This window comes from Phocoena sinus, chromosome 14 (genome assembly GCF_008692025.1).
Source record: "Phocoena sinus isolate mPhoSin1 chromosome 14, mPhoSin1.pri, whole genome shotgun sequence".
NCBI classification, from domain to species: Eukaryota; Metazoa; Chordata; class Mammalia; order Artiodactyla; family Phocoenidae; genus Phocoena; species Phocoena sinus.
In genome coordinates, this window is record NC_045776.1 from 71,987,344 (window position 1) to 72,271,665 (window position 284,322).

General features: G+C 47.2%; 6 protein-coding genes across 29 annotated transcripts; 3 read left to right on the plus strand and 3 right to left on the minus strand.

Moving 5' to 3' along the window:
• Nucleotides 1–2,242: 2,242 nt before the first annotated feature.
• On the minus strand, nucleotides 2,243–26,187 carry FOXN4 (forkhead box N4). The gene is made up of 10 exons (XM_032603213.1): nucleotides 26,176–26,187; nucleotides 25,246–25,334; nucleotides 11,363–11,508; nucleotides 8,287–8,411; nucleotides 8,080–8,193; nucleotides 7,645–7,772; nucleotides 6,917–7,013; nucleotides 5,811–6,018; nucleotides 3,568–3,960; nucleotides 2,243–2,502 (listed from the first exon to the last, which is right to left on the minus strand). The coding sequence occupies exons 2-10, from the start codon at nucleotides 25,329–25,331 to the stop codon at nucleotides 2,243–2,245; spliced, it is 1,557 nt and encodes a 518-aa protein (XP_032459104.1). The 5' UTR covers nucleotides 25,332–25,334; nucleotides 26,176–26,187.
• Nucleotides 26,188–34,196: 8,009 nt separating this feature from the next.
• MYO1H (myosin IH) lies at nucleotides 34,197–139,468 on the plus strand. Of its 5 annotated transcripts, XM_032654159.1 has the most exons (32): nucleotides 66,774–66,824; nucleotides 96,139–96,300; nucleotides 98,811–98,926; nucleotides 100,136–100,334; nucleotides 101,268–101,348; nucleotides 103,685–103,864; nucleotides 106,731–106,829; nucleotides 107,976–108,089; nucleotides 108,412–108,483; nucleotides 109,142–109,261; nucleotides 110,334–110,401; nucleotides 110,737–110,842; nucleotides 111,136–111,216; nucleotides 113,181–113,272; nucleotides 114,998–115,092; nucleotides 117,910–117,956; nucleotides 121,358–121,438; nucleotides 122,586–122,691; nucleotides 123,418–123,535; nucleotides 127,286–127,399; nucleotides 129,911–129,987; nucleotides 131,373–131,441; nucleotides 132,854–132,938; nucleotides 133,618–133,777; nucleotides 134,407–134,490; nucleotides 135,272–135,365; nucleotides 135,568–135,623; nucleotides 136,474–136,609; nucleotides 136,978–137,048; nucleotides 137,185–137,282; nucleotides 137,900–137,999; nucleotides 139,041–139,468. In XM_032654159.1, exons 1-32 carry the CDS (start codon nucleotides 66,813–66,815, stop codon nucleotides 139,062–139,064), a joined length of 3,117 nt encoding a protein of 1,038 aa, XP_032510050.1. In that variant the 5' UTR covers nucleotides 66,774–66,812; the 3' UTR covers nucleotides 139,065–139,468. The 5 variants fall into 5 exon arrangements, with proteins under 5 accessions (XP_032510051.1, XP_032510050.1, XP_032510054.1 ...); XM_032654160.1 differs by lacking the exon at nucleotides 66,774–66,824 and adding an exon at nucleotides 34,197–34,258 and having other exon boundaries at nucleotides 137,900–139,468; XM_032654163.1 differs by having other exon boundaries at nucleotides 137,474–139,468.
• KCTD10 (potassium channel tetramerization domain containing 10) lies at nucleotides 137,871–173,744 on the minus strand. Of its 13 annotated transcripts, XR_004353124.1 has the most exons (11): nucleotides 173,659–173,719; nucleotides 166,210–166,423; nucleotides 157,679–157,848; nucleotides 154,982–155,068; nucleotides 154,599–154,651; nucleotides 153,113–153,308; nucleotides 143,006–143,084; nucleotides 142,194–142,567; nucleotides 141,245–141,398; nucleotides 138,815–139,753; nucleotides 137,876–138,189 (listed from the first exon to the last, which is right to left on the minus strand). XR_004353124.1 is itself a non-coding variant. In XM_032654171.1 (8 exons), exons 1-8 carry the CDS (start codon nucleotides 173,659–173,661, stop codon nucleotides 142,554–142,556), a joined length of 816 nt encoding a protein of 271 aa, XP_032510062.1. In that variant the 5' UTR covers nucleotides 173,662–173,744; the 3' UTR covers nucleotides 140,758–142,553. The 13 variants fall into 13 exon arrangements, 8 of the variants coding, with proteins under 8 accessions (XP_032510057.1, XP_032510062.1, XP_032510059.1 ...); XR_004353122.1 differs by having other exon boundaries at nucleotides 137,871–138,189; nucleotides 139,032–139,753; nucleotides 141,245–142,567; nucleotides 143,006–143,182; nucleotides 173,659–173,744; XR_004353123.1 differs by having other exon boundaries at nucleotides 137,875–138,189; nucleotides 141,245–142,567; nucleotides 143,006–143,182; nucleotides 173,659–173,728.
• A 286-nt stretch (nucleotides 173,745–174,030) lies between these two features.
• Nucleotides 174,031–231,430, plus strand: UBE3B (ubiquitin protein ligase E3B). Of its 3 annotated transcripts, none has more exons than XM_032602396.1 (28): nucleotides 174,031–174,192; nucleotides 177,965–178,071; nucleotides 179,448–179,629; nucleotides 179,787–179,907; nucleotides 181,226–181,285; nucleotides 181,939–182,043; nucleotides 183,505–183,601; nucleotides 184,846–184,931; nucleotides 185,815–185,897; nucleotides 189,034–189,139; nucleotides 189,437–189,557; nucleotides 190,557–190,734; nucleotides 191,166–191,329; nucleotides 192,470–192,637; nucleotides 206,767–206,938; nucleotides 208,514–208,632; nucleotides 209,267–209,381; nucleotides 210,153–210,252; nucleotides 214,656–214,775; nucleotides 218,958–219,134; nucleotides 219,260–219,370; nucleotides 221,269–221,406; nucleotides 221,764–221,829; nucleotides 223,675–223,733; nucleotides 226,085–226,267; nucleotides 226,744–226,855; nucleotides 228,272–228,364; nucleotides 229,249–231,430. In XM_032602396.1, the coding sequence occupies exons 3-28, from the start codon at nucleotides 179,469–179,471 to the stop codon at nucleotides 229,438–229,440; spliced, it is 3,207 nt and encodes a 1,068-aa protein (XP_032458287.1). In that variant the 5' UTR covers nucleotides 174,031–174,192; nucleotides 177,965–178,071; nucleotides 179,448–179,468; the 3' UTR covers nucleotides 229,441–231,430. The 3 variants fall into 3 exon arrangements, with proteins under 3 accessions (XP_032458287.1, XP_032458288.1, XP_032458289.1); XM_032602397.1 differs by having other exon boundaries at nucleotides 174,031–174,188; XM_032602398.1 differs by having other exon boundaries at nucleotides 174,034–174,177.
• Nucleotides 231,431–241,003: 9,573 nt separating this feature from the next.
• Nucleotides 241,004–255,337, minus strand: MMAB (metabolism of cobalamin associated B). Of its 3 annotated transcripts, none has more exons than XM_032603481.1 (9): nucleotides 255,193–255,337; nucleotides 253,787–253,848; nucleotides 252,281–252,374; nucleotides 249,559–249,616; nucleotides 247,461–247,533; nucleotides 247,112–247,209; nucleotides 246,712–246,776; nucleotides 244,881–244,940; nucleotides 241,004–243,454 (listed from the first exon to the last, which is right to left on the minus strand). In XM_032603481.1, exons 1-9 carry the CDS (start codon nucleotides 255,306–255,308, stop codon nucleotides 243,355–243,357), a joined length of 726 nt encoding a protein of 241 aa, XP_032459372.1. In that variant the 5' UTR covers nucleotides 255,309–255,337; the 3' UTR covers nucleotides 241,004–243,354. The 3 variants fall into 3 exon arrangements, with proteins under 3 accessions (XP_032459372.1, XP_032459373.1, XP_032459371.1); XM_032603482.1 differs by having other exon boundaries at nucleotides 241,005–243,428; nucleotides 255,193–255,322; XM_032603480.1 differs by lacking the exons at nucleotides 241,004–243,454; nucleotides 244,881–244,940 and having other exon boundaries at nucleotides 245,780–247,209; nucleotides 255,193–255,329.
• Nucleotides 255,338–255,567: 230 nt separating this feature from the next.
• On the plus strand, nucleotides 255,568–276,028 carry MVK (mevalonate kinase). Of its 4 annotated transcripts, XM_032603278.1 has the most exons (11): nucleotides 255,568–255,679; nucleotides 256,599–256,690; nucleotides 257,571–257,718; nucleotides 260,380–260,524; nucleotides 262,336–262,491; nucleotides 265,616–265,719; nucleotides 266,311–266,356; nucleotides 270,288–270,378; nucleotides 270,754–270,870; nucleotides 274,062–274,215; nucleotides 275,247–276,028. In XM_032603278.1, exons 2-11 carry the CDS (start codon nucleotides 256,613–256,615, stop codon nucleotides 275,396–275,398), a joined length of 1,191 nt encoding a protein of 396 aa, XP_032459169.1. In that variant the 5' UTR covers nucleotides 255,568–255,679; nucleotides 256,599–256,612; the 3' UTR covers nucleotides 275,399–276,028. The 4 variants fall into 4 exon arrangements, with proteins under 4 accessions (XP_032459169.1, XP_032459170.1, XP_032459172.1 ...); XM_032603279.1 differs by having other exon boundaries at nucleotides 255,625–256,690; XM_032603281.1 differs by lacking the exon at nucleotides 256,599–256,690 and having other exon boundaries at nucleotides 255,655–255,679.
• Nucleotides 276,029–284,322: the final 8,294 nt, after the last annotated feature.

Here is a 284,322-nt window from a genome sequence, read left to right on the forward strand (position 1 = left end):
CTTGGGTGGCAAGTCACCTCCATTAGTCCTCTGAGCCTCAGTTTCTCCGTCTGCAAAATGGGTGTAATAACTAGTAAGACACGCCTCTTAGGTTGTAGCGAGGATGGAACGAGCTAATTTACAGCAGTGACTGGCGCAGGGCCTGGTGCTGAAAAGGGTGCCCCCTCCTCCCACCTTGCTGCCTTCTCTGACCCCAGGCGGGCATCAAGAGCCAGCTCCGGGCAGTGCTGCTGAGCTCGGACTCTGGACCTGGCACACACGGACTCAGTCCTGCCTCTTCACTGGACCCCAGGTCCTACCCAGCCTCTCTGAGCCTCGCCTTCTGAAGAGTAAACGGGGTTCACAGCACTGCCTGAGCGAATGCCCACCCAGAGCCTGGCACCATGGGATGGTGACCGACGGCCAGGCTAATTTTACCGATAACGACAAAGTCCTCCCAGTGTCTGGCACAGTGGGAACCTGGCATCGGAAGACCTGGGCTCAGTGTTCCCTCTCTGGGCCTCGGTCTTCCCATCTGTAAGGGGGGTGTCTCCGCTGTGAGGGGCGAGGGGCGCTGTTGTCCTTTACCCCTCCCTCCCCCTCAACCCCACCCACCCACCCACCCACCCAAGCCACAGAGCTGCGTTCAGCCTTTATTGATAGAAGACGGTTCTCCACCACAATGGTACACAGTCCTGGCATCACCCGAACACGCGTCTTCCTTAGTGACTCAGACATCTTATCGGCGGGGGGCAGGTCACGTCACACAAAGCAGCTGAGCAGTGCCAGTCAGATGGGCAGCACTGAGCTGTGTGTAACGATGGTGATGCTTGGTGGAAAGTTCCAGGATTAGGAAGAAGTTAGAGATGGTCCTTTGAGACAGGCCTGAACACCAAGGCTCCCAGGTGGCTGTGGATGAATCAGAAAATTCTGGCTCTAGGGTTCAGGAACTCCCAGATGTAGGAACCCAACATCCAGTTGGTCAGGACAGTGGTATAAGCTGCTGCTGCAGGCCGATCCCTGGTTACCTCCTCTGGTCCCAGCCCACTCACCTGGGTCCCCTCTAACCCGACTGTCTGCAGAACCTGCCACTTGGAAAGTCAGTAACTGGCAACAAGTGGGGGGGGGGGGGGAAGAAACATAAAAAAGGTCACGGGGCAGTGAGACAGGCCAAAAAGTGCCCATAAATACTCTGCATTGTGGCTTCGACAGCCCCACTCGCTACGTGGGTCAAGTTTTACCTGGTTCACAGTTTACTTTCCTTCCATCAGGGGTGTCTTCAATTCCAGTACAGAAAGCCCCCTGCCATTCCTCCCATTCCCATCCTGACTTGAAGCCCCCAGCGCTCAAAACTAGGGTGTCTCTCTTTTTAGGTACACGTGGCAAGAGATTCGAATCATGACTGAACGGTTAGAAAAATATCTGGTCTCTAATTTTAAAAAATAGGATGTTTCACAGTATCAAAAGTGCTTGCTTGTTCTAAAAAGCAGCCCAAGACTGCAAAGAGCTTAAGAGCCAGTTGGAGACGTGGTGCGCGGGTAATTTAGGAGTTAGGATCGCTGGGCTGCAGGGAGGGACCATAGAGTCTTGTGCCAGGGGCCACGGGCTGAGTTTGAAGAAGTGGCCTGGACGTGCTCCAATAAATATAAATAAATGTTCGCAGGGTCACAGTGCCCGGCATGGCCCAGGGATTCGCTCTGTGAAACCCTAACGGACTAAGGGAGAAGAGGGCCCGGAGGCCAGCGGGGCAGGTGCCTGGTTCAGAGTTCAAGTTGCTCCAGTCCAAGGGAAGTTGTACGGTCTGCCAGCCCCGCTCCCAGCCTCAGGGCCTGTCCGCCGGAGGCTAAGGCAGGTGTTTCATCCTAGGAGAATAATAAATTAAAGGCCTTCCCCCTGGGGTGTTTGCATGGCACACCAATGCGTCCCAAAGCGGGCTGCAGGATGTTTGGGAGCCAGACTGGGGAAGCAGTCTAGAGAGACCTTGTTCTCAGCTCAGCTAGGCCTCGCATCTCAAGCCTCGGAGAAGCATCAAGAGTGGGGGAGGCGGGGATGCTTGTCCGCTCTCCTCTGTCCTCCTGACTTGGGGAGGCCCCAGAAACTTCCCGTGGAGGTCAGGGAGGAGAGCAGCTACTGCCCTGTCGGCCAGCAGCCCCAGCGACCGTTCAGAGGCCTGTGGGAGGGTGAGGGGCCTTTCTTGCAGGAACACCCGGCTCGGTGAGCATCCTTCCTGGGCCCAAGTTCTGGGGCAGGCGAGGTCGTGGGCTCAAAGCAGGGCTATAGGCTTGTTCCCCGGGGCTCCCAGGTACTGAGAGGAGGAGGTGACGGCTGGCGTGGCCGCACTGTCCGGGGTCGAGTAGGTGCTGTAGAGACCGGTCACCTGCAGGTCTGGGAAGGACTGGTCACTGCCGCCGGAGACGGGGGTCAGGCCCGAGGCCCCCAGCTCACAGCCCAGTGGGGAGTCTCCGAAGGCGCCCAGTGTGTCCAGGCTGAAGCCCTCGTCCTTGATCTCCTCCCAGAGGTTCCCTTTCAAAGACAAGAGCATTCATGTCAAACGGACCCGAGTTTGAAGGCCGTCTTAGGGCTGAGGCAGAGACCACGTGTGGTGTTTAGTTTAAAGGCACGCGTCGCAGGACAGCATGAAGGAGCCAGCGTTCCCGGCCCTTCCCTCTCCACTGGGCGTCCTTGGGAACGTCACTACCATCTCAGAGCCTTGGACTCCTCGGGAGGGAATGAGATGATCAGAGAACCCACCGCCTAGGATTGAGAGGCTGGAACTAGGCGATGAGTGGGAAACGCTCGGCCCTCGTTAAGTGGTACCATCGTGATCAAAGCCAGGGGACAAAACCATGATTTTCCCAGCACGTTTTAACTGCATGATAACCCAGGTGGAGAAGCAGGGCAGTTCAAACATACCCATTTCACAGCTATAACTGACTAACTTGCTAACTAACTAACCTGATACCTTGTCCAGTTCCCTCACTAGACACGCAACTCCTTGAGGGCAGAGGATTTCTCGGCCGTTGGCTGGCACACAGTAGGCGCACCGGTGTTAGCGAATGGATGACTTATGAGCCTTCACTGAAGCCTGAACTCCCCTTGCTCATTCATTCATTCGTTCCCCCTGTATTGAGGATGACCATGTGGGTCAGAGTGTGACCTGGCACGAGGTTGGTACATGCAGGTTGAAGCAGTTACCGGTTGAAAGTTTGGGGTCAGAGAGGCCCAGGTTGAAATCCCAGCTCTGCCACTTACTAGCTGGGCGACCTCGGGCCAGTGACTTCACTTCTCTTGGCCTCAGTTTCCTCATCGGCAGGATGGGAATATGAAATGGCAGTGGCCTCCCAGGACTGTTGCTGGATGATGCCTCTGAAGTGCTTGGCACAAGGCCTGGTATACCGCAAGTGCTGACTAAATGCTTGCTGTAATTTGCTAGGATTAGGTGGTTGGGAAGTGTTTTCTGAAGGGACGCGCTGTGGGGTAAATGCAGACCGCCCTCCTTTCCCTTGCCCTCCCTGACCTTTCGGGCTGCCCCTCCCCCAGCCTGCCCCTCCCCCCTCTGTTCCCCTCCCCCGCTTCCTCCAGCCTCACCCTGCAGAGCGAAGTCCATGATGCTGGGGTCCAGGGCGTCCACCTCGGTGTTCATGTCGGTGCTGATGTTGATGAAGTCCACAGGTGCCCTTCCCATGGTGGGCTGGGGGAGGGGGCTGGGGCTCAGGTCCGGCAGGGCATGCAGGGGTGGGGTCTGGGCCGGGGCAGGAGAGTCTGGGGTGAGATGTGCCTGGGGCTGGACCTGGTGGTGCAGGGGAACCGACTGCAGGGACAGGGTCATCAGTGGCTGGGGTGGGAGCTGGGAGACGGCCAGGCAGCTGTGGGCCATGGCCACCGTGGTGGCATGGGTCAGCACGGGGGCCTCAGGCTCCCCTGGCTTGTCAGGGCGTCGGCAGCTTTCTGGCCTGTCCGAGATCAGCTTGTCCAGCTCCTCTGCAGGCAAGTGGGAGAGGTCACTCATCAGAAGCCACCCTACAGTTTCTGGGCCCCAGCCCAGGCCTGGATTCAAATCCCAGTGATTTTAGCAAGCCTCCTGGACTCTCTAGGCCTCAGCCTCTTCATCTATGAGATGGCAGCACACACGGTGCACAGGGTTGTGAAAGTGGAATGAAATCACAGATTACATAGGGACTCCGAGAAGTGAGAGGAGTCTCAGATAACATGGGCTCCTCCCACGGGGACAATCTCGTAACTCTAGGACTTCACTTAAACCTCATCACAGCCCTACGAGAGGGAGGTGAGGCAGAGATTACAAATCCCACGAGATTGGGACAAAATTTATTAACATACAAGGGGTCCTAGCCACTCCCTGCTGCTAAAGAGACATGAAGCGTTGCTGTGGATTGAAACTTGGATCCTCCTTAATGCTCTTGGATAGAACAAGACGCAAATTACTCTTGAATTATTTTTGGTTGTTGGCTTGTATCTCGTTGACTACAACACAGGGTCCCAGGATCTATTTGGGTTGCACCCATTTTAGAAACGAGGACACTTGGAATTTAGAAGGTGAAGTGGCCTGCCCTAGCTGTCACCCCAAATATGTGTCAGGATGGGCCCTGGATCTCGAACCAGACCCCGGAGCTCTCAGCTGAGGGCCTACTGGATCCTGCTATGGCCTTTCTCCCCATCTTACTGAATTGTTCATCTCTGAGCTAGACTCCCATCCCCCTTGATACTCAAACCTCAAACACGATGACATTCACAGGGCCAGGCCAAATATTCCTAAGGCTGGGTGGCATTAGCCTCCCATGTCACTCTTTCCATTCATATGTCACTTGTATGTCCCCAGCTTCCATCTCTTAAGTAAAAAAAAAAAAAAGCGGGTACAATATTTTTTTTTCTAATCTAAAAGTAATTCACGAACAGGGTAGAAGGTTTGGAAAATAGAGAAATGTGAAGAATATAAAAATTATCAGTGGTCTCTCCATTCACGGTAAAGATTTTGGTATATTTCTTCCAGTCCGTGTGTGCGTGTGTATACATGTATGTCTGTAGATATATACATGTGTGTGTGTATGTATATATACGTACACACACACACACAAATGGGTGTGGATACACATTTTAGAATGTGACCATGCTGTGTATATTGTTTCATAACCTGCCTCTTTTCACTTATTGTATTGGGAGCATTTCTTTATATTCCCAAAATATTTTTATCTCTAATACTTGCACGGTATAACATTACATCTATTTAAATAATCCCCTATTGCAGGATGTCTAGATTGCTTTCAATTTTTTACTATCAGAAATCACTTCATGATGGATAACTTTGTTCGTAAACCTTTTGATCAAATCTTTGATGAGTAGAATAAGTGGACCAAATTGGAGGACCAAGTTTGCAAGCTTTCGCTACATTACTTGGCCCCGGAAAAGTTTCACAGCTTACGTTCCCAGCAACTGTACATGATGTTGCTGATTTCTCCACATCCTAGCCCACACTGGGTGTTATTGTTTTGTTACTTTGGGAGTCTGTACTGATGTGGTAAGAAAGGTAAGGAAGCCGTGCTTTCCCATGGGTGTTTCGTTCGACATGTCTGTGGGAGAAACTGGGGCTGTTAGCGAGATTCTACAGCTTTTCACGTTTCTGACCAGACCCTTCAATGGACCAGCCACCACGTAGGGATGGAGAGGAGACGTGTATTCAGGGGAGGGGAGGGGGGACGGTCACCAGGCGCCCATGTCCCCGGCATGGTGACTGGGCTCATTGTGGGATGGGCAGGATGCCGGGTGGGGATGTGTGTGTGTGGGTGTGTGTCTGAGGTGGGGCACCCGGGCCTCACCGGGGTTGGCCATGCTCCGGTGGATGGCGGCCAGGTCCTTCCTCTTCCACTTGTGCATCTCCTCCTCCATCTTGTCGATGCGGGCCAGGTTCAAGGCCCACAGGCAGCCCTTCCGCGAGGAGCCACTCATCTTATTCTCCACCTTCTCAAAGCACTTGTTCAGGGACAGGTTGTGTCGCACTGAGTTCTTCCAGCCGTCGGGAGCCGTCTGTGGGGAGAAGTGGGCCCGTGGGAGACCCCTGCAGGGACGCCCCTCTGAACCCTCTCTCTCCTCGGGGATCTCAGACTCAGGGCTGGAGGGGCAGGGGGACGATGTCAGTATCCAATGCTCAACCTCGAGTCAGGAAGACGAGAGAGCAGGGGGGCAAAGTGGCAAACGGGAGGGTCCATGCCCTGATTGTACATGGGTCAGCTGCACTTTAGCTCTGGGCAGTGGTTAAGACATGAGGACAAGGCCCAGGGCTGCCAGATCTCCCGCTCTTTCTCTCCCACTCAGGAAGCAAGCAAGATGATGCTAATATGTGGATAACTGGTCGAGTGCATTAAATGCTGATCATTTTTATAAATGCTCATACTTTATTGTTAGGTAACCAGATATTGCAATGCACCTCATACCCTATTCATTTTATTCTCTGTCTCTCTCTTACTAATGGTCAACCAGGTGTCAGGAGCTGCCAGTGCCTTTACATGCAGATCCTTACTAACCTTGCCAGCTGGGTATCATTCTCCCCATCTTACAGAGGGGGAAACTGAGGCATGGAGGGTGAAACTGAGGCTCAGAGAGGCAAAGGTTCTCACCAAGTCTGTGTTTAGCATCATTATGTTTTACTGAATCTGCGCTGAATAACTAGGTTGGCCCTCTACCCTTTGCCCCTTGGGATACCTGGTGAACTCCTCTTCATCCGTCAGAGCCCAGCTCAAATGCCCCCTTCTCTTTCTGGATTTCTTGGCCCATGTCTGTGTGAGTGCACATTGCAGGTGTCTATGGACATAACTAGGGGACTAAAAGGGTGGTCCCGTTTGGCCTGGGGCCAATCCTGGGTTCTGGCAGTGCCAGGGAGAGGCCAGAGCTACTCCAACATCCCTACCCTGGCTGGGCCCCTCACCTTGAAGTAGGGGAAGTGCTCCTTCATGAAGCTGTAGATCTCGCTCACAGGCAGGCTACCTGTCTTGCTGTTCTTCAGGGCCATGGCGATCAGACAGCTGGAGGCAAAATGTGGGGCAGGCCAGGCATGAAGTCATCTCAGGCTGACAGCCTAAGCCTCCTCTGCCAGGAAGCTGGCCCTGCTTAATCCTACTGGTACCAGCCCCTACACATAGTGTTAGCTCTTGATACCTTTTCCTGGCCCTGTGTCTTTCCCACCCGCTGACCTTGACCCTGAGCTCAGCCATTGGTACCGATTTGAGAAACCTTGTCTTTTCTTCCTCCTTTCTATCCATTTCCCATAACTAATGGGCCTTTAGACTTTCACTAGGCTGCTTACCCCCCTCCCCAAAATCTTGTGAGGTATGTAATACTATTATTTGATGACTTTTTACATCAGAGGGAACTGAAGCTCAGAGAGGCCAAGCCACTTCCCCAAGACCACATAGCTTGTGAGTGACAGAGTGGAGTGCTGGGCTCTGTGTCTGGGGTGGGTTCTCAACCCTGGGGGTTGACTGACCACATGACGGTCCTTCCTACGAACGGGTCCCACCTGGGGGTTCCCCACTCCCCGAAACCTCCCCCTTGGAAGCCTGGGCCACCACACCCAGCTGTCTGAGGTGCCCTCAAGGCAGCCCTCACCCCTCTCCTCCCTGAGGTCCCCACAGTCCCAGCCCCCCTGGACCTCACCTGTATGAATAGATGGGCTTGGGGTAGTGTTTGGGGTGCAGTTCCTGAGATGAATGCACAGCCATGCGGGGCTGGGGGTAGGGAGGCCGTGCCCCAAACGGGGAACCATACAGGCCCACAGGAGCGCACTTCCCACGGGTGGGGACGGGGAAGAGTGGCAGAGAAAGAGACGGTGAGAGAGAGCATCAGTCACTCACGATGACCCCGCCCCACCCCATCTCAGAGAGCCAGATGCAGGGTTTACAACCCCAGCAGACCATCTTGTCTCCGCCCACCGCAGGGTTTTCAGGGGAGCCGAATGAACAACCCCATGATATGGTGAAGCATGTTATTCTCATGTTCCAGGTAGGTAAACTGAGGCTCAGAACAGTCCCTCGCCAGTCCAAGTGAGGAGTGTCTGCCTCTGAGTCCAGGGCCCCTCCAAGCCCCCGGTACCTGCTGGATGCCCCGGGGTAGCGGGAACTGTGGTTGGGAGGTGGGAGAGTACAGCTGTGGCGGGTCCTGCAGGCTGGATGCGGCCTGGCCCCCCACAGGGAACTGGTTCATTTGCTGGGGCCGGGAGAGAAGGAGACAGAGGGTCAAGGAGGACTCCAGCCCTGTCGGACACACCCCTCCCTCCCTGACCCCTGTGGTGGCACTTACACTGGCTCCATGGTTGGTCAGGTGACCCAGACACAGCATGCCTTGGGGGGCCATGCCAGCTGGGCCATGGAGCAGGGCACCTGGGACTGCTCCCACGTGCAGGTCAGCTGCCCTGGCCAAGGCACCTGGATAAAGGAAGCACAGAGATGCCCAGGCTGGGGGAATGGTGGCTGCGGGCAGGGACAGCCCAGTCCCTGGGCACCTCCAGAGAATGGAGCCATCCCCCACCCTTGGGGCCCGGCGTATAGTAGGTACTTGACAAATTACTTCTCTGGGTATGGGGGTGGAGAGTGTGTTCCTACCAGCTGCGGGCCCCTATCTGCTCTTCTGCCAAGCATTAGCTCAGGGATAGTAGATGTACCCCCTTCTCCTGTGCTGGGCCTGTGACAGACATTGCATCTATCACAGATTCTCACTGCACCGGCCTGACTTTAGGTAGCCACCCCCAATCCAGCAAAGCTGATGTACAAGGTGATCCTGCCTTGGGGCCTTCAGCTCTCCTCAGTTCTGGCTGCCACCCGGGCTCATCTTTTGTGCTTTGGTCTGTCTGCCTTGTCCTTCTGTCTGACCAGATCCTTAGCTCCCTGAGAGCCAGGACCTCATTTTATGTGACTCAGTGCTCCAAACACCTGGCATAGTGACAGGCACGCAGGAGGTGTGCAGTGATGGAAGGGGCTTTCTTATTTCACAGTTTACATCTACGGAACATCTACTGTGTGCAAGGTACTTTCTGCATTGAATCCTCACAACACCCTATGAGGGCAGTTTTATTATCTTTTCATTGCAGATGAGGAAGGAGGTTCAGAGGGGAAGGCACCCACCCAAGGTCACACAGCTGTCCCTTGGGGTTCTAGATCAGGGATTGACAAACTATTGGCCACTAGGCCAAATTGGCCCACAGCATCTTTTTTTAAATTAATTTACTTATTTCTGGCTGTGTTGGGTCTTCGTTGCTGTGCATGGGCTTTCTCTAGCTGTGGCGAGCGGGGACTACTCTTCGTTGTGGTGCACGGGCTTCTCATTGTGGTGGCTTCTCTTGTTGCGGAGCATGGGCTCTAGGCACACGGACTTCAGTAGTTGTGGCACGCAGGCTCAGTAGTTGTGGCTCATGGGCTCTAGAGCACAGGCTCAGTAGTTGTGGCGCACGGGCTTAGTTGCTCCGCGGCATGTGGGATCTTCCTGGACCAGGGCTCAAACCAGTGTCCCTTGCATTGGCAGGTGGCTTCTTAACCACTGCGCCACCAGGGAAGCCCCACAGCATGTTTTTTTATATAAAGTTTTATTGGCACACTACACCCACTCACTTACATATTGTGTATGGCTGGTTTTGCACATCAGTGACAAAGTTGGGAAGTTTCAACAGAGACCATCTGGGTTACAGGGTCTAAAATATTTACTGGCCCTTTATAGAAAGTTTGCTGACCCCTGCTACTTGGCCAAGAACAATTTGTCCAATGAAAGACATACTCCTGGGGACTTCCCTGGCAGTCCAGTGGTTAGGACTGTGCCTCCACTGCAGGGGGAGTGGGTTCGATCCCTGGTCAGGGAACTAAGATTCCCACATGCCACACGCAGCACAGAGGAAGGAAGGAAAGGAAGAAAGAAAGAAAGACTGACTCCTAGGCATTAATTTTTCAACTATGGGTACTTTTAATGTACTGTGGTGATATTTTTTTTCTGGCTGAAAATTACCACGACATATTTATTTTTAAATACCAAAAGCCTCTCTCTGGTCCATTTTTTGAGTTTCTTTTGATCACTGACAGGCATTCAATTCAGATGTAACAACTTGGTCTGCTGGAGAGAAAATTACACTTATCTAAAAATCTGACTCCATTAATTTTAGCAGAGAAATACAGAAGTCTGTGAGAATAATATATTCCTGCTTGTAGCATCTGTGTTTTATTTTAAGACTATAGCTTTATAAAATATAGGAACTTGAGAACCACTCGTAAGAGGACAGAAGCAAACCCAGTGTTTGTCCCCGTCTAGGGGAAGGAAGGCTGCCTAGTGCATGCACTGCAGTGATTGTTTTTGTTGACTGTTTTTCTTTGACACTTTCTGTGTCTCTAAACATTTAATCCACTTGCTTTGACTGCAACTAGCTGCCATTTACTGAGCACCTACTGTGTGCCAGGTCCTGAGCTCAGCACTTTCTTGGAAGAAGTCGAGGTACTTAAAAAAAAAATTTTTTTTTATAACCATTTTTTAAAAATTGCAGCGTAGGGACTTCCCTGGTGGCACAGTGGATAAGACTCTGCGCTCCCAATGCGGGGGGCCCATGTTCGATCCCTGGTCAGGGAACTAGATCCCACATGCATGCCGCAACTAAGAGCTCACGGGCCACAACTAAGGAGCCCGCCTGCCACCACGAAGACCCGGTGCAACCAAAAAAAAAAATGCAGCCTAGTTAATTTACAACGTTGTGTTACTTTCAGGTGTACAGCAAAGCGATTCATATATATATATGTCCTTTTTCATATTCTTTTCCCTTATAGGTTGTACAAAATATTCAGTATAGCTCCCTGTGCTATACAGTAGGTCCTTGTTGTTTATTTTATATATAATCAATGATAGTGTGTATATGTTAATCCCAAACTCCTAATTTATCTCTCCTCCCCCTCTCAAAGTACTACTTTACTTTTTAGAGGTAAATGAAATAAACTTTTGTAAAGCGTCAGACAGCAAATACTTTAGGTTTTGCCAGCCATGTGACCTGTCTTCTTTGTTTTTTAATAACCCTTGAAAAATGTAAAAGCATTCTTAACACAAAGGCCACAGGCCACAGGCTGCATTTGGTTCCGGAGACCGTCGTTTGCTGACTGCTCGAGGTGTTCAAGATGTACAGGGGTAAGGGAAGGTCTGTCTTTATTTGTTGCTGAAAACTTAGCTCACACAGCGATGAGCCTATGAACAAACCACATCCCCCCGGGGAGGGTAGAGTTAGTCCCATTTTACAGAGGAAGAAACAGAGGCCCAGAGAGAGAGAGGGTGACCTGGCCACGGCCACACAGTGGTGGATGGCAGTGCTGGGCATCGCCCCTCCCCTGCCACCCCACCCCGCCCCCGCGCCTACCTGGGTGCGCGTGTGGCGCACTGGGGCCACCCAGGTCCACACGGCCACTCGTCACCTGCTGCAGCCTCGGCACGTCCACGGCCGTGAGCCACGACAGTGATTGCAGGTCCCCGGGAAGGTCATCGTCGCTGGTGGCGGCCAGGAGCCTGCGGGGAGGGGCAGGAGCTCGGGCAGGGGCGGGGAGCTCAGGCCAGCTCTTGGGGGGCTCGCCTACCTCTGGAATCACCCCCTTTAGCCTCTCACCTCCCCCAAGCCACCCTAATCCTCCAATCTGCCCACTCCCAGAGATCCCCCTTTGGCAGCCAGATCGCACACCCTCAAATCTTCCCTTCCTTTATTCACTTAACACGTCTTACTCAGTCTCTACCCCCAAGTAATAAGCACTGATGTCTGTTGAGCACTTACTATGTGCCAGGTACTGAATCACGTCCTTCACAGGTATTAACCCACGGAACACCCGAGCCACCTGATGAGGCAGGTGCTATAATTATTCTCATTTCACAGATGGGGAAACTGAGGCTCAGGGCACTGAGTCACTTGCCCAAGGCCACACGGAACAGGAAGGGGTGGGGCTGGGAGCCCAGCGTGAACTCTTCACCGTGACCCCAGGCAGCCCCTGGAGGTTCTAGTGAGGACCCACGCCCACCAACCCTCAACTGATTCACAAGCAAAAGCATAGCTTTCTATGGAAAGAAAAAGTCTGCCCATCGAGGGCAGCAGGCAGGTACCCCAATTTGGGGTAACCATGGCTCCCCGGTGCCCTTGAAGTCATGCTCGCCCCACAGATCCAGGGCCCTGGGCCTCTCGGCAGCATCCTGCCCGTGTTATAATGTGACTGCAAACCGGCCAGGAGCCCACGCCACACCCAGCACACCCGCGGCCCCGCAGGCCAGGCGCCTTCTGGTCTGTTGCCCAGAGGCCCATCGTCCAAATTCTAAACTCCAGGTTTCAAAACTAGGTGTCCTGGGGCCTCAGAGAGAGAGAGAGAGAGGGATGCAGCCTGTGGTTTTCTCATGCACGTGACCGTGGACCCAGCTGGGGCATCAGCCTCCACCCCCTCCTGCCATCTGCGTGGCTGCCTCAAGCCTGTGTTCTCTCTCCTTCCCTCACTCTGTCTCTCTTCCCCCCTCCTTCCCATCTCTCCTGCTCTCTCTTTCCTTGTGTTTTAGGGCCACAATTAGCGTTGCCATGGCACCCGCTGCTCGGTTGTAGCCGGGCCTGGGCCCTCAGCCCACCAAGCTGGCATCAGGTGACCACCCGGCTGCCCCGGTGATTGGCTGCCTCGTAGGAAAACAGGGCCTGGAAACGATTTGAAAACTCGGCTGGTCCGTGTCCGTAGCAGCAGTTGGCCCGGCTGCTGTCCCCTGGCGGCCCATTGTGTGACAAACGACTGTTGCCCCCATGGCACGTGGCTCCCATTGTACTGGGGTCTCCCTGCAATTGTTTTTACAGCCCCCCCAGCTGCCGCCCATTTGACCCACTCATAACTCATCTGGACAAGTGACAGCCACAGGCCAGGCCTGGGCGATGCCATCTGTCCCGTCAGGCCCGTGGAGACCATGGGGTGAGGCTGAGGGGCAGGGCTTGACGTGCCGCCCGCTGTCGCTGTCGGGGGAGCCTGGCCAGCCCCCACCCAGGCTCCTCCTCACCCCACGGCCAGCCGACCTCCCAGCATCTGGTGGTACGAGCTCCACTCCCGCTCAGTAACCTGCTGTGGCTCCCCAGTGCCCTTGCTGCCCTACCTGACGCTGGGGCCTCAGGGAGGAATGGAAATGAGGCCCTGGTGGCAGGTTTCTCAAGAGGGGGGCCCATCAGAGCCCCCTGAATGGTGGGGGACTTGTAAACACACCAGGTTCCTGGGCATCGCCACGGAGCAGAATCTCTGGCGGCAGGGCGAATCTGTTAGATTATGTGTTGGTTAAGAGCTTGGACTCTAGGCTCTAATCCTGAACTTCACTTACCTGTGTGCCCTTGGGCCACTGACTTAACCTCTCTGAGCCTCAGTTTTTGTTTTTTTAAATAATGTATATTTATTACTACAAAAGTAATATGCCACAATAACTAATGATTGTGAAAGCTGTGAACTACACAAAAACAATTATTAAGAATTTATAAATAACTATAAGTTTAATGCACAAGGAAATAGGTGGACTATTAATACAAAGACAGAGACAGTGTTAATTGGGTAACCTTAGAAAGACCTTATATCCTTTTTTTCTTTTCTCTCATATCACTTTTTTTTTTCACACACACACACTGTATTTTATTTTTACAAGAGATAAACTGACACCAAGCATTGTAAATGGATGACCACAGAGCCTCACTTTTTGATCTGTAAAGTGGGGCTAAAATAATAGTTCCCATCACATAGGGTATGCTGAGGATTAAACATATAGTTGCATGAAAAGACTTGGAACCATGTCTGACTTTGCTGTCATTAATATCAATATTAATGTTAATGATAATATTAGCCAAGTCCTCAGGGGACTGGAAATACATCAAAGCTTTGGACTCTGGGGTCACACAGACCTGACCCTGCTGCTGTTACCACTAGTGGCTTCCACTTACTGAGCACTTCTTGTATGCCAGATGCTGGGCTGCATGGTGTGCCCATTTTACAGATGGAGAAACTGAGGTCCCGAGCTCACAAATGCTCTGAGCTTATTTCCCCCAGAGTGAGAATCACATAATGTAACTGCTTAGCACACAGCTGCACGTGTGGTAGGGGCTGAGTTAATGGTGCTCTTCTGATCGTTCTTTTCTTTTTTTCCTGCTGTTTGTAAGCCCTGTTGGGCCTCCCCTTCCCTCATAGCAGCAGCCCCAGCACCCCATGGCCCCACCCCCATGCTAGGAAAGCCCTTTTGGCTCTTCCTCCCCCACCCAAACTGTGCCTATCCCTGGAGGCTCCCTCCAAACTGTCTTCTGGCCTCTTAATGCCAGTCTCCTCAGACATCACCTGACCCCACCCCTCATTTTACCCATGGGGAAACTGAGGCCGAGAGAAAGGAGGCAGTTTGCTTCCAATGTCATACTCCAGGAAATGACCAGGGCAGGGGCTCCTGGCTCCCCATGTGGCCTTTCCTAGCCCAGGAGTACCTTCTCCTCCAGGAAGTCTTTGCCACCCAGACCCCAAGCTCAGGGACCCCCTCTGCATCCTGACTGCTCCCTGGGCCAGTGAGTCCTGCCTTGCCATCCCTCTGCCCACATCCTGCCCCTTGGCTCGCTGAGAGCTGGCCCTGAGCCCCCCCATCACCCTGTAGCCCAGGACATAGTGGCACTACTTAAATGCCTGCTTGGCCAGTTGAAACAGGCTGACCCCAGACCACCAACCCAGAGAACTGCTTGACAGTGACTGTCACATCCAAACTGTCACATTAGTACCTCTGCCCCCTTGAGTCCTTGAGACAGCCTCAGGACAGGGATAGGGAACAGACAGCCCCACTTTACAGATGGGGAAACTGAGGCCAGACTGGTGAAAGCAAAATTGTGACCAGGACTCGAATTCGGGTCTATCTGCTGACATCTTGGGCTGTACCTGCAGCACCACAGGCAGAGAACCTGATATCCTCTCAGGCAGATACCCCACCCTGAGTCCTGGGCTCTCAGCTGGGGCTGTGTGAATGACCATCACCCAGGGGCTGGTTCAAATGCAGAGTCCAAGGGCCATCCCAGACCCTGGAATCCCACCCTGGGGCTGTGGGGCCTGGGAAGCTGTGTTTTAGTGCCTCCCTAAGCTCTGGGGGGAGGACAGCCCTGAGGGGCTGTGGCAGGGGCTTCGGCACAGCTCAGGCTCTGGTTGGATGGATCTGGGTTCAAGTCCTTATGACCCCCCCACCCCAGTCTGTGAGACCTCAAACAAGTTATTTCTGGCCCCTGAGCCTCCATTTTCTCATCTGGAAAATGGGAGAGGAACAGACCACATCTCCCTGGGTTGTTGCAGGGATCAGATGAGCCAGTGTGTGTTCAACTTTTGGCACAGGCCTGGCCCCCGTTCTCCCTGCTTGGGGGTTTGCTGCTCATTCTGGGGGTGGGCAGCCAGGTCCTGTTCCCCTGCTGCCTCAGGCATCCCAGGGTGGTCTGGTCCCCCCTTCAGTTCAGGCCAGAATGCCTGCTTCCATGTGTGTGGCACATGGCCCAGCTGGCCCTGCTGGTCTCCTGAGATGGCTGTGGATGCCCCGGAGCTCTGTGATGGAGTCTGCGGGCCCCGAAGCCTGGCTTATGTCCTGCTGCCCCCTAGGCTCACCTGGCATCCAACCTCTTCACTGTGTGTCACAGGAACCAGGAGGTGATGCTCTAGGGCCTAAATGGGAGTGTCCCATACCCACTGCCGGGCCCGGGGCCTTGACCATCTCTGTCTCCTCTCCCACCCTCCTCTGCCCTTGCAAAGAGGCACAAAGCCCCCTCTCCACGGTGGCATGTAAAGGTCCCCCAAACCTCTCCCTTACCAATGCCTAGAATCCCCTCATTCAAGGTGTCCCCATGTGCCCCATTCCTGCGCTCTCCTAGCACTTCATTTTAAGTGGCATAAACCACGGGATCCTTGGCAGTTGTGACAAGAGAAAGACTTCTTGGTTCAGGAGCCACCATGGCTTCTGAGCCATAGCCCTTGGAAAGGCACTCAATCCCTAGCCTCAGTTTTCCCACCTATAAAATGGGCACAAATGATAATACGAGCTGTAATATCTTATACCCTGCCTGGGACTGGCTTGCTGGTGTGGAGGCCAAGTGGCTTGTGAACCATCCTGTCATCTGCGAGGGTTTGGGATTATTCCCTGGAGTGTGTGTGTGTGTGTGTGTGAGAGAGAGAGAGACAGAGAGAGACAGAGACAGAGACAGAGACACCCTGTGTCAGTCTCCTGAGTGGGTTTCTCATCTGCTGGACAATGATGGGATATTTGCAATGCAAAGGAAGAGGCAAACCTAGCCCCATCACCCTGGGATCTCCCAAGACCTGTCCTACTCACTCTCTGCATCTCTGGGTGAGGAGGAGAGCCAGCCCCAGGTCACCATGTCGCTGATGCCTCCCCACCCAGGGTCACCTCCAGAGGAAGCTACAAGGAGAACAAAACTATGAAACTTCAGAGACACAGCTCCTTCCATCTGCTCCCTCCGCTCTCCCCACCGCGCCCCTGCTCCTATCTCACCCCTGTCCCTCTGTTCTGACTCTCTCCCACTCTTTCCTTGCTGGTATCTCTGTGTTTGTCTCTGTGTATGTCTCTCTGTCTCTCTGTCATTGTGTCAGTGGTGCCCTGTGATGAAGTCCTGGCCCCTCTTGTCCTGCCTGGTGACATCAGACCTGCTTCCAAACCTTCCTGAGCCTTGGTTTCCTCCTCTGCAGAGTGGGGTAACAATGACAGAGGCAAAGCACTCACAAGAGGCTCTTAGTAAATGTCCATCCTCTCCTCCTGTTCCATCTCCCTCTGATGCGGCATCCAGGGTCCCCAGATCTCTTGCAGACCCGTCTCCGTCCCACACACTCATTCACCCATCATTCCTGTGTGCCCAGTGTCGGCACTATTTTAAGACACTGAGCCAGGCTTTCAGGGGATGAAAGCAGTTAACCCATGCTCCCGCGCCCAGGTAATTCCCACACGCCCAGTGCTGGGGAGCCATGGCCCCTGCCACACCCTTCTGTCAGCTCAGGTGACCCCATGCTCTGACACGGGTATAGTGTGTGACGGGCCCTGGGCCCCAGGGTACCAAATGTTCCCACTTCCTCCAGCACCCTCCATTGTGCCTGCGTATCTTCTTCTTCTTTCACAAAGGATGCCTTCCCTTCTCCTTCTCTGGACCTGTCATCATCCCCTCACTTGAGCCCCCATTTCTCTGAGCTCCAGGGAGCCCCTTAGTGGGCCACAAGCCTCCACCTTCTGAACCTGGCTGATGTCCCCAGGGAAGACAGGGGCTGCACTCCCAGATCTTGGGGGGCCCCAGGTCTGGCAAAGAGGAGGCCGGGACAGGGGCCAAGTTCGCTGCTGGGTGCTGATGCTAAAGCAGGACCCTTGTACCCTGGCAGGAGCCATACACCCAGAGCCCATCACAGGGCCGGGCATACAGTGGGTGCTTAATAATTACTCAAAGATTGGACATGTGAGCAAACAGATCCAGCTGTCTAGATGTCCCACCCCCACTGCCCCCAGGGCCCAGGCAGGGGTGAAAGACTCAGTGTAATTTTATTTAATTTTATAGTTAAATAAAATTGAATCTTATTACAGCCTGTGGACACAGGTTGGGGTGAGTGAGCCCCTGGGGTGCACCTTGTCCCTAATGGAAGTGACTGATCTCACGTCATCCTCACGAGAGCCTGATCAGGGAGGTATGTTACCATTACTACCTTCCCATTTGCCAGGTAGGGACCCTGAGGCCCAGGAGAAACAGGCCTGTCTAGGGTCCCCCAGCCAGAGCCTGGGTTGATTACAGCCCCACCGTCCTCTCTCCCTGCCCTACAAGGAACAGTTGAAGAAATGTGCTCTGTGAGTTCTAGAAAATCCAGGCACTGCGCTGCCTCACAGGGAGCCACAGGTGGTTATTTAAATTTAAACTCACTAAAATTAAATAAAATGATAGATGCAGTGTCTTCGTCACGCCAGTCACATTTTGAGTGCTTGGTGCCCATACGTGGCCAATGGCTTCCATAGTGGACTGTGCAAATGTGGAACATTCCCATCATCGCCAGGCATCCTACTAGGCGGCAGCCTTCTGGAACATTCTTCACTCTTGATGGAACAATGTGTGGTGTTTCTACCTTGCCTTAAGACAACTGGACATTTGATTTGGATTTGGACACTTAAGGAGCTGATTTCCTGGAAGTTTGAGTTTTATTAGATGTGGGCGTAAAAGGGTCCTCCACCCCACCCACCCACCAGTGAGGAAGTTATGGGGAAGGGCTCTGTAAAAACTGGAGCTGCATATAAGGCAGCTTATGAAGTAGTGAGCTCTCCATCCTGGGAGCATGCAAGTAGGAGCCAAGGGATGGCCTGTCAGGCCCCTGTTGGATGAAAGATGAGCCTTAAGCAACCTCCAAGGTTCCTTTTGATACAAAGACCCTGTAACTCAGGGGAGCAGTCTGCAGCTAAATCCCTGGTTGCATTTCCAAAGTTCTAACATCTTGGGCAGCCCCCTTCCCTCTCCAGGCCTCAGTTTCCCCATCTATAAAGCATTACTGGCAGAGTAGAAGTTCCCTCAGGGTCCCACTGGTCCTAGGGCTCTAGGAAGGCAGAGTAGCACCCCAAGGTTAGGAGCGGGTGTGAACCCCAAGACAGGTGGGCCCAGGCCTGACCTCTTCCTGGCTGTATGACCATCACCTGCCCTGGGCCTCAGTTTCCCTGCATATAAAATGGGAATAATAATAATAATAGCACCTACCCTAAGGGGGCTGTTGAGAACACATTAAGAGTTCATTTAAGCATCATATCAGATGAAGCATCTGATTTCAGTTTAACCTGAAAAAGCAGGTTAAACTATTACCTCAAGGGTTCCAAAGGGGACCCCTGGCCATGCAACCTTCTCAAACCAAGTGGAGGATTTGTCACCAGCAGGGTATCCTCATTAGTGAATAGAAAGCTTTGGGGGCAAAAAGAAAAGAAAAAGACCTAGGTAGCACTCCAGAGTCCCCTTCTGAATAAAAGGGTTCACTCGCAGCTCCCCGCCCATACAGGAGGCACTTCAAAGCTCGGCCACATCCATCTTCTCCTTATTAAAACACACACACACACACACACACACACACACACACACACACACCCTAGAGGGCATCATCATCCCCTTTCACAGATAGGAAAGGTGAGGCCAGCAGCCTCTTGGCAGTGGCCCCAGGTACTGGCCTCAGCACCTCCATCCTGACCCGCCCCAGGCCTCAGTTTCCCCATCTGGAACACAAGGGGGTTGAACTCCTTCCATCTCCATGGGGCGGCCACTGGGACACACCACCTGCAGGGCCACGTGGGGTGGAAGACTGTAGAGGTGGGCAGCCCACCTCTGCCGGGAAGTGAGATGCTGAAGGGTACAGTCCCATTCTGAGGGGGTTGCAGCATGGAGTGTCTGCGAGGTGGCAGACCCTGGTTAGGAGCCAGGTGGTACCCCGGGAAAATCGACATCAGAGTAATAACCCCTTCTTGGAAGTGCAATAATGGGGCTGCCATTTCTCAAGTGCTTCCTCCATGCTTATCACTTTACCTGTGTTTCCTGTAATGAGTTTTGCTCTAAAGGTTCTGGGCTTATCAGAAGGCCCAGGCCTGCCCTCCGTAATGCTACATTCTGAGCCCATCTCAGCTAGAAAGCCTGGGCCCTGGCTCCCGTGTTTCTCTTTTTGCAGCATTTCAGTGTAGTTGGTTAGGAGTGTAGGCTCTTGGGTCCACCAGGCCTGGCTTTGAATCCCACTCAGTCACTTAGTAGTTGTGAGATTTGTCTGCAGTCATCTGCTTCTCTGAGCCTCAGTTTGCTCACCTGTAAAATGGGAGTGCTAACGCCTGTACACATCTCATTGGTGGCTGTAAGGACTGACTGAGATAGTTCAGGTAGGGCGCCCAGCCCATCAATGTGTATTGCGTGCTAGTGGTTCAGATTAGTGTCAACATCCTCCGAAGAGTATGGATTCAGCGTAAAGTGGGCTCCATGGGGAGGTCAACGTGCAGAGTACCCGACACTCAGGAAGCACCAGCTTCATTCCACAAATTTTTCCTGAACTCCTACCTGCCAGGCCCTGTCAGACAGACAAAGTTCCCTCTCTCCAAGGAGAGAACTTTCTAATTGACCTAGGGATTCAAAGAAGGGGGAGTCTGCCCCATGGCATGCCCACCTTCCTGCCAGCCCTCTTAGGTCTGCATCTCCCTCGTCTCCTGACGGCCTGTGGGATGGCTATTTGTCATGCCCATTTCATAGATGGGATGGCTGAGGCCCAGAGAGAGGAAGGGATACCCCTCAGCCACACAGCATGTCAGCAAAGGAGCTGGGATTTAAACCACCCACCCTGGAGCCTCTTCACTCGATGTTCTGCCAGTATGGCTGAAACAAATCAAGACGTAAGCAGGAAGGGCAAACCATTATCACGTTATTTTTAGAAGGATCAGGCTGCAAGGTGCCTCCACGGTGACGGGGCCACTGGTCAGGGGACTCTGTGGTAGCCTTGGGCAAAGTGAGATACAACTGGAGTCCATGGCTGCCATTCTGCACTGGCCAGGGGACCAAGCTGATAACATTAATTAACAATATCCTTAACTAATCAGCCGTGTTAGCTAATCCCATGGAGGGATGGAAGATGAGCCAGGAGAGTAGGGCACTGGATGGGGTGAGCCCAGGGGGGCCTGGATTCCAGTCCTGGCTCCACTCCTAATGGGGGTCCTTGTGCAAGTCACTCAATGCCTTCGAACCTCAGTTTTCTCAGGTGTAGAACAGAGGTGATAAAAGGGCCTGGCCTGCTTCCTGGTTCAGGGTAGGTAAATCACTGCAGGACGTGGTACAGTATGTGGCTCGAGTGCTAGGCAAGTGTTTGTGGAATGGATGGATTTCATACCCAGAATTCAAAGCAACCTTTCAAAAGGGACATTAGAACTAGAACTTGTCACTGTCCTTAAAATCCACTGGGGTAGTAAGAGTCGAGCTCCTTGCCATGATCTGGTCCTTGGCCATTTCCTTCCTTCTCCCCTTTCCTCTAGCAAACCTGTCCATCTTTCAGTTCCCCAAACATTCTATGTTCTCTTTGCACAATGCTGTTCCCTCTGTCCGGAATGCTGTTCCATGCACTCATTCACAGCTGGCTCTTTCTCATGTTTCTGGCCATAGCCTAAAATTTCCCTCCTCTGAGAGGTCCTCCCTGGTCACCCCCACCCCTGGTGGTCTTTCCTGTGTTGTGTCTGCAGAACATTTAGCATTTTGCCATGAGGTATATTCATTTATACATGTTTCTAGTCTTTCCACTCTAGGAGGGCAAGGATGGAGAGGCTCTCTATTTTGTTCAGCACCCACCAAAGGGCCAGGCACCCTGTGGGCATTTATTCCATACGTGCTGGAGTAGGAAAGGGAAGAGGGATCCCCCTGCAGTCCAGCCCAGTTCAGCTCCAACACATCTTGTGTTCCCCAATCTCTATCCATTGCCTGCCCAGCTTAGACACCACCTCCCCCAGGAAGCCCTCCCAGACCAGTCCAACATCTCCCAGTGTTTCCATCCACGGGAATGACTAGTGCCATTAGTATCTACCCATGGCATAGATTCCTGAGATCACTCATTAATTTTAACTCTCTTGTCTACTCCTGCCTTCTCAGGGCAGAGCCCACATTTAACCCTTTATTTCCTATCTTGGGAATTCTCAGAGTTGAGACAGCAATTGTGCAGTGGAAGGAACACCTGTTTGGGGTTCGAGTCCTATCTCAACCCCTTTGTAGCTGTGTGACCTTGGGCAAGTCACTTCACATCTCTGTGCCTCAGTTTTCCCATCTGTAAAATGGAATAAGAATTCCCACCACAAAGGGAAATTGTGAGGATAAGATCAGATAACCTGTAAGAAAGGGCACCAGGCAGGTACTCAAACCACATTTCTTTCTTTTTTCCTCTGACCTTTCATGGCTACTAGGAGGGGTTTGCCAAGAAAATATTGTCTCTGCGGGAGTGGGGTGTCAGATCAGCATCCCTGCGGTACAGAGAGGCACGTCCGCTATGATTATAACCAGGAGGTTTTACCTGCCTTCTGGAGATATGGTTAGTAAGAAATTGTTACATCGTTAGCAACTGTTCTTGTTTACAATCCAACCTTTACACAAAAGGGAGTAAACATTTCATGGAGCTGTTTATTTAGCGAACATATCATTTGTAATATCTTTCCTAACCGTTTACAGGAAAAAGAAAATCTAATGCCATTTTAGCAAGCTTAGAAATTCCCAACTGGGCCAAGAGTGAGCGTAATGTGACATGATTTGATTAGGAATTTGGAAAAGAGACTCTTTCATTTTTAGAACTTGGCTCAGGACTTGGTGTGCGTGGGCATGCTGTGTGCATGTTCCTAGGGGTGGAAACACAAGACCCCAAAGGAGGACTGCACCCCACGAAGGCTACCTCTCTTTCCTTGTCCGAGGGTGGGCTAAGGAGCTATTCTGGCCACCCCGAACACCCTGAAGGGTGCAGGGTTGTAAAGATGCTCAGATGGTCACTGCTCCTGCCATATGGAGCCCCTCACCCAAGGAGATTACAACCTATGGGTGGAGCCACTCTGGAATGGGGGTAAACCATCCCCCACACTCAATGCAGTAGGAGGCTTAAGAGGAAAGGCAGGTGGTGTCCGCCTGCCCTGGTCCACAGGACAGGACTTTGTCATCACTTGAGAGTGAAACTTCCCTGAGTTTCCGTGGATGTGCTATTTCTCATGTGTTATTTATCCATCCATCTCTCCATCTGATGCATATTTATAAAGTATCTACTGTGTGCCTGGCACTGTGGTTCACTGATGAGAAAACCACTGTCCAGAGAGGGAAAGAGTTTTGCCCAAAGTCACCTTCTTTTTTAGAGGAGGGACGGAGGGTTTGGGGAATAAACACCCAGCACAAGGCTCTGTAATGATAACCACTGAGCCGCACGGCCCTGGGAGAAGCTGAAGTTCCAAGGAGCTAGCAGCCTGCCTCCTTTTGCAGCTCTGGGCCTCAGTTTTCCAATCTGTAAAAGGAGGTTGTTAGATCTGACCTCTAAAATAAGGAGTTAGCACACAGTAAGTGCTTAATAACTCTCATTATTTCCTAGTGCTCTTAAGAGTGGATTCCCTCCTAGTTTTGAGCCAAGGGGAAAGCAGCTAACCCACGTTGAGCACGAGCTGTTGTTATAGCCATTGCTCAGGAGATCCACAGCCCCAGGCAGCCGGGATGCTGCTGCCCATTTGCTGTCTAGGCCGGGCCACTGACTCTCCACAGCTCCCTGGGGACAGGGCAGCTGCCTCCAGCTGCTACGCCCCCCACCCTCCCTGCACACAGCCATTGAGACTTAACGGCCAAACTCAGCCCCTGGGGATGGAGGGGCAGGCAGCTGCATGGAGGGCTGCAAGGGGGCTGGAACCAGGCTGCACTAGCAGCCTGAGTGGTCCTCAGAGTCATTCTCTGGAGATGTGGGAGGGGGAATGAGAAGCCCATAAACTTCTCCTGGGCTATTATTCAGGGAGAAAAATGGGAGTGGTTGGAAGGGGTGGGGGAGCCTCTGTATAATCATAAAATCTCCCCTCCATGAGAAAGCACTCTACCCCAGGCCTGGCTGAACACCATTTCTAGATGGAAGCACAGGATCCTCCCAGTGACCCACAAATTGGGCTCTTTCATTGTTCCATTTCCCAGATGAAGAAACTGAGGCACAGAGAGGGGCAGTGACTTGTCCAGGGTCACACAGCTGTGAGGTGGTGGAGAAACTTGCTCTGTTCCAACCCCATGCGCTCTTCACCAGTGGGGCATGGGGGTGGTGGTCATGGTACCCTCTGGGTGGGACAGCCTAGGGTTCGAGTTCCCACTGTCCCCATAACTACCTGCATCATCTTGTTAGGTCACTTAATCTGGCTGAGCCTTGGTTTCCTCATCTGCCAAATGGGCACAAGAGTGCTACCCTCATAGGGTGGTTGTGGCACAGGGCAGACAGGTACTAAAGGGTTAAGAAACCACCAGCTATTATTATTGTTGTTGTTGTTATTTTGTTATTCTGCCTTCTGTTTATGCTGTTTAACATAAGAAAACAGCCCTGAATCCATGTGGAAAGGAACAGCTGGACCCCCAGGATTTTTCCAAGATCATATAGTTGGCAAGTGATAGAGTTAAAATTGTTATTTAATCTTTCTAACAAGTCTATGCAGTGGGTACTATTTCTGTCCCCATTTCATGGATGAGGAAACTGAGTCTCAGAGGTCCACACAACCAGAGAAGCTGGGATTCTAACCGACTCCAGAGCCAAGCTCCTAACCCTTAGGCTGTCCCCAGCCCACTTGCCATAATTTAAACCCTTTCAGTGCAGAAAAGAAGCCCATAGGTCTTTGGTTGTGCGACCTTGGGACAACCATTTCACTTTTCTGAGCCTCAGTTTCCTCACCTGTACAACGGGGGCTCATCTGAGCAGCCTCCCAAGCTGGGCATACAGTAGGTGCCCACACACTGCTGTGTGCCTGGCCCACATCTGGGGTCCCAGCCCCGCCCACAGCAGTCTCTCAGCAAATATTTGTTTGAATGTGTGGCCTCATTCGGGCCTCAGAAGGCAGCCTTCAGGCTCACAGCCCTCGAGAAGCAGCCGCCTGCTAATTGGGGGCTTCGGTCTTCGCCAAAGGCACCGCTGGTGAGTTGCAATGGCTCCGGGAGGTCAGACAGCCGCTGGGGAAACAGGGCTGAGCTGACGTGACAGCCTGCTCTTCCCAGGCCAGCCCCTGTCCTGTCCCCACTCCACAATCTGGGCTGTGCCCCCTCTACCCATGGACACGGTACTTGCCTTGTGGGTGGGGCACTGGGAACCAGGGCAGCCCTTCAGTGGCTCAAGGGAGAGAGGCTGGGATACTTCCTTTTTCTCCTCCTCCCTCCCTTTGCTGGTGACCTTGGACAAGCCCTTTCTCCTTTCTTGGGGGGCATTTCCTGGAGCCCTGTTAAGACCACTGGAGGAGAAGCAATAACTGCTATTGTCCTCTTAACATCTACCCAGTTGCCCAGCCTCTCACCCAGGAGGGGACAAAAAACTGCAGGCTTTCAGTGGTCCCATTGCCCCACGCCACAAGTCACACACCCTGAGAGACCACCTTCGAAACCAAAATCTTCTAGCTCTCCTGCAAAATCACAGAATTTAATGTAACCATAGTTCTTGGTCAATTTCAGAAACCATAACCAGCACATAAACACTTTAAACAATTCAAAAAGATATCATTTGTTATTGTTGAAGCCCTCACCTGTATTCCTGTGGAGAGGGGTGGTGATTTTGCCCTGAGTTTCGAATAATTCCTGACATCATGGATGAGATGTCACTTTCTATCATCTCCTTGGGGAAAAGACAAGCAGAAAACAAAGCTCCCATCAGCAACGATGTGGACAGGGCAGAAAACTCAGTTTTCCCACAATTCAGAAGGATGGAGCTCAAACAACTAATAGAACACTTTAAAAAAAAATTGTAACGCAATTGTACTCCAATAAAGATAAATGAAAAAAAAGTACTAGAGGATTCCTGGGTGTCACAGGTCACTTTCCCGGGGCAATTCTACAGGGTTTTAGAAGCAAATGAAGAGAATAGAATGAAATTCCAGGTTCTTTCAAATTAATGGGGGAAGGGCAGAGGAAGGCTCTAGAATCCAAATGTCAAGTCTTGGATAATGTAGACTTGCGAAATAGGAATCAGAAAAACCTGATTCCCTTCCAAGCCTAGTATTTTCAACCACGGCTCGGCTTGACCACTTTGGAAAAAATAAACAAAAAAGGACAGTTTGATGTGTCATGTATGTTTCTCTGGGGGAGCCAAATTCCCACTTGCAAAGGGAATAATCTCCGCAGGGCTCCCGCCCTGGAAATGCCTTCAAAAATGCCACATGCCCTTGCTGGAAACCCAATACAACTCCCCACTCCACCTCCTCAGCCCCCGCTGCACACAAACTTAACCTTTAAAAGAAATCTTCCCTAAGTTTCTCAAACTCTGAGGCTGAAACGAACACAGAAACCCACTAGACTCTCAGATCCGCCCCCAAAGTCATCAAGGACCCCTGGAAAGGAGAAAAGGGGGGCAAAGAGAGGCAGACCCCCGCTGCCCCTGCCCCGGGTCTCCCCCCAGGAAACGCAATGCAGGGCACTGCCCGGGAGGAGGGAGCAAAGCCAACCCTGCAAGGCGGTACCTGGAGCCGATCCTCGCTGGGCCGCCGCCGCAGGCGCTCCTGGGGCGGGATGGGGTTTCTGAGGGGGACTCCCTCGCGCTCGCCCCTCGCGTTCTGCAATTTGGCCGCCGTCGCAGCTCGAACCGTTTTTAAATTTCCCTCTCTGGAGCTGTCCAGCTCAGAGCATGCGCAGTAGCTGTGCGGGGGGCTTTTCCCCAAGGGTCAGTTACAGGGCAGGGTCAAGGGGATTGCAACGGGCGTTTCCCAGCAGCAGCGAGCCTTGCACGCCCCGTGGCTCCGGGTGGGGTATGGTGCAGGGGTAGGGACACCCCTCTTCAAACTTTGCCAGCAGTGGCCCCAGCTGCACGCCTGCGAGCATGCGTTGAGGAGCAGTGGGAGGGTGATTTAGGCCAAAAGAATTAAGTTGCAAAAGGATGCTGGGTGCATTAAAATTTGCAATCCGTCACTGCCCAGGGGAACAGGACGTGGGTGGTGTGGAGATCTGTTGCAGCCCTCTCTCTTCCCCAAAGGGGGGACGGGCCAGGAGGCCGAGTCGGGGCACCAGGTAGACGCGGGTTCGGGCCACCTGTCTCTTTAAGAAAGTTGCGCCCGCGCGCATAGGCGCGGCGCGTGGCCGGAGGGAGCCCTCGGAGCCAGGAGCGCTCGCGCCGGGTGCCTCCACCTGCTGGGACCAATGGGGGTTGGGAGTGGGGAGTGGGCCGGGCGCGGGGCGTTTCGGGTCTGCGCGCCGCGCCCCCCTGTCCCGCGTGGAGAGTGAGTCGGCCCGGAGCGAGCGCGGCTGGGCCAGCGGCTGTGGTAGAGGCTGCGATGCTCGGGGTCCCGCGCGGCCAGCGGAGCGCAGCCGAGCCGTTGGGAGCCGCGGCCCGCCGGTGCGCCCGCGCTCCCGCCTTCCCCGCCGCCCGGCCCGCGCCGCCGGCTGCCCCGCCCCGCGCCCGCCGCGGGAAAGGTGGCGCGGACCGCGGGCGGCGGCGGGGTCGAGCGCGGACAAAGGTCTCCCCAGACGCCTTAGAAGTGGGGCTTGAGTTAGTTTGATCCCCCGAGAAAGCATGCATTTTCGACTCCCTCCCTCTTGAGCCTCTATTGGAATAGTTTGAAATAACAACAGCAATAATAGTCACAGTCATCCTTTATTTACTTATTTCTGCCGCCTCGTTTATCTTTCACACCATCCCCTTAGGGGAGAGGATGGTCCCCTTTTGGCACAGAGGGAAACTGAAGCCCTGGGCGGTAAAGAGTGGACAAGGGCGCACGAGCAGAGTGGGGATTCGAACTAGGCCACGGCGACTCCACAGCCTCTGACCCTGCGTGTAGATATTCGACTCAAATCTGTGCCTCTGGCCGAGTCAGGCCGGGCATCCAGTGCTTCTTGGGTTTCTCCAGGCTGTCCTCACGTTGTTTATTTATCCCGTAGCGGGCAAGGGGAACCGCGTCTCCGCCCCTGTGGTTGGGAAGCCTTTCCGACCTACTGTGTACTTTCAAGAAGGAGCCGGGACTGCCTAGGCTGAGTGTACAGTACCTGGATTTCATTTTTCACTCAGGTGGGCTGTGACCTTGGCGTTGCTCCATGTCCCGAATGGTTTTCTTGTAGCACCTGGGCGCCCTTGCTCCTTTCTTCTCTGCCAGAAGTAAATAGATCAGCTTGCAGTCTCTAGCGGGGAAAATGTAATTTACAGATGTTAGTTAAGGTCATGGTCATGAAACGTCTCAGTCTTCATCTCTCTGCGACCTGCATATATTGAAAATGTGTATTTTGACCGGTTCTAGTTTACACTGTAGTAATGTAGTTTACTACGTCACTAATGTAGCAGTGTGGTTTACATTGCTTTGAATGTCCCCGAATGACCTCCAATTAATTCAGAGGTTAAGTTGTAAGCACTCAAAGCATTTGGGTTTATTTCTGTTAATCCTTAATGGAGTTGTCAGTAAATAGTGTGGGAGGGGTGGGGGGTTGACGTGACAACCTCCTTTTGAAGTAACAGTCCTTTTCATCCAGGTATAATTTTATATCTTTAGAGTGGTTTGGAAAGAAAGTCTCCCTTCTGAAGCCTGGTGGAGTCAGTAAAGCTTTTAAAATAAAAGGCAGACAATCTGAGTTCTGTAGACTCATGCACTATGGAGAAAAAAGAGCAAAGACCTTTCACTAAAATAAAACATTTTTTAAAAATAGAGGTTCAGTTTGTCCTGGGCAGTCCTCAAAACCCCCTTTTTTTCCTTAGGAACTTGGCCTCTCTGCAGGGATTTTTGGTCAGCAACTGTATCATTTCCCTAGAGAGTTGAGCTTTTGAGTTCTTTGCTTCAGGGTTGGTTGGTGACAATATTGCCACTCAAACGCCTACTGTTAGAGTTATTCAGAAAACCCAGGTAACTTAGCAGAAATCCTTCTTTTGTTAGGTTAATGTATTTTCCCTTTTATAAATGTATGGTATTTCTCAAGCCTGCTGAATTATAAGAGTCACCTGGGGTGAAATTAGAACCATAAAAGGGAAGAGCTGGGGAATTCTTGTTTTGTAACAAGTCTCCGGCAATTCTCTGATTGAATAAATATGGGCACCTGTACCAGGTGATCTTACTGAATTACATAAAGATGGCCAATACTACCCTTTTTTCTTTTTTAAATGAAAGAATGTGAAATTCACCTGTTTCCATGGCTATATAGCACCTTATCATTTGCTTCTGGCTACGGAGAGCCTCAGATCGATTCTGATTTTGCAAATGGATCTGCTTCCCTGCTAGCAAGATTTCCGAAAGCCTCAACAGTTCCTCAGTCCTCTGGTTATAAAGGAAATGCAGAAAGGAGCAAAAACAATAGGTATATGGCTTTTCTGCTTGCTCTCTGGTTTGATGTAGCAGAGAATGTTCCAACTTGGGCTGGTATTTCTGAAGTTTTGGGAGTTAAGCAGTAGATTATTTGCCTGGTCTGTTCAGAGCTAGGGTGCCCAAGGCTATGTAAGAAATGTTTGTTTGGGATGTTGATGAGCTTAAAACCAACACAGTCAAAACTGGGAAGACCAGTTCATAGGCAGTGTGTAGGAACTGTGCTGCTATTGAAGGATTAAAAACTACTCACCCACTTAGCAAGTTTAAAGCAGGCTTTGTTTGACCAGAAAGCAGCTTGATATTATTACAGGCTATGACTCTTTCTTCTTTTTCCTAAGTTCTTGACTTTTGCTTTGCTTGTTCTAATTTTCCGGTAGTGAGGGGGCAAAGGGCGCATGGTCTGGAATATATGATTTGTAGCAATAAGTAATCACTTCTCTTTCTCCCACCCTGATCCACTGGCTGGTGTAGTGAACCACAGGGCATATCTTTGAAGCAGAAATGTCAAGGTGCTTTTTCACGAATGATTATACTAGAACAACCCGTCTAGGCCACAGCACCCTGGACTGTGTCTGGCACGCAGGAGACTTACAGGCTTAAAAAAAAATTTTTTTTTCTTGCTTTGTCAATTGCAAAATCTAGTCAGGTGGCATTTTCTCATAAGAAAGTTCTCAACAGAAAGCTTACCCAGTATTCACTCCCCAAGGTTGATGCTGCCTCTAAAAGTAACTTCTGATTCTGATTTCCTAAGATGTCGGTTCCACGGCGCTGTGAAGCCCCTGTTTGATGTCTAAACACAGCTTCTGCAGATGGGAGGACAGAATGGGTTTTTTCTGTGGGAGATCATGAAAGTACACTGGCCGTTGATCTCTTTTGCTCTTGTTAGCATGACTGATATGTGTATTATGGTTCTTTGGGAGTGCGCCTGTAGAGGCTAATGCCACTTATAATTGTTAGCATACGTCTTATTTAATAAAAGGATGCTAAACCCTTGGAGGTTTCCAGGAAGGGAGTACTCTAAGGTTTTTCTATCTTGATGGTACCCTATTGCTTCCGCTAGTTCAATCACTACCCTGTCCTACTCTTCAGAAAGGTGGTTGGTAGCTAATAAATTCAGCCTTTTATTGAGTGGGACCCTTGAATGTGCTCCAAGCAGGTTGTTGGAGCTTTCTCCTCCCCTTTATAATAATTTAGTTGTTGTTTTGGCAACGTCTAGGCATTCCTTTTATTAATTTTTTTTCTTTTGAGAATTTGAGTGTTGAAAGAATAAAACCCAGAGGCTTTTTTTGTCTGCGACTTCCCCAAAGCCAAATTGAGATCACTGGGTTGTAGGTTCCAGGGCTTATTTTAACCCGGATAAGGAAAAACTTGCTAACACTAAAAGCAGTCCCAGGCTGGCCTGTCTCCTCTGATGGTAGAAAGTGCCCTTGACCCAGCTGCTGATGCAAAGGTTAAGAAGAGGTGAAGGGGGATTCACAAACCAGAGACAAGTCGGATTAGAGCTCTGAGGCTCACCCAGTGCCGAAGCTCCATGGAGTTCTACACCTCATCCTAGAATGTCAGTGCCAAGTCCATGTACACAAGTAGCAATTTTTCTGTTGAACATGGACAAGCGAGTTTCTGTTGTTTTAACAAATTTAATTACAGCGAATCTTGATAATTCAGAGTAAAAAAATAAAATGCTTTGAAAAAAAAAAACTTAAAATCCGGTATCAATTTCAATGAATGTATCTTGGCAGTGACTACATTGAAACTATTGGCCTGTTGTCTTTCTATTTGGCTTCAGTTTAAAAACACAAAGGCTAAAAAACATAAACAAAAAAACCCCCAAAGACTTTAGAGACTAAAACAGGCTCCTAGAATAAAAATATTTTAAAAAGCTGGGCGATCTCGGCTGGTATGGCTATCTACATTGTTATAATGCTCCTTGATGTAATGCTCATTTATCCGGCCCTGAAAAACTATGAGATACTTCTTGAATAAAAAAAGACATATCTAATTGTTTGGCATAATCTTGACCTGAAGCATATTTTATTTTTGGAAAGTAAATAATCACAGACATCTTAACATAGCAATTCCATATGAATTAGAATATTTAGAATCACCCATTCCCTGCAGACTCTAAATGTGATGACAGCACCCTAGGAGGGGGACTTTGTAATGGCTCGGCTGTGAGGCCAATCAGGGTTCAAGTCTCAGTGCTGCCCCTCCCTTCTGAGTAGTTTTGGGGTGAGTTATTCCCTTAATTTTGTTTCCCCGTTTTGAAAAAACAACACCCATCTGTCAGGGCTGTGTGAGGCTTGGAAATAGCACCTGATGTATAGGAGATGCTCAACCAATGACGGGCTGTGTTTCCAGGTGAGTTTGTATTCCTAAAGGTTCTTAATTGTTCTGTAGCTAGATTCTGCTGGAGCAAATAAGGAATCAACTGAGTCACTCTGGGAAGCTCTCTCAACCTTTCAAATCAATAGTCTGGATTTACTACAGTTCTCTCGTGATCTGAAAGGTTGGACAGCCTTTTTCTGGCATCCAGGGAGACATTAGATTAGGCTCCCTCAAGATAATGCTGTTTTAGGTACGAAAAAAATATCCAAGATCGTTATCTCCTGCCCCAATCCGTACTTTTACCCAATCTAAGCCCTTTCTTTCATTTATCCACCAGGAATTCCCATTCAGCAATCACCATGTGGGGAAGGCTCTTGCCTCTGAATTCTATAATTGATTTAATCTGGCCACTTTGCATACTTTGTCATGTGTGTATATGTATATTCTCACTGTATATTGCTGTAGCCTCTAGATCTATATTATGGGTGCAATAAATATACCATTCCACATCTAATCAGAGTCTACATTATTAGAACTGTGACGATCGCTATTCTATATTCTGTTTTCTTTGTATGTCTTTTTCTATTGGTTTCTAGCGGGCATCCTTAATCAGGGGTCTTCAGGCCACACGCAGCCACAGACAGGCTTTGTTTGGGTCATGGGCTTTCTTTTTAAAAACCTGAATTAGAAGCCAGCATTTTAAAATCCTTCAAGCTGTGATTTCCAGCTTTTCTTGAAAAATCTGAAAAGTTGGCCGTGCTAGGCCCACAATCCCAGGAGGGAGCCCTCAGCTTGGATGGCTCAGACTGAATGCCGCTGCCGACCCCCCCACCCCCGTTAGAGGGAGGGTCACGGGCTTTCCAGTTTGCCACAGGCTCCACTACTCCTTATCGCCCAACCCCAAGGCCAGGGTATTTGCCATTGGTCTCTGACCATGTTTTTCTTGGATCTTTGTTTTTTTATAATAATGAAGACAAGAGTAAAATGGTTTTTGTGCCCGTGATGCTGTCAGAACCTCAGAAAGATGGTCAGTAGCTAATAAAAAAAAATAAGGTATCCTTTCTGGAAAACTTATTCTGCATGATGATGTGCTAAGTGCTTTGTACATCTTTCGTGGTCCTTACAGTGGTGTGTGTGTGGGGGGGGTACAGTTGCACCCATATGAGACAGGAGGAAATAACTCTGATTTGACTCACTTTAGCTATTCTACCTGACCGTGTCAGGGGTTGGGGGAGAAGTGGTAACGGGACCCCACCCTCCTACACTTCTGCACTGAGTGGTTTCTAATGGGCAGGCCCTTTTAGGCATCTTTTTGAATGATGCATGGCTTGGGACAAGGCACATCCCACTGAGAGGGATGTAGCTACATCCCAGGGAATTGCTGGTCACCACACAGGTCCCATAGGTGTCATACATTTAGTTTATGGGGTAGATTATAATAAAAATGAAGTTGAGCGAACTTTGTAACTGTTGAAATGGTTCCAACATCTCAACCATCTGATCCATAAAAGGGAAAATTTGAACCCACCCTAAAAAGTTCAGGAAAATAAAATTGCTGTATGTGTTTCAATCTAGTGGGAAGGCTTTATTCTTAGTAAAGTATGCAAAACTGTCTCAGTGTTTGGTATCCTGGCTGTGGTTAGACTTTATTCCAAATAATATGCTATTTTGGACAATATATTTTGAATTTCGTAGCGTTAAAACTTTTGATTGGAGTAACACCTTTCGTGTAACAAACCAAGACGTGAAAAAGAATATTCTCTGCACACTTCAAGCCAGCTCTTTTTAATATCACAGACTGATTTTGGAGGCTCCTCATTTGTCTACAAAAAGCTTTTAACAGTTCTTTGCTCAATAGAGAATCCAAACTTGGATTTTTTTTACTGTAAGTTTCTTTTTTCTGCAAACACCAGACAACCCTGAGTGGTTTTTAAAGACTGCTCAGAGAATTCTCTTACTTTTATCACTACTGCACGTTAAGATCCTGTTCACCAGGAATAAAAAAGCAGTGTGTTCCCTTACTTAAAACCCCTTCCCAAGGTTCTGGGCTGGGTTGTTTTGTTTTTTTTTTCATACCTCTATTTGTGTCTAAAGAGATGTGAATGCAAAACAGTAGCACACAAACTTTTTGCTTTTTATTGCAAGGTAACAATCCTGGCTGTTTGTTTTAGAAATGGTAATGTTGTATCATTGTAACAAATTACACTTAAAAATCATTTAGTGTGAAATTTCAGATTAATCCCATAGGGACAGGATATTAACAATCACCCAGCCCTTTGGAACCTACAGATGGTGAATCTGGGATTTACAATAGGAACAATCGCTGATTACATGCATGGGTGTAACGGACAAAAAGACCTCCACAACTTCAGCCTGGAGAAATGCGGTGGAGGTCCTAGTGCCTGACTTGTTTGAGACGCTCAGTCCCTAAGGATGACCGCGTTTCATCACCTAGCCTGTGCCATATTCTGCAGTGCCTTCTGTGTGTTCTGAAACCTACCAAGTGTCTATGCAGAAGCATCCTCTCAGTGTGCTTAGCTTTAACTCTTGTAAATTCCACGAGAATTCCTGTAAAGAGCAACTTCATAGTGGGACGTGCAGTGGGAATTTGCAGATGTGCCCAGCCCAGAGAGCTGGTTATCAAAACCAATACCTGCTATTCACTAGTTGCGGGGAAGAAAGTCACCCTGTGCTGCATGGAGTGGGGGCTAGGGAGGGTTCTCTGCTTCAGAAATTAATCTGCACCAGAAATGAAAAGGACTCCTAAAGATTGATACAATGCCCCTGATTTTGAAACTGTCAGCCCGCAGAGCCACAGACTGAAAACCCCTTGACATACTTAATGTTGAGAGTGAAAACGGCACCCTCGTACACACAGTCTTGAATCCAGACCACGTTACAGTAAGTGAGCAGCCAGTGTGTTCTTGGGACTCTGAACTAGGTAAGTAAGCCTGTTTTCTTTTTAAACTATTTGTACTCTTAAAATAACTGTTCATAACATTTTAAAATCAGAGCGTAGTCATTTCAGTGGTAATTAAGATTCATAGGCAATGTCTATATACAACCACATAAGTTCTCCCTCCAAATCTCTGGTTTGATTTCAGATGTAAAGGTGAGAAATAACTTTCCAATCAGGAGAATAAGTTGTCTCAGAAGAAAACCCAAAAGCCTGAATGCCTAAAAGAGTTTAAGGCAATTCTCTTGGCTGTTTACGATTTGTTTCTGAAAAACAAAGCAAAACCTTATATCCAAATGAACTGTTTATCCTAAGTATTGTTTCCAAACACCGTTTTGTTACAGAGCTCAAAACAAAAGTACGAGTGAACACTGTGTATGTCGGACTCCAGGAACTGTCTTGCTTTTAGGCATGTGCACCCCACACGGGTTTTATTGCTTTTCCTGAACCCAGGGATTTGTGACAGAGGTGGGCCAGCTGAGTGATAATGACCATGTCCTCTATTGGACCAATTAATTACCCTCCCAGAAGGGTTTGGCAGCCCCATCTTGAGGGGACGCTTGTAAGCTTCTCAGGATTATTCTAGAGCCAGCTTGGCAACTGGCTCTTAGCTCAGCTCTGTTTCTCAGGCGCTGGGGTGGATAGGACCTTGTTCAGAATGATCAATGTGGCCTTTATTGTCATAAATATCAATGATATCAGTAACATTGAGGCTAAGACTCATTCCTTGGAAAAAGCCTATCGGGTTTGAAACATGTTAAAGTATCAAGTGCAAGATACATAGTTGTTGATATACTGTTTAGAAAAGCGAGGGACGGCCAAAACAAACAAAAAAATTGGAGTATAACCTAAAGTGTAAAATAAATATCCATGAGCATGTACCGACATGAATGATTGAAAAAAAATCGATAAGTGGGGGAGAAACGAGAAATATTCTTAACGGAAGATCCCAAATAATGTATTTACATACTCTCTCCTCCAGGAGGCGGATATTAATTCTCTCCCCTTTCCTCCCCCTTCCCCACTGGGCTGGTCTTAACGACCTCCGAATAACAGTGTATAGAGAGGGAAAAATAGTAACGTTACAGGGGAGCAGCCTGGCCCATACAACCTTAACCAAGTGATAAAAGTTAATATCAGTGATGTCATGTGGATCCCATGAGTCCCTGAGGGGATGGGATAGGATGCGACGAGATGCACTTCACCTCTGTGGTCTTCTTTCTAAATCTCTAACTTTTGCTCTACTGATAACAGATAAACCCAAATGGAGGCACATTCTACAAAATACCTGACCCGTGCCCTTTAAAACTCTCATGGTCATGAAAAACAAAGAACAAGAAACTGTCCCAGCCCAGAAGGGACCGGGTAGGGGTGACGACTAAAGGCAGTGTGGTGTCCTGGGTTGGATCCTGGAGGAAGAAGAGGGCATTAGTGGAAAAAAACTGGTAAAATCTGAATTAAGTCTGGAGTGCAGTTAATAGAAATGTCCCACCTTTGGTTTCTTAGTTGTGACAACGTACCATGGTGATATGAAATAGTAATGGAGGAAACTAAGTGAGGAGCAGATGAGAGCTCTCTGTATAATCTTTGCAACTTTTCTGTAAGTTTAAAATCATTCCCAGTTTCTTTTAAATCAAGTAAATGACACATCCATGTTCACGGCGTTATGGAAAAGAGTCAAGAGGTGGAAGCAACCCACGTGTCCACCAGTGGGTGAATGGATAAACAGAACTTAATAGTATTCAGCCTTAAAAAGGAAGGAAATTCTGACGCATGCTACAACATGGATGAACCTTGAAGACATTATACTAAGTGAAATAAACCATCACAAAAAGACAAACAGTGCATCTTTCCACTTATATGAGGGGCCTAGAAACAGTCAAATTCACAGAGACAGAAAGTAGAATGGTAGTTGCCATTTTGTGTGTTTTACCCCACAAATTTTATGTGTTTTACCATAATTTAATACATTTTTTGAAAAATCAAGAAAATGAATATAACGGTTGTACAAATTATGAAAAGCTTTGCTTACCATAAGCAAGGCTAGAGAAGGATTCTCAGCCTTGGTGTTAACATTTGGGCTTGTTGATTCTCTGTTTGGGGGTGTGGAGCTGTCCTGGGATTTGAAGGATGTTTAGCAGCAACCCTGGTATCTACCCACTGGATGCCAGTGACACCCCACCCCCCACGATGAAACCAAAAATATCTCCAATGATAAATGACTCCTGGGTTTCAGGGGCAAAGTTGCCCCTGGCTGAGAACCATTGGACTATAGTAAGACTGGGGAGGAAAGGAACAGATTGAAAAAAACAAAACCTTCACTGTCTCATATAGTAGTCAATAGCCACATGGGGCTATTTAAAATGAATTAAAATGTAAATTTGTTGCTTGTTCGTTAGCCACATCTCAAGGGCTGGATGGCTACCATATTGGGCAGTGCAGACCCAGATCATCACCATCGTTATAGGAAGTTCTACTGACGGCACTGTTCTAGATGTTGAGTTTATTGGTTTTCATCTGTTTGGTGTGTGTAACTTTTAAGTCCTTTACAGGCTCTCCACGCGTACGATATTGATGGTGAACGATAGAGCAGACTCACCCTTAGCCACGCTGATAACTGTTAACTAAGCTGCCCCTCTTTACCTGCTCAGAACTGTCCCAGTCAGGAGAAAACTAAGGGGGACAGAAAGCAAAATAACTTGAACTGAGCTTACCCACCTGTCAATGATCATAGGACACGGCATGGTCTAAGAGCTCCTCATTGCCTCTCTTAAGTTAGGACAGAGACCCCCCATCAGCTGAAAACAATCCTTGTTAGCAGTCCCTCCCAATTCTGGCCGTCTTGGTCTCTTTCCCACCCAGCTGGGTCTAAGGAGCAGACAAGCAGATGGAAGCCAAGGTCTGTTGGTCCCAAGGGCAGAGGGTAGAAGGAATGTGCGTGTAGTTGGATGTTGTTGATTACATCCCGTAAGCACATAGAAGGCACTCCTGGATTATCTACTGTATGTCTACTCTCCTCTCTTAGACAAATAAATACTAGCTGTTACTATTCAAACACACCTTTAGGTCTCAGAATTGGGAAATGCAGGCTTCCTCCTTCTTTTTTCCAAGACCTTCAGACAGGGTCTTCTGGTGAAAGGATAGCTCCCTAGGATCTGACACTTGGCAAGATCCTCGGTACAAGAGCGGTCCAGTTAGTTGCCTGTTTTTCTTTCCAAATAATCTGCCTTCCGGTTGTCCAGGGTGGTGTGAAGCCATTCTTTTATGCTCTTATCTCATTCCTTGTTGGTGTTTTAAAATTCACTTGTTAAATCACCAATACCTTGTTTATCCACCTGATTTCCTCTGGTCTGGAAAATAACAAGAAAGAATTGGGCTTCTTGTGGGAGAGGGGCCTGGAAAGGTGTAGGATGGGGTAAGGTGTCTGTAGAACACTACACCAGTAAAATACACTTAACAACACTGTGTTACACAGTTAAAAATTTAAGAGGGTAAAACTCATGTTAAATGTTCTTACCTCAATCAATCAATAAACACATGTTATATGCCACTAAAAAGAATGAGATGTATCCAAAACTTTTTTTAGCTTTTTTGAGGTATAATTGACAATTGTAAGATTTAAAGGGTACAAATGTGATGATTTGATAAACATAGATGTTGTGAAAGGATTCACCCCCATCAAGGTAATTAACAAATCACCTCACATACTTACCTTTTTTGTATGTGAAAACATTTAAGATCTGCTTTCAGCAAATTTTAATTATATAAGACAGTGTTATCAACTATAGTCACCATGTTTTTCATTAGATCTTCAGACTGTTCATTTTGTAGCTGAAAATGTGCACCCTTTCCCAACCTCGCCCTATTAACCCCAGTCCCCAACCCCTGGCAACCACTTTTCGCTCTGTTTCTTTGGGTTTGTCTTTTTCTTTTTTTTCTTTTTTTTTTTTAAGATTTCACATGTAAGTGATACTATGTAGTATTTGTTTTTCTCTGTCTGGCATACTTCACTTCACATAACGTCCTCTAGCTTTATCCATGATGTCGAAAATGGCAGGATTTCCTTCTGAGGCTGAATAATACTCCATTGTGTATATATACCATGCTGAGTTTATCCATTCATCTGTCAACAGACATTTGGGTGGTTTCCATACCTTGGCTATTGGGAATAATGCTTCAGTAAACAAGGGGATGCAGATATCTCAACAAGAGAGTGATTTCGTTTCCTTCAGATATAGAACCAGAAGTGGGATTGCTGGGTCATACAGTTCTATTTTTAATTTCTTGAGGAATCTCCATACTGTTTTCCCTAGTGGCTGTATCAGTGTATTTACATTCCCACAAACAGTGCACAAGGGTTCCCTTTTCCACACATTCTTGCTAACATTTGTTATCTTTTGTCTTTTTGATGAGAGCTATTCTAATAAGTGTGAGATGATACCTCATCATGGTTTTGATTTGCATTTCCCTGATGATTAATGATGTTGAGCATCTTTTCATGTACCTGTTGGCCATCTGTATGTCTTCCTTGGAAAAATGTCTATTCAGGTCTTTTGCCCACTTTTTAATTGGGGTTTTTGTTTTTTGCTATGAGTTGTATGAGTTCCTTGTATATTTTGGATATTGAACCCTTATCAGATAGGAGGTTTGCAAATATTTTCTCCCATTCTGTAAGTTGCCTTTTCATTTTCTTGCTAGGTTTCTTTGCTGTGCAGAAGCTTTTTAGTTTGTTTTACTCCCACTTATTTATTTTTGCTTTTGCTGCTCGGCTTTTGGTATCAAATCTAAAACATCATTGCCAAGGCCAGTGTCAAGGAGTTTATCCCCTATGTTTTCTTTGAGGAGTTTTACAGTTTTAGGTCTTATGTTTAAGTTAATCCATACTGAGTTGATTTATTTTTCTTTTGTATGGTGTAAGATAGGAGTCTAGTTTCATTCTTTTGCACATGGCTGTCCAGTTTTCCCAACACCATTTATTGACGAGATTGTCATTTCCCCACTGTATATTCCTGGTGCCTTTGTTATAAATTAATTGACCATATATGTATGGGTTTATTTGTGGGCTCTCTATTTGTTCCATTGATCTATGTGTCTGTTTTAATGCCGATACCACACGTTTTGACCACTATGACTTTGTAATATAGTTTGAAATCAGGAAGCATGATGCCTCCAGCTTTGCTTGTCTTTCTCAATATTATTTTGGCTATGAGGGTCTTTTGTGGTTCTGTACAAATTTCAGGATTTTTTTTCCTATCTCTGTTAAAAAAAAAAAAAAACACTGGAATTTTGATAGGAGTTTTGCATTGCATCTGTAGTTTGCTTTGAGTAGTACAGACATTTTAACAATATTAATTCTTCTAATCCATGAACATGAAATATCTTTCCATTTATTTGTGTGTGTAATTTATTTCAATGTGTTGTAGTTTTCATTGTACAGATCTTTCACCTACTTGGTTACATTTATTCCTAAGCATTTTATTATTTTTGATGCTATTGTAAATGGGATCATTTCCCTAATTTCTCTATCTGATAGTTCATTGTTGCAAAACACCTTAATGGAGCATAGTTTTAAAACTTTGAAAGATCCAGAAACAAGATGAGAATAAATGGAGAGAGAGACAATTTTTCATGCATGAGATAATTTATTTATGGTGGTAAAATAAATAAAATTTACCATCTTTCCTTTTTTTTTTTTTTTTTTTTTTTTTTGGCGGTACGTGGGCCTCTCCCATTGCGGAGCACAGGCTCTGGACGCGCTAGCTCAGCGGCCATGGCTCACGGGCCCAGCCGCTCTGCGGCATGTGGGATCTTCCCGGACTGGGGCACGAACCCGTGTCCCCTGCATCGGCAGGCGGACTCTCAACCACTGCGCCACCAGGGAAGCCCAAAATTTACCATCTTAACCATTTTTAAGTGTACAGTTCTGTAGCATTAAGTACATTCACATTGTTGTATAACTATCACCACCATTCATCTCCAGAATTCTTTTCGTCTTCCCCAACTGAAACTCTGTACCCATCAGACACTAACTGTCTCCAGTGTCTGGCCACAAGCATTCTTCTCTCTCTCTATGAATCTGACTCTACTCTGTGCCTCATTTGTGCTTTTGTATCTAGCTTATTTCACTTAGTGTAATGTCTTTCAGTTTTAGCCATGTTGCAGCATGTGTCAGCATTTTCTTCCTTGTTAAGGCTGAGTAATCATCTTCTGTGTGTGTGTGTGTAGACACACCACATTTTTGTTTATCCATTCATTCATCAATAAACATTTAGATAGCTTCCACCTTTTGTCTGTTTTGAAAAATGCTGCTAGGATCATGGGTGTGCAAATATCTGATTGAGTCCTTGCTTTGAATTCTTTGGGATATATACCCAGAATTGGAACTGCTGGATTCCAATTCTGTATGGAATTCTATTTTTGTATGATAATTCTGGATTCCAATTCTGTATGGAATTCTAATTTTGTATGATAATTCTATTTTTAATATTTTGTGGAACTTCCATACTGTTTGCCATAGCAGTTGTACCATTTTACAGTCCTACCAGTAGTGCACAAGGGTTCCAGTTTCTCCACATCTTCACCAACACTTGTTATTTTGTGTATTTTTTTAAAAAATTAAAAATTATAACCATCCTAATGGGTGTGAAGGGATATCTCATTGTATTTTGATTTGCATTTCCCTAATGATTTGGAGGTGATAACTTAGCATTGTAAATATGTCAGTTCTCCTTAATTAAACTAAATTTTAATTAAACTAAATTTTAAATAAACTAAACTAATTAAATTAAATTTTGAGAAAATTCCAATCAATTATTAATCCACACTCTTAAGGCATAATGAAAGCACACATGAACAGTGAAGAAGAATAGAGACCCAGAAATGCACTCATGCATGTGAGAAAAGTTTCTCTGACTGGCTCATAAAGGTGAAACTGACTAGCTAATAAACATTTGTGGTTAATCATTCTCTCTAACTTCACAAATAATCAGTAATACAAAGTAAACTGCAATGGAATACCACTTTATACCCACGAGACTGGCAAAGATTGTAAAGCCTGAAAGTGCCAAGGAAAGGCTCTGATACAGAGAACCAGGAGCCGTAATGCACTATTGAAGGAAGGACAAACTGACTTCTACGATCATTCTAGAAAAGGGTTTTGCAGAATGCAATGAAATTATGTTCTTATGTGCCTTATGACCCAGTAGTCTCGCTCCTGGGCATACACTCCTGAGAGGACTTGAGTGTATGTTCAAAAGAGAACACATCTGAGATGTTCATCACGCTGGTTTTTGAGGGAGTGGTGAGCTGGAAATGACCTAAGTATCTATCATTAGGGAAATGGATGGGTTGAACAAGGCAGATCTATACCTGGAATACTGTACAGCAATGAAAAGCAGAGAACCGGATGTGTTTTTAAAATGTTTCGTGATGTGTTGAAAGACCTATACATATATTGGATCTTCCTTCTTTAAAAGATTTCTTGAAAGCCTCTCCCAGGCACTCCCACTTGTAGCTCTTTGGCTAAATATGGGCCGTGTTGCCTCCCCTAGCTGCAAGGGAGCCTGGAAAACCCAGCATTTTACATTTCCATCCTGTCAGATAGGAGGCAAGGGAGGAAGGAGCTCTGATTGGTCTTTGGTGCACAGTCTGCCATGCATTCTGAAATACTCAAACAGAATCCTGAGTATTTTATTTTAACCGGCGGATCTTATCAAAAGGCAGATTCTGATTCAGTAAGTCTGGGATGGGGCCCGAGATGGTACAGTTCTAAGCCCTCCCAATGGTGCTGAGGCTGCTAGTTCCTGGACCTTATGTAACAAGGTTCTAGAAGGTCTTCTGCTTTTGAGAGTTCCACAGGCCTGGGTGTCATCAAGGTGTCAACAGGGGATGGAAAGAAATGGCTAGTCTTGGGATTTGGTCCATGGATGTCAGTCAAGAGAGTATATGCCTCATTGTTTTGGTTACTACTGGGGAATAAAAAACCACCCCAAATTTTGTGGCATAAACAACCATGCTTTTATTCTCACTAATCCTGTGGGTGATGAATTCCAGTAGGGAACAGCGGGATGGGCTTGTCTTTGCTCCGTGATATCCGGGTCCTCATCTGGGAAGACTGGAAGGCTGGGATGGGAGTGATTTGATAGCTGGGCTCAAGCTATCTGAAAGCTTGTTCACTCTCGCATCTGGCACCTGGCTGGGGAGACTGGAGGATGAGAGCTGCCAACCTGACGGGCTGCAGGTGGCCTCTCCACATAGCTGGGCTTCCACACAACGTGGCAGCCTCAGGGCAGCCGGGCTGCTCTGATGACGGTTGTGTCTTTGGAGCCGCACAGTGTCCTTTCTGCCACATTCTGTTGGTTACAAGTGAGTCACAAGCCCACCTAGACTCAAGGGAGGAATTAAACTCTAGCTTTTGATGGAGGAATGGAAAGATCTAGAAGAGCAGGTGGAATGGGAGATACTTTTGTGACCATCTTTGGAAAAATCCCATCTGCCAAACTTATTTTTAAAACTTATTTTTCCTCTTTATGATTAAGATATTTTGCAAAACACAACACCTTTTTGATATGTCTCTTATATAGGTGTTAACATTGTTATTTTGTTAGAGTTTAAAATCTTGCTCAGGGAACCAGGGGTGAAGACGATGGATTCACACTGAATCTTTCCAAATGCACCATCCTGAGAGTGGCTTAGTTCTCTCTTCTTTAAGGCTTACACAAGACCTTTGCATCCTTGATGACTATTTTTCATTACAGGGTAAACCCTCTGTCTAGAAAACATTTCTGTGCTGAGGTCCTGTCAGCTTGCAGCAACCTTTGCCAGAAGAGGGTAATCAGATACCTTGGGCACAACCTGCTTGCCTGTCTGTACCTGTGCAGGTGATCTCTTTCACCTGGTGAGTGGTCCCATTATTGTCCCGGTTGCCCAGGGCCCCAGCCATTTGTATGTTTCTGCATTACTTCCTGCTGTATCCCTGTCCCCCTACTTCAATCCCATCACACCATCTTGGTCTCTCTTGTCCCAGTCCCAGACTAATAAGTGTAGTTGACAGAAATGGTAATTTCATTTGTTAGTTGTGATGAACGTGCCAGGTTATATAAGATGTTAACATTAAGGGAGACTAGGCGAAGGTTATATAAGAACTCCCTGTACTGTCTCTGCAACTTTTACTACAAGTCTACAATTATTCCAAATAAGAAGGGCAAATGTGTGTGCACATATACACGCATGCATAAACATACACACATACGTGAAGTCAGCCACACTTCCGTTCCAGTATTTTTTTAAACAATCATTTAAAGGTTACGGTCATTATTTTAAAGTTTTTAATATCAATAGTCACCCTGTTTGGCTAACAATGTAGATCTGAATGTGGTGGGGTGTAAGTGGCCGATGAATGAACGATTTGTGGTGTTATTCCTACTTCCTTATTTAATAACTGGATTCGTAAGGGCTTCTTAAGCCTGAGTGACCCATGTTTTGTTGCCAGGCCTATCCCAATGACCCCGACCAAGACCCCTGTCCCAATTCGTCTATCAGAGAAAAATGAATCTATTTCAGGAACTATCACTCCTTATTATCTCTAATTGGGTCTGGCGGCTGGAGACAAGCCTCATTATTTTTAATTGGGGCCCATCGTTCTAGAACAAAACGCCACCCAGTTGCATGCAGATCATGCCTGGATATTTGCTTGCAAGTTCAAAGTGAAATTGCATCGTGGGATTTCCAGGAAATCACACTATTTTTATCCCTTTGTTTCACCTGGCTTTATAGTTGTAGTCTTGGGTTGGTAAACCAAAAATAATCATTGCATTGGGACTGTCTCTGTTTACGTCAGAGGGTTGGTTTTTTGTTTTGTTGTTGTTTTTGAATGTGGGTAGCAGTAGAAGTTTTTCTTTCAAAATTAATGAATATTATAATACTGGACATAATTTGACAGACTGCTCACTTAAGTATCATTTAAATGCAGCTTTTGGGCATGGCATTATGCCATGGATAAATTTTCCTGGTTGCAAGGGACTCTTTTTTGTTAATTATTCTAATTTACTCTAAAATAATCCTTCACGTATCTTACACTTTAGTGTTTCTTCATTGTTATCCTGTTACTAAACCGTCCGTCAGCGTCTGAAGTAGGAAATCCATTTTAGAAAGTTTGCAGGAGTATGTCTCCTGTTGATTTTCAGAGCTTTCGGTTGTCCCACCTTTCATATTTTAACAATCCAAGATGGCAAATAATTCCTTCTTGAGCTCAACTGACTTCAGAAGGCCTTTTGAGGAATGGTTTCCACAGGAGGTAGAAGTTCTGAGATCCAGCCTGGGTCATCTCTCTTGAGAGAGCTCATGCCCACACAGGGTGGGGGTCTCTGAAGTCCCCAGATGCCTGGCCAAACATTCAGACACAATGTCTGGGCCCTCTTCAGAGCCAAGAGCTTCTTGGGAAGAAGGGAGACCACCCTGGAAGGAAAATTGTTAGGAGCAGCTTTTATGTGCTTTGCCTCCTCAGGAGAACTTTTTAGACCTTTCAGAAAAGAGAAAAGGGTCGGGACAGGTCTTCCATGTGATGGGAAATGATGGATATGGCAGGGGTCAATTCCTCCAGTCCCCCCGCAATGATTTGTCCCTCCCGCTCTCAGTTGTAGAGTGTAACTCCTTTTTCAAAGCTGAAGATTTGTTGCTTTTTTTAATAGTGTAGTTCTGTAGCAGACACACAACCTAACCTGATAAGGATTTTCTGCCACCCTCTCGTGTTTGAGATTCCTTCTGAAATCTCTTTTTGTCTCCAGTAGACACGTCAGAATTGGCGCTGTGTCTTTTGATGGCAGATTCACCATATAAAGTAGAGGGATTTGTCACAGATCTTTCTGTTTTTGTTCCGTGGACACTCAATGAATATTTACTGATAAAGAAGAAAATGAAGAAACAGCAGATTGGCAGTCAATAACTTCTACAGGCATAGGCACTGTTTCCACCCAATGCACGTAGAACACGTTTATGGCTCCGAAAATTAGCACCACGTGCCTCTTGACTGGGGAAATTTGCCCCCTTGCAGAAAGGAAAAAATATAACCCTGTGGTCTCTAATTTATGGGAAAACACTTGCTCAAATTGTGATAAAACTGTTCATTGAGAACATTGTCTAGACCTTACATCTGCTGATTTCGCTCCCAACACCTCTCAATTCACTTTTTAGAAGATTGGGTGTGAGGTGTTTGACCATATCTCTCCCTGAGAAGGGGACCCGTTCACCATTTCCCCAAAAAGCTTGGTGGGAAGGATGCCAGGCTCGCCGCCCCCATGTGAGAGCCCCAGGGTCTAATTCCCTGACAAGGCTCACTCCCCAGGCTAGTGTGTGTTTTACATCTTTTCAACTTCATTTTCATAGCACATTTGAAAGCTCAGTTACAATAATCGCGTGGCTCTTAAAAGATCATTTCAAGCTATTACTAACCCAAGTTGCTATGACATTTTGGTTTTATCACACTTCATAAAGCAAACATTTTGAAGGTACAATAGAGAAAATGTGGAATATAGAAGAACCATGTACTATAGCTGACTTTCTGGCTTTGTGACTCTGGGTAAGTTATTTATCTCCTCTGTGCCTCGTTTCCTAACTTGAGAACAGGAACAATAACAGGATCTATCTTGTAGGTTATTGTAGGGAGTAAATGATTAAAAATGTATAAAACACTTAGAACAATACTGGCCACAGAATAAGTACTGTGTTAGGATTTGCTACTATTACCACAGAGCTGCAAGATTTTCATGGACCTTAGTCCGTTTTAAGCCAGCTCCCAAGTTTAGGTGGTACCTAAATGCCTTAGCTACTCTACATTTATCCTGCCGTCTCTAATGACCCACTTGCCCATTTGCTTATCCATCACCTTCTCCTTATTTATTCATTTCCTAGTTTTCTCTCCCTCTCTGTAGGCAGCAGTCTCCTCTGATGTTCTTTCTCTTATAACTTTTGCCTATTCAGTCTAGTCACTGCCGACTTATCCTTTTTCTCGAGATGAACTGAGACAGCAACCAGAAGCACACAGATATACATGACTGTGGCTGACATGAGTCGCAATCCTACTGTGTGTGAAGGCCACCCTCATACCAACCCTGGGAAGTAGATATCACTATCTACATTTTCACAGATGAGAAAATAAGGATCAGGAAAATTAAGCAATTAGGAAAGCTAAGATTAGATCTGCTGAAAATGCCGGCTGAAGCTACTACATTTTTTACCGCCTAAAGCTGCCTCCTACTTTTTAGCAGGATGTTTTCTTGGCCATGTATCTAGAAGCCTCTGTTTCATTTTATGGACATTTCCCCCCTCTTCTTATATTTAGCATTCTTATGCTGTGGTTAATTTTTCTTCCCTGTTTGTTGTTGTTTTTAATAACATCTTTATTATCATTTGAAAACCATAAAATTTACCTGTTTAAACCATACGGTTCAGTGAGTTTTAGTATATTCACAAAGTTGTGCAATCATCACCACGATTCCAGAACATTTTTGTCACCTCACAAAGAAACTCCATACCCATAAGCAGTTGCTACTCTTTTCCTTCTCCCCTTAGTCCCTAGCAAACACGAATCTACTTTCTGTCTATGGATTTGCCTACTCTGGACGATTCATATAAATAGAATCATACAATATATGGCCTTTTGTGTCTGACGTATTTCATTTAGCAATGTGTCAAAAATGTATCCATCTTACAGTATGTATCAGAACTTCATTCTTTTTAATTTTTTTGGCCATGCAGCACGGATTGTGGAATCTTAGTTCCTGGACCAGGGATTGAAAAGTGCCAAGGCAGTGAAAAGTGCTAAGTCGTAGAGTCCTAACCACTGGACTTCCAGGGAACTCCCTCATTCTTCTTTAAAGCTGAATAATATGACATTGTATGGATATACCACATTTGTCTATTCATTTATCAGTCAATGGACATTTTGTTATTTTTTTTCATGCTATATAACTTAGTCCACAATTTCTTTTGAAGAAAGAAGAAATGGTCTTTTTGAGGTTGACTGGATTAGGAGACTTTGTGGCAAATGAAATTATTTCTTACAGAATTATGTATACATTTCATCCCCTTTTCAACAGTATTGTACAGAATTGCTCTTTTCATAGTGTAAAGGGAATCAAAGAGAAATAAACCTAACAGATACATAATCTCACCAGTATTCTGCAATATTTTTTTCTGTTCATGTCTGATTTATTTTTTTTTTTAATCAATGAACTTTGAATCTCAGAAGGTCTGGAACTAGGATGAGGCAAGGGTGTAAAATTTAAACGGTTGCCAAAAAAACTCAATAGTCAAGATAAACAATGTTTTTAAAAAATCAATTAATGTAAAAAAATCCATGGTGAGTAAAATATCAAAAATGTAAATAAAGACAGGATCAGTATCTCTGACATACCATATTTCTCACACAGTATGACTAGGTTATTTTTGGTAATATCCTACTTCCAGATATTAATCATACCTTAGATTTAGAGAATTTTGAGTCTATAAAGCGTTATCTTGAGACTACTTCTGTGCCTGGTTCCGCACTGGTTACTGTGAAGGGCAGGATGCAAGCAAGAACATTTGATAAGAAGTAAGTTTCAGATATAATTTTGCATGTTGGGATTGGGTGGGAAGGAGGAGGAGCTTTTTGGGTTTTTTGTTTTGTTTTGCCAACAAAGAAAAGTACAAAGAAAGTTAAATAGTTAAAATAATTTGGATGTGATGTTGTGATTTATAAGAAATATATATTTGATCTTTGTCCACAGTTGCTGGCTCACAGCTCCCCAAACCCTTGGAACTTTCTAAGTGTTACAAGTGATAAAAAGCATCTTTTGTTATATTAATGACGTGGCTTTTGGGATGCACCAGAGGATGGGGGCTGGTTGCCGGGAGACCAGGGCTCACCTCCCACCCCAAAACCTCTTCCCTCTCTGGGGAGGGAAGAGGGGCTAGAAGTTGAATCAGTCTCCAATGGCCAATGATTTAATCAATTGTTGACTTGGGGAAAAAAGGCACAACGGAAAAGCTGTGGGTTGAGTTTATTCAGTATCCTACTGAGGACTATAGCCTGGGAGAGAGCCTCTCAGCTCTGAGGAACTGTTACCCCAAAGAGGTAAGCGGGGAGGACAGTATATGTGTGATTTTGGTGAAAGGTACTGAAACCAAGCCCACATCTCAGTAGAAGTTTTCTGCTGGTCACAAGGAATTGATACCTTGGTTAATGGCTTTAGTGCTTTTCTAAGTAGGAAGATATAAGAATCCAGGATCATAAAATTTTCTCCTGAAAATATCTAACTATCTGAAGGTCTATTTTGCCAGTTTTCCCAGTGCGCAGAGTGCCTCATTCCTGATCTCTGCCCTGAATTCCTTTCAGGGTATGTTGAAGGCCATTGACTGCAGGGGCTCATGACTTAATTCTTGTAGAACTGGGAGGCGAGCAACCTTCCTTAGCTGGCACAACCATGCCAGTGTAATGAAGCCTCCATAGAAACCCCAAAAGGACAGGAGTCAGAGATCTTCCAGGTTGGTGAGCACGTGGAGATTCTGGGACAGTGGTGAGCATAGGACATGGGAATTCCATGCCCCTTCCCACATACCTTGCCCCGTGCATCACTTCCGTCTGGCTGTCCCTGAGTTACATTCTTTTATAATAAACGAGTGATCTAGTAAGTAATAGGTTTCTCAGAGTTCTGTGAGCCACTCTAGCAAGTTAACTGAACCTCAGGAGGGGGTTATGGGAACCTCTCGTTTATAGCCAGTTGGCCAGAAGTGCAGGTAACAACCTGGACTTGGGGTTGGCATCACAAGTGGGGTGGGGGTGGGGGGGATGAACCCTTAACCTGTGGAATTTGGGTATAGTGTCAGCATCAACGAATTGTAGGACACACAGGGGGTGTCCTGAGAATTGCTTGTCATACAATATGTGTGGGGAACCTCACCCCCCAAAATTGGAATTCAGTAACCAGAACACTAAAAGGGTCTTGAGGAATTTCTTTAGGAATATGACCAATATAATCAGCTTTGTAATTATCAGAAACATACTGAAACCGGGACTTCCCTGGTGGTCCAGTTGTTAAGACTCCAAGCTTGCACTGCAGGGGGCATGAGTTCACTCCCTGGTCGGGAAGATCCCACATGCTGCCTGTGAGCCGTGCAGCCAAAAAAAAAAAAAAAATATTGAAAGCAAACCTGGAGTCAAAAGGAAGATTGGTTTTATATATTTTTTCCTAATGTTTAAGTTTACATACAAGAATGAGAATAGTGCCAAGAAGACCCATACACCCTTTACCCAGATTCCCCTATTGTGAGCAGTTTATCCCATTTGCTTTATCATTCATGCTCCCTTTGCCCTGAAATCATCTTCTTTCTGGCATCTTTTCTCCTCCAGTGCAGGATTTCATCAAGGGTCAGGTTTTGTGTTTAGTTGTCACAACTCTTTAACCTGGAACTTTTTCACAGCCTTCGCTGGTCTTTTTTGTGTTGTTGTTTGTTTGTTTATACTGCAGGTTCTTAATAGTCATCAATCTTATATACATCAGTGTATACATGTCAATCCCAATCGCCCAATTCAGCACACCACCATCCCCACCCCACCACGGTTTTCCCCCCTTGGTGTCCATACATTTGTTCTCTACATCTGTGTCTCAACTTCTGCCCTGCAAACCGGGTAATCTGTACCATTTTTCTAGGTTTCACATACATGCATTAATATACGATATTTGTTTTTCTCTTTCTGACTTACTTCACTCTGTACGATAGTCTCTAGATCCATCCATGTCTCAACAAATGACGCAGTTTCGCTCTTTTTCATGGCTGAGTAATATTCCATTGTACACATGTACCACAACTTCTTTATCCGTTCGTCTGTCGATGAGCATTTAGGTTGTTTCCATGACCTGGCTATTGTAAATAGTGCTGCAGTGAACATTGGGGTGCATGTGTCTTTTTGAATTATGGTTTTCTCTGGGTATATGCCCAGTAGTGGGATTGCTGGATCATATGGTAATTCTATTTGTAGTTTTTTAAGGAACCTCCATACTGTTCTCCATAGTGGCTGTATCAATTTACATTCCCACCAACAGTGCAAGAGGGTTCCCTGTTCTCCACCTCTCCAGCATTTGTAGTTTGTAGATTTTCTGATGAAGCCCATTCTAACTAGTGTGAAGAGATACTTCATTGTAGTTTTGATTTGCATTTCTCTAATAATTCGTGATGTTGAGCAGCTTTTCATGTGCCTCTTGGCCATCTGTATGTCCTCTTTGGAGAAATGTCTATTTAGGTCTTCTGCCCATTTTTGGATTGGGTTGTTTGTTTTTTTAATATTGAGCTGCATAAGTTGTTTATATATTTTGGAGATTAATCCTTTGTCCGTTGATTCGTTTGCAAATATTTTCTCCCATTCTGAGGGTTATCTTTTCGTCTTGTTTATGGTTTCCTTTGCTGTGCAAAAACTTTGAAGTTTCATTAGGTCCCATTTGTTTATTTTTGTTTTTATTTCCATTACTCTAGGAGGTGGATCAAAAAAGATCTTGCTATGATTTATGTCAAAGAGAGTTCTTCCTATGATTTCCTCTAAGAGTTTTATAGTGTCCGGTCTTACATTCAGGTTTCTAATCCATTTTGAGTTTATTTTTGTGTATGGTGTTAGGGAGTGTTCTAATTTCATTCTTTTCCATGTAGCTGTCCAGTTTTCCCGGCACCACTTATTGAAGAGACTGTCTTTTCTCCATTGTATATCGTTGCTTCCTTTGTCATAGATTAGTTGACCATAGGTGCGTGGGTTTATCTGTGGGCTTTCTATCTTGTTCCATTGATCTATGTTTCTGTTTTTGTTCCAGTACCATGTTGTCTTGATTACTGTAGCTTTGTAGTATAGTCTGAGGTCAGGGAGTCTGATTCCTCCAACTCCATTTTTTTCCCTCAAGACTGCTTTGGCTATTCGGGGTCTTTTGTGTCTCAATACAGATTTTAAGATGATTTGTTCTAGTTCCGTAAAAAATGCCATTGGTAATTTGATAGGGATTATGTTGAATCTGTAGATTGCTTTGGGTAGTATAGTCATTTTTACAATATTGATTCTTCCAATCCAAGAACATGGTATGTCTCTCCATCTGTTGGTATCATCTTTAATTTCTTTCATCAGTGTCTTATAGTTTTCTGCATACAAGTCTTTTGTCTCCCTAGGTAGGTTTATTCCTAGGTATTTTATTATTTTTGTTGCAGTGGTAAATGGGAGTGTTTCCTTAATTTCTCTTTCAGATTTTTCATCATTAGTGTGTAGGAATGCAAGAGGTTTCTGTGCAATAATTTTGTATCCCACAACTTTATCAAATTCATTGATTAGCTCTAGTAGTTGTCTGGTGGCATTTTTAGGATTCTCTATGTATAGTATCATGTCATCTGCAAACAGTGAGAGTTTTACTTCTTTCCAATTTGTATTCCTTTTGTTTCTTTTTCTTCTCTGATTGCCGTGGCTAGGACTTCCAAAACTATGTTGAATAATAGCGGTGAGAGTGGACATCCTTGTCTTGTTCCTGATCTTAGAGGAAATGCTTTCAGTTTTTCACCATTGAGAATGATGTTTGCTGTGGGTTTTTCGTATATGGCCTTTATTATGTTGAGGTTCCCTCTATGCCCACTTTCTGGAGAGTTTTTATCATAAATGGGTGTTGAATTTTGTCAAAAGCTTTTTCTGCATCTATTGAGATGGTCATATGGTTTTTCTTCTTCAATTTGTTAATATGGTGTATCACATTGATTGATTTGCGTATATTGAAGAATCCTTGCATCCCTGGGATAAATCCCACTTGATCGTGGTTTAGGATCCTTTTAATGTGCTGTTGGATTCTGTTTGCTAGTATTTTGTTGAGGATTTTTGCATCTATATTCATCAGTGATATTGGTCTGTAATTTTCTTTTTTTGTAGTATCTTTGTCTGGTTTTGGTAGCAGGGTAATGGTGGCCTCATAGAATGAGTTTGGGAGTGTTCCTTCCTCTGCAATTTTTTGGAAGAGTTTGAGAAGGATGGGTGTTAGCTCTTCTCTAAATGTTTGATAGAATTCACCTGTGAAGCCATCTGGTCCTGGACTTTTGTTTGTTGGAAGATTTTTGATCACAGTTTCAATTTCATTCCTTGTGATTGGCCTGTTCATATTTGCTGTTTCTTCCTGGTTCAGTCTTGGAAGGTTATACCTTTCTAAAGATTTGTCCATTTCTTCCAGGTTGTCCATTTTATTGGCACAGAGTTGCTTGTAGTAGTCTCTTAGGATGTTTTATATTTCTGCGGTGTCTGTTGTAACTTCTCCTTTTTCATTTCTAATTTTATTGATTTGAGTCCTCTCCCTCTTTTTCTTGATGAGTCTGGCTAATGGTTTCTCAATTTTGTTTATCTTCTCAAAGAACCAGGTTTTAGTTTTATTGATCTTTGCTATTGTTTTCTTTGTTTCTATTTCATTTATTTCTGCTCTGATCTTTATGATTTCTTTCCTTCTGCCAACTTTGGGTTTTGTTTGTTCTTCTTTCTCTAGTTCCTTTAGGTGTAAGGTTAGATTGTTTCCTTGAGATTTTTCTTGTTTCTTGAGGTAGGCTTGTACAGCTCTAAACTTCCCTCTTAGAACTGCTTTTGCTGCATCCCATAGGTTTTGGATCGTTGTGTTTTCAGTGTCATTTGTCTCTAGGTATTTTTTGATTTCCTCTTTGATTTCTTCAGTGATCTCTTGGTTATTTAGTAACGTATTGTTTAGCCTCCATGTGTTTGTGTTTTTTACATTTTTTCCCCTGTAATGCATTTCTAATCTCACAGTGTTGTGGTCAGAAAAGATGCTTGATATGATTTCAATTTTCTTAAATTTACTGAGGCTTGATTTGTGACTCAAGATGTGATCTATCCTAGAGAATGTTCTGTGTGCCCTTGAGAAGAAAGTGTAATCTGCTGTTTTTGGATGGAATGTCCTATAAATATCAATTAAATCTGTCTGGTCTGTTGTGTCATTTAAAGCTTGTGTTTCCTTATTAATTTTCTGTCTGGATGATCTGTCCATTGGTGTAAGTGAGGTGTTAAAGTCCCCCACTATTATTGTGTTACTATTTCCTCTTTTACAGCTGTTAGCAGTTGCCTTATGTATTGAGGTGCTGCTATGTTGGGTGCATATATATTTATAATTGTTATATCTTCTTGGATTGATCTCTTGATCATTATGTAGTGTCCTTCCTTGTCTCTTGTAACATTGTTTATTTTAAAGTCTATTTTATCTGATACGAGTATTGCTACTCCAGCTTTCTTTTGATTTGCATGGAATATCTTTTTCCATCCCCTTACTTTCAGTCTTTATGTGTCCCTAGGTCTGAAGTGGGTCTCTTGTAGACAGCATATATATGGGTCTTGTTTTTGTATCCATTCAGCAAGCCTGTGTCTTTTGGTTGGAGCATTTAATCCATTCACTTTTAAGGTAATTATCAATATGTATGTTCCTATGACCATTTTCTTAATTGTTTTGGGTTTGTTTTTGTAGATCCTTTTCTTCTCTTGTGTTTCCCACTTAGAGAAGTTCCTTTAGCATTTGTTGTAGAGCTGGTTTGCTGGTGCTGAATTCTCTTAGCTTTTGCTTTTCTGTAAAGCTTTTGATTTCTCCATCGAATCTGAGTGAGATCCTTGCCAGGTAGAGTAATCTTGGTTGTAGGTTCTTCCCTTTCATCACTTTAAGTATATCATGCCACTCCCTTCTGGCTTGTAGAGTTTCTGCTGAGAAATCAGCTGTTAACCTTATGGGAGTTTCCTTGTCTCTTATTTGTTGTTTTTCCCTTGGTGCTTTCAATAATTTTTCTTTGTCTTTGATTTTTGCCAATTTGCTTACTATTTGTCTCAGCGTGTTTCTCCTTGGATTTGTCCTGTGTGGGACTCGCTGCGCTTCCTGGACTTGGGTGGCTGTTTCCTTTCCCATGTTAGGGAAGTTTTTGACTATATTCTCTTCAAATATTTTCTCTGGTCCTTTCTCTCTTCTCCTTCTGGGACCCCTATAATGTGAATGTTGTTGCGTTTAATGTTGTCCCAGAGGTCTCTTAGGCTGTCTTCATTTCTTTTCATTCTTTTTGCTTTATTCTGTTACGCAGCAGTGAATTCTACCATTCTGTCTTCCAGGTCACTTATCCATTCTTCTGCCTCAGTTATTCTGCTATTGATTCTTTCTAGTGTATTTTTCATTTCCATTATTGTATTGTTCGTCTCTGTTTGTTTGCTCTTTAATTCTTCTAGGTCTTTGTTAAACATTTCTTGCATCTTCTTTTTAATTAATTAATTAATTTATTTATTTATTTTTGGCTGTGTAGGGTCTTTGTTTCTGTGCGAGGGCTTTCCCTAGTTGTGGCAAGCGGGGGCCACTCTTCATCACGGTGCGTGGGCCTCTCACTGTTGCGGCCTCTCTTGTTGCAGAGCACAGGCTCCAGACGCGCAGGCTCAGTAGTTGTGGCTGACAGGCCCAGTTGCTCCGCATCATGTGGGATCTTCCCAGACCAGGGCTCGAACCCATATCCCCTGCATCGGCAGGCGGACTCTCAACCACTGCGCCACCAGGGAAGCCCTCTTGCATCTTCTTGATCTTTGCCTGCATTCTTTGTCCGAGGTCCTGGATCACGTTCACTATCATTATTCTGAATTCTTTTTCTGGAAGGTTGCTTATCTCCACTTCATCTAGTTGTTTTTCTGGGGTTTTATCTTGTTCCTTCATCTGGTACGTAGCCCTCTGCCTTTTCATCTTGTCTATCTTTCTGTGAATGTGGTTTTTGTTCCGCAGGCTGCAGGATTGTATTCTTCTTGCTTCTGCTGTCTGCCCTCTGGTGGATGAGGCTATCTAAGAGGCTTGATGGGAGAGGCTGGTGGTGGGTAGAGCTGACTGTTGCTCTGGTGGGCAGAGCTCAGTAAAACTTTAACCCACTTGACTGTTGATGTGTGGGGCTGTGTTCCCTCCCTGTTGGTTATTTGGCCTGAGGCAACCCAACACTGGAGCCTACCTGGGCTGTTTGCTGGGGCTAACGACAGCTCTGGGAGTGCTCACGCCAAGGAGTACTTCCCAGAACTTTTGCTGCCAGTGTCCTTGTCCCCATGGTGAGCCACAGCCACCTCTGTCCCGCCTCTGCAGGAGACCCTCCAACACTAGCAAGTAGGTCTGATTTAGTCTCCTATGGGGTCAGTGCTCCTTCCCCTGGGTCCCACTGCTCACACTACTTTGTATGTGCCCTCCAAGAGTGGAGTCTCTGTTTCCTGCAGTCCTGTTGAAGTCCTGCAGTCAAATCCCGCTAGCCTTCAAAGTCTGATTCTCTAGGAATTCCTCCTCCTGTTGCCGGACCCCCAGGTTGGGAAGCCTGATTTGGGGCTCAGAGCCTTCACTCCAGTGGGTGGACTTCTGTGATATAAGTGTTCTCCAGTCTGTGAGTCACCCCCCCAGCAGTTATGGGATTTGAATTTATCGTGATTGCGCCCCTCCTACCGTCTCATTGTGGCTTCTCCTTTGTCTTTGGATGTGGGGTATCTTTTTTGGTGAGTTCCAGTGTCTTCCTGTCGATGATTGTCCAGCAGCTAGTTGTGATTCTGGTGTTCTCACAAGAGGGAGTGAGAGCACGTCCTTCTACTCCGCCATCTTGGTTCCTCTCCCTGGTCTTTATAACATTAACATTTGGGAAAAATACAGTCCCTCTCACCCCGTTTGCTTAATGGAACTTGTTCATCTTGTGTTTGTCCGATGTTTCCTGGCAATTCGATTCCAGTTATGCATTCTTGTCCACAATACTGCAGAGGTGATGTTGCTTCCTTCTCAAGGAATCAGATCTGGAGTCTCACCATGTCCGTTTGCCCCTTGTTGGTGATGCTGACTTTCGCCACCCGGTGGAGGTGTTGGTCTGATTTCTCCACTGTAGAGTTACTCTTTTCCTCCTTTCTGTTAATGTGCAGTCTGCTGGAAGATATTCTGTACCTTATCAAAATGTCCCCCTGGGTTCAGTATCCATTCAGGATTCTAGCCTGATTCAGTGTTTACTAAGATGGTTGTAAAATGCTGGTTTAAACTCTTAAATGTAGCCCAAAGGCAACAGAATAGAAAAGAAAAAAATATGAGAGGTTTTTGTTCTGATTGTACCAGAACCTGATAAATGAGAACTGGGTACATTTCCCCAGCATCTGGCACAGTGGTTAAGAATATTGGCTTGCGTGTCTACCTGATATCACTAGTTACTAGCTGTGTGATCTTGACCTTGGGCAAGTTACTTGGTTTCTCAAATCTATATCTTGCTCCTCTGCAAAATGAGGTTATTCGTATTTGACTCAGAAGATTTTTTTTAAACATCTTTATTGGAGTACAATTGCTTTACAATGGTGTGTTAGTTTCTGCTTTATATCAAAGTGAATCAGCTATACATATACATATATCCCCATATTTCCGCCTTCTTGCATCTCCCTCCCACCCTCCCTATCCCACCCCTCTAGGAGGTCACAAAGCACAGAGCTGATCTCCCTGTGCTATGCGGCTGCTTCCCACTAGCTATCTATTTTATATTTGGTAGTGCCTATATGTCCATGCCACTCTCTCACTTTGACTCAGAAGATTCTTATAAGGCGTGATGGTTAATTTTATGTGTCAACTTGACAGGGCTAAGGGATGCCCAGGTAGCTGGTAAATGTCATTTCTGGGTATGTCTGTAAGGATGTTTCCAGAAGAGATTAGTATTTGAATTGGTAGACTGAGTAAAGATCACCCTCATTAATGTGGGTGGGCGTCATTCAGTCGTTTGAGGATCTGAATAGAATAAAAAGGTGGAGGATGGGGATACATGTATACATATAGCTGATTCACTTTGTTATACAGCAGAACCTAACACACCATTGTAAAGCCATTTTAGTCCAAAAAAGATGTTAAAAAAGAAAAAGCAAAGGTGGAGGAAGGGTGAGTTTGAATTTTTGTTGTAGAAGCCACAGGGTCTCTGGTCTTTTGTTATGACAGCCCAGGCTAAGATAATTACTGAGTTTTTTGACACCCTCTTAAATTTTGCACCCGTGAGACACTTACCTCACCTCAGTCCTGGCCCTGCTGTGCACTGTGAGCATCCTGAGGGCACATCTCATCTGTCTTGTTCACTGCTGAATTCTTAGTATGTGGTACCCAGTAGGCCCTCCACAAATATTTGTTGAGGGGTGCATGAATGATTGCATTTGGGCATCGCACCTGGGCTCTCTGGCCTTGCTGACCTCATGGTGATTATTTACACCATTCCCACAAGAAAGGACGTGCAGCCCCTGCCTTGCCCTGGAGTAGGATTCCTTGTCAGGCATCAGCCTCTTGTTAGTTGCAGTCCCATCCAATTCGCATACCACACAACTCAGCACTTTATTTTTTTATTTTATTTTTTTTTTTAACTCAGCACTTTAAATCGCACAATTCAACGGTTTTTTAAAATATATTCAGAATTACACAACCATATACATTCAGAGTCATACAGCCACGTACATACACATAGAACTATTATAGCTCTACAGTGTTTTACTATCTCAGCAGGACAAACACCCCTAAATTGCAATCCTTTTTCTTAGCTTTTATCTGTTTATTCTTTTTCAAAACACTGACAATATTTTGTCAGTTTTCAAATACGGATTCATCTGTAGATTGGAATTGCATTCAATCTACATAAATATTAATGGAGGGTAACTGACATCTTTAAGTGTTGTCTTTGTAGCAGGAATGTTCAAGCCATCTTTATCTCTTAGTAAACTTAAAACTTTTTCTTTAGGAGCCTCCTGTACATGTCTTTTTAATGTTAGTGCTAGAGATCTTATGCCCCTGTAGATGAGCTTTTCTTCCCAATGTATTTTCTGTTAGAAAATCAATAGGCAGGGAATTCCCTGGCCGGTTCAGTGGTTGGGACTCTGTGCTTTCACTGCTGAGGGCGCAGGTCCTATCCCTGGTCGAGGAACTAAGATCCCACAAGCCATGTGGCACGGCCAAAAGAAAGAAAGAAAAGAAAATCAATAAGCACGTGTTGTGTCTTGTATTTATCCTGTATTCAGCCACTTTACCGAGTGCCCTTTATAACTCTAGGGGTTTTTACATTATTTCTCTTAAGTTTTCTAGGTATGTCATCATTTCATCTGCATTCCTCTTAATTTTTGAAATCTCTACATGAAACAGCACTCTAGTTAATGTTTCCCTGACTCCTTTTATGCAAATCCATTTGGTTCTTCCTTGATGCTGTCTGTTAGGTCTCTTCTACTTCTCTTTTTCCTTCCTAAGCCCCAAAGGACCCTCATCCAGTGACCTAGACCGTTCCCAGTCTAGCCCATTCCTTTCCCCTCACTTCCCAATCCATCTTGCCAGCTTCCCTCCCTCCCAGCTCCTCTTACTACATCCTTCAGAACTACATCTGTATTCATTAAGACTGTCAGTTTCAAGGGGCAAAAATCCAGCCCAGACTGGGTTGAGTATTGGATCACACTTCTGAAAAATTTGACCGGATTCAAGGGTTTTATGCTGATATCAAGACTTGCTCTCCAGCTCTATTTTCTTCCAAGATGAGTTAATCCTCAGACAGATTTTCTCCTTGAGATCACTTCTAAGTACTACAGGCTAACATCCTACAGTTTATCAATGTCAGTGGAATAAGAGGGCTTTTCTCTCCCAAGAATTCTTTTAAATTCCAGAACAAACTGTTGTCAGACTGGCTTGGGTAAAACATACAGCATCTGTGCTAATAATAACCCGCTCCCTTTTCTTAGAGTTCCTGCCATGGTACTTATGTTTATAGGAGGCTTTCAAAATCTTGTATATTTTTCTGTAAAAGAGTGGTTTGTTCATATATAAAATTTTAGGGGGGAAGAAGTGCTTCCCATTAATAAGTTAACATTTCCACCTGGAGCCATTGCTGTCCCTTTAAAGACTAGAGGCCATAAAGCGGCAAAGGCCTTGATGAGCAAAATCCCAACCTAGAAACCATTAAGGAAATGACTTCCGATCGAATTTAACTCTATGCAAATTGAAAACAAAGTTTTAAAACTCCCAAAAAATGTGAAAAGGCAAGAAAGAAACTGAGATAATTATTTGCAACATGCGACAAAGGGCCAATTTCCTTAAGTTATAAAGAGCTCTTACAAATCAGTGACATAAAGATCCACGGTCCAGAAAAGGGGAGGGAGGAGAAAGACAAGGACTAAGGATGAAGAAATTCAAGTGGCTTTTAAGAATAAGGAAAAAAAAGTCTCAGCCTTCTTTACAACTAAAAGAAAGTTGGAGCAATCAAGACTTTTGATAATACGCAGTGGTAGCTGGCAGGCCATATTGTGATGGAACTAATAAGCATCTCTGGGCCCTGCTGGGCATGTAAATTTGCGCATCTTTGATGGAGGACAGCGTGGCAATGTTGAGCGAATTATAAAATGCACGTAAACCTTGACTTAGCCATTCCACTTAGGAATTTAGTACCCCACAGTTCTTCCTATATGTGTGCCTCAAAGTCAAGTGTACGGCATTATTTACAGTAGCAAAAAACTTGAAACAACCTAAACGCTAATCTCTGGGGTCTGGTTCAGTATTTTATGGTGAATTCACATGACGGGAACCTACACGGCCATGAAAAAGACCATTAGCCAATACAGTTGTGTACCTGGAGCGTCTGCCACCTGCCGAGGTCATTTTGAACACCTCTCTCTTCTGTACAATAAAACTATTTTCAGTAAGAATCATGAAATTAGACAACGATAGTCAGAAAAAATGTGGAGAGAGTGAAATTTGTCTTATTTCACTTTTTATTGGTTTGGCCAAAAAGTTCGTTCGGTTTTAAGTACAAGTAAGAGACGTTTTTCGTTCTCACCAAGAATTGTATGGAACAACATATTCACTAAACGAATGAACTTTTTGGCCAACCCAATATATGTAAAATCATGCCAGTAAAAAAAAAAACTTCAAAATTAAAATATTTCAGTACAAAATAGGAAAAGAAGTAACGGATCAGTACTTTTTAATTACATTAACGTGTTTTGTGACAAAAGGGGAAAAAAGTTACGCCTACATATTTTCTGTCACAGTGAGGAACAGTAACATTACATTTTGAGTTTTTAAGCCTTCTGCAAATTTTGCCAACGTCTTCATGGCTACCGATCTTTTTTGCATATGCATGTTAAATAGATGTGAAGAAACAGGCCATGCAAACAGTTAGAAAAAGTCTTAAACATAAGGATAAACTTGGTAGATACTCATAAAAATTCGTTTTCACAGTACATTCCAGAAAAATGCAATATCGTCCATGTCTATTTCTTCAGCTCAATTCTTGCAACTTTCCAATGTCTCCAGAGATGAAAGTTTCCAGCACAACAATTTTATTAGAGAATTCACTGTATTCAGTGAAAATTTCTGAAGTTTTTCTTCTGCAAAAATCAGTGAAAACGGCTGAATGACAGCAACTGTGGAAATAAATGAAGACCAACCGAATGAGAACAAACAAAGGCTGTTTATTCAGAGCTTGGGACGACAAGGGAGTCAGCCACCATCATTTGTGTTTGGGCAGGGAATCAAAGGCCGGGAGAGGAGTGAGAAAGCCTGCATAGTGGGGAAAAAGGGAAGGCATCAGGGATGCCTCAGCTGGATGTTGTTGGCACAGGGAACTGGACGTGGGCTAACTAGAAGCAGGGCATCGTCTGTGATTATCTAAGGGTACATATTTGGCTTTCACTAATTGGTCCTAAGTTGGAAGTGGGGACAAAAGCTAGGGAAGCTGGTGGTTTTTCATCAAGTCCTGGCCATTTTGAGCCAACAGTTACAGAGTTATTGTTTGACTTTCCTGGATTATTACTGGAGATGGGTGGCAGGTTGGCTTCCTGGGCTGTGTGTTATAGGTACGGTGTTGGTTTCCTGAGCAGGTCGCTACAGGTTATGGGTCAGAGTTCTGATTTTATACGTGGTCTGGCCGTTGTCCATTTATATATTCTGTCTCTTGTGTACACTGATGTTATTTCATTCTTTGCTTTAGAACAAGCTTCCAATCATGGGTGGAAATAAAATGTCAGAAATGTAATTTAAGTGCCTTGATTAATTTTTTTTTTCCAGTAAAGCCATTCTCTTTTGTCTTTTCTCCTGTCACTCTTGTTTGAAATTTGTCTGATGTTTTCTCATGATTATTTCAGGGTTATGGGTTATTGGGAAGAAAACCACAGAGGTTAGAGTATCATTTTCATCACATCACATTGAGGGTATGTCCTATAAACATAATTTATGACTGGGACTTCCCTGGTGGTCTAGTGGTTAAGAATCCACCTTCCAATGCAGGGGATGCAGGTTCGATACCTGGTCAGGGAACTAAGATCACACACGCAGTGGGGCAAGTAAGCCCACACACCGCAACTACTGAGCCAGCACACCACAACTAGAGAGAAACCCACATGCCGCAACAAAGAGCCCGTGCACCGCAGAGTGCCACAACTAAGACCCAACGCAGCCCAAAATAGAAGAAATATTAAAAAATAAACCGAAAAAAACCCATAATTTATGACTGTTGATGTTGACCTTGACTTGACCTCTTTTTAAATTAAAAAAATATATATTATGACACCAAAAGAACTGTTACACCTGATGAGTTCAGCAAGTTTTCAAGATACAAGATCAATATACAAAAAAATCCGTTGTATTTCTGTATATTAGCAATGAAGAATCCAAAAATGAAACCAAGAAAATAATTCCATTTACAAAAAGTATCAAAAAGAATAAAATAATTAGGAATTTTGTTAAATTAAATAGTAATTATTATTAAATAATAATTATTAAAGAATTAGGAATTTTGTTAAATTTAACAAAAGAAGTGTAAGACTTGTACACTGAAAACTATAAAATACCATTGAAAGAAACTGAAGAAGACCCAAATAAGTGGAAAGACATGTTCATGGAAAGAACGATTTAATATTGTTAAGATGGCAATACCCCTAAACTGATCTACAGATTCAATGCAATCCCTATCAAAATCCCACCTGGCTTTTTGCAGAAATTGACAGGCTGATCCTAACTCAGAATAGCCAAAATAATCTTGAAAAAGAAGAATGAAGTTGTATTACTTAAATTTCCCGATTTCAAAACTTTTACTACAAAACAACTGTAATTAAGACGGTGTAGGGACTTCCCTGCTGGCGCAGTGGTTAAGATCCGCCTGTCAGTGCAGGGGACACGGGTTCAAGCCCTGGTCCAGGAAGATCCCACTGCCTCAAAGTAACTAAGGCTGTGTGCCACAACTACTGAGCCTGTGCTGTGGAGCCCGTGAGCCACAACTATTGAAGCCTGCGCGCCTAGAGCCCGTGCTCCACAAGAGAAGCCACCACAATGAGAAGCCACCACAACACAACAAAGAGTAGCCCCCGCTTGCCACAACTAGAGAAAGCCAGCGCTCAGCAACGAAGACCCAACACAGCCAATAAATAAATAAATATTAAAAAACAAACAAAAAGACTGTGTAGAACTGGTATAAGGATAGACGTGTAGATTAGATGAATAGAATTGAAAGTCCAGAAATAAACCCATACATTTATGCTCAACTGATTTTCTACAAGGTTGCCAAGACAATTCAATGGGGGAAAGAAGAACTTTTCAACAAATGGTGCTGGGACAACTGGATATCACATGCAAAATAATGAAGTTAGACCCTCATATTGTATTTAAAAATTAACTCAAAATAGGCCAACTATAAAATTCTTAGAAGAAACATAGGTGTAAATCTTTGTGACCTTGGGTTAGGCACTGGTTTCTTAGATAGGGCACCTAACAAACAGATGAATTTGGCTTCACTGAAATGAAAAACTTCTGTGCTTCAAAGGACACTATCAAGAAAATAAGACAGGGACTTCCCTGGTGGTCCAGTGGCTAAGACTCTGCACTCCCAGTGCAGGGGGCCCAGGTTCGATCCCTGGTCAGGGAACTAGAGCCCGTGCACTGCAACTGAAGATCCTGCATGCCACAACTGAAGATCTTGCATTCTGCAACGAATATCCTGCATGCTGCAATTAAGACTCAGCACAGCCAAATAAATATTAAAAATAAAATGAGAAGACAACCTACAGAAAAGGAAGAAAATATTTGCAAATTATTTATCTATTAAGAGTCTAGTATCCAGAATATGCAAAGAGTTTTTACAACACAACAATAAAAGGATGGATAGTCCAATTTAAAAATGAGCAAAGGATTTGAATAGACATTTCTCCACACAACATATACAAATGGCCAAAAAACACATGAAAAGATGCTCAACGTCATTAGGCATTAGGGAAATGCAAGCCCAAACCACTGTGGGATACTGCTTCACACACACTAGAATGGCTATAATCAAAAAGAACAATAACAAGTGTTGGCCAGGGTACGGAGAAACTGGAAGTCTCGTACATTTCTGATGGGAATATAAAATGGTGCAGACACTTTGGAAGATTTGGCAGTTCCTCAAAAAGTTAAACATAGAGTTACACATAACTTACCAGCAATTCCACTCCTAAATATATGCCCAGGAGAAATGAAAACATATGTACACAAAAACTTTTACATGAATGTTCATAAAGCCATTGTTCACAATAGCCAGAAAGTGGAAACAACCCAAATGTCCATCACTAGTGACTTAAGATTTTTTTAAAATTTATTTTATTTTATTTATTTTTGACAGTGTTGGGCCTTCGTTGCTGCGCGAGGGCTTTCTCTAGTTGTGGCGAGCAGGGGCTACTCTTCGTTGCGGTGTGCGGGCTTCTCATTGCGGTGTCTTCTCTTGTTGCAGAGCGTGGGCTCGAGGCAAGCAGGCTCAGTAGTTGTGGCGTGCGGGCTCTAGAGCGCAGGCTCAGTAGTTGTCGTGCACGGGCTTAGTTGCTCCACGGCCTGTGGGATCTTCCTGGGCCAGGGTTACGAACCCGTGTTCCCTGTATTGGCGGGCGGATTCTTAACCACTGCACCACCCGGGAAGCCGCGAGTTAAGATTTTAAGCATGATCTAGTGATAGCCTGCTGGGCACTGAAATGCCAAGAACTCCAAGCTGAAACATTGAGTAAAAATATCAAATTGCAAAACTTTGTATACCATATGATACACTCGCATAAATGTGCACATGTGATCATACCCCTACACACAAATCAACACTGTACTTGTTATGGGTACATGTACAGGCACGTACATGCATAGAAAAAAGTCTGGAAGGAAACACAGCAAGAAAATAATGGTGGATCCCTGTGGGGAGGGGCCTGCAGAGGAGGTGGGCTTAAAGATGCCAATCTTAGCTATAATATTAGTACTAGCACTTAATGATGCCACTGGTGCCAGGCACCTTTCCAAGTGCTTTAGAGGTATTACAATCCTCGTAACAGCCTGGGGAGGTGGTACCATAATCCTCCCAAGTTGTTTTTTTTTTTTGCGGTATGCGGGCCTCTCACTGTTGTGGCCTCTCCCGTTGTGGAGCACAGGCTCCGGACGCGCAGGCTCAGCGGCCATGGATCACGGGCCCAGCCACTCAGTGGCATGTGGGATCTTCCCGGACCGGGGCACGAACCCGTGTCCCCTGCATCGGCAGGCGGACTCTCAGCCACTGCACCACCAGGGAAGCCCTCTCCCAAGTTTTATACAGCAGGAAACTGAGGCCCAAGAGGGGAGCCACTTGCCCATAGTCCTTCTACATCCTATAGGGATCATGGGGGGGGGGTAACAACCCAGATACCTGCTCCACAGAAGTCTTTTCAATGGAATACAACTTGACAAACATAAAATTAGTTCCAGGACTTCCCTGGTGGCTCAGTGGTTAAGAATCCTCCTGCCCATGTAGGAGACATGGATTCAAGCCCTGGTCTGGGAATATCCCACATGCCGCGGAGCAACTAAGCCCGTGCGCCACAACTACTGAAGTCTGCGCGCCTAGAGCCCATGCTTCACAACAAGAGAAGCCACTGCAATGAGAAGCCCGCGCACCGCAAGGAAGAGTAGCCCCTGCTCGCTGCAACTAGAGAAAGCCCATGCGCAACGAAGACCCAACGCAGCCAAAAATAAAAATAAATAAAGTTATTAAAAAAGAAATTAGTTCCAAGCCTGGAAGGGACCAGCTCTGAGTTTCATAACAAAGCCACCTGCAGTTCCACTGCCTCCAAAAACCCGAACGTTGTAATTCTTTTTAATTTCACAAAATTTTCTTTTTAAAAAAATTTTATTGAAGCATAGTTTATTTATAATGTATTAATTTCTGCTGTACAGCAAAGTGATTCATTTATACACCTATATATCCTTTTTCATATTCTTTTCCATGGTGGTTTATCACAGGATGTTGAATCTAGTGCCCTGTGCTGTACAGGAGGTCCTTGTTGTTTCTCCATCCCTATATGTAATAGTTCTGCATCTGCTAACCCCACCCTCCCAATCCTTCCCTCCCCCACACACCCTCCCCCTTGGCAAACACCAGTCTGTCCTCTCTGTCTCTGAGTCTGTTTCTGTTTTATAGATATCAGAACACTGTAATTTTTTTTTTTTTTTTTGCGGTACACGGGCCTCTCACTGTTGTGGCCTCTCCTGCTGCGGAGCACAGGCTCCGGATGCACAGGCTCAGCGGCCATGGATCACGGGCCCACCCTCTCCGCGGCATGTGGGATCTCCCCGGACCGGGGCACGAACCCGTGTGCCCTGCATCGGCAGGCGGACTCTCAAACACTGCGCCACCAGGGAAGCCCTGAACATTGTAATTTTTAAATGAGGCACACATGCATGATATTTGCTTCTGAAAATGAATAAAATGAAAATAAGAGAAATCTCTGGGGAGAGCCAGAGTCTCCATATTCTGGATCTTTTTTTTTTTTTTTTTTTTTTTTTTTTGTTGTTGTTTTTTTTTGGGTTTTTTTTTTTTTTTTGCGGTACGCGGGCCTCTCACTGCCATGGCCTCTCCCGTTGCGGAGCACAGGCTCCGGACGCGCAGGCTCAGCGGCCATGGCTCACAGGCCCAGTTGCTCCGCATGTGGGATCCTCCCGGACCGAGGCACGAACCCGTGTCCCCTGCATCGGCAGGCGGACTCCCAACCACCGCGCCACCAGGGAAGCCCCATATTCTGGATCTTGAAGTTGCCCTGTCAACTTGCTTCCTTGAAGTCGGAGGATGTAAAGTTTTCCAAACAGAATCAAGAGAGGATTCCAAGAGGATTTCTGCTAAGCTGGATCTAGGCTGGGAGGTCGGGCTAATTTTTACTTTTTCAGCATAGCTCACTGAAGGACCTCATGGCGACCTGTCAGGAACGTAAGTGACTAATCAAAGATCAGCAGTAGCTGTAACATAACCTCGAGGGAGGTCCAGTTTCCAGTTCTTATCACTCTCCAGCAGCCCCGTGTGCACACAGCGGGGTGGCCATAGGACACAGTCACTGCCTCCCGTGATAAATTATGAATGCTGCTCCGCCCAGCAAGGTAGAGTCACCTCATACTTTGCTACTGAGCGCCGGGCGTCGCGGGAGCATAAGCCAGTGGGAAGCAAGCTTTGAGTGGCTTAAGCGGAATCATTGCTAACAACCCAGTCTCTTCTGTGCAGGATGGCATCCAAGGTAATGGGACTCAAAGGTGGCCTCGCTGTGACGTTCTCTCTTCTACCTGGAGCCACCTAGACACAGTAATACCTGGGCTTCCATTAGGCATGGGGAGAGAACAGGACTCATGGATAAGATTCTGAAATTGGTGAAAATTTTATTTAAGGCAGTCTTTGGAAGTGCCTCCCTTTTGTTGGTTGGAGGAGGTGGGATCACTGAGAACTGAAATGTGGTGTGTTACAGATTCATTTCAAATTGGTCTAGAGCAGAGCCTTCAATCAAACATTCTGTGGTGATGGAAGTGGTCTGTTTTCTTGATGGCCCCTGTAGTAGCCCCGGGCCATGTGTGACCTTTGAGTGCTTGTGACGTGGCTGCTGTGACTGGAGAACTAAATTAAAAATTTTCTTTATTCTAATAGCCACACGTGGCAGTGGCTACTGTGTTGAGCAGCCCAGCTAGAACCTTAAATAATAGATGGTGACCTAATAGTGAAGAAAATCGTAGGTAATTTTTGCCCTTAGATGTGAGACTACCTGTAAATTTTCTTTTTTATCCCAGATATGTTGTGTTTATTCTTAGACGTGGTGACTCCAAATTATCCCAGGTAAAAATGACCTTGAAAGGCGAAAACAGATATTTTCATTAGCCTGTAGACAATGAGAAAATTCTCCTGAGGTGACGGAAGATAGAATTTGAGTGTCAGACCTATTGCCTTTTTCCAGGAGTTAATTAAAAGGCATAAGATCTGGAAGGACAGTTTTTTCTGGTTCCCCCCCTTTTTTGGGGCATAACCGTCTCATACATTATCTATTCAGAAAAAATTGTTGAAGGATTATTTCTCCTTCTCTAGACAGTCAAAAAGGTTACAGAAGCATTTATATATATAGTTAGAATAATTTAGTAGCTGGCCACAGAACCCTCCTGCACAATGAAGAAACTCTAGATACAGCTTGTCATCGAGCCGTGCAGTCAATGATTCATTTCTATATAGCACCTAATACTGTCTCCTTGGCAACCGGTAACTCCAAAAGGCACTGTCCTTGACCGAAAATGTATTTGAATGCCCAGAGGTCCTGGTTTTACTCGCCATTCCTGCATTATATCTTTTTTTTTTTTGTCTGCGTTGGGTCTTCTTTGCTGCGCGCAGGCTTTCTCTACTTGTGGCGAGCGGGGGCTACTCTTCGTTGTGGTGCACGGGCTTCTCATTGCGGTGGTCTGTTGTGGAGCACGGGCTCTAGGCGCATGGGCTTCGGTAGTTGTGGCTCGCAGGCTCAGTAGTTGTGGCGCAGGGGCTTAGTTGCTCCACGGCATGTGGGATCTTCCCAGACCAGGGCTCGAACCCGTGTCCCCTGCATTGGCAGGTGGATTCTTAACCACTGAGCCAGCAGGGAAGCCCCCTGCATCATATCTTAAAATAGGAACTCTGGAAGCCTGATTCACTGGGAGAAATAATTTGGTTGATTGGTGGAGAAGAGTATTCACTGTCGATGGGGTCTTCAGAGGAAATGGCACAGGTAGACCTGTCCTCAAGCAAGGTCATGTGTGGTATTTTCTATTGTCATGGCCATATGAAATTCATGCAGATGTATCTATGTGTAGTTATACTTTTTTTTTTTTTTTTTTTTTTTTTTTTTGTGGTACACGGGCCTCTCACTGCTGCGGCCTCTCCCATTGCGGAGCACAGGCTCCAGATGCGCAGGCTCAGCGGCCATGGCTCACGGGCCTAGCGGCACGTGGGATCTTCCCGGACCGGGGCACGAACCTGTGTCCCCTGCATCGGCAGGCGGGCTCTCAACCACTGTGCCACCAGGGAAGCCCTATACTTTTTTTTTAAATGAAGGAACTTATCCTTTCTTAATTGGTGAATTAATTCCCAGACTCACTTGGTAAACCATTATTGGAATGGAATACTACTCCATAATAAAAAAGAACAAACTATTGATCCATCCAAGTTGTTGGGTGGATCTCAAAGTCATTACGCTGAGTGAAAAAACATGTCAAAGGTTTGTATACTGTACGTCTTCATGTAATTTTTGAAATGATATTGATTATAGAGATGGAAAACAGATTCCTGGTTGCCTGGAGTTAGAGAGAGGATGGTTGGTATGACTGTACAGGGTAACATATCTTTAGGGATAATGGAGCAATTCTGTATCTTGATTGTCACGGTGGTTACATGAATCCTTACATGTGATGAAATTACATAGAAGCACACACACACACACACACACACACACACACACACGAGTACATGTAAAAACTAGTGAAATCCGAATAAAACCTGAAAATTGTCCCAATGTCAATTTCCTAGTAGTAAAGTTATATTACCTTTGGGGGACTTGGGTAAAGGTTACATGGGATATCTCTGTATTATTTTTGCAACTTCTTATGGGTCTATAATTATTTCACAATAAAAAGTTGAAACTTATTTGGAAATATTAGAAATGAAGCCATTTAGAAATGACCTCAGAGGGAGCTGGGTTTGATGAGAGAAGCAAAATGAAGAACTTAAAGCCACATGAATAATGATGCTGATAACTTAGTACTTCGTTCCTGCCACTTGATTGGGCATCATCCATATTTGGGTGTTTCCATATGCTCCTCACTTTATGCAAATCATGTGGTCAGTTGCCTCTTTCCTTCAAGTTAACTGGATTTTAGGGACTTGATCAGAAATCAGAAAACTCTCCTATCAGGTAATAAGGAAGAGACTCATGGTTTACATACATGTTTAATATCTATAGAGGATGGCTTTCATCATGTTTCAAATAAGTACTTTGCTATGGTTCAAATATATTTTGTGACTTTATATATTTTGTACCTTTATGACACATCAAAGAGTCAAAATGCAGGCTTCCCTGGTGGTGCAGTGGTTGGGAGTCCGCCTGTCGATGCAGGGGACGCAGGTTCGTGTCCCGGTCCGGGAGGATCCCACATGCCGCGGAGTGGCTGGGCCCGTGAGCCATGGCCGCTGAGCCTGCGCGTCCGGAGCCTGTGCTCACAACGGGAGAGGCCACAGCAGTGAGAGGCCCGCGTACCGCAAAACAAAACAAAACAAAACAAAAAAAAGAGTCAAAATGCAATCAGCAATTTTTAAACTTTTTATTTTTAAAATATAGACTCATAAAAAGTTTCAGAAATTGTACAGAGAAGATCCCATGTACCCTTAACCCAGTGTGCCTCTATGGCTACCTCTTACAGAGGTATAGTCAATATTTAAACCAGGACAGATGACATTGGTACGAAGTGCATGTGTAGTTCCATGCCATTTTTTATCACATCTGTAGATCCATGGAACAATCACCACAATGTATTTATTTTTATGCTGGTGTCTTAAGTGCTAATTAATTAAGCTCATTAAGCCTCTAAGAAACTTTTTCTCCTGTTCTGTTAAGAGGTAGTTTCACTAGAATGTAGGTGAAGTGGTGTCCAAGTAATATGATGGGTTCAGAGAATAATTGGGCTGGATGAGTTGCATCTTGGGTTTCATTTCCAATAACGTCATTTTGAATTTTGCCACTAATTTTGGTATGGCTTATTTTTATAGCAAAGCTGCATCTAAACCAGGCTGCATGTTTTTGTTATTACTACTATGAAAACTCTTATGAACGCTTTCCTCCAGTCCACTTCCACTATCTTACCTTATTTTTTGACTAACAAAATAAATATTTTATACTAAAATCTTGAAGAAAAGCAAAATCACACCAAATTTTACAGCAGGAACTTATGACACTTTTAAGTAACTTTGTAGTTAACCACTTTTTACTAGAATCAGAGAAAAGCCATTTAAAAGGTTAGTCATTGAGTCCAGGGTTGTTGTCTTGTTCACTGTTCCTATAATCGTATTTTATTTCTAAAGAGATTATAAATTCCCTATAAGGACCAGGTACCTACCACAATGCCTTGCACACAGTAGATGCTCAGAAAATATTTGCTGACTGGTTGATCAGGTGCTGTGTTCATTTGAAAAGTGAGAAGAAAGCCCCCATAATTATGATGATTTGCAGGCCTCTCACTGTTCTGGCCTCTCCCGTTGCGGGGCACAGGCTCCGGACGCGCAGGCTCAGCGGCCATGGCTCACGGGCCCAGCCGCCCCGCGGCATGTGGGATCTTCGCGGACCGGGGCTCGAACCCGCGTTCCCTGCATCGGCAGGCGGACGCTCAACCACTGCGCCACCAGGGAAGCCACAATTATGATGATTTTGATTGTGCTCATTGTCGTGGTCCGAACGCGGGTTGGAAAAGAATTTCCAGACACAAGGCAGAATGTAAAGACGATAGAATTTATTAGAGGGAAGGGTCACTGCCAGAACAGTGGGCCGACTTCCTAGTAGTCTGGGAGGGTTGAGCCCGAACATGTGCTATTGATCAGCTTTTATAGCCAGAAAACAAGGAATGGTCCGAGGTGAAAATTTCATTTACTGATTGGTCAAGGCACATATACCTTCCTTCTATAGGGTGGAAGTGGGACAGGGCATATGCCTTTCCTTATTTGGGACAGGTCCCATTGCCCAGGTGGGCGTTGGCGAGGTGGGCTCAGGAATTTCTTAACCATTGGTAGGGAGGGCGATTAACAGTCCAGTAGGGGGTGTGTCGCTGAAACTTTTTCAGGCAGGGTCGTCCTTTGTCCTTGAAGCACCATTGTCCTTGGGGCACCACATCATGTCCCTGTTTAATTGGATCACTCAAATTTCCAATGTGATCGTTGGCTTCTTAAGTGGACAGTACAGATTCTAGCGTCAACATTTCCAGTAGTAGTTTTAGCAGGCTTTGTAAAAGTTTCTCTGCTTGAATCTAACGTAAATGATTCCATGGTAGTCAGAGAAGCTGGTTCCAATTATGCTTTCTTACCCCCATCACTTTCATTTAAAGGAAATGAAACTATTTTCTCTCCCCTTTGATTTTCTAGATGTTCAGGATTCTGTCAGATGAGCTTTACTCTTTCTTTGCTTCAGAATTTGTTTTACTAGTGGAACAAGAGGATGCCCTCAGTATGGTTCAGAAGACGAAGGGTTTTTCCCTCTTTTCAAGGCTAGATCCTTTGTTGTCACAGAAGCCTGGCTCTGCTCATGGTTCCACTTTTAATGGAGTCTTTAAAAGATGACATGTAATGATGAAAGTAATTCTAGTTCTTAATACTTTAATATCAGGGGTACTTGGCCATAAGACTTAAACAATACCATTGTGGCCCAGAGAACTTACTGGGAAATTAACTGTTGCCTGAATTTTGATTTCTAACCTTGTAATTCTGCAGGTTTCAATTCCAGATGATCTTATACCATGTGATATTTTATAGTGTCCTTCTTAATTTGTGAGAATCATGTTATTTTAGAAAAATGACATAAAATCACATATAAAACAGTATCCCAGTATTTTTACACACACACATGCACATGGGTGGGAAAGACTAAAAGGAATATTCCAAAAGGAAAACAGTGGTAATTACTTTTTTTTTTTTAATTAATATATTTATTTTTGGCTGTGTTGGGTCTTCGTTTCTGTGCGAGGGCTTTCTCCAGTTGTGGCAAGCGGGGGCCACTCTTCATCACGGTGCACGGGCCTCTCACTATTGCGGCCTCTCTTGTTGGGGAGCGGGGAGCACAGGCTCCAGACACGTAGGCTCAGTAGTTGTGGCTCACGGGCCTAAGTTGCTCTGCAGCATGTGGGATCTTCCCAGACCAGGGCTCGAACCTGTGTCCCCTGCATTGGCAGACAGATTCCCAGCCACTGCGCCACCAGGGAAGACCCAATGGTAATTTGTGAGTGGTGGGATTATGGATACTTTTTATTCTCCTCATCACATTTTCCCAAAATGTCTAAAATGAACGTGTAATTCTTTTATAATCAGACAGGAAAAGAAAAGATAGCATTTTAAAAGAGCTATATTTATGGGGGAGCTTTTAATAGTTGCCTATTTAATAAGTATACTTTTCATCCTCATCTCCCTACTTTATCTCATCAGAAACCATTCAGTGTTTTTCGTTTTTGTTTTTTTTCTTTTGGCTGAGCCACGTGGCTTGTGGCATCTTAGTTCTCAGATCAGGGATTGAACCGGGACCCTGCAGTGAAAGCGCAGAGTCCTAACCACTGGACCAGGGAAGTCCCAGAAACCACTCAGTGTTAATAGCAAAATCCAGAAAAGTCCATTTTAAAAAGTGGTACATGTCGATCTTTATTTGTTGCATGTTTGTCCCCAAGGGATACGTGTGTGGTCTCCCTCTCTCCCCCTCCCCTTCAGTGAGCCCTTTTCTCAACACTAATTCTTTCTCCATTTTCTCATTCATTCTGCCTCAGGGGAATTACAGTTTCCTTTTACTTTCAATCTTCCTTAACTTTAAAAATTTCCCTAGATCACTGGGTCTTAACATGGGTTTTATTCAAACAGTAAGGTGGTACCAATCACAGAGGGCTGTTGTTAAAATGCAGATTCTAACCCACTAGTTCCGGGGCAGAGCCTGAGACTCTGTAATTCTAACAAGCACCCAGGTGATGCTGATACCTTGCACCACAGTTTGAGGAGCAGCGTTATAATTATGGTCCTGGGCTACCCTCATTGGAATGGGCTGGGGTACCCGTTAAACACGCAGATTCCTGGGCCCACCCTCTGCCCTGTCCCAGGCTTCACCCGGAGATTCTCCTGCGTGTTGAAGTTTGAGAACCACTTCCTTAGGTTTAAGTGATTGCTAACTGTGCGGGACGCCACAGCCATTTTTCCCTGAGTGTTAGGAAAGCACTCCTTTGGGGATGGGGAATAGTTTAAAAAGCTGTGTTGAAAGTTGTCTATTCTGTGATGTCTATTAATTTCCTCCTTGTCCCACAGGGATGTGGACTGGGGTGGGGGGTTCCCTGGGAAAATTCCAGGCCACACATTAGCATTTGTTGTTCCAGATAGGTTTTAGTATAATCCATGGCCAATGTCCAGTTTCTGTTGAGGGTTTGCAAGGCTCCCAGACCACGAACCATCTTTCTTTCCAGTGAAGGATAGCTGAGGATACCACGAAGATTCTCCTTCAGGCAAGAAAACGCTTCTTTTTTTTTTTTTTTTTTTTTTTTTTTTTTTTTTTAAACATCTTTATTGGGGTATAATTGCTTTACAATGGTGTGTTAGTTTCTGATTCACAACAAAGTGAATCAGCTATACATATACATATGTTCCCATATGTCTTCCCTCTTGCGTCTCCCTCCCTCCCACTCTCCCCTTCCCACCCTTCCAGGCTGTCACAAAGCACCGAGCTAATATCCCTGTGCCTTGCGGCTGCTTCCCCCCAGCTATCTACCTTACTACGTTTGTTAGTGTGTATATGTCCATGACTCTCTCTCGCCCTGTCAAAACTCACCCTTCCCCCTCCCCATATCCTTAAGTCCGTTCTCCAGTAGGTCTGCGTCTTTATTCCTATCTTACCCCTAGGTTCTTCATGACATTTTTTTCCCTTAAATTCCATATATATGTGTTAGCATACGGTATTTGTCTTTTTCTTTCTGACTTACTTCACTCTGTATGACAGATTCTAGGTCTATCCATCTCATTACAAATAGCTCAATTTCATTTCTTTTTAAGGCTGAGTAATATTCCATTGTGTATATGTGCCACATCTTCTTTATCCATTCATCCGATGATGGGCGCTTAGGTTGTTTCCATGTCCTGGCTATTGTAAATAGAGCTGCAATGAACATTTTGGTACATGACTCTCTTTGAATTTTGGGAAAACGCTTCTTTTATAAATTCATCTATAAACTCAAAGAAATGGTACTTTAAGAACTTCCATGGACTTGAGCAAAGGCTAAAAGTAATTAGGATAGATATCCTCCATTCAAAACTACTAGGTTGTACCACCATATTCATTGCAGCCTCATTTATAATAGCTAAGACATGGAAGCAACCTAAGTATCCATCGATAGATGAGTGGATAAAGAAAATGTTGTGTAAATATACAATGGACTATTAGCCATAAAAAAGGAAGGAAATCTTGCCACTTGTGACAACATGGATGGAACTTGAGGGCCTTATGCTAAGTGAAATAAGTCAGAAAGAGAAAGACAAATACTGTATGGTATTACTTATATGTTGAATCTTTTTTTTTATTAAACTATTGTTGATTTACAATATTGTGTTACTTTCAGGTGTACAGCAAAGTGATTCAGTTATATATATATATATAATTACATATTATATTCTTTTTCAGATTCTTTTCCATTATAGGTTATTACAAAATATTGAAATATAGTTCGCTATGCTATAGAGTAAATCCTTATTGTTTATCTATTTTACATATAGTGGTCTATACCTGTTAATCCCATGCTCCTAATTTATCCCTCCCCTCCCCCTTCCATGTTGAATCTCAAAAACAAAATAAAACAAAAACCCGAGCTGATAGATACAGAGAACAGATTGGTGGTTGCCAGAGTTGGGGGTTGGGCAAAATGGATGAAGGTGGTCAAAAGATAACAAACTTCCAGTTATAAATAAGTCATGGGGCTGTAACGTACAGTATGGTCACTACAGTTAATAATATTGTAGCTATATTTGAAAGTTGCTAAAAGAGATCTTGAAAGTCTCATCAAAGGAAACAAATTGTGTAACTATGTAAGCTAATGGCTGTTAACTAGACTTCCTGGTGATCCTTTCCTAATGTATACAAAAATCAAATCATGTTGTACACCTGAAACTAATATAATGTTATATGTCAGTTACACCTCAACTTTAAAAAAAGAATGTGTATGGAGGAAAAAAATGCTGTAAACATCCAAAGAGCTTTTTGCTAATATTTACGGATCTAGTTTATTTACTTATTGTTGGGAAGTAGTGAGAGAAGTCTAGCCCTTGCTTTTGATATTGTTTAGTCCTTTATGCTGAAACGTATGTGCAGTTAATGGCCATTTCTTTCTCCACCTGCAACTCCCATGGGGCAATTAAGACTCCATGAACTGTTCTAATTCTTACTAGGAGACCATCTAATCCCTAAAGTAATTTAGAAGCATTATTCTGTTTACTGATATTCATAATTATATGCTTTCAGTAGTGATTAAGAGGCCGCAGTTGGATCATCAAAAGCTGACCATTTTCTTGTCGTTACATGAAAAGATAGTCCCTCGTTTCAGCCGTTGAGCCATCGGTGTTGAGCAAATTGGAGACGTAAAAACTTGCAATATTATAATGCTCTTATCACTCAAGTATGAGCCTTGTCATTTCCACAGCTGTGACCCTGTCAATCAAAATACCAGGCCATGCTTGCTTTCTGGAGGTCTGTTTGGTTTAAATTTTAGCTGCCACTGAGTACTATCATTCAGACTTGGGGACAGTGCCTTCAGAAGGGTTTTCTTGAGAGCTAGAAGTGTTGTCTGTTTAGGGAGCAAACACCAAGTCCTACTCGAGAAACTGCTACGTGCTGTTTGCACAGTTAATTTTTGGTTTGTGTTTGGTGAGCAAAGAAGCAGCTGTGGGTCTGGAAAAGTAACATCTCACCTCGAGTTCTCAACGACCTTATTTTTCAACGTCTAACAATGCTAACTAAAAATCTTAACTAAGAAGAATCCTAGCCACAGTTTGAGGGATGTAGCATAAACCGTCAAACGTTTGTTTGGAAAGGGTTATATTTGAAATTCCGCTTTGCTTCCGTTGGTGCGGGCAGCTTTTAAATACCATGGATTCAGAAGTCTGGTTTCTAAGGAATAGAGAAATTTTTTATAAAGGACCAGATAGTAAATATGTTAGGTTTTGTGGACCATCAGCCTCTGTTGCAACTACTCAAATCTGTCATAGCAGGAAAGCGGCCACAGACAGACACACACAATATCGTGGCTGTGAATTTCATATGATTTTCTCATGTCTTTTAAAAAAATTATTATTTGTTTTTGGCAAAAACAGGTGGTTGTCTGGATTTGGCCCGCGGGCCATGGTTTGCTGTTCTCTGACACGGAGCATCAAAACTGTGTTGTTTTTAGAATTTCATTGACCACTGACCGAGCTTCTGTAACTAGCTTCATTTTGAATTTTGCTTTCTCCTTAAGTACCCACTGATTTTCTCCAGCATCTTTTCGCTGTTTGACTCTGTGACCAGAGGCAGTTTCCTACGACACATCAAGATGATAACAAGAAGCAAGTATAACATGCAAACCTCAGGATTGCTATAAAAATAACCGTAAAGTGACATGAGTCATTTTTGAGAATCTGTGACAGCCAAGCCCATCGGTACTCACTGGTTTCTTATCAGCATCCCTAGGTGGTATATAATCTTCATACAGTTGCAAAGTAGAAACAGCACCAGAGGTGTTTTAGATTTGTACATATTCCCGTATGATTAGCTACATCTTAATCTGGCCAGACTTTCAAGATGGGATTTTCCCCACCACCTTAGGGAAGGATCCTCTGGTGTTAAAACTATTTTATTCCTTTGAGTACCTTTAAAAAATTGGCTCTAAGATAAATGTTTCCCAACTTTTCCTACGAATCGGCTTCTAGGTCTTTGGGTCTGAGTTTTCAGTTAAATTTTTTAATGGAGGCATGAAAGGAATACAGATACAGCCCATCGTGAGTTGGCATGTAGTCTTTCGCTGATGGAGCAAGTGTTTCAAACTGTTGTTATTCAAGATGGTTTTCGGTGTCCGCGCCCGGGAGATGGCCCTTCACTACGGGAGGGTGGGAGGTGACTGGGAGCTGCCTCACTAACTAACAGAACTGCGGGCCGGATTTCTGGCCTGAACCCAGACGTGTCAGCGCCTCGTAGCTCCTAGGGAACCTGACAGGCAATTGTATTATGAAAGCTGACATGCTGAATGGGCCGCTTTTAACGATATTCTTTACCTGTCTCTTTGTGTTAAAGTGGGAACGAGCAAAGTAGCAGAGGAGAGAGTCAAGGAGGGCGGGAGGGAGCTGGCAGGTGGACTAAAATACCGGGCGGGTTTCATGTGCGGAGCCCAATGTAGACTGCGTAACAAGAAAGGGTTGCACAGAACAAATCTCTTTTGTTTCCTGTCATCTTTAAATGAGTGTCAAAGTAGGCAGGGGGGCTTTGACCGTTAACCGCACAATTTAGCCGGCCTGTTGTGTCCTGTGGGCCCCACCTCCTTGGAGTTTCTCAGATTAGAAAAGAAGACCCCAGCCCCTTATAAATGGGCCATCTCTTGTTCTTTGTGTCCAGACTGCCCAGTGTGAAATCCACAGTGACGTTAAATGTTTTCTAATGAATAATTACTGAAAGGAAATGGAGGACTATATGTGTAATGGATTGTAGCGCATTAAAATGTTTTATTTTGCGCACAAAAATGTTGTCCTTCACAAGCACCGTGATTGTTGCAAAAAGGCCTTTGTGCCGGACCTGTTTCAATGGATTATCTGCAAGCGTTTCCATCCCAAATGGGAATCAAAGGCCGCTTTTGGCAAACTAATGTTTTTCAAGATGGCAGCCATGAAACACATTTAGTATTTAAAGTTGCGGGGTTTAAAGGAATGTTTGAACTCGGGAGATTTTCTCACTTACTTTCCCCCCTTTTGATTTGGGAAAGGGTAGCAGCTCCCACCCCCCGCCCCCGCCCCCGACCTCTGTCCTGTTCCGGCAGCCGGACGGACGGTCCTCCTTTAGCGACTCTTGGAGCCTTTTTCTTAGAGACAAGCAAAGATGTCCCAGGCGTGGGTGGTTGGCACTTTCTCTTGGCTAAATTTCATTTTATTTTTTTTCCTGGATGCATGTGGATGAATATGTGACTGCAGAGTATTGCAAATGTCACCTTGTGGTGAACTTATTAAGAATTTCCCAGTGGGTTTTACGGGGCAAACTATTGGGATTTGAGTGGCTATTCAGCGTCTAAGCATTGAGATCCTTGGGTTTGTGTGCCAGCTCTAATCGGTTTATGACAAAACTAATGGGAGTTTCTGTGCTGCTTGAATTGGTGCGGGGATATCTACTTCAGAGTTTCAATACTGTTTTGTTGCCAATGAGACAACTGCCATAGCAAGGGTCTCTCTGTCTCTCCCTGGAATTTTACTAATACTGATGTGAGGGTGCTGAGGACAAGAATAGCTGTGTCTGATGCTTGGTGAAATTTTTCTGGAAGGTAATGTTCCAAACTCTTTGGTCATCTGCCTTCATGGGGTCGAGGGTAAATGTGTTCATTCCCTGGAAAGAGTCTCTTTGGTCCTCATGGATGTAGCCAAAGACATCCACAGTCTTGCTTTTTTCCATGGGATTAATCATATTGAAGTATTGTACTAAGAAAAAAAGACCAGATACGCGTTTCTCATCTGCGAATTAAAGATGTCGACAGAAGTGGGTCTTGCTTGCAAGATGCTGCCTGAAATCCTCGTTGGTTTTTAAGTTTTAGATAAGAGACACAGCCACAGGATTCTGTGTTAGAAATAGATACAAAAATCAACAGTTTTAACAGGTGCAACAGAGGATTGATCTCCTTTCCGATAACGTGAACGTAACTTCCATCCCCCGAGTCTTTCTCTGTTGGTTTATCCTGGTTACCTGCTGTCTTTACAAGTCTAATGAATTTTCCAGGTGAAACAAGGCTTCTCAGTGACTTAGCTTTCCCAGCTAAGATTTTATAGAGAATAAATGAAAAATAAAAGTGTGCACTTCCTCACAGACACTGCTCTCCTACATTCTTTATCTTGAGAGGAAACATGACGATTAAGATGTGATATTTTTTTTTTTTTTGGTTTTGTTTTTTAATTTATTTATTTTTGGCTGCATTGGGTCTTCATTGCTGCACACAGGCGTTCCCTAATTGTGGTGAGCGGGGGCTACTCTTCTTTGTGGTGCGTGGGCTTCTCATTGCAGTGGCTCCTCTTGTTGCGGAGCACGGGCTGTAGATGCGCGAGCTTCAGTAGTTGTGGCATACATGCTCAGTAGTTGTGGCTCACGGGCTCTAGAGCGCAGGCTCAGTAGTTGTGGTGCATGGTCTTGGTTGCTCTGCGACACGTTGTATCTTCCTGGACCAGGGCTCGAACCCGTGTCCCCTGCATTGGCAGGCAGATTCTTAACCACTGTGCCACCAGGGAAGCCCAAAGATGTGATGTTTTTTAAAAGGCTTTTTATTGTGGGGTATAACCCACACGCTGAAAAGAGTATAAATAAATGTGCAGTTTGATTAATTATTATAAAGCTCACACCCGTATAACTACCATCCTGGTTACCCCAGAAACCCCTCATGTGCCTCTTTCATTCAACTCCTTTCATAGCCACTACAGATAATCACTATTTGGATTTTCATGACTTTTTTTTAATCAATTGCTGAGTATTTGCAAAAAAAAATTATAGTTTTTAAAAAAATCAGACTAGTTTCACAAAGTGGAAGCATCTAGATGATTTTAACTGGTACAGAGATGGCATAGTTATGTGTTCATGTGTATTGAGGAAAAGAACTAGCAAACCGAATGCCTCACTGTTCAGATACTATTACTTAGAACAAAATGGAAGTAGGCCTTGTTGCTGATCTTGCATCAATGCAAAGAAAAACAACGGAGTCAGTGATAGAAAAAGGTCAGACTTGGACCCAGCAAAAGTCACAACTGAAACGTGCAGTGACTGGATTCATTAGTGATTGTCTTTTGGATGGAGTAGATTGCTTCCAGTTTAGGTTTGGAAAGAGAAAGCAGATATCCAATAGCCTTTATTGTTCAGCCACCAAAGGCTTTGTAATTCTGTCAGCAAAAATGAGAGCTTTTACTCACAAGCTACAAGTCACCAAATAACTGTTGAGGAACATCAAGGTGTGTGTCCTTGTTATTTCGTTGATGGAGGGCAGGGCGCCACTGATCGAGAGATTTATTGAGAAGGCATATCCCTGTATTGAACCTCATGGTTTAAAATTTGAGCTCTAGCTTGAGCCCAAAGATCATCCTTTTTCTACTGAATTTATAAAAAAAATTCTATCCATTATGTTATTGTTACCAAACGCAAGTCATGGCGCCTGATGCACAGTAAGGCCAAACAAACTAAAACCTTGGAGTTTGGAGCAGAGAAAGGTTTATTGCAGGGCCGAGCAAGGAGACGGGGGCTTGTGCCCAAAAAACCCCCAAGTCCTTGAAGGGTTTCAGCAAAGCACTTTTAAAGGCAAGGTGAGGGAGGGCCGTGGTTACTTGTTGCAAACTTCTTGGTGTGGGAATCCTTTGTTTTTGCAGCTGTCCACATAGGTCAGGTCACCATGTTCCTGTAAACCTCCAACAAGACAAATTTTATTCTCTGTTCTGCAAGTTTTTATCTCTGTGTGAATGGACTCTTAAAGGTCAGAGCCCTGAGAATAGGCTACCCTGTATATTTCAGGCTATAGGCAAAATTCTTTTACAAACCATGCAGAGCCAGCATGACTGAGCACAGGAAAAGGAACAGATCTAATATGGAGTCAGATTTGTTCTTCCCTATTACATTGTGTCTTATTTCACTGGTTATAAGCAATAGAAATAACTCTAATTAGGCCAAAAAGGAGTTACTTTTTTCTTTTCTTTTGACCTTAGATGCAGGTGACAAAGATGGAGTGTCCCCAGTTCCTATCGCACATTGTGGTCTTTGTGAAGCCTCTCTCCAGATTTGTTTTCCTCCTTCTTCTCTCCTCCATTCACCGTCCCAATTAGAGATTCCCTCCCCCTCAGGGCATTTGGAACACATCCTTAAATATGGCTATATCCACGTGCAACATGTAGCTTTGATTTGCATGTTGCTTAAAGGGTAAATTTGTTTCTTTGTCATAATGCATGTAATATCTTTCCATGATACTGTGACTTTCCTGGCGGTCCAGTGGTTAAGACTCCTCGCTTCCACTGCAGGGGGAATGGGTTCTATCCCTGGTTGGGGAAGCTCCACATGCATGCAGTGCGCCCGGGGGAGAAAAAAAAAAAAAAAAAACGATTCCCTGGGGTGCATCTCCCATGCTCTTCAGTCCCTAGTGGTAGACACTGAGGTGACCTCCAAACTGAGCTGTCAGTAATGACCATTTCCCTTCTTTATATTGCTGCAATCAAGGTCTAAGTCCCTGGAGAGATAAATCTGGAAGTCTGAGCTGTGTCTTCCACCCTCTTTTTGGCTAAAGGAGGTGGGAGCATCTTACTGGACTGGACCACGTGACACCTTCCAGTGGGAGAGAGGACACACCTGTGGTAGGGGTGTAGTCAGAGGAGGAGGTACAGGGGCTGTGAGAGCAAAAACAGACATTTAGTACCACAATAGGAAAAAGAAATAACAATACTCTTGGACCCAGTGTCTGACCAGGCAGTGGGAAAAGCAGACAGACACAAGAAGTGGGAACAGTGTGGACAACCGAGTACCTGTACCTGTCACCTCATGTAACGCTGTCTGGCCCACATCCCAGTCCAGTCTGGGACTATTAGCATACATTTGCATATATATTTTGCAGTCACAGTATACATATACATTTGTACTCTGCTGCTCTCCCTTAAAAGGGAGAAAAGATTGACTGCATAATCTCATAAACATTACTTTAATCTCTATACATACTCTCTCCAGCTGGTGTAATATACTTGACTCTTCACTGTTGTAAATTTGATGTAGATTTTAGAGAACACCACAGAAACCAGAAACATCAGTTGTTCGAAACATTTCCTTAGCAGAAATTCTCAGGCACTGCATTACTGGACCAAAGGTATAATAATTATTCTAATGATTTTTTTTTTTACATATGACATTACCTTTCTAGAGAGAATTGAAACTTACTATGCTACTTGCAGTGTATTTGGTTTTAATCTCACCTCAACCTTGCAAGTATTATTCTATCCCTTACTTGATATTTTCTGGTAAAAGCATGATGCTGTCATTATTTTCATTTGTATGAATTTAAATATTACTGATGTTGAGCACCAATAGGTAATCTTTGGCCCAGATGTCAGGTACTGCACAGGCAACAGTAGTAATGGCAGTAACGTAGCTCAATCCGGGGCATGTTCCTTATTCCAATTTTGTTGCAAGACTGAAAATGCTTCCCAGGCAAGTGGCGGTATGTAGGCAAAACCAAAGGAGATCAAGCTTCTATTTAAAGAATGGCTTTGGGATTTTTTTTCCCATCCTTTTCTTCCATCTCATACTTTTCCCCTCTGGCACTTGGAGCCTCGTGGGGGCGGTAAGCTTGGAGTTGGGTGCAAGAGCTCTGGAGTCAAGCCTCCCTCACTTACCCGTGGGCCTTAGATAGTTCTTTCCTCTTTTGAAAAATCAAGATAGGTGCTATTATCTTTGTAATGGGGCTTTGTAAGGAATAAATGAGATGATGAGATGGTTGACATAAGGCTAAGGACCCAGCACCAGCACCCAGGGTGCATTTGTGGCCCATCCTCCATCACAGAAGGAGGGTGAGATGCCTCTCTGAGACCCACTACCACCCAGACCACGGAGATGTGCCTTCCCCGGAACTCCGTGTGCTTTTTCTTTTCAGTTCACTTCTTTTTGCCAAAACTTCTCAAACCTGTGTCCCATCAACTTTAGGCACTACAATCGAACCCAAAGCACAGGGGTCCAGTGGTGAGTTTTTAGCTAAAGCTACAATCTCCAAGATAGGGGGGTTTGGAGAAGTTTGGGGGTCCCCATCTGTACCCCTCAAGTCTAACCACATAGGGATCCTTGAAACAGCCCTAGAACTGGCTTTGAGGCCATTGTATCTGGTGGTTTTCTTTTGTGGTTTAAGTAGGATGAGCAAATCTATTCAAGGTTCCAGAACAATCTCCTTGCCACAGAACCGGAAGCTCTAAATGCAGGACACATCTGTGGTTCTCATTCAGATGCAGATAAACCTGTTATATGAAAGGGATGAAGTACTATGTTGGAACATTGAAACAGACATAGAAAAACACATGCGTTTGCTACATAAAAGGCCAAATTGAGTAGAGAAAGAAGAATGAGCTGGGAGTGACAGGTGTGTGTTGAATCCCAGCTCAGCCCCTTACCGGCTGTAGGAACTTAGCCAATTCTCACTATTATTACTACATCCATTGTTATTTTATTATTTACTACTTCTGGGGGAGGGCCTACTTTTTATTTGGTGCTACCTCATATCCTTACAACAAATCTATTAAAGAAATATTGTGGGCTTCCCTGGTGGCGCAGTGGTTGAGAGTCCGCCTGCCAATGCAGGGGACAGGGGTTCGAGCCCCGGTCCGGGAGGATCCTACCTGCCGCAGGGCAACTAGGCCCATGAGCCACAACTGCTGAGCCTGCGCTCTAGAGCCCGCGAACCACAGCTACTGGGGCCCGCGCGCCTGGAGCCCGTGCTCCTCAGGGACAGGCCACTGCAATGAGAAGCCCGCACGCTGTGAACTCGCTGCCCGTGTGCAGCAAAGAAGACCCAATGAAGCCAAAAATAAATTAAAAAAATAAATTTATTAAAAAATATATATATATATATTGTGACCTCACGTTATATGGTAGCAACCTATTTGGGAGATTCTGTACCTTTATAGAGTTCCATTGTATTGCATGTACCATAATTTAATTTACCTGTTTCCCTATTGATGAATATTTGGATTTTATCTTTGTGAGATCATATATAATAGGATAAATATAAATAAAATTACTGCATCAAAGAATGTGTACTTAATTTTTAAAATATAATAGCAAATTACATTTCATTGCCATACTCACAAAGAGTATGTTCTCAAACTTTACCTATCAAATTGCCAAAAATGAGAAATGGTATTTCAATAGTATTTTCGATATATTTTAAATAGCATTTCTCTTTGGAGAGAAGTTAAGTATTTTTTCCTTGTGTTTAAAAGACAAATTTTCATGTTCTTTTCTGTGAATTATTGTTTATCTCCTTTGTCCACTTTTGGGGTGTATGCATGTGGAAGGGTGTTCAACTTTTTCTTATTGATTTATGGAAGCTCTTATATTAAGGAAATGAGTCATTTGCCTGAGCTGTGAGTTGCAAATATTCTTTTCCAAAATTGTTTTTATCTTTTGACTCTGCTTTTCATGTTTTTTCCTAGGCTGAAATTTTCCTATGTAGTTGATCAGTCTTTTCTTCTGTGGCTTCTGAATTTTGTATCATAGTTAGAAAGGCATTCCTCCTGTCACCTGTATTTTCTTCTAATATTTTATTTTATAATTTTCTTTTTTAATGTTTCAATCTGTGATCCTCTGGAATTTGTTTTGGTTTCTATTGTTTTTGATAAATGTAATTATCAGGAATGAAATGAAACTTCATCAAATGCCTTTTCAGAATCTATGAGATGCATAGTTTTTCCACTCTTGATCAATTGATACGGTAGATCTATTATTAATAGATTTTCTAATATTGAATTCCTGAAATATATCCCACTTGGTCACGTTTTGCTATTCCTTTATTGTTACACTGAATTCTGTTTACTAATCACTTATTGAGGAAGTTAGTAGTGATATACCTAAATGAAGTTAGCTTAGTTTTTTTGTTTTTTTTGTTTTTTTTTTTTTTGCGGTACGCGGGCCTCTCACTGTTGTGGCCTCTCCCGTTGCGGAGCACAGGCTCTGGACGCGCAGGCTCAGCGGCCATGGCTCACGGGCCCAGCCGCTCCGCGGCACGTGGGACCCTCCCGGAACGGGGCACGAACCCGCGTCCCCTGCATCGGCAGGCGGACTCACAACCACTGTGCCACCAGGGAAGCCCTAGCTTAGTTTTAAAAAATATTTTTATTGCAAAATACCATACATGGGAAAGAATATGTATGTGTGTGACTTAAAGAATAGTAACTATATGCTTCCACCCAGTGTAAGATACTAAGTACAATCCTTGGTTTTCCTGGTAGTTGGATCACCCGTGAATGTATCCTTAAGCAACATATTGCTTAATTTTGCTTGTTTGGGACCTTGACTAAAACAGAATGAAACTACAGGTATATGTGTATATTCTTATGTGACTTGCTTTCTTTGAACGATGCTGCGTTTTTTTTTATAAATCGAACCATGTTGATGGGCCTAATTGTGATTCATTCACTTTCACAGCTGTGCACAACGTAATAGTTGAATTAAACCTCTTTGTTGAATCTCCTTATCCAGGATCTGGCATGTATTTCCATTTCTTGAAGTCTTGTTTTGTGTGCTTCTGGAGTGTGTTAAAAAGAGCATGGACTCTGGAATCAGACTGTTGGGGTTTGAATCTCTGTCAACTATACTATCTGTGTGGCAAGTTATTTAACCTCTCTGAGCCTCAGTTTTCACACCTGAAAAATGGCAGTAAAGTACCTATTACCTCATAGGGTTGTTGAAAGGTTTCAAAGGTTTCAGATGAATTCATATATGAAAAGTACTTGAGGTAGTGCATGGTGCTCTATATAACTGTTTGGTATGGCTGTAGCATTATGTGATAGTGATAGCCATGTATTTTATTATTGTTACAACTTGAGGTTGTTCCCTGTTTTAGCTTGTTACAAATAATGCTGCTGAGTGCTTCTTGTGTTTGTCCCTCACTGCACATAAACAAGAGGAATGAATTTGCTTGGTCATAGGGTGTGTGTCCTCAACTTTTACTAGGCTATGCTAAATTGTTTTCCAAAGTAGTTGTACCAATTTACACTCCTATCCACAGAGTTTGAGAATTTCTGTTGCTGGACATTTTTGCTATCCTGTCCTATCAGGTTTTTAAAGTTTTACCAATTTGTTAAGTATGCAGCTGTATTCCATTGGGGTAAAAATTTGCCTATTTTGTATTTTTATTGGCCATTTCATTCTTCAACAAAATGCCTGTTTGTCATTGAGCCGGTTGGTTTTTCTTATTCATCCGTAAATTCTCTTTATGTGTTAGAAATAGTTTTTCTTTCACCCTGTACCTTTTCTTTTCACTTTTTAACTATCTTTTGATAAACAAAAGCTCTTGATTTTCATACAGTCAAGATTGCATGTCATTCCCTTTATGGTTGATATATTTTTGTATGAATTATGAAGAAATCCTACCCCGTGGTCATGAAGATAACTTTTACATTCTCTTCTAAAGATTTATAGTTTTGCCTTTCACATTTAGATCTTGATTTTTGTCACATCTTTGAGATATAATTTCACATACCATTCAGGCAATTCACCCTCTAAAATGTACAACTCAAGTTTGTTTTTATCAGTATATTCAGTTGTACAACCGTCACCAAAATCAATTTTAGAACATTTTCACCACCTTAAAAAGAAAATTTTTATACTATAGCAGTCACTTCTCATTTCCTCCCAAACCCACTAACACTTGGCAACCACTAATTAACTTTCCATCTCTCTATATTTGCCTGTTCTGGACATTTCATATAAATGGAATCATGTGATCTCTTGTGACTAGTTTCTTTCACTTAGCATAGTGTTTTCAAAGTTTATCCATGTCATGTATCAGTACTTCATTCCTTTTTATTGCCAACTAACATTCCATTGTATGGACACACTACATTTTGGTTTTTTTTGTTTTTTTTTTTTTTTATTTTTTTTTTTTTTTTTTTTTTTTTTTTTCTGCAGTACGCGGGCCTCTCACTGTTGTGGCCTCTCCCGTTGCGGAGCACAGGCTCCGGACGCGCAGGCTCAGCGGCCATGGCTGACAGGCCCAACCGCTCCGCAGCATGTGGGATCTTCCCAGACCCGGGCCCGATCCCGTGTCCCCTGCATCGGCAGGCAGACTCACAACCACTGCGCCACCAGGGAAGCCCCTACATTTTGTTTTTGCATTCATCAGTTAATGGACATTTGGGTTGTTTGCACTTTGGGACCATTATGAATAATGCTGCTGTGAGCATGTCTATATGAGTTTTTGTGTGGACACATGTTTCCATTTCTCTTGGGTATATACCTGAGAGGAGAACTGCTGGGTCATATGGGAAGTCTATATTTAACATTTTGAGGAACTGCTAGGCTGTTTTCCAAAGTGTCTGTACCATTTTATATTCCATCAACAGTGTGTGAGGGTTCCAGTTTTTCCACTTCCTTGACAACACTTGCAGTTGTCTGACGTTTTGACTGTAGCCATACTAGTGGGTATGAAGTGATGGCTTATTGTGATTTTGATTTGCATTTTCCTATTTCAACTCTTTTAATATACAGACTATCTTGCAGTGTCCTTCCACAAATGATGAAGAAACTAGATAGTTTGTTCTATAGAATTTCCCAGGCTGAATTTAGGTGATTGTGGTGGAAGCGTTTTTTTAAAAGTGTTTCTCATTCTTTGTTTTCCTTTGAATTGGAAATTAGATTCCAGACCTGTGCAGCCTAAACACTAGCCACTAGCCAACTTTGGCTATTTAAATCTAAATTAATTAAAATTAAATTAATATTTCAGTTCCTCGGTCTCATCACATTTCAGATGCTCAGAGGCCACGTGTGGCTCGTGGCTGCTGCATTGGACAGTGAAGCTGCAGAATATTTTCATCCTCTCAGAAAGTTCTATTCTTTTGAAGTGTTGGCCTGATCAGGTTCAGTGAGGCTTAATCAAGATTAAGCCGTGCGTGATTTGAATCCATTGAAATCTGAGATTTGCTTTATGACCCAGGTGGTGGTCAATTTTTGTCAGTGCTCTACGTGCTAAATGTATACTGTGCGATTGTTGGGTGTAGTGTTATACTTGTGTTAGCTAACTGTGCTGTTTAGATTTTCTCTGTCCTACCGATTTTTTGGCCATCGTTTTCTGTCAGTTGCTGACAGAGGTTAGTTAAGGTCTTCCACCGTTAGACTGTCTGAATAAACTGTAGTGCAGTTGACCCCTGAACAACATGGGGGTTAGGGGTGCCGATCCTCTCTGTAGTCGAAAATCCACTTATAACTTATAGTTGATCCTCCGCAGATTCAACCAACCACAGGTCCTGTAGTACTGCTGAAAAGCAGTTTACTCGTGAAAAAAATCTGCATTTAAGTGGACCCACAAAGTTCAAACCCGTGTTTGTTCAAGGGTCAACCGTATAGTATGAACATACAGTGGAGTACTTTGCATCTAAAAAGGAATGAGGAATGTCATTGTAAACAACTCTGAAGGGATCTCCGGGATAGATTTCCCAATGAAAATACAGGTGGAAACATAGCATGTAGAGTTTCCAAGCATATGCCTAAGAAAGGGGGGAAACAAATCTACGTGTGTATTTGCTTCCATTTAAGAAAAGAAACAATTTTAGCATTTTAAAGCTTTTGAAATGGTTGTTTACAGTGGGAAGAAGGGAATAGGGTGGAAGGGACAGGCATGGGAGCTAGCTCTTTGAATATGCCTTATTTTGTTTTTGGCACCATTAAATACATTTTACATAATGATAAAATTTTAAAATTAGTTTCCCCAAATAAGGAATGAAACAACAGGAATGGGCTTCCCTGGTGGCTCAGTGGTTGAGAGTCTGCCTGCCGATGCAGGGGACACGGGTTCGTGCCCCGGTTCCGGAGGATCCCACATGCCGCAGAGAGGCTGGGCCCATGAGCCGTGGCCGCTGAGCCTGCACGTCCGGAGCCTGTGCTCTGCAATGGGAGAGGCCACAACAGTGAGAGGCCCACGTACCGAAAAAAAAAAAAAACAGGAATTAACCTAAATATATATCTGGTTGCTGGTATAGATGGCCACATGGAAATCAACTATTTCAAGGGAGCTTAAAAACACAGTAATGTGCCCATACAAACCCAGTGAAGTACATTCTGAATAATTTAAAAAATTTCAAACTGTCTTCAGTAATCATGTTGATGATGGTGTTCGTATTGCTATTTTGAGACGGTTGTGTGTATTGTGGAATAAAGCCAATGAGTAATTTACCGTGTCACTGAACTGGAATTTTAGATAGGAGAAAGAGGAAGAGATATAAGTAAAATAAGTTTAAGCACAAGCCCCTTAGTTGTGTATGTGAATTGGTAGAATCAGAATAAACTCATGATGTGTATTATTTTAAGAAAACTTCCTTGCTCTCTAGTGAAAAGCCTTAGAAACAATGATCAACCCAGTGGCAATGAGCGCCCCTAGTGTCTGATTATGGTATCTACCACCTCCCCACTGAAAGAAACCAGAGCTCCTTGGGTAGATTCAAGGTCTGGGCTGAGAATATATAAAATAAACCTAAAAACAGCTTGGCAATTTGATAAGCATGGGAAGCTATCAAAGACTATTAAGGCCATGTCAAAAGGACTCAAGAGCCCACTTAAAAGGTTCCCACTGGCCAAAAATCGGATAATTTTAGCATCAGTAAGGGTAGATAATTGCCACGGAATGAAATATATCAAATACATTTAAACCTACTAGCTCATAATATTAAAAACTCATTGTCCCCTTTGAAGGATGCTACAGAACTAACTCATTATTCTGAAAATAGGAAATCAAGCATTTATCCTGCCTTTTTTTTTTTTCTTTTTTCAAACTGTACCTCAGGGTAACCAAGTAATTGATAAGGTTTCTCTTTATAGAAAGATCCCAGCTAATAAATGAAGAAGTGGTAGAAGTGGAACATTACCATTTTTTTTTTTTTGCAGTCTTCTAAGAAAATGTGGATTTAGGCAATGTGTGTAAGAGCCCTGACATCTCAAAATGACAGCGAGACCTCATGTGCCTTCCACTGGAAGTACACTTCACTGCCTATAAAGTCTTTTTGCCACGGTAAAACTCAAGCCTGTATTTGATAAGTCCTCTAGGTCAAACTACCAGTTTTTAGGAAATGCAGGGCAAAGAAAAACATGTTAAACAACCCCATCAGCATGCAATCAACAAAAATCCAGAAGGTGGGAAATTCTACAGGACAAATTGTCCAATTTCTTCAACAAATACACAGCAAGAAAAAAAGAGAGGGAGCCCGTAGAACGAGAGAGACTTGAAAGACCCATTGACTAAATTTAATGCGTAGACCTTGTTTGGATCCTAATTTGAGCAAACCAATTATACCAATATCATGTAAGATAGAGAAATTTGAACACTGATTGTGTATGATAATTAACATTAAGGAATTATTGTGAAGGTCTTTATATATGATAATAGTGTTGTATACATATAATTTAAGAGCTTTTTACCTTTTAGAGATACCTACTGAAATATTTATAGATAGTGATATGGTATCTGTGACTTACCTTGAAGGAATCCCTCCAGTGTCGGGAGGAGTGGCGAGGCATAGCTGAAGTCAGAGGGGCCGTTGGTTGGTATTTGTTGAGGCTGAGTAATGGGTACATTGGGTTTGGTATGCGTTTGATACTTTTGTGTGTGAACATTTTTTCATAATAAAACTTTAACTGTATATATTTACAGGAAAAAAACTCTTTAAGGAAACATTTGAGGTAAAAAAATAGTACTGGTGGTATACTGATATGACTATAAATGTAAGGGAAGTCATCAAATAATGAAGATTGGGGAACATGATACAGGGGACATGCAGGGGTTTGCAAACTTTCCTTTGCCCTCAGGGCTCCTCAGACTCTCTTCCAAGGACTTTCCCTTCCATCTTAATCAGAAAGGCTCTGCTTTTTAATTTTGTATATTGAGGTTTCTTATGACTTACCTTGAACAAAGTGTTCTGAAGTATAAAATAAAATTCAAAAGCTACAACTCAAGGGCTTATTTTCTCCCTTAAAAAAATGCCTCCTTCTCATTTTCCAAGCTTAAGGATAGTAGCCAAACCTGTTGGCTGAGTTTAACATGCAAGAGCTGTGGTTCACATTCAAACTGCTATTCTACCAATGGAAAAGCCTTTTGGCATCTGTATTAGTCAGGTTAAGCAGCCTTAGGCTATAGTAACAAACAGCCCCCCAACTCTCAGAAGTTTACCACAACAGAAGTTTATTTCTTGTTCACAAAGTCTACTAGGGTCTGGATGATTCTTTAGAACTTCTCCATGTGATGACTGAGGAATCTAGGCTGTTTTGGTTTTGTGGCTCATCCATTCAATGAGAGAAGTTCTCAATCATTGCAGCACTGAAGGAGTCCTAATAACCCACTAAAGGGTCTGGCACAAACGTCACTTCTATTCACAACCTGTTGTCTAGAAGTAGTTATGTGACACCACCTAACTGCAAGGGGAAATGTGGGGCAGCCCGTGGAATATCTGGCAGGCATCTCTGTCGCTGCCAAAGCTTCTCACCATCTTTATTCACATTGTGCCCACCTCCCCCACTGCCCTCCATCCCCCGGACACACTGGGTCAAGCACTAGGTTGTGTAGAAGGTGATCTGATCAGATCACCATTGACAACATGTTGCTTCCAAGACGGTGGTCCCGTTGGGAGCATCTCATTGAATCCCTTGCCTTCAGATGAGCGAAATACCTAAACCATGACAAAGGGTGGCCTGCTCTATTTTGCAGTGTTGCTGCAGAGCTTGCAAACTAGTGTCCCATGAGGCTAAATACGTGCTATAGGACTTTACGTAAAATTCTACGTTTTAAACTTTTCTTGAGGAACTGAAAGGTTTGGCAACACAAGCCGTATATCCGTCAACCAGCCAAAACCGAGCAGTGGCTGCACACAGATGGCCATTCACTCCCTAGTCTTAAGTGAGTCCCGGCCACCTGCAGCTTGACTGAATCCCAGTACCTGCTCTTTAGGTAGCAGAGTTTGTAATCACTGCTGTGTGTGTTTGCGCGGTGGTATCTACTACCAGTTTTATCACCCCAAAGATGGAGTTCTTTCAAAGGTATAGTAAAGACCTCTCACTCTTTAATTTCCCTCTTATCTGGTCATTTATGGTGTTAATGTTCTCTTCTTGATAAAGTCTCTTAATCGTCTTCTTTTTGGTCAAAGCTGAAATCCTTCCATTTCTTTATTACTGTTCCCCTTTCTGCTCCAATATTTATCCTTCTGACCGTTCTTGTCAATATCATTAGGCTCCTCTAGTTTGTTCACACCCTTCTAAAGGTATTTTGAAACAAACTAGATAAAAGAAATCCAGATAATTAGAATTGAAATACTGCGACAAACAAAACTCCAGGCTGACATGGATAGACTGTGCTTTGGCCCTTGCAAGTTAAAATTATTGTCACGTTCCTTAATCTAAGAGGTTTTGTCAAATCTCTTTGGGCTGGAAGGTCGCATAAGGCGCTGGGGCTGACTGCAGGACTCACTCCTGTAAGCAGGCTGCGGCTCCCATCTCTAGGACTGGAATAAGAAAGAAGCTTTGTTACAATCTCTGCACCCTCCACCCACAGAGATCCAGCTGCAGTAATATTTGTGGGTACAGCTCCAGAGATTACTTCAGACTCCAGCCCACTCCTAATTTAATATGGGGCTTGTTGACTACTTACCAGCGGATTTCTTTTCTGCTTTATTATGGTCTTGTTTCTAATAATTGTATTATTAATATTAATGAGGACAGAAGCCAGTACTCACAGAGTTGATATTGTATCTGGCACTGTTCCAAGAGCTTTCCATGGTTCTGTTCCAACCAATAACCCTATGAAGTAGGTACAATTATATTCCGTTTTACAGACGTGAAACAGACTGGGGCTTGGAGAGATTAAGAGACTTTCCCAAGGATTTGAAACTGGACAGACTCATGTTCCAAAGTCCTTGTGCTTCATCACTATGCTATACTGCCTCCCTTATAAAAAATATTTAAAACGGGAATATTTGTAATCACTAATACAGTTTGATCTAAATGGATCGTTTTCATTCTTAGCAGGTGATTGCGCCTTCTAGCTGCATTTAGCTAGTGAAGGGAGACACCTGGTGGTGATCTTGTTTTTTAAAACTTTTCATTATGGAAAATTGCAAGCAAGTACAAAGTAAACAGAAGAGTATAATCCCTCCTGTACCCATCACCTGGCTTCAACAATTATGAACATTCTGCCATCCTGTTATCATTTTTACCTCCACCTATTCCCCATCCTCTCCCCACTTGATTATTTTTTATGGTTCTTTTTAAAACAAAATGTACATGTATCATAATGTACAACATTGTAACCATTTATCTTGACAAATAAATACACCCATGTAACTCAGAGTCCTCTCAAGTTAGAGTATATTTCCATCACTCCAAAAATGTCCTTGGCCAGGCAGTCCCCCCATAACCAGGCAACAATTGTTGTGATTTTCACTGTCGATTAGTTTTGCTTGTCCTAGAATTTCATATAAATGGAATCATACAGCATGCAGACTTTTGTGTCTGAGTACTTTCACTCAGCATAATGTCTGTGTCATTGTGCATACCTGTCATTTCTATTTTATTGCTGTACCCATTCTATTGTATAGATGTTCCACAACCATTCTCCAGTTGATAGGAATTTGGATTGTTTCCAGTTTCGGACCGTCATGAATAAACTCGATGCAAACCTTCATGTTCCAGTCTTTGTGGACATACGTCTACATTGCTCTTGTGTAAATACTTAGGAACGGAATTGCTGGATGAAAGGGTAGAGGTTTGGTTAACTTCATTAGAAACTGCCAGACTTTTCCCCAGTGATTCCATCGCTTTACCTTCCTGTCAGCAATGTATGAGAGTTCTGTCTGCTCCACAATCTTGGGAATGTTCGATATCGTCAGTCGTTTTCATTTGAACTCTTCTGGTGGCATCTCATTGCGGTTCTGATGTGCATTTCTCTCATTACTGATGATGTTGAGCACTTTCCTATGTGCTTATTGACCATCTGTCTATCTTCCTTTGTGAAGCATCCATTCAAGTCTTTTGCCCAATTTCTGTGTTTTTTGCTTTTTTTAAAACTGAGCTGTTGGAGTCTTTTATTCTAGATACAAATCCTTTGCAGATATCTAGTTCACGAACATCTTTTTGCCAGTCTATGGCTTGCTGATTCATTTCTTAACAGTATCTTCTGATGAGAAGGTTTATATTTGATGAAGTTCTAATTTCTTTTTTTTTGTCTCTTACAGTTATTTCTTCCTGTGTCCTAAGAAAATTTTGCCTTTCTCTGGATGCAAAGATATTCCCCTCTATTTTCTCCTAGTAGCTTTACAGATCTTGCATTTATATCTAGATCTAAAATCCATCTCAAATTAATATATATTAACTCTATATACTTATGTATACATATATAAATGTATGTACTGTACAATATATTTTATTGAATAATATACATACATATGTATGTAGTCTGATGTAGGGGTTGAAATGCAATATTTCCTTATAGATATCCGGTTGTTTGTACACCATTGGTTGAAAAGATTTTCCTCTTCCGCACCAAGTTGTTTTGGTACCTTTGACAAAAATCAGTTGGCACACAGTCTTGATTATCTAAAGAAGTGTGAGTCCTCTAGCTTTGTTTTTCTTTTTCAAGATGGTTGTGGCTATTCTAGGACCTTTGCACAGCCATGTGTGCCAGGTGTCCATTTATTGTCTCTCAGATCCAAATTCACCCTTCCGTACCTGCTCTGGGATAATGAAGTGGACTCCTTAAGCATTTCTCCTTGAAGAGGGCATGATGTCAGTCTTTGTCACTGGAAGGTGCTGGAAGGGCATTGCAATAGCAGAAGTTTTCTCCTCACGGCTCCTTTTGTGATGTTTTGCTTTTCCTTGCCTTTCAGCTGCCATCAGCTGCACAGTGGGATGTGGTGGGCAGACATACACGGACTGGGTACCCAGAGCACGGAGGCCCTAGTGACTTTGCAGCCCTGGCCTGGTCACCACCTTGCCACAGTCCTCCCAGTACAGACATCACACACTCCAGCCCTCCTACCCACAGCCGCTCCCCGCTCCCTCTGCACACCCCCAGCCTCAGCTTACCTGAGCCCTGGAGAGCTGTTTCCCACGGCCCTCCCAACCCAAACAGGGCAGCACCAGGTCTCCCGCCCAGCGGTGATCTGGCTCCCTTTGCTCGTCTGTTCCTGGGAGGGTTGTTCTGCTGCCTGGTCTGGCCTTAGTAACCTAGCAAGATTCTCCACCATCCAGCGGGCTGCCACCAACCTTCTCCAGGGAGGTCTGAAGCTCAGCCTTTGGGAGGAGACCCTCCAAGTTTGTCCTTTGTTGATGTTGAAATACTCCTCTGCAACAAGATAGTCTCCTTCTGACCAACGTTCTCATCACTCATCTGGGAATTACATAGGAAGTTTAGGCAACTAACATTCAGTGAGTACATCATGGTCAGGAAAGCAGGCTGTAGGGCCAGGCTCTCTAGGTGCATATCCTGGCTCTGCCTTTTGGCAGGTCTTGGACATGTTTTATAACCTCTCTGTCCTTAGTTTTCTGGCCTGTAGAATGGGCATGGTAAGAGCATAGGGTCAGAATGAGGATCAAGAGAGAGAATACATGTCAAGCATTTAGTGTAGTGACTAACATAGTAAATGCTCAGTTCCTGGCAGCAGCCGCTGTTACTACAGTTATTGCTTTTACTATCATTACTTGTATCCCTAACTGGATCAGAAATGCTTAATGAAGAGAGCATAATTTAATCTCTGCTCTCAACTATCCCCAGGGTTCGGGATCTTGCTATTTCCGTTTTAGACGCGCAATAAAAATGACAGAATAAGTGAGTTGCTGAGGAATGTTCTGTTTCCTGTAGAAAGAAGAAGTACGGCGGAAGCACATTCGTCTGCACATGGAAAGCGCGCTCACTGCCCGGGACAAGGTCGGGGTGCAGGATTTTGTGCTATTGGATGCCTACACCAGTGAATCTGCTTTTCTGGACAACCTTCGCAAGCGTTTCAGCGAGAACCTCATCTATGTAATGTAACCCATTTCTCAGCTGTTCTTCCTAGAGTGGTGGCTCCCTTCTGGTCTTGTCTCGATGATCGTGAACAGTATCACTCTAATTAGGTTAGGCATTAAAGGGGGGTGTCGAGGGACCACTGTTAGGTACACTTTGATTCTTTGAATTAAGACTTTTATGTCTGCTGGTGGCAGAGACCCAACTTAAGTCGGCCTAAGCTGCAAGAGGGAATCTATCAACCTATGTAGCTTCAGGGTCCAGAAATAGATCTAGGGTCTAGGGTGATGTCTTGAGGACTCTTTCCCATCCCTCTGCTTTCTTTTGCGTCGGTTTCCTTCTGGAGCAGCCTCTCTGCATGGTGGTGAGGGGACTGCCCGCGGAACCAGGCTGATACGTTATCCTCTTAAAGCTGCTATTGAGAAGGGAGCAAGTCTTCTGGGAGACGGAGGATGGTCGGCTCTGATTGGCCCATGTTGGGTCATGTGTCTGTCTCTGAACCAATCCGCACAGGTAGAGGAATATTCTGACTGGCCAGGCTATTCCCAGGCCCACTTCTAGAGGTGAGGGATGAGGCCAGTGGTCCCCTGACCTCATGATATGGACTGAGAGCTGGAGAAGTTCTCTCAGAGGAATCTGTTGGAAGAAGGGGGACTTGATGGCAGGCAGGCAAAAATAAGAGATGTCCGCCATATCCCAGGAATCTTCAAGGGTCAGGACTGCAGTATTTTACCAGAGCTCTGTTCAAGTTGGTCTCCTTGCTTCTAATGGTCAATTTTTATTAAGATCTCCATTTATCACTCCACCTTGGTTTGATTGGTTGCTGTTCAGGTAAATTCCTTTAAGGGTGCACTCAACAGTGTTTCTGTGTGTCTGTGTGTGTGTGTCTGTGTGTTATTGTTTAATTTTATTAGCTTTTGCTAAGAGTAAATGAGATGATCAGAAGCAGTTTAAAAATATTAAAAAATTTTTTCTTATAGTTATTTTGTTTGTAATAGTGCCCATGACAGTCTACATGTGGAAACCAAGGTTACCAAAAGAAACAAGCAAAGTGTTTCTCAGAGTGTACATTTTTAATTGTGGAAATAGATTTCATCTATAAGTTTATGCATAAGCAGAAGAGAAATAGTATGGTTTGGGGAAGTATAAGTGGGATGATAGGATCATCATGGATAAACGAAATGTTTCCAATCTGAACAGGTAAATTTCAGAAACTGTGCTCTATCCTGGAAGATTTCTACTGATGGAAGCGATGCAGAGTTTTAGTCAAAATACTCATCTGTGATCCGGCTCTCTGTTTGACTTTGTCCTAGAGATTGGAAACAATAGTTGGAATGATTTTAGCATAATTTAATGTAGGCTTGAGTACCTCCAGTCTTTGAGACTCTGAAATGAAAAGCAACAACAAACTCAGAATCTGAAAACACCAGATATATTTTTTTATACCATTTTAATTTATTTATTTATTTTTGCGGTACACGGGCCTCTCACTGTTGTGGCCTCTCCCGTTGCGGAGCACAGGCTCCGGACACGCAGGCTCAGCGGCCATGGCTCACGGGCCCAGCCGCTGCGCGGCATGTGGGATCTTCCCGAACCGGGGCACGAACCTGTGTCCCCTGCATCGGCAGGCGGACGCTCAACCACTGTGCCACCATCTGGAAGCCCTCCAGATGTATTTTTAAAGGAGCCTAAATATTTATTTTTATATATAAGAGCTTAGAACTTTTATTCATAATCATATTCCAAGAAGCTTTCTTTAGTGGCTATACTACAAATATAAGCACTTCAAACACTTGAATATTAGTTGAATCCAACAGTGAGATCTAGAGAAATGAATGCCAGTAGTGGGAGTGTTTGCCCAGTTTTAGATGGCAGCTCTATATGCTTGCCCCGCTTTCACTCAGTCACCAGAAAGACCTTTGTGAAACATGAATCAATCAGATCATGGTGCACACCCTCAGTCATCTCTTTTACGTAATAGTTCAGGGCAGTGTTTCATTTCAGTAGCGCGGAGTGGGCTCTCTGACATCCATTGCATGTGGAATGAACCCCCCAGTTCCTGACACCCTGCATGGTCTCAACTCACACCCTTCCCAACATCCTCTCTACCATTTTCTAGTCTCCCCTCCCTCACTGGCCTCCAATGCAGAGCCACACATGTCCCCTCAGCCTGAGATGCCCTTCCTGCCTACATTTTTCATGACAGGCTCATCATCCTTCAAGTCTCAGCTCAGATGTCATCTCCTTAGAGAAGCCTCCCAAAGCCCACTAGCTAAGGTGGCCTTCCTTAGTCATTCACTCACTCATTACTCTGTTTATGCCTTTCTTGGCACACTCATTGAAGCAGTCGTGGTCTCTCGGCTGTTTGTCTGCCCACCTATGCCATGTAGGCTCCATGACAGCAGAGACCCCCCTCCCCACCTGTCCCAGCACTGAAGGAACACAGGGGATTATAGCACGTGATGGTCTTTTGCTGTAGCCATTTGCACCCCGCAATTCCTCACTAGTGCTTTGGTCTATTCCTCTAGACATATATTGGGACCCTCCTTGTGTCTGTGAACCCATACCAGGAGCTTGGAATCTACACTGTGAGCCAGATGGAACTTTATCAAGGGGTCAATTTCTTTGAACTGCCACCGCATGTGTAAGTAGCACCCATGAGGTCAGCAATAGGAGTATTTTTCTCGCTTTCTGCCTCTCTTTTTTTCCCCTCTCTCCCATTCATCTACCCACCCATCCATCTACCCATCCATCCACCTACCCATCCGTTATCCATCCACCCAACTTTGTACATCCTTGATGCACGCTGATTAGGTTGTGTCTCTCACTTAAACTGCTGCCTTTCAACAGAGTGGAAGACATCAGCAGATCAAATCTAAGCTTAAATATGATGAGAAGTAGAATCTTTGTATGACTCCTGAGAAATCTAAATGTGGCCAGAGAGGTGTCTTCTCTTGGAAATGGATTGCTATAGTGCCGTCTACTGGTACCTGAATGTCATGGCAGCTGAGAAGAATGCCCATTGGTAGGAACTTAGCAGGGCTGCAGATCCATAAGAAAAGCAATTTCCTGCCTGGTCCCTATGTGACTTGGGCTTTGCTGAATTTCCCAGTTCTCCTCCTTGGTCGACTTCTGGGCTAATTATCTAGGTTCTCCCTTCACTTTTCTTGGTGATTCACCTATTCCACTCCCAAGGCATTTATGAACCTTCCTGCCTCACCACCACCAGTGATTTCTGAAATACCCAGCTTTCAAATTCAGCCACATACTAAGGTTATACCCTTGGGAGACCTTCCTGCTTTGGTTTCTGATATTGTAGACAAAGCCCTTATACTAGTTTTACCTCTTGTCCTAAAGTTATCACAGAACTTTTCAAATCTTTTTGGTTTCCTGTCTCTATACTCTTAGTACTTTAGGTTTTGAAGGGAAGGAAACACGAGATCTTGTATCTATTGAGTTACTCAATATTTAGACAAAATGTTATTTCCACCTACAGTTAATAGAGCATCTCTTGGGGATGTAACTTAGTAGGTAGTTTATTCTTATAAGAAATGTTGATAGATTTTTTAAAAATTGGTAAATTTTGAAAAATCTTTTTATTCCTGCCCCCGTTCTTCACTGTAACCCTTCTGTTGTTAGAGTTTTGATATCTAGTACACTCTGTGAGTGATCTGTCAATGAGTCATGATGAAGGTTTGCTATCTGTCTGAACTGAGTGCCTTGTACCACAATCTGGACGTGGCTTCTGGGAGGCAGGGTACTTTGTCCTTCTGCTCTGGTGAGCATCAGAGTCGGGGGAAGGAGTGTTATAGTCACTTCCATTCCTTGCGTTTCTGTCTCACTACTTCCCCAGCTACGCCATAGCTGACAACGCTTACCGCATGATGTGCTCTGAGCTAAATAACCACTTCATCCTCATTTCTGGAGAGAGCGGGGCAGGGAAAACGGAGGCCTCCAAGAAGATTCTCCAGTATTTTGCAGTGACCTGCCCAATGACTGAGTCACTACAAATAGCCCGTGACAGACTGCTACTCTCCAATCCAGTGCTGGAGGTGAGCGATCTTTGAGGACCTAGAGAGGGCAGTTCCAGGGAGGTCACTAAGTAAGAAGAATCTTCTGTTCGGGTAGGTCGGTCAAAATGGGCAGGTCTGGAAGTTAAGAAGAGGGCAGTGGATCACATGGGTAGTATTGTGGTTGAAGGGCGTGACCTTGAAGTCCAGCAGGCCTGGAGACTAACACTGGGGCAGTCATGCACCAGCAAGCTTCTGCAGTCACTCCGCATCTGGAGAATGGGTCTGCTCGTAGTACCTACCTCTTAAGAGGTTTTGAGGATTAAACAAGATGAATGCATAAAAAGCACACAGCAGAATTGGTAAGCACTAAAATAATACTCTTATTATTCATTAATATTTTTATTGTTTAATTAAAATCTTTTTGATGATTATTTCTACTATTGCAATTCACTGACTTGCTGGATGATTTTGAACACGTTATTTTCTCCTGTGTTTTGGTTGCTCTTTGCGTAAAAGGTGTTTATGGTTGAAGGGATTTTCCCAGTAGACCTTTGGGCTGAACAGTTTACATCTTTGATATAGGAAGGTGTCTGGTGATGGGGGCCAATAACTGTGCGCTTCTAGAACAGCAAGGGCCTAGGGTCCTATCTACTTCTCCTTAGGCCAGTTCTAATCTATTCCTAGATTGGATTCTAGGGAGAAGATATTTTTCCCTTCTTTTCTGTGGGTCCAGCCCCAATATTTGGCATCAAATCCTCTGTAAATAGTGTTTCCTTCTTAGAAGATGAAGTATGGCTTTCATTCCTGGTTCCCCGTCCCCTCCTCCAGTGAGCGTGTCAGTTAGGGTCAGGGATTCGATGAGCATGGCGAATGACACTTAATGTCATTGAGTGACACGTTAAATGACACTGAATGACTTAAATGGCAGTGAATGACAATCTGGTTCAGTCTCCCCTCCCTTTGTATTCCAAGGCTTTTGGAAATGCCAAAACACTCCGGAATGACAACTCCAGCAGATTTGGAAAATACATGGACATACAGTTTGACTTTAAGGTACACTGAAGTTCCTACTACTGCTTCATGGGGACCCCTGGACTTGCCAGCAGTGGAAACCCATCTCAAGGCACCTTAAGGGAGGAAGGGCATTTATTGGCTCAAAAAATTGAAAAATCCAGGATTAGTGCTAGCTCTAGGAAATGCAAATAAAGACCATGATGACATATTTTACTATGTGGGCAAAAATTAAGAAGTCTGATAATACCAGGTGTTGGTAAAGATGTGGATCATTAAGAACCCTCACACATTGCTGGCGGGGAGTACATTGGTACAGCCCATTTGGAAAACAGTGTATCATCTCGTGATGTTGAAATCACATAATCTAAGGTGGAGCCGTTCCCCGCCTGGAGATATTCCTACAGATGTGCAAACCTGCCCGCAACAGCACTGCTCACGATGGTAAAGGGACTGGAAAAGAACCAACACATCTCGAGAGAGCTGAATGCCCATCACCAGGAGAACGGCCAACTTGCGGGATGCTCACACAATTGAGATGTTTTATGGCAGTGAGAGCATGTGAACGCCAGCTACGCACAATGTAGACGGGTCGTGAGAACGTACTGGGTGTCACTGTGATGCCATTTCTTATAAAACTTGAAAACATTCCAAAGTAAACAATATATTGCTTATGTGTACATAATTATATGACATGGGTTGGCAAACTTATTTGGAGAGGGCCAGATAGTAAATATTTTAGGCTTTATGGACCATACAGCCTCTGTCTCAACTACTCAACTCTGCTCTTGTAGCGTGAAAGTAGCCAGAGACGACACATAATGAATGAGTGTGGTTGTGTTGTACACAGAGTTTAAATGAGGCTAATGCAAGTAGGAGGGGTAGACAAAGTTCTCAAGGACACATAATTCCAAGTGACAGAATGACACTTAGGCTAGAGAACAGTAACTGGCTGAGCGTTCGGTGTAGTGATGAGGACAGACTGACTCAGGGTTTCCCAGAGGCTGGAACATGGGTTTCTGGTGGTGTGTGCATATAGACTTTGAAAAAAATTTAATAACTATATATTTTTTCACTTTTTATTGAAATTCAACACATAGTAAAAAGGACACAAATCATGTATACGGCTTGATAAATTTTTACATATGAATCTACCTGTGTAACCACCACTCAGGTCAAGATATAAAAATTTCTAGCACCTAGAAGGTTCTCCTACCTGTCTCTGACAATAACCCCCCTTCCCAAAGGTGATCGCTGTTCTGACCTCTATAATCACAGATTAATTTTGCTGCTTCTTGAACTTCAGAAAAATGGAATTATACAATTGTTCTCTTTTGTGTTTGGCCTCTTTCAATCAACACGTCTGTGAGATTCAACCATGTTGCTGCATGGAATTGCTCATTTTTTGATTGCTCGACTTTTATCACCATTTATCTGTTCTCCTGTGTTGGACATTTGGGTTGTATCCAATTTGGGGCTATTGCAAATAGTGCTGTGAACAGTCTTGTACCTCTTTTAGTAGATATAAGCACACTCCTTTATGTTGGGTATATATCCAGAGGTGGCATTGCTGGGTTCTTACCAGCAATGTTATAATTGAGAGTTTCGGTTTTTCCACACTCTTGTCAACATTTGGTATTGTCAGTCCTTTTAGTTTTAGGCATTCTGGTGGGATATAGTGATTTCTCACTGTAGTTTAAATTTGTATCTCCCTGCTTTTTAATGAAGTTTTGCCCGTTGGTCATTTAAAAACTCTCTTGTATATTAAAGTCTTTTGCTCATTTTTAATTGGGCTGGTTTTTTTTTTCCTTATTGATTTGCAAGTGTTCTATATATGTCCTGGAACACAAACCCTTTATTGGATAGCTTATTTAAAGCAATAATCAAGACAGTGTGATGTTGGCAAAAGAATATGTAAAGAGGCTGATGGACCAGAAGAGAGTTGAGAAAGACCCCTCCCCCCGCCCCGCTCACGTATATGGTCACCAGACTTATGACCAAAGCACCACTGTGATTCAGTATACATAGAATTGTCTTCCCAATAAATGGTGCTGGTCAACTGGGAATCCATATGGAGGATAAGGAGATCTTTGGCCTCAACTTCACCCCATATACAAAAATTGAATAATGATAGATCATAGTCCTAACCGTGAATGGTAAAACAGTTGCTTCTAGACGAAAGCACAGAAAATATCTTCATGACCGTGGGCGCAGGCAAAACTCTTTTTGAAACGGAACCCAGAAAACGCTAATCCTGGAAGATCGTTAGATCAGACTTGATTCAAATTCAGAATTTCAGTTCATCAGAAGACACCAGTAAGAGAGTGGTTTGATTATTGGGGTTTTTTTTTCCCCGAATTTTTTGTTCTCTTTTGAAGGGCATTCCTGTAGGCGGGCATATCATCAGTTACTTGATAGAAAAGTCTCGAGTCGTCTATCAAAACCAGGGTGAGCGGAATTTCCACATCTTCTACCAGCTGCTAGAGGGTGGAGAAGAGGAGCTCCTTGCTTACCTGGGACTTGAGCGAGATCCGCAGCTGTATAAATACCTCTCACAGGTTGGAAAGACCAGCACCTGGTTCTGGTGGCCCTTTGGAGGGGGGGGGGGATCAGGGGTGTTTGGGGGACTTCTATGGGGTGTTCAATAACTTTCTCATTACCATTGTGGAGGTATTCTACTGATTGGTTTCTTGACCCCTCCTTTTACACCTGGCAGGTATATCATCTTGGTAAAGTAACCAATATCTCCGTGAGTGGTTCTCAGCCCTGGCTGAAGTTAGAATCACCCAAGGAGCTTTTGAAACACACAAATGCCTGGGCTCTACTTTCCAGAGATTCATATTTAATTGGTCTAGAGCAAGACCTGGACATCAGGGTGGTGTTATTTTTTTTCTTATAATTTTTTCAATTATAAACATTTTCAGTTTTCAGAAAAGTTGGATCAATATCATTACATGCCTCACTCACATTAAAAAATTATTACCACTTTGCTATATCTGTTCTATCATCTAACTGCTGCTGAACCGTTTTAAAGCAATTTGCGATTTTATGGCACTTCCATCGCAAATAATTCAGCATGTAGCTTCTAAAAATAAGAGTATTTTCTTATACCGTGCTACCATATTGAACCTTAAAAATTAACAATAATTTCCTTATATCATCTAACTAGTCCGCAGTCAAATTTTCCATTGTCCTCATAATACTATCTATAGCAGTTTCTTCCAACTAAGATAAACTCATGCATTGGTTATTATGTTTCTTTCAGTCTAGACTCTTACTTCTTTTCATAAAATTAACTGTGAAGATGCTAGAGCAGTAGATTGAGATTAAATATTTTTGGTAAGGACACTGCATAGATGCTCTGCGTAGGCATCCTGCATCATCTCAGCAGACACGTGTTGTCCATTGCTTCACTGTTAGTGATGTGAATTTGATCACTAGGTTAAGGTGGAGACAGATCTTTCCACTGTAGAAATATTTTCCATCAGGGTTGTTTTAAACATTCCTTGGTGATTAAATGTCATTCAGTGAATCCCCTGGATATTCTAATGCACAGCTGCGGTGAGAACTTCTGGTCTAGTGTGATAGAAACACACTGTCAGATTCTGAGTCCACAACCTATGGTACTTCATTCTGCTTTCAGAACTAGCTTGGAAAAGACTTTTTTTGCACCTTCCTGCCTTCCATCCCGAGAACTGTTTTCTGCGAAATGAATGAACATCCTCCCTTACAGAAATAGTTCAGACCATTTCTATGAGCAGTCCTAGGATGTAGTGTTGTACAAAGTGGCTTCCAGAATTTAACTTCCCAGCACGAGTTTTTTTGCAACCAGCACTAGAGTGTGGGATGCTCCGGATGTATAGCGCCTCTCAGGGTTTGATGTCACTAGCACCTTTTTGCCCCAAGGTTTTTGGATTTTTCTCTTCTCTCTGGGACTGGCTTGAACGGAGGTCACTTGGCAGAGTACAAAGCAGGGACATCATTTAAGAAAGAGAACCATGTCTTGTAAAGTGAATACTGTAAAACGAAGACCAGCGTATCATAGTAAATCATGGAGGAAAAGACAACTTGATGGAAATTTATTTTGAAAAATGCAGCTAAATCAGGAAGATAAAAGAATCTCATAATCTCATTTTATACTTAACAAACTTTGTACTAATTCTTAGAGCAAAGAATAAATCAAATTTGATTTTTTTTCTTTTTGAGGACCTCGTTTTTCCGACAGAGCTGTGTGGGAGCATCACCTTTGGCTTTTCGTAGCATGATCAGAGGATCAATTTGTTACACTCTTTGAGGACTTCATCCATTAAGGATGGATTTCATCCATTTAAGAGGACTTCATTTATGTAGGGCTTCTCCTAACCATTCGCTTATCAAATCACTCTCTTTGGGAATGTATCATGCCTCTATCCTTGCAGGTTTTTTCTGGCCCGATTAATTTGGCAAGATCCTCATGCCACAGTGGCTTTGGAAGTGGCTCAAGCAATTCACCAGTATTATTTTGATCGATTTCATGTTCTCCTGTAACTTTGGCAAACTTTGTGACTGTTTGTAGTATATTTGCACTGCTTCCAAACCCCTAGGTGTCCTCTGAGGACTGACTTAGACTAGCCCTGCCCTTGGAGAGGCAAGAGCAGATGTTGCTAGTTGTGTGGGCAGGGATATTTGGGAGGTTGCAGATTTAACACTGGCCAGTTCACTGGTGAATGTTTTCATGGTATGACACCTTTGTTTTCCCCACGCAACAAGGAACTCTTTTAAGGTAACCAATCTTCAGATAATCAGGAAACTAGGAATACTCTGCACTACAAAAGCAAAAAACAACAACAACAACAAACCCTCATCTAGAAGGTTTTCTCTTTAAATTGTGATACTGGTAGTCTGTTACTGGTTTAAAAGACAGCCTCTAGAGTTAATGGGCAAAGTCTTATTACACTTCCTGTAGAATCTGTGTTTCTCTAGATGCTGAACTTTTATTTCCTTGAGTGAAGGAAATCCTGCAGTGAAGTTTCTGATGTTGGTTGCTAAGTGAGTCAAGATTATTTTCTGAATTTAAACTCTGTCATTTTCCTGTATGTTTCAGCAGATATCTATTGAGACAAGTGTTTCCAATGTATTCAGCAAAAATGGCAAGAAAACCTATTTTTAAAAACACACTAAAGATATGCCACTAATATGTAACTTTGAAAGTTTTCCCAGACAGATTTTTAAACAAAATTGCAAATAAATTTGAAAAAAGCAGCAGTTGGCAAATCGTCAGGTGCTAAACAGTTAGAATAAAATCCATTTTTTTCACAGCTCAGAACATTATAGAACTAGCTTTTTCGTGCTTGTAGAGAAAATCATTTTGATTAGGAGTAGGTGTTTATAAACCTAACTGTCTTTATAAAAATGCTGTTAAGCGACCCAATTCTGTGTCAACAGGGCCACTGTGCCAAAGAGTCGTCTATTAATGACAAGAATGACTGGAAAACTGTTTCCAATGCCTTTTCTGTCATCGATTTTACTGAAGATGATCTTGAGGTATGAGCCCCCCCGAGGGCAGAGATGCCAGTAGTCAGGTCTGGGATTGAGGAAACCATCCTGGTTTCTTGGTGATTACACAGTAGGGTTGCCAGATTCAGCAGATAAAAACATAGGACACTTAGGTACATTTGCATTTCAGATAAACACTGACTAAGTTTTTAGTAGAAGTATGTCCCAACATTGCATGGGACAAACTTCATATTAAAAATTAATCATTGCTCATAAATACACTACCATGTGTAAAATAGATAGCTCGTGGGAACCTGCTGTATAGCACAGGGAGCTCAACTCGGTGCTCTGTAACGACCTAGATGGGTGGGGGATGGTGGGGGGAGGGAGGTTCAAGAGGGAGGGGATATATGTATACATATAGCTGATTTATTTCATTGTACAGCAGAAACTAACACAACATCGTAAAGCAATTTTACTCCAATAAAAAAAAAGAAAAAAATTAGTCATTGCTTACTTGAAATTCAAATGTTAACTGGGCATTCTGCATTTTATCCAGCAGCCCTGAATTTTCCCAGTGCTGGGTGCCGGCAGGTGGTCATGTTTCCTCTTCCCCTTAAACCCAATCTCAAATATTTAATCCCCTAGAGTTCTAGGAATATCATTTATTTATGCTTCTATATTGGAACAAACTGGACCAAATTGTAGGATTTATAAACAGTTTGTTTTTTACATCTTTTTGTCCTTGTTTTCTGGATGGGGGTGGGTGGGTTGTTAAACTATTGATCTTTCAAGGACCAGGATATAATTTAAAAATATATGTATGTATATTTACACATGTGTGTGTGTGTGTATATATATATATATATATATATATATATATATACACACACACACACATATATCTGGGATCATGACATTTGAACATTAGATTGGTGGGGAGGCACAGGGTGATATCAAAATAGCAGTGTCTTGTGCTGGAGATGAGTGAGGTATCACCCTGCCCTCCGCAGAGGCTCTTTCCCGGCTTCCCTTAATATCTGGGGAAGGGGGAGACTCCATTCGTTCTGTGAGCTCCAGGCTGGAATTCAGGGGCGGGGCGTTCTCCCTTGGGTATCTCCCCTGATGACATTTATCAATTAGGCAGCCACCGTCTTCTCTCCCTGTCCTCCTCACCACTTCCCACATTCCTAGAATCTCTATGGAATTATTGCCAGTGTCCTACACCTGGGGAACATCTGTTTTGAAGCGAACCAGCAAGGCTGTGCCTCCATACCAGACACCCACGAGATCAAATGGATTGCCAAGGTGATGGTCCAATTTGGGAGAGCCCCGGTGTGGGGGGAGCAGACACTCTCAGAGATGGAGAGGCGGGGAAGGGGAGTGAGGCAGCCGGATGCCCACGTCCCAAATGGCTCACATTGTGTTCTTCCAGCTGACACTGGTTAGGAGGTTTAAAGAGCATGGGGGTAGATGAGGGAGTGGGTAAAAGCCAGTTGGTTGAAAGACCAAATATGATCTGTTTTGCATTAAAGCACAATTAGTTGGGCAGGTACACCTGGACCCGGAAACTCTTTATTAGTGAGTAAAGTTGGGTTACTGAATGGCATTTTGATTTCCATTTATTCAGCTCCTAGGGGTCAACCCATGGGTCCTTCTGGAAGCTCTCACCCATAGAAAGATTGAAGCCAAAACGGAGGAGGTAAAAATGGCTCTAGGTGGAAATGTACCTGCCCTTCCCACCACTGCTGCCAGCAGGATGGTGGCCCTAGGGGAGGCCAGACTCCTGAATCCTCCCCACCAGGTCCTGTGTGGTCCAGCTTCTGGCAGCATCTCCTGCTTTAACTTCCCCATCCCCCAACATCCCACCATCACAAGCTCTCTGTGCCTCACACTCACCCTGCCTTCCCTCCACAGTCTTTGCATATGCTGTTCCCTCTGCTGGAACACTTTTCCCTATGCTTCTTGTAGTTAACCCAGCCTTATCCTTCAGTTCCCAGGGATCATTTCTTCAGAGTCCTTTCCCTGCTCATCCCACCCCTACCCTGAAGCACCATATGTATCTCCTTATAGCACTTGTCACTCTCAGCTTGAGAGCAGCATGACGCTTCTTTGTGTGACTTGTTGAATGTCCCCCTGCCAAATGTGAGCCCACAAAGGCTGGAACCGTTTGTCTCAGTCATGGCTATGTATCAGCACAGGGCCTGGCGCTCAAGAAATAGCATAAACAGCACAGGCGGGAGGCGCATCTTTCCCCAGCAAGTATCCTTCCCTAGTCATCTTTAAAGCCTAGGTTGAACACTCAGGAGGCCTTTTAATTATTTTAACCTCTGTAAAGATGTACCTGTCGTTCTTCTCAGGTGATATGCCCACTGACGCTAGAACTCTCTGCCTACGCTAGAGATGCAATGGCAAAGGCCGTTTACGGACGAACATTTACTTGGCTGGTCAACAAAATCAATTCCTCCTTAGTGAACAAGGTTGGTCCACACACATTGGGTAATGTGCTCACTAACATGGTAATGTTTTATAACCAACCTCTTTAAAGAATTTGTGAGAATTGACTGTACGCTCCTGGTGGGCAGGGATGGTGTCTTTTCACGTCTACATTTCCAGTGTCTAGCCCACAGTAGGCTCACAAAAATGCATGCTGAATGATCTTGGCTGGGTGTCCCCAAGTGTGGGACACACAGCATTTCAAGTATGCCAGGTGGCTTTAAGTATACACAGAAGCTTTTCCTTTTAACAGTATATTTTAATGTGTATAAGAAAAAACAGGCTGACTCCTTTGAATTTACCCCATGGGCATGTTTCCTTTTTAAGTGGAGTTATTTAAATTAAAAAGGGAGTTTACTCAAAGCTGGAAATTAAGGAAATGACGATAGGAGGGCAACGGGGTACATAGATGTGGTGAGACTCACGGAGGAAGCATGCAAAGGACAGATTTGGATACAGTGACTCAGTACATCATATACAATGTTAAATTGTGTCCCTTAATAAAAACCAAAAAAAAGGCATGCTCTCTTCAAATAGCCATCCTTGCGGGACAACCCTTGCGGGTCCTCTGTTGAAAATGATATCCAAAGTATCTGCCCTCTCTCCTGGATAAACATCTCCTTCCTGCTGTTTATAGCTTCCTTCTTTCCTTCCCTCCCTCTCTCCCTTCCTTCCTTGTTTTCTTTTTTTTTTTTTTTTTTTCTCTTCCTCTTCTTTTCTCTCCCTCTTTCTCTATCTCTTTCTTCTTCTTCTTTGTTTTTGGATTGAATGTGGGATTGGGAGGCTGAAGAGGGCTGAAGCGAGGAAGTGAATCAGAAGAAGGTTTCACTGCTCCGGTGATGGATAGGGAAGCTGGGATGGGATCTGGGGAGGCCGCAGGCAGGAAGAGGCAGGCTGGAAAAATTATTTCTACCCTAAGGTTCTTCTGTGAGCCACTGCTGGAGAGAGAAGGCATGAGATTTATAGCCAAGTCCCAGATTCGGGGACAGCTACCAGGTTTTGAGGGTCACAGAGTAAACAACCTTAACGATTAATGGTGTGTGTTACATTGACTAGGATTTCACTGGGAAAACTGTGATTGGATTGCTGGATATCTATGGGTTTGAAGTCTTTGACAAGAATGGGTGAGTTCATTGTCACCCACTGGTTCTTTGTGTTTCTTTAAGGTCTGAGTCTGGTTTATGGCATCTCTGATGTTATTGGAATTCATTTTCCTATTTCTAGAAATTCTCCAGATTTGCATAGCCCCTACCTAATAGACTTTTCTAGAACCGGAATAACTATAAAAAATGCAAATGTCTTTTAGCTTGACTCTTCTGATCTATTTAGTAAATTATTTGTTTAATAAGGGCTTTGGTTTTTCTGTATGGAAAAGCATCCTTAAAAATAAGTAAAAGCAATTTTTTAAAACTTGGTCTACTCACGTAGCTTTAGTTACTTAAATCTTTTGCACCTCTAGTTTTGAACAGTTCTGTATAAATTACTGCAATGAGAAACTCCAGCAACTATTAATTGAGAGAACCCTAAAAGCGGAACAGGCAGAATATGAAATGGAAGGTATAGAGGTAAATGTTTCGATGTTTTCTCCTCATTTGATTTCTTAACCTAGCAAAAGACATTTACTTGAGAAATATTATTTCATTGGAGATTTTTCCGGATTAGTACTAAGGATTATTTTTCACTCCTTCTCTGCTTATTTCGTGGGAAGTTATTTTGATATTCAGCAAGTATTCTTTTTGAAATGTTAGAGGTAAAAATCAGATTTGGGAAAAACAGTTGGAAAATCACTTTAAAAGAATTATATTTGATGTTTATCTTAATCCTTCTTGGAGAATTTTTTTCCTCTTTGTCATTTTAGTGGGAGCCAATTCAGTATTTCAACAACAAGATCATCTGTGACTTGGTAGAAGAGAGGCACAAGGGAATCATTTCCATTCTGGTGAGAAAATTAACATTGACTTGGGGCCCATTCAATGGTATTTACAATACCCGGAAGATCTTTTCCCCGGGCTTACAAAGGGTTAAGAGTGAAATCCACTGGATTATTGAAGGATGCAAGTTGAACTTTTTTGCTGAATGTTTGCTGCAGGCTTTAGGCCGAGCGTCCCCCTCTTGTTCAGATTCACAGACCTAAATTATAGCCCATCAGGAGATCACAAGGAAAGACCTTTTATCATGAAAGCATGCGTGTCTCTCTTCGATAGACATGGCAGGATGAGCCAGGGAACTGGGGACCTGGTTTAGGCACTTGGGGGAGGGGCTGCTTTCATGCTTAGCGCTGAGCAGGGAGCCAGAAGACTTAAAGGAAGGCTTTATAGAGAATATCCGTGGATCCTGAGTTGAGGCTCTGTGAGGTGGGCCTGTGACCTTGTTTTGAACTATTGTGACTTCTGAGAACATCAGGGTCCTCGAATCCACGATTGTTCCACTTCAAACATCAACGTCTCTAACAAATTCTGAAGGCCAGTGAGAAATGACTTCCCTGCCTTCCTTGCCTTCCATTCAGGATCATCTGTAGTACGGTTTGCCTCCCTGTTAATGAGAATTACTGGTCCCCTTCCTCCTCCTGCCTCCCCGACAGCTAACTGCTGTGTGAACCCACGATTCTGAAGCACAGCAGGGACATTGATGGGTGGTGACTGTAGTCGCCAGGAACATGGGCACCATCTCGATTCAAATCCCAGCCCTACTGCGTATTAGCTGTGTAAGCTTAGGTAGGTGTCTTAACCTCTCTGAGCTCCAATTTCATCATCTTTCAGTGGGTCCAGTGATAACAGCACTTACCTCAGAGAGGAGCTGTAAGGACAAATTAAGTGAAATAATACATGCAGAGGGCTTAGAACTATACCTGGTGCGTGGCAAGCATTCAGAATCTATCCGTTCAACAAATACCTATTGAATGCTTACTTTGTGCCAGGATTCTGCCTTGTGCTTTGAGACATGGCAGTGGACAAAACAGGTCAAAACAGCTGCACTCAGAGGCTTTAAATTCTCACATGGAGAGACTAACAACAAACAGGTGAATGGGCAAAATGCACAGATTGTGCAGTGGAGAGAAAAGCAGGAAAGATTAGATGTGCTGGGGAGGGAGGTTCAATTTTAGGTAAGATGGTCTAGGAAGGATTCTCTGAGAAGGTGACATTTGAGCAAAGACCTGAAGGTGGGGACAAGCTGCGTGGACGTCCAGGAAGCACAGACTGACGTAAGCTAGTACATGTACGTTCAACGTGCCTACAGATTGCTAGACTAGTATTTTAAAATACCTTAGTAATAAGTACTTGTTTCTATTTGGTTTGCCATAGATGGAATCAGAAAGCATAGAAATGTTGCTTTGTAAGGATTGTTTCTCCAACATGAACCCAGCTTTTTTGTTGTTTTAATAAAAGCTACAGGGTTGATTCATTTTTTTTAAGATGGTCAGTTAAATGTTATCACTGTTGAGGACCCAAAACAGGAAATAGACATAGCTTGTGAAATAGGAAAGGCTAGACTCAACTAGTTTTACAGCTCGCTTTCCCTGAGGGCTTTGCTCCTAGTCAAAGAGGGTATGTTCTTGGCCAGCTGGTTACGAGTGGTAAAGAGACAATGAAGTTGAGTGTTTCAGCTGGTTATGAAAGCTGCGAAGTGTCTCTGGGAAGACTTTGGACACAGGCGTCAGACAGGTGGGAGAGTTGACTTCTCATGGAAATTTCCAGTCTCTCTGGTTCCAAGCTTCCCTGATCAGATTTGAGAAGCTGAGCACGTGTGATGGATTACCCTTCCTCCCCGAGAAATGTTCACCCAAACTTGTGTGAGATGATATATTTCAATCCACTACATTTTGCCCCAGCTGCTGGAAGCATTTAAACTTGGAATTGATGGAGGGTGGTGCCATGAACAGAGACTTCTGTTTCTGTTTTGTAGGATGAAGAATGTATTCGTCCTGGTCCTGCTACAGACTTGAGTTTCCTGGAGAGATTGGAAGAGAAAGTGGGCAAGCACGCACACTTCCAAACGTAGGTGTCTCCTTGCGAGGCTGCTGCATGGGGGAAGGTCATGTAGAGTTGACCTTCGAACAACACGAGTTTTAGCGGCGTGGGGCCACTTATACATGGGTTTTTTTTTTTCCTCAATAGTAAATACTTACAGTATTACGTGATCCCATCCCCTGTTGGTTGAATCCATGGATACGGAAGGCCAGCTATGAGTTATACACAAATTTTTGACTGCATGGAAGTCGGTGCCCCTAAACCCCATGTTGTTCAAGGGTCAACTGTATCTCCATTATCTTGGATATATGGACAGTGCTCTCCAAGAGTACAGATACTTCTTCATTCCTAGAAATATGATGATACGCCAACTGCACAACTTTTGTTGGTAGGGGTCAAGCTCATGTGAATTCCAAGTAGAATTTTTTTTTTTAAGATTTTGTGTCTTTATTCATCATCATTTCATTTTGGACATGTCCACATGCATGAAATGTCTCTTCTTAATTCAGGTATAAAATTCATGCGGTGGTGTATGTAGATCTGAATTGTACAACCAGATGAATTATGGTATTTGTGTGTACCCACATCACCATCCCACAGATGAAGACATAGAGCATTTACAGCACCCTAGAAAATCAACTAGAAATTTAACATAGTCTTTGAGACAAGGAGGAGAGAATTTGAGGGCATGTGCTCTGGAGTCGTAGGGAGCTGGTTATGAATCCCAGTTCAGCCACTTATTAGACACGTGACTTCGGGCAAGCAATACTCCTGAGTTTGAGTTTCCCCTTCTACAAGATGGGATAATTAATGTACCTACCATATAGCATTGTAAATGACTACATAAATCACCTAGTGTAATTTCTGGCCATAGCAAAGATTCAGTAAGTTGTAGTGACTATTAGACTATTGCAGTGACTTATAGACTATTGAAAGGATAAATAAGTGGAACTGGATAAGTATATGAATCAAGAATGGGAAAATAAGTTGTAAGATCTTCACAAATGGGATAATATGTGGCCATGAGAATGAACAATCTGTAATACATGTAATGATGTAGGTAAATCACAAAAGCATGTAATCAAGAGAAATCAGACACAAAAGAGTACATACTATATGGTTCCATTCCTATGAAATATCAAACCAGGTAAAAACAACGTCTTCTGTTAGCTGTCAGGCTGTACCTGGAGAGGGCTCAAGGTTGGGGGTTCTCAGTGACTAGTAATGTTCTGTCTCTTGATCTGATGCGAGTCACACAGAAGAATTCAGTTTGCAAAAACTCATTGAGCTGTGCACTTGGGATACGTGGGTACATAATATATATGTATATACATTTCAAAAAATTTATAAAAGATTATGAATCACCAGGATCTGAAAAACAATGTTTCATCAGTATTTTAGTCTCTGAGCATCGTAAAAATGTAAAGTAGTAAAACTGACTTTTAGGCATCACCTAGAAAAATGGAAGTTATTTCATTGTACAAATAAATGTGTTTCTGTGACTCATGTATTTTTTTTTCCATTCCTCGGTGCTTATGAGAAGGAAGGATCTAATTTTAGAGAGACCTTGGTCTGTAGCCAGAAGAAATCGGAGGCGAGGTTTCCTGGGAGCTGCCCTTTGCGGTTAGCTTTCAGTGCCGGCCTCCAGCTGATTGTCACAATCCTAAACAACTCTTTTGCTTTATATGTTGGTGCATTTTGTGGCAGTGATGTAGAAAGTTTCAGTTCGTGTCTATTTCTGTCTTGCTGCAGCCGGAAGCTGGCAGGTCCAAAGGGCAGAAAGAGGATTGGCTGGATGGAGTTCCGGCTCTTCCACTATGCGGGAGAGGTCACATACTGCACCAAGGGTGAGTGTCTGTGGGGCACAGGTTACAGGTCACAGCCATGCAGGTGCCCCCGAGTCCACTGAAAAAATGCCGCACATCTGTCTCAAATGTTCCCTAGCCCCGCGTGCAAACACGCCATCTTAAAAGTATTTTTAAAGTTTTTACTTTTATATATGACCACTTTATTGTGACAATTCACATAGCATCTATTTCACCCGTTTAAAGTGTACAGTTCAACAGTTTTTAGTATATTCACTCTGCAATTGTGCAGTTATCGCCACATTCTGTTTTAGAACATTTCCCCATCACCCCAAGAAGAGCCCTTTACTCATTAGCCGTCCCTCCCCATTTTCCCCCAGCCCCTCTCCCCCAGCCCTAGGCAACAAACCAGTCTACTTTCTGTCTCTGTAGATTTGCCTATTCTGGACATTTCATAGAAATGGAATCACACAACATGTGGACTTCTGTGTCTGGCTTCTTTCACTTATATAATGTATAATGTTTTCAGGGTTCATCACGTTGTCATTCCTGTTTAATTGCCAAATAATATTCCATTGCATGGTTACACCACATTTTGTTTATCCCTTCATCAGTTGATGGGCATTTGGGTTGTTTCCTCTTTTTCGCTATTATAAATAATGCTGCTGTGAACATTTTTTTCAAAGAATTTTTCAAACACTTTCTTTTGTCACTTCTGCTTTAGGTTCTAGATAATTTTTACTTCTAAATAAGTTTATTTTGCTAAAAAATCTTTAAAAAGTAAAATACTGTGTATTGGGTTTTTTCCCTTAAGTACAGAGTGGTATAAAAAACTTTTTAAATAGGACAAATCTCTCTATGTATATAACTTATTGATTTTTGTGTAAAGAATAAAGTAATACACATGCAAGGCTAGAAATTTCTGACAGTACAGAAAAGTACAAAAGGAAAACTAAAAACCCCTTTTATTCTTAGTCTCTCCCTGAGGTAAATACAAGAACCAACTGGAAAATACAAATGTCTTATGCATATACTTACACACGTGGGGACGTGCACGTGTGTACACACACACACATCTAAATAGCACAGATTGTTATTTTGTGTCATCTCTTTTGCATTTTTCATTTAATGGATATTGGCAATCATTTGGGCTCCAACTAATATTCATTGAGCTCTCACTATGGGCCAGGCACTGTCCCTAATGCTTTACCTCTGTTGCTTGTTTAGACCTTACAGAACCACCCTGTGAGGTGGGCAGCCTTATTAGCCCCCTTTTAATCTATGAGGCACTGTACTCAGAGAAGTTAAATAACTTGACCAAGGTCACACACCCAGGCCTCTTGCCTCCAGACCTGCATTTGCTCTCCATAGCAACAAACAGATTCCTCTGCATTTCTTCTGAAAAGCTACAGGTACTCTCTGTGGGGCTGTGTCCTGTCATCTGTTTGATGGCGTCTGGTTGTTTCCAGCTTTGTCTCTTATAAACGCTGGTGTGTTTGACACTTTTGTCTATTCCACTTAGCCAATTTGTGCACATTATATACCTAGGATAAATTCCCAGGAGTGGCATTGCTAAGTTAAAGATTCTATCAAAAGAACTGAAAGCAGGAACACGAACAGATATTTGTACACCCACGTACATAGGGGCATTATTCACAATAGCCTAAAGGTGGAAGCAACTCAAGTGTCCATCGATGGATGAACGGATAAACAAAATGTGTTCTATCCTTTCAATGGAACATTATTCAGGCTTAAAAAGGTAAGACATTCTGACACCTGCTACAACATGGATGCACCTTGAAAACATTATGCTAAGTGAAAGAAGCCAAACACGAAAGGACAAATCCATTCCACTTACGTGAGGTACGTAGTCAAATTCATAAAGACAGAAAGTAGAGTAGGGGTTATCAGGGGCTTCAGGGAGGAGGAACGGGGAGTTAGTGTTGAACCAGTACAAATTTTCAGTTGGGGAAAAAGAAAAGTGTTCTGGAGATGGATGGATGGTTGCACAACGATATGAATTCGCTTAATGCCGCTGAACTGCACACTTAAAGATAGTTTAAATGGTAAATTTTATGTTATGTATGTTTTACCCCAATAAAAATGTTAGTTTTGATAAGTCCAAATTGTCATCTAAAAAGGTTGTATCTTAGACATTGCCAATGCAGCTTTTTTTTTTTTTCCTGATGCATGTCATCTTTAGCTGGTTTTGACTTTATAATGCCATCTAGTTACTAATTTAATTACTAACTGGCTAGGTTTTAAGTGAGCATTGATAAGCCAAGTTTTAAAATTGGAAATAACGCGTCTTCCTTTGATGCCATTGGGTACCACTGGTCCAAGTGCTTGTGCTTGTTTTTTGTCAGTGGTGGGGGTGATTTTCTCATTCATCTACGTAGTCTCACCTGGCTGCCCTTGGAACTCAGCTCCCTTCCATTGTTTCAATGTCATTCATTGTATGTGTAGTTCTTTACTAGGGCACGTGTACAATACTCAGTGTAAAGACTCCACGTTCATGTGATAGCTCATCGGGGTTTAGCGTGTAGCATGTGAGCTATAGGTCAGTTCTGAGGACTTGGTTCTTGACCAAGGATGGAGTTATCCCCCAGGGACCTCTAGCAGTGTCCAGAGATCTGGCATCTAGTGCGTAGAGGCCAGGGCTGCTGCTAAACATCCACAATACACAGGACAGCCCCCCAAACAAAGAATGGTCCAGCCCCAAATGTCAGTATTGCCAAGGCTGAGAAACTCTAATCCTAAAAGATTATTTTTAGAATTTCCCTTTACACTCAGTTGGGACGGAATTGTATTTTTACTCAAAAACATTGATTCAGGGATTTCTTATTCAATGTTTTACAGGATTCTTGGAAAAAAACAATGATCTCCTCTACAGACATCTGAAAGAAGTAAGTCTGAAACTTAAGTATATGTGTTTCTGATGGTTATGAGATATCACCTGTGATACTGACTTTGGGATAGATTTGGCTTTCTGGATTTTTCTCTTCCATGCATTAAATTAGAACTCCAGCATGTCATGGCCGGAACAGACATTTAAGATCATCTGTATGAACACTTGACTCAACAAACCCATTCATATGTGTGTGGTGTCCCTCCTGTGTGCCAGGCATGGTGCTAGCTCTGGGGTCTCAGTGGTGAACAAGGCAGTCCTCGTTCTCAAGGAGGCTTATCATCGTGGGGTGGGGGCAGGGTGGGGAGGGAGGGAGGAGTGGCTGAGAATAAATACATACACAATTAAGTTATCCATCTGTGAGAAGTGCTATGAAGAAAATACGGAACTATGATTGAGAGGGACATTTTAAATTCAGTTTAAGTGGTCTGAGAAAACACCCTCGTTGAGATGACTTTGAACTGAAACCTGAATGAGAAGGATCTTGGCCTTGGAAAGATCAGGGGCTACTCCAGGTAGAGGGAACAGCATGTGCAAAGGCCCTGAGGCCCAGGTGAGCTCAGCATGTGTTCAGTGAGGGGGGCATTGAGAGCTCAGCAGGATGAGGTCCCCAGGGAGGAGTAGAGATCTTGTCTTGGAGCAGTGGGAATACACTGGGGTGACACAATCCGAGGATGAAGAAACTGAGACCCAGAGAGATCATGACTTGTTCAAGATCATATCTCAAGGTGGGGCAGGAACCAGGTTATGCCCCTGGGGCTACCAATGAAATTCCATCTCTTTTCATATGCCTCACTGATCAGAGAAACCTTGAGTTTTTTTAAGCCTTTATTTTGTATTAAAATAGTTAACTGTTTTTTTAAAATTGGATCGTATTTAATGAGCTTGGTTTACAAAAAGCTTAAATAAACCTAGAGAGACATTTTCAGAGAGAACATGCAAACGGTTCATCTCAGGAGTGTTTTCTGCCCTTCCCTATTTTTCTCTACCACTTTAGGACCACTTGTCCCAACCTCTGGGATTCAGGATGGATAAGCGATTCCTAACTTTGGATGTCTGTTCCAGGTGGTGCTCTCTGGGTCTGAGTCTCAGCCTGACCCTGTCCCAGCTGAGGGGGGGGGTCTCATGGCAGATTTCCCCATCAGTGAAGTGGGTCTGTTGATGCCTTCCTCTTGGAGTGGAAGGTTCTGTTGGACAAATGGGAGACAGTGTTCCCCTTGTGGCTTTCCCCTCTGTGGGCATTGCCCATCCCCTTCACAAACCCATCCATGAAGGGTGCTTCCCACAGGAAGAATCTCTAAATCTCCCACTTTTTCCACCAGGGCTGAAGTTCCTTGTACTTTCTGAGATGGGTGCTTTCTAATTTTTAAAATTTCCTACCTGCAAATTACTCTCTCATGCCACTGTGAGTTTAAAATTGGGGTGAGTTTAAAAAAATTCTTTTCTAAATTTTAACTCTGGCAAAATACACATGCATAATATGAAACTTACTATGTCAATCATTTTTAAGTGCACAGTTCAGTTGTGTTAAGTACATTCCCATTGTTGTGCAATCCACCTCCAGAACTCTTTTCATCTTGCAAAACTGGAACTCTGTACCCATTAACCACTAACTCCCTTATTCCTCCTCCCCTCCAGCCCTTGGCAACCACTTTTCTACCTTGTATATGAGTTTGGCTACTCTAGGTACTTATATAAGTGAAATTACACAGTATTTGTCTTTTGTGTCTGGCTTGTTTCACTTAGCATCACGTTGTCAAGCTTCATCCATGTTGTTGCATGTGTCAGAATTTCCTTCCTTTTTAAGGCTGAATCATCCTCCATCGTATGGCTATAAGGAAAAATATTTTTTGTGTGTGTCCAATTAAAATTTTTGAAAAGATATGCACAGAAGGAAAGATCAGACATACCAAAGCTGATGTCCTTGGACCCATGTCAACAAGTCCGTCTCCTGAGAGCCAGCTGTTCTAACCAGTTTATTGTGTATCCTCCCAGGGATGGTACAGACCACGACGTGTGTGTGTGTGTGTGTGTGTGTGTGTGTGTGTGTGTGTCCCTTTTTCTTTTCTCTTCATACACACTATGCATGTGGTCCTGCATCTTGCTATTTTTTCACTTAACACCGTATCTTGGAGATCATTCTTAAAGAGCTGGTTTGTTCTGTAGCAGCCTAGCTGGACTGGAAATAATTATTGCTTCATCATGTCCAAGGAAAAATAATCAGATGGCCTCACCAAGTAGACAGAGCACTGGATATAGTACAGATCTTCCTCAACTTACGTGGGTTACATCCTGATAAACCCATCATATATTGAAAATATCGTAAGTTGAAAATGCATTGACTACACCTAACTACTGAACATCGTAGCTTAGCCTAGCCCATCTTAAAGGTGCTCAGAATGGTTACGTTAGCCTACAGTTGGGCCACATCACCTAATACAAAGCCTATTCTATAATAAATTATTGAATATCTCATGTTATTGATTGAATACTGTACTGAAAGTGAAAAACAGAATGGTTTTGAGTATATTGGTGATCGCATGGCTGACTGGGAGCCGTGGCTTGCTGGGCTGCCCAGCACCATGAGAGTGTTGTAAGCCCAGGAAAAGTTAAAAAAACAAAATTAAAAGTATGGTTTCTATTGAATGTTCATCACTTTCACCCCACTGTAAAGTCAAACCATCGTAAGTCGGGGACAGTCGGTATTTGAACATTTTCTTCTACATACGATTGTGTTTTTTTTTTTAATTAATTTTTTGGGGCTGCATTGCGTCTTCGTTGTGGTGCACGGGCTTCTCATTACGGTGGCTTCCCTTGTTGCAGAGCACGGGCTCTAAGCGCGCAGGCTTCAGTAGTTGTGGCACGTGGGGTCAGTAGTTGTGGCGCACGGGCTCTAGAGCGCAGGCTCAGTAGTTGTGGTGCACGGGCTTAGTTGCTTCGCGGCATGTGGGATCTTCCTGGACCAGGGCTCGAACCCGTGTCCCCTGCATTGGCAAGTGGATTCTTAATCATTGTACCACCAGGGAAGTCCCTATGATTGTGTTTTTTGTGTGTGTGTGTGTGTGTGTGTGTGTGTGGTACGCGGGCCTCTCCCGTTGCGGAGCACAGCCTCCGGACGCGCGGGCTCAGCGGCCATGGCTCATGGGCCCAGCCACTCCGCGGCATGTGGGATCTTCCCAGACCGGGGCACGAACCCGTGTCCCCTGCGTCAGCAGGCGGACTCTCAACCACTGAGCCACCAGGGAAGCCCCTATGATTGTGCTTTTTCCCCTCTTCTTCTTCAAGTGCTCCCAAGGCAGATGGCTCTGGTCCACTGTGCACACTTGTGTGAACTTTCCTGAAGACCCCTTCATGAGTTCTGAAGCAGCAAATGTGGTACTCATTTCTCATTACCTACAGGTGCTGTGCAGGTCCAAAAACAGAATCCTGAAGGAATGCTTCCGGGTGGCCGAGTTAGAAAACCGGAGAAGGCCACCAACAGTGAGTGGCAGGGGGAAATGCCTGTGCAAAATTGGAAAGGTAGCAAAAATCACCCAGAGGGTGCAAGTACTTCAGTTACCTATGCTTTTTAAGCTGTCCTCTCCTTTGTTTGGAAGTATCACTCTCTAAATGTTCTACTAAATGTATATTTTCCAAGGTTAGAACCCGTGTGTTCATTTGCAGACATTCATTGAGCACCTACTGTGTGTCAGGCACTGTGCTGGGCACAGGGGTATCTACCAATAACAGAACAGACGGTGTTCCTGCCCTCGTGGGGTTTACAATCTAGTGGGAGATGCTATAGGAAGATACAGTAAGTCCCCTACGCACAAACCTTCAAGTTGCGAACTTGCAAAGATACAGACGTGCGTGCCAGCAACGTCAGGCATGAGTGAAATTGCAGCTTGCCCTCCCTCTCCCATTGCTGACGGTCCTTCAGCTCTACCGTCTCCCACCTCCTCTCCCTCCTCCAGTCAGGAACTCTTCTTGCCTGTTCCCTCCATGCCAGCCCCTGGATGCCAGCTGTTGTGCTGTCCTGCCGTACTTTTCAAGGTGCTGTCCTGTGAGATTAAAAACGTTTTCTTATTTTTTGTGTTTGTTTTTAATTCACTATTGTGTGAAAAGTATTATAAACCTGTTACAGTACGGTACTACATAGCCGATTGTGTTAGTTCGGTACTTAGGCTAACTTTGTTGGACTTATGAACAAATTGGACTTAATGTGCTCTCAGAACGGAATTTGTTCATATGTAGGGGACTTACTGTATCATCAAATAAAGAAAGAAATTCCAGTAGTGCGAGTGTCATAGAGGAAGCTTGGTAACAAGGAAACAGGAAGGTGGTGGAGGGTGACTGGCTCAGCGGCAATGCTGGCTCCTACGAGGTGCTCACTTTGTATTCGCCAAGTGAGGGAAGCATCCTGGAAAGATGCTTGTCCAGCCTCCACTTGACCAGACTGAGCTTGGGCTTCTCAGGCCAGGACATTCAAAGCCTTCTCTTAATGGACAAAACGGTTTGTGACAGGTAACAAGCAAAACAGTCTGTCGAGTGTTTGGGTCTAAAGGGCCAGTCCTGTGATTTAACCAGTCTTCTCTGTATACATGGGGAGCAACAGTGTCTGTTTAGCTCATTCTCTCTCTCCCTGCAGGTGGGGACTCAGTTTAAAAACAGTCTGAGCAGCCTTCTGGAAATTCTCATCTCTAAGGAACCTTCGTACATCCGTTGCATCAAGCCCAACGAGAGTAAAGAACCCAGTGAGTTGTGAATTGTTCAGAACACTGAGCTCAGGGAAATGAGGCTGGGCGGAAAACCAAGACGACAGTGGGGAAAGTCCTAAAAACCACCACAGGCTTGCTGCTTGTTCTCTGTATTAAATAATAGAAGGCAAATGAATAAGGAGGAGGGTTCCTTTCATGGTCCTGTGTGAGCTTTGCTCAGAGCGTGGCCAGTTTCAGGACTAACACAGCTGAGCCAGGCAGACCTCAGACGTGAGGGGAAGCAACACTGCTTCTCTCCAGCCAGTGAAGAATCTTCCAAAATGGTCTATGACTTGGGTGTTTTCTAAGCTTGTGCCGTGGTCTCATAACAAAGCTGTACAGTCAAAGGCTTATAGAATCCAGGCAGGAAGAGCGAATGAGTGAAGCAGACCAGCTGTAATACAATAGGGAATGGAGGGGACTGTGGCCAGCTGGAGAGGGCACACCCTGTCTAAAGGGGCAGTCCCCCTTCCTAGGGCCATTTGTTGCCATGTGGGGCTCTAGGCCCAGAATGGCCAGATCTCATGGATTTTCAAGAGAAACCAGAAATTCAGACTTTCCTGTAAAATCCCCCCATTAAGAGAAACACAATTAGGACCTAACAAAACATGCCTCGTGGCCAGATCCAGCCCACATATCGTCAGCTTGCAGCCTCTGGTCTGCCTCGGTTGAAACAGAGCCACAGGGTCCTTCACCGTCACTCTTCCTTCTGTGTTTCCAAAGGCAAGTTCGATGTCTTCCTCATAAGGCATCAGATCAAGTACCTGGGGCTGATGGAGCACCTGCGGGTGAGACGGGCCGGCTTTGCGTACCGACGGAAATACGAGCATTTCTTGCAAAGGTAAAGTTTGTCTTGTTGATCTGAAGCCAGTGAAGTGTGTGGTGATGAATAAAAGGCCATCCCCGAGGGAACTCCATTTGCTTCTTAACTGCTGTAGCGGTGACAGTGATGAACACTGACATTTCAGAGAATAGGAAGCTGACTTAGTTTGCCACCTTCCCTTCATTTCGCTAAGCCCCTAAGTTCTTGGAATCTAGGAAGTACGAGACGCGATGCACAGACTTGCCCCCAGGGGGCAGACGTGGGACATGCACCCTTGGGGGCTGTACTTGGCTGGGGAAGACCCTTCCCCTGGCGACCATGGGTGCTGGTTTTAGCGCGGTCTGGGAGCAATGCCCTTGGCCGTGTGGGCTGTCCAGAGACACAGGTGTAGTGGTGATAACATGGGCGTTGGAGCCACAGATTCTTGGGTGGGAATCCCCATTCTTTCTCTTCCAACTGAGACCTAATTCCTCATGTGTAACACGGGGATTAAATTGCTCTCGAGGAGTTTGGAAGGCTTTAATCATACATCCACCACCACTATCACTGTGGCCCAAATTGCCTGTGCATGCGGTTGGGCTGCATGTCGTTCGTGCTACCAGGAAAACAACACATTTACACTCGCAAGAGAAGCATAATAAAATGGTTCTTTTTGTGGGTCAGCATGGTTGAATATCAGTAATTTCATATTTTAACTTAATATTAGACTTCTTATTTTTAAAAATTTTTTAAGTTGAAGTATAGTTGATTGACGATGTTGTGCCAGTCTCTGCTGTATAGAAAAGTGACTCAGCTATACACATATACACATTCCTTTTTTAATATTCTTTTTCACTATGGTTTATCCCAGGAGATCCCTGTGCTCTACGGTAGAACCTTGTTGTTTATCCACTCTAAATGTCATCGTTTGCATCTATTAACCCTAAACTTCCAGTCCATCCCTTTCCCTCCTCTTCTTGCCCTTGGCAACCACAAGTCTGATGTCTATGTCTGTGAGTCTATTTCTGTTTTTGTTTTTGTGGTATGCGGGCCCCTCACTGTTGTGGCCTCTCCCGCCGCGGAGCACAGGCTCCGGACGCGCAGGCTCAGCGGCCATGGCTCACGGGCCCAGCCGCTCTGCGGCATGTGGGATCTTCCCGGACCGGGGCACGAACCCGTGTCCCCTGCGTCTGCAGGCAGACTCTCAACCACTGCGCCACCAGGGAAGCCCGGCACGATGTTTTTAATGTTCATCTACGTTATAGCATATGTCAGCACTTCATTCCTTTTTATGGATGAATGATACTCAATTGTGTGGACAGACATTTTATTTATCCATTCCTCTGTTGATGGGCATTTGGGTTGTTTCCATTATTTGGCTATTCTGAATAATGCTGCTGGGAACACTCAAGTCCAAGTTTTAGTGTGATCATATGCTTTCATTTCTTTGGGCATGTACCTAGGAGTAGATTACTGGGTCAGATGGTAACTCAGTGTTTATTTGAGGATCTGCCAGTCTTTTTGCCAGGGTTTTTGTGTGTGTGTGTGTGTGTGTGTGTATGTGTGTGTGTGGTGGGTTAGGGTTAGGTGGGGGGAACCTCCTTGACATACCAGTTTTGTTCATCAGCGACTTGTCATTCACCCTTATCTCATCCATTTTTCTGAATCTGAAGTCTAGTGAAGATGGAAGCAGCAGCCACTGCCCACCCCGGCCCCAAACACACAGGCATCTGCCGTTCCAGTCTTGCTGCGTTTTTTCCTACGTTGCTGCTGTGGGGCTTGTTTATTCTTTCTATAAATACTAGTGAGCCCCTGCTTTGTACCAGCACTGTCCAAGGTGCTGGGTAACAGCAGTGAACAAGACAGACCCCACCCCTGCCCATATGGAGTGCACTTTCTACTGGCGATAACAAGGAGATATAGGAGGTCAGGTGGGGCGTACATTCATTGAAGGAAAATGAATCTGCATTGGGGAAAGAGTGGTCCAGGAGGGCCTCTCCAAGTAAGGAAGCGAGCCATGAGGATATTTGGAGGCAGCTGTCTGGGCAGGAGAGCCTGGAGGTGGGAACTGGGCAGCTTGAGGACCAGCTAGGAGGCTGGCGTTGCAGGACAGTGGCCCAGGGGAAGGCAGGAGAGGCCCATGGGAGTGGGCTGGAGATGTCCGAATGTGTGCACCCTCCCTGGCACTGCTTCCCTTGATCAGGGAGCGACTGCATCTCAGAGTTAAGAAGGACAGAAGTTATGAGTCCCTCTACCCTGCAGGCATTTAAAGCATCTCCCCATGTCCTCTGTGTCTGTCTAGCCCACGTTTAGACAGCTTGGATGGTGTGTGCTAGTGATGGGGCTGACCAGACAGGAGGGAGCAGGGCCTGGCGTTGCTCTGCGTTCCCTGGGGTTGGCATGTGTCTGTACCTTTGTGTGTGGCAGTAACGGAGGGAAGTAATCAGGGAAGAACATGTGACACTCAATGCCTGTCTTAGTTCAGGCTGCTATGACAAAGTACCATAAACTGGGTGCCTTATAAACAACAGAAGTTTATTTCTCACAGTTCTGGAGGCTAGAAATCCAAGATCAGGGAGCCAAGCACAGTCAGGTTCTGGTGAGAGCTCTCTTCTGGATTGCACCCTGCTCTCTTCTCATCACATCCTTACATGGTGGAAAGAGGGCAAGGGAGCTCTCTGGGGTATCTTTTATAAGGGAACAAATCCCAAGGATGAGGGATCCACCCTCCTGACCTAATCACCTCCCAAAGGCCCCATCTCCTAATACCATCATATTGGGGGTTAGGATTCTTCAACATATGAACTTGGGGGTGGGAGGGCACAAACATTCAGTTCATTGCAATGTCCTTAATGGATTTTCTCATAAAGTATAATTCCAGGAAAATAAACATGTTCTTAACGGTTTGACATTTGTTTTAAAGTAACACAAACCATATAATGATATTAAGGGAAGGAAGCGTAACAGGAATACCGTAGCTAACATGTTTTGAAGTCTCAGACTGTGCCAAATACTTTCCATGGGGTATCTCATTTCAACCTTGTGACGACCCCACAAGGAAGGTCCTGTCATTCATTGTTTGTGCTGCAAAGTGAGGAGGTGAAGCGACTTGTCCAGCTCCTGAGCTGGACTCCAGCCCAAGCAGTGCGGTTCTAGTCCAGTGGCTCCAGTTGTATCACTTCTAGCCTCAGTCCACAGGCACTTCTGAATCCTACATTCACTTTCTTCTTCATATTACAGACATCATTGTTATCTTTATCGCGACCACATATTAGAAGGGAGTTGCATTTTATACTGAAATCAGGTTCTTAAGTCAGCCTTGGGTCCAAAATTACCCTTGAAAAATCCCTCGTCCCGTATCAAGCATGATACCTTTTCTTCCCGTGCTGGACCATACTTGTTTATACATTCCTTTGTCTGTTGATGGACATTTGGGTTGTTTCCACCTTTCGTCAATTATAAATAATGATGCTCCGAATATTCACCTATAAGCTTTTGTGTGGACACGTTTTCATGTCTCTTGCGTATACACCTAGGAGCAGAATTGAGTTTCTTGGGTAGAGTGTCTGATGAGGTCATTGTTCTATGAAGACAGGCCAAACCTCCCACCCTGTTGAAACAGTTCTTCTTTATTGCTGAGTATATATCGTTGAATTCTAGGAAGTGGGTGTGATGAGTCTACTCTATTACTCTGAGTGGTTGGCGTGCCCAGAGGAGTGAAGCTGACCTCTAGGGGAGCTAGTTAGTGTAAGGTCTGCGGCTTCCGAAACATGCCTCTCCCCTCCCTAGGTACAAGTCCTTGTGCCCAGACACCTGGCCGCACTGGCACGGGCCTCCAGCAGAGGGCGTAGAGCGGCTGATCAAGTACATTGGCTACGAACCCGAGGAGTACAAGTTAGGGAGGTGAGTGTCCCAGAAATCGCTGTCAAAATGTTTTCCTAATCGATCTGTATCCATCTTGAGCCTGGAGATCTATTCTTCAGGAGTTTACGTAGATTTATAAGCAGATACTTGCATTCACTCAATTTAAATGCATCTCTGTAAAGGAAAAACTCTCCTGTGTGTCTCTACTCTCAACGCTTCCCTCACACTCAAAACACTCCATCACACTTCTAACACCAGCTGGGTGTCCTACAATTAAACTCACTTCTGACAGTCTACCTGGAGATGGTGTCAGATCCCGTGGGTTAAGGGCTTAGTCTCCCAAGACTGTCCATCCTCCCTTCAGAGACCAATCACAAGTCCAGTTTGTCACCTGTGTTTCTGACCAATCAGCTATAAATTGGAGGTCCCCGTGATCCCCTCCTTGGGTCTGATTAATTTTTCTAGAGTAGCTCAAAGAATCAGGAAAATACTTTACTTCCTGGATTACCAGTTTATTACAAAAGGATATAACTCGGGAACAGCCAAATAGAAGAGATACACAGGGCAAGGTGTGTGGGAGGGGATGTGGACGTCCCATGCTCTCTCCGGGTGCACCCAGAAGATCTCCAAATCATGCCTTTTGGGGGTTTTATAGCGGCACAGGCATGATTGATAAATTCATTGGCCAGTGGTCATTCATTCAACCTCACGCCCAGGAGTGGGGCTGAAAGTTCCAACCCTCTAATCTCAAGGTTGGTTTCCCTGGCAACCAGTTCCCATCCTTAGGTTATCTAGGGGCTTTCCAAACATCAGCTGTTAGCATAAACTCAGGTGTGGTGCGGTTGAAAGGGGTTTGTTATAAATAATAAAAGACACCAGGAGAAAGGGGGTGGGGAGGGATAAATTGGGAATTTGGGATTAGCAGATATGAACTACTATAAATATAAAATAAACAACATGGTCCTACCGTATAGCACAGGGAACTATATTCCATATCCTGTAATAAACCATAATGGAAAAGAATTTTTAAAAAGACACCCATTTCCCCTTTATCACTTTGAAGCTATTTCAGGAACAAAAACCAAAAGATCATAGCAAAAGATGCCCCATTGCTCTAATCACTTAGGGAATTACAAGGGTTTGGGGAGCTGTGACACTGGAACGGGACAGAGACCGAATACATATTTCTTATTATAAAGCACCGTATCACAAGCGCTAAGTGGTTAGAAAGGCTACATAGCTGCCTATTGGAGGAGATTGAGTATAAAGGAGCCCTGGGTTCTAAACCTGCGCGGGAGACTGGGATGAGCTTCTTTTTGGGCAAAATGAGGAGAGTGTCAGCGCGAATTCCCTAATCTCTCTGTGCCTACATTCTTTCATTGTTCAGAATGTATGCGTGACTTCTCGGAGGGGATATTCGGACTTCTGAGATGAGAAAGCTCCTCTAGCATCTCCCAGAAAGTGGTGTTCCAGAACTCTAGGTATCATTACTGTAGAGCTGTCGTCCGTGAGCAGGACTTTTTGTACACATTGAAAGCGTCAAGGCAGGACTCAGTGGGGTGAACCAGGATAATTTTCATCTGTTCTCTTAGACGTTTTGGTCAGCGCTCATTTGATTGCAAAGAACAGGGCCCACGCATGAAGAGGATCTACTCCCAGGCCGCAGAGATTCCAGCGTCAGGGATTGCTGCCTTTGAATCTGTCAGTGGGCTTTCCCTGCCAACTTGTACATGGCCCTCTATGACCACCCTGGCCCCGTTCCATCCTTTATTCTTCTATTCTGGGCCCTGCTCCAAGGAGCGGTTACTTTTCCAAGCCAGATTTCTGAGGAATAGGGCTTAGCGGTATAAAACCTCTGATGGGTTCACGTGGCACGATGCACTGCTGTCCCCCAGTGGCTGGCCTGGGAAGTTTCCCTCAAAGCGTGGGTTGCCAGGGAGCTTGAGAGGGCAGGCAATAGGAGCTCAATATTTATAATTTACCTTTGCTGGCTGATGGGATCTTCTCCTAAACTTAGACCCATATCCTCTGTCATCACTTTTTAAAGCCCAGGGAAGTCACTTTGGGTTAGGAAGGTGAATTAACTTCCTAGGGCTGCATAATGAATTACCTACAGACTGGTTGGCTTTAAGCAACAGAAATTTATTTTCTCACATTTCTGGAGGCCGGAAGGCCAAAATCCAGGTGTTGGCAGGGCCTTGCGCCCTCTGACGTCTCTCTGGGAGGATCCTTCCTTGCTGCTTCCAGTGGCTCCTGACATCCCTTGGCTTGTGGCTGCGTCACTCCAATCTCGGCCTCTGTCTTCACACGGCCTTCTCCCCTGCGTCTGTGTGTCTTTCCCTCTCTCTTATAAGAACACTCTCATTGGACTTAGTGTGATTTTATCTCAATCTTTACCTTGATGACATCTGCAAAGACCGTATTTCCAAATAAGAATCACATTCTGAGGATCTAAGTGGATGTGACTTTGGGGGTGGGGGGAGGACACTATTGAATCCACTACAGATGGTGACGACCAGTTAATAATTAAAACATTTTTTTCATTTCTAGGTCCAAAATATTCATTCGCTTCCCCAGAACTCTGTTTGCTACTGAAGATGCCTTTGAATTTAGTAAACATCAATTAGGTATGTTTTTTTTTTTCTGCCCTGATTTTAATAGAATGTGATATGAACAAGCTTAGCTTGGGAAACATCTTAAACATGAATGTTTGATATAATGTTAGAAGCACTGGCTTTGGAAACCCAGAACAAGGCAGCAGGATTATAAGATACAGGTGAATTTATGCCTTAACCCAGAACAAGGCAACAGGATTATAAGACACAGGTGAATTTATCCCTTATGTTTGGAGGGCTGTCATGGATGCACCTGGAAACTTAAACACTGTAGTTCTGCCTCATTTTTAGTTTGGATCTAACTTTGTCGTGCCACACCAGGACCTAAACCCATGGAGTCCATCCCCCTTAAATGAAGGTTTTTTTTAAACTTCATTTGTATGTGTCTGATGTTGGAAGGTGTAGCTGCAAAGCCCAGAGCCAGGGTGTGTGTTGTGAATGGTAAATAAGAAAACTTAGATGGGAGGAAAATGCAAAAACTCACAAATCAATACTACCAGGGAGGGGGTAGGGGCTTCGCCTCTGAGATCTCACCTGGCCTGCTGAGACCAGCTCTGCTTGAGTCATCTCAGTGCTTGCTGAATTCACGATCTCATCGTATCCTCGGAACAAACCTGTGGACGAGTGGTATTATCATCTCCACTTTACATGTGGGGAGGTTGAGGCCCAAGAGCAGCAGAGCAGGGGTTTGAGTGTGTGTCTGTCTGGCTTCAGGGCCTGGGCTCGTAACCACTGTGCTTGGTGGTCTGTTTTTGACCCCTCCGGCAGCGGGCACTGATCACCCAGATCAGGTTCATGGGCAGGTGCTGAGTGCGGGGGCCTGGGTTAACATTTCTACCCAGCTCCCAGGGGATGTGATGCTGCTGGTGTGCGGGACCCTCGAGGAGCCTGGTCTGTGGGGGGGACCCCAGTCACTGGGTGGAGGGGGCACACTGTGAATGGAGAAGCCACACGGCACGTGTATGGTTCCACAGCCCTGGGTTCACACTCCTGCTTCATAGCCGCGTGGTTGCCTCGCACCTGGTAAGGGTCTTCACCGGCTGGGTCTGTGATCCCCTTTGTGAAATGTGCTGATGCCTGCCTGCCTTGCAGGGTTGGGTGGGAGGATGAAATACAATGCCTAGAACCAGGGGCCAGCAAGCCCTCCAGTTGGTGGTTCTGTTCCTTAGCTGGGGGAAGGCAAGAGGAAGAAAGGGAGCCCCAGTTACTGGCCAGCTCTGGCACTCAGGCTGAATGTAACCCACCCACTCTCGTTTCTATCCCGTCATATCCCGTGGCTTCCTGTCACCTCTACCCTGCGCGTCCCTAGGGCCGCTGCCGACACCTCCTCCGAAGGTCACACCTACCAAGCTGCACAACTGAAAGCCATTTCACCAAAAGTTTTGTTTTCTTTTAAGTTGCGAGAATCCAAGCCATGTACAAAGGCTGCCTGGAAAGGAGAGCATACGTGAGAAAAAGACAAGCAGGTAAGAACTGAACAGGACCTCTCAGGTTTGCCGTGGACCACAGTTTCCTTCTCATCCACGTGGCACCTAGACGCACAGGCTCCTTTGAGCATCCTTTTCGCCTGCCTGGCCTTGAAACCTTTCTGTCAGGCATTCCCGGGGTCCAGTTCTGGGGCCTCATTTTTACTCAACAATGCAGCCTATACTTGTTCCACAGACATGTTTTATCTGATCCACAACATATGCATGTTTTTTTTTTTTTAATTTATGAGTTGGGTCTTCATTGCAGTGCGCGGGCTTCTCATCGCGGTGGCTTCTCTTGTTGCAGAGCACAGGCTCTAGGCAGTAGTTGTGGCACGTGGGCTCTAGAGCACAGGCTCAGTAGTTGTGGCGTACGGGCTTAGTTGCTCTGTGGCATGTGGGATCTTCCCGGACCAGGGCTCGAACCCATGTCCCTTCCACTGGCAGGTGGATTCTTAACCACTGTGCCACCAGGGAAGTCCATGCCTGTTTAAAGAATAATTTTTTATTAATAAGTAATGATTTTATTATTTTTATTAACTAACACCATGAGTGCACTTGGAGCCCCTGCACTTTGTCCCTCCTCAATCACTTCTCCGCACCCCCCCTGCAACACACACACTACTCTTCTGAACTTTCCCTTATTTCCTTGTTTTTCTTTATAATTTTATCATCTATGGATGCATCACTAAATAGTATACTTGTAGGCTGGAATGTTTTGAACTCCATAAAATTATACTGTTTGTATTTTTCTTCTGCGACATTTCTGTTGCAATAACTTTACTTACAGACACAGGTGGCCAGGCCGAGGGCCGCGGTTTGCTGACCCCCGTGTGCTATATGAGCGTACCGCAATTTAGCTGTTCCCTTGATGAACATTTGGGTTGTTTCCAGTTGTTTGTTTTTGTAACAATGTGGCCATGAGGAATAAAAGCATTTTGAATATCTGAATTAACTGGAAAAACAATCTGAAAAGCATTTAAAAATTGGGACACAAGCCAGAAATCTAATTTTTGTGTGTCCCAGTTTATGTATCCCCATTTTTTAACGTAGACAACGAAAACTAAACACGGGGTGAGACAAAGCAAATGCAGTGGCGAGACTAATCTGTGCTGTCAAGTGCCACTCTGGTCCCTCAAAAAGACCTCAGAAAACGGACCCCCCTGCGTAATTCTGGAGCTTCCCTTGATGCTTCCCAGCACCCTCTGCTCCTCTGTCACTCTGGTTCAGTTGTCCGTCTGGGCACGTCCGGGTAGAGACTGATGACTCTCATCCCACTTTCCACCTCGAGGGCTAGCGGAGTGCAGTGCCGGGCATCCAGGTGTTTGTGGAGTGGATGAATAACTCTGGAAAAGGCTTTTGTATTTAAGTGATTGTGCTCACCTTCTAATGCCAGCAGTGAACTCTTTCAGCCATTAAACTTGAAGCCCACTGGCGTGGAGCCCTGGCTCGGAAGGAGGCCAAAAGGAGAAAGTGGGCTGTGCAGATTATAAGAAAGTAAGTTCTCAGTTGGGTCCAGTAGGGAGGAAAGGTCTCTAAGTGCTATTGTGCTGCAGAGGGTGGTCATGGACTTGGAGGTTTTGGCTCTGGGCGGAAAAGTCATCTTCCCTGCAGGATGTCAACCCTTGGGAATTCTGTTCCCTCTCCTTCCTCTGAGCTTCCTAATTTGACAGTGATCGCAACTCAGAACGTTTGTTGTTTCTCTTAGCCTAGTTCAAAAGTCACAAAGTCGAATGCCTTCTGAGGCCAGGCAGGGACAGCGAGTCTCATGAGCTGGGATAAGGCAATAAGGTAGGGTAGGGACTGTGACAAACTGGAAAGCTCAGTCCACCTAAGAGGGGCAGTCACTACTCCACTTTAGCAGACTGCGGCCAGCCCAGTGTTGGCAGATCTTTTTTTTTCAAGGAAAGCTGGAAATCTGGCTTTCATGTAATACTTCCCAGTTTGTTGTTGTTGTTGTTGGCAATGAATTCAAGTCACTCAAAACAAAAAATGGTGTGGGTGAAATAGAACATATCTTTGGGCCAGATTTGGCCTGTGGCCCTACTTGGCGAACAAAGTAATCTCCACCGTTTTGGCCACCGTTAAATCAAACCAGTGGGGGAGAGAACGCAAGTTTCAGTGAAGAAATGGTAAGTGAAGAAATAGAAAACTAACTAAACTCTCTCCCGCTTAGGTTCATAAAGGGATTCATCAATCGCAACAAGCCCCTCTGTCCTGACAATGAAGAGTTCATCGTGTTCGTGCGGAAGAATTACATCTTGAATCTTCGGTATCACGTCCCAGAGAACGTCTTGGATAAGAGCTGGCTGAGGCCTCCTGGCCTCTTGGAAAATGTAAGGGCTGTTCCAGGACTCACGTTGCAAATGGTGTGGGCACGGATGGAGCTTAACTTGTATGTTTTTTGGTGCCGCCTCCCTCGCCTTGAAAGGGCTTCCTCAGCACACAAACCACTTCCCTGAGATGCCCGAGGAATTTAACTCTTCACAATTCGTATATCCTCTCTAGAATTATAAAGCCCGTGGGTGTGTGTTTACACAGAGCACTCTTGAATGGTTTCTGTCCTTGATGTTAACATGTCAGATGGGTTTAGGGACTGTTGCCTAGAACAGTGTTTCTCAGAAGATGCTCTGGGAACCCTCTGTGTCTGGAGCGCAGAGTGGGGGTGACTAAGATTCCTGGGCCCCAACCCGGGCCCATTGAATTAGCGCCTCTAGGAACCTCCTGGCCAGCAACTCAGGTGACTCAAAACTCATTCAAGATCAGGAACCACTAGTTTAGCAGCAGCGAACAGTGAGCCCAAGACTGGAAGATGAGCTGCTTTCTTTGACTAGAAAATATTAAGGCTGTCCTTTACCTCAAACTGAATTCAGCTGTGCTTTCAAAGCTTCTGTTTTGGCGGCTGAAACCTAAAGCGGGGGTGCGTGAGGGAGGCAGGTGGAAAAGAAGAGTGTTCTCCACGCAGGCATCGAATCTGCTCAGGAAAATGTGCATGAGGAACCTGGTCCGGAAGTACTGCCGAGGGATCACAGCCGAGAGGAAAGCCCTGGTAGGGACGTGGCGTTGCGGGCAGGTGGCAAGATGCTGGAGGGGTGGGTGCTGGCCCCTTGAGAGTCAGCAGTCCTCACCCACCATCTCACCTGTAAGCCAAGGGTCACACAAGGCTCACGCCTCATACATGCTTTGAGGATGAAACGCATATAGACCACTTAGCACAGAGCTCTCGTTAACTGGCAGCTGTTAAAAGTTAACATCGCTCTTTTGTTACCATGGGAACGTCATCTAGACGGCCTCTGAACTGCAAAGCACGCAGGGCCCCTTCTCTGCTGGTGGCGTAGTTCTGTTTGTGTTCGTTTGCGGGTCGGCAGACTTTTTCTGTAAAGAGCTAGAGGGTAATATTCTAGGCTTTGCCGGCCACACCATCTCTGTTGAAATTATTCTGTCCTGGTACACACAAGCTGCCAGAGACAACCTGTAAATGGATGGCATGGCTGCGCTCCAAAAAAACTACTGGATTTGGCCCACGGGCTGCAGTTTGGGATCTCTGACCTAGAAGAAACTCTCAACTCTGAAAATTCCACTGCCAGGAAGTCAGTGCAAGCAGAGACAAGCATAAGCGTCAACTTCAGACTCTAATCAGTAGAATTTCTGAGGCATTTTGGCCAAAGCCAAATGTGTTTGACTTCTATGTGTTCTGACTCCTATGCGGAAGAAGGATGACAAGGCTCCTTGAGGAGCCTTATTCAGGAGAGCAAGCACTAGTGTGGACCTCTTTAGGTCCCCCAAAGCCTCATGGCTACCATTTTGTACTTTTAATTCTGTATTACCAGATGCAGCAAAAGGTGGTTACAAGTGAGATATTCAGGGGAAAGAAAGAAGGCTACGCAGAAAGCTTAAATCAACCCTTTGCCGACAGCCGAATAGGTAAGTCCCTTTTCTCATCTATGTGCTCACTTCCCCTATTAAAAAAAAAAGTCAAAGGAAGATGCTTGATCCGCATTTCCTGACAGCTATCTCCCAGGCTGAGCTCTTGGTCACAGAGAGACAGAAAACCAGCAGATGCCAGTGGCTTGTGCACAGGGGTGGTATTTAGTGACGATCCGCTGTGCTCTGGTTGCTTCCTTAGATGAAGGAGACATCAATCCCAAAGTGCTTCAGCTCATCAGCAGTGAGAAAATCCAGGTAAGGAAATGTGTGTCCTTGCCTGAGACAGGATTCCCCTGTGGGGTCTGAGAACAGGGTCTGTCCTCTACGTGAAGGGGGTCTGGAAGCACTATTAAAAGGCAGGGGTGCGTGTGCGTGGGCCGGGCTCTCAGCTGTGATGCTCTGGGTGTTAAGATGGTAGGGATCACAGTTACGTGACTATTAGGGTACCTGTGGCTGTTCTTATGGCCCTCACCCGTCACCCAGGAACTGTGTTTGGCTTTCTATGAAGTTGAGCGAAATGCAGGCATACACTTAATCGTTAAACATCCCCTATTAGAAGCAGTGTGCCTGGGCGCTGACGTGGGTTTCATAACTTAGCTGTGTGATCCTGGGCAGGTGACTTACGCCTTCGGTGCCTCCATCCTTCTGTGAATGGGGAGGACGGAGGGGTTGATGGTGTGAAGGGCACAGGCTGCGGCCTGGCATGCGGCAGCTGGTGACTGGCTCTGGTGGCTGCTTGGTCACTTTGGTCCCTGGGGACTAGAAACCTGTGACTAGGTTGGATCACCCTCTGGCTGTCAGGGCTCTTAACGCCTGCAGAGTGTCTTCATCTCTGCTGACCTTTCACAGCAGCCCCGTGAGGCAAGTGGCTGTGGCCTTGAATACCTCAGAAGGTCAACGCCATAGGCAGAGCCAGGAATCACAGCCTTTCAGGCAGAGAGCCAGGGTTCAGGGAAAACTCATTTATGCAAGATCTGTTTGAGCCCCTCTCCGTGCGGTTGCTCGAAGCAACGTTTCCAGAGGCCGAGTAGCAAGGCACTCGGTACGCTGCCGCCCTCCCCCGCGAAGCAAGCGTCGCCTGGTAGTGACGGTCACCTCCTTGCAGTACGGTATCCCGGTCATTAAATACGACAGGAAAGGCTTCAAGACACGGCAGAGGCAACTCATTCTCACTCAGAAAGCAGCTTACGTGGTGGAACTTGCCAAAATCAAACAGAAGATAGAGTACCCTGCGCTCAAAGGTAAGCAGCAGGCAATCTTCAGAAAATTCACTGGGTTGACTCAGCTCCCGGGCACACCAGCAGTGCAGCAGCCTTTCATTGAAAGACCTAAGTGAAGATGCCCACAAAACCCAGGGCGGCCCGGGCTGTGCCCCTTACTCTGGCACAAACGCCAACGGCATCTCACTCCGGCATCCGGGTCGGACGCTCGTCACCTTTCACAGGGACCAGCTTTTTATTCCGAGCACAGGTGCTGACTGCAGGGCCACCCCACTTGGCCCAGCTAGGAGGGAAAAAGCCTGGGGTTGGGGACCCCCCAGGCATGCCTTTTTTCTGTATTAATGTCAAGTTGTCCAGTTCCTGGCCTCTAACTTTGGATCTGTCCTAAGGTGTCTCTACCAGCAGCTTCAGCGACGGAATGTTAGTCATTCACGTTTCGCCAGAGGACAACAGGCAAAAGGTAACCTACAGCCACAGGGCTGCTAACGGAGGGAAGCACTGCCAAAATCTTTAGCTGCCCCCAGTGAAACCTCAGTGATGTTCTTCTGTGAAGCCGCTACCACTGAACCGGCCGTGTTCTCTCCTCTCTGCCGCAGGGGGATGCCGTCCTACAGTGCAAACACATATTTGAGGCAGTTACTAAACTCGTCATGCTGGCTAAGAAGGAGAACCTTGTAAATGTTGTTCAAGGAAGGTAGGTGGTTTCGTCTGTACTCAGGAAGTCATTCAATGCTAAGTGTCTATTAACAGATCAAGGAAGACGCAAATGTTAATCGTTTCACCCAGGCCTGCCCCTCCCCGCAAAGTAAGAACTGCCTACCCACAAGGGGTGGGGGTACCCTTGCCTCCTCCGATCACCAGCTTTCTTCCCTCCTCACCCCCTAGGACTTGGGCTCCACAGAAATGAAGTCAGTGATCACTTATTCACCAAAGGGAATGAACAGTGGTCTCACCATCTAGTTTTCAAAGGGGGTGCTTATGGTCCTAAGGGAATTTGTCACCCAGTGAAAGAGGGATCCCCCCCCCCCACCCGACCCCGGGCGAGAGCAGGTGCCAGCCACACCTCTGCTGTTGATGCCTGTGGAAGAACTGTGCTAAACCGATTGGAAAATAACTACAGGAAGGCGTGGCCATTTTCCCAGTTGCAGAAACGGTTTTCTTTCGATTACTCAAATATACAATAAAACTCTGTAATGAAACAGGAATTTGATCTCGAAACTAGTAAGCGTCACAGGTGAATTTCTTTTGCAGACCCACAGCTGAAGGAAAAAATAGAGTATGCCAGTAATTTATCACTTTGTGTATTTTAAGTTTACAGTTTTATATTAGTCCTGGAAAAGAAGGCACAATAGTTTTTGACACCGGACCAGAAGAACAAATCTATAAAGATAAAAACGGACAGTTAACAGTGGTGAGTGGCCGTGTCTGGGGAGGGGGAGGTGTCAGCAGTTTTAAATAAGACTATAGGTTAAGATTCTGCCAATTTCAGTCCTCCTGTAGATTGACCAGAATCATAGTCTAGTTTATTTCTCGCTCTGTCCCTGATTCTGCGTTGAAAAATAGGAAGGAATGGGTACTAGAGGTGCAGATTCAAACACGGACTGAAAAAGAGAACAGTTTACTCACATTTATCAGTGAGCCAGAAGCTGACATTAAACTTTTCACACTATTAAATGTCAAAGCCCCTCTTCACTGGATGCCAAAGGCCTCACACCCTATCACGTGGTTCTCAAGTGAGTCTCCACGGGGGAAACTCCTGACGAGCTTCGAAAAATACCAGCGTGTGTGTCTCCCCCGACCCGCTCCCCGACACCATGACGTAACTGGCTGGGGGTGAGGCCTGGGCTCTGGGAAACAAGGACCCCAGGACTGAGGAGGAGAGGTTTGGGAACCAGGCGCATCTTAAAGAAGTCAAGCCTGAGTGCTCGGTGCTTTGCCCTCGCTAGCAAGTCTGATTCAATTCTGCTGACAAATGACAAACTGAAAGCTGAGGGGGCTGAATCTTTAAAACATGGTTTGGAGCAAATTATGAATACTTGGTATATATATACAAACTAAAAAATGGTCTAACAACATGGACTGTCTCATACACATTTAACGATGAAAGCCACGTAATTGCCCCCGAACACAGGTAACTCCTTTGGGGACAAGTTAAAATACTGAAGCATGATTTTTAATGTAAAGTATAAGGTGACTTTTCAGTTTACATGCTGTCTTAAAACTTACCCCCATTCCTCCCTGGCTGGCTCAGGCTGAAGCTGAGGCCTCAGTGAGCCCATTTCTGGACATGGCTTGTCTCACGGGAGGTGGGGCAGGAGACGGTGTGGGTGACGGGGCTTGGCTGCTCGCAGCTTGTCCACGTCCCCCTCAACCATGCGGGCGGCTGCACCGCTCACTGCCTCCTCCTGAGTGAGAGGAGAGACCTCTAAACCTCAGCGTGTACCTTCCCCAGGTGTCGTTCCGCATGAAGTCCTGATGGAGGGTGACGTCTGATCTCTCCCATCGCCGTTTCTGCTGCAACTGAGGAAAGCTCGAATTTGGTCCAGTTAGCGACACCTTCAAGCAAAGGTTCCAGCGGCTCTAGGAAAAGGATCGTCCCTGAAGAAGCAGAGTGGCATCTTATGCCAAAGGCCAAACCCTCAGGTGTTCTGTCGCACTACATGTTCTCTTTAGGGAGCCAACCTCAAGTCACCCAAGGGGGTGATTTTAAACATCCCCAGTAGGACTACACTTGACGGGCACTTGAACATGGCAGTATGGGGGGATGACAGATTCTCTTTCTCATGCTGCCTCTGAGGCACAATGAAGTATTATACGTGGTCTGAGCATAAAGCTGCAAAATCTGAATTTTGCTTTAAATAAATGGAACTCAGAAACATACCCGGTTCCTTCACGGCTTTAGGTTCCACATGGTGAGGTGTAGCTCTCCCCACCCCAAACCTGCAGTCGGAGGCAACAGCAGCCGACTGCTGTTTCACAAGCCCAGCAGCATTTCCACCCAAGACTTCCTTCCAGTGTTTGAGTTCAGACACTATGGAAAAAGGACTCATCTTTTCCACCCTGAGCAGCAGCCTTTAGGTGGTGAAGTAGAAGGTGGGATCTCTGCTCTGCTCTCTTTCCTGTGAACTGCACTTCAGTTCAGTGGCTGGACTGTGCTGGGCGTTTCTGAAAAGACCCAGAAAAACAGATTTAAGTAGAAGCGTTATATAACTTTTATTTTACATATGTCCACAGATGCTTGTACAACACACAGTGACTGCTTCTGAAGCTCATAGCGTTTTTTTTTCCATGGCACCAAGAGACAGAAAGGTTAGTGACACACACGTGTTACAGTGACCCTGGGTGGAGCCCTAGAAAACACACATTCCAGAGGGAGGGCCAGGGTACCTGCACAGCGACCACCCTGCTAAGCCACTACAGGAGGACGATGGAGAGGCAAGGTCCCCAGTCACCACAATCAGATGACTTACTTGAAAGAAAGGCTCATTACGAGGGACCCAAAGCTGTTCTGCTTTTTCCATTGTAAGTTATTACGGTGTAATAAAACTTAGCTCTTCACCAAATCTTAGGCCAGTGTTCGTCTTTACTTGGATGGTTCTTAAATACAAATATTGACTTTTGTTGCCCTTAGTGCTCACATAAGAAATCAGTTTTGTAGAATATGTTTGATAACAGAGCCTGGACCAGCCAACACTTTGTCATTGTCAGCTCACGGCTGTATGCAACTAACAGTATCACTCACCATGGAATGTTTCATGAACTTGTTCATATCCCAGGGAAGCAAAGACTCCAAACTACAAGTGCAAAGTTGGAGGAAATGTGAAAGTAGAGAGACGGCCAGAAACATTTGGTCGTAAGGTGGAGAAGCCCCAACTAATCAGACTGTTCCACAAAGTTAGTTACTCTTCACGTAAACATTTGAAAAACAGAACTTACGTGATGGCTTTTCCATTCCTACAGGAAACATCAGAACTGACATTCACTTTAACTTTCTAAAAGAGTTCAACCCAAACAGCAGGGTTGGTGTTTAAAACTTAAACGGTATAAAATATTTACAAAACATTATTTAAGCCCCCTCCCCTCCCATCCTTAGCACTTAGTAAAATCCAAATGGCCTAATATGAAAGTTTCCCACACAACAGTTTAGAAAGCATCTACCCGATACATGATTTTTAGGTTGGGTCATGATTGTTTTAAAGTTTTATTGTAGGCTTTGCTGCTGGATACAAAATAAAGGCATACAACTGTCACAAGTAGGGCAGGGTATACAAAGTCTAAGCTGTAAAAACCATTTCAAAATATAAACTCGTTTTGTTCGAATGCACTGTATCAAAGGCTGCCCGTGTTAATACCTTTGGTATAAAATGGTAATGTTTCCCTTGAATAGCAGACAAAACCCATCCATACCTTACACACATCCGAATCTCCCTGGAACTACTCTACCAGCCTAGTCTCAACCACCCACATTCGTCACCACTCCCTCTGTGCATCACGGGCGGGCGCGGAGACGGGGAGGTAGGTAACCGAGAACGTCCGTCCCACACGAGCGCCGTGCAGACAGCAGGGCTCCAGCGCGGGCCACCCAGGCACCATGGGCACACATCCTCATCCACAGTCGCACACGTCCCTTAAACAAACATGAACATGCACACTGACCGGACCCAAAAGGATCTGCATGTCCTCTCCGTCTGCTCACCGATGGCCACTCCACACTGTGTAAGGATCAGAGACAGGAAGGGATCTCCAGGCGACGGCTGCGTTGACAGCAGGTGAACCGTCCTGAGGCTGCTGGTGTGAGCAGTGGTCCTGTCTGGACGCCAGAAAAGAGTCTGGGGCCATGTTTAATTTCTTCTAAGCAAAGGGCAGGGCATCCGCTGGGGGCAGTAAGCCCCGCTTAACGGGGCATAAGGCCCAAGAGGAAGGAATGAAGCCCACCGGGCAGTGGTTTGTACGCTATGCCCGTAAGCAGGCCAGGCAGCCTTCCCGGAATGGAGTGGGTCAACAAGGAGGGCAGAGGAAGGGGCAGCTCTGCTCTCGGCCAGACCCTGCAGGGTCCCAACAAGCACCAGACCACAGATCAGCAGAAGGGGCAACAGGCCTGCCCCTTCAACGGAGCTGGGCATCCAGAGCCACACTAGGAACAGCGGCTGAGAGGCAGGAACCCCCAGGTGGTATCTCCACTGCTAAGAGCTGTGGTCCTTCACCAACAAGCTCTAGGATCGATGCCCGAGGCGGGACGGGCTGTTGGCAAAGCCGTGGAGCCTGTGCCGGGCACGGGAATGGGGCCAGGGTGCTGGGGTGGAGTTAGGAAACACTGAGCTCGCAGACACCGCTGGTGACCACCGACTACAGGACCCGTTTCGGAGTTGACAAAGTGAACCCTGGAGGAAAGGCGACCCAAGAAGCTCAAAGAGGCAGTCAACACCCACAGAAATAAATACCGCAGACAAGTTCTCACACACACACCACACCCACTCATCCTCTTCCTCCAGAACCAGGAAAGCCTGGCTCCAGTGCTTCTTGGATTCTCAGGAAAGCAGAGACCTTGGACCCAGCTTGTTCACTGGCAGGGGTGTGTTCACCTGGGTAAAGACAATCCATTCACCTGGTCAAGAAATACCAAAATCGTCATCTGGCTTTTTATGCAGTCTCTCCGGACGCGGGGGCAGCGGGAGGCCCGGGAGCTCTCGGGGAATCTGAGTGCACAGCGGGGAGGAGCAGGGCGGGTGGGGTGCAGGCGGGGCGCCTGCCCGCTCACTGGTGGAGGTGGGCCCGGTCGTCCGGGCGCTTGATGTGGATCCGCCGCACGCGCTCGATCCGCTCCCGCTCCCGCTCCTCGTCCTCGTCCAGGTGGTGGGAGCGTCCGGCCGCCCCACCCGTGGCCTCCAGGAGTGCGTTGTCGGGTCCCCGGCCATCCTGGGCCTCATACAGCAAAATATTCAGGGTCTCCTCATAGATCCGGGCTTCAGGGAACTCCACCTGTAGCGCCACAAAACACAAGGCAGCTACATTAGCTTCTCAAACCCCCCACCCCACCAGCTCCGCCACCACCCAGGACTTCTGAGCAGGGCCATCTGTCTACACCAGGCCCCTAAGACTCCGTAAGACGGTCGTTATTATGTTTAAAGCAGTTTTTATTGTCAATACGCAACACTTACACATGGCGCTACATTCACAAGAGACAAAAGGGATACAGTGAAACAGATCTCCCTGCCCTCTCTGCCCCCTTTGGAAGTTTGCCTTCCTTTGGACATTTACATCATTCCCAATGTGTTACTTCTAACAATCAGGGCTGCACCCTTGTACACGAGGCATTCCACAACTTAAAGCAGCGTACTTTCTGAACAGGGACCAGCTGGGGACCCTCATAAAATGGACAAAATCCCTCCCACTCAGTAAAGCGCTGCGTGTACTTACTGCCCTTCGGGGTCAGGCGCCGTGAACTAGAGGTGGGTCCCAGGCAATCAGTAAGAACTGGTAAAGCACTTGAAATGTTCTGCCAGGGAAGATACCGATTATGCAAAAACCCAAGTGGAACATCTGTGCAGTTACGGGAGACAACGAACCATGAGTGTCAGCTCCAAAGCACAGGTCCTGGAAGTGTGGGATAGAAGGAGAGGAAACTGTCCCTGAAGGGGCAGTCATCCCAACACCAACTCCCTGGAAAAAGGAAGGAGCCCTGAGGGACAAGAGGCAGAGCGAAGGGAGCCAGGAGAGGGACTCTGGCCTCCAGCCCGGCTCCACCACTAACCAGCTGCACGAACATGAGCACAGGCTCACTCTGGAACCCGTCCAGGAATCTATACACAGTGGGGATCTGACCACGAGGTCTCTCAGTGCCTTTGCTCGCTGTTAAGCTCTAAAAACGTAAAGTCACTATTTTAAAGTTTAATCGATATGATGATTAGCTTTTGAATATCCAAGGGCAGAGGCAATCCATGTATATAAAAAACCAAACTATGACAAAATGGAGAGTCCAGTTACAGGTGGAATTCACAGCCCTAAAGAAAAGAGGCACGTCTTGTTAACACAGGAGGAAAAGTGAATAATTCTGGTTCCCCCACTATCTTTGAAAGGAAAAAAAAGAAAGTGTTTTTCCCTTCCTGGCTACCTTACAACAATACATACCTTTTAGGATACATTCTAAATACTAATGACCAGATGTTCTAAGAAGTTAAAAAAAAAAAAAGGGCTTCCCTGGTGGCACAGTGGTTGAGAATCCACCTGCCAATGCAGGGGACACGGGTTCAATCCCTGGTCCAGGAAGATCCCACATGCCATGGAGCAACTAAGCCCACGAGCCATAACTACTGAGCCCGCATGCCGCAACTACTGAAGCCCACGTGCCTAGAGCCCATGCTCCGCAACAAAAGAAGCCACCACAATGAGAAGCCCGCGCACCACAACGAAGAGTAGCCCCTGCTCGCTGCAACTAAAGAAAGCCTGAACGCAACAAAGATTCAATGCAGCCAAAAATAAACAAACAAAAAAAAAATGTACCCTTTTAAAAAAAGAAGTTAAAAAAAGATTTTTAACTCTGGTTTCTACTTTGTGGTCTGATTTTCTCTCATCTGCATTTTGCCTTTGAGGCTGCTCTAGCATCACACAGAGCTGTGGGCTCCTGGGACTGCAGTAAGGATAATAACCTGAGCAGGTGACCTACAGATCTGTATGAAGGTGACTAGAGGCATGACCTGCTGCATGTGTCCCTGGTCATCAGATTTCCCCAGATAGGTTGAAAAGGAAATAACACAGTGTATGGGATGATTTAAAAAAAAAAAAGCACAATCAAGATGGTAGAATAGTAGGACATGAACCTTACCTTCCCCCACAAATACAGCAAAAATATATTTACATGCGGAATGATTCTCACAGAATATCTACTGAACACCGGCAGAAGACCTCAGACTGCTGAAAGGGCAAGAAAATCTCCACGAAACCAGATAGGAAGAAAGAAAAAAGAAAAAGGAAAAGAAGAGAAAGGAATCGGGACAGGACCTGTGTCACTGGGAAGGAGCTGTGAAAAAGAGGAAAGGTTCCTGCACCCTGGGAAGCCCCCTCACCGGCGGGGAGATGGGCCGGGACAGAAGGAGAGCTTGAGCCTCAGAGGGGAAAACAGCAGCTGGTTTGCGTCAGCCAAAGCAGACGGAAGACTGCACAGACAGTCAGTGCTGCCGCCCTGCACTCCCCAGCCTGACACACGAGTCTGCCAGTGCTGGCGGGGGGCTGGGTGCTGGAACTCGGGCTTCAGAGATCCAAACTGGGGAGAGGACTGGGGTTGGCATGTTGTGCAGACGGACCGGGGGGGGCTGGAATCCAGTGTGACCACAGCTGGGGGTGTATGCAGGGGAAGCCTGGGTCACCTTAGAGGCCAGTCGCCATTGTTTGGGGGGTGCATGAGGGGAGGGGTGGGATCTGCATTGTATGTAGCCTTTTTCTCTGTGCGTGTGCTTGCAGACGGCAGGACACTACCTACATGGGCTCCAGGAGCCGTCGCAGCGCCCCCCCCAACCCCCGACACCAGGAGTGGTTTCAGGCTACCATCACCTCCCTCCTGGACCCAAGGAGTGGTTGCAGGGCCCCCACCACTGCCTGCCCAAACTCCAGGAGTGGCTGTGAGATGCCCTCATGCCCATCGTGTGCTCTGGGGGTGCCTGAGCTGCCCGCCGCCACCAAGAACCCAGGGCTGGGCATCAGCCACTGCATCTGCACACCCCTGTCGAGGGGTAACGACCAGCACACGCTGAAGAAAAAGGCCACGGGCATCCATACTAAAAACCGCCCTCACACCAAATATATTGAACTCACAAAAGCTACACAGGGATGACCCCACATATAAACAGCCCTCCAAGACCACAGCAGACAATTGTTTCTCCTAAACTCAAAAGAGAAATCTGTAAAATGAAGAAGCAGAAGAACTACTCCCAGATAAAGGACCCCTGAAGGAACAAAGAGTGAAACAGACCCCTTCAGTCTAATAGGCACTGATTTCAGAAAGAAAATAATGAAAATACCAAAGGAATTAAGAAAGGCTATTGAAAGAAATGCAGAGTACTGTAAAAAGGAAGTAGAAACTATAAAGAGGAACCAAAAAAAATTAGAAAACTCATTTGCAGAGACGAAAGCTGAGCTAAAGGCAATGAACAGCAGAATGAATAATGCAAATGAATAAGTGATCTGGAAGATAAAATAATGGAAATCACCCAGTCAGGACAGCAGATAGAAAGCCAAATGAAAAAAACCGAAAGCAATCTAAGAGACCTGTGGGATAATATAAAGTGTGCCAACCTATGCAGAATAGGGACTCCAGAAGGGAAAGAAAGAGTAAAGAGGATCAAAAATGTATTTGAAGAAAATTATGGCTGAAAACTTCCCAAACCTAAAGAAAGAAACATACCCAGGTACCAGAAGCTCAAGGGTCCCAAACAAGATAAACACAAAAAGACCTACACCAAGACGTATTATAATAAAAATGGCAAAAGTTAAAGAGAGGATTCTAAAGGCAACAAGAGGAAAACAGAGTTAACTACAAGGGAACCCCCCCCCCCCCCAGAAGACTATCAGTTGATTTCTCTACGGAAACGTTGCAGGCCAGAAGGGAGTGGCAAGATAAATTCAAAGTCCTAAAAGGGAAAAAATCTGCAACCTAAGATACTCTACCCAGTAAGATTATCACTTAGTATAGAAGGAGAGAGAAAAAATTTCTCACACAAGAAAAAATAAAAGAACATAGCAATACTAAACCTATCCTAAAGGAAATATTGAAAGCTCTTCTCTAAATAGAAAAGAAGTAAAAATCTATAGGAAAGAGAAAATCACAATTGGAAAATAAATCACTTAAAAAAGCCAGTAGAGGGCTTCCCCAGTGGCACAGTGGTTGAGAATCCGCCTGCCAATGCAGGGGACACGGGTTTGAGCCCTGGCCCAGGAAGATCCCACATGCCATGGAGAACTAAGCCCATGTACCACAAATACTGAACCTGTGCTCTAGAGCTGGCGAGCCATAACTACTGAGCCCACATGCCACAACTACTGATGCCCCCACGCCTAGAGCCCATGCTCCACAACAAGAGAAGCCACTGCAATGAGAAGCCCACACACCACAACAAAGAGTAACCCCCAATCGCCACAACTAGAGAAAGCCCGTGAGCAGCAACAAAGACTTAACACAGCCAAAAAAAAAAAAAAGCCACCATACAGATTAAAAAAAAAAAAAAAAAAATCAAAATATTTTCGGGCTTCCCTGGTGGTGCAGTGGTTGAGAGTCCACCTGCCAATGCAGGGGACACGGGTTCGTGGCCCAGTCTGGGAGGATCCCACATGCCACGGAGTGGCTGGGCCCATGAGCCATGGCCGCTGAGCCTGCACGTCCAGAGCCTGTGCTCCGCAATGGGAGAGGCCACAGCAGTGAGGCCTGCATACTGAGGAAAAAAAAAAAAAAAAAAGTATTTTCTGTGAAAGTGATGATAACCACAGTGAACAGCAAAAGGATGAACATGAAGATGTAAAAGAGGACATCAAAATCATAAAATGTTGGGGAGGAGAGTAAGAAAATGTAAATTTTTTTTCCCCCTAGAATGTGTTTGAGCCTATATGACCACCAGTCTAAGGCAAATATATATAGGAAGGGCTTAACATACTTGAAAAACAGGGTGACCACAAATCAAAAACATACAATAGATTCACAAAAAATGAAAAGAACATAAGTATAATGCAAAAGAATATCATCAAGCCACAAAAGGAAAAACAAAAAGGGGACAAAGAATATAAAACAACAGGAAAACAAGGTTTAAAATGGCAATAAATACATATCTATCAATAATTACCCTAAATGTCAATGGACTAAACGCTCCAGTCAAAAGACACAGAGTGGCAGATTGGATTAAAAAGACAAGAGCCAGGGCTTCCCTGGTGGCGCAGTGGTTGAGAGTCCGCCTGCCGATGCAGGGGACACGGGTTCGTGCCCCGGTGTGGGAAGATCCCATGTGCCACGGAGCAACTAAGCCCGTGAGCCATGGCCACTGAGCCTGTGCTCTGCAGTGGGAGAGGCCACAACAGTGAGAGGCCCACGTACGGCAAAAAAAAAAAAAAAAAAAAAGAACCTACAATACACTGCCTACAAGAGATCCACTTCAGGGCAAAGGACACACACAGACTGAAAGTGAAGAGATGGAAAAAGATATTTCATGCAAACGGAAGTGACAAGAAAGTGTGGGTCGCAATACTAATATCAGACAAAACAGGGCTTCCCTGGTGGTGCAGTGGTTGAGAGTCCGCCTGCGGATGCAGGGGACGCGGGTTCGTGCCCCGGTCTGGGAAGATCCCACATGCCGCGGAAAGGCTGGGCCCGTGAGCCATGGCCGCTGAGCCTCTGCATCTGGAGCCTGTGCTCCGCAATGGGAGAGGCCACAACAGTGAGAGGCCCGTGTACCACAAAACAAACAACAACAACAACAAAAAAAACAGACTTTAGGGCTTCCCTGGTGGCGCAGTGGTTGGGAGTCCACCTGCGGATGCAGGGGACGCGGGTTCGTGCCCCAGTCCGGGAAGATCCCACATGCCGCGGAGCGGCTGGGCCCGTGAGCCATGGCCGCTGAGCCTGCGCATCCGGAGCCTGTGCTCCGCAACAGGAGAGGCCACAACAGTGAGAGGCCCGCGTACAGACAAAAAAAAAAAAAAAAAAAACAGACTTTAAACCAAAGCCCATAAAGAAAGATAAAGAAGGACACTATATAGTGATAAAAGGATCAATACAAGAAAAGGATTTTATACTCATCAACATATATACTCCTAATATAAGAGCACCCAAATACATAAAACAAATACTAACAGACATATAAAGGGAGAAAAGTGACAGGAATATTGGGTTGGCCAAAAAGTTCGGGTTTTTCTGTAACATCTTCCAGGAAAACCTGAATGAACTTTTTGGCCAACCCAACAGTAGGAGACTTTACCATCCCACTCACATCAATGGACAGATCTTCCAGACAGAGACTCAATAAGGCAACAGAAATACTAAATGATACAATAGAACAGTTAGACTTAATTGATATTTTCACGACATTACATCCCAAAAAACCAGAATACACATTCTTTTCAAGTGCACATGGAACTTTCTCTAGGATTGACCCACATAACTAGGGCACAAAACAAGCCTCAACAAATTTAGGAGTACAGAAATTATCTCAAGCATCTTTTCTGACACAACAGCATGAAACTAGAAATTAGCCACAGAAAAAGAAATGAGAAAAAAAAATTACATGGAGACTAAACAACATGCTACTAAAAAACCAATGGGTCAATGATGAAATCAAAGAGGAGATTAAAAACTACCTTGAGACAAGTGACAATGAAAACACAACCATGCAAAATCTATGGGATGCAGCAAAAGCAGTTCTTATAGGGGACCTCATAGAGATTCAGGCCTTCCTCAAAAAAATGAGAAAAGTCTCAAATAAACAACCTAACCTACCACTTAAAAGAATTAGAAAAAGAAGAAAAAGCAAAACCTAGTCACCAGAAGGAAGGGAATAATAAAGATCAGAGGGGAAATAGAGATTTAAAAAACAATATAAAAAAATTAATAAAACCAAGAGCTGGTTCTTTGAAAGGATAAACAAGATTGATAAACCTCTGGCCAAGCTCACGAAGAAGAAAAGAGAGAGAACTCAAATAAACAAGTTAGAAATGAAAAAGGAGACATAACAACTGATACCACAGGAATACAAAAAACCATAAGGGACTACTAAGAACAATTATATGCCAACAAATTCAACAACCTAGAAGAAATGGACAAGTTTCTAGAAACATACAGCCCACCAAAATTGAATCAAGAAGAAATAGATAATTTGAACAGACCAATCAATAGAACTGAAATAGAATCTATAATTTAAAAACTCCCTACAAACAACAGTCCAGAACCAGACAGTTTCACAGGCAAATTCTACCAAACATACAAACAAGAACTTACACCTATCCTTCTCAAACTCTTCCAAAAAATTGAAGAGGAGGGAACATTGCCAAGGACATTATATGAAGCCACCCACCATCACTCTGATACCAAAACCAGACAAAGACACCACCAAAGAAGAAAATTACAGGCCAATATCTTTGATGGTACAGGTGCAAAAATTCTCAACAAAATATTAGCAAACCTAATCCAACAACACATAAAAAAGATCTTACATCACAACCAAGTGGGATTCATCCCAAATTCATAAGGATGGTTCAACATATGCAAATCAACGTGATACACCACATAAACAAAAGAAAAGACAAAAACCACATGATCATCTCACTAGATGCAGAAAAGACATTTAACAAAAATGCAACATCCATTCATGATAAAAACTCTTACCAAAGTGGGTATAGAGGGGACGTATCTCTAAATAGTAAAAACTATTTATGACAAACCCACAGCCAATATAATACTCAATGGTGAAAAGCTGAAAGCCTTCCCACTAAAATCTAGAACAAGACAAGGATGCCCGCTGTAACCACTTCTATTCAACATAGTATTGGAAGTCCTAGCCACAGTAATCAGATAAGAAAAAAAAATAAAAGGTATCCAAATTGGAAGGGAAAAGGTAAAACTGTCATTATACTTAGATGATATAATACTATATACAGAAAAACCCTAAGGACTCCACACAAAAACTACTAGAACTGGTAAATGAATTCAGCAAGGTAGCAAGACACAAGATTAACATACAGAAATTGGTTGCATTTCTTCACACCAACAATGAAGTATCAGAAAGGGAATGTAAAAAAAAATCAATACCTTTTAAAATCACAACCCCCCAAATAAAATACTTAGGAATAAACCTCACCAAGGAGGCGAAAGACTTATATGCTGAGAACTATAAAACGTTAATAAAGGAAACTGAAGATGATTCAAATAAATGGAAAGATATCCCATGCTCCTGGGTTGGAAGAATTAATATTGTTAAAATGGCCATATTACCTAAAGCAATCTACAGATTTAACATGATCCCTATCAAATCACCCATGACATTTTTCACACAACTAGAGCAAATAGTCCTAAAAGTCACATGGAACCATAAAAGACCCAGAATTGCCAAAGCAATCCTGAAAAAAAAGAACAAAGCAGGGGGCATAACCATCGCAGACTTCAGATAATACTACGAAGCTACAGTGATCAAAACAGTGTGGTATTGGCATAAAAACAGACATATGGATCGACGGAACAGTATAGAGAACCCAGAAATAAACCCACACACCTACAGTCAATTGATCTTGAACAAAGGAGGCAAGAATATACAATGGGAAAAAGTCCCTTCAGCAAGCGGTGTTGGGAAAATTGGACAGCCACATGTAAATCAATGAAGTTAGAACAGACCCTCTCACCACACAAAAAAATAAACTCAAAGTGGCTTAAAGACTTAAACGTAAGATATGACACCATAAACCTCCTAGAAACGATCATAGGCAAAACATTCTCTGACATAAACCATACCAATGTAGGTCAGTCTCCCAAGGCAATAGAAATAAAAACAAAAATAAACAAATGGGACCTAATCAAACTTACAAGCTTTTGCACAGTAAAGGAAACCATAAACAAAACGAAAAGACAACATACAGGATGGGAGAAAATATTTGCAAATAATGCAACCAACAAGAGCTTAATTTCCAAAATATACAAACAGCTCATACAACTCAACAACAACAACAAAAACAAACATACCAATCGCAAAATGGGCAGAAAACCTAAAGAGACATTTCTCCAAAGAATACCGAAGGCCAATAGGCATAAGAAAAGATACTCAACATCACTAAATATTAGAGAAATGCAAATCAAAACTACAATGAACTACATGCTCACACCAGTCAGAATGGCCATCATTAAAAAGTCTACACAACATCGTTAATCAACTATACTCCAATATAAAATAAAAATTAAAAAATTAAACACAAAAAAATTAAATAAAATACCTTCAAAAAAAAGAAAAAGGTCTACAAATAACAAATGCTGGAGAGGGTGTGGAGAAAAGGGAACCCTCCTACACTGTTGGTAGGAATGTAAGTTGGTGCAGCCACTGTGGAAAACAGCGTAGAGGTTTTCCTCAGAAAACTAAAAACAGAATTACCATATGATCCTGCAATCCCCAGGCATATACCCAGACAAAACTATAATTCAAAAAAAGATACATGCACCCCTATGTTCATAGCAGCACTATTCACAATAGCCATGACATGGAAACAACCTAAATGTCCATCAACAGATGAATGGATAAAGAAGATGTGGTACATATATACAATGGACTACTATTCAGCCATAAAAAAGAAAGAAATGCCATTTGCAGCAACATGTATGCAACTAGAGATTATCATACTAAGTGAAGTAGGTCAGAAAGAGAAGGACAAATACCATATGATATCACTTATATGTGGAATCTAAATTATGACACAAATGAACCTATCTATGAAACAGAATCATAGACACAGAGAATAGAATGGGAGAGGGATGGATTGGGAGTTTGGGATTAGCAGATGCAAACTGGTATATATAGGATGGATAAACAACAAGGTCTTACTGTATAGCACAGGGAACTATATTTAATATCCTGTGATAAACCATAATGGAAAAGGATGTGAAAAAAAATGTGTATAACTGAGTCACTCCGCTGTACAGCAATGAACACATTATAAATCAACTATACTTCAATAAAAAGAAAAAAATAGAAGGGAGGAAAACAAAAGACAAAAAACAACCCAGTCACATAGCCTAAGGAGGAGGGTAGGCAAGCAGAAACCTAAAGGGAGTGAATATCAATTAACAGTGGACCAGATCTCTAACCACACTCGGCAGCGTGATCTAGCTTTGCAAAACAGCACAGGGACAGAAGCCAAGGGAGAGGTCAGGTCCATTTGCAGAGGATGACATAAAAATGGGTCCAGAGTCCAGATCAGACAGGGAGTCACATGCCGGGAAGAAGCCACCCAGATTCACGAGGAGTGCTGAGAGGGCCCCGTGAGGGTGGAGGGCTGCCCAAGTTGGTGGGTAAGAGGAGGACAGATGACAAGGAAGTAGGGGCTCATGACTAGAAGGCCAAGGTCAAGACCTTGAAGGTAGCACTGCTCCTGATGAGTGAGATGGATGGGGCCAGTGTGGTGGGAAACAGCGTCGAGAGGAAGACGGCAAGGAGCTGGCACAGGTGGGATCAGATCGTTGATGACAGAGGAGAAAATGCAGGCAGCGGGGTACACACAGGTACAAGGACCCGTCTGAATCAACCCTTACAGAAAAGAAACCCATGAGCAGTATGACTGTCTATACTTACTGGGTGTCAGAAAGGAAACGCCATTCTGTTTTTCCAAGCCTACATTTGGATCTTTCCAGGGCCCAAAAGAGAATGAATATTTGAACAATGAGCAGTCATGAGTCAAGGAAAGCATTTTTAGAGCCTTTCCCTCTTGAAGTGTATTTTGCTCAAGGAGAAAGGGAAGTTTTTCAAATACAGATTTCAGACCAGCCACTCAGAACCGTCCTCTGGAGGCCCTTACCTTGGTCTGTTTCTTCTCGGTGGCGTAGACGATAGAGGTACAGCAGACTTCAGCGATCTTGCGGCCCTGGCCGTAGAAGGACCAGCAGCAGATTTCGTCCCCAATGACATCCTTTATGAACAGGACCCTTCCATTAAAGCGCAGTGATAGCTTATCAAACAGTTCGATGTTCTTCAACATATTGTCGTCAGAATTGCTGCAAAAGAGCATTTGATAAGGTGATTGATTACAAGCTGGTGTTAACAGCCACCACTAGTGGGGGAGTGTTTCCACACACCGGACCCATTATCTCCAACATCCCTTTTCAACCTCACAGTAAGCCCGTGAAGAAGGCACTACAGTCCCCAAAGCTCAAAGGAAAGCAAGGGTCAGAGAAATTAGGGAACTGGCTGAAGCCAAAAACTAATAAATGGCAGAGCTGAGCCTCAAAAAGACAGCTCTGGCCTCTTAAGTCTGCGCTCCTCACCAGAGAGCTAGGGCGGACGCCCTGCTGTGCAACAGCCAGGAATGAAATGCTGAAACCACGGGGTCTGCAGGCAGAGGCACCAGGTCGGGGACATGGAGGAGAGCCCCACAGAGCCACATGAGAGGCTGAGTGACCTGCCCGAGGGAGACTTTTTATCCTGGGTCCATTTATGGGTCTTGAATAACTTCATCTAATACCCCTACAACCCATAAGTTCCTGATTTAGAGCCACATGTTCCCAAGAGCCAAAAGGCATTCTAGAAACCTGTATATATTGCTGGTGGGAACATAAAATGGCACAATCACTTTGGAAAACAGTTCGGCAGGTCCTCAAGTGATTAAACGTAGAGTTACCATATGACCCAGCAATTGCACTCCTAGGTATCCACCCAAGAGAAATGAAAACATGTATGTGTACATGCATGTCCACAGCAGCATTATTCCTAACGGCCAGAAGGTGGCAACAACCCTAATTGTCCATTAGTTGATGAATGGACAAGCAAAATGTAGTCTGTCTGAACAATGGAGTATTTTTCAGCCATAAAATGAATGAAGTACTGATGCGTGCTACAACATGGATGAACTTTGAAAACGTTATGCTAAGTGAAAGAAGCCAGACACAAAAAGCAACATATTGTAAGATTCTACATATATGAAATGTCCGGTGTAGGCAAATCCATAGAAACAGAAAGCAAAGTAGTGGTTGCCTAGGGCTGGGGGAGATAAGAGGGTGGGCGCCATGGGGAGTGACTGCTAACAGGTATAGGTTTCCTTCTGAGGTGATGAAAATGGTCTACAATTAGGTAAGTGGTGATGGTTGCACAACTCTGAATATACTAAAAAACACTGAATTGTGTATTTTTAAACAGTGAATTTTATGGTATGTGTGAATTTGATTTCATATCTATCGATCCATCTGGGCATTCTAGAGGTGCAAAAAGGCCACCCTCATCTGAAGGGAACGAGGGGAGCTGGGCCTGGCTGGTGTGAGTGCAGATGTCTTTTCTGGCCAACACCTTACCTGGTATACGAGTATTTGTTGTTACTTCTGTTGTAGAGCAACTTCACGGCTGGCTGTGGGTTGTTTTAAAAAAAAAAGGAAAGAAGAGAGTCACTTGGAGTGCAGGTGCGAAGGACCACTGGCTTCCCACAGCACTGGAGCCCTGCCATCTGCCAGAAGAGGCAGATAAGCATAGCCTGCTGGCTGGGGTCCTGCTGGCTGGAGAGGGAGACTGCGTGAGCCAGCACCAGGAGAAACAAAAGATGAGCTATACTCTCCCATTCCTGACCCCTTCTCAGGCCTTGCCCAGGCAATTTCGCACATTTTTATTCCAAAACTTACTCAGAATAACTTCCACCGCTTTTGGTAGCAAAAGAAATGCCACAAGGTTGCCTCCACCATACCTTATTTGAAGTCGCTATAAGTTTCTGTTCTTCCTTGGATGAGGTGATGACAGGAACTTTGCAGAAAGGCTCATAAGTATCTTTGTTCTGCTGGAACAAAACATGCTTTCAGCCTGGGAGGCCTGCCCAGCATTGAACTGTTTAAGCTGGCCTGCCGGGCAAAGACGGACTCTGGCGAGGGGAGATGGGGCAGCCGTGGCTGGGAAGAGAGGAGGATTCTCAGCACCAGTGAAGTATGATGGGGGACGACCAGGAGTGGAGTTCTCCAGTGAACCCGCTCTTTGGCCAGGACTGTTATATGCCAGGGTGCTTGGCATATAAATACTAACAACAATGACACATTTCACAGCCCAGGAAGCCACTCAAAAATAAACCCTAAATATGGCAGATGAAATATGATTGCATCAAAGCTCCTAAAACCCCACTGCAATGACTGCAGAGGAATTATAAGCCCATAAGGAGAGAAAGAATGGGAAAAGTGAGGTCAGCAGACAAAAGATGTCAAAAATTCAAGTCTGGAAAGCAGGTCTCAAGTGAGTGATAACCAAGGAGGAGAACGCTGAAACCTAAGTTGGCAGATGGGAAAGAATCCACAGCTTTGAAGGCTGGTGGGCTCAGGGCAAGAGCAGAGTGTTGCTTGCTAGTCGACAGAAGCACTGGTGAGACTCCAGATGGATCCCCTACCCCAGCCGGGCAGGAGAAAAGTCCACTTTCCTGGAGCAGTTTGTACAGGAGAGGACAGGGCTGAGCTGCTATTCCGAAAACGGGAGATTAAGTGAACCATCTACACACTAAATGGTGAGCCCTACCCCCCGACCCAGCCCCTTCTCCTACTCAGATCTCAGAAGGCAGCCAGTTGGGCTTATACCCACCAGGCAAGAGAGTGGAGGATTCCTCTACAGGGAACCACCTGTCCAAAAAAAAAAAAAAGGCTTACAGATTCTGACATTGAGAGTTCCCACTGAAAAAGCCAGCCTTATCATCTGCCACTGAAGCCCACTGGACAACAATACATACAGTGTTTCAGAGCCTTTACTCTTGAATTTCAACAGACCAAGGACCATCAGATTATACCCGGAAAGCCTCTCAAATATGAGACTGAAACCAAAACAAAGAGAAAAAGTAAGAGAAGGAGTCACACAATGAAGGCAGCAGAAAGAAAACTTCAAATAGTATCATCAGACAGATGAGAGCAGATACCGCATCCCATGAAACAAGATCAGCGTGCTATATAAAAAAGAGCACTCGGAGAACTAGAAAAGGCTCTCGGGAGTCAGAAATACGATAGCAGAAATGAAAAATTCAATAGAAGCGTTGAAAAGATAAAACTGAAAAAACCCTCTGAGAAAATAGAAGGATAAGGGCAACAGAAACTAGGAGGTCAGTCCCGGAGGTTTAATCTCAGACTAACAGAAACCACAAAAAGGAACCCAGAGGGCATGTCTCTAAGACAAAGATGAAACAGAGATTCCCTGATGTGTCTGAACATACCAGAAGGAGACTGAAGTTTCTGAGAATTTAGGGCTGAATTAGGGATGTGTGCTTAGAAAACCAAGCAAACAAAAGACAATGAAGCAATCACTAATTCTGGCAAACTGAAAAGTTACACGAGAAAGGAAATAATCACTGTATACTCTGTGGCTCAACTGTTAACAATATTTACACAACTCAACGTAAACTCTGAGTACGGATTTAATCAAAACTGTGATAAACTATACTGGGAGAAGGAATATGTGCAGGCAAGTTTGGTAGTGGCTGGGGTGGTACATGAGCTAAATTTTAATTTTCTACAGAAACGCCAGTAGATAATGTGGTAAACTGAAAAATCAATAAATAATATAAGAAACAGGTGAGTAAAGAACTGCTGCAAGAACTAAAAGAGGCTGCTGCAGGGGTGGGAGTGGGTGGAAGGCGCATGGAAGTGTTTTTGACATCAACCTAGCTTACAATACCAACTTGCCTTGGTAAACGCTTTACATGCATTACTTTAATAAACATACAAATGAAATAAAAAATAACAAAGTAAAAGCTACAACATTCAGTTAGATTTACAGGGAGTTCACAGACTCGCAGTAGCGGCAGGGGTGGTGCAAATAACAGCTCCTCAGGCAGACTGGCATTGTGGGTACTGTCCCAGTGGAGAGCCACCCAAGAGCCTCACGTTTACAGATCCAATTCCTAGGACAACGCAAAGGGGTTCTTCTGATTCTCTGCCATGTCTTAACTTGCCTTGAAATAAATGGCTGTTGGCTACATCTAGAAGTGTTCTGGTTTTGTAGGGATTTTACTGTCCCTAGACTTGACCCCAGCAGTCCTTCCCCAGCTCCAGCTGAGGAGTGAGGGGTGTCTGTCTGTAGAGATTACGCTGGGCTCTCAACAATGACTTGTGGGATGAGAATAAGTCTCCCAATGAGTCCAGAAAAGGATCAGGTTTTACACCCCATAGCTCGGTAGTGAAGGGTTACAATGCACACAGGGAGAGGACTCAACACCATGGGGGCTGAAATAAGCCAGAGAGCAGTCAGGTGGCCTCAGCATTACAGGGAAGCCTCTCAGGGGTCGTGCAGGCCAGAGAGGAGCAGCTCCGGGGTCAACTCATTAACTCTCACGACAGCTCAATGAGGGACGGGGACAATGAGAAAGGCAGATGAGTCTGGGGCTCTCCCCGCCCACACGGGGAGAAAGGGTGATACCTACTTGCAGGGCTGCCTGGCACTCTTCCACCAGGCCCTGGACCAGGTAGTACTTGGCTTCTGCCAGCAGCTCCTCGATCTCCCGGCGGCTCTCAGGCAAGGGGACCGCCCCATCACGAAGGTAGTTGAGAATGGTACCAAAGTGCTTCCCACACCGGTCAATGAGGATCCAGCCTGCGGTGGGAGGAGGGGGGAGGAGAGCTGGGGTGTCTCTTGGCTCCCACCACCTCTGGGGAGAGCAGGACCACAGAGAGGGTTGTGGCCCCACCTGCCCAGCTACCAGCAAAGGGCTGACCAGGCCCCGCTGGCTGCAGACAAGCACACCCCAGACTCACTGGTTTGGGCTCCTTTATTTTATTTATTTATTTTTAACTTTTTGGCCACACCAAAGGAAGGATTGAACCGGTGCCCCCTGCATAGGAAGCACGGAGTCTTAACCACTGGACTGCCAGGGAAGTCCACGGCCCCTGGGGCCTAAAAGCATGCTCCTAAAGTACCTCAAAAATCCCTATGTTAAGAATATCGCAAGAGGGCCTACCCCACACCTGGATAAAATGGGTCCAAATGAGCACATCCCATTGACAGGGGAAAGGCTTCTGGTGTGAAAATATCTATTCCCTTTCACAACAAAGCTTTTCTTTTCAGACTCCCAAATAACAGAGCCATTTCTAAGGAAGCAGACGGCTCACTGCTGCAGGCTGTAACATCTGACTCCCAAGGGTGACCCCCAGGCACTCACCAGCACCACCACAGAAAATTCCATCCGTAACCCCCCAAACAAGTGTTTAGTGGCTAATGACAGCGATCAGAGATAAAATGGTGACCAGCCAGACCCTGCCCTCAAGCAGTTCAGTCTAACTTGGGGAGATGGCGCTGGCATTCATGAGATACAGAAACACATTCCAGCTGCTGACCGGAACCAGGCACAGTGCGAAATCGTGCCTTGTGGGTGGGGACAAGGCGAGTCCTGACGCTTCTCAGTGTCTTCTCCAGTCTCCAGTCCTGGCCCTGGTCTACAGGGCCGCTATGGGGCTTCGCTTCTCGAAATTCCTCCGCTGAAATGCAAATGCTATTGGGAAGAGGAAAGAGGACTGGAGCCTGGGAAGGGGAGGAGGAGGTACCAGAAGGGGAAGCAGGGTTGCGGTGAAGACCAAGTACATCTCAAGAGAAAACGTGAAGCCAGACAGACGGAGAAGTCCCGGCCTTCCCGATAAGCAGGGTCACCCCGGGAAGGGGGCCCCAAGTCTCCTGCTGCGCACTGCCAGCGCCCAGGGAAGTTAGGAGGTTCACACAGAAATCACTCATTCTCTGCCCCTGCTTTCCCTCAGCTTGGGAAAAGAGCCAGGTTTCCACTCCTAAGACCACTATGCCTTCCCAAATCCTCCTCAGACCCCGGGCCCTGGATCAGCAGCAGAGGCCAATGGAGGCCAAGGGCAGCCGAAGCACCTTTTCACGTCCAGTCACAAGTCGGCCCGCCTCCCCAGAGTCCAGCCCCGCCAAGTGTGCTCAGGTGTTCTAGTGCACTAGTTAGTGTTCTTTGCCGCCATCACCAGGAAAGTTGACAAGGAGGCCATTTCCACGTTCCGCTTTGCAACTACTCCTCAGTCCACGGTTCCTGGGCCTTTGGTTAAAGGTCCCGTCTCGTCCCTCCAGAGCCTTCTGCGTGGCACTTCCACGCTGCTATGGTTTCCTGAGTACAGCAAGAAGTTAATCCCCAATCTCAGCAAACACAAAGCAAATGTGTGGCCTGGAGTCAGACCCTGGATCCCAGGAAGGACAACGAGGCCTTCACAGGTGTGGTAAATCCTGTCACCTTGACAGTGCCCGCTGGACATTATGTTCCCGTTCCTTTCTCCAGCTGAGACAACTAAGTGCGGACTCAGTATCTGTCCTGCAGCTCAGATGCCTACAGGGGCCTTGAGCACACAGGATAACCAGGTGCAGGTGGGCAGGGCAGACCACAGCCCAGGCCCTGCCTCTCCCCGCCCCCGCCCCCCAAGGGGGTTCTTCCCACTCCAGCCAAAACTGGCCAGGCAGGAATGAGGCCCAGGGCTGAGAGAGCCCCTGGTGTTCCAGGAGAAGCCAAAAATGCAGATTTCCCTGTGAAATCTCCAGACTTCTAAAGAACAGTAAACTGATTTTTTTTAAAAAACCTGTCATTAACCCACCACAGGGCAGCCAAAACAGGGTCTGCTGGCCACCAGCTTGTGACCCCTGTTGTTACTGTGGATCAAGTGCTCTCCTTCCAGCAAGCCGACAAGGTATGGAAAGACCGTATTATCTTCCCCAACAGTTCTTGCTGATGGAAGCTCATTCCCCTGCATTTTCCTCAGATGAAAACAGAGGCTCAGAGAGGTTCAGGGACACTCCCAAAAGCTGGGGAGGCAGAACTAAACCACAAAGAACAAGCAAGGAACTCGTAGGAAAACTCTTTTCATCATACGAAATTGAGAAGACACGTAGAACCTCAGTCTTTGGGAGAAAGGGCAACAAATTCCACCCAGCTGCTCTAGGAAGAAAATGTCCTCATCTGCCTTTGATGTGTGGACAACGCAGCCACTCAGAAAGAACGAGGGCCCCTGAAATCAATTACCCAAGTGACAGTCCAGAGTTTCCATAAACGAACAGGCAGACCGTGACACTGGGCTCTGGCTCAAGAATGCTGTCAGGAAATGCTTGTGGTGAAGGAATCATACTTTGAACAAATAAGGGCAAAAAAAAAGAGCAGAGCCAGGCGCACTCTCCATGAGGTTTCAATTAGCATTCTGACTTCAAAATATTTTAGTTGCTTTCAAAGCAGGAATCAATCCCTTTGAAACAGTCAGCTCCAGTCCCCAGCATATAGACAAGCTAAGGGAAGCCAAGCCAGGTCAGGGCGACCTGGGCTCCCTGGACCCTTTGGCAGGGCTGGAAAGAAGAGTGAGGGGTGTAGACCCGGAGGCTCTGGGATGGGTTGAGTGAGAGAGCACAGGCCTGTACTGGAAACCCAGCTCTGCACCTACTTGCTGGATGACGCTGGTGTCTCACTTAACCTCTCTGTCCTACGGTTTCCTGTTCTAAAAATGGTTCCTCCCTGGGCTGGCATAAAGGTAAGATGAGAGAATGTACAGGAAGCACAGAGCACAATGCTGGGTCTGCCAGCAGCCATCAAATAGGTCTCTGATGGTGAGCCCTTTACATATGTCATCATCACTGGAGAACAGACAGGAGTGGCAGCGGCATCCAGAGGCAGAATGTTCCAGCCCCCAGGAAGGGCGTCTGCGTGGTTTTTGGGCTGCCTGGGAGGAGGCTTGGCTCAGGGACGGGGGGCTGGACTGCCGGGCTTGCCCCCTCCCAGCCCCGCCAGCAGAGCAGGTACTTCCTCTCTCCTTCCCTCCCCCACCTCCTCCAGGGAGCTTTCACTGACCTCTCCTTCTCCATACTAAGGTATTTAGATTTTTATGGTCCCCAAACTTGCCTGTTCATAAGTTGCCTAAGGTACTTGGGTCCTTGTTACAAATTCAGACTCTTGGAAGTAGCCTCATTCCTAAATCAGAATCTCTAGGGCAGGGTTTCTCTGCCTCAGCACTAGTGACACTTTAGACCAGGTAATTCTTTGTTATGGAGAGAGTCTCCATAGGGTATGTAGCAGCATCCCTGGCCTCCACCCAATAGCATTCCCACACCCAAAACGTGACACCCAGAAATGTCTCTGGATATTGCCAAGTGTCCCTGAGGGTCAAAAATCATCTCTGGTTGAGCACCACTGACTGAAATAGATCAAAGATCTAAATGTAAAAAATAATGTAAAAACTTCGAGGTATCAAAGTCAACAAATCAGACTGGGAGAAGGTATTTACAACATAAGACCACAAAGAAATATGATCCAGAATATATACTTCTACAAAGAAAGAAAAAAGGAAAATGTGTAAAGATACTGTCCGGCAGCTAAATGATGAAACACAATGGCCAATAAACATAAGTCACTCAATGCACTGGAAATGCTAAAAAAAACAACAAAGTACTGTACCATAACCATCAGATTGGCAGTAAGTAAACAATGACAGGTGCCTAGTGTTGGCAAAAATTCAGACCCCTGTGGGGAGGATAACTGACACAACCGCTAACACCTAATCAAGTCGAGGATATGATCCCCAATTCCCCTCTTGGGAATCAACTCCGGGACAGAGCTCCCAATGGTGGGTAGGACCTTAATGCTGTGGGCCCTGGGCTGGGGTTGTGGGGGCTGGCTGGGGCCTGGGGACTCCAGAGCTTATTCATTCACCAAAGTAAAAATATTATTTTCTGGGTGTGCCATGATGTGGCAGAGGTTGGGAAGCAGAGCCCACACATGCACTGGGAGAGTGTTGGAGAATGATAATATTCCTAACAGTGAACGCTGGAAACAGCCTAAATAACCATCACAGAACATGGATCCATAAACTGCATGGAACACTCTACTTCAGGGAAATGTGTGAACTAGAGCTGTTTTTTCATGGATCACTCTCACAGGCATAACACTCACTAAAGCAAAAGCTAAAAGGCTACGTACAAGCTATAACATGTAACACCGCTTATATGATGTTTAAAAATGTACCAACTATACGGTGGTTACGGACATAAACAGCTGTAGTAACGGTAATTCACGCAAAGCCCCACACCAGTGGTTCTCAGCCCTGGCCGTGCATTAGAATCCCACGGCGAGCTCTTAAAGTCCCAATGCCCACCACACCCTGTCCAGTTACATCTGGCTGAGGAGCGGGGGCGGGGGTGGGGTGGGTGGACGACAGGCATCGAGGTTTAGCTCTGCGGGTGACTCTGTGCAGCAAAGACTGAAATCCACCCCAGTGACCCCACAGTCAGGCTACTTAGAGGTCATGGCTAGAAGGGAGAGAGGCAGAGAGGGTAAAGAGAAGCCCCATGGGTCCAGGTAATGTTTTAGTCCTTGTCTGAGTCGGGGCACAGGGGAGTTTGTTACATTATGCAGTTTAAACGCTTTCAACTTATTTCAGAATTTTGCATAAGGCAGGAGGCCTGCGGGTACTGCAGTTTTCCTGCTTATTCCACTGCCCCACTGGTTTTCTAGGGAACGCCTACTGATAATTAGATTAATGACTCTCTTCTCTGATCTAGTTTATAGACTTCCTTACTCCAAAAACATTAGCCAGAGACCAGACACCATTTAAGGCGGGAAAGTACTACAAGCAACAGGGATGAGGCAGGCAACTACAGGTGAGGGCCGGACAGAAGTCGTGTTACGAAAGGGCCACATAAATCCACCCGCCAATGACGACAATAACAAGGGCTCCGGGAGAAATTCTAGCACTGCAGGAACTGAACCTTTCTGGGGAGGAGTCTGGGAAAGGCCTAATCACTGCCACCATGTCCTCTCAGAAGAGCGACCCCTGTAGGGGGAACGTGAGACCGCAACACCCTCATCCCACAAGGCCAAGGCAGGCCACTTCTCCACAGCGTGCTGAGACCCTTCCCCACAGCCCCGGCCCCTCTACACCCCAGCCCAGGCAGGACTAAAGCAATAACAGACAGCCCCCATTTACTGAGTCTCCCAAAGTGCCGGGCATTCTGTCAAGGGCTTTCTAACGTCCTCATGTAACCCCCATGACAACCCCGAAAAGCATTATCATTTACAACCTTTAAATGAGGAAAGAGGCTCAGAGAAAAAGTCACTCGACTAGTGTCACATCACCAGTGAACAGCAAATGAGCCTGTGTGAGCACAATGCCCAATACGTGGAAACTGCTCCATAGCGGTTAGCTGGGACAGCTACCATGGGACAGAGCAGGACTCAAATCCAGGTCCACCTCCAACACCCACGCTCCTCTCTGTTGAGGAATTACGTGCACACGGTATACAACTCAGGCAGGCAGAAGGGCGTGTAGTGCAAGAGAGTCTGCCACCCTTCCAGGACCCCAGGTCCCCTCCCCAGAAGCAACCAGCTTCTCAGGTATCCTGTACAGATTTCTAGCAACACAATGCATATACTGTTCGGTATCTTCAGAGCCCTTGTTCTTTAACCAGCATGCCGTCCTGCTGGCTTCACTCGCCTGGGTGAGCCGCACTTGGCATTTGGGCCTGTTTGTGGCAAATTTCACCGCCAGCGACAAGCTTCCTGCCTGAAGGCCAGGGTGAAGCTGTGAGATGCAGAAAGTCTACCGCGTTTTGTAGATCCAAGGGTGTACTTAGGCCATGGGTCAGGCTGGGCAGTGTACTCCCCAGGGGCCAACAGGATTGCTCTGCCAGCACAGCGCTGGCTGGAAGACCAGACACTCAGCCTGACATCCCAGGCCCAAAAGGGCTTCATCTCTAAGCTGGTGGTTGGACCATAAGGCTGCCACACTCAGACGACCAGGCCTAGGGCTGGGCCCACATCAAACCACGCACAACAGACAGTAAGAGCCAGCAAGTCCTGGGTTCAGTAGCTTCATCATTTCCAGCCCTGTAGCTTTTGAAAAAGCATTTCACCTCTCTGAGATGTGGATTTCTCACTTAGCAACTGGTAACAGCAGCCACCCCTTAAAGGGTTAAGGCGAGGCTTAAATGAAACAAAACCCATAAAAGGCCATACTGTGAGCTTTTCATGATGACTTGAAGGGGGCTGGAGTTCTGTGAAGTGGAAACAGCTGAGGTTTGGAGTGTCAAGGCAGCACCGCTTCCCTGGAGATGCTGGGTTTTCCACGAAGCACCGAGGAAGGTCATCCTCTGGCAGCTGTTTAGAAGCCTGCACAGGCCCACTGGTTCCACTCTCGTGCGTCTCCCAGTTGGGGAATGGGAAAGCTTGTGGACTCTGTCTCCTTTGTGACACAGCATCAAGCCACCAAGGTGAGGGCTCTTAAGGAGACACGGCTTCCACTTTGCCTTGGAAGCGAGCCAGCCGCTTTTCCTGAGCCCCGCCAGAGACTGGGCAGGGCGGAAGAAAGGCCACAACAATCCTGGGGTCTCAGATAAGATCCACTTCCTTCAGCAGCTGGGGTGCTATTGTCTTGATTTCCACAAATACTCCTGGGCCATGCTGGGTGCAGCCCAGCAGAGGGGATCCTCCTACTCATAAAAACCCTGGCGTTTTCTGGGTGGGGCACTGAGGCAGCTCTGGGGCTCTGACCTCATTCACCTGCTGCTGGGCCAGAAACCTGAGTTTGTGGGGAGCCCAGGGAAGTGGGACTGAAGGTCCCCCAGCAAGCTGGCTTCTCCAGGACACAGAGGGAGACGCCCCCACTAGCCGACAGTCCAGGGTGTGGACCTCTTAGGATAGGAGAACACACTGTGCACACCAGGCCCAGAGCCCCCAATCCCACCCCTGTGTCAAAACTCGCCACTCTTCCAGGAACTACCATCTCGAGAAAGGCAGGGGCGTCAGCACAGAGGCCAGCCTCGGAAACAGGTAAGGTAGGGTCAAGCCAAGCCGTGGTCTGGCCTGGTCTCAAGCAAGCTCAGGCCAAGGAATGAAGGATGGGGCCATCTTTAAACCTCATGTGACCTGCCCCATAAACCCAGCCAAAGAAGGATGCTCCCTCTTGCAGGGGTCTGAGTGTTCCAGGTGGGTGGAAGTAGTTATGGGAAGTAGGACCACTTTAAACGATTCTTTGCCTTTCATTAACATGACTTTCCACAAAAAGAAAAAAAAAAAACCACACACTGGGGACTTCCCTGGTGGTCCAGTGGGTAAGACTCCATGCTCCCAATGCAGGGGGCCCGGGTTCGATCCCTGGTCAGGGAACTAGATCCCGCATGCATGCTGCAACTAAGAAGCTCGCATGCCGCAACTAATAAGTCCGCATGCCACAACTAAGTTCCCATGCCGCAACTAAAAACAAGCAAAAACAAAAACGAAAAACCCCACGCATTGAATATACATATATTGAATGCTTACTATGGGCCAGCAGTCCCCCCGGTGTGGGTGTCATTGTGCCCATTTGCCAGATGGAGAAATGAGATGACAGGCTAAACAACTTGATTAGGGTCACCAGACAAGAAAATGGGGAGCTGAGAGTCCAAAATCCAGGTTTGTGGCCTTTTATCAGGACCCCATCCTAGGAGGACAACAGTCCAGAGAAAACGCTCCCACCTCTGTCACACTCGAGTTTCACTCTGACATCACAGAATCATGACCGAGAGAATGGAAAGAGAGCTAACCAGGGCAGCCAGTCCAGCGTCCACTGTACAGAGCTGATGCCTGGGGCGGGGAAGTGACTTTCTCACAGTCACACTGCAAATCAACAGCTAAGTTGAGATTATGATCCCCCCATCCCACTGACTCCTACTCATCTTCAGCTCTCAGCTTAGGTGTCACCTCCTCAGGGAAGCCCTCCTTGACCACCTCCCCCTCCCCCCCCGATTAGATCCAGTCTCCCTGTTACTCACTCTCAAGGCTCCCTGCACGCCCAGTAACACTGAGCACAACAGGAAACCTGGGCCTGTGGACACTGCCTGTTTCACGTTGGTTTTCTGAACTGGAAGGAAGCCCTCGACCACAAGCATGTCCCGGAGGCTGGGCTTACCTTCACTATCCCAGAGGCACGTCCCGGAGGCTGGGCTTACCTTCACTATCCGTGAGCACCTCCATGCGCCCGCTGAACATGGCCTTCAGCATGGTGTCCTGCTTGGTCAGCGTCTGCATGGTGGTGTAGTACAGGGCTCCGCCCACGTTCAGCTTCACGTACTTGGAACTGGGGCTCGTGCCCTTGAACGAAGTGGTGCGGGTCGCAGCTGCTGGCACCGCTGAGCTCACCACACTTTCTCCTGACATCTCTTCCTGCCGGGGGACAAACACAGGGGCACTAGGGTCACAGCACCAGGCCTGATTTACTTTTCTCAGCCAGTGTGCTGCAGCTGGCCTCCAGATGTGTTCTGCTTAGTCCAAGTGTATACTGCATTGAAAACAAAGTTTGCTCCCAGCGTTGACAACTCGGGAGAATTCACAGGAAAATCTGAGTTTCTGGCTTCTCTTAAAATCAGAGGCCAACTAGGCCAGCAGGGGAACCAGTGGTGGGAGCTGGGGCGTCGGCTAACCCATTGGGAGAAGCATGCACTCCCCAACCTGCCCCAAACTCCAAGCAGACAGCCTCATACACTGGCTTCACTGCTGACCCTGCAAGTACCAGTTTGCCACTAAGTCTTGCATTACAAGGACTTCCTTTGTGCCCACTACCCGTATGAATGAACACCCTGGCTGTATCCTAAAGTGGCCGAAAGCACTGCCAAGGTCCCGTTTCCTTACTGCTATGCACAACAGAACAGCTAAAAGTGCCACTTTTCCGTTGAATTACCCATGAAACAAGCTTTCAGGAAATTGAGTGGGGTCTCAACTACCATCCCCTTACAGGGAATAAGTGTTTCTAAGTACTCAACAAAAGACATACTCTTGGAAGCAAGTTATTGCAAATTGGAGACTTCCTGTACTAGCACTTCCCCAAACAGTAAGATCCGCTGAGTCTCCCTAAAGAGCACTGCCAGCGACCATGTACATCCCCGTAAGAGAAATGGATGCAGTGTCTGATCTAAGCAGACGCAGGAAAGGAGACTGGTACCTGGCATGTGTGTATTCAAAGAAAACTTTTCTTTTTTACCAAATTTTATTTTTTTTAATTGAAGTCTAGCTGATTTACAACGTTGTGCCCATCTCTGCTGTACAGCAAAGTGGCTCAGTTATACACATTTTTAATATTCTTTTCCATTATGTTTATCATAGGATACTGAATATAGCTGCCCGTGCTATAAGTAGGACCTTGTTTATCCATCCTATATATAATAGTTTACATCTGCTAATCCCAGACTCCCAGTAGAAAACTTTTCTTGAATAGGGAACATTCTATAGCTGAAGATTCCAAGAGTGGCTGAGTCTTTACTGATCTGGAGCACAGCACTGAGGAGGCAGCCCTTGCTGGCCACGAGCTGGCCCAGCACTCACGCCGAGGCCTCGGGGTCCCACAGAATGTGAATGACTTCACAGCACATCACCAGCAGACAAGGCAACTCGGCAGCTGATGCATCAAGACACAAGCGAGGCCCCTCTGTAATTATGTCTGAACACAGACAAAAACAAGGACACTGTCCCCCCAAAAATGACCAATAAGGGTCATCATGGCTGCTGCTTTACCAATTAGAGCCCCATTCCATCCTTCCCGCCTTCAAGTGAGGAATTACTAAGACCCAATCCCAGAATCAGCCCTGTTTCCCGGCAGCATTCAACACAGAGCAGAGCCCCACTTCCTGAGTCCTTCCCACAATCACCCACCAGAAGCCCGAGTCCTCTGAGACTCTCCACAGTTCTCCCTCAATGCACCAAGAAAACAAACCCAACTATGACTGCAGACATACTCTTGGTGGTTTCAGCTGGAGGGCACTGACAACACAAAACCTTTAAAACTATACCCTGGACTGAAAAAGGACTTTTTTTTTTTTTTTTATTCTTTATGCTTTTTTTTTACAGACCTCCCACAATAAACACATATTACATTTATAGCTGGTAAAACACAACTGTTATTTTTTTAGAATTTATTTATTCATTTTTAATTTATTCATTTATTTATTTTTTGGCTGCTTTGGGTCTTCGTTGCTGCACACAGGCTTTCTCTAGTTGAGGTGAGTGGGGGCTACTCTTCCTTGCGGTGTGCAGGCTTCTCAATGCGGTGGCTTCTCTTGTTGAGAACACAGGCTCTAGGCACACAGGCTTCATTAGTTGTGGCACGCGGGCCTCAGTAGTTGTGGCTTGTGAGCTCTAGAGCACAGGCTCAGTAGCGTGGCACACGAGCTTAGCTGCTCCGTGACATGTGAGATATTCCCGGACCAGGGCTCGAACCCAAGTCCCCTGCATTGGCAGGCGGATTCTTAAGCACTGCGCCACCAGGAAAGTCCCCACAAGTGTTATTTTTTAAATGGGCTAAGGGACTAATGAGTGGCAACCTGCCATCCACCAGTGATAGTAGAGGCAATGGCCAACTTGCTTGACCTCCATTCCCTCAAAAGAATGGCCGGGAAATCACCCACTGGGGAACTCACTGTTGTCAGGGTGCTGCAGAATGACACGGACGAAGAATGGCCTCCTGGAGAGAAAGGCGTTTTCTCAAGAAACTGTTCCTGCTTCGTTCACCAAGTGAAAACATCACAAGAAGGTTAAGTTTTCAAAAGTTCAGGCTTAGCTCACCTGGGGTCTCTGTGGCCTGATGCCAAACACAAAAGACAGAGGCCAAGAGGAAGCAGTGATGCCTCCCTCCTAGCTTTCATGTGAAATCAGTCCTCAGAGACCTGCCACTAACAGTTATGACCAATCATTTCCCCCAGAAAGACACGTTGTCCATTTGATGGCAGAAATGGCTTATGGGAGTAAAGAGTTTCAGAAAACTCTGAAGACCTGGAGCAGGGGGGAAAGAAAAGCTTATAATTATGGATTGGGAGTTTTTTTGGGGGGAGGGGGTTAGTTAAGGAAATTTGCCCCCAACTGGAAATACTTTTTTAAGCACCCATTTCAGATCTAAATTTATACAAAAATGAATATGTTTTTGGGAAATGGTACGGCATTTTGTAAGGCACTTACCGTGAAACAGACAAAAAAAGTCATAAAGAATAATTTTATGTGCTGTACTTTTTTGGCTTTCCAATACCTTTTTTTTTTTTTGCGGTACACGGGCCTCTCACTGCTGTGGCCTCTCCCGTTGCGGAGCACAGGCTCCGGACGCACAGGCTCAGCAGCCATGGCTCATGGGCCCAGCCGCTCCGCGGCATGTGGGATCTTCCCGGACCGGGGCACGAACCCGTGTCCCCTGCATTGGCAGGCGGACTTTCAACAACTGCGCCACCAGGGAAGCCCCTCCTTACCTTTTTAAAGATAATCTGCATACACTAAAGTGTATTTTAAGTTCTAAGAGTTTGATGAGTTTGGGTCAACTTATGCATCTATGTAGCCCCTACTCAAATCAAGATAGAGAACATTTCCATCACTCCAGAAAGCCCCTCCCTGACCCTTTCCCACTCCTCCCTTCCAGGAGATACCACCGTTTTAATTTCTATCACCACATACTACCATTTAAATCCAAACAATGCTGGAAGACAGTTATCACTATCTTCATTTTGTGGACTTGGATACCTCAGCCCACAGACAATCAGTCACTTCTCCAAGTGCACTGGTGACGGAGGTGTCTTTATGAGGAAGCGAGTGAAGGATGTGGGCAAGTCCTGCCTGGCCCCAAGCCCATGGTTTTATCAATGGTCATGCTTGGTATATACAGAGCTATGACACAGAAATTGAGAAAGGGGGCCCCACCCCCCATTCTTCAGAAAGTACAAAAAAGCTCTGAAAGAAAGACAGGAGGTCATGTGTGGCTGAGAGCTTGGGTTTGGAAGTCAGACCTGAGTTTAGGCCCCAAGTCCTGCCACTTACCAGCTGTCTGAGTCTAGTCCCGTCTAGCGAGTGGGGACAGCGGCCACACCTTCCAGGGCTGCGAGGTCCCAGAGAGCACTCAGCCCAGCCCCTGCCTCAGAACAACACAAAGCACTCAAACTACGATGATCTGGGAATGCGCTCCAAGTCTCAAATTATCTTCTCTTTTAAGTCCATTTCCAGGTCTACTGACATTCGACCGAAACACTAAGAGAGAAAGGCAGAAACCATCCTGATCTAGCTTGAGACTTCCAAGTAGACAGAGAAAGCCCTGAACCTTTCCAGAGCCCACCCTTCTAAAGGCCAGTCACTTCAATACTAGGAGAGGCCCTTGGAAAAAAGATTCTGGCTGTGTTCATCCCTAAGCCTGAGTCGCAGGGAGCGGAGGACACAAAGCAGTAGACAATGAGCCTCTCACAGCAAACCTCTCTTCGGAGGCCTCCTCAGCCATCCCCGCTGGGATCCTGCCTTTGTTTCATCGTTAATGAGGTTGGGGAGGTGAGGCAGGAGAGAGCACAACTGGTTACAAGAAACAGAGGTAATTAACACTTGCAGTGTTGGGGACTGATTCTACTCAATCAGAAGTTTATTCCAGTTAGATCAGTAAGTCCAGGCTTCGCTTTCCCACCTCTCCTGAGCATACTGCTGCTGATTCTAAACAGTGGCTCTCCACATTAAAAAAAATCCTGATGCCTGGGCCTTACTCAGGGAAATTCTGATGCAATTGGTCTGGGGGTGTGGCTAGGCAATAGCACTTTAGAATTCCAACTCCCTAGGTGATTCCAATGTGCAGCCAAGATTTCAACCCGCTGTTCTAAAAGTTCTGTGTCGCCCCACTCCAATCAGCCTACATTTAACTTCCTGGTCTTGGAGCAGCTCCCCAACCTCTGGCTCTATAAGCCCTATGAATTTCTGACCACACAGAAAAACAAACCAAATCGGAAACAAAAGCAGGCCCCTGCTTCACAGCTTCATGCCGCACACAGACAAGAAGCAACTGTATACGCATGCTTAAAAAATAAAAATCAGCCTAAGGGGTAAAACCTCTGACTCGAAAGGAGACCCAGGCAAGTACAACAGGAGAAAAGGCACCAAATCCCTCACCCTTCGAAGTTTCCTCTATCTCTCTCTGTAGAACTGTCTCGTGCGTGCGTGTGTGTGTGTGTGTGTGTGTTGGAGATGTGTGTAGAAAGTCTGAATAAGAGTTCAGCAAACCTAAACCTGCAGTTCTGTGTGATGTTCAGACAAATGGCTTCACCGAGTCTCAGCTTCCTAACTTGTAAAATGAAGTTAAAGCCATAATCTTCAGAATAACCCTCAAGGAATAAATGTTTAAGTATTTAGTGTAGTTTCCCTTTTGCTCAAGTTGTCCTTGAGGCCAGAGCTTCCCAGCCTTGGCTGTACTGGAATCACCTGGGTGCACTTAAAAAGTGGTGATTCCTTGGCTTCACCCAGAACAATTAATCAAATTGGGGAAGGGCACGGCAACTCAGAAACTAGTGTTTAAAAAGCTCTTCAGGGCTTCCCTGGTGGCGCAGTGGTTGAGAGTCCGTCTGCCGATGCAGGGGACGCAGGTTCGTGCCCCGGTCTGGGAGGATCCCACATGCTGCGGAGCGGCTGGACCCGTGAGCCATGGCCGCTGAGCCTGCGCGTCCGGAGCCTGTGCTCCGCAGTGGGAGAGGCCACAACAGTGAGAGGCCCACGTACCGCAAAAAAAAAAAAAAAGCTCTTCAGGTGATTTTAATGTGCAGCCACAAAGCTCAGGTGTTTCTTTAACTAGCTAAGAGTCACTGTCTTGAGGCTAATTATAAAACTCCCCCTACCCTCCAAATCAGGGTACTTCTACAACTCAAAGGTCTGCTGTTCCATTTCAACAAAACTAAATTCAACCAGTGGACTTCCCTGGTGGCGCAGTAGTTAAGAATCCGCCTGCCAATGCAGGGGAAACGGGTTTGAGCCCTGGTCCGAGAAGATCCCACATGCCGCAGAGCAACTAAGCCTGTGCACCACAACTACTGAGCCTGTGTGCCACAACTACTGAAGCCCGGGCGCCTAGAGACCACGCACCACAACGAAGAGTAGCCCCTGCTCGCCGCAACTAGATAAAGCCTGCGCGCAGCAATGGAGACCCAATGCAGCCAAAAATAATAAATAAATTTATGAAAAAAATAAAAAAGAAATTCAACCAACCCCATAACTGTAGCATTATTTTGCATCCAAAACTTACAGGACAGCCACTGATATTTCCAAGAGTTCTGTCGAATTACTTTCTCTTCCTGTGTTGTGTACACAAACGATTGGCCTATTTCTTTCAGGCTAGTGAGGAAAACGTTATCATCACTCCCATTTTTAAGGGGAGAAAAGTAAGTACCAGAACTATTAGGATCCTCTGACTCCCACTCTCATGCACCTCTCATTACAGAGCCCAAATCAAGAAAGCATCACTCATCCCCTGCAGGGCTTGCTAAAACAGATTGCTGGTCCCCACCCCGAGACTGACTCAGTAGTCTGGTAGGTCTAGAAAACTTGGCCATTTCTAACAAGTTCCCAGGTGATGCTGCTGGTCTGGGGACCACCGTTTGAGAACCACTGCTTTAATGACTTCTCTCCCTCAAGTGGAACTTACTTTGCACAAAATGGAGCTGTTCAAAGTCAGATACGGGTTGAATCATTTTTTTCTTCAACATTGGCCTTGGGACCGGTGTTCCCTAAAGACTGCACTTGCCAGGTTAAAGACTTGGAGCAAACAAGTAAAAAGAGGGTCTGGGCTGAACTTTGGTCATTCCCACCCAGGGAAAAAGGGCTATTCAAGAACAGACCCTTGAAGGATTCCAAGCACAGATAAACTTTCTACAGCTAGAAGAGTGTGAGGGATCCCCAGCTCCTTAGCTGTGGCCACCCCGGGTCTCGACGCAAGTGACTAGATAGGTACCCAGGCGCCAATTAAGGCGCTGGATTCCGTGGCGAAGGTACCCTGACCTCGGGACCCTGGCATCATACCTCCGCGGAGTTCCCAGCACCGAGCACACGCCCACCGGCGGGCTCCCTCGGTTTCTTTCCTCCGCTCCACTGGCCCGTGTGTTCAGACGCACTTGTAAGCCTCATCCCCACTTCACCGAAACCCAGCGACTCTAGCATAACTTCCAAAAACCCCGAACACTCCGCTCCAAGGAATCCCACTTCGCCCTCTCATAAATTACCCATTCTCCTTCACAGCCCTGCCCAAATCCTCATTTTCCACTCCAGATGTCTACCTTCAGTGACATCTCTTTGTTCTCTTTACAATCACCAATTCTCATTTCCGACCAGCGCTGAAGTCTCAGAGACTGCCCCCCCCACTCATCCATGCACATATCTACTCCACGAGCCCAAATGCCCTTTCCCGGATCCCCCAACAGCCAGGGACAGCAGTCCCCTACACACACTTCTCCGTCCAGAGCCCTTCCCCAACCCCCGGCCTCGCCCCCCATCCATTCCCCCAACCGCCTCTCTCCTATCGCGACAGCCCCTCATCAAACCCCTTCCTCTCGGTCCTTGCCCCCTTTATTCTACCTCTGTCCCGCTCCCTCGCCCGCCCAGAGACCCCAGTCCGCGGGCTACGCCCTCCTTACCATGAAAAGCCGGAGGACGCCGGAGTCTCCAAACCCGGACTAAGAAAGACAGGAAACACCCAACTCGCGTGAGCCTAGGGCGGAGGCGGGGCCGGGGCGAGGATTTCCGCACTCGGCCATGCCACTTCCGCCCCGCAGAGGACAACTTCCTAAAGGGTCCGTTGTACTCCTAGATATCGGCCGCTTTCCTTCAAAGTTCCCTGGTTGGAATGGGTTGCATCTCTTCTCGGCTGGGTCAGGCATTTATCCCGCTCCTAATGCTCCGCTTTTTCGGCTTCCATAGAGGAGGACAAGGTGCAGGGAGGTTTTCCTTTCCGGACGAAGAAGCTCTTCGGAACTGTCGTTTACCGGAACTGGATAGTTGTTTCCCGGCGGAGCTCTCAGAGTGAACATCCCGGGGCAAGATGGCGGTCGGGCCTCGGCTGCTGCCCCGGGTCAGGCAGAGCTCGGGGGTCTTGGGCTGAGGCGGTGGTAAACTACGGCCCCGACCCCGAGCGCGGGGGCCTCGAGCGGATAAAGGTCTACGGCCTGTGGGTAGCGAGTGGCAACAGGGTTGTGGGTTCTCTGGGTAGTGAGGCCGGGGACTTGGAGGGAGGTGCCCTTGGGGCTGGGTCCCTGCTTCTCCTGGTCGGAGGGGCAGGTGCTGGGGGCTGGCTTTCGGGTTCAGGTGGGGGGTGGGGAGGGGTTCTCCGTGACCTTTTTATCTTTGGGGCCAATGAGATTAAAAGGGGTAATAGGCCTTTATAATAGGAGTAGCGCTGGACGAAAAAGATTTGTTGTTGTGGTTATTGATGCCGGGGAAAGACGCCGGGCCGCAGGAGTCACCCAAACCGGAGTTCGAACCCTACTCACTGTAACCTTGGGTGAATTCTTTCTCCTCTCTGAGCCCAGTTTCCAACTCTGTGAAATGGAGTAATTAGCTCGTGTCCCAAAGGGTGTTGTGTAATTAAACTTTTAGAACCATGTCTGACATTCAGCGCTCAATGGAAGTAGCTGGTGTTAATGATACCAATAAAGGAAAGCTTGGTAGTAATTTGACTTTTAGCCCCATGGGCAGCCTTGCATTCTCGATTTTTCTTTGCCTTCCGTGAATAGTGGCGTCCCTGGGTCTTCTCTGTTACACTTAAATAATTGCTTTGGGGTTAGAAGTGGGTTCAAATTCAGGAGCCTAGTAACCTCTGACAAGTCATGTCCCTTTCTACATTTCATTTTCTCTGTGTGAAGGTGGGATTTGAAAGCATGCACCTACATAGGCTGTAGCCTTCAAAACCTGTTGCTTATTCTTAAGAAAGTTAGACTGTTGAGACCTGATAGAGCTGAAAAGACAGAGGTGGTTAAATATTTGTACAGTGTCTGATCCATGGTCCACCCCTAACAAATGGTCATTCAACCAGGTCATTCAACCTAGCTGCCCAGCTATTCCCACCATAGACGGAAAATTGCCTTGGGCTCAGACAGCAGTTATATATGGTGCTTCACCTTTGGACTACACTCTCTAGACTGTCAGGCTCTTTCATAGTGCTCCATGAAGTTGGCCTGATCCAGAAAAGATTGATTTTGAACAGTCTCATGGAACTATAGAAGTAGAGAAGAGTCCTGACTCAGTATTAAAATCTTGACTCTGCCCCTTTTGGGATTATGGGAGATATTAAATGAGATTATGGGAGGTATTAAATGATCTTATAGGGTTGCTCTTTTTAGATGAGATCACATAGAAAGGACTTGACAAGCAGTGGGTACTCAAATCAACATGTTTCCTTTTGCTTTTCAGACCATCTTGGTTATCAACAATCTCTTGTTTCCTTATCTTTCCACCTATAACATTTTTGTTTCCCTAACCGGATTGTAAACTTAGGGACAGAACGGTAAAGCTCACTTACCTGCTATCTGCTTTCAGATACTCCTTATTAACATTTTCCCATTTAATCTAATCACAGTATCCTGATGACTAAATCGAGATACAAGAAGGGTAAATTTTCATTTAATCCTTTTAGCAACTCTAGGAGACAGGTACTATTATTATCCTCAATTTACAGATAAGGAAACTGAGGCCTAGAGAGGATAAGTAACTTGGCCAAATAAGGTAGAACCAGAACTTGAAAGAACTAAGGGCTACTTTGACCCAAGGCTTTCTCTGCTACTCACAGCCTTTTCTATGCACAGCCTTTTCTTTGATTCTCCAGGGCATTTAGCAGAGTAAGTACTTAATAAATACTTCTGATGTGTTTTTATTTGATTGATGAACTGTAATAGATGTTATGCAGGTAGAGGAGGTGAATAGGAAAGAATTTGAAGAACTGCAAAGTATAGACCATTATGTGTAAACAGAAACCAACATACAGCGTTGCCAAGGGGATGATGATCTCAAGGAAGGGATCTTATCCTGCAGGGCCTGCTGGGAGAAGTGAAGTTTTGACATAGTCTTAGAGGTACTTAGTCACAGTTGGCATGCAACCTCCTGTTCTTCTATTGGGAAAAAGTGCTCTCTTCTCCTTCTGCTCCCTCCCCTTCCTCCCCCTGCCCCCCAAGAGGGACTGTCTCCACGTTAAGGAAAGAGTATACCATTGTGCTCATGGCTTGGGCCAGCTTGTTTGTAGCTCTCAGGACCCTGAAGCTGTTCCCCAATATAAACAGCGCCCAGGGCTCATAGCCCAAGTGACAGGACTGGTGAGTCTTAGTACACCCAGGGATAGAAAAAACTCTTAACGGGTGACTGTTATTTCCTACCCAGAGAACCATAGTGCCTGTACAGATGAGGGCCTCTGCTGAAGAGTTTTAAAAAAGAAAATCTTTGTGTCTATAAAAATAATACGTCAATTAGACTTACTGACTGTGCGCCCCGTCAGCCACCTCTATAGGTGCTTGAGGTCATCATCTCATTCAGTGCTCATGATCGGCCTCTAAGCTGATTAACAGACAAGACAGAACGACTCCCAGATATCTCCCCCCGCGGTACACGGCAGAGCTAGGGGCTGGCTCCAGCTCTGACTCACAGTGCCATGTCACGCTACCACATGCCTTCTATGGAGAGTTCGAAAAACAGACTAGTTAGGGAAGCAAAATTTCCCACAGTTCCCCTATCTCAAAACAACCACTCTTTTTTTTTTTAATATTGAAGTATAGTTGATGTACAATATATATAAGTTACAGGTGTACAATATTATATATGTTACAGGTGTATAATATGGTGATTCACAATTTTTAAAGGTTTTGCTCCATTTGTAGTTATAAAATACTGGCTATATTCCCCATGTTGTACAAAAGATCCTTGTACTTTATTTTATACCTTACAGTTTGTATCTCTTAATCCCTTACCCCTATACTGCCCCTTCCTCCTTCTCTCGCCCTACTGGTAACCAGTTGTTCTCTGTATCTGTGAGTCTGCTTCTCTTTTGTTATATTCATTAGTTAAAACAACCATTCCTAATGTGTTTTTCCCCCCAGTTTTGTCTCTACCTGCGCACGTGATTTTTTCTCTTTCGTTATGTAATTAGGATCATGTTGTAATAGGGAAGAACCCTTTGTATTCTATTACAAGTTAATCACTAAAGGGATGTTGCCTGTAAACTTAAATTATACATAATTGCCCACCTCTGGGAACCCTGCCTCCCAGGTAATGAGCATTAAGCTAAAATACCTTTGTTTAGCTCACAGGAAACATCCTGACCAGGCCCACCTCTGAATGACTGCAGGGAGGAAGAAATTAACACGTCCCCTCTGGAGGCTGACCAGAACCAGGAAATGTTTGACTTTCCTCCCTCCCCTTTTAGTATAAAAGAAGCCTGAATTCTAATTCAGGCAAGATGGTTCTTTGGGGCATGAGTCCACCATCTTCTCGGTTTGCTGGCTTTCCAAATAAAATCGCTGTTCCTTGCCCCATCGACTCGTCTCTCGATTTACTGGCCTGTCGTGTGGCAAGCAGTATGACCTTGGACTCTGTAGCAGTGTTGGTTCGCAGCCAGCCTCCTTTTCATTTCTTAGACATAAATATTTTTCCAACTTGCTGAAAATGTCAAGCATAATTTGCAATGGCTTTTAAACGTGTCATCCCCTCTGTTATTCTTAGTTGCCATCACAAAACATTTACAGCTTTAATTCAGCAACTTCTTTGGGCTTATTCTCAACCTGTTCCCTTTCAACTGTGAGGACTGGGGAGATACGTCTACCATTTAGATCCAACATTAACTAGAGAGGACACAGATGTTTTTGCACTGTTTTTATTACTTTTTCTCAGTGAGGAAGGTATATGATGCCTACCTAGAAAACTAATCCTAAATCTGGATTTTTTTTCTTCTGCTTCTGCCAGAAAACACAAGCTCCTCTGAAATGAGAAGATGTCCTCAGCTGTGAGCCCTGTGCAAAATCACTAATGACTGATTACCTGACATTTCTGCATCACCGGCAGGTCCTCAGGTGAGTGCTCCAGACTTCCACTTCTGGGGCAGAGTGAATGGTTTGGAAGACTGGTACCTTTTTATTGCCTGTCTTCTCACGCTCCCTCCCATCATCAGGTAAAAGTTTCAAGATGGTCTTACAGGTACTTAGTCACAGTTTGTGTGCAACCTCCTGTTTTACTATTGGGAAGAGGCTCTCTCTTCTGCTTCCTCCCCCACCCCCGACACCCCATGAAGGACCGTCTCCATGTTCGTTTGTCTTGAGAATTACTGATGAGAGACCCACGTGTAGGAAAAGCCTTACTGTTTAACAGATGTGAATCAATGTCGAACAGGTGCCACAGAGGTCTCCCGATGTGTTGACATGGGAGGAGCCTTCTTATCCTTGATGTTTTCACGTGGACACTGCTTTGAGTGAGGTAACCTGGTAAAGAGATGGTTTACAAGAAGTCTAGATTTCTGAGTATTTCATTTCAGTGCCCATGTCAGCTGGTCTGATTATATATTTTGGATAGAATGACAAAGTTTTCAAGCATCTAAAGACATCATCTCAGTGTGGGAGGCTCTGTGGACCAGTGCTGTGTGCTCTAGGCTGATAGCCAAAACCATCCCTTTGGGAAAACACAGTTACTGATGATTTAGATTAAAATGTAATGGCTAATTTAGAGTCCAAAAATACCAGTCTGTGGATGGGGGCCTTTCTACTCTAACGTCTTCCTCAGCCCTTGGCAGGATGGGAACGGTGAGGACAGCAGAATAAGTTATGCCTAAAACCAAACATGTTCGATTTAATGGATTGTCTGGCATTCTGGAATCATGTACCTTTGGCTGCTTTAGTGTTTAAATGGCCCTTTAAAAAAAAATGAAAGGCTTCTTTTGTGTTGGGCACAAAGTAGGTATCAGTAAATATTTGTTGAGTGAATGGATAAATAAAATAATGGTGACAGTAAATAATTATGTTTAATGTTTTTCCCTCAAGTCTTTACTTGGCAAAATAAAAGTTGACTGCTCAGTGAAATATCCAGAGACCTTTGACTTAGAGGATGCCTGGTTTGAGTTAGGGCTTTGTGGTTGGAATTGATTCATGCTTTGTTTATTCATTAAACCATTGCAGAGCCCAGACCCTATGCCAGGCACTCTGTTGTTTCTCTTAAAAAAATGTGATAACTTAATACAGGAAAAAGCATCGCTGGTCTGAGGAGTTGCATGAAAGGAGCCGACAGGAAGCTGGGACTTGTGCGGGGACAGCTATCAGCCATTTGGGAGGGAGCTGGGGGGTCCCGAGTAGCTTTCTGCTGCTGCCCAAGTCCCTTCCTGCCCTTTGCTCCTGAGCCCCTTTTCGTGAGTGTTTTTAGTATAATGACCTACATCAGCCACTTGCCATTTTCTTTGCAGGGTTTGTGCAAGTTTGCAAACATGTTCACTGTTTCTCAGACCTCGAGAGCTTGGTTCATTGATAGAGCCCGTCAGGCTCGAGAGGAAAGGCTGGTGCAGAAGGAGCGGGAGAGGGCAGCTGTGGAGATTCAGGCCCATGTACGGAGTTTTCTCTGTCGGCGTCGACTGCAAAGAGAAATCAGGTGGGTGTCAGGAGCTCCTCAGCACGTTTTCTTTTGTTTCCAATTCATAGCAAAAAAAAAACAAACCGATTGCTTTTCTCTTAACAGTTCTTGAACAGCCTTCCAGCTGCTATGAACTCCTAATTTAAAACGTCTTTTTTTACCCTTCCCTCCCTAGGAGAGAGATTGATGAGTTTTTTAAAGCAGATGACTCTGGGTCCAGTAAAAGAAGTGCACTGTGTATTTTTAAGACTGCCAGGAAACTGCTGTTCTTGTTCAGAATTAAAGAGGATGATGAGGTAAAATAATAATAGCAAACCCACATCGTGCTTATGTGTCAGATCTTTTTGTAAGTATTTGATAGATATTAACTCATTTAGTCCTGACAGCAACTCTGTGAGACAGGTTCTGTTACCCCCACATCCTGCCCCTTTTGTTTTCTTGGAACCTGTTTCATAGGGATTATGCCCAGTGCTGGGAATCATCACGATTGTTTTCACATTGACTCTTACAGGCACTTGTCCTCAGATGCGTAGGTTAGCAGATTTATGAGACACAACATGGCACAAGTCATAATAAATGGTAACTGACAGGCGGTGGTGAGGACATTGGAGGAAGAGGTGGGCTGTGGTGTGCCATCAAAGGGGTGGCCGCTCCTCTGCTCCAGCCATTGCGGGACTGATACTCTGATTTTTTTAAAGCCACTCCAGAGCTCTTTGACACTCAGTTTTCTAATTTGTAAAAATTGGCCACTAATTTGAAATTTCTCTTAAAATCCTGCAAACCAAACAAAACAGGCTAGTTTTACCTGTGGAATTAGAAAAATCAGCCTAGAAAGTAAAATTCCAGGGGAGCAGCTAGTCATCTGTATCAGTACTAATGGAGACCCTTGAGGAGGGCCTCTGTGTTCCTGGGGATTAGGCATCCATTACTGCTAAGCTTCACATTGTGCCAGACCCTCTTCTGGGTACGGGGCCCCAGAAGGAAACAAAGTGGGCAAGGTCTCTACCCTTGAGGAGCCTGTAGCCCAGCAGGAGAGAGAGAGGAGGATGCTGGCAGTAAACGCAGTCACGCAGATGAGGACAGGCAGGCGCAGGGAGGTGACGCCCGTTTACAGAGGAGGAAACCACAGCTCAGTCTGGTAGAGCAGCAGCCAGGGCCACACCTCTTTTAAGGGTGGATCCAGGGTTGGTACAGCCAGGGTGTACCACTTTTCTTGCTTTCGCATTTCAGGATGAAAGTGATGATATGACAGTTTGTGAGGCAAAAGTCAGCATCCGTGGTGCTTACAAAATGGCAAATGGCTGAGCACAATTTAGGAGACAGCTGCTAGACTGCAGGAATCCAGGCCCAGTTTGCCAGGTTGATCTTGTTTTTCAAAAGGAGCCCCAGTCTAAAACACATGTAGGGCTCATCCTGCCTGCGGGTCACCAGTTTGAGAGCCTTTCCTTAGGCTTTCTGATCCTCGGTCTCCACGTTTACAAGTCGGAATTAAATAGGATCCCGATGTGAGTCATCTGGCGTCAGGCCGGCACATCCATGCCAGGGGTCCACGGATGCTTTCTGATTTCTCCATTCATTGTGAGAATTTATAACCCCCATCCTGCCTCTCTGCAGAGATTTGAGAAGTTGTGTCGCTGCATCCTGAGCAGCATGGATGTTGAGAATGAACCCAAGGTAAGTGGGGCGGAAGCCAGAAAGTCTCCCACGACCACTCAAGCTGGCCTGTTTACCTCTGAAAATTCCTGTTGAATGTTCTGACTGTTGTGTATGACTCTGCATGTTCACACCCATGTGTGAGTAAGTAATGGATCGAAAACATTAACAAAGTGCAGGTGAATCCCTTAGTCTTTGCGTTATCCAAGAAGCTGTGTGCTGCTCTTGCCTCATACTCAGGATGGTAAATCCACTTACCAGGCTAGTTTTACCTTTGGGTTTAGTGTTAAAATAAGTCCTCCTTGGGCTTCCCTGGTGGCGCAGTGGTTGAGAGTCTGCCTGCCGATGCAGGGGACATGGGTTCGTGACCCGGTCCGGGAAGATCCCACATGCCGCGGAGCGGCTGGGCCCGTGAGCCATGGCCGCTGAGCCTGCGCATCCGGAGCCTGTGCTCCACGACGGGAGAGGCCACAAACGAGAGGCCCGTGTAACGCAAAAAAAAAAAAAAAAAAAAAAAAGAAAGAAAATAAGTCCTCCTTGCTGCTTATTTTTGTTTTCATCCCCCTGCCTTATCTGGCTCTGGACCTAGCTAATTGGTCCCATTCCAGTAGCTGGAATGTGTGTCATTTGATCCCTGTAACTGCCCATTACATTTCTCTTTTTCCTGTTTGTAGGTATGGTACGTGTCCCTGGCTCTTTCCAAGGATCTCACCCTCCTATGGATTAAACAGATCAAAGACGTTATGTGGTATTGCTGTGAGTTTCTTGAGCAGCTCAAGGTAAAAAATAAAAACAAGACTGTAAATCTATCCCTCCCACTTGAGGCCTGTAGAATGTATTTTCAGAGTCCTCGTGGTTCCCTCATAGGTTATACCTTTGTGATGTATCAGTTGGAGTCTAGTAAAGAATTACTGGAGCCCCTGTTCCCAGAGAGAGTGAGTTAGATGCTGTTATCAACTTGAGAGCTTCTTTGATGCACGGTATTTTGAACGTTGACCTGCACTTACCACAGTGTTGACGGCAGGGAATCTTGTCTTCCTTTCAGTGCTTTTGATATAGTGGATACTTTGTAGCTGGCATAATTATACTAGTCAGGCCCCTTGTTACAGTGCAGAAACCCAACATGAGTGCAGCTGGTAATACATACTAGAGCCAGGGGGCTTCTGGATTTTCCCTCTCTTTCCTTCTTTCATGTGTGCTCCCTTTTGGAATCACCTTGTCTTCTCCCACTCTAATCATGGCAGCTGGCAGTTCTAGCCTCACATCCTGACTCTGTCTTGACCAAAGACAAAAGGGAGGCTTCCCCCATCGATTCAGAAATCTGGGAGGACTCATAAAGGTCCGGTGGGATCCTGGTCTCAACCCTGAACTGGTCACAGTGGCAAGATGGGTGGGGTACTGCCACCAGGCCTGCCTGGTCCAGTGCCCACCCTTGTGTTATGGGAAGGTGGGCAGGGGTGTGAGTGTGTACAAACAGCAGCCGTTTCCACTTTGCACGTAGGGAGGGAGAAGTTTCAGGGGCAGAGGCTTGGCAAGGACTCTGGTAGTAACTGAGCAATGGAGCAGATGTCCCCAGAGAACCCAGTGATCCATTCCCAGGCATCTCTCTCAAGGCACTTGTGAATGGCTCTCTTGACCTTGACCCAGCATCAAGCAAGAATTATAGTCATCATTATAGTAATAGCCAGTAGTATCAATACATAGTGTTCTCTGTGTGGGAGGCACTGTTCTTAGCGCTTTATATGCATGAATCCATTTATTTCTCACAACAACTAAACGAAGGAAGCAGTGTTACTGTCCCTAGTCAACAGAGGAGGAAGCTGAAGTAAAGAGAGGTTAAGAAACTCGCCCAAGATCACACAGCTAGTAAGTGGTGAAGCCAAAAGTCTGAGCCCAGAGTCCTTGTTATGTTCAATTGCATTTATACTCTGTTGCTCCAGTGTACATGCATACATATGTTAAATACTGAATGCATACATGTAGCAGGCCAGCCCTGGTCATCTTGTTTTCTAAGAATTCTCAATTCTCCATTTCCAAGAGTATTTCAATTCTATGGTCAAGCACTGGTGTGCTGAAATCTCTGTTGTTTAACTCTTAGAGTGGTCATTCCTCAAGAGAAAAAGAATAAAGACTTAGAATCCTGACTCATTGGTTTGCATTCAGAAAGCTGTAAAACGGTTGCTCTACTCTCTTGGACTGGAGGGTGTGTGTCTTAACCTTACTCTCTTTATTGTTTTTAGCCTGAAATTTTACAAGACTCCAAACTCATCACACTGTACCTCACGATGCTTGTCACCTTTACAGACACTTCAACATGGAAAATTCTCCGGGGAAAAGGTCTGTGGGACTTGCTTCAAAATCTTTCCTAAGTAGCGTTTCCATGGAGAGTTCGGGGACCTTTTCAAGAAGTGTTTTTGCTGCCACAAACCTCAGGGAAGGCCCTAGAACCACACACATGGAGACGTTGCACTATGGTATCTAGGATAAGTTCAGTATCACGTGCTCAGCTCTCTCCCTTCTTGGAATTTACGTTTGAAGGCACAGTCCCTCTGAGCTCATTTGTTACAACTCCCACAGCACTTCAGCCTTCAGATTGATAATATTCACTTAAGCCTCATCATTTCATTTGGAGAATATGCGGCAGCAAATAATTCTATTTTGCCCATAAAATTGCATGGTAAAGCTGCCTTCTTCCTTGAACACTGAACTCGGCCTTACATGTTTCATACATTCACTTTATCCATTCACCCAGTAGCCTGCTTTGTGCCAGATGCTCTGCAGGCACTGGAGATAGGGGAGAGGTCACTGCCCTCCAGGGGCTTTAGGTGCTGAACTCTGTGTGCCTGCCCTTCCTCCCAGCACCTGAGTCTGGTGGGGTGGGGAGGAGACAGACACTGAAGAGAGGTCGTATATATATGAATATCTGAGTAGTATACGTGGGTGTGTAGGTCACGACAACAGTGTGACAAGGGGCGCTTGGAAGGAAGAGCCCAGGAGAAACGAGAGTGCAGTGGGGAGGGAGGCCTTGCCTTGTGTGGGGCTCGGCCTTTCCCGAAGAAGTGACATTTGAGCTGAGAGCTGCAGGGGGAGGTGGAGTTTGCAGAGCACAGAGGTGGGGCAGGACTCTGAAGCAGAGGAAACTGTGTGCCGAGGCTCCAGGCCAGGAAGGAGGGTTCATTTAAGTCATGATCCTGGACTCTGGGGGGGTATTTAGAACTCGGTGCGTTCTGGCCCTGCCAGGGGGCTTGTATCCCAGTGGGGAGAGGAGGTAGCCACCGGGGGTAGAAAGTGCCAGGCCCTCGGAGGGAAGTAGAAAATGTGCTGCAGGAGCTTGGAGGCCGGGGATGATACGTCTGGGAAACCAGAGGCCCCGTCCCCTAAGAGGTTACGCTTCCGCCGGGCCTTGCAGGAGAGAGAATTCTGGAGATGTGGCGTCTCCCTGTCCTCTGGTGCCAGACCCAAGGGGAGCAGGAAGGCAAGCCAGAGGAGCTCTCGTTTCCTTACGGCCTGGGACCTAGGGCATGTAAGCTGTTCACGTTATGGCCAGAGATTTTTTTTCTCAGACTTTTTTCTTTGTTTAGGTGAGAGTCTTCGACCAGCCATGAACCACATTTGTGCAAATATAATGGGCCATCTCAACCAGCATGGATTTTATTCTGTGCTGCAGGTCTGTGACCCCATCCCTAATGTGGGACTCACTCTCCATACCTGAACTTGGGTTTTTACCTCTGGTTTCGGCCTATCTGCTGCCCTCCTCACAGAAGCGCTTTCTGCAGGAAGCGCCCTCTCCTCCCTCCCCGACCCCGGCTTTGAGACCCTCTCGATTTCTGTGAAGGGAGGACAGTGACTGGGACCCCTTCACTGTGCTACATTTTTGACTATGAGGATAATGCAGTCATTTGAGACTTAAACTCAGGAAGGAGGTCTCAGGATGTATTCCCTCGGGTTCCTTGGTTGGTGTCTGGAATCGTCTTTCTAGCTCTGAGTCCTCAAACAGCCTTCTGTCCACACTGCATGTTATCATGCCAGTTCGTACATCCAGGGAATTGTCAGAAATGTAACTAATCACTGTTGAAAAGTATTGATACTTTGGAATTCTTGAGTTTGAGAAGTGACGTTGATCTAGGCTGTCCTCTGGCCTGGCACTGAGATGGGCTGTTTCCTGGTTGGGTTTCACTTTCTCCTCACGACAACCCTGCAAGGTGCTGTGGCAACCAAAGGTGGATTCTCAACAGTTCATCTCAGTGGAAGAGTCTACTTGATGCCATAACTCTGAATTGCTTCTAAAATAATTGAGATTTTAAATCTGGTGTTCTTCTTATCGGCTGCTAATTTTTTTAACTATTATTTTTTAAAACTCAAGTGTAATATTTAAACTAGAGAGAGAGAGTGGTACAGTGAACCTCCATACACACCCATTGCTTTTCTTTCATTTTTTTTAGAAACATTCCAATACAGTTTTTTATCTGAAGCACTTACTGTACATTTTTTACGTGCACATGAATATAAAGTTGGCGCCGCCCCCTGACCAATTACAGTGTTCTTTGCAGGTATTGTTAACCCGTGGCCTGGCGAGACCCCGGCCTTGTCTGTCCAAAGGCACTTTAACAGCAGCCTTTTCCCTAGCAATGCGGTGAGTAAGAAACTGCGCCTGAGGAGCCAGCTTGCTTCTGAAGGCCTGCTCCTCCTGCTTTTCTTCTCTTGTTACTGGTATTAGGTACGGGCTTGCCCACTTTGTTAGAATTTACAGGAAGTGTTGTTCTTGATGAAAATGACACATCTGTGACTGCCCTGTTCTTAATCTTCCGGCTGTACCCTTGAATGTTTTTGCATCATGATTTGAGGGAAGCTATTCAAAATGAATTGCTTTTATTCTGCCAGGGGCCAAGATATGACCATTTTTCCTTTTGAGCTTTTAATTGATAAAGGAAACCTAAGAGCTGAAAGAGGCCCAGCAAAGGGCAGGGTGAAAGGATTCAGGGAATAGCGTTGCGAACACGGGTTTAAGACACTAGAGTTCGGAGGACCAGAGAGGATGTGATATTTATCTTCACTTAGTCAGTTTGGAGATGTAAAGTACGTAAGAAGCTAAATATTTCCTGATAGAAATCATACCAGCAAGTCTGAGAACTGCCAAGTGTAAAGAGCTGTGCTTGTTAGTGGGTCCAGAACATACTTAAACTGTTGAAAGGAGCAGTAACTTGGAGAGTTGTTAATAAGATAGCTTGATAATCTGAGATCATCTTAATCCCCAAGATAATAATAATTTGGGAAAGAAGGAGTGTTGTGGTCAAACCAGCTTGGTAAAGCTGCCCGTCTGCCTCTTCCTGGTAATTCACCAGGCACCTTCCTGCTGAAAGCTCTGACAGATCCTGTGGTAGCAAACTCTTTGGGCTTGTTTAACCTGATTTGACCCAAACATATCTGAACATGGAGTACTCTTGCCCAAGTTTTAGATGATGGAACATGTCTGTTACTATCCTGTGGAATCATTTTCCATGGAACACCAATTTGAAAAATGATGGTCTAGATTATAGGTTGGCAAACTTTTTCTGCAAAAGGCCAGCTAGTAAATATTTTCAGTTCTGTGGGCTACGCAGCTTCTGTCACAACTACTGTGCCACTATAGCCGCCAAGCAGCCATAGACAGTACATACACAAATGAGAACGGCTGTGTGTTCCAATAAAACTTTATTTAAAAAAACAGGCAGTGGGCAGTTTTTGACCTGTGGGCCACAGTTTGCCGACCTGATCTAGACTGTGGTTTCTACTAACCATTAGCCACGTGGGGCTGTTTAAATGGAAATTTATTAAAACTAAGAATTCAATTCCTTGGTTTCATTAGCCATATTTCAGGTGCTCGGGGGCCACGTGACTAGTTGAAAACCATATTGACAGCACAAATGTGAAACATTTTCATCATCACCAAAAGTTCTATTGGACAAGGCTGGTGTACACCGTCCAATAGAAATATGATGAGAACCACATTAAATAAGTCAAAAGAAAGGGGAAATTGAGTTTAACGATATATTTTATATAAACTGCTATATCCAAATGTATCATTTTTGCATGGAATCAATACTTTTAAATTATTTTAATTGAAATTAGATAATTTATTAATTTTTCTTTCCGTGCTGAGTCCTCAAATGCTGAGTCCTCAAAGAGTGGTGGCTATTTTACACTTAAAACATAGGAATTTGGCCTAGCCACATCTTATGTGCTCAGTAGCCCCTGACATGTGGCTAGTGGCTACTGCATTGGACAGCACACCTCTAGAGGCTAGACCTTCATAGCAGGAACAGAATCCAACCGGTTATGCTATGATTAAAGAAGTAGAACAAATTATCTAGGTAACAGTCATACGTTCGTTACACACTTTGAGAGGAGTTACATAGAGATGTATTTAATGAGTCGTAACACATGTTTTCCTAGATCAGGTTTACTGCAGCTCCCTCTCCTGAGTCACCTGAGCAGCTCATTCCAGCAGCATCGCCCACCCTCTCCTCTGTCACAGACAGCGGAGGATTGACACACAGACGTCTGAGCCCAGGAGCGCAGCAGCATCCTCTAGCTCCCCTGTCTTCCATCTCCCAAGAACACAAGTCGTCTTTCCGTCCCAGCATCCTTCCCTTGTCCCACTGTGGCTGCAGTTCACACTGTGATCCACCAAGAGGGTCATCTAGTCATTCCACCACGTTTCTTCTCCTTTGAGAATATAATAGCGTCCATCATTTTAAGTTTTTTCTTTCCATATGTCAGAATCCATTGACTCACTTGTTAAGGCCGGGCTGTTCTAAAGCCTTTTTCTTGCATAGTGTACTTTTTTTCCTCCTCTGAATATTTGTAAGTAATTGAACAGGACCAGGACTTTGTAAAACAAGATATTCAATGGTTTTGTCATACAATATGTAGATACTACTATTAAAAGTCTATGAAGTCATAACTGATATGTTTAGATGTGATCACCAAGTTCTATAATACAAATAGCTAACATTCACGGGCCGCACGTTGTTTTAAGACTTCTACACACATTAACTGACTCCTCACCACATTCTCGTATCTCCATTTTATAAATGAGGCAGCTAAGGCCCAGAGAGGTTAGGTCACTTGCCCTTGGTCACACAGCCGGGAGGGGCAGGGCCTGGAATTAAACCTGGGCCATCTGACTCCAGAGCCCACACTTTTTATTCCTTACTCTTTATACTTGCTTCATATATTCAACACATTTTTATATTCTAAGATCAATATATATTTCTTAAATTAATGGCCCATGGGAACCTTCCCAAACTCACCTTGTTCCATTTATTATCTGGATGTATATTCAGAATAAATTGCTTAACTGAAGTATGAGTTATTGGTGACTTATCACCCAGTAAACATACCCATGTAAGCACCACCCTACCTGTGAAATAGAACAACAGTAGCAGCACCCCAGAAGCCCCTCTTTTCCTCCTTTCCAGTCACTATCCCCATCCTCCTCTCCCGTGTACATAGTTTCTCATTCCGCTTTTTTTTTTAAAGTTGATTATAGCACGAGGATTCTCTCATGTCAGTAAAACTTAAGTAAATTGATTTTTCATAGCTGCGTCATAGGCTAAAGTATCACTTATTCAACCTTCCCCCAGTGAATGGGCCCATTTTCAGCCTTCAGTCTTCCTAGAAGTCCTGTGAAGCATAATTCCAAGGGATTTGGGGGTGTTGGTAGGGTTGTTCTTTTGTTCCAGGTTCACATTAAACGTGTCTGAGTGAGGTGATATGTCTGTGTCTAGCCCTGTGATTGCTGCACAATTTTCAGACAATCTGATCCGGCCGTTCCTCATCCACATTGTGTCTGTGCCCGCTCTCATGACTCATCTCAGCACAGTGACCCCCGAGGTGAGTGGGCTCTGAATTCCCCCAATGCCATCTTTGCCTTTGTCCTTAAAATAGAAAGTAAAATGTTTCCTCTGTTAATTTCTACCTCGTCTCCTGATGGTTCTCCTAAATCAGTAGCTACCGTAGACACACTTGTGTTAGAAGCCCAGAGAAAAAGGGTCTCATCTTGTTCATTTTCTTCTTGGTGGTGGATAACATGTTTGGCAGCTAGGGGGTGATCTGTGGGGATAGAGTTCACACTCTGGAGGGAAGCTCCTTTTACCAGCTTCCGCTTTAACAGTCTACGATTGTTCACAGCGCCTCACTATTTTAGAATCTCATGACATGCTCCGTAAATTCATCACATTTTTAAGAGACGAAGATCGATGCCGTGATGTATGTGAAAGTTTAGAAGGATGCCATACACTTTGTCTCATGGGTAGGTATCTATGGCTGGAATTTTATTGTGTTCTGGGCGTTGGGAAAAGCCCAGGTGTTTAGCTTTACCACCATTCTGGAGGCCACAAGCTGTTTTTAGTAAAAGTTGGAAGTGCTTACAATAAAAGACAGGTAATGAGGTAAACAGTTTAAGTAGACACATGAAACTGAAAATCACATGGAAAAACATCAGCCTGGCAAACTAGCTGAGTGACTGTAAATGAATGTTAACTTTCAGCCCTTAGCTTCCTGGCAGCCAAGGGAAAAATGAAAACGTGTTGAGTTACCTGGATAATTCTCATCTCAAGAGAGAAGAGAGCACAGTTTGGTGGGGCTTAGATCAGAGTAGGGTCTACAATGTCTGTTTTACAGTGTTTTCATTTAGGTGAGAACAGGGTTTGGGGATAGAGAAGCATTTGAAACAGCAGAGGTACACAACTCTCGTTGCCTAATTAGAGGAAATTTATTTTGCATAGAAAAAGGTTCTTGGGGCTACATTTTAAGGGAGTCGATGGTAAGAGTCCTCACAGAAAACATTAAATAAATTCAGTGAACACTGAATAACAGTGATTTTCCAGGACTTTTCAGCTATTCTTCAGGAGGTCATTGCTTGTGTTGACCCTTGGTTTTAGAATCTTGATGTAAGAAAATGTTATACTAACTTAAAAATCTGTGTACCTGACATTTTACACGTTACTTCATATAGTCCTCACATCAAGAGTGGGGGTCACCACTCCAGTCTTACAGATGAGCAAACAGACTCAAGAAGTAGGTTGAGGGTCAGCTAGCTCGCCTCTGGCAGAGCCAGGATTTGAGGCCAGGTCTGCCTGTTTCTAAGCCCTGCACAGCACTGCAGCCCCAGCACTGATGGGTTCCTCTCTACGTGGAATTTCTTCCTGCGCGTAGACATGGATGCATGAGCCCCAGGCAGAGAGCAGGGCTGGGAGGTGAGGAAGCGTGTCTGTCCGGGCCTACCGCACTCAGCCTTCTCTCTTTGTAGGCAACCTCCTGCACTTGGGCTCCCTCAGCCCCAGGGTGTTAGAGGAGGAGACAGATGGATTTGTGAGTTTGCTCACCCAAATGCTCTGCTACTGTCAGAAGTACGTGTCCCAGAAGAAATCCAACCTGACCCACTGGCACCCTGTCCTTGGCTGGTTCTCCCAATCCGTGGACTATGGGTGAGTTCTGGAGGCAGATCACCGTCTTGCTTGTCTCTGCCTGCCTCTCTTCCACCACTTCCCCCTTTCCATCGAGATCTGTGGGCCAGGCCTGCAAGCCAGCTACGTAGGCATCAGGAAGCTTTTGTCGACTGGGTGGTAAACAGGATGGAATTAGGATGAAGAACAGATAGAGGCTGTCTGGGATGTGACTGTGACACGTGGGGCCTGGGGGGAGCAACAATGCTGCTGGCAGCACAGGAAGTCTGTGTGGAGCGAGAGAGCCAAGAAAGAGCTTGGTGCCTTCTGCATCCAGGGCTCAGCGGCAATTTGTGGATCCCACTTCTCTTATAGCATCTTGCTTGCCGTGCTGAGTGGCAGTCCCCAGCTACCCTTCCGTGTGGCCATCCAGCAGGTGGAACTGACGTGCCCGCTCTCCTGCTCTCTCCTAGCCTTAACGAGTCCATGCCCTTGGTCACCAGACAGCTGCAGTTCCTGTGGGGGGTGCCTCTGATCCGGATCTTCTTCAGTGACATCCTGAGCAAGAAGCTGCTGGAGAACCAGGAGCCGGTCCACGTGCCGCCAGCGTCCCCACAGAATGTGCTTCCTGTGAAGAGTGAGTGGCTCTCCTTCCCCAAAGTGCAGCGCCTGACTGGCCCTGTGTACCTGCTCCCCTCTGTCATGTGACCTCTGACTTCTCCCCTGAAGATTTTGAGATGGCTTACATCAAGTTCACATTTAGCAAAACAGTGACTGGAAGTCCTTAGGGATAGTAAACAAGGACTAGGGAAATTTAACTATGTGAACAAAATCAAGGTTGTGTGTAGAGAATATCCACAGATGATCCATGAGGGCTGCCATGCTTATCTCTGAACTGCCATTTGGCTCTGAATTTCCAGCCAAAAATGAAAAGGGATTTGTGGACCCTTTATTACTTCTCATTAGTAGGAAGAAGCAGGAAGATCTATTTCTTAGGGGAAGTAGAGCTTTTCTGAGTTCCTAATCATAAAATAAGTCTCCCCTGTGGAGCTGCTTATACAGGTGGTAGTGGTCACTGACCAGGCTACCACCTCAGCGGCATCCCTGTTGCAGGGTCACTAATGGGTTCCTTGGAAAGGTTTCTTATTGCGCACTCTGATAAAAGTAAGGCAATGCTGTTAACACATAATTCAGTGGAGTTACTTGCCTATGGCAGATTGCCAGGTTCGGTGTGGTTTTTCTTCTGCCACCCAGTGTGTCACAAAGCTCCATCTTGTAGCTGTCAGTGAGCATGGGCTCTGTGTAACTTCAGCAGGATATAGATGCGAAGGTGTAAAACGAGAGTACAACCCCAAACTGATAATGAGTACTGGAGGCTGATGCTCCTACTTCCCTCTGAAAGCACAGAACATTGGGAATTAGCCAGGCCCCCCACCTTTGCCCCTCTTCCCATAATTCAGTCCTTGGAAGTTTCACCTTTGTGGGTTCTGAAGTTAAGTGGTTACAGTAAAAGAATCCACAGTAAGAATCAAATATGTTTGGCTTGTTCTGACAGATCTTGTGCTGTTCTAAAGAGGTCTTTGTGTTCTGTCTAAAAACCTTTTGTTACTGCTTTTCTGATTTACCCAAAAGAGGTGATTTGAATCAAAGCTGCAGCCTCACTGTCTGGCTCTGGCTGGAAATTAGGAGCTTTACTGAAGCGCTCTTCCCTTTATGGGGTGGAGTTTGGCAGATGGCTGAACTTCTGCTCACACGTTCCTCCTTCTCTCCACGCCAGCTCTCCTGAAGCGTGCATTTCAGAAGTCGGCGTCAGTTCGGAATATTCTCAGGCCTGTTGGGGGTAAACGTGTTGATTCTGCGGAGGTACAGAAGGTTTGCAACATCTGCGTCCTCTACCAGACCTCGCTGACGACTCTAACCCAGATCCGGCTGCAGATACTCACAGGTCTGGAGTCCTGAGGCGGTCTCTGCCATCTCTCACATTTGCCAGACAAGTTTTCTTAGAAGTTGATTTTCTCCTGGCTTCCTTGACTCAGAAAATAGATTCTGAAGAAGGGTATTTTTGAGCTATTCTTAGAACTTGATTCTCTTCAGTTAAAAAGCTTAAGGTCATTGCAGTCCTAGCACTTCTAGCTTGTTCCTGTGACCTGGCTTTTATTTTCATTATGAAGTGCAACTTGCTTTTTTAAAAGTTAATATTTTTTTATGAATAGAAAACTAGAAAAGACAAGGAAGCAGAAAAAAGAAAACTTAAACCACTCTTAATCCTACAGTCCATAGATAACCACCTGATCCTGAGTGTGTTACATAAATATATATTTAGATTGAAATACATAGTTTTATTTTTCCCTTTCCATTAATCACATTATAAGCATTTTATCATGTCAGAATTCTTTAAAAACCTCATTTTTATTGGTTGTGTAAGATCTCATTGCATGGATATGCCCGACATTTTCCTTTTTAGCTGAGCAAGGAAGAAAGTCCCCACTGTGAGCAGCACAGGAGTTGTTAGTATGATGGGTGTTATGAGGACAAAAGGTCTATAAACCTTGAAGCTGTTGACTGCATAAAGGGTTAAGAACTTCTCTGTTACATTTTACATTTTTTAAATCAAAGTGCTGCTACTTCTGTCTTTCACACTCACTTACTCATCTTCAGATGTTTATAGAGCACCTATGTGTGCCAGGCACTGAGGATGCAGAGGGGACTAAGACAGCCAAGGTCTGTGTTCCCAAGAGGATTACATTGCAGTAGTGAGGAGACCAATGATAAGTAAGAGGAAAGTATATTTAATATAATGAAGGACACTGTGACAATGAAAATAATGAGAGACATTATTGACTTGGACTAGGGCAGGGTTTCTCAGCCTTAGCACTGTTGACATTTGGGGCCAGATAATTTGTTGTTGTGGAGGGCATCCTATCCATTGTAGGATGTTTAGCAGCCCCTGACCCCTACCCATAAATTCCAGTAGCACCTCTCTCCCACTTTTGACAACCGTACATGTCTCCAAACATTGTCAAATGCCCCCTGAGGTGGGGCGGTGTGCAAAATCATCCTTGGTTCAGAACCACTGGGCTGATGGAGATGGAAGCCGGAGGATTTACAGTCCACTCCAGGAGTGGAGTTTACAGGTCTTACTGGTAGATTGGATTTGAGGGAGTGAGGACTATAAGTTTCAAAGATGTTGCCAGATTTCTGGCCCAAGCAACTGTGTGGATGGTGGGGCCATTTGCTGAGCTAAGGGATGACCAGCTTGGATGGGGGGGCAGGAGGTGGAGGGGGGATTGTGGGCCATCGAGAGTTCTGTCTGGCTGTGATGAGTGTAAGGTACCTGCTGGACCTGCAGCAGAGATGCCAAGCCAGCATACTGTGTACTGTGTGGAGGCTTGAGCAAAGGGGTGGGGTGAAAGGCCTGGGCCTGAGGGCCATTTCCCTAAGGAGAGTGCAGAAGGAGAAGGGGCCCAGATGAGCTGGCACCCCAGCACAGTGGGAAGGTCTGGGAAGCATACTGAGTGAGATGATTTTGAGGTAATAGCCTGTGTCCACCTTTATAAGATAACCACATTAAGCATCCCCCATTGTCCCAATGAGAGAATTGAAAAAGAAGTTTTTTGGCCAATTTGAAAGTATATGATTTTAGGGAATTCCCTGGCGATACAGTGGTTAGGACTCAGCTCTTTCATTGCCAGGGCCCGGGTTCAATCCCTGGTCGGGGAACTATGATCCCACAAGCTGTGCTGCGTGGCCAAAAAAAAAAAGACGGAAAAAAAATACATGATTTTAAAAATGAAGATGAGCTAGTCTAAAGTATATGTATAATATTCGTTCTATTAGCTTGGCTATACACAAAACTATACACAAACTAGATTAGAGAAAATAACACACTTGTTTTAAAAATACTGCTGTTTTTCTGCTCTCACAATTTACAAAATGTCTTTGTTCGTGCTCCTCACATACGTGTGTTGGTCCTGGAGCCACGTGCTGCTCCTCTGACCCGGCTCTCCAGAGCATGGCATCTTCATTTCTGTCTAAGTCGCTCAGGATGCAGCCCTCATTGAATTGGTATATCATGCTGTAAATGAGTATATTTGTCCTGTAGAAGAATACCTGTGACCTCTGCATTGTAACTTCTTACTCCATTTTTTTTAATTGAGGTATTGTTGACATGTAACATTATCTTAGTTTCAGGTGTACAACATGATTTGATATTTGTACACATTGCACAGTAAGGCTAGTTAACATCCATCACCATACATTGTTAAATTTTTTCTTTTTTTTCTTGTGTTAAAGACTTTTAAGATCTACCCTCTTAGCAACTTTCAGAAATGCAGTATATGTTATTAACTATAGTCACCATGCTGTACTTTACATCCCCATGATTTATCTATTTTATAACTTGAAGTTTGTCCTCTTTGATCCCCTTCACCCATTTTGCTTACCTTTCCCCTACCGCCAACCCCCTGCCCCAGCAACCATAGGTACACCAATCTGTTCTCTGTATCTATGAGCTTGGGTTTTTTTCTTTGTTTTTTAGTTTCTGCATATAAGTGAAATTATATGGTATTTGTCTTTCTCTGACTTATTTCAGTTAGTATAATGACCTCAAGGTCCATCCGTGTTGTCACAAATGACAAGATACCATTCTCTTTTATGGCTGAATAGTATTCCTGTGTGTGTGTGCGCACACGTGTGCGCACACATGCACACCACATCTTTTTATCCATTTGTCCATTGGTGGACACTTGGGTTGTTTCCTTTATCTTGGATATTGTAAATAATGCTGCTGTGAACAAGGGGGTACATATATCTTTACAAATTAGTGTTTCTGTTTTCCTCAGATGAATACCCAGAAATGCAATTGTGGAATCATATGGTAGTTCTATTTTCAGTTTTTTTGAGGAATCTCCATACTGTTTTCCATAGTGGCTGCACCAGTTTACATTTCCAGCAACAGTGCACAAGGGTTCCCTTTTCTCCACATCCTCACCAACACTAGTTATTTCTTGTCTTTTTGGTAATAGCCATTCTAACAGCTGTGAGGTGATACATCATTGTGGGTTTTTTTTGTTTTTTTTTTAATTTTTATTTTTTTTTGAGGTACGCGGGCCTCTCACTGTCGTGGCCTCTCCCGTTGCGGAGCACAGGCTCCGGACGCGCAGGCTCAGCGGCCATGGCTCACGGGCCCAGCTGCTCCGCGGCATGTGGTATCTTCCCGGACCAGGGCATGAACCCGTGTCCCCTGCATCAGCAGGCAGACTCTCAACCATTGCGCCACCAGGGAAACCCTATCATTGTGGTTTTGATTTACATTTCCCAGATGGTTAGTGATGTTGAGCACCTTTACATGTGCCTGTTGGTCATTTGTATGTCATCTCTGGAAAAATGTATTCAGATCCTCTAACCATTTTTTAAACAGATTACTTGTTTTTTTGTTGACTTGCCTGAGTTCTTTATATATTTTGGATATTAACCCCTTATCAGGTATATGATTTGCAAATATTTTCTTCTATTCCATAGGTTGCCTTTTCATTTTGTTGATGGTTTCTTTTGCTCTGCAGAAGCTTTTTAGTTTGTTGTAGTCCCACTTGCTGATTTTTATTTTTGTTGACTTTGCTTTTGGAGTCAGGTCCAAAAAAATCATTTCCAAGACCCTTGTCAAAGAACTTACTGCCTGTGATTTCTTTTAGGAGTTTCATGGTTTCAGATCTTACATTCAATTCTTTACTCCATTTTGAGTTTATTTTTATATATGGTGTAAGGTAGTAGTCTAGTTTCATTCTTTTGCCTGTGGCTGTTCCAGTTTCCCAATACCATTTATTGAAGAGACTGTTCTTTCCCCATTGTAAATTCTTGCCTCCTTTGTTGTAAATTAATTGACCATATATGTGTGGGTTCATTTCTGGGCTCTCTATTCTGTTCCATTCATCTGTGTGTGTGTTTTTATGCCAGTACCATACTGTTTTGATTACTGTATCTTTGTAATATAGTTTGAAATCAGGGTGCACAATGCCTCCAGCTTTGTTCTTCTGTCTCCAGATTGCTTTCCATTCAGGGTCTTTTTTGGTTCCATACAAATTTTGATTCTATTTCTCTGAAAAATGCCATTGGAATTTTGATAGGGATTGCATTGAATCTATAGATTACTTAGAGTAGTATGGACATTTTAATAATATTAATTCTTCCAGTCCATGAGCATGAAATAACTTTCCATTTATTTGTGTCTTCTTTGATTTCTTTTATCACTGTCTTTAATTTAATTTTATTTATTTATTTATTTTTCATTGCATTGGGTCTTCGTTGCTGTGTGCGGGCTTTCTCTAGTTGAGGCAAGTGGGGGCTACTCTTTATTGTGGTGCACGGGTTTCTCATTGTGGTGGCTTCTCTAAGCACACAGGCTTCAGTAGTTGTGGCACGTGGGCTCAGTAGTTGTGGCTTGCGGGCCCTAGAGTGCAGGCCCAGGAGTCGTGGCACATGGGCTTAGTTGCTCCGCAGCATGTGGGATCTTCCTGGAGCAGGGCTCAAGCCCATGTCCCCTGCGTTGGCAGGCGGATTCTTAACTACTCCGCCACCAGGGAAGTCCCTTATCAGTGTTGTATAGTTTTCAGTGTACAGGTCTTTCAGAACTCCTTGGTTAAATTTATTCTAGATATTTTATTCTTTTTGTTGCAGTTGTAAATGGGATTGCTTTTGTAATTTCTATTTCTGATAGTTCATTTCTGATAGCAGCAGATTTTTGTATATTGATTTTGTATCCTGCAATTCTACTGAATTAATTTATTCTAACAGTTTTTCTAATGAAATCTTTAGAGTTTTCTATATATAATATCACATCAGCTCAAATAGTGAATCTTACTTCTTCCTTTCCAACTGGGATGCCTTTTATTTACTTATTTTTTCTTGCCTAGTTCTGGCTAGGACATCCAGTACCATGTTGAATAAAAGTGGTGAGAGTGGGCCTCCTTGTTTTGTTCCTGACCTTAAAGGAAAAGCTTTCAGCTTTTCACAATGATGTTAGCTGTGGGCTTTTCATATATGGCCTTTATTATGTTGAAGTACATCCCCTCTGTACCCACTTTGTTGAGAGTATTTTTATCGTAAATGGATGTTGAATTTTTTCAGATGTTTTTTCTGCATATATTGAGATGATCATGTGATTTTTATCTTTCATTTTGTTAATATTATGTATCACATTGATTGATTTGCAGATACTGAACCATCCTTGCATTCCTGGAATAAATCCCATTTGATCATGGTGTATTATCTTTTTAATATCTTGTCAAATTCGGTTTGCTAATATTTTGTTGAGGATTTTTGCATCTATGTTCATCAGAGCCTGTAATTTTCTTTTTTTGTTGTGCCTGTCTGGTTTTGATATCAGGGTAATTCTGGCTTTGTAAAATGGGTTTGGAGGCATTCCCTCCTCTTCAATTTTTTGGAAGAGTTTGAGAAAGATGGGTATTAATTCTTTTTTGAATGTTTGGTAGAATTTATCATTGAGGTCATCTGGTCCTGGACTTCTATTTGTTGAGAGGTTTTTGATTCAGTTTTCTTACTAGTAATAGGTCTATTCAGAATTTGTTTCTTCATGATTCAGTCTTAGAAGATTGTATGTTTCTAGGAATTTATCCATTTCTTCTAGGTTCTCCAGTTTGTTGGCATATAATTGTTCATAATAGTCTCTTAGGATATTTTGTATTTTTTTTTTTGTGGTACACGGGCCTCTCACTGTTGTGGCCTCTCCCGCTGCGGAGCACAGGCTCCAGACACGCAGGCCCAGTAGGCCATGGCTCACGGGCCCAGCCGCTCTGTGGCATGTGGGATCTTCCCGGACCGGGGCACGAACCCGCATCCCCTGCATCAGCAGGCGGACTCTCAACCACTGTGCCACCAGGGAAGCCCGATATTTTGTAATTTTTCAATCAGTTGTCTCTTCTTTCATTTCTGATTTTATGTGAGCCTCTTTTTTTTTTTTCTTTGGTGAGTCTAGCTAAAGATTTGTCAACTTTATTTCAAAGAACTGGCTCTTAATTTTTTTTTTAAAGAAGATGTTGGGGGTAGGAGTTTAGTAATTTATTTATTTATTTTTGCTGTGTTAGGTCTTCGTTTCTGTGCGAGGGCTTTCTCTAGTTGTGGCAAGCGGGGGCCACTCTTCATCGCGGTGCGTGGGCCTCTCTCTATCGCGGCCTCTCTTGTTGCGGAGCACAGGCTCCAGACGCACCAGCTCTTAATTTCATTGATCTTTTTGGTTGCCTTTTCAGTCTCTTTCATTTATTTCTCCTCTGATCTTTGTTATTTACTTCTTTCTACTAACTTTGGGCTTCATTTATTCTTTTTCTAGTTCCTTAAGGTAAAAAATTAGATTGTTTGAGATTTTTGTTGTTTCTTGAGGTAGGCATGAATCACTATGAACTTCCCTCTTAGAACCACTTTGCTGCATGCCATAAATGTTGAAATGTTTTATTTCCATTTTCACTTGTCTCAAGGTATTTTTTTAATTTCTCTTTTGATTTCTTACTTGACCTATTGGCTATTTAGTCACCCTGTTGTTTTTTTTTAAACATCTTTATTGGGGTATAATTGCTTTACATTGTTGTGTTAGTTGCTGCTGTATAACAAAGTGAATCAGCTATATGTATACATATATCCCCATATCCCCACCCTCTTGTGTCTCCCTCCCACCCTCTCTATCCCATCCCTCTATGTGGACACAAAGCACTGAGCTGATCTCCCTGTGCTATGCAGCTGCTTCCCACTACCTATCTGCTTTACATTTGGTAGTGTATATATGTCAATGCCACTCTCTCACTTTGTCTCAACTTACCCTTCCCCCTCCCGGTGTCCTCAGGTCCATTCTCTACATCTGCATCTTTATTCCTGTCCTGCCCCTGGGTTCTTCAGAACCACTTTCTTTTCTTTAGATTCCATATATATGTATTAGCATACGGTATTTGTTTTTTTCTTTCTGACTTACTTCACTCCGTATGACAGACTCTAGGTCCATCCCCCTCACTACAGATAACTCAATTTCGTTTCTTTTTATGGCTGAGTAATATTGCATTGTATATATGTGCCACATATATAAAGAATGGATATCTTCTTTATCCATTCATCTGTCGATGGACATTTAGGTTGCTTCCATGTCCTGGCTATTGTAAATAGTGCTGCAGTGAACGTTGCGGTACATGACACTTTTGAATTATGGTTTTCTCAGGGTACATGCCCAGTAGTGGGATTGCTGGGTCATATGGTAGTCCTATTTTTAGTTTTTTAAGGAATTTCCATACTGTTTTCCATAATGGGTGTATCAATTTACATTCCCACCAACAGTGCAAGAGAGTTCCCTTTTCTCCACGCCCTCTCCAGCGTTTATTGTTTGTAGATTTTTTGACGATGGCCATTCTGACCGGTGTGAGGTGATACCTCATTGTAGTTTTGATTTGCACTTTTCTAATGATTAGTGATGTTAAGCATCCTTTCATGTGTTTGTTGGCAATCTGTATATCTTCTTTGGAGAAATGTCTATTTAGGTCTTTTGCCCATTTTTGGATTGGGTTGTTTGTTTTTTTGTTATTGAGCTGTGTGAGCTGCTTGTATATTTTGGAGATTTATCCTTTGTCAGTTGCTTCATTTGCAAATATTTTCTCGCATTCTGAGGGTTGTCTTTTCGTCTTGTTTATGGTTTCCTTTGATGTTCAAAAGCTTTTAAGTTTCATTAGGTCCCATTTGTTTATTTTTGTTTTTATTTCCATTTCTTTGGGAGGTGGGTCAAAAAGGATCTTGCTATGATTTATGTCATGGAGTGTTCTGCCTATGTTTTCCTCTAAGAGTTTTATAGTGTCTGGCCTTACATTTAGGTCTTTAATCCATTTATAGTTTGTTTTTGTGTATGGTGTTAGGGAGTGTTCTAATTTCATTATTTTACATGTAGCTGTCCAGTTTTCCCAGCACAACTTATTGAAGAGGCTGTCTTTTCTCCATTGTATATTCTTGCCTCATTTATCACAGATAAGGTGACCATAGGTGCATGGGTTTATCTCTGGCCTTTCTATCCTGTTCCATTGATATATAGTTCTGTTTTTGTACCAGTACCATACTGTCTTGATTACTGTAGCTTTGTAGTATAGTCTGAAGTCTGGGAGCCTGATTCCTCCAGCTCTGTTTTTCTTTCTCAAGATTGCTTTGGCTATTCAGGGTCATTTGTGTTTCCATACAAATGGTGAAATTTTTCTTCTAGTTCTGTGAAAAATGCCATTGGTGGTTTGATAGGGATTGCATTGAATCTGTAGGTTGCTTTGTGTAGTATAGTCATTTCACAACGTTGATTCTTCCAATCCAGGAACATGGCATATCTCTCCATCTGTTTGTATCATTTTTAATTTCATTCATCAGTGTCTTATAGTCTTCTGCATACAGGTCTTTTGTCTCCTTAGGTAGTTTTATTCTTAGGTATTTTATTCTTTTTGTTGCAGTGGTAAATGGGACTGTTTCCTTAATTTCTCTTTCAGATTTTTCATCATTAGTGAATAGGAATGCAAGTGATTTCTGTGCATTGATTTTGTATCCTGCTACTTTACCAAATTCATTGATTAGCTCTAATAGTTTTCTGGTAGCATCTTTAGGATTCTCTATGTATAGTATCATGTCATCTGCAAACAGTGACAGTTTTACTTCTTTTCTGATTTGGATTCCTCTTATTTCTTTTTCTTCTCTGATTGCTGTGGCTAAAACTTCCAAAATTTTGTTAAATAATAGTGCTGAGAGTGGGCAACCTTATTTTGTTCCTGATCTTAGTGGAAATGGTTTCAGTTTTTCACCATTGAGGACAGTGTTGGCTGTGGGTTTGTCATATATGGCCTTTATTATGTTGAGGTAAGTTCCCTCTATGCCTGCTTTCTGGAGAGTTTTTATCATAAATGGGTGTTGAATTTTGTTAGAAGCTTTTTCTGCATCTGTTGAGATGATCATATCTTTTTTTTTTTTTTTTTTTGTGGTACGCGGGCCTCTCACCGTTGTGGCCTCTCCCGTTGTGGAGCACAGGCTCTGGACGCGCAGGCTCAGCGGCCATGGCTCACGGGCCTAGCCGTTCCATGGCATGTGGGATCTTCCCGGACCGGGGCACGAACCTGTGTCCCCTGCATCGGCATGTGGACTCTCAACCACTGCACCACCAGGGAAGCCTGAGATGATCATATCTTTTTTTATCCTTCAGTTTGTTAATATGGTGTATCACATTGATTGATCTGAGTATACTGAAGAATCCTTGCGTTCCGGGGATAAACCCCACTCGATCATGGTATATGATCCTTTTAATGTGCTGCTGGATTCTGTTTGCTAGTATTTTGTTGAGGATTTTTGCATCTTTCATCAATGATTGGCCTGTAGGTTTCTTTTTTTGTGACATCTTTGTCTGATTTTGGTATCAGGGTGATAGTGGCCTCGTAGAATGAGTTTGGGAGTGTTCCTCCCTCTGCTATATTTTGGAAGAGTTTGAGAAGGATAGGTGTTAGCTGTTCTCTAAATATTTGATAGAATTTGCCTGTGAATCCATCTGGTCCTGAGCTTTTGTTTGTTGGAATTTTTTTTTTTTTTTTTGCGGTACATGGGCCTCCCACTGTTGTGGCCTCTCCCGTTGCGGAGCACAGGCTCCGGACGTGCAGGCTCAGCGGCCATGGCTCACGGGCCCAGCCGCTTCACGACATGTGGGATCTTCCCAGACCAGGGCACAAACCCGTGTCCCCTGCATCAGCAGGCGGACTGTCAACCACTGTGCCACCAGGGAAGCCCCTTGTTGGAATATTTTTAATCACAGTTTCAATTTCAGTGCTTGTGATTGGTCTGTTTATATTTTCTATTTCTTCCTGGTTCAGTCTCGGAAGGTTGTGCTTTTCTAAGAATTTGTCCATTTCTTCCAGGTTGTCCATTTTATGGGCATACAGTTGCTTGTAGTAATCTCTCATGATCCTTTGTATTTCTGCAATGTCAGTTGTTATTTCTCCTTTTTCATTTCTAATTCTGTTGATTTGAGTCCTCTCCATTTTTTTCTTGATGAGTCTGGCTAATGGTTATTCAATTTTGTTTATCTTCTCAAAGAACCAGCTTTTAGTTTTATGATCTTTGCTATCAGTTCTTTTTCACTTATTTCTGATCTGATCTTTATGATTTCTTTCCTTGTGCTAACTTTGGGGGGTTTTTGTTCTTTTTTCTCTATTGCTTTAGGTGTAAGTTTAGGTTGTTAATTTGAGATTTTTCTTGTTTCTTGAGGTACGATTGTATTGCTGTTAATTTCCCTCTTAGAACTGCTTTTACTCCATCCCATAGGTTTTGAGCAATCGTGTTTTCATTGTCATTTGTTTCTGGTATTTTTTTAATTTCCTTTTTGATTTCTTCAGTGATCTCTTGGTTAAATAGTAGCGTATTGTTCAGCCTCTATGTGTTTATATTTTTTACAGTTTTTTTCCTGTAATTGGTATCTAGTCTCATAGCGTTGTGGTTGGAAAAGATACTTGATACGATTTCAGTTTTCTTAAATTTACTGAGGCTTGATTTGTGACCCGGGATATAATCTATCCCGGAGAATGTTCCATGAGCACTTGAGAAGAAAGTGTATTCTGTTCTTTTTGGATGGAATGTCCTATAAATATCAATTAAGTCCATCTTGTTTAATGTATCATTTAAAGCTTGTGTCTCCTTATTTATTTTCATTTTGGTTGATCTGTCCATTGGTGAAAGTGGCGTGTTAAAGTCCCCTACTATTATTGTGTTATTGTCAGTTTCCCCTTTTATGGCTGTTAGCAGTTGCCTTATGTATTGAGGTGCTCCTATGTTGGGTGCATATATATTTATAATTGTTATATCTTCTTGGATTGATCCCTTGATCATTACATAGTGTCCTTCTTTGTCTCTTGTAATAGTCTTTATTTTAAAGTCTGTTTTGTCTGATATGAGAATTGCTACTCCAGCTTTCTTTTGATTTCCATTTGCATGGAATATCTTTTTCCATCCCCTCACTTTCAGTCTGTATGTGTCCCTAGATCTGAAGTGGGTCTCTTGTAGACAGCATATATACGGGTCTTGTTTTTGTATCCATTCAGCTAGTCTGTGTCTTTTGGTTGGAGCATTTAATCCATTTATATTTAAGGTAATTATCAATATGTATGTTCCTATTACCATTTTCTTAATTGTTTGGGGTTTGTTATTGTAGGTGTTTTCCTTTTCTGTGTTTCCTGCCTAGAGAAGTTCCTTTAGCATTTGTTGTAAAGCTGGTTTGATGGTGCTGAATTCTCTTAGCTTTTTTGCTTGTCTGTAAAGGTTTTAATTTCTCCATCGAATCTGAATGAGATCCTTGCTGGGTAGAGTAATCTTGGTTGTAGGTTTTCCCTTTCATCACTTTAAATATGTCCTGCCACTCCCTTCTGGCTTGCAGAGTTTCTGCTGAGAGATCAGCTGTTAACCTTATGGAGATCCCCTGTATGTTATTTGTTGCTTTTCCCTTGCTGCTTTTTTCTTTTTCTTTGTATTTAATTTTTGATAGTTTGATTAATATGTGTCTTGGCATGTTTCTCCTTGGATTTATCCTGTATGGGGCTCTCTGTGCTTCTTGGACTTGGGTGGCTATTTCCTTTCCCATGTTAGGGAAGTTTTCAACTCTAATCTCTACAAATATTTTCTCAGTCCCTTTCTTTTTCTCTTCTTCTTCTTGGACCCCTATAATTTGAATGTTGGTGCATTTAATGTTGTCCCTGAGGTCTCTGAGACTGTCCTCAATTCTTTTCGTTCTTTTTTCTTTATTTTGCTCTGTGATAGTTATTTCCACTATTTTATCTTCCAGGTCACTTACCTGTTGTGCCTCAGGTTTTCTGCTATTGATTCCTTCTAGAGACTTTTTAATTTCATTTATTGTGTTGTTCATCATTGTTTGTTTGCTGTTTAGTTCTTCTGGGTCCTTGTTAAACGTTTCTTGTATTTCCTCCATTCTATTTCCAAGATTTTGGGTCATGTTTACTATCAGTGCTCTGAATTCTTTTCCAGGTAGACTGCCTATTTCCTCTTCATATGTTTGGTCTGGTGGGTTTTTACCTTGCTCCTTCATCTGCTGCGTATTCCTCTGTCTTGTCATTTTGCTTAACTTACTGTGTTTGGGGTCTCCTTTTCGCAGGCTGCAGGTTTGTAGTTCCCGTTGTTTTTGGTGTCTGCCCCCAGTGGGCGAGGTTGGTTCAGTGGGTTGTGTAGGTTTCCTGGTAGAAGGGCCTGGTGCCTGTGTTCTGGTGGATGAGGCTGGATCTTGTCTTTCTGGTGGGCAGAACCGTGTCCGGTGGTGTGTTTTGGGGTGTTTGTGAACTTAGTATGATTTTAGGCAGCCTCTCTGCTAATGGGTGGGGTTTTGTTCCCATCTTGCTAGTTGTTTGGCATGGGGTGTCCAGCCCTGGAGTTTGCTGGCCATTGAGTGGAGCTGGGTCTTACCATTGCGACGGAGTTCTCTGGGAGAGCTCTCGCCAATTGATATCACGTGGGGCCAGGAGGTCTCTGGTGGTCCAATGTCCTGAACTTGGCTCTCCCACCTCAGAGGCTCAGGCCTGACCTCTGGCCAGAGCACCAAGACCCTGTCAGCCACATGGCCATGTACGTGGGGAGTTTCTTGCCTTTTGGGAAGTCTGAGGTCTTCTGCCAGCATTCAGTAGGTGTTCTGTAGGAGTTGTTCCACACATAGATGTATTTTTGATGTATTTGTGGGGAGGAAGGTGATCTCCACATCTTACGCCTCTGCCATCTTGAAGGTCCTCTCAGTCACCCTGTTTTTTGTTTTTGTTTTTTTTTAACTTATTTTTAAATTGTGAGGTTTCTGCATTTTATAACCACATCCCCTTACCCTTGAAAAGGTGAGGTCAGACCTTTAGGAATAATAATGAGATGGGTGTTAAATTTCTTTGCCTCCATTACAATCCCTTCAGTTCACCCTCTAAACATCCATAAGTGGCATTGATTGAGTCTGCCCCCAGGCTAATATATCTTCCCCAAACAGTTCTTTGTTCAAAATTAAGCCATTCAAAGTGCTCTATAAAGTGAGAGGCATTATAAGGACTCAAATATAAGGTGACTCCTCCTTTTCTGAGGAATAATTTGAGGAACACATCTTACTGTACATTCAGTGACAAGTGGAACTTTAGAGCCACACTTTCTAGGTCAATAGCCATATTAAAAGCCTTCATAGATAACAGAGATGCAGCCTGTGTGCCTGAGGCCTAGCCATCGAGAAGCCCTCTGCTTCTCCCGGGGTCAAATTTTTGTGTAACTCTTCAGAGTATCTCATATTGTCATTTGCTGCTTTCCCATTTTTTTTTTTTTTTTTTTTTTTTTTTTGCTTTCCCATTTTTAACAGAGATAGGATAATAGCAGTAGATGAGAGGAAAGCTTTGCTAAATGTGGATAAGCCTGCAAGATAGTTTAAAGCAGGGGTTGGCAAACTATGGCCCATGGGCCAAGTCCAGCTCACCGCTTGCTTTTGTAATTAAAGTTTTGTTGGGAACACAGCCACATGCATTTATTTACCTATTGTCTATGGCTGCTTTCATGCTGTGATGGTAGCACATTGAGTAGTTGTGACAGAGACTGGTCCAGACTGAAAACCTAAAAATACTGACTCTGGCCCTTTCCAGAAGAAAATTGCTGGTCCCTGATTTAAAACATAAACACTGAGTCAGCAGATCTGGGTTCTGTTCTTGGCTCTGACACTTACTGGTTGTGTGATTTGGGGCCAGTTACTCAATCTCTCTGAGCATCAGTGTCCTCCCTTAAAATGGTGATAACATCGGGTTTCCCAAGGTGAAAAGGAAATAGTGCCTGTGAAGTATTTAGAATGGTATCTGACACATAGTAAGCACCCATTAAATGTTAGCTGCTATTATCATTGTTGTTCTCATGGTGATGTTATTCTTCGTAATTGCACCTTCTTTCTCTAAACATGCGTTAAATGGTCACTAATAGGTTTAAGTGTTTTGTTTTCCCGAAGGAGAGGAGACATAAGGGACCAGGTGGAGCCCCACCTGAAGCTTGGGTTTCTCTATCCTTTTCCAGGTCTCACTTACCTTGATGACCTGCTGCCCAAACTTTGGGCGTTTATCTGTGAACTGGGGCCCCATGGAGGGTTAAAGCTCTTCTTGGAATGCCTCAACAATGACACTGAAGAGTCTAAGCAGCTCTTGGCCATGCTGATGCTGTTCTGTGACTGTTCCCGGCACCTCATCACGTAGGTTGACTGCTGTGGGGCTGAATTCCTTTCCTAGAATGTGGAGAGACCAAATTACAGTGTCAGCAAGGAAGCATTTGTTAATGGGATTACTGCAAGCGTTTGGACCTGTCATTAGAAGAATTAGACAAGACATTTACAAAGTGGGTGGTACTTAGTAGGGATTCAGCAGTTGTTAGTTCCCATCCTTTCAGGAGAGCTGGGGGTCATTACCACTTATGTGGGCTTTGGGGTCTTCTAGAGCTCGGTTCAAATCACACCTCGGCTATTTACTCACTGTGCTAGGTAGTTAATTGGAAAATTCCAGAGCCAGTGTGCAGAACCTGGCTCAGCCACTCACTGAGACACCCTGGTCCAGAGGGGAAGGGGCTCCACCTCTCTGGGCCTCAGTTTCCTCATCTATAGATAGGAATTCATAGCACCTACCTCTTAGCTGTGTGGGAAGGTACAGAAGAGATCAGTGATAGGCATAGCCCCAGGTACCGGAAGCAGTCAGTATGTGTTGGCTGTTATTCTTACAACTGTTGTCAAGCTGACCCTGGGCAAGTTGCTTAACCTCTCTGAGCCTCAGTTTCCTCAACACTGGAATGGAGACAACATTACCAATCTGATAGGGAGTAAATGAGAAAAGGAATGTCAAGTACCTAGTACAGTGCCTGGCACAGTGAGAAATTAACAAATGTTAGTCCCGTTCAGTTCCTTTTCTTTAAGCTTACGTGTCTACTTGAGTATTGGTATTCTATTAATTCCACTTTTTCCCAAAAGGTTGGTGAAGAATTGTAAGATAGAATGGACCTCAGGAAGTTATATTCGGTCTGGGAGAGATTGGCAGGAGGGGATTGGGGTATGTAGGTGGCGGATCGGGTATGAGTCATGGAGGGAGGGCCCAGTGAGTAGTTAGAGGGGAGAGCAGGGGTCTTTGGCTGCTGGTGACACCCCCTTAATTGCCTGGCCAAGGGTGACCCAAGAGTGAGCCAGGCTCTAAAGTGACTAGAGCAGTTATAGGAGATTTTCAGATAGAGCTGCATCTTACGGTTCATTTATTCATATATTCTTTCAGACATTTATTCATTCACCCTCAAATACTTAACAAGCACTTACTCAGTGCCCCTGGTGTCTGTTACAGATGCAGAATAAGATTCCACAACTTCCCTCAGTAGACACAGACTCTCAGTCAAGATTCCTTAATAATTCAGACATGAATTCATAAGCAGTGTCACAGTCAGATCCTTATGAATAAGAAAAGGGTAGAGCAGAACGTGTTGTTTCTTTCCTTTCTCAATTGTATTTTTTAACTTCTTACTATAGACGATTTCAAATAAATAGAAAGTGGAAAGAATAGTATAATGAACCTTCACGTACCTGTCACCAATTTCGTTAGTTAGTTATTGACTCATGGCCACTCTTGCTTCATCTATACCTCCACCCACCCTTCCATCATATCCTTTTACCTGTAAATTTTATCTAACAGATAGAGCTTATTTCTTAACATTATTTTGTCTAGAATGAGGAATAGATCTTTTTTTTCCCCTTCTTTTTAGTGGGAAATTATGAATAATTTTCTGTCTCACTTAGGATCCTTGATGACATTGAAGTTTATGAGGAACAGATTTCATTCAAACTAGAAGAACTGGTCACCATCTCCTCTTTTCTGAATTCCTTTGTGTTTAAGATGATCTGGGATGGGATCGTAGGTAAGGTAAAGATGTCAGCCGTTGTTTAATTGCTGCTACACATGGGAAGTCTAGAGTATAACATCAACTGATTCCTAGCCTTGTTGTCCATCAAAGTTAATTCAAAATGCACATTTATTCACATAGTTAGAGGTTTTATTTCTCCACTCTTTATGACCCCTTAAGATAGTAGTGTGGTTATGGAAGTCTTACTCTCCCAGGCATCCTTCAGGATTTACATGTGTGTGTGAAGGATTATTCATGATTAATTTTGCCCTGAAACTCCTTTTGATTCTTTGAGTTGATTTTCATGAAGATAAAACACGTGTCTGGTCCCACTTCAAGTTAGAGTCTACCTCCTGAAGTGTTTCCAGTCGCTCAGCACCAAACTCCTTAGATTAAAAGGTCCTTTGGATGACATACAAGTGGGAGGCAGTGCGAGTGATTGTGTCTGAGACATTCCCGGGTCCCACAGGCCCTTAGAATGTACCCAGGGAGCCTTTTAATTCTGTTGATTCCATGTAACGTTCAGCATGAGGGAGACGAAGAACTGCTGGGCCTCGGGGCTGACGAGAGGAGACACGGGCTATCCTCCTGTCTCCTCCAGTTCTGAGCAGCTCCGAGACTGTGGCTCTCCTGGTTGTTTGCCCCACAGAGAATGCCAAGGGTGAGACCTTGGAACTGTTCCAGTCTGTCCACGGGTGGCTGATGGTGCTGTACGAGCGGGACTGCCGGCGGCGCTTCGCCCCCGAGGACCACTGGCTGCGCAAGTGAGCTCGGGGTGGGAAGGGCGTTTACGGAGGCTGGAGTCCCTCTGTCTTGCCGCTGGGACCATTGTGGCCTGATGCTCAGCACTTATGTTTTAGGGCAGAGAGGACTTGGTCCGTCTTCTTCATCTTGTCCTTTCATCTGCATATGTCCCTATAAAGCACCTGTCAGGACAGGTCACCTCGCAGCTGCTTCTGTTAGGACACAGTACGCTGAAGGTGATTAGAGCTCAGTGTTGGCAGCCAGAGCTCGCATTGAGCAGATGTTTCATACGCAAACTGGAAAGGAAAGTTCTTTCAGCTGAACTAAGCAACAGGTTATGATCATTAAATGGCAGTTTTTATCAGCAGAATTAGCGGGATAAAAACCACAGCTAGGTTTGTTGTGGGGTAGGGTAGGGAAATCCTCTTGCAACAACTAAACATAAGATCATGTCTGCCTTTTTTTAATCAATGACAGATCAACTCTTATGTAACTATTGAAGTTGTGGCAGTAGAATAGAGATTAGCAGACTTTTTCTGTAAAGGGCCAGACAGTAGATATTTCAGGCTTTGCACACCAGACAGTGTCTGTTGCACCTACTCAACTCTGCCACTGTAGTGCAAAAGCAGCTAGAGACAGTACCTAATGAATGGGTATGACTGTTCCATTCAAATTTGATTTACAAAAATGGGCAGCAGGCTGGATTTGACCCATAGGCTGTAGCTGGCTAGCCCTGAACTAGAGGATGGTTTTCTTGTTCCTTATCCCAAATCCATGTCTTTGTTTTTAAGGGATCTCAAACCTAGCGTGCTCTTCCAGGAACTTGACAAGGACAGAAAGCGGGCTCAGCTGATCCTGCAGTACACCCCGCACGTCGTTCCCCACAAAAACGTGAGTTGCACTCAGAGCTGGGATCCTCCCACCAAGTTCCTGACTGTCCATTTTTGTTGTAGCGATTATTAAAAATGAGTAAAAACGATCATTCAGTAAACACAGATGCTGACTGGCTCTTACGCTGTTGCAGCTGTTATGCCGAGATTGAAGCCAGTGTGAACTGTCCATTTGGCTAGTGTGGGGTGGATGCTATGGGGATGGATGCCGTGGGCACCCAGGGCAGGGGCTCAGGAGAAGACGCCACAGGTAGTCGGACTGCGCTTGCAGGCCCAAGGTGAGAGAGAACGTGGTGCCAAGGGAGAGCCGGGTGGGGTCAAGAAATCAAACTGAGGAGGTTCGTAGGAGCTGGAGCAGGAAGGGCCTCGTAACCCAAGGGTGGGGGCGTGGATTTTGTCCAGAGCCATCGGAGAGTTTTTAGCTGTGGAGGCACCTGGTCAGAGCTCTGCTTTAGAAAATTCCTTCTGGCCGTCGCCTGAAGGACTGGCGAGAGGCAGGTGTCATGGCCAACTGGCCTGAACTCGGGTGGGCCCACGGGAGTAGAAAGACAATGACATCAAGAGATTCTGAAGGAGGTAGCACCTCCAGGCCTTGAAGAACGATGGCACTCCGGGGGAAGGAGAGGAGGGATTCAGAGCATGCTCAGGTTTCTGGCTTGGGGGCCTGGCTGCTCCAGAGGGCCATTCCCAGAGGTGGGGGCACAGGCAGGAGCGGGACTGGGAAGAGCCGGGAGCAGGTGACGTGTCTGTGGCTCCTCGAGGGTCTGGAGTGCAGGAGAGAGGACGGGGCTGGAGGTGGACTCGACATGCGGACGGCTTGCGACCTCCTCGGTGCATTCATGGATGAGGCTGAGGTGGTCAGGGAGCCAGAGGGAGTGAGCAGACCGGGGACGGAGGCCAGAGCCCTGCACGGGGAGAGGAGTGATCAGAGGAAGGAAGAGAACCGGGGTGTGTGGCATACAGAGCTACGGGGCGTGAGAGCCTTGGGAAGGGCCAGGTGCTGCGGCAGGGGTGCCCGGGAGATGAGGGGCGTCCCTGGTGTGTCGTGAGCGCCCCAGAAATGTCTGCTCCTTCGGGGGGAGGCTCCTTAGAACCCACAGGTGCCCTTTCCTTTCTCTCCTGACTTACTTAGTCCTCCTCACTGTTCTCTGGTATTGTCTTGACCTTGATGTCATACTTGTGGCTGCCCTTCTTTACTTCCCCTCAAGCAGCGGTTCACAAACACGTGGCCGTTTAAATTCTTACTGCGCCTGACAAACACGTGGCCGTTTAAATTCAGAGCCTCTCAGAAGGCTCAGACAGAACTAAGCCTCTCATGGAGATGACTTGGTCGCGCGCGCTCTATGCATGAGCCCCTTCAGCGGCATCCCTGCCCCTGCCTCAGATAGAGCATGCGCAGCTTTGCAAAGCAGGCCATTGTATGGCTTCTGTCTTCCCAGTGGTGGAACATCCTTCCTTGTCTTACACAATCTACTTCCCTGTAACTTCTACCCTTTGGTCCTTGAACAGCCACTAAAAGTGGATGGTGTCATCTTCTGCGGTTTGCTTTCTGGGTGGTCTGTTTTCCAAGGGTGGTGCCCTTCCCTTCTCCAGCCAGTCCTCATTTGAAGTGGGTTCCAGCCCTTCACCTTGTGGGTCTAGTCCAGGTTGGTGGAATCTGACTTAAAATGCGGCTCCTCGCCCCGTTCCTGGGTGTCTGACTTCAGCCCTGGCCCACAGCGTCCCCACAGCGTCTGGTCTGGAATCTCCACTCCGTGTGTCTGCAGTTAACAAACGGTGTGCTGGGGCACCCCGGTTGCTACAGGATATTTTAATTTTTTGAGGGAAACACAGTGAAATCTGTTGGGCACCGTGTGAAGTGCTTGCTCGAGTCCACAGCGTCAGCGTTAAATTCTGCTCCATTCTTCTCGATGATGTCCTATTTGCTAAGCTGGGTTTTTAAAAAATGAAATTAAAATGTTTTAAATTTCAATTTATGCGTGTTTTTTAAATACAGCTACTAAGTTCTTAGGACATAAACACTTACTAAGTTGTTAGGACTTAACTGTCTACTAAATGGAACTGTTACGTATTTCTTTTGACCTAAGATTGCAGTAAGAAATATTACTGAGCCGTTAGGGGTGCTGAGAACAGGAAAGTCTGGGAAGCTCTGGGTTTAGCTGACCTGACATAAGAGTCCAGGCTGTATGGTAATCCTCACCAAGGGATGGGGTGGGGGGCGCTTAAGATCTACATCATGAAGACTATGAGCCATTCGTCCTTGGCTCGTAAATCTGTTGCCTCCCTTGGGAAAATAGGGCCCTTCTTCATCTTCTGGCCCCTGTCCTGCTCCTGTGATGGCACCAGCAGGCCTGGGATAGTGTCTGAGGCTTGGCGTGTTTTCTGTGTCTCAGGCTTCCCCTCTCTCTTCACAGCGTGTGTGCTGTTCTCTTCCGGTGACGTTCTTACTGGGGCATACAGGGGGTGAAAGCCTCTCTCCAGGCCTGCGTTGTCTCTCTCATCTGTTACTGTTATGCCATCTGCCCTGGACACCGAACCTCTCTCTCATTCTTGATGCCACCTGAGTGGGTGGCTTATAGTGCCTTTATTGCTTTCCTTAATGTTTTTAAAAGTCTCAGCTCTGCCTGGTTCACACACGCAGTACTTCAGCCTCTGCACTCTCTTATGTTGCTTTTACATGTTTACACGCAGTTCATCTCCTGACTGGTACTTAAGGCCTCCTTCCCTCCCTCCCTCCCTCCCTCCCTCCCTCTCTCCCTCTCTCTCTCTCTCTGTCTGTCTGTCTGTCTCTCTCTCTCTCTCTCTCTCTCTCTCTCTCTCTCTCTCGCTTTGGCCTAGAAGGCCTAGGGCCACGTGTGGGGGGTAGGGCTGGGTAGTGTGGTGGTCTGTGCATGGGCCCTGGTCCCCCGTGCACCAGCTGTGTGACCTTGCACGAGTTTCCTCATCTGCAAAGTGGGATGATGATCCTTACCTAGATGTCCCCTGTGCTCACTGAGGTCTCCTAGCCCCTTGAGAGCTGGTGAAAGTTACCCCAAACCTTCTTCCCTGCCCCACGGAAATCCAGAGCCCCATCCAGTCTTTCTGCAATTCATGGGAGGCCGGCAATCTTGTGGTCACCTCTGTAGTTCTGCCTCTGTGTCCGCTGTCTCTGCTCCATATGGTATTAACCTTGACGGGAGGCTTATCTTCTGCCTCAAGTTCCACAAGACAGCAGCCCTTGTTCAGGTGATCGTGCTAAAGACTTGGGGGTCACGGGAAGCAGTCATGCCACATGGCCCCCCGTGAGTTAAATACCTGTGCTTGTCTCCAGCTCCCCAGCACAGAAGGCAGAGGCGAGAGTCCCCGCCATGTGCATCTCCAGCCACCCTCGCTGTCCTCAGCCCGCGCTCCCCCTTCCGCGTCGCCAAGGAGCCCTGAGAGCTTTTGCTGTTTTTCAGGGCACCTCAGTCCTAGTTTCTAGACTTGGAAACCAGCCACATGGCACCCCTTCACTGACTAGTCCCTCCATTGAGCACATCCCCCATCTCGAGGTTGTCGGCAGTGGCTTTTTCTGTCACCTTATTTACTTCAGGGAGCTAATAGAATGATCAAATGAAAATGCAGTAGCCTCCCCTCGTGTATAGTTAGCTCTTATTACTACTGTTATTACTAGTGGCTGTTATTATTATTACTGTTATTATTTGTATTGAGCAATGCTCTTGACTTTGGGGAGATTTCCGTTTTTCAGAAAAACAGCTGAGGTTGGAGTTATTCGTTCATTCCGCTGACAGGATTTAAGTGCTATTACAGGATGGGGCCAAAGGTCAATGCTCTCCTAAAGGAGCCTGTCAGAATCTTGAGAATGCAAGAGGGTTCTATTTAAATGATACTTGAGAAATATTACTGGTGGGACTGCGATGTGCTTGAGGAGACAGAGGAGGCAGGTAGAAAGGTCAGGGACCTTTATACTGTAGGGTCATTTACACATTTCTGACAGCAAAATATATATATCTTTGAAATGTTTCTGTGTTTTAAATTCATGCTATTGATTTCCTCTAAAGCAGGCACGGCTATATAAAGCACCCTCTGTAATGCGTGCTGCCGCAAGGTTTTTACAGTGGATTATTGACTGAACAAGGAGAATGATTTTTCTCCCAGACTGTTCTTAGCTGGGCTCTGGCTGTAGCCAGACCACTCTTTCTGGAACCTTTCCCCTTGGCATGTATTCAGCTATATTTCTAATTCCCAAGAGCATTTGGGGGGAAGTTTACTGTCCTCACAAAACACTTCTAACCTGTAGCACACATCAAAGCATCCCATTCTGGGAGCCTCTCACGTGCTTACATTTCATTAATTTTGTACAGTGTGTTTTAGGGGATCCTCAGTTGTTGACCCCTTTATCGGTCTCACCTTTGCTCATTTCAGAGAGTTCTCCTGTTCCGAAACATGGTGACCAAGGAGAAGGAGAGACTGGGGCTTGTGGAAACCAGCTCTGCCTCCCCTCATGTCACTCACATTACCATCCGCCGGTCCCGGATGTTGGAGGTGAGAAGCCTGTTGCAAAGTGCGCTCTGTAAACCGTAGGGTTTCTAGTGGGTGACCTGTTGCCTCTGAACTGTTCTTATCACTCCTTGATCTAATGACACTGAAGCCAGGGCTGTGGGTGCAGGAAGGGCCTGTTTGTCCTGCCAGCTGCTCTGAGCACTGCTTGATTAAACACGCCCTCAGTTCTGGAGACCCCAGCGCAGCATTTCCCTCCCTTTACCCCACGAGGTGAGAGTGGCCAACACTCTGTGCCTCTGAAATGAGGACAGACACGCTTATACCTGTGCAGACTCTGTCTGTCCTGGCAGGCGCTTTGCCCAGCCGCCCAGCTGTGAGTGTGGAGGCTGGAGTGCGGGTGTTAAGTTACTGAGCCATCCTGGGAAATACATCGATCACAGAGCTAGACGTTCTTTTTGGACATAAACTTAGGAGCTGCACGTGAAGTGGCCCACCTATGCCAAACCCAGCGTCCAGGGTTCCTCCCATGCAGCGACTTTGTGTGACTTTGAAATAGGTGCCTGTCCTCAGGACACTGTCCTCCATATGTCAGGAAGTTGTCATGATATGTTGATTTTGCTGGAACAAGACTCTGAACATTGTCATAATAAACGCATGCACCTGCAGTGTCTGCGTCGTGCCTGCCACACGCTCCTCCGGCATTGTGCAGCGTGTGTGCGCGTATGGTGATTGAGTCCCATGTCCGCATTCCCAGGAGCGGCCTGGCTTCGTTGATATGCCCATGCTTGCTCTCTTGCCTTTCATCACACTCCAGCCACAGTTCCTCATCGGCATGTTCTGCAGCGTAGAACAGTCAGGGGATCCCGGACAGCCCGGGGCCGCATCGCCAGCCACCAGCAAACGGCATTGGCAGCAGCCCTTCCTCCCCACACGTTTTCATTTCTGCCTCGGGGCATTTGTGCTGTGTTTGTCGCTCCTGGAGAACTTGTTTAAGTTCTCTGACCACTGGCGATTGACACTGAAAACTGCCGGGGAAAGGCAGCAGGTGGTGAACAGATGATTTTGACATTCTCAAAACTAAGGATAAGAAATGTAAGTGCCCCCAGGGGCCCTGCCAGCCATGGAGATGAGTAGCACTCGCTGAGAGTGTCTTGGCACGGGGCGTTTTGTTTGCATGCTAAATGAATAGAAATATTCTCCACTCCCACTGCTTGCTCCAGTTTTTCTTGAAGCACAGCCCTTGGACTGACCTCACAAGTGAGTTGATAAATGACAACTGACAACCAGCCTCAGTGTTGGGGCTGGTGGAGAACACATGCCTCTAAAAGAGGCCACCTGAGTATTGCCTTGTGGAGATTTGGGCTCTATAATGCTCCAGCTTGTTAAGAAAAGACCAAAATTTAGGGTTTTGTGTGAAATCCACAGATCCTTTGTGTTGTGAACCAGTCAGGTTTTGTAAAGTACCTGGAAGGTCAGATAACACCTGTCTGCCCATCAAATTCAACCTGCTGGCCACCAGTTTGCGAACTCTGCTTTGACTCAAAGAAGAAAAAGCCCAGTTGTGTTGTAGGAACTCACTTCTCCAGCACTTTCTTTGTTGGACCCAGATGCACCTTTCCTGTCTCTTAAACTCCTCCATCCCACCGTCCGTCATACCCACTCCCATGTGGCCAGCACAACGGGGAGTCTGGGTGGTGGAAACTGTGATGTCTCCTGAGAGTGACAGAATCCCCGACACCCTCCTCAAGTGTCACTGGGAGATTTACCAGACACCCGCTTACCCTGGGCCAGCTTGTTTAAACACATCCCTCAGGGACGTCAGAGGAGGGATTTCTGTCTTAGATTTTAGGCAAAGTCCATTTTCCTCTTTACGTTTCATTGGGATAGATCCTGTCATGAAATTGATCACTGGTGTTCGTACTGAATTAGGAAGGAGAGAGGGTCATTGATTCAGTTACCCCAGTTCTCACGATTCAGTGGTTTGGGTATCAGAACTTGAGAGCCCAGTGGCCTTTGCTTGATTAGGACACAAGGGGGCATCAAAAAGCCGATGTTTGACCCATGATATCCTGGGCTTTTATTCTGTCCGCTTGTTTATGGTTTGTACTGAAGGTGAGGCTTGTGTATTAGGCTTCCAGGTGATGGTCCAAAGTCCTGCAGGAAGGCCTCTCCTCACAGGGGTGAACGGGGGCCAGAACACCAGCACTACAGAACTAGAAGGAGCTGTGGACACACCCTTGCTCATCCCTTTCCCCTCACCCCATCAAAGGCAGGACTGAGACCAGAGGAATTCAAGGTCACTCAGGTGTCAGTGACAGAGCTGGGCCTGGAAGCCAGTTCTCCGTTCCCCTTCAGTGTTCTGTGCATCCGCTCTTTGAGATGCAGAAGAGAAGAGGAACGCCCAGTCCCCCTTTCACCTTCCCCTGGGGCACAGATATAGAATCCTCCAGAGAGGGCAGTGGGGTGTAACAGGAAGTATGTCAGAGGAGGTGGGCAGCAAATTCCTCTCTACAGTGTTTCAAAGGGAGGCTAAAGTGGGGCTGATCCAGCAAAACTGAGATTTGAGTCCAGTAAACATTCCTGGAGCACCTGCCATGAGTTTGACCACTTGCTAAGAGCTTTCACATGGACCATCTCGTTTAATCTGCATGACTCTGAGACACCTCCTAACCCATGCTAAGGTTAGGGAGGCATCATTTTAAAGCAGAATGGAGGAAGTCCTGCAGGCCCGGGCATGTTAGAATTCTCTCCCCGTCCCCACTGAGTGCCAAGATAATTACCTTACATTTAGGCAGAATGATTGAAATGCTGCAGCAGCTGCCTGGTGACTCCCTGTTTTTCTCTCCTTTTTGTCTAACTTAATGATTTTCATATTTCATGTGCATAAAAAAGTACTTTCCAGGATTGTGCATTCAAAACCGTGTTCTTATTCCTTCAGGTGATTTAGGGGACTTCAGAGGTAGTTTTTTTTCCCTGCTCACTAACTTTGGAACCTAACTCCCAAATAAGATGGGTAGCCACCATGGCACAGGCCTTTGCATCAGTAGGTGAGCACAAGGAAAACATGATCGGCAGGAAGGCAGCAAGCGTTCCCCAAAACGGGTCTTGCCATACTGGCCTCATTTGCTTTGTGACAAGGAACCAGACTGGCAGGTGAGTGGGTGCTGTGGAGATGGCCTGTCTGATGTCAACAGAGCATCTGAGAGCACTGCACTTGTGCCTGAGGGGAGGAACGTGGGGTGGCCACAATAGGACCTGGCAGCTGATTTGTAACCTATTCTGTGACAGTATCTAAAGACAACGGTTTGACCCTGGTTATGGGGCCTCTCAGGCTGGGCCAAAGTACTCCTCCCTGGGCCCTATCGTGTTCTAAGCACGGTTTTTTATAATCACTGCTCTGAAATGAAAGCCTAAGCAGCTTGCCCGTCAGCACCCACCTGCCAGGAATACATTTGAGGATAGGCTCTGGAGCCAGGAAGGCCTCGACAGATCAGAATCAAGAGATAGACTGTGCACGATGATTTAGCAGGAGAGCTCCAGAGTCATGCCCAGTGGCTGCATGTCTCAAGGGAGCTGACCGCAAGCCGGAGGTGCTGAGGCCTCTCTTCCCACCGCTTCTGCCCTCCTCCAGGCCCAGCGGCACTCCTGGCACCCATCTCCCTGCTCCCTGCCCCCTGCCATCCCTCTGCTTTGCTTCCAACAGAAAAATCTTCCTAAGACAGAAAGCCAGCCATGTGACTCTCTGCCTAGACTCTTCTGTGGCTCCCCAGCGCCCTCAGGATATAACCTGAATTTTCCAGCATGACTCACAGCCTTTCATGATCTGGGGAAAGGTACCAGGAGTTGAGTGGTGGGGGGCTACTCTGATTTTTCATCTTACAGCTTTCATCTTGTCTCAGCGTCTTCCGTCCTGTCTGATGACCGAGAGCTTGTGACTCATCTTGTCTGATCTCTCCATCTCCCTGCTCTGCATCCTCCTGAGGGCAGCCTCCCCTTGCCAAAGAGTGGTAAAGTCACATCCCCAGAATGAGTTTTCCTTTTAACAGGCTCTGGTCTAGAAGCAGGTGAAGACTGCTGGCTCTCCTCATGCACCCGTGCGTCCTGACACATTTAGTAATTACACTGGGAATGCTTCCCACAGGGGAGAGGGAGCTTTGAGGAGGGAGCCCTGAATTATGCAGGGGGCCTTGGGTTCCTAATGGGCGGTAATTCTGCCCTTGGCAGGATGGCTATGAGCAACTTCGGCAGCTCTCCCAGCACGTCATGAAGGGCGTCATCCGCGTGAAGTTTGTCAATGACCTCGGGGTGGACGAGGCAGGGATTGATCAAGACGGTGTTTTCAAGGAGTTCTTAGAAGAGATCATCAAGAGGGTGTTTGACCCAGCGCTCAACCTGTTCAAGGTATTTAAAGGGCACGAGAGCGTGGTTGACGGCAGCCGGGTTCGAGGTGACAGATGAGAAGTGAAGGCCTTGCTTGTTGCAAGGCATCTAACTTCCCTGTCCCTACCCGTCCTTTTGCCTTGCAGACGACCAGTGGGGACGAGAGACTCTACCCTTCGCCCACGTCCTACATTCATGAGAATTACCTGCAGCTGTTTGAGTTTGTGGGCAAGATGCTGGGGAAAGCTGTGTATGAGGTAGGCACGTTAAGAACCAGTGAACAGGAATGGAAAATAAAATGTTCTAAGTACTGTGGGCTTCGTATACATGTAAGTGATCAGGTACATAGTGGCAACTGCCTGTCTCAAGGATAAAGGTGAGGAGAGAGGGACGGGAACCAGCACCAACCGTGTTCTTGTCAGTGAAGCGGGGATAGTAGAGCTACGTTATTGGGTTGCTGCAGGTGGTAAATGAGGTAATACAGGTAAACATCTCCCATGGTGGCTGGCAGCTGGTCATGGGGGAAGTCGGAGCTACCATCCTCACTGTTATTAGGAGGAAGGGTGTCTGAGCTGCTGCTCCCGGTGTCACGGGGCCGGGGTGGTGTGGCCTTCCGCAGGCTCTGGGCGAGCCCTCCCAGCTCCTGATCCCTCTCCCCTGAGAGCCCACCAACTGGCAGGACTGCTTCCAGGTGGCGCTTTACCCTCTGCCCTGAGGATCCTGCTCCCCAGGAAGGAAGTAACGCTCCACCTTCAGCTCATCAGCAACCTGTCCCTGTGGCCTCACAGTGGACTCCAGAGCCACAGGAGACCAGTCCCTCCCCAGCCTGCCTCACCCCCAGCGGCCGCCACCTGAGTAGTGCTCGTGTCACACCCATCACAAAGCCCAGGGAGGCCAGGATGCCTTCCAGAGGCAAAGAAGCTATAGCGGGCCAAGCTGAGAGAGGAGGTCATGTGGGGTGAACATACTCTCTAGTCCATCATTCTCTCTGTGTAAACAGCCCCGGTCCACGGCCTCAGCCCTTGCTGTGATGTCAGGTGCCCCATGTGAGTCCAAGCACCCTCCAGGCCTCCTCCTGCCCTGGACTGGTTGGGTGGCCTGGGCTCATTCTCTGTGCTTCTGTTTCCACATCTGCAAAATGGAGACAATTTCTCAGTTGATTCCCCTTTTTTACAAACAAAACAAAACAAAAAAACCCATGAGGCCCTGCCTGGGCATATGCCGTGTTTTTCCTTTGAACGTGTAGCTGTGATGAGACCCAGGAGAGGCTGGGCCAGCTGAAAAACACCACTTCCTCGCTTTGTAAATGTCCTCCCCCCACTTCCTGGGCCTAGTCTCCGTCTCCTCCCTCTCCGGCAATAAAGACCTCCTGGGTCCTGATGAGGAGTGGCCTGTGTTAACTCACTTCACACTCGTCCTCAGGACAGGCCCGTTGTGGGGTTTGATTGGCTCTCCCTTCTCAGTCTCTCCTGCCCGCACACCTCTCTCCACCCAGTACAGTCTGTCTGAAGTTCCTGGCGTTGTGCAAGGGCTTCCGGGCTGTGTCCCTGCCTCCAGGCCATTCCCCACAGGAAGTACCCGTGCGGAGAGCCCTCCCAGGGCTCCCTGCTGCCCTCTGGATAGAAACCAGACTCCAGGAGGCTTATGAGCTCTTCCTGATCTGCCCTGTTTGCCTCCCTGGCCTTCTCGCTCACCCCCTCCTTCACACCCCGTGCTGGGGCCAGACAGACCTGTGTTCCAGCCCTGGAGGGCACCTGTGAGCCTTGTACTAAAGGCCTCCTGCCCAGCTATCCCTTCCTCCTGGAAACTCCCCCACCTTGCTCGTTTAACCCTTAAAACTGAGGCTCTTCTGGTCCCCACTTACAGATGATAAAGCCAATGCCCCATGGTCTAGCAGCAGCAGAGCTGAGGTGTGATCCCTGAGCTGTGCCGCTGCAAAGCCTGGGCCCTTAACCACTATGTGGTAGTGTCCCCAGGAGGCGCTCGACTGTGTTTAGGTGGTAGGGATGTATCGCTCTCCAGATTGAAAATTTAGGAAGTCTAGAGATGTCATTGGCGCCCTCGGAGCCCCATCTGCAGCCGGAGCCGCCCTGGATGAGATCACCGAGACGGGCTGCTGGGCAGCAGGTGGCAGCTCCTGTCTCCTCTCTGGCAGGGAATTGTGGTGGACGTGCCCTTTGCATCCTTCTTCCTGAGCCAGCTGCTCGGGCACCACCACAGTGTCTTCTACAGCTCTGTGGATGAACTGCCTTCTCTGGATTCCGAGTTCTATAAAAACCTCACTTCCATTAAGGTCAGTGTGGAAGGCGGCATGGCTTAGCTGAGTGCCGGTGTGAGCTCAGCCAAGTGACGCCCCGTGGGGTTCAGGTCTACCCCGTCATCATGGGGTGGAGTGGGATTTCCTGCTGTGGTGAAGTGGCACACTCCTTAGCCACTGCAGGGCCTCGTGTCCCCTCCTGAGCACTTCCTCCCGGGACTGATGCTCACAGCCTCCTTCCTCCAGGTGATGAGTGGCCTTTGCCTTTGTTTCAAGTTGTACGGCAGCAACAGTGGTAGCTGCCCAAGCCGATGTCATAGGCGGGGAGTGTTAAAACCTTCAAGGATGTAGCACTCCTTGGCCCCTACATTGTCCCTTTCTCTGTTGCTTTAGCGGTACGATGGGGACATTGCTGACTTGGGCCTGACACTGTCATATGATGAGGATGTCATGGGTCAGGTAGGTGGGCCTCTGGCTGAACCTTGTTCCCCCTCCCCACTTTGGCTTCCTAAGACCTGCCCCAGTCTGGGTGTTTTCCCCAGGAGACCCACAGACTGGGGCTGTGTCTGTCTGTCTGTCCACCCTTCTCCTCTGCCTCCCCAGCCCCTTTGCCGCCCTGCCAGGAGGGAGGGCGCTCCCCTCCCCTTCCCAGCTGACCTGGCCTTGGCCTGCTCGCCACCCAGAGAGCTCCCACCGAGACCCTGCTCTGCTTCCAGGGCACTTTGGGGTCATTTCTGATGGAAGCTATGACTCCTACTTTGTACACTGCCTTTCGTTACCATGGTGAGGATTAGCTGTTCCAGAGGATCATGACTGAGACATGGGGAAGGAACCACCTGACAGGGTGTGCCTCTAACAGAACCCTGTCCTTGCTCCTCCTCGGCATGGAGAGCAGAGCCGGGAAAAAAGACCCTTGAAGTCGTGGCAGCAGAGGGGCTTCCCCCAGACTTTCTCTGTCCTGATTTTCCTTGCAGGGCTCCCAGCCCCTCCATTTGCATCCCCGGACCCCTGCATGAGCCCCAGTGTGCATGTGGTGTTAGGGCCGCTCTGGAGCTCGTAGTACAGGGCCGACTTCCCAGGGCCTCAGCGAGGTCACTCAGTCTCCCTGAGCCACACTTTCCTTATCTCAACAAATACCATTTGCCGAATTAGTCCTTGCTGGGACCAGTGTCACCAGATGCCCTCTAGACCGCACGCCCTGTCCTCCTCCTGAAGAACCACTGAGCACGCTGGCACGTCAGGGCCCTAAGAAGCCCATGAGAAAGAAACCTGCTGTGGTTGTGTTAACCTCAACCTTCCCCAGCTCATTTGGTCACAGAACTCCTCTTTCAGGGAGGGCACACCACCTCACAGAGAGATTCTCCAGATGGTGGTGCACAGATCAGGAGTTCCCTGGAACCTATTGTGGGAAACACCTGGCTGGGCATTCCTAAGGGCCATCCAGCTTTAACATCCTGCAGCGTCAGCCCCGAGATGTTGATAGCAGTGGGACTAGAGGGCACCGTTACTCCTTTCCAGGTCTCTAGAGTTACAGTATATTATGTTAGTAGAATTTCTATTAAAATTAGCTTTGAAATGATGCATTCTTTGATTTTTAGGCGACCCACAAGACTTCTTGAAGTTGAGGAAAGCAGTTGATTCTATAGTGTTTTTGAATCTTTAATCAGAGACTTTAATCTTTAATTTTGAGACTTCTTCCTGACATTCTTAATTTTCTGTCCTGACTATAAAAATAATGCAAACTTCTAACCAAAAATTCAGCTACAATAAAAGTATAAAGGTGAAAGTGAAAACCACCTATAGTGCTGGTGCCTGGAGAGCGCCACTGTTAGCATGTGGCCTGAGCCTTTTTAGGGTTTTACTCCCTGGGCACATATATAATTTTTTGCATACCTTGACTGCTGTTATATAATCTGCTCTTTCCCCCCCACCTTCTCAAGAAGTATACTTTTTCATCATATTTTTTAATAGCGCCACTGTATTCCAAGGTATGGTTGTACCAGCATTTATTTATCTGTCCTCCTGTGCTCTTCATTGCTAACACGTTCCCCTCCACAACACCCCGGAGCCTTAATATACACGTTTGTACGAGGATCAGATGAGAAGGAACCTGTCATATTGATCATGCAGGGCCGGCTTGTTGATATTTAAGCCCTGGCTTTTTGTGAAAATGATTGTTCCCAAACATGTCTCATCTTCCTCTGTCGTTATTATGGATGTCGGCATCTGGCCCTTCCATCTTCAGGCAGCTTTATTTTCTCATTAGAATTCTCTTGAGTAATTGTTCCCCTTCCTCTCCCCCAGCTTGTTTGCCATGAACTGATTCCTGGAGGGAAGACCATTCCTGTTACAAATGAAAATAAGTGAGTATGGCAATTAGATTTTTAAGGTCACCACTTGAAAAGACTTCATTCTGGGCTTACTTTGAGAATTTATTAAGATAAATTGAAGTAGAAAGAGGCCATAAACATCATAATGGAATTTACTGGTTACAGTTCATAGGCCGAAATCGTATTAAATTCGATTTGCAAAATAAGAATTGACAATTTATATTTTGCAGTAGCACTTCTAAGGTCAGAGGCACCCAGGCTGTGGTGTTCCTAGGAATTTAATGACGGCTCTAGATGCAGACAGATGGGTTCTGAGCCAGTCGGGCACGAAGTCCTGAACCCAGAGGGCACGGAGGTGGAAAGACTCCTTGGAGGGGCAGATCATTTTAGAATGAGGGTGTGTGGCAGTTGTATAAAACACTGTTCTTGAGAAGACACAGTGATGAATTCAGATGCAGCAGACAGGTCCTCGGACGTGGGGAGACCCTGAGGCCCAGCAGCTCTTGTCACAGATAACAGGCTTTTAGGAATCTATCATAAATGGTTCCTCAAAGCAAAGCCCCTCCATGCATGTCTCCACCCAGCCCTGTACTCACCTAATTAAACGGTAGGACCCGGCTCAAGGAGTAGTTATTGGCCCTTTTGTCAATCTGTCAGTCTCCTGCCACTAGGCTCAGCTGAGCATCTGAACTGTTAATCTGAGCACCACTCTCTTCAGCGACAAGTGAGAGCTTAGTCCTACCCGGTGAGTCATTTGGATCAGATGCACCTCGCAGCCCAGTGTCCCCAAGCCTCGTGTCCCTCTCAGGTCGGGTCAGTCAGTCACACGCTCGGGGAGCTTTTATTTAGACTGTCAGAACAATCAGGAGAGCAGACCCAATTCTCATCATGATTGAAATACACCCATTTTGACTCTTGGCCACGGAGCCTTAGAGTGACAGAAAGTACAGGGGCCACAGGGTGGGTGGAAGCTGCCTGGGGGTGTCAGAGAGCAGGGTGGGTCCTGAGCCTGCCCACTGTGTGCCTGTAATCATCCCTTCAGAGGGTTTCACATGAGAATGCATGTAAAGTACCTTCCAGGATGTCTGGCTCAGAGGAGGCCCTTAATAAATGAGAGCAGTGATCTCACCATCATCAGATATGTTACCCTCAGATGGGCCCTGTTTTGCCAGGCATGGCACGGGGATGATGGTAGGAGCCGTATGTACAGCAGCCGGTGGAGGTGGGTTGATACAGCCTGGGTTGGAGTGAGGTTCCTGTCCTGCCTGGAAACCTACGTGGAAAGTCATTTCACAAGCTCTTATGTGTTCTTAGCATAAAACCTCAGTATAAGGGCAAGGATGTTCAGTCCTGCAGACTCTTAAAAGACATCACCAGGACCTGCTCCTGTAGAGATACTTGAGCTTGCACTTCCTGGGTGTTCGATGGGAAAGTCTCCGAGGCTCCCTCCCTCTTTTGGTAAAATGGAACAGTATTAGTCACCTGCTTCAACGAGTACATGAAAGAAATAGCAGTGATAGAAAAAAATCATATTTAAGTATATCAGTGTGCAAGCTTGCCACTGGAAGCTTTTTTTAAACAGGCATATTTTCCAGGTCAGTAACTCAGATCTGAGCATCCTGGGGTAAAACAGATTTATTTGGACTGTACTAATTTGGAATTTTGAGAGTTGTACCTGGGCTGGGCTCACATTCTTTCATCTGAATGAATGGTTTGCTAAGAAATCAGCAATGCTGGCAAGCCTGTGGAAAGGGATTTCAGCTGGGCAGAAGCATTGCACTGTGCCGTGCGGCTGCAGGTGAACTACTTGTGTTGGTGAAAGCAGACCTGGAGGACCGGCTGCTTGGAACCGTTGTTAGTGCTCCAACTTCCTCATTAAGCCTAATCGTCAGCCAGCTGCGTGTGGTTAAAACTTTCCGCAGCCTCACCTTCTCATGGCCTAGACTCCTTGTCCAGTCTAGCAAGGTTTTGGTTGAAGTTTCAACATGAAACAATTTTTCTCTGGAGGACTGAACAGTATCTTAATTGGTTTATGTCCAAAAGGATGAAGTTAAATAAAAGTCCCTTTGTCCTAAGAAGGGCCCTCTCCTTAGCTGGAGATGCCTCACCTTGATTCTTGACAGTGAGGTCACCCCAACGTCTGACCCACTGGCTTTCGCGAGGAGTGCGTGAGGTGACGCCCTTGACACTAACGCTTTCACAGTGGCACACCGTGGGCCGTTCGGGAGGGCTGTCATCCTCATCGCCGTTGTTCTGGTGAAGTGCTCTGGTGCTATTTGTGTTTTTGTAAAATGGTTCAGAACTGACTGGACTCATCTTTCAGCCCATCAGCAACTGCCCACCCTGTCCTGTTAATTTCCGTTGTTTTCCCTTGTTGGCAACAGAATTAGCTACATCCATCTGATGGCCCACTTTCGAATGCACACTCAAATCAAGAACCAGACAGCTGCCCTCATTAGTGGATTCCGTTCCATCATCAAACCTGAGTGGACCCGGATGTTCTCGACCCCTGAGCTACAGCGACTCATCTCCGGGGACAATGCTGAGATCGATCTGGAAGATTTAAAGTAAGGAGTGAGTGCAGGGGCAAGGTTGAAATTCTTAGGCCTCCAAGAAAGCAAGCTGCTCCTTTTTTTGGGTTCCTTTTGGAGAGTTTTCAGGGTCCTGTGTCTAGATGGACTCCTCTTCCCTGATCTCTGGGTGAGTTGCTTTGGAAGAAAGGCTCAAGCCCTTGTCTGCCTGGAGACTGAGAAGCAGAAGCAGAGCTTGAGGCCCGTGAGGCTCTCCAAAGTCCTAGGAAACAGTGGTGCAGGGTCTCCTGTCAGCTTCTGCTGGGAAATAACAGGGCCTACAATGCAACGCTCCACCCACTGAGCTTGCGAGACCTGGGGTTACAAAGGCATGAACTTCTGGCTTAAGAGAAGTTTGTCGTCACCCAGGCTGGCCAGAGTTTGCTGTACCGCTTGTCTAAATTCCATGCCTGCCTGTGTCTGTAAGCGCCCATCAGAATGTGTGGTTGAGCCCTTGTCTGCATTGTTTTCAGGAAGCACACAGTGTACTACGGTGGTTTCCATGGAAGTCACAGGGTCATTATCTGGCTCTGGGATATCCTGGCCTCTGACTTCACGCCTGACGAGAGAGCCATGTTTCTGAAGGTATTTCATATGTTATCTATACGTGCAGGGGGCCAATTCCAGAAGTTGATTCTCAAGAGAACCAGTTTTTCCAACAGGGCCTCTTGTAGGCATAACAATCTCTGCCAACCTGTAGAGCTGCTTTCCCCCCTCTCCTAGAAAGAGGAAAGCCGGTCTCTCCTAACCATGTGGTCGGTGCCCCTCAGAGCAGGCATATTTATGTCTCTGGGTGACCTGTCACCACACCTGCAGTTCCTTGCCCTGTGCCTGCCCTTTTCTGTGGCTGCAGACAGCCCCAGAGCCAGGGGGAAGCCACAGAACTGTTGTACAGGAGAGAATATGACTGTACTTTCTTTAAATATAGTGATAGCAGAGCCCCAAGGCTCTCCCTGCCCTCCAATCCTCCTCCTGTCCCAGGAGACTGACCACCCCTCCCTCCCTGGGCCAGCTCTGGCTGGCAGCGGGCAGCAGGCCTGATCAGCCTAAACTGGGAGGGGCATAGACTCACCTACATCTGTTTCCTCATCCTTCAAACGGGTCGAGTCACACAGCACCTGTGGTATGATTAGCTGAGCTCGGGTTCACAGAGGACACAGCACGGTGTGGAAATGCTTCTAAATAGGATCTGCTGCTGCGTTCTTTATGGTGGAAAATACAGGATATTAGGATAGTAATATATCTTGTCAATACATTTTTGAAGCATGACACGTAAACTTTTTGGATCGTCTCAGGAATCTCACTACCATTTATGACACTGTTTAAATGGTAATATTTATTTTAAGACCTAAACACTCAGCCTGACACGGAGTTTTGAAGCACAGCTTGGTGTTGTAAGTAGCAGGTCCCTAGATCCCCTAGAGAAGGGAGAGCGTTGGGCTAATGTTGAACTAAAGAAAGTGAACGGTTTCTGAGGATTTCCCTGTGCAGGTTAAGCACTTGGATTTCCAGGTGGGTAGATGCCTCTGTCCAGGCAGGACTAGTCATTTTGGGAAATGACACAGGAGCTACCATCTGGAAAATGCAAGGAAGTCCAAGAGTGTAGCAAGGAAGCGAGGCTGGCTGCCCACAGGCCCCATTTGGGGCATCCAGTACCTTGGTCTGCCCTCAGCCCTGCTGGCTCCTGAGGCCTGGTTTTTGTTAGCGTGCTGAGAGGAGATTAGGAACCAAGCTCACAGGGGCTGCCCGGCAACCCAGCAGGCCCGCGTGCACATCCTCTGCGTGGCGAAGAAGCCGAGCGGCAAGGCAGGTGCAGAGCAAGCACTCACGATTGGTGCTGTGCTGCGTGCCCCTGGCCTCGGCCCTCGGCTCAGGCCTCCCCCTGACACGCTTAGCGGGCCCACTGGCTCCTCCCTCTCCGGTGCTCTTGTCGAGTGGTCTCTCCCTGAGGACGGCGTCAGCCAGGCCCACTCTGACTCCCGGCCCTGCTTTGTGTTGCAGTTTGTGACCAGCTGCTCCAGGCCCCCGCTCCTGGGATTTGCCTACCTCAAGCCTCCCTTCTCCATCCGCTGTGTGGAAGTGTCGGATGATCAGGTACCGCTGCTGGGGAAGAGCTGGCCCCTCTTGGTGAGGTCTGCTGCACCTACCGGGTGGGGCGCTTGCCCAGTTGTATCCACAGGGCGGGCAGCCAGGCTCCTTGGCCGGGTGAGGAGGTGTTGCGGTTCTCGGGCCAGGAGCACAGGTGGGCCACTTTGGGGCCTCAGCTCTCCTGGAGGTCACTTTCTCGTTACTCCCTCAGGGAAGAATACCTGCGGGGCATTTTTCGTAGCTGCTGGTACAGGTCTGAGCGGCAGTGTGGGAGGGGGGTTGGAACGTGGGCTCAGGAATTGGACAAGCGCAGGCTTCAGCTCCTCCACCTGCCGGCTGTGCACACCTGGGTACGCGGCCTCATTCCCTCTGCACAGGGAGAGTGGACGCCCTAGGGGTTATCGTGTTCTGTGTGCCACAAGCCTGACCCATAGTGGGTGCTCAGATGGTAGCCGTTGTTATAAGTTTCTCACCCCCACAAAAACCCAGTGGCCTCTGAGTGTAGCTGCCTTCCACGATGCCACCGCCGTCACGCCGATCCCTCCTCTTAGGTGACACTAGACGACCCTCAGCCCCCTTACTTAAGGAAGGCTGCCCCAAGTTACGGTCAGTCGCAGGCCGCAGCGCTGGCAAGGTCAGGAAGGAGTTTGTTACTATAAGATTTTTACAGTGTTCCGACTCTTTGCACATTGGTTTACCGATGGTTAGCAGTTAAACCAGAGGTCCTGTTTCCAAGTGCTGCTTCATGCAGGCTTCCGCCGTGCAGGACCCCAGGAGCCAGGCTTGCTTCTGTGCAACCCACCTCTCCAGGCTGGTTGTCCTCCGCAGGGGGCCGGTCCAGCCCTCTCCCCAGGCACCCCCCAACCTGAGGCTGTGGGGTGTGCTTGCAGGACACCGGCGACACCCTGGGCAGCGTCCTGCGTGGCTTCTTTACCATCCGCAAGCGGGAGCCAGGTGGCCGCCTGCCCACCTCCTCCACCTGCTTCAACCTGCTCAAGCTGCCCAACTACAGCAAAAAGAGCGTCCTGCGGGAGAAGCTGCGCTACGCCATCAGCATGAACACGGGCTTCGAGCTCTCCTAGCTCCCAGCCACCCTCAGCCCCAAGAGGCGGCGTTCCCCTGGGAGCACGACTGACGTGCCAGGGGACGGTGGCCCCCAGACCCTCTCTGTAGCCATGAGATGTCCCCTGTGGCCTCAAGAACTTTGGATGCACGTGACAAAGCTACCCAGCACTCTCCAGGTGACACTAACAGGAAGGAGGTGTTGAAAATAAACCTCCAGATTCCTCCAGCATTGGTCCTTCTTTCCTACTTTACAGTGGCCTGAAGCCGAGGCCTGTGATGGCAGTGGGGCTTCTCTTTTTGTTAATTTGGTCTTTTCGTGAGTTTCTGTTCCTTAATTTTCTGAGCGAGCCATGCATGAACAAATCCCAGGAACACCAAGGCTCCGGAGTGGTTTTCAGGGCGTGGGCCTGAATGCATGAAGCCGACCTAACGTGAGATGCGTCCCTTCCGTTTCTGAAAACTCTTTACTCAGGTAAGGCCTCGCCAAGCCTCTATGCACCCTGCAGAGTCTCAGCCTTCGTCCCTTCCGCAGCAGCCTCTCTCCAGATAGCTAGGCCCACCTGCTCCCGGGCAGCAGAGGTGCCTGCCGGTGAGACCACGGAGCACTGGAAGCTCAGGGCGCTGCTCCCACCTCAGAGCCACGAGTTCCACTCGGCGGCGGTCCTCTGCCCGTTCTCACCTCAGATGCTCCGGGTCCTCAGCAGCCGGGCTGCCAGGGAGCCCCTTTTGGCTTGCTCCCGTCTTGGGCACTCACGTTGGCATCCCGGGTTTGAGAGAAAAAAACCGTTGTTCCTTAAGAGCAGCTCCGTTTCCAGAAGGCGCTAGCTGTTACTCGAAGCCTGCTGATTCCTGGGGAGGGCGGCTGCCTTTCCCCTGCTTGTTGGCCACACTTGTCGTCTAGTGAGGAACAAACACCAGCTGAAGGTACCTGTCCCATCTGGGCAGTGGCTTTACTCTGTAGATTGTAAAAGTCCCAAGAAACTTGGGTCTTGTTTCTCGTCCTTCCTCAGCACTGGGAACCCGGGAGCCCTTTGCACTGACGGAGGCTCATGAGGCTGAGGAGACTCACGGGCCCTCCGGGTTTTTTGGTTTGGGGTTTTTCACTTTGTTTTCTCTTCCAACCCATTGCGCTCTCCTGCCGTCATTCTTCACCTTTATCACGAGAACTGTACTGTAGATCCAGGGAATTGAGGCAGAAGCCATGTTATTGCTCTGCGTAGACAGCCACCCACCTCGCCCACGCCACCACACTCCCGGTGCATCCCCACCAGCCAGACTGAAGCCAGACTAGAGGCCAGGAGCCGGCAGAGGACTCGCAGCTCTCTTCCACATAGCAAAACACCTTCCAGAAAGAACCTTCATGTTGGTGGCAAAGCGGGCAGGACCTGTCTCCATGGCCTCCGGCAGAGGGTTTCAGCCAGGTGCCGGCATCCTGCCCAGGCTCACGTTTGGCCATGTTAGAGCCCCAGGCTTCTACAAAACAGAGCACGTGTTTTTTACCTTGATGGGGAGACGGCAAGGAATTTAAAGACAGATAGGAATTTATTACTCTTATTATTATTAAGATTTGTCAGTAATCTCCAATTCCGTGGACTTGCCATTATCTTTAAACACTCGATTCCTTGGAAAATTCCTTTTAAACGTGCGTGTTGTGCTCTGGGCAGGTGGGTACATTTATGCTGGTGCCTAAAGGATTGTCAACCTGCACTAAGAGGTTTGATTCTTACTTCCTAGGGGTCTGCCAGTGTGGGATGCAGAGAGAGTGGGTTCCTAAGCACCAGCATCGACTTTGTTCTTCTGACGAGGAGGGGTAGTTTGTAGTTTCATTTAACTTCAACAGCTGGAAGTATTGCACTATCTGAAACCCTGAGTCCATACTTCTCTAGGTGGTGTTCACAGACACCTCAATGGCTCTTGATGGCTCTAAAAAGTTGTGGGGTGGAGCTTGTTTTCATAGAAAACTTCAGATTAAAACAAAAGCTTTATTAAATTTGTACTCAGCACACAGTGGCTTTGTTCTGCTTTTTATGTCGGGAAGGAGCACTTTGCACCCGAGTGCCTGGAGAGCTCAGGATGGGGCATCTGGGGCTTAAAGGGCGTGCAGGCTTCCACAGCGGGAAGAAGACACAGAGGAGGATGCAGCAGACAGCCGAGGCTCACTGCCTCACCGGGGTCAACAGTGCTGGACAGTGTGTCACCTTTCAGGTAAAGCTAAGCCCCCTTAGGCACCCTGCGTGCTCCCCATCCTTCTCACGCATTTCCCAGAGGCAGCCACCACCCTGGATTACATGCCTTCCACTGTAACGTAAAATGGTGACAGGTGTTTATTGAAAAAAATCCAGATAATTCAGAAGTGCTCAAAGTAAGATTTTCCAGCTAATCTGGGTGTATTCGGCTTTCCTCCATTACTGAGGGTCGCATTTGCAGGACACGCCAGCCCTGTCTCTTCCTGTTACACAAGACCAGGTTTACACCCAGCAGAAAGCCCATCTCAACCCTGCCAGTCTTTCCACCTCCTCCCGTGAGTTCTTGCTGCCTCCCCTGGCCTGAGGGCACCTGAGGATCTGAGCATCAGGAGAGAGGTCTTGAAAGCCTGCCAGTTGGGCCACCTGGGCTCCCAAGAGGAATTCGCATATGCCAGGCTCCCTCCCACAGAGCATTTATATCCTGCAAAGGAAAAACATTCTGCAGAGTCCCCCAAATCCATCAGTGGCCTCCAGTGTGGGACACGCCCACCTAAAAAACTAAAGCCTTATCCTGTGATATTTTGGCTTTTAATTACAAGTTAGTACTGCAAACAGAAAGTTTGTCTTTATAACTAGGAAAAACAAGTGGGGTGTTTTCCATTACTATTAAAATGAGGACAATTCAATACACTGATAGAACTTGCAGGTGCCTAAGAATATTTAGGTGGAAGGCAGTTTGAGGAACACAGGTCACCACTGTTTCTGACTCCAGCAAAGCCATCAGCCTATGTTTGTGCTGCTGATGTAGCCGATACACGCTGCTGACTGTGAGAGGTACGGACAGGCGGGTTGTCTCTAAGCCTGGCTAACGTGTAGACCCAGGGCCCCCCTTAGGCTGAAGTCTTATTTCCTGGAAATGTCTTAAATTGATAAGAGCTGGTAGAGAACTGTGGAAAGTGTTCATTTGGTGTCTTTTCCAAGAAACAAAGGCACGTGTGCAAACCCGGTCCCTCACTTCCTGCTCTAATTGTCATGGGGCGGCCTGGCTGTGTGCGTTTCCGGGAGTCCTGGTGCCACCACGGGGGCGGCCAGAGTTCAGTGGCGTGATGTGCACCCAGCACGAGTCAGCACTCAGATGTCAGCCCTCTTCCTGCCCTTCCTCACCTTTCATGTTGCGAAACCCGGGCTGCCCCCGCACCTGGTCGTCGGGCTCTGGCCAGGCTTCCAGAGTAGCTTCTGGTGCCACCGACAGTCACAGCAGGGTGAAGAGAGATGACACGGAGGAGGGTCCTCTGTGATCTCTGTGGAGCTTCTGCAGAGTGGGGAGAAGCACACGCCCTCCTCTGCACTGCCTGCGGCGTAGGGCTGAGCAGGAAAGGACACAAGCAAGAGCACGTCAGCCAGAGGATCCTGGCCCAGGTGTTCCCAGGCTTGTGCCCCCCATCCCCCAACCAACACACGCGCACACAGCCACACACCCACACAGTGTGACACTTGAGTAACACTGAGAAGGGGCTGCTCTGAGGCCCAGACGGGAGCCACGGTTTTCTCCAGCCTTTGGAGCATGGAGTCAGAATGAAGCAGCCTCTCATTATAATCATCGTGATGGTTAACATTTGTTACAAGCATGTGCTTAACAGGTGGCAGCTGACTCCCGAGTCTGGTGGAGTGCAGCTCTAACTGAGGACGCTAGAGAGAGCAAGGGCTTCGGAGCATCTGGAACTGGGTTCGCGTTCCAGCTCTGCCTCCCGCCAGCTGGGAGGCTGTGGGCGAGGCCCCTCGCTTCCCTGGGCTTCCATTAAGTAGGTGAGCGGCACTCACCGTGCCACGGAGGAGTCGGAGTCAGCGGCCCGCAGGACCCCAAGGAGCTGGGCTCCACCACGCTCAGCCCAGCCCCAGGGGTGCAGGTCCTCCTCTGCCCGAGCCCTGGCGGAGCTCTGCGCTTCCCCGCGCACTCAGGCCAGGCATCTCCCCAACCCAGGACTCACAGCTGCATTCCCTTTGTGGTTTTCTCAGCTCTTGGAAATTTGGGGGGACTGGGGTGGGTCTGTCAGTTTACAGACCCTACACCTAGAAGCCAGACTGCAGGGATCCCCCAGCGACAGCAGAAGACACCCCACTGAAGCTGGGCCGCAGAGGAAGCCAAAGCAGAGCGTCGAAGACACTCACGTGCACACGAGTCCCCAGGGAGATGCTGCTTCAGCTGGTCTGGCTGGGGCACTGCGCCGCAGACCACGCAGAGGAGCAAGGGCTGGAGTGTCGTCCGCTAAGCCCCAGTGATCAGGCTAAGACCCTGGACTTGGCATCAAAAGCTGAGTGACCCTGGGTAAGTTTCCAGCTCCCTGAACCTTCTTTCCTCATCAGTAAAATCACCCCAGCGATGGTAGTATCTGTCCTGAGGACCTCACGAACAGCTGGGGTGGAAACATGGACTGTGGGGTCACAGACACGGGTGCCAGGCCCATCCCGGCCACTCATTGGCTGCAGGAGCTTGGACCACCTCCGCCAGCCTCTCTCTTCTTATCCAAGAACTGGGCCTAGTGAGTCGTGCCTTAAAGAGCATCGTCATGGTAACAAGTAGTGTGCGGGGGTCAAAGAAGAGGGGTCACATCTGTTTAGGCAGGAGGGGGCCGTAAAGGAGGTGTTCCTTCATTTTCACTTAGAAAGAGGGTTTCCACTTCAGAGATGGGAAGGGAGGTATTTGGGGCAGAGGAAGCAGCCAGACGGAAGGTGTGAAGGTGGTGGACGGTGGGAATCAGAACACATCTATCACCAAGGACGGGAGTGGGAGCATCCTACCATAAGTGTAGTGATGGTAGCTGCCATCCCTAGGCCTTCGCCCAAGCCCAGCACTGCGCTCAGCCCTCTGCACAAGTGGTCACATTCAATCCACCCGGGGACCCTGGGCCCTGGGAGTGTAACTGGTCTGTTCTGCAGATGAAGACACAGGTTCAGAGAGGTGGATTCGCTTGCATGAGACCACACAGCTCAGAAGTGCCAGAAGCGAGATTTGGCCCTGTGTCTGTGAGACCACGGAGGTCCCCCTTCCACCACTACTAGCACTGCCGCCAAGGGGAATGGTCTGTGCAGGACGCCCCATGCCGTGAGGGGCGCTGGAGGTGGCAAAGCCTAGGGGGCTAGAAGTCACTGGGTGCAAACAGACCCAGGGGGGCTGCAGGGGAGGGGCTTCCAGGGGAGGCCGGGGAGCCTGAAGTTAGAGGCAGAAAGAGACAGGTCGGAGAGACACAGTGACACTTCGTCTTCTTGACAGTTTGGGCTGCTCTGGACACCTATCCCAGACGTCAGGCTCCATGGTCCTTTCGCTTTCCCTCTGGGCCTGGCCCCACTGACTCCCCCACCCTGCTTGTGGCCCACCCAGGGACGCTGTCCAGGGAAGGGACCATCACCCAAGTGGGGCAGTGCAGGGCCGCATGGAGTCTGCTGTGCAGCGTGGATGGTTTGGTCACCGTTACAATGGTGCCAGATGGGCCTGGCAGCTGGCAGGTGTCCCAGCCAGGAGCTGGCCCAGGAAGCCATACTGCCAGGGAGTTCAGGCTCATGTCCATTCATCTAACAGATAGATAGCCAGGACCTACTATGCTCTGGGCTGGGCTTGGTGCTGGAGGTACAGAGAAAAGAATGTGGGCACCACCCTGCCCTGCAGAGCTCGATATGGGGTGGGGGAAGAGGCGTAACTAATCCAAGGAGGACGTGTGTGAGCACGTACGGTCATCACTTATCTCCAGTGTGGTGCTGCTAGGATGCTCACTTCACAGCTGGGAAAACTGAGGTTCAGAGATGATAAGCCCCTTGTCCGATGTCTCAGCATCAGTAAACGGCAGAGCCAAGGTTTGAACCCAGGTCTGCCACACTCCAGAGCCCTTACCTGGTTTGAGCAGGCAGAAGAGGGTGTGGGAGAGCCTTCTAGCCAAGGGGCCAAGCTTGAGGGAAGCCCCAGGGGCTGTTCTGTCCCTTGTCCAGAGCCCGCTGTGTCTGCTGCTGTCCCCTGTCCCACCTACCCTCTTGGGGGCTGAAGGAAACAGACAAAATTGCGCCCACTTTGCAAATAAGGCCCTGCAGCATTTTTAAGGACTTGCTGAGGACCCCAGAGCTCAGTCTCCCTGAGTCCTGGCAAAACCAGGAGAAGTGACAGTTTGCATAGCCGCGCAGGTCCCCAGCTAAAGAGCTAAAAGGCAGGGTTGGATTTGGGAATGTACCTGATAAGGGGTGCCCTGCCCTGTCTTATTGTCACTCCCCCTGGCCCCTCGCACAGGTTGGGGGCTGTGCCTGTCTGACCCTCCAGTGTATTCCATTGCAGCTTTAGCCTCACACGTTCCTCCCTCCTAATAGAGGTTTATTAAGACACCCCGTCATAGAACTACCCCTGCTTCCTTGAACCTTCCCCAAAGGACCTGACACAAGCCCAAATCCTCTAGGTCCTTTCTAACACCCTGTTCCTGAAACACCCCGTGGCTCTCTGTATTGTGTGCTCTCTCGTTGCAACAGGACAGTCGATCCGACTTTGCTCAACTACGGGTGTGGGTGTGTTCTTAGAGGTCTTTAGCTGGAGATCACTGTAAATTGGGAGACCCAAAAATGTCCCCCTGAACAAAGCGTTTGCCTTAACTAAATGTAGCACTGCAGGGAGGGGAGCAGGACCTGGTCCCTAGCACAGCAGGAAACAGCCTTAGAGGGAACTGAGAGGAAAACAGCCCAAGGAAGTGGCTTCCAGAACTATAGCCCTTGCCCCTAGGAGACCCGCTTGCTGGCGAGAGGAGGGGTGGATGATGGAGGCAGAGGCTGGAGGTGGGCTGGGGGCGGGAGGTGTCACGTCACTTTTCACTGGCTTTAATCTTAACTTTGCATGTTTTAATGTGAAATGTAATTACAGATTCTAAATTCTGCTGGTGAGCTCATCAGGGCTGACTGATCAATTAGTCGGACTTACAAGTGTTTGGGTCTCAAAGATCTCTGACCCTGGTGTGTCGTCTCAAAGCCCTGAGAAATCCCTGTCCTGCTGGTTTGCTCTCTTGGGGAGCTGTAGGGTTAGGAGAACCCTTAGGCAGCCTGAAGACCCATACCTACCTCTGAGGTCCCCACCCTTTTGAAATCTGCGAGGGATTTGGCCCAGGAATTCAGAAACGTCGAATACACATTATTTATTGCATTACCTCCGTAGGAAGCCATGGCAGATATCACTAATGGATTACCAAACTCCTTCCTGCTGAATCGGATCCAGCTTCAGGCTCCTTACCACAGCCCTTTAGGCAGCCACTACCAATCAGTTGGAATTGGCATTTCTTGCCCATCTCTGGGATAAGCCCTGTCTTAGCAGAACAGAGTTGGACAAGGAAGCTGGATTCTGATCTAGGAAGCCCGGGTTGAGTGCTGGTTTTTCCACTTGCTGACTACGGCAATCCACATAGGATTCATTACTCTACCCGATGGGGCGCCAGTTTGTCCAGGTAAAGTTAGGGTGATAATCCAGAACAAAAATCCACATAAAATAATTAAATGTGAAAGTCCACTGTCTACTCTCAAATTCTGTACAAGTTAAAGATGCAGCAGCCAACGGAGGACAAAGAAGGATGCCAGCATCCTCAACATCCTTTGAAAAGCTGGTGTGATTACCCGCCGGGTGCACTTCAGTGGGGCTGCGATCATTTTTCTTCCCTCAGCTGTTGTCCTAGAACGGAAGCCAAGCATCCACATTCAGGCTGCACAGGGGCTGCACTCCAAACAGCCAGCTGTCTCCAATAGAACGGACGCAGGGCACACTCACCAGGCTTCTAGTTTTTGGAGGGGCCCCCTGGCTTTGGCTGCTGGTGGGCGCCCTCCCCTTGGGCTGTTCTCTTGGCTCCAAACATCCCAAGGGAGGTAGATGATTTATTATAGGCAGGGAAAGCAGTTGTCAAGTTTCTTTACACTTTTTCAATCATGTTTATTATACAAGTGCGCCTCTGTCAAATCTAACCCAAATACATTGTAAAAAAAAAAAAAAAAAAAGGAAATCCAAACAAAAATGTAAGTAGAAACCACCCAGTAATCCCACGATTTAGAGATAAGCATTATTAACATATAGAATGAATCCATGCATCTTTTTTCTATGGTATATTTACACTCATGTTTCTTTTACAGGATTTGGATCATTCTATACCTACCATTTTATAATTTGGGGTTTTTTTCCCCACTTAATAGATTGTGAACAGTTTTGCATAGTAATAAATATATAGGCACCATCATTTTCAGTAGCTTTATGATATTTCCTACAGTCCCTTATTGTTAAATATTTCTTCTTTAATAATAAGCTCCCTGTTGTTGGACATTTGTTTCCAGTTTTTCTCTGTAATGAGCAGCACGCACTGAAAAAAAAAAAAACCCTATGACTCCACTGATGAATCTGTTTCCTTCCGAGAAATTCTCAGACACGGAATTGCTGGGTCAGAAGGACGCACATTTCCAGGACTTGGATAGACATTGCCAGATTTCCCTCCTGAGAGGTCGTACCTAACTCCACCCACCACAGTGGAGTCAACGTTTCTCTCTCCCCGCTGACACCTGCAGGTGGAGATCCACAGGCTTAGAACTGGCTCCAGCTGCCAGTCCTGCAGCCGGACCCCTGAGGGCTGCAGGAATCAAGTTCCTCCCCTTCCATGCCCCACCCCAAAGCGCCTGAGAGAGCCCGTCTGCCAGGCAAGGCCAGGGTCCCGATGCCACCTGGTGCGGCCACCCGCAGACCCTGACCTCCTCCCCTTCCACGTAGGCGCCTGATGTCTCTCCTTGAGGCCTGTAGCCCACACCTCGTGACGGGACAGCGAGCTTCTGAGTTATCGGCAGCCTTATTTCCCTCTACAGCTCCTACGGAGTTAACAGATGTACACACGTCTGAGGCAGTCATGCGGCAAGAGACTTTGGGGCCAATCCTTCCCGTTTTGACAGTGTGTAATCGAGGTGAAGCCATAAATTTTATAAACAAGAATAAACGACCCTCAGCAACATATGTCTGCTCGACCCTTCCAAGGTGATCGTAAATAAAGGCACCTGCTCACTGGGGAGGGATGTGGGCACTGCAGATGGCCAAAGACTAGGGCCAAGGGTTTGTGCCTTGGGAGCAGCTGGTGTGGGGAGGACCCCCAGGTCCTGGGTCAGCTGGACGCCTTTCTGCCATTTATTCAATCCCTTCCCCAGGCTGCCTTTGCCCTGGTGCACGCTGAGCTGGCCTGCTGCTCACCCTTCCTCAGAGAGGTAGCTTGTAGGGGGCTCCTCCTGGGTTTAGGTCCCCTCGTCTCCTCCTCTGCCCCAGTTATTTGTCAATCATGTCCTCTGTCCCAAGAGGACCCCTTGTGGGAATCCGAAGACCAGGTTCTGCTGCTGCCCGCGGGGAGTCCTCGGGCACTGATCCCTTTTGGCTCTCGCTGTTCTGTGACCAGGTCACCCTCCCTTTCACTTCGGCCTGTTGCTCCTGGAGCCACATCCCCCTGGGCTGGCCTGGCCCAGGACCCTCTGGAGGCCCCCATCTCCCACCGGCTCGGGAAGTCTTAACAAACCAGAGGTGCTACTCCCGGTCCTGTGCGCTCCACCTGGGCCTGAGCTATTTGAAAGTGCTTTGAAAAAGGATAAAACCTGATTCAAAAGTAGCTACATTTTATTTTTGTTGAGCTGCTGCCGTGTGCCAGGCCCATGGACATATTTCCTGAACCCTTGGAAGTTGGTATCATTGTCCCCAAAAATAAAAGCTGAAGATTGAGGTTCAGAGTGGTTACAGATTCCCTCAAGGTGACTCAGCTAGGAAGTGACAGAGCTGGAACTTGATTTCAAATAATAATCAAAATAATAATAGCTAACATGAGACGGGGGAGCATGCTAAGCCTTTTAAACATTGCCTCATTAAACTCTCCCAGTGGTCCTGTGGGGTGGATGTGATTTTCATTCCCATTTTACAGTTGAAGAAGCAAGTCCAAGGAAGATGGAACGACTTGCCCAGAGTCGTGATGCTAGGAAGTAACAGAGCTGGTCTTGAACCCAAGTCTGCCTGAAGCTGACGACCATGCCGAGCGTTTGACTCTTCTCGCACCACAAGCCTGGGGCTCCACAGAGCCAGCAATGAGGCCGCTGGAGCAGGCAGCCCTGTGCACGGATTCACTCCTGAAGTGGGTGCTGCACTGGAGAACTGAGAGCAGAGGTTCTTCCCCGGGGCTTCCACGGGTTGTACGCAGACTGCCGTATCTACTCAAAGAACTTCTCTTGTCCTTTGCAGATGTTTCACTACGGTGGGAGAGGATGCACAGAGCCTTCATCAGAAGTTTGTGAATCTGTGGAGTGGGAGAGCACCGGGACACCCCCAAAGTTCCTGGGTGTCCCCCAACCTTCCAAATCCTGGTGTCCCCAACCAGCTCATCTCCTGCCTCTGCTTGCGCCCAAGCACTGTCTTCCACGATGGACTCCAGAGAAGAAAAGTGACAGGTCAAGGCAAATGAATACTGCACCCTGGCTGGGCTGCAAAGGGGGCCTCAGTCCTCTCCCTAAGCAAGGTGGGACCAGCCTGGGTCCAGTATCGCCAGTGGGCCTGTTCTGAAGGGAGGGGTGAGCCACAAATCCTCCCAAGGCACTGATTTATGCAGCATTCATGTGGAATTTATTACACAAAGGATTTTATTCAATTAAACCTGAAATGTGTCTGGATTCTTAAAGGTTCGGTAATGATAACTGGGACAGAGGGATCATAAAACTGTATGGGTTGTCGGAGGAAGGTGTGAGGGTGGGGTGGGGGGAGATGAGGGTGACACTGCAGCTGATGGGGGATTTGGTACCGGGGACGTTTGTCATTGGGATGAGTTACAAGTTCGGGTTATGAAAATTACTCGGTGAAAAATGCTCATTAACAATAGCCATGAAGTATCAGTTAAGGGAAAGTAGGTTGAGAAATGAGACAGCAGAATCTATTAGTGCCTGACATTGTTCTCAGCGGCCCAGGGCGTGATTAAAATGACTGTCAAGTGGCAGTGGGGGGAGGAGCACTGGGCCGGGAGTCACAGGGCTGTGTCCCTGGCCCACATCTTGGCACTGACTCCCTGACACAAGCTGGTTTGCAAGTCTGTTTCCCCCCTCCTGCCATAGACAGTGCCTCCCTCGGGGTTGCTGTGAGGTTTCAATGTGATGATGTTTGTGGAGCCCCTGGCCTGGGGCCTGGCATGTCAAGCCCTTCGACAATGCTGGCTGGTGGGCTTCTCGCCACTGGAATATCCAACCACCTCTGACTGTGGCCCTAAATACGATCCTGAGAGCCAGACCTGGACCAGGGAGAGGCAGGTGGAGCACTTTCTTGGGTGCAAAAGGTATGGGAACACCCCCAAATCCAGGAAGCGAGAGAAATAACTTTTGTGCAATTTTTTTTTACAGAATTTATTCCACTGCAGTATTTTTTTTTTAGGATTTTTTTTTGATGTGGACCATTTTTAAAATCTTTATTGAATTTGTTACAATATTGCTTCTGTTTTATGTTTTTGGTTTTTTTGGCCGCAAGGTATTTGGGACCTTAGCTCCCTGACCAGGGATCGAACCCACACCCCCTGCACTGGAAGGTGAAGTCTTAACCACTGGACCACCAGGGAAATCCCTCACCGCGATATTTTTAAAAATCAAATTTATGCAAAAACAAAATCTATGATCGACAAGGTATCACCATTATATATAAAAACAGCCTGCCATTTCTCTCCCGACCTGCGTTGCTGTGTGATGCGGATGACCATTTACAAGGGTTGACAGCGGTTGCAGACGGGCTTTATATACAGTCATGTGTTTCGATCATGGAGTTTTCATTAACTTTTCCCACTGGGTTCGAGACCGAGGAGGATGTTTTGCTAAGTGTACGGGGGTGAACACATTTTTCCTTTTGCTTCCAGCTCCCACATGGCTATGTAAGGTACGGCAGAGGAGCGAAAGTTTCAAACTGACCCGTCCCCTGGGCGAGCCCTTCCCCAGCAGGCCGCCTCAGTTCTTCCCAGGTCAGTGGCACAGGACATGCCTGCACCTGCATGTTTCTCAGGGGTGTTTGTTTCTCGGGGATGTTTGCTGGTGGAAGGGAATGATGCAGGGGGCGTGGGACCTGGGAACCCAGAGTTACCATCTGGCCTGCGACAGCCCCTCCCAGCAAGGGCTGCTGGGGAGGGGATATGGCTACAGGAAAAGGCCTTGTTTCAGAGATCATCCCATGAGGACGCTGTATCTACTCGAAGAACTCCTCTTGTCCTTTGCAGATGTTTCACTACAGTGGGGAATGTGGGACTTTTTATTATGTACGTCCTGCTCCTTCCAGGAAGATGCTAAGGTGTGGGCAGGACCTAGTCACTTGATGGATTTGCTGTGAGCTCTTGGAACATAACCCTCCCCGGTCCAGCCTGAGTGCCTGCCCGACAGTGAACCACCTTTAGCCTGTTCCGTAATGTTCTCAGTTCTGTTCACACAGGCCGAGTGCCCACCATGCACCAGACCTGGCGCCAACTGCTGGCCGGGGCCACTTCCTGGAGGGTTTTCACTTTCACTCACGGTCACCTGCACCTCAGCCACTTTGCTCAAGTCCAGGAACGAAAGGACCCAGAAGGGACGAGATAATGATGTTCCTCCAGCAAAATGAGCAGGTAAGGTGGTTAAGAACGAAAGCAAAGCTAGCACAAAACTCATCATTTTAATGTTTCCTAACTGATGGCAAGGATGGCTGGAGGGACCAGACTTCCGAGCTTCAGGCTAATAAATGATGGCTGGATGGAGTTCACTGGGCGGTTCCGCCCTGACAGTTAGTGAGAGCCTGCCCTTCCCAAGTTGTTTCCTGCAATTAGTGGCGTGGAGTCTTCAGGTTCTCAGGGCTGCCTCCTCACCCTTCATAAATATCCCCCTTCCCAAGGACACACCTGGCACTGGCAGGGTCACTTCCTAGCGAGCGGGAGCAGCAGTGACAACTGAAATAAAATACAGCTGTGGCCTGGATCTCAGAGGCATAAACCAGCCAAGTGCAACATCAGAGAAGTAGGTCTGGTCTGTATCAGCCTCGCTGGAAACATAAGAGCTTATAGTCTGAAGCTGAACGCAGTTCACCTCTGACCCTGGACGCCACCTGCCCGGGCAGGACATGCCCTCATTAAAGTGGTGGTGTTCCTCTCCCCGGGATGTCCGTCCCTTGATGGAGGAAGGCTCCCCTTTAGAGAAGATTCTCCAGGCTGCACCCTCGCCACACATGCACTTCAGTCCAAGTGTTTCCGAGGCCTCGCCTGTCAGTCTGCAGACGTCCTTCCCCCTTGATGAGTGGCTCAGAGGTGACTAAACTCCAAATCCTGTCTGCCTTACTCTTTATAAATGTGACGTTTTAAAGCCCCTTTGGCACAGGTAGATCACAATTACATTTCCAAGGGCCTCTGGTACCATTCCAAATGAGCTGCCAGTGGAGGGCATCTGTCTCTCTCTCTCTCTCTCACACACCCACACCCCCCCCACACACACACCCCCTCAAGCCTTTCCCACTTTTATTCTTTTTTGGAAGGCTGAGGAGAGCCCAGGGGAGGGGGCTGGAATTCTCCACCGGCCTCAGGAAGTGGGGGGCCCTGAGAGGAAGCGGAGTCTGGACAAAAGACCAGCTTCTGGCCCCTCTGGGTGAGATCTTCAGGAATCAGGACACGAGGGCAAAGTCTTCCTTTCCCGTTGTCACTGTAGAGGAGTCTGCAAAGCTCCCTTTTTCCATTATTTCCAAGCGCCTCAGGCATGGACCGACAAGTCATTTTTCTTGTATATTTTTTCTGGATTCCCCTCCTTCATGGCTGTGTATCTGGCTAACGTGAAGAGATAGTCACTGAGTCTGGAGGGGCAGAAGGCAAATGGAATGATCTGAAATGAGAGATCAATGCTAACAGGGTCCTCCCTATATTAGCCTTCTAGGAGGAAATATCAGTCACGTGCCCCAGGAGCATCGGGTGGGACAGCGGGTGCTCAGCCAACCTGGGCTTGATGGATGGCGCTCCAGGCCAGCTTCCTGAGAGCCCAGTGCCCAACTCTGGCGCCAGGGCTGGGGTGGTTCCTGCAGGATGAGGCCACTACCCTGTCTGACCTCACAGGGCTGGTGACTTTGGACCACTCCCTGGTTTCTGCACCTTCCAGTGAACAGGCCTGGTGCCTCCCAAACTGGGGTGTGCACACAAGTCAACTGGGGATCCTGGTGACATGCAGATCAGATTCTGATTCGGGAGGACTGGCTGGGCCAGGCCCAGGATTTGGCAGGTCTAAACTGTGCCCAGGTGATTCTGGTGCTGCTGGTCTACTCTTTGAGTAGAGGGAGCCTAGAGCAGGCTTCTCAACCTCGGCACTAGTGACATTCGGGATCATTCCTTGTGGCTGGGTGATTCTTCGTGGGAGGAAGAGGGAGCTGTTGTGTGCATTGTAGGACACTGGGCAGCACCCCAGCCCCCAACCACTTGTCTCCAGACATTGCCAGACATCCTGGTTGAGAAGCACTGGCCTGGAATGTTCTAGTGGGCTAGACCCTAGTGCCCCCCTCCCTTCATTCTTTGACCCGGCGGTGATGGGGCCTCTGGGCAGGGCTGGGTGGGGAGGGAAACAGGAGAGGCAGCAGCGAGCCTGCCCCTCAGCGGCTGGCAGTTAGCTTGCGAAGCTGCCCTGTGCTCTCCCTTGTTTCCGGGCCGCACTGACCCCACCCTCCTCTTCTCTCCCTGCCCCAACCCTACCCCGAGGCCAGCTCCATGGCAGGTCCTGCTGGAACCTTCCCTGACCCGTGCCCGCTCCTGGAACCATGCCCCCCTCCTCCTGATGCCTGGCTGTCTCTCCGGGAGTGTGGTGGGGGACTGGGCAGTGGAAGAGACTCCGCTCTGGGTGATCACCCCCGCCGCAGAGCTGTCATATGCTGGTTCCTCATCTGTGCGGTGATGCCTTCCTTGCTAAGAGAACGAACTGGCTCAGCCCACACAACCTACATGGCTGGAAGGCTCCCCAGGATCACTACTGTGACATGAACAGAACGGTCCTCACTCCCCTCCCAGGAGGAAAGGAGCTGGTCAGGACCATCAAAGCCCAGGCCATGTCCTGGGGGAGGAGTGACCACATCAAGGGGCCAGACCCTGGCTGTGAGGTCACTTTCTGGACCCCAGGCAGCTCCTGGGGTCCCTCAGCTCTCAGCCCTGGCCTGGCCCACGCTGGAGCCGCACGAGCCAGGGCTGGAGCCACGAAGTGCCTACTTTTTCAGAAAGACTCTCCAGATCCCATCTGAGTACCTGTTTAAGAACTTGGCCACGTTTGCATCCGTCTCACCGGACTGGACAAGAGGCACCACGCTAGAAGGGGAGGAAACACAGCATCACACTACGTTATAGGCTCAACACGCTTGGGGGCAGGAGCTGCGTCCTGAGTCAGCATTTCACTCCCGCTGCAGCCTCGCCAGTCTGTGCAGACACGCTAGATGGTGCTGTCTGCTGAGTGCTAGTGAGCTGGCAGCCCCTCCACGCGAGTCGCCTCTGCTACGTAACTCCTGCTGGGAGGTGCTCGCCCCAAACTGAGGCCCCAGGTTTGTGTCTCCTGCCCCAGGGGCTTTGTCACCTGGGCACGGGTTTGGTGTCCTCAGGACCGCCCCCCTCCGACCCCTGCTCGGCCATTCCCTGATGTTGGGCCTTTGGGTTGTTTCCAGTTTTTTGCTACTATGAGCACTGCTGATGTGGACAGCTTTGTACAAATGACTTTTTTCCTTTTGAAGCTGAAGCTCTTTTGTGACTCGGCATCACTTTAGGAACCACTTGGCCCCAAGGGCCTTTCATGAAAAGTGAAATCTTTATGACATGGGGCTATGGACAGAGCTCAGGTATGGAGCAGACACACCTGGGCTCAAATCCAGACTCTGCCATGGACCACCCAGGTGACCCTGGCCACGGTGTCACCTCTGAGCCCCAGCGTCCTGACTCCAGTAGAGTGGGGGCTGCCACCACCTCTCTCCCAAGGTTACCACAAGGAATCAATGAAATAATGGACACAAAGTGCCCAGCACGGTCCTGCCGGTTATATAAAGCAGGGCTTTATTCCCATTTCTCTGTAAAGCCGGCTGGCAGCCTGGCCTATGAGTGGTGTAAGTGGAGATGTTGCAATTACTCTTTTTTTTTTTTTAATTTATTATTTATTTTTTTGCGGTATGCGGGCCTCTCACTGTTGTGGCCTCTCCCGTTGCAGAGCACAGGCTCGGGATGTGCAGGCTCAGTGGCCATGGCTCACGGGCCCAGCCGCTCCGCAGCATGTGGGATCTTCCCGGACCGGGGCACGAACCCGTGTCCCCTGCATCGGCAGGCGGACGCTCAACCACTGCGCCACCAGGGAAGCCCCGCAATTACTCTTTTAAAGTTTCCTTGAAAAGGCAGTCAGGAGCTTCTGGCGGGGGGCGGGGGGGTCCCTCCTCTCCTGACTCTGAGTTGGGGGATTGGGGTAGCAGGTGGCTGGTCTGGGCCCTTCTTCACCCAGCAGCCAGCATGTCATCTCATGGCCTAAAACCCATCAATGGCTCGCAGGATAAATGCAGAGCTCTCGGGGCACATGAGGCCCTGCCCGGCCTGGCCTCAGCTCAGCCTCTAGCCTCGTCATGCCTCACGCCCCTCACTCTGGACCAGACACTCGGCATCCTTTGTGTGTGTTCCATGCAGACTGCCGCCTCTGCCCTTGCTGTCCCCTCACCCTGGGCACTCTGTCCACTGTGCCCCCAGTACCCCCCATGCCCAGTCCCAGGCTGGGTCACTCTGGTGCCAAGTACCCTCCCTCATAGCTCTTATCATGGTGTGGAGCTTTTCAATCCTTTCTGCTCAGCTGAGACCACCCCCACCATTTAGATTAACCCCAGGAACAGGGAGTCCTCACTGAATACGCACCTGAATTTCATACCACGTGAGTGTTATTATAATTACAAATAATCACCTAGACCCGCTGGGCCTCCCCCTCCCCTTTCCTGGAGCTGCCTGCTTCTGCACAAGCTCTGATCCCGACGTGCTGTTCCGCCCCCACCCCACCACCCCCGTCAGGATCACTGTCTCTCTGCCCAGGCCGCGCTCCCTCGGCCCCGCACCCCAGTACCGTCTCTCAGCTCGGCGGCACACGGCCCGACAGAGATGCAGTGCGGAGCTGCTCTTGCCTCCGGACTGAAAGGAGAAAGCAGGTGTTGGCTGGAAGGGCAGGGGGAGGGTGCCCACTACAGGCAGGGAGCCTGGATGGATGGAGGGACACACAGGCCCCGCCCACAACAGGCAGTGTTCTGTCTCCAGGGGCCCTGCCAGGGCACACCCACTGGGTACCCCTCTCCAAAGCAGGCAGGACTGGGGAGGGAGCCGTGACGGTCTGGAGGGGACTTGGGGGCTGGGGGAAAGCTTCTGTCGCTGTTAAAAATTAAAAGTGGGGAGGCTGAATCCCTGCCTGTGTGTTTTGGGCAACACACTGGCCCGCAGCCACCCCCAGGTTGAGGCAGCCCAGTACCTACAGGCAGGATGAAAGCCGTGAGCGGGGGCAGCTGGCTGGAGTATCTGTCGATCCACTGCTCCAGCTCCAGGATGGGCCCTGCCTCGAACGTGGCATGTTCTGTGGAGCCAAGGAGAAGGACATGGCCGTGAGGCCACTGCCCCAGGATCACAAGGAACCCACCCCGTCCCTTCTGCCTGGGTGCCCGCCAACCATTCCCCTGGCTCAGAGGGACCCTCCGTCTCAGGCTGCACAGGCCAGGTTGACAGGGGTCCCAGACAACACCCAGGACAGAATCACTCCCCCCGCCCACGGGCCCAGGCCCCCCGGGGCCCTCTGAGCACACACAGTGGGTTCAGGGAGGGAATTACTTAAGTGAGCCTCCCTGGCTGAGGAGCGCGGTGTTGCCAGTGCAGAGCCGACGTCCTGCAGGGAGCATTGGATCTGGGAAGGAATGGGAGGCGTGGGTGAAGACCCTGTCACGCAGGCCAAGCGGGGCTCTCGTGCGTCCACGTGCAGGGCTGGGCCTGCCGGGAGCTGTCAGGCCTCTAAGGAGCCGGCATTTACAAAGGCTAATCAGCAAACTCTGTGTGAACCTGCAGCGCAGCACGTCGGCCCTGTTGGGAGGGGCCCTGGCTCCCTTGGAACGCCTGGGTGACGCAGACGGGGAGTGTCAAGCACCCAGGGATAGTCGGGAGGAGTCTTCTCACCCCGACCCTCCTCTCCCATGTGCCGGGCACTTCGAGGGCTTTTTCTTTTCTCTAAACTGACGGCCTTGGTTTTCTAACCTATAACACTTGGGCGGAGAGACCCAAATTGACAGTGCTTTTTAAACTGTACAGGACAGGGCTGTGCCCTCTGATGAGACAGCCACCGTGGCAGTGTGCCGGGAGCAGGACACGGTCGGTGAGAGTAGACGGTGCCCACCTGGGAGTGGACTGGAGCCCTGTTGAGCCGCCGAGCAAGCAGACTCTGGGTAAGTTCCCTGACCTCGTGGTGTCTCTGCGGCTTCCAATGGAAAGGGGCGTCACAGTACTACTCCGCCAGCGGCCACCTGCAGCGTTTACCCCGGGGGCTGGAGAGAGGTGGCCCCAGTCTGGGAATCCGATCCCAGCCCCGCTGATTCCTGGCTGTGCGGCCTTGGGCTGGGCCTCAGTTTTGTCCTCTGTAAAACGTGAGGGCTGGCCTCCACCTCATGGGCTTCTGCAGGGAGAGCCGGGAACAGGCTGCCTGGCCTGCCATAGGCCTGGAGCAGCTCCCCGCTCAGAGGTGAGCACGGCAGACAGAAACGACCACTGTAGACGCCAGCAATTCCTCATTCTGAGGCTGAAGACCAGTCTCCCTCATACAGGAGGTGCCTCATTCATAGAACGTTCCAGCAGTTTAGGCCTCCCATCTTTCTGCAGCCCCTCACTACCCTGTGTCTGCTCCCAGGGGCCCCAGTGGGCTCCAGCCTGGCCTGGAGGACTGAAGCAGGCCGAGCGCTGACCCTCCAGGGAGCAGCTGACTCAGGTCAGCACGCAGACTAAAACCCCAGGTACATTCTCCATGTTCTGGGGGTGATGGCCCTGCCTCTATTTCTGAAGTCCTCTCTGTGGGGCAGAGCCCCTGCTGCCTCTTAAGGAACAGAACAGTAATTCTAAGAACCCTACCATCCCCCCCGCCGAGGGCTAACCACAGCTGGGCCTTTCAAGTCTCTCAACCTCAGGGCCACTGACATTTTGGCCCAGGTCATCCTCTGTCATGGGGCCCGTCCTGTGCGTTGTAGGACGTTTAGCCGCATCCCTGCCTCTACGCACTAGGTCCCAGTAGCACCTCCACCTCCAATGTGACAACTTAAAACATCTCCAGAGGGCTTCCCTGGTGGCGCTAGGGGTTGGGAACCTGCCTGCTAATGCAGGGAACACGGGTTCGAGCCCTGGTCTGGGAAGATCCCACATGCCGCGGAGCAACTGGGCCCGTGAGCCACAACTACTGAGCCTGCGCGTCTGGAGCCTGTGCGTCTGGAGCCTGTGCTCTGCAACAAGAGAGGCCGAGACAGTGAAAGGCCCGCGCACCGCGATGAAGAGTGGACCCCGCTCGCCGCAACTAGAGAAAGCCCTCGCACAGAAACGACGACCCAACACTGCCAAAAATAAATAAATAAATTTATAAAAAAAAAAAAAAAAAAAAAAAAAAAACATCTCCAGACATTGCCCTGTGTCCCCTGAGGGGCAGAACTGCCCTGGGCTGAGACCACTGCCCTTCACATTTCCCTCTCTGAGGCCAAACCTCACCACTCGCCTGTGAGGGAGGGTCATCTCTGTGTGTCCCCATCTTACAGATGAAGAAACTGAGGCTCACAGAGGGTAAGTGGACTAGTCCCAGGTGACACAGAAAGGAACTGATGGTCAGTTGGCAAATCCAGTTATGGCCACCAGGCCTCGGGGTTGGAAAAATCCCAGCTCGGGGTGAGACAATGTTACTCACTTTCTGAAGCTCTTCCACAAACGGGTGGCCCTTTTCTGCAATTAATTCCATAGCAAACCTGTGAGGAAGAAGGAAGAATTTGCCTCAAATATAACATCCCCAGGCCCTGTCTTGCTGGAAGGCAATACATTCTCAGGGGATTGGCCATTTTGCTAATTGAGCTGTCACAGGAAGGCCGTTGTTTTCTTGCTGACATTGAGAACATCGTAACCTTCCATGTGGTTGGAGGTATTTGTTTTTCGCCGCTCATCCAGCCAACAACTCCTCTTTCAGTGCCTACTCTGGCCAGGTCCAGGTGATTCAGTATGAACAGAGGTGACACAGGCTCCGTTAGGCAGGACAGGGAGATGTGAATCAGATGTCACACGACTGACAGTGAAGTTGCAAACTGAGGTCAGTGCTCTGAAGGAAAGGGTGAGAGTCCTGGGATATTTGGCCTTGATTAGGGTTCAGGGAGGGCTTCCTGGAGGAAGCGATGCTGGAGGTGGGACTCTGAAGGCTGAGTAGGAGTTCGCTGGTAAGGCTGGGTGGGGCAGGAAAATCAAAGTGCCCCCGATGCAGGTCAGGACTGTGGCCCTGGCCTCCCTCAGAACACTGCACCCTCTTCTGTACCAGTCAGGGTCCTGGCCGGGCAGTGGTGTGTTTGAAGGGTTCCTGGAGAAAAGCTTCACGAAGGGACTGCTGACAGAGCGGGAAGGCTTATGGGAACTGTGGATGGATGGCAGAGATGAGCAAAAGCAAGAGCCTGAAGGGGCAAGGGAGGGTCAAAGGTGCTACCAACCCTGGAGAGAGCTGCATTCTGGGCAGAGGCCATCGCCAGGAGCTGGGCAGCTGGGAGAAAGCAGTGGAAAGCCCCACAACTGCCAGAGCCGCACAGGGCTGGGGGCGGGGTCACACATACCCCTACCCCTCTCACCCTCGTCCGATCTCCTGCTGGTGCTGCCCATTGGTTGGACCAACTCTAAAGCCAGAGGACAAGGGAATCGGGGTGAGACCATCTCCAGGCCAGCCTCCCAGGCACAGGAGAATGGCTTTGAAAGGACAAAAGAAGAACGACTGTGCATCTTCTAGCCCATCTTACAATCAGAACTAAATAAGCACACACGTAAGCTGTCCCGCGTTGGTCTTCCCCTCTGGATGGTGAGGCGGGGGCGTATGCCTCAGGCCTGGCACATTGGAGATGCTCGGGAATATCTGCTCACCGAGGATGTTCCCACGACAGAGGCCAGCGGGAGGCCCCTCCCCATGCTCGCTCCATCCCCACTCCCACCACTTGTGGCTGCCCCTCCAGCGTCTGTCTGCTCCGCCCCGCCCGCTGCACCGCACCCCGCAGACCGCAGGCTCCATGAAGGCAGGGCTGAGGCTCCCCACTCAGCAGAGCCTGGCACACGCAGATGCTCCACCAACATCTGAGGATGGAAGAATCCACAACTGAGCTGTGGCCAGTCCCCTGCACCACATCACCTGAGGGATGATGGCCTGCTGATTTGCTAATTCTAAACAGCCGACGCTAGAACCCGCCTTCCCGCCCCTCTGCCCACTTCATCTTCTGTGCACTTCCCCCTCACCACACCCTTCTCACACACACCAAGGGGTCTGCCCTCTCTCCTCTGCTGGCAGACTAGCTACATTATCTTTCCTGAGAACCTCACTTAGGCCCATCACTGAGAAATGGCCACCATGAACAGGTAAGTTTTAATAAAATTATGATGATAATAATAGCTAGCATTATGATTGGTGCTAGGTACTGTCCTAAGGGGGAAACATGGAGTTCTCTCATTACATCCTCACAAGAACCCAATGAGATTGGATACTATTACTAGGATCACTTGACAGAATAGGAAACTGAGGCTCAGAGAGGCCAGGTGATTTGCCTGAAGTCACACAGCCAGTCAGCAGTGGGAGAGAATTTGAACCCAGGTCTGTCTGATTACCATGATCTTCACCCACAAGGCCGAGTCGGAACTTGTGAACTAGTACTTATAATAACTGCAGCTCATGCTGCCAACGGCTTGCTGAGCATGGTGGCCTGAACTTTGTTCTCAATTATTTGCGGCCCCTCCCACCCCTGCTGCTGTCACATGTGTCCACGTCCCTGGCTCTGGCCAATGAAATGTGAGCAGAGGTGGCGTGTCACTTTGTGGAAGCTTTAAGAGCCAGCGTGGGCATCACCGTGATCTTTCTTCCCTCTGCCACAATTACTGGTGTTGTTCTAGACAGAGGCTGTCCCACCAGCCCGGGTCCCAGAGTGAAGGCCAGGCAGAGAAGAAACATACCCAACCCACGATGGGCTTGAAGTGAGAGGATGAAATACGCCTTTGGTGGTTTAAGCCACGAAATGTGGGGGTTGTTTGTTACACCGGCATGGCCCGGCCGATCCTGACTACTTCTCCGAGTCCACCTTCTAAACTCTAGCTGTGTATATGCTTAAAAAATAAGCCTCCCGAAAGGGATCATGTCTGATGCCCTGTGTACTGTGCTCGACTCACCTGTCACTTTGCACATGCACCTCAACGGCACACACATACGAGCAGAATGAGGGAGCAGGGATGGAGGGGCGAGGCAGCATCATGCGGTGAGGGACAGAAGCCACAGGCCAAGGAAGGTTCATCGAGGGCTGGCAGCCTCTGGGACTGGCGGGCACTCTGGAGAGCTGCACATCAGTCATGCCCTCTAACAACCAACTCAAGCCCGACCTCAAGGCCAATCCCGTCCCCCTTACCCAATGGCTGAACTTAATTCATCTGTAGTTCCCACGGCTTCAAACACCTGGTCGTCTTTCGGTCTCCTTTCTCCGGTGAAGGTGCTGGAAAACCCTGTGAAAATGTTTTGCTGCCCAAATTAAAGAGTTTTTTTTCCTGATAAGCTCTTTTAAAGCATTTTTCCACTTGAAGGATAACATACACAGAAAAGTGCTCGAATCATAAGTGTACAAGTTGATGAACTGTTACTAACTGATATAGACCTCTGTGATCAGCATCTAGATCAAGAAATAAAATAGGAGCCTCACCCTAGAAGCCCCCGTGTCCCCGCTTTCAGTCACTGCCCCCCTCCCCAGGGGTAACCACTGTCCTCACTTATGTCCTGATATACTTTATTTATTTATTTATTTATTCTTGGCTGTGCTGCTTGGCTTGTGGGATTTTAGTTCCCCGACCAGGGACTGAACCCAGGTCCTTGGCAGTGAGAGCGTGGAGTCCTAACCACTGGACCGCCAGGGAATTCCGTCCCTGGAGTCTTTGGCTGGAGGGCATCAACACTGTCATCCCTTTGCATCTCTTCTTTTCTTATTATGATAACATAAACATAATGTAAAATTGGCCATTTTAACCATTTTTAAGTGTACAATGGCATTAAGTACATCTATGAATGTTTTTATCTTCTTACTACATAAATATACCTCCAAAGCAATAAATACTGGTAATCTGCGTGTTTTTTTTTGGGGGGGGGCCATGCCACGCAGCATGAGGGATCTTAGTTCCCCAACCAGGGATCAAACCCGCGCCCCCTGCAGTGGAAGCGCCAAGTTCAAACCACTGGACCGCGAGGGAAGTCCATGCGTGGTTTAAAACTTTAGAAAACGGTATCATACTGATATGTTCTTCTGCACCTTTTTTTTTCTGTACATTATGTTCTGGTATTTTTTTAAATTATCGAAGCAATATATGCTCATTACAAAATAAATAATAGAATAAAAGTATGTACAGGAAACAATGAAAGCCCGTCTATTCATTCCCCTCTCCCACAATTCAATCTCTCTCCCAGGTAACAGTCCAAGGTATAACCTTTCACAATGTTCTATGCACACCTGAACACACATATAAATACACACACACACTTTTATCGAGTGGATTCCAACTATTTGGATGTTCTGCAACTTGCTTTTATCACCTAATATATCTTGGGCATCTTTCATTTCACATCACATTTGGGTGATGCCTGTTGAGATCTGTCACATACTTTTAATGTCTGTAAAGAATTTGAAAGAACTTTAAAAAAATATTTTAAAGCTATTATTTAATTCTCATTCCAGAATTTTCCATCAATTTCTAGTGCCGCGTGGCATACAGGATCTTAGTTCCCTGACCAAGGATCGAACCCATGCCCCCTGCAGTAGAAGCGTGGAGTCTTAACCACTGGACTGCCAGGGAAGTCCTAGAATTTGGAAGAACTTTAAGATGGAATCTGCCATGTCTTTCTTTGCATTTTTCACCTGTCCCCACCCTACCTTTGTCTCCTGTTTTGGTGTAGATCTTGGGGAGCTTGGGTGTCTTTGAGGAAGGCTGTGGCCTAAGGAGAAATAAACATCAAGAGATGATGAGTGAGGATGGCATATATAATGGGGCACGTCCTTCAGTGGGTCACAGTTTGCTACCCATATCCTCAGAAGCAGCACTTACCCCCTTCTGCTTGGATCTCTTGAAATCTTTCCCCTCCGTTCCTCTTAGTTTTAAGCCCTTTGTGGGCAAGTTCTGTGTCTTGCCACACCCTTATCTGCAGAATAGCTGATGTAGTGCATTGCTCAATGCAGACGCTCTATAAATGTTGGCTGAAAGAATTTATCGATCACTTCCATAGTCTCTGCACTATGCTAAGTGAATTACAGGCATTATCTCCTTGAATTATCCCTGGAATCTTCCCAAGCACTACCTATGATGTTCATTTTTTTTTTTTTTTGCCGTATGCGGGCCTCTCACTGTTGTGGCCTCTCCCGTTGCAGAGCACAGGCTCCAGACGCGCAGGCCCAGCGGCCATGGCTCACGGGCCCATCCTCTCCGCGGCATGTGGGATCTTCCCGGACCGGGGCACGAACCCGCGTCCCCTACATCGGCAGGCGGACTCTCAACCACTGCGCCACCAGGGAAGCCCATTCATTTTGTTTTTGAGGAATCGGTAGCTGACGGGATGAGACTCACCCTCCTAGGTCACCACGGGAAGAAGCAGTAGGGCTGGGATTCTTGCCCAAGACTATCTTATTCGACACCCCAAAATTGTTACCTCTGCTCTACCAAGCCAGGGACTCTTGGAGGGAAAAATCCCTGGGCCATTACCATACTGTAAAGCTTCAAGTATACTCCGAAATGGAGAATTGCCAAAACAGGGTTCGAAAGCTGGCATTTTCAAATAGCAACACCTTTAATAAAGACTTCAACATTAAAATGTGACATTAGAAGGTTATTCAAAGGTTAAATTACTGGATCTGTGAAATAGATTAATCCATTATTATATCAGGTTCTAAGGTCCGGGAACAGGGTGCAAGTTTCAAGGCATATAATGACAGTCCTCTTAAGACCGCGCTGGTGTATCTCTGTGCCTTAAAGTATAAACTGCTTTGGAGATAGGTTAATTTCCGAATTGAGGCCCCTCCTGATTGTGGGGCCAGGCAAGATGACCCTCTTGGCTCACATGGGATATGCCCTGTCCTGATAGATGCTGGGCTTCGATTGGACTTGTCTTGTGCCAAGAAACCTCGGTCTCTGGCTTCCACGGAGCCCACGTTGCCACGGTGACGTCACGACTAAAGAGGACGTCACCTGGCGATTGCTGCGGTGACCTCCCAGCGGTTTGACGTAACCACGGCGACAACATAACTCAGGGCAGATGCCTGAGTTACCCTCCCAGCCAGGTACTCACCTGTCCCCGTCTTCCACGCCCTGGGGGCCGCGGCTCTGGAAACGGGGACACAATAGCTTGCGGGCGCCGAGGCACCCGCGCAAGCCAAGGCGAACTCCCAGACCCCACACAGCCATGCTCCAGGGCTCTGGTAGGGGACTGACCCTGCCAGGCTCCCGTCCAGATCCCGGGGTGACTCCACCTACCTCCGGCCGCGCCACCCATCAGCCGCCATCTTCCATTGGTCCGTGGCTCTCTCCCCAGGGCGGGACACTCCCAGAGACTTGTTTCTCATTGGTTCACGGAAGGAGATGGGCGGGGAAACCCGTGAGGACTTAGTTAGCAACAGCTATTGGCCAACTCTCAAGCCAATTGGTAAAGGGGCTCTCGGTTCGCGTGCTCTGATTGGCTGAGCGAAGGAAGAGGCCTCTTCCCCCCGCCGTCCGCGAGCTTGGGGATGAAGTCCCGGAGCGGCTCGAGCTCGGAAGCAGAGGCCCTGTGGCTACAGGTGAGAGGTTGGGGTCCCGGGACAGGGTGGCGCGAAGTCCGAGGCCGAGACCCAGGACGACCCTGGACCGGGCTCCCGGCTTCTCTGGCTTAGTTTCCCCAACTCTGAGAATCCGTCCTGAAGAGCCGGCAACCTGGAATCTGACAGACCGGATTTGGAGTTTCGGACAAGCAATAGGTCCCCCCACTCCGAGCCTGAGTTTACCCCCGAAGAAACAGGGATCACTGTAGTATATACTTAGCGCATAGTGCGGTTCTGGTCTCACGCTATTGAGGTAAAGCCTTAAATGGATGGTAGTTTTGCATTATTTATAAAAATCTAAAACGCGCACACGTACGCCCAGCAAGTCACTTTCTAGGACTCTGTCTTGTAGAGATCCTGACTTAAATGTGCAAAAAAAAGGTATAATAGCTGTTTTCTGCAGCCTGTTTGTAATTGTGAAACGTTAGAAACAGCCTAAATGTCCAGGAAAAGGTTCCTTCTGGTTCATGATTTCATTTAAATTTCTGTCTTTAATAGTAGTAATAATAAAAGCTGGAACCAAGAACAGAGCCATTAATAAGTAACCATGAGTATTTGAGTGATTATGGTGTGCCAGACCATAAGTGTTTCCCTTGCATTATTTAATTTAACCTTCTCAAAACCCGTTGAGCTAAGTACAGTTATTGTCCCCGTGAAACTTTTGAGGTTCATAGCTATTTGAGTGAGTTAGCTAAGATGATATCACTGGGGAGTGGAAGAGCTGGATTTGAACCCAGATCTATTTGATGTGTCTAGCTGACTGCTACCCTGCACTGCTTTATTTGGGCACATAGCAAATGCTGATGGTAGCTGCCTTTTTTATTATAATGGTGAGCTTGAACTAGGCATTCTCTAAGTTCTGGGGACCTTCCATCCGCTTTCTGGCTTTCCTTTTCAGGACTCCCAGGAGCCATGTTGTCAGAAGTCCTGCTAGTGTCTGCTCCAGGGAAAGTCATCCTTCATGGAGAGCACGCCGTGGTCCATGGCAAGGTACAAGGCCCCCTGAGCCTTTGAGGATTAGGAACTGCTTCTCCCTGATGCTAACCTTAAAAGAAGCTGAAAGGAAGCCTTGAGGCATAGCTTGGGAGTACATCAGAGAGGAGGTCAGTTTCTCCCCAGCTGGGCAAAGAAAAGACAGGTCTTAGACCCTCTGAAGGGCTTCTCTGGCCCACCCAGTAAGAGAGGAAAAAGATGACCTGGAAAGCCCCGTGGGTGGAATGAGGCCACTTAGGAAGTGAGCTTCGGTGGAGAAGAGTTTTAAGGACTAAACTCTGGGGAAAACGAATAGGATTCTGCAAAGGAGCCTGAGACATGCATTGTCTCATTTACCTCTTACAACTACTCTCTGCTGTTAAACTTTTATTATCCTATTTTGCAGACGTGGAAGCTGGGACTTAGGAGGGGATCGGTAACTTGATCAAGGTCCCGTACACCTCGGTAGAGCTAGGAGTGAACCTAAGTCTGCTTGAACCCAAAAGCCATGCTTTTTCCACTCTTACAAGCTGTCGTTTTTCATATTTTTAACTTATATTTATCTTTGAAAGCATGGTGATTATGGGGAAGCCATTCCTTGGTGTTGAGAACGTGTGAACTTTTACGTGGGGAGGGCAAATATAAATAGGTATTAACTCCTAATTGATTGGTAGTGGCTGTGCCTAGGCATGTGGGAGAGGGTGCCAACGTTTGATTAGGAGAGGGTGCCAAGGTTGATTAGCAGTGTCTGCCAAGGGCATATAGGTGAGAGTAGCCTGTGTGCTAGTATTTGCCCTCTCTTCTCGGCTCATTGACAAGGGCCCCTTTTTCGTAAGACAGGAGCCATGCTTGTTGCCAACCACCCTCAGGCTAACTGCTTGTGCCCTTCATTCTATAGGTAGCACTGGCTGTGGCCTTGAACTTGAGAACATTCCTCCGGCTTCAGCCCCACAGCAATGGGAAAGTGGACCTCAACTTACCCAACATTGGCATCCAGCGGGCCTGGGATGTGGCCAAGCTTCAAATGCTGGACACCAGCTTTCTGAGTAAGTGCAGGGAGCAGGAACCAGGTGCGGGAAGAGCCTGGGCCCCGAAAAGAGGGGGAAGGAGGACAGCTGGGCTGTCAGCCCAGGCTGTCCCCAAGGGACCAAAAGCCAGCCACTCTGGGGGTGTTTTCTCTCCTGTCCCCACAAAAATAGCTTCACTTATTTATTAATATTTTTTAAATTTAAAAGCATAAAATGATGCACTGGGTCTATGTGAGCCGTTGGGACAGGTCATCAGGGCCTACTGTTGAGTGAAAAAACACAAGATGCAAAACAACACGTATAGATTAAGTATCAGTGGGTATGTAAATGCAGAGAAGAGGCCTGGGAAGATATATATCCGCTGACAATGGTGATTAGTTATGTCTTGGAGGGTACTTCGGTCGGGGAGTGGACAAAGGGAGCCTCCCTTCTACAATGTTGTTTTAACAAAGAGAATGTTTTGGTGTTTTGTGTGATTGAAGATCGTTAAAAATAAAAGTAACTTATGTTACTGGAAAATACGGTCAATGCTGAGATGTTGCCAGGAAAAAAAATCCCCAATTATCACTGCCTCCCAGTCCACCGCCCCAGGACAACGCTAAGCATTTTGGTGTTCATCCTTCTGGGTAATTTCCTGTAGACCAGTAGTTAGATTGATTGATTGAGATAGGGAGAGAGCTTGTTTTTTACCCAAAATTGGATCAAGCCACATAAACTTTTTTTTTCTTTTCTCTCTTTTTTTCCTTCTTTTTCTTTTTGTTTCCTTCTTTTTCTGTTTTCTTTTTCTTCTTTTTTTTTTTCCATATAAACTTCTTAGAAGCGTGTGGGATTTTTGCCTTCTTCGATATATTGGGGCTCTCTTCCCATACCAATAAATAAAGGCCTCCGTGCTCATTTTTGCTAGTGTTGGGACTGTTTTGTCCACTCCTGAGCAGACACAGTTCGTTCATCAGCGGAGTGACTGTCTGCAGCAAAGCTGCGGTGTGTTCTTTGCTCTCAGTGCCTCCTGTCTGGGCTGACGCCTCATCCTTTGGAACAGTGTCTCCCAGCCAGGGTGGGGCAAGTGAGACTCCTCCAGGGGCCTTTCTTTTTTAAAAAATAATTAATTAATTATATTTGGCTGCGTTGGGTCTTCGTTGCTATGCGCGGGCTTTCTCTAGTTGCGGCGAGCGGGGGCTGCTCCTGATTGCGGCGCGCGGGCTTATTGCGGTGGCTTCTCTTGTTGCAGAGCACGGGCTCTAGGCACTCCGGCTTCAGTAGTTGTGGCTCGCGGGCTCTAGAGCGCAGGCTCAGTAGTTGTGGCGCACGGGCTTACTTGCTCCGCAGCATGTGGGATCCTCCCAGACCAGGGCTCGAACCCGTGTCCCCTGCGTTGGCAGGTGGATTCTTAACCACTGTGCCACCAGGGAAGCCCTAGGAGCCTTTTCCAGACGGTTCCCTGTCCCCCATGAGAATCAGTCCACAGCTAGTCACTCAGCCACTCCCAAACCCTGCAGGGAGATGAAAGAAGAGTTGAAAACCCACAATTTCAAGCAAGCCTCAGTTCTGCCTTGAGATCCCCGGGAGGGGTTTTTGTTGTTGTTGTTTTAACAGTACAGATGGCTTCCTGGCCCTGCCCCTCTCCTATTGAGAATCGGTGGTGGTGGTAGGTGACCCGGCGTGTGTATTTGGGTGATTGCAGGGACAGCCTCAATTCAGAGTCACTACTTTGGAGCAACCTGGCCCTTGCTTTCCGTGCTACCCCAGGCCACTCAGCCTGGCCGGAAACGTTCCATGAGAACTGGCTGCTACTTTTGTATGTCAGTAGCACGGATTGAACAGCCAGGTATAGTGGCACACATCTCAGACCACCTGTCTGAGACTCCCTGTGTGAGCCTGGGAGGGTCACTTACCTCTTTGAGCCCCTGTGAGCAGAGTCATGATGCCTGGGAGGGTTGCTATTGATGATCCCACAGGGTGGGAGGTGGGTGGAGGCTGTGATATGGAGTGTAGTCATTCGCAAGGGCTCGTTAGACTACTTCTCCAAGGAGACAAAGGGGATCTGAACTTTTTGGTGTCAAGTTTTCTACTAGGTTGCCAGGGTCTGCCACATTTTTCTTCCAGTGTTTTTTGTTCCCTCCTAATAGTCCTAAACATAGTGAACATTTGGGCATTTATGTGTCCTGGTTTTATGTGTGTGTCCTGTTCTCACTAATTATGCTTTGGGAGAGGGAAATAATACTGCCTTTGGTTTTGATTTTGTACCGTGGAGTTCAGTCCTAGGCCTTTGATTGTGTGTGCGTGTGTGTGTGTGTGCTTGTGTGTATTTGAAAACTACTAGCAATTAAGCCCTTACTATATGCCAGGAGCAGTGCTAAGGATACTCTGTACCTTATTTAAACAACCCTGGGAGGATGTACTGCTGTTATCTCTGTTTACCAAGGAGGGAAACTGAGGTGCAAATAGATTAAGTCACCTACTCAAGGTCACAGTAACTGGCACAATCAGGGCCCAAACGCAAGTCTGCCTGCCTCCCAAGCCTGCAGTCCCCTGACACCCTCAGCTGTGGTGCTCGGACCCTGAGTCCATGTCCATCCAGATGCTGACTCCCGTGATTGCTCGGCCTTTTGTATTCTGGTGTCTATAAAAGCCCCGAGGCCCTCTCACCCACCCGCTTGCACTTGTTTGCCCATGTGACAGAGCAAGGTGACGTCACAGCACTCACCCCGGAGCAAATGGAGAAGCTGAAGGAGGTGGCGGGCTTCCCCGAGGACTGTGCCGACCACGAGCACCTGGCTGTGCTGTCCTTCCTTTACTTGTACCTGTCCATCTGCCAGAGTCAGAGGTGTGTGCGCGGTCGGGGCAGGGAGTCCGGGTGCAGCCTGCCCCGGAAACTGAGCCAGGGTGGAGGTAGTTTTGGCTGCTGGACGATGCACGGGCTCCTTCCCAGGCTCTGAATAACAGCAGCTGTCCTCGCCGCGTGCCAGGAGCCGTGCTAGACCCTATATGTATGGTCTGCTTTCAGTATTCATGGCAACCCCACGAGAAGGACACTCTCCTCATTTTGCACAGGGAGAAACTGGGACCCAGAGAGATAGAGACATTCAGGGCCACACAGCTACTTAGTGAGTGGTGAGAGCTGGGAAATCAACTTAGTTCCCTTCAGTGTCGGCACCTGCCTTTTTAACCCCACACTGCCTCCTCTGGCCTCTTCGATTCAACCAAAGCCAGATTCCATTCTCAGATCCACGGTGTGTCTTCTTCAAGCCATGCCCAGAGAGGCACCCTTGTTCCACATCCCACAGGCTCCAGGGGAACTCCGTGATTAGCAGAGTGAAGCCTGTGTTACGATAAGATGTGGGTTGTCTCCTCTCTCGGGAAAGCCGGCTCCTAGAGGGGGACATTCCTGCTGAGGTGGTATCACAGGGTGACAGAGGGCACGGGCTGAGTGTCAGACGGCGTTGGTTCACACCCCAGCGCGACCATTTACTAGCTTTTGTGAGGTTCTTACCCTTCCTGAGCCTCAGTTTCCTCATCTGTAAGATGGGGTGGTAATAGCACCTACCTCGTAGGGTTCCTGTGAAGTTAGATGAGTTCATTTACTTAAAGTGTTTGATTCAGAGCCTGGCACGTAGCTTGATAAATGTTAGCTATTATTATTATCACCTTCCTCAGAAAAACTATCAGAGGATTAGAAACATTATAGATGAAATGGGCCTAGCACTGTAACTGGCACACAGTGCGTGTTCATTGTGATTTGTGGGCCAGAACCGGAAGGGAAAGCCTCAAGGCGCAGCCCTTCACTTGTGCAGCAGACGCTGGCTAAGCGGCCACTGGGCCCAGGCGCTGCGCTGCAGACACATTCAATCGCGTCTTGACACTTTTAGTCCAGTGCCGGGGTTTTCACCTTGAGAGGGGCGTGTCCCCTTCTGGGGTGAGGGCGGGGGACACATTCCAGAATCTGATGTGGGTGGGGTGGGCACGTGCAGTTTGAAAAGGCAGATTCAGTCTTATAATGTTATATTTGGAAAACGGGAAGAGTGCTTAATGGAAATGATAGAACCTGACGTCTGACAGTTCTCGCTGCGGGGAAGTAGAGGTAAGATGCAGCGATTGGGAACTCTCTGCTGATCCAGAGCAGGCCTGTGTTACACGCGGTTGGGAAACGCTGTCCAGCAGGAGAGGCATCCCGTGAACACAGTATCAGCGCCCAGGGGGATCATTTGAGGACGGTCTTGCAGGATGGGTAGGAATTCCCCTGAGGGAGAAAGGGGTGCAGAGCTGTCCTGGGCAGAGGGACCAGCCTATGCTGAGGGCAGGGCATTGAAAGAGCCTTGCTTCTGTGGGGAGCAGGAAGGAGTTTACAGGAATGGTCGGTGGATCGCGAGGCACTTTTAGGAAGAACTCCGGTTGGACAACAACATAGTGACTTAAACGATCCTCTCCCTATTTTCAAGTTGTCTGATTCACCATGAGTTCCTGGCATCCAACAGGGGTGCCTTTGGGGTTGGGAGATCTCCCCGAGGTCAGAAAACTGGGCCAGACTATTAGGGTGAGGCCCTGCCCGTGTCCAGTCCTGGGTCTGGGCCGCCGGTTCAGCGCGGGCCCCTCGCGGCCCTCCAGGAGAGCCATGCTCTGCTGCCTGCTGTGTTTCAGGGCCCTGCCCAGCCTGGACGTTGCCGTGTGGTCGGAGCTGCCCACTGGGGCCGGCCTCGGCTCCAGTGCCGCCTACTCCGTGTGTTTGGCGGCTGCCCTCCTGACTGCGTGCAAGGAGATCCCAAACCCACTGAAGGATGGTGAGGCCGCCAGCAGGTAATCAGGCCCTTGCCTCGCTCCTTGTCCTTCCTGGGCTCCGCACCCTGCACCAAGAGGAGAGAGGTGTCCCTTGGCCACGTTACAGCTGAGGACGCTGGGGGACAGGGCAGCCACACAGCTAGTGATGGTAGAGCTAGATCTGGACCCGGCGGTCTGAATCCAGAGCCTGAGCTCTTTGCCCCCAACCCGCCACCCCTCCTTGCCTCCTTTGGGTTCAGGTGCCCGTGATTTGGTAGAAAGAGCCTGAGCCCGGATATAGAGGGCAATGGATCAGAGGAGCCATCGGGCCGCCCCTGCCATCGACTCGCTGAGGGACCTTGGCCAGCCTGCTGCCCCCCCACCTCACCCTGGGAGCCTCACTCAGTGAGGCTGTAAATGTCGATACGGATACCCGGCGGGTGTTGCCAGCTGGTACCAAATGGTTATGAAAAGCAGTGTAACGTGCTGAGAAATAAACAGGAGCATCCGTCAGGTCAGGGCGTCTCCCCTCCCGCGGGTCCTCGACCCACAAGGTCGCAGCGTCTCCTCCGCGGCTTATTGTAAGTCACTGAGGCTTGTCCAGACAGGTGTGCCGGTGGACTGTTTCTGTTACTTGGGGAAACTTGAGAAACCGGCCCTAGCGCAGATAATGCAGTTTGCCCTGGGAGTTGGGGATGAGGCCCCAGGATCCAGCCTGGCAGCTTCTTGGTGACACCTGCCCTGGGCCCTCATGGCTCCGGGGAGCCCTCCCGCTGGGGGGCCTTATGTACCAGCCACGTGGGCCCAGCTGTGCTGTCGGGGGCTCTGCTGGCTAAGCCTGGAGGTCGCTTTGGTCCCCGTGGCCACAGCAGGTGTGTGGGTCTGTTGATGTGATTCCCGGTCCAAATTCCCCAGGGCTGCTCTGAAGGGCGTGTGCTGGAGAGAGGCTGGGGCGGGGCTGGGGGGGGAGGGGCCCGCGGAGGTGGCCGTGGGAAGCATTAGGCAGGTAATGAGCCCGTAATGATTGCACCTGCGGGGGATGCGCGGCAGCTATTCTCCGGAATGGTTTTCAGGAATCTCAGGTTTGCCGGTTAACTGGCTACTCTCTGGGGCTCCATTTCCTCATCTGAAAGTGAGGGGCAGCACCTATGATCCCTTGGGTGGGGGGAGCTTCCAGTTTTGACATGTGCTGATCCTGAGATAAGATGGTGACTCAGGAAGGAGGCTTCAAGACAGCCGCTCATTACTGTGTGCTGATCACTGCTTCTAGCCCAGAGCAGTGAAGGCCGTGTTGCCCTGGGTGTCCCACATAGACACCTGCCCACAGACCGGCCAACTGGCTCTGCCTTTCAAAGGATATGGGTGGTTTTGTGTGCGTGTGTGCATGTACACACCTGTGGGTGAGCCAGTGTCCAATGTGCATGTGGGTGTGGTCTTTCTCATGCTGCTTCCTTCCACCCAGTTCTCCCACCTCCCCTGAAGACCCATCATTCCTTCTCAGAAGCTGTGAAGAGAGCAGACCCACCCGCCCTGCCCCCCAGCGTTTCCCAATCGGAAAGAAGGCTCGAGTTTGCAGAGTGGGCCAGGCCCTGGGCTATGTTCAGCTACCCCTTCCCCACTTGCTGGCTTGCTCGCTCACTTTTCGGTCCTGGAAAGGGCCAGTTCTTGTCCAGTTCCAGGAGTAACACAGGCTGCACAGCCTCGGGCTGGACTGCTCTCCCGCTATGTCTTGCCTCACTGACCCACCTTGTCCCTCAGCCCCTCCATTCAGAACAGGGTGTACCCCGTGCAGCCAGCATCGCACTTCCCAGAGGCTGTAGTTAAGTTCTGGTGGCTTCCTGACATCTGCTCTGTATTAGACTCCAAGCTGCAAGCAGTTAAGGACCACGTCTGTGTGGGCTTAGTCACAGGTACATAGTAGATGCTCAATAAATATTGGACAAGTGAGTGAGTCTCGTCGGCACCAAAAAGGTCAGTAGTTAACGAGCTCAGGCAGTGAGTGGTACTGTGGTCTGAATCTCGGTGTCCTCTGCTGTAAGAAAGGGGATGGTAATTGTGCCTTCCCTTTTGAGTTATTGTGATTGTGAGGATTACAGATCCTACAGGATCCTACAGATCCTACAGAAAGCCTTTAGCGCAGTGCTTGGCCCTGGGTAATCAGTAGCTTTGAGCAGTGTTAACTCACTATGAATCATAGCCTCACAACCACCATGTGAGTCTCAGGTCCCTAAAATCCTCATCTGACAGATGAGGAAAGAGACTCAGAGGGGGTGATTGACTTGCCCAAGGCTCCACAGCAAAGGAGTGGGTGGACCAGGCTTGGAGTGACTCCAGGTGCCGTGATCCCAGGTGGCCTCTTTTTCCAGAGCACATACTCTCCCCTGGGCGTTTTACAAAGCACCTGTGTTTTTTCCATCCCACAAAATCCTCTGTGAGGTGGACATCTTTATCCTTATTCCCCAGATGAGAACACTGAGGGTTGGAGGTGACGCAGCTGCTCAGGGACGCCCAGTGAGTCAGCGGCGGGATGGGGTTCACCCCAGCTCCCTGCTTGATTCCCAGCTCAGCTGCACAAGCCCCAGTGGCTTCTGCCATTTCACGGGACAGGGGCTCGACAGAAAGGAAACAAGAGCTGAGAGAGAAGGTGGGGCAGTGGGGCTGAGCACTTGCCCTCGTTTGATACTCACATGTTTTGGGTCTGTTCACTTAAACCGTCATTGAGTCCGCATCCCTTCTGGGGAGGCACTGTGGCCACGGGCTGGGGAGGGATCCAGAGATGACCCACATTCCACACCCCTGCGCTGAGCCTGTGAGGAGGGAGGAGTTACCATCCTACAGAGAAGAGTGAGGCTCAGAGGGGGCAGGCAAGGGGCCCAGGGTCACTCAGCTCGTAAGAGGCAAAAAGCAGGATCCCGTGAACTCAAAGCCTTGGCTCTTTTCGCTGTACCAGGCGAAAAGGCATGCTTTAGGGCGTGCTCTTTAGCCGGAGAGGTTCAGAATTGTTTATTTTTCTCTTCTTTCTGAGTTCGGGGCCCAAGCCCCTTTGCCTTTTTGGTCTCCAGCAAGCCCAGCCTGTGACCCCTGCCCTCTGCTTCCCTCGGTGACCCCCAGCCCCCTCTTCACCACCATGGACAGTAAAGACAAATCTCTGTGTCTCCTCCAGGTGGACTGAGGAGAGCTTGGAACTAATTAACAAGTGGGCCTTCCAGGGGGAGAGGGTGATTCATGGGAACCCCTCCGGAGTGGACAACGCTGTCAGTACCTGGGGTAGGTGCTGCCTCGGGCCTGTGTTCTTTATTTTTAGTCTTTTAGAAATTCTTATGACAAGCGTAGCTGCCCAGGCTCTGTGGGTTTGGGATGAGCAGCATCAGTGGATTCTGACGAAGATGGCATTTTCCTGGTGGGAGGGGAACGGGGGACGTCTCAGGGCCTCACATGTCCTGGATCCAAATCTTGGGAGGTGGGCCGGGGCCTGGGCAGCTACGGTTTCAGTGGGACCCCCAGCCCCAGGGGTCCAGATGGTGAAGCTGTGGAACCATTGCTGTGGGGTCTGCAGACCACACCAGCTGGGCTCCCCTCCGGTGAGAACGCCTGCTGTAGTCCCACCTCCACCCCATCACCGTGCAGCCCATCGGAGGGAAGCTGGATGCCTGGATGTAAGGGAGGGACCCCAAGTCCTGGGTGCAGAGCGCCTTCGCGCCCTCCTGGGCCTTTGCTGCCTGAAGCTGAGATGCCTAGTTATGGGGTTGAGTCTGGTTACGGTGACACTCTACCCCTACCCCAAACCCAGCCCCTTTCCCGAGAGGCACAGGTACGGAGCTTTTCCTACGACTCTGACCCACTCTTTCTTCTCTTTAGGAGGAGCGCTCCGATACCAGCAAGGGAAGATTTCATCCTTAAAGAGGTAATTCTGGGGGAGCCGCAGCTTCCGCGTCTGGCAGGGAAGGGGGGAGCCCCATTTCTTTGGGAAGGAGTGAGGGGCATGTGCCCCTGGGCATCCCCTCCCCTGTGTGGTCCCACAGGGCGTGGGCCGCGAGGAGGCCTGCTCTTTCCTCTCCACTTTAGCTCTTTTTTTTTTTGGCTGCGCCGCGTGGCTTGTGGGATCTTAGTTCCCTGACCAGGGAGGATTGAACCATGGCCCTCAGCAGCGAGAGTGCAGAGTCCTAACCACCGGACCGCCAGAGAATTCCCCACTTTAGCTCTTAAATTGCCGAGAGATCAGAGGGGGCGGTCATGCAAGGCTGCGCCATTCCACTTCCAGGAAGTGGCTGTTTCCCCAGACCTTCATTCAGTTACCTGTTCATCCGTCCATTTGTTCAGTAAACAAGAACTGATACCTTCCTGTGTTCCAGATGACACTGCATTAGGGCTTAGGGGTATAAAGATGAATCTCGGACATAGTCCTGGGCGGTTAGGGACAGACATACACACACAAGCCACCAGAAGACAACGTGGGAGTTGCTATAGTGATGGCACCGTGGCCGAGCACGACTCGAGCCCGCAGCAGGCTCGTGGGAGTCCGAGTGGAAGGGACGTTTAGCAACTTTCAGCTTGTTTTATATTTCCTTCCGCCTTCCCGCCGGAAGCCTTGGAATTACAGACATGCGTGTTAAATTCCAACACCCTCTGTTCTGTTTGCACTCTGTGTGGAAACGTCAGCGGCAGGAGTGAAGCTCATGGCCAGCAGGAGCAGGTGCCTCCTGGCTCTTCCCTGAGCCCTCCATCAAGTTGTGGGGGGGCAGTGGTTGTCCCAGGGTGCTCTGCCGCCTCGGGGCACCTTTCCACACTCTGAGGGTCCCAGGGCTCCCTGTCACCTTCTGCAGCCAGGGTGGTCTTCTTGGCAGCTGAACAGCAGGTCCCGGCCCTCTGCCTCTGCCAGCTGGGCCACTGCATTCGAGGCTCAGTGACCTGGCAGGCCATGGTGCGGACTCCTTCTGCCTGCACCTCTGGCATCTCCCCACCCCTGCTCTGTCAGCTTCTGGGAGCCAAGCCTGCCTTTCTGAGGCCCCACATCAGCGTTTCTTTAGCCTCAGCGCTGCGGACATTTGGGGCTGGAGAATTCCTTGCAGTGGGGGCGGTCCTGTGCAGCGTGGGATGTTTAGTAGCATCCCTGGGCTCTGCCCACCGGATACCCGTAGCACCTCCCCTGTCTCCCAGTGTGACAACCAAAGAGAGCTCCAGACATTGCCACCTGTCCCCTGGAGGGCAAGTGCCCCTGGGTGACAGCCACTGCTCCACACAAGGGAGGGAGCGGAACCATTTAGGAGCTTGAAACAGCTTCCTCCGGCTGCTTGTGGAAGCGATGGCAGGGGGGTCTTGTGCCCAGGTGGCGGCTGGCCCTGCCAGGTAGACCGAATCCACGTGCAGTGAGAGCAGGAGCGAAGGCGGGACGCAGAGGTCTGTGAGCCCGTGCCTGCCCTCAGCCCACGGGCTTTTGGAGGAGGTAGTCGTGGCTGTGATCCTCGGCACACAGGTGTCCTCGGGGTTCTGAAGCCGCTGGGGATGACAGTCATAGGCAGGCTGCAGACCTGGGGAGTCCTTCTCAGGGCAGGGGCAGGTCATTCACTCTGTTCCCTGTGAGCCTGTTGTATCCTAAGCCCTGAACTGGGCCCTGGGGACAGAAGATCAATGCAGATGTGGCCAGGCACATGCATGGCCTCTGGGGGGAATTAAGAGCTGAGCGCTGGAGGGTTTCCTAGGCATGCGGAGGCGTGGGGAGAGGCCCCAAGGTGTGCACAGTGACTGGTGGTGGTGGCGAGGTGGTGGCAGATTCTCTGGGGTCCACAGGCTCAAGTTTGAGCCCAGCTCTGCCATTTGCCTGCTGGGGGCCCTTAGGTGAGTCACTTCTCCTGAGGCCTCTGTCTTCTCATTTACGTAATAGGGATCCTGGGCATGGACTCAGAAATGGCATTTATCAAGTGCTTATTCACTCCTTCCTGACCAAGTTCATTCATCCGGTCTACAAATATCTCTGAAAAACTACTGGGTGCTGAGGCCTCAGCAGGGAGCCCAAAATCCCGCCTTCATGGAACTCCCACTTTGTGGGAGGACAACCCACAGACAGATGTCCCTGTAAGGGCGCGGCAGGCCATCCCCACGGCCTTAGGACACATTAAGCAGAGTGAAGGCCGGAACGTGAATGGGGGAGTTGGACAGGCTGATCAAGGGAAGCTTCTAACCAGACGGCATTTGAGCAGAGCTGCCGAGGCTGGGGCAGGTCCCTGGAGGAGGAGACGCACGTGCAAAGGCCCTGAGGCAGGAGTGTTCCTGGCGTGCTTAGCAGCAGCCAGGAGGCCAGTGTGGCTGAGTGGAGTGAGCTCCAAGGGAGGGCAGAGATGAGATGAGGCTGAGGACATAGCCAGGCCCAGATCACTTACAGGGCATAGCCCCAGGTGGTGGTCACTGGATGTCATAGGACCCTGAGTTTTGTGGGGCCCGCAGGGCTAGTAGCAGGCCCGTTTGCAGAGGACTTTTTCTGAGAAAGATGAAGATGTGACACCCAAAGTTCTCCCATCCCGATGGATGGCGACAGAGCGGCTGACCTTTGCTGCTGGTTACAGGGCGCTGCGGCAAGCAGATGGCAGATTCTCTGAGAAGCCAGGAGGCCAGACTCCACATTAATCCCGCCAATGGCTTAAAGGGGAGCCCTTGCACCCCAGACCACGCCTGGTGCTTCTCAATAATAAAATAATAATAAAAGCATTGTTTGCGGAGAGGATCAAGATGTGACCTACCAGAATGCTGCCCTTTTGAGGAATGGCTTGTCTTTAAAGGGAAGAGAAAAGCCAAATAGAATGTTCATCGTTTGTAAAGTTAAAAAAAAGCCAGTCTCCAAGGCTGAGAATCGATATTAATTTCATGGGCTTATGGGCGGTGAGATCAAGCAGGTTTCTGACAGCCTTTTCCAGCCCTGTTGGATTTTACAATCTTGATCTGTGAAAAGAAAAGCGAATAAACGTATCAGGGGCCTGTCTCCAGCTATCTCTGGCTAGAGCTCATCCAAATTCTCCACGCTCTGTCCCTGGCCTTGGAGCAGTGCTCTGAAAGGCAGGTTGGGATGACAAGAAACAGTGGCTTAAGTCCCCAAAGACAGCCAACCACAAGGACAATTGGGGTTGTGGCTTTAGGAGGGATTAGAAAGCCCAGAGGGCAGATGAGGACGATGGGGTCGTGCTGGAGAGCCGGCTGACCGTGGCCCCACCAGGCCCTCCGTTCTCCCATCTGGGGTGACTGACTTCCTCTAACCACACCTAGTATCATACCAGGGCCACTGGTCTGGGCACCGTCGAGGCAGGGCAAGAACTGGCTCAGAGCGCTGGGACCCTGACTCTCCCATAAGGCTGCCCTCCCCTTGCGTTCCTGTGCCCACTGGAGCATCCTTCTTCCCCATGCCCCCTCCATGACCCATCCCTGGTCCTGTGGCTTTTTCTTTTTGAATCTCCAGCACCCTCCTCTCCAGTTCCCTGGGGTGGCCCACAGGACAGAACCTCAGCCCCTTCTTGTACCCTTTGTACTTCTAACTCCATGCATGCCAGGCCCTCCATGTGCACGTTTGCTCGAGGTTGAATGAATGAATGAGTGAGTCACAAGCCAAAGGAAAATGTCCGTCCGCTCAGGGGCCAAAGCAGGGAGGCAGCTGTAGGAGGTGGTGGGCACCCCGGGGTGGGCGTCAGGAACCCATGCTCCCTGGACCTGTCTCCAGCCTGCCATTGACGTCACCTCCCCGGGCCTCTGCTTCCTGCACTGGGTCAGGGTGGGGCGGAGTACAGGCGGGCCCCCAGCCCTGACCCAGCTGCCCTGTCCTGGGCTCACTGTGGACCCTCTTCACCCCACAGGCCACCAGCTCTGAAGATCCTGCTGACCAACACCAAAGTCCCTCGCAGCACCAAGGCCCTGGTGGCCGGCGTCAGGAGCAGGCTGCTGAAGGTGCCGCTGGCTCCACTCCTGGGCGGGTTCCCGGCAGGGCCACGGCACTCACGTTTGGGTGTCCAAGCCCTCCCTCTGCCTCGTGGGTTAGTGGAGGGGGGTGGGGTGGAGGGGACCTGGGAAGGTACCATCTGTCCATACCCCTGCCGGGAGGCAGAACAGGAATTGTTAGACGTGCTGGCTTTGCAGTGAAAACCCCCGCTTGGGTCAAGCATGGCTGGACAAGGTGGGGACCAGGCCAGAAGGAGAGGGGGTCTCCATAGAGGGTGGGTGTGGGCCCTGGGGACACCTCCTCCCCCTGCCCTGGTGCTGGAGCAGCTGTCCAGTGTCTGCCAGCCCCCAGGCCTCATGGGCCCTCGATCCCTTTCCCTGCAGTTCCCAGAGATCGTGGCCCCCCTCCTGACCTCCATAGACGCCATTTCCCTGGAGTGCGAGCGGTTGCTGGGGGAGATGGCAGCGGCCCCAGCCCCAGAGCACTACCTCGTGCTGGAGGTAAGAGCCCGCCTGCAGGATCAGGGTCCCTCACCCATGGCGCTGTCCCAGGCAGGGGCTCCCCATCTGCGCTCAGAATCTCTGGGAGCTAAAACACAGAGGCCGGGGCCTGGGCACCCATGTGTGCACCCGTGAGCAAGCGTGCCTTCTTTTGAAGCCTCTTCCCAGGTGATTCGGAATAATCAAGTGAACACACAGCACTGAGGGCGGTGCCTGGCATGTGCTAAGTACGACGGGCCAGGTTTGGGATCATGCATGTAAGGACACAGTCCTCCATAGGTCCAGGAGCAATTTCTCCCCTGGCCGCTTCTTTCCCGTCATGTTTGCTAAGTGCATCTATTCATGCAGTAACTGTTTCTCACCTGCATGCCGTGCATCAGACATGGTCTAAAATTGTTCTCTCACTGTCAATACTCCAGCCACCACCCTGTGTCTAATTCTAGTGTAGAGGTTGAGACCTCACGCTTTGGATTTCCTCAGGCCCAGGTCTGAATCGTGGCCTCACTGGAGTGTCTTAAGAGTGCAGTGAGGCCCTGTGGGTAACACACGAGCACAATGCCCGATGAGCCACCAGCTCAGCCAGAGGGCCCAGGCTCATTCCCAGACCCGGTCCATCTGGCCCAGTGAATGGACTGCATTAAAAAGCCATCTGGCTTCCCTGCAAGAATCAGAAGATCCGGCAGCCCCAGCTGACATAGCTGTGTGGCAGCGGTCAGCTGGAGGTGCCCAGGGGACCCCCTTGAGAGTGGCCCTGGGGTCTCCATTTCTCCATAGTCCCCACCACTCCCTAAGTATTACCCACAGCCACTATACTCTTTGCCTGGTGCCTCCCTGTCCCACTGTAGGTATTTGAGTCTGCAGCCCCTGTAATGAGTGGGAACTGCTACTCTCCCAGGTCTCTTCACAAATGATTCCTCACTTAGTCCTACAACAATCTACCTGTGAAGTGGATAAGTTGCCACCCTTTTACAGGTATAAAAACCAAGACCTAAAGAGAATGACTTTCTCTGAGGTTTTCCAACTAGTGAGTGGCCCTGAGCTAGGGAGTCACTGACTTACTTGTTTATTCCTTTAGTCAACAATGTTTTTTTTTTGGCCTCGTTGCACAGCTTGCAGGATCTTAGTTCCCTGACCAGGGATTGAACCTGGGCCACGACAGTGAAAGCGTCGAGTCCTAACTGCTGGACCGCCAGGGAATTCCCAACAAATTTTTAATGAGTATCTACTACAGGCCCAGTGTAGGGACTCCATCTAATTCATTTCTGGGCTTTTGCCCTCGTTCCCCCAGCCTTTGCCTGCTCATTCTCAATTCCTTTCACGTAGAAAGGAAGGGAACACAGTCCTCCCGAGTAGGAAATTAATAATGATGGAGTGCTGCCTAAAATACACCCTGTTGAGCCCCTGGAGAATGCCTCAGAACAGCACGTCGATTATACATCGTATATATTTTTGGCTTCGGCAGCCGCTGAAATGTGCAGCTCGCCTCCCGGACAGCTCTGCGCTCAAGCCAGCGAGCTGTTCTCCTGTGTCACAGCCTGTCATCTGATCCTTGACAGATTTTGGATCAGAATGTGACAGGTGTCTGGAACCTGCCTTGGCAACGTGACACCTGGTGCTCAGGCGCAGAGAGAGGCCCCCAGAAGTTTTCCCTCCCATCCAGCCCTCGGGGCCGGTGAAAGGCACCCGAGGCTGCCACCGGGCCATCACGCCTGTCTGCTCGTTTGTCAAAAGTACTGGGGTGTGTGAGGCAGGCTGCGGGGGGGAGGCAGACCCGACCCTGCCCGACGGCTCCAGGCAGGAGAACCAGGTGGGCCTCGGCAGACGGCCCTGTGATTGGCAACCCTTATGGCACACAGGCGCTCCCAAGACCCCGGGGCAGAGCTGCATGCTGTCAAGCCGCACACGGCAAGAAGTGGGTGGCAGGAGGGATGCCAAGGGTGCTCTCAGAGGCGGGGTAGATGCACGCTTCGCATCAGGCAGACCCGGCTTCCCGTGCCAGCTCAGTACCTTACTAGCTCAGTGACCTTAGGCAAATCACTTTCTCCTCTGAGCCTCAGTTTTCCCCTTTGAAAACTGGGGATGATAGTAATGCAACCATAAAAGTACTAACAGCAGCTGACGTTTGCCAAGCACTTACCCCATTCCACACATCATGTGAAAGATACCTCATTCCATCCTCACAGCAGTGAGGCAGATACTCTTACAATCCCTGCTTTACAAGGGGGATAACTGAGGCTCAGAGTGAAAGACCTCTTCCCAAGACACACGACCAAGAAGTGGCAGAGCTGGGACCCAAACCCAGGCCCCTCTGCCTCCAGATCCCACATTTGTAACTTCCCTGCAGACCGGAGCTCATCCTCAGAGCCTCAGCATCTAGCAGGGTGCCAGCAGCATGTTGAAGGGATTTGCCAGACACCGATGGAGTAAATGAAATGTAAATAAGGAACGCCTGGGCAGTGAGGGTTGTTAGCTTTGTTATTTCATCAACCTGCATCTTGTTTGATCTGCAGGAGGGCAGGAATTTTATTATGCATAATCAAAGAAACCTGAACAAACATTTAGCAATTTCCCCCACTTGTGACCTTGTTAGAACTACAAACCTGTTCTTATTCTGAAAATCGGTAGCTGAGGGAGCTGTAGGATGGCATATTACTTGAGACTTCTTTTCCTGCAAATGACAGAAATCCATCTCAACTAGACTTTAGCAGAAAAGGAATTTATTGGCTTATAACTGACACGACCAGAGGGGACAGCTTCAGGCATAGCTGGATCCAGGGGCCAAAGATCTAGTGTGAAATCTCCATCTTCTCTGTAATCTCTGACCATGTGCAGGGAAGATAACTCTGGCGGCCTACCTCTGAAGTCAACCAGTTTTGGCAGCTTCCAAGGAAAGAGGCAGAGTAAACCCTGGGAGGGATCTCATTGGCCCAGCTGGGGTCACAAGCCTGATCAGTCCCCATGGCCGGAGCCTTCTGTGGCCAGGCCTGGGACATGTGCTCACCACCAGCTCCATCCCAGCCCCGTGGGACATCCTGCAGGAAGGAGAGGTTCTTTTATCAGTGGAGAGGGACAGTGTGCTGGGTAGTCAGAGCCATTTGCGTTCCCAAACCAGCAGCTGTCACGTGGACAGGGCGGGCACAGGACCTCGACCTCAGGCAGGCCAAGCAGGAACAGAGACCTCTCTCCCTCAGGAGCTCATCGACATGAACCAGCACCATCTGAATGCCCTTGGTGTGGGCCATGCCTCGCTGGACCGGCTGTGCCAGGTGACCATGGCCCACGGACTGCACAGCAAGCTCACTGGCGCGGGCGGCGGGGGCTGTGGCATCACGCTTCTCAGGCCAGGTACCCAGGGGATGGGCAGGGTTCCACCTGGGCAGTTCCCTTGGGAGAAAGAAGAGGCCTCTGAACAGTCTCAGCTCTGCTATATGGCCTTGGTCAAGTGAATTAACCTCTCTGGGCCTTTGTTGCCACATTGGTAAAATAAGGATGCTAACAATCTAGTTTATGTAAGATTGTTGCCTAGATTCAAGGAGGAAAAATGCATTTAGAGAGGCTGGTGCTGGGCTTGTTCGCACCACCTCCTTACCTGCCAAGCCTCCCACAAGCTTGAGAAGTAACCAGAACATTGTCACCACCAACCCTACCAGCCTTGCATCCCCTGCTGTCACCTCTTGATGGGGCCACGATGCGGACTGACCTTGCTACAAAAGAAAGGGGTCTCTTTCCTCTTAGTCTCTGGGGAAAGAGCAGGGCCGAGGATGAGGAACGGGCCTATAGCAGCCCCTGTGCTGGGGTGGGAGTCACTGCTCCTTTTGGTTTCCTTTCTCTCTGTCTCCCCTTCTTGGCCTCCTCCTCCTTCCTTTTCTTGTCCTGCTTTTCCCCTTTGCTCTGCTATAAGCCCTCAGTGGCCCACAGAGGCCCCCTCCGCCTCAGTGGGACTCCCAGGCCTCAGGGAGTCACCGTGTCCTAACTTCAGGATACCTTGACTGTGGGGACCTAGTTCAGGCGGCGATGACGATGGCGAGAGAACATTCTTGAGCGTGTGTGGTGTACCAGGCGCTGTGCCAGGCTCTCCACCTGCAGTAGCCCATGCCAGCCTCACCGTGACCCTTGAGGGGTAGGTCTCATTATTATCCCCTTTCCCAGATGAGGAAACTGAGGCTCAGAGAGGGGATGTCATTTGTCTGAGGCCCCACGGCTGAGCCAAGGCCAGGTCCGTGTGACTTGGGATCCACAACCCTCCCGGGGAGGGTGCCAGGCTCGGCATACCAACAGGAAGACCGGCCCCTGGGCCTGTGCCGTGAGCGGAGACAAACATTCTCCAAGGGAGTGGACGGTTGTCAGGGGTGACCTGCTGCCCTTCCTCCCCACAGATCTGGAGCAGCCGGAGGTGGAGGCCATGAAGCAGGCGCTGACCAGCTGTGGGTTTGACTGCTGGGAAACCAGCATCGGTGCCCCTGGTGTCTCCGTCCACACGGCCGCCTCCCTGGACCCCCCTGTCTGGCAAGCCCTGGATGGCCTCTGAGATGAAACCACCCCGCCACGAAGCCCCTTCCCGATTATCCTGGGCACTGGAGTTGTCCTCTGTGCCGGCCGGTGGGCACCCAGCTCCTGACACTGACCGGGAGGCCCCCAGCCCCTCTGTGCCGTGAAGGCTGCAGAAATGACCTTAGGTGTCATCTAGTTCAGTGTCCCCTCCCACTGGCCATGCCCCCCAGTCCCCGGGGTGAGTCAGGCGGCCCAGAAGCCATTCTGTGTTCTACAACGTTCTCTGGAGCCGGCGGACAGTGGGGCCATGTGGAGTCCTCTGAGACTCAAGGGCCTCTTTCCTGTCCTCCCTGAAGCGCCCACAGACCCACAAATTCCCTGGCAGAGCTGCTTGGATCCGAGATACAGGGGTCTGGTTCCCAGAGCAGTGGGCCTTCTCCCTCCTTCCACCTCTGCTCACCTCCCCCAGGAAGCCTTCCCAGGCTGTTCTCTCCAGCTAGATTGTGGGTTCCCTCAGGCGGTGTCCGGGTCGTGGTCTTTGCCTTCTACCCTGCAGCCCGAGGGTTGGCCAAAGGCAGGGTTGATGTGCAGTTTCTTCCAGTCTGGACCCAAGGGGTTTGCAGAAAAGATGGCAAAGGGGGAATAAAAAGATCTTGAGTAAACAGTGCTTCACTCGTGTCGGGAAAGAAGAGGGAGGGCCTCTTAGTCTCCAGCTGCCCACACCTTCCTCTCCTGTCCTGTCCCTTCTCCAGCCACTTTCTCAGTGGAAAGAAAGGCTTTGGGTCACTTGGTTGTGTGTCTCGGGGGATGGGGCGGGGTTTGCCCAGATGGCCCTGGCCAGACAGGGACGGATGCCCGGACATCAAGCTCTCATCCCCTCAGCAGAGCTCCAGCCCACTTTTCCAAAAAGGGGAATTTTAAGCTTCCTTCCTTCTCAAATCGTGAGTACCCACTAATCCGCAGACTTTTTTAAGAAATGGAAACAAACCTGCTGTAGGTCATGGAATATTCCTTTCTTTCTAAAATTGACTGGGGGTGGGAAAGAGACGAGCACTGGTAGCCAGTGCCTGGCACCTGCTGGCCCTATTTGAATTTTATATTGCAAGTCAAGGCTCTATGAAATGGCAGAATCCATACAAAAGCTCTGGTAGCTAGCACGTTGCCACCGGAAGCTCTGGAAGCCCTGGGTCTGCAAGAGGCCGGACGAGAAGTTTGGGGGGGCTGGGGCAGGGAGTGCAGGATTTGGTTAAAATGGCTCTGTGCTTCTGCCCTTGACCACTAGGGGGCAGCTGGCTTCTTTCCCAGCATCTTCACGGGGAGGGTGAGTAGGAGCCAGCCTTAGAGCACAGTCTCTCTGCCCCCCACACCAGGGTTCTCTCTCCAGGTTCCGCCTGGGGTCACTGCCAGGAATCTGAGGGCGATAGGAAGAACATCTGCCCCAGCTTAACATGTGAAAATGACCCTAGCATCACTGATGGGGGGTTGCCTGCCTCTGCCCTTCAAAACAAATAATGCATAAAATGATAATACTGAGGGCTTACCATGTGTGGGGCACCGTTCTAGGCACTGTCCCTCAGTCATCGCTTTTCATCTACCCCAATCTTGGAGAATAATTGCCAGTCTCAGTCCCATTTTACAGATCGGGAAACTGAAGCTCAGAGAGGTTGAGTAACTCATCCAAGGCCACATGGCGAATCAGCATCCAAGGCAGGATTCCAACTCAGATGGTCTGACTCCAGCCCCTGCCCTCAGCCCCTATGTGCTTCTGCCTGGACACAGGTTTGTTGTGATTCTTGCTGTTTTCCACGCTGGGGCTCCTGATTTCCTCCGGACTCTGATGTACGTGGTCAGAGTGGGGCTTGGGCCTGGGTGTTTTTTGAAAGTTCCCCATATGGTTTGAATGAGCACTCAGGGTTGCAAGATGCTTTCTCAGGGATGAGGCTGGTTGGCAGCATTTCTGCACTGCAGGAGGCAGGCCTGAGAGGAGGGTGTCCAGAGGCTGAGGCCCCAGAACCTACCTGCTCCTTGAGACGCTCCCTCTTCCTCGCTCCCTGGGGACCAGGTGTCACTCCTGGAGCAGAAGCCAACCCGTTACTCTTGCTCCACTGAAGCAGCCACCTGGCGTGCCTTGGCCTGCAGGCTCTCACCTCAGCCACTGTCACCGGCCACCATATGGGCCTAGTGGGCCCCACTCCTGGCCACCTGTCTTGATACAACATTTGTACACGATTTGCATCTGTAGCCTCGCCCTTCTCGTTGCCTAGCGTGGTGGTTCTCACTCCCAGCTGCGCCTGGAAACCACCCCTGAATGCCTCACCCCACCCCCAGCTGTTCCGATTCAACAGATCACGGCGGGACTCAATCATGGGTAGTTTGTCCAAGCTCCTAGGTGACTCGAATGTGTGGCCAGGCTGAGGACACTGAACTAGATGACACCTAAGGTCATTTCTGCAGCCTTCACGGCACTGAGAGCTCGCCTGGGCCCCCAACCGGCTCTGCCAGCCACTAGCCACGTGACCTCGGGCAAGCCAGTCCACTCTCGGGGCCGTGGGCTCCTCATCGGGAAGATAGAAGTAATAGTAATGCCCACCTTACAGAGTTTCATGAAGACTGAATGAGAAAATGCACGTAACACCCTTGGCACGGTGCCTGGCACAGTGTAAGCACTCAGTAAACGCTCATTTTAACGGTCCTGAGCTGAGAGACGGTGTCTCTCAGAGCCCAGAAATGGTGCACAGAGCTGGTTAGACGCACACAGCCCCGTCTGTTCAAAGCCCCTAGGTGGAGAGCCCCGGGGTCGCAGTTTGAGAAACACAGCGAATGCCAACTGGCTTTCCAGCCTCCTGGCTTCCTCCCCAAAGAGGCGGTGACGTAGCCCCAAGCCCTCTCCGGCTGCCGGAGGACGGCAGTTTCTCAAGTCAGCATTTGGAGTGGCTCCCAGCCTCTGCAGCCAGTTTAACACTCACCCCCCGCCCCCCACCAGCCAGAAGTCGCAGGACATTTGCCCGCTCTGGCAGAGGTCTCGCTTTGGGAGACAGGCAGCAGACAGAGGAGCCGCTACAGTCACACCCATGTTCTTCCTGTCGGTGGGGCTCTTTTTCTCCCTGAGACCGGCTCCCATGGACGGCGGGCAGCCTGTTGAGTCAGGCGCTGGCTGCAGGTCAGCAGGCTGGTAGGGCCCGCCCTGCCATACCAGTGTGCTTGGGCCCATCCCTTTGCCTCTCGAGGTCCCCATTTTCATTCTTATTCTCCTGCGAAAGCTTTTTGTTAAAAAAAATAAAACTAGCAGGCGCCCCCTTCCCCTGCCCTTCCTGCCTTCCAGCTCATTTTGGACCGGCTCCTTGGCTGTGTCTTAGCACTTCCTGTGTGCCAGTCTCAATCATCAGCTTACATGAGGAAGGCGAGGCCCAGAGAGGTTAAGCAACGTGCCTACAGTATGCTTTCATCTCCAGTGCCCAGGCCATAGTCACGTTTCCTCCCAGTTGTTCCCCAAATGTCCAAAATCCTGTCCAGGACCACACATCTGGCTGTTATATCCAGATGTGCCTCAGTTTCGTCACATGAAAAATGCCAGGCAGTGTGCTAAACCCCGCAGGCATTGTCACATTTAATTCCCACAGGGACTCTGCGGTGTCTGTAGGACAGGACCGCGGTGCCTTTTCTGAAACCCTGGGACCAGATGTGATTTGGAATTCAGAATTTTGCAGCTTTAGGGATAGACACCCTATGTTCCAGCCTTTGTGGCATCTGGGGCAGCGCCACTCCAGACTGCAGCGACGGGTGTGAAGGGTAAAGGTCACACATAGTGTGTCAGCCCGTGTTGCATCTGCCGACAAGTGAGTTTTGGTGCCAAGCTTCTGGGTTTCAAAGTGTCTTGGACCGTGGGCCTGAATGGCCTTCCCATTTTGCAGAGGAGCAGACAGATGCTCCCTGAGAGAGTTCAGTGACTCACCCAAGGCCACAGATCTAAGCGGGTGAAGCCCAGGCTTGAACCCCATCTGTCAGACTGGACACGACATCCCTCACTGCAGGGTCTGACCAGGGCCCATCTTTGGCCACCGGGGTGAGAGGGCTGGGGTGTCAGTACAGGCTGAGGGTGAGGAGCGCTGGGCTCCAGCTGGTAAGTCAAACTGGAGTCCTCTACCGTATTTGTTTCTTTCCCACGGTAAAGCTTGTAATGTGACAAATGCGACCGCAGGAAATGGCCCAGTCCACCTGCTGGGCCCTCTTGAGGGGTCTGCTTCTTCCTGAAGACTGGGGGCAGAAGTGAGGGGCCATAGCCTGAGGGGGAGGGAAGGGGCCTCCCTCTCCTCCTGGGCCGCCCCTCCTCCCTCCAAGGCAGCGGGAAGGGGTGGGGAGGCCGAACGCATCCATTCTCACCACACTCATGGGCTAACGGGGAGGCCACCTAACTGCACACGTAGGGGAAGAGACGGGGGAGTTGGGCCTCTTTTGCAGGCTGCTCTGCCAAAACCCCCCACCCCCACACAGAAGATGAGCTGGGTCTGTTCTCACACACTGATAAGGAAAACATCCATTTCAATACATTTACATAATGTATTGGCTGAGGCTGAGGTGTCCCCCATGAATGCTGATGGGGGCACACCAAGCCTTTCCTGGGATGCACCTGGCCTCCCCCCGGGCATCCTCCCTGCCCGGAGAGAAAGGGGTTGCCCTCCTCCCCACGACTGCCAAGGGCTGTAGGCAGATCCTGGCCCCTGAGCTCATGGACAGTATTCATTCAGCAGATATTAAATCGGCACCTATGCATGCCAGGGACTGGGCTGAGCCCTGGGGAAGCTAGGTGACTGATGGAGCTGCTCCTACCCTTGTAGGCCTGACGGCCTGTGGCTCTGGATGCTCTCATGATCATTCTCTCCACCTGTACCCACAGCAAGCCTGTGAGGAAAGTGTGATGAGCCCCATTTTACAGATGAAGAAACTGAGGCCCAGAGGGAGTCCCTGCTCCAAGCCACAAAGTCAACAGGTGCAGGAGCTAAGCCCTGAGATGGGTCTCTAGAGGCCAGTACAGTGCTCTTTCTAAGATGCTCTGGCTGTGAAGAGGAAGCCAAAAGGCAGCTTGCTGTGTGACCTTAGGCAAGTCTCTTGCCCTCTCTGGACCTTGGTTGCCCCACCCATAGAAACCACGGGGCCCATTCACCGTGCCAGGAGCTTGCCCTTGTGCCCTCGTTTCATCTTCCCAGTGATTCCTATTTTGTGGTCTCTGAGGTCAGACAGGTCTGGCCTTGTTCTGTGGCCTGATCACCTCCAGCTGTGGGGCTTGGGGTGGCCACATCACCTCCCTGAGCATCAGGTTCCTCGTCTGTAAAGTGGGAATACTAGGTAACAATGCACATCAAACACTTAGCCTGGAGCCTGGTATGTGGAGTGAGTGTCCAATAAGCAGGAGCTCTTGTTATTACCAGAGATGGGGAAACTGAGGCTCAGAGAGGTGACGGGACAGCTTGGAGGTGGCCGAGCGGGGATTGGAATGCAGCAGTGTCTGATGGCAAAGCCCGGGGCTTCCTCCGTTTTCCTTGCCGGTCGAGGCTGGGTTTTGCTGATGCGACGTCCTGCCCTAGGAGAGAGAAGATTGGATGCTAGTACCTCCCCTGACACCCTTAGGGAGCTTCGACCAGAGCCTGCTTCTAGGAGGGGTGATGTGATAGCACACAGATGCAGGAGTCTTCGTGGCTTTGATGGGGAGCAGGGAGGGGAGGTATGGTGGGACCAGAGTCACGACCCCCATCTCCCCACCAGCCTCGTGTGGTTGAGGAGAGCACTACCCACGAATTGGGAGATTTCTAAAATGCTGTGTGACTTACACTTGAGGCCTTCCCTCTCTGGGCCTTGGTTGATTGTTCCTGAGGATATTATTTTCAGCTCCATGAAAAGTACCCTGGGGTGTTCCACCTGCTTAGCCCTGCTCTGAGGAACCCTACCCACCCAGGAGTCTCACATTCACAAGCCTCCAGGGGCCAGCCAGGTGACACAGAAAAGCCAGGCCTGGGGGAGGGTGCAGCACCTCCACCCCCAGCTCCGGACAGGTGTTTCCTTGCGGGGTGGTAGGTCCTCTATCGCCCAACATTTCTATTTAGTTTTTAAGGAGAATTCAGACATCTGGGTTTTGGGGGTAAAATAACCTGGTTTTTAAATGCTGTCAACCAGTTTTTAAAAACCCCGAATGGTCAAATTAAGCTCTTCTGCAGATGGAAAACCGCCAGGGCTTGAGACCTCTTTCAGAGCCCATCTCCCTGGGGCTCTGGAGAGTGAGCCGGGGAGCAGGGGCACCACCTGTGGGAGGGCACCCCGCCCCCAGCGGAATCTGATTACCCCCGGCGCCCCAGCCAATGGCAGGCGGCGGGAGGCAGGGGCGGGCCGGGGCGCCAGAGGTTGGGTTGAGAGCGCTTCCCCGTCAGGCACAGATGGTATTTTTTTTTTTTATCAGTGTCAGCATTGGCTTCTTTCTGCTCTGATGAATAGATTCTAAAGAGGCAGTGACATTATTCGAGATAACAGAGGGAACAGAGAAAGGGTCAGCGACGGAGAGAAAATGGCAGAGCCAGCAGATAAAGGGGAGGCCGGAGGGGGCGGAGTGCCGCGGCTGGGGCGCTCCCCGCCCCGCATTACTGCGATGTCCACCCCCCCCAAGCCTGGCTTCCTGCTGCGGGGGCTGCGGTGCCTGCCCGGCCCAGGGCAGGGGAGGCCCAGTAGCTGCGCGCGCGCGCCTGCTCCCTCCCGGCGTCCCGGCCGCCCATTCCGCCTTTTCAATTCGATTCAATTAGGCCTCCCCGCTCGGAAGCTTGTCTCCTCTGATATCCAGTTTAACTGACAGGGGATTAGAGCTGTTTGTATTACACACACACTCTCTCGGGCTGCTAAACCACAGGCAGGGCCCGGGGACCGGGTTATTTATGGAACGTGCAGCACTGTTTCTCTCGACCTGCTTCCTTCTGGGGGGAGCTAGGGGGCCTGTTGTCTGCTACAGCCCCACGCCTCCCTCACCCCCACTCCAGGCCTGGGCAGTAGAGCAAAAGAGCTCAAGGAGAACTGAATCTCAATCCCAGCTCTGACACTTGCTGGCTGTATGGCTGCGGGCAAGCCTCAGTTTCTTCAGCTGGCAAATGGAGACAGCCAACTCCATCGCCTCCATTAAGGCAGGTGTAGGGACGACCTGCAGGAACAGGTGTAGGGCATTTAACACGGTGCCTGTGCATTCATTTGGCATATCACTCAACAAATATGATTGAGGGACAGCCCTGTGCCAGGCGCTGGTCTGCGTCACTGAGGAAGTAAGGCCCCCTGTGCCTGCCTTCAGGAAGCTTACATTCCAGTGCAAGAGTTGGAAAATAAACATGGACTCCCTCCCGGTGCTACATGGGGAGAACCAGGCAGGTGAGAGTGAGGATGGCGGTGATGGTGATGGAAGCAAGTACCACTGCACACCCCCACCCCACCCCACCCCACCTGCCTCTTTGTTTTATTTCCAAAGTGCCGTCATTTGCTCTTACATCACCTGTCTCCCCAGTCAATTGCCAGGTCTCTGAGGGCAGGCGCCAAGGCTGTCTTCTCACTGCTGCCCCCTCCCCAGGTTAGCACAGTGCCTGGCGCATGATAAGAGTGAAGAGTGAATGAGTGAATGGATGGATGGATGGATGGATGAGAAGGTAGGGAGACAGAAAGTGGCCACTCTTGCCTGCGACGTGGCTACCCTGCTCAGCTCAGGAAACCTGGCCATCCCCAAGCCCACCTCTCCAGACCACCTCTCTAAAGGGGTTTTGCTGGGTTTAGGAATGGGTGGGGGTCAGGGTCTTGGTCAGAGGGCAGGGGGCTCTTTCCTTCTTAACCTATTTTCACTCAGAGGGAAAGAAGGGCCTCCACAGACCCTCCCTCTCCCAGCAACCAGGGGCTGGGGAACAAATAGTATTTCTAAAGTCTGGGGGTGGGGAGGAGGAGGAAGTGTCCTCATTGTTGGGGGAGGGGTGATGCAGCCAGCACCCATCTGCACCCTTTCCTCACTCCACTTACCAGACCTTGAGGGGGCCCTGGCCCTAGGGGAGTGCAGGTCTGGACGCTCATAACATTCGGTGCAAGAGAATAACAGCCACCAGTAAATGCACACATTCCCCGTGTCAGTCTTGACCCGAAGGACCGAATTATTTCCCACAACGGTTCTCAGTGGTGGGAGTTGTCTCCATTCTCCAGAAGAGGAAACTGAGGCTCAGAGTGGTGGGAGGGCAAGCCCAACATCACCCAGCCAGGAAGGAGTGGCACTGGGATGGAACCCAGGACTCTGAGGTTCAATACCTGCTCGTTCATCTAATGTCTGCTGTGTGCCAGGCACCTTCATGTCTCCAGACATCCTGAGAAGTGGGTATTCTGTCCCTCATTTTGCAGAAGGGAAAACCGAAGCTCAGCAGAGAGGTGAAAGGGCTGGCCCTCAGTCTCACAGCCTGTTAGAGGCAGGCAGAGCCAAGTGGAAGCACAGGTCTGCCTGACTCCAAATCCACTCTGCAGTCTCTACCCTGCAGTTTGCTCCTCAGCTCAAGTGTCCAGGTTGTTTCAGATTTGTATTAGGCCCTGGGTAGTGAAGGGTCAGATCAATCAACCAGCAGTTGTTGGGTCCCTCAAAAGCCCCTGAAGTATGACACTGTCCCTACAGGTAAGGAAGATGTCATCCAGTTGGGAGGGTGGCATATTAATATGTAAAGAGTTATAAGAACTAAATGACAAACAGAAACTTTGGGCACTCTCACAGGGCATGTGTATGATCCACAATTCGGAGGAATTGGTCAGGGAATGTGGCCTTGAAAGATTTTTTAGAGACAGAAGTCCACATGATACGCATTACAATTACAATGAATTGATCATCAGTATAATGACAAAAACCATTAATAATCACTATAATTAGACCCCATTGCTGTTCCCATTTCACAGTTGAGGATGCTGAAGCTCAGAAAG

What these genes read in the sequence shown, in the direction of transcription:
- FOXN4 (XM_032603213.1), bottom strand. Translation starts at nt 25,331, where the DNA reads ATGATAGAAAGTGACATCTCATCCATGATGTCAGGAATTATTCGAAAC. An exon ending in AGCACTTCCCCTACTTCAAG is followed by an intron (nt 6,019 to 6,916) that starts GTGAGGGGCCCA and finishes TTCTCCCCACAG; the next exon opens with ACGGCTCCCGACGGCTGGAA. An exon ending in CCGGAGCATGGCCAACCCCG is followed by an intron (nt 3,961 to 5,810) that starts GTGAGGCCCGGG and finishes ACTTGCCTGCAG; the next exon opens with AGGAGCTGGACAAGCTGATC.
- MYO1H (XM_032654158.1), top strand. An exon ending in CAGCCGAGAGGAAAGCCCTG is followed by an intron (nt 134,491 to 135,271) that starts GTAGGGACGTGG and finishes CTGTATTACCAG; the next exon opens with ATGCAGCAAAAGGTGGTTAC. An exon ending in AGAGTACCCTGCGCTCAAAG is followed by an intron (nt 136,610 to 136,977) that starts GTAAGCAGCAGG and finishes ATCTGTCCTAAG; the next exon opens with GTGTCTCTACCAGCAGCTTC.
- KCTD10 (XM_032654164.1), bottom strand. An exon ending in GGTGCTCACGGATAGTGAAG is followed by an intron (nt 157,849 to 166,209) that starts GTAAGCCCAGCC and finishes CTCCCACCGCAG; the next exon opens with GCTGGATCCTCATTGACCGG. An exon ending in AGTGCCAGGCAGCCCTGCAA is followed by an intron (nt 155,069 to 157,678) that starts GTAGGTATCACC and finishes TTGTTCCAGCAG; the next exon opens with AACAAAGATACTTATGAGCC.
- UBE3B (XM_032602396.1), top strand. Translation starts at nt 179,469, where the DNA reads ATGTTCACTGTTTCTCAGACCTCGAGAGCTTGGTTCATTGATAGAGCC. An exon ending in ATGTTGAGAATGAACCCAAG is followed by an intron (nt 181,286 to 181,938) that starts GTAAGTGGGGCG and finishes TCCTGTTTGTAG; the next exon opens with GTATGGTACGTGTCCCTGGC. An exon ending in AGAGAGCCATGTTTCTGAAG is followed by an intron (nt 226,856 to 228,271) that starts GTATTTCATATG and finishes TTTGTGTTGCAG; the next exon opens with TTTGTGACCAGCTGCTCCAG.
- MMAB (XM_032603480.1), bottom strand. Translation starts at nt 255,308, where the DNA reads ATGGCTGTGTGGGGTCTGGGAGTTCGCCTTGGCTTGCGCGGGTGCCTC. An exon ending in GGCGTGGAAGACGGGGACAG is followed by an intron (nt 253,849 to 255,192) that starts GTGAGTACCTGG and finishes ATTTCTCCTTAG; the next exon opens with GCCACAGCCTTCCTCAAAGA. An exon ending in TTGTGGAAGAGCTTCAGAAA is followed by an intron (nt 247,534 to 249,558) that starts GTGAGTAACATT and finishes ATTCCTTCCCAG; the next exon opens with ATCCAATGCTCCCTGCAGGA.
- MVK (XM_032603278.1), top strand. Translation starts at nt 256,613, where the DNA reads ATGTTGTCAGAAGTCCTGCTAGTGTCTGCTCCAGGGAAAGTCATCCTT. An exon ending in AAGATTTCATCCTTAAAGAG is followed by an intron (nt 266,357 to 270,287) that starts GTAATTCTGGGG and finishes TTCACCCCACAG; the next exon opens with GCCACCAGCTCTGAAGATCC. An exon ending in AGCACTACCTCGTGCTGGAG is followed by an intron (nt 270,871 to 274,061) that starts GTAAGAGCCCGC and finishes TCTCTCCCTCAG; the next exon opens with GAGCTCATCGACATGAACCA.